The sequence below is a fragment of the Zootoca vivipara genome, chromosome 14 (assembly GCF_963506605.1).
Source record: "Zootoca vivipara chromosome 14, rZooViv1.1, whole genome shotgun sequence".
Taxonomy (NCBI): Eukaryota; Metazoa; Chordata; class Lepidosauria; order Squamata; family Lacertidae; genus Zootoca; species Zootoca vivipara.
The window spans coordinates 13,088,888-13,377,245 of NC_083289.1; the positions used below are offsets into that span (position 1 = coordinate 13,088,888).

The following is a 288,358-nucleotide window of genomic DNA, read 5'->3' on the forward strand; positions in this document are numbered from 1 at the left end:
AAGGCGAAAAATATGATGGCACGATTTCTCTCTTTCACCTTGCAGGACTTAACTTTCCAAGCTGATTATTCTTCAGAGTTAAATAGAGAGAGAGAGAGAGAAGGAAGAAAAAGTTATGTTGATTAGTTAACTCATTGCCATCCTCCAGCAGAGAATGTATAATGCCTGCCCAGTCCAAGTTGCTAAGATGAGCTCTGCTTTAATCAACCTTTGTAGGACCAGCTCTAGATTTGAATGGACTCTTCCTGCATTGGTGAGCTTGCCTGGCAGTGGGAGGAAATGAGAGCCATTTATGTTTCCCACAATGCCCTGGGAGAGAACAATGTTAGGCAAGGAATTCACATGGTGGCTTAGAGCTTGAGAAGCCAGGGAAGGTGCAAGTGCTGGGAATCAGCCTTGGCATTAGTCCAAGGTTGCCAAACCTGATTTCAGTAGTCTATGTGCTGTAGTGTGATGTAAAGGATAGAGTGTTGACTTGGGTCACATGAACAGCATGCATTTCAAGCACTCTTGTGCCAATTGAACACACATGGCTTCACCCAGAGAATCCTGGGAACTGTAGTTTATTAAGGATGCTGGGGATCATAACTCCTAACAACTCTCAGCATCCATAACAAACTACAGTTCCCAAGATTCTTTGGAGGAAGCCATGACTGATAGAGTGGCTCAAGAGCTCTTTAGATGTATGGTATGGATGTAGTAGCCTGGGATAGATCAGTTGGTAGAGCATGAGACTCTTAATCTCAGGACCGTGGGTTCAAGCCCCACGTTGGGCAAAAGATTCCTGCTTTGCCAGGGGTTGGACTAGATGACCCTCGTGGTCCCTTCCACCTCTACAATTCTGTGATTCTATGATTCCATGACCCTTGTCCTGAAAGGCTTCCGATCTCATAAATCAGAAAGAAGAGGCAACAGAGAAATAAGGAAAGGAAATAGAAGGAAGGAGTAAACGGGGAAAGAACATGTGATTATTTCAGTTACACGTACGGAGGCTGAGCTATGGTAGGTCACATGGATCAGCAGGGCAGGGGTGGGCAAGAGGCTGCATGGTTCAGTAGTAATATACATGTTTTGTAGTGTATTGAATAACAACACACACACACACACACACACACACACACACACACACACACGACTGGTTCACCTGGAGCCTTCTTTGCTATCATTGTGGCAACAAAGACATTTTTTTCCGGAGCAGGCCCCCCCCACGCCTTTTAAACGCCTGTAGGTAGCCTTTTCACGTGGCCTATTCAGTGATGGCCCCTGTTTTAATTACATATATTATTTATATGCTGCTTACTGACCACTTCAAACTTTCTAAGTTGTTTACAAAACATAAAACCCCAATTGCGTTTGTGAAACACTCTTCCAAAAGAGTCTGTCCTGGGGCTTATCTTAATGGGCAGTATCCAACTAACCTGTTATGTCAGCTCGTGGGTTTCCACTTGCACAATGGAACTTGCCCCACTTCCTCACCCCTCACCATCCCCACATCGGCTCTGAAGGCTTGGGAAAAACCCTAGAATGGATTTAGGTGGCCCAAGAGGGGGAAGAGAGGGGGAAAGGTCCACTGCACAAAGAGAAATGGCTGGACTGACAGAACGAGTTAGTTGGACACCACCCAATGTCTTTTCCCCTCCTTTGGTACCAGGCAAAACTTTTTATTTCCCCTGCCCTATTAATTTTTTTAAAAAATCAATGTGTTCTTATCTCAGCTGTTAAATTTTAAACCCTTTCTGGACATTCTGCTTGGATGTGAAATCCACACTTGAACAGAGAATGGGAGGAAAAAATGCTGAATTCCTTCCAATCCATGGTGGCTGAAGGTTTTGAAATGTGAAATCGTGCTTACCTGTAGGGACACCCAGTGTGGTTTAGAACCAAAATCATGTAGGGTTCTAAATGATGCAGGAACCCCCATAGTCCTACTCTAGAGACGCTCCTAACTCAATGGGTTCCAGGGCTGCTACCCCTGGGGGTACTCAGAGGTAAGCCAGTGGGGGCACTGGAGGTATAAATGACCATCAGACTTTGAAAAGTTGGCCTCACTGGATTAAGTTCATTGATTTTGTTGAATTAATTAAACTAAATAGTTTTAATTGGGTTTTTAATACATGTGCAATTGATTGTTACTGTGTTGAATTTTATAGTGGGTCATGCAAACAGGTATTCTGAATGATTTTTGTAGGGTAGGGTAGGGAACTCTGGAGTTAAATTTGTGGAACCAGGGGAACATAGCCCCAAAAGGTTTGGGAACTACTGCTCCTACCGGCTAAGTCCACCAACCTTCTATTTACAGTGGCATTTTGATGTTCAGGGAGGCAAAACTGTTGTTCAATCATTGATGTTGTTTTTAGCAGGAGCAATAGATCCTCAAATCTCCCTACAGTTTACATATTGTGTGTGTTGGCAATAGACCAGTGATATATATAGTATTTATAATTTAACATCTTAATTGCCCTTTAAAATAAGAAAAATAAAAAATGAGCAATTGCATTTGACATCCGTATATCTGGCAAAGATGCACAAGAGTCGGCAAAGGAGGTGCTAAAAATGTAATATAGCATATTGCTTCCCTTGGCTGCACCACGAGAATAGTCCTCTGAAAGAATATGTTTGCTTATTTTGTTTACGTCCTATGGGGATCTCAAGCGCAGTAAGGGTTTCCTAGAAAAATTAGATTATTTTAAATCCAGGAACACAGACAAATTGTAGGCTGTAATATGTACACACGCACACACACACACACACACACACACAATATAACCCGTACGTGTATGCATGCACACACACAAATGCTATTTCAAAATATATGTAATATGCATGACTATATGTAATTCAATAGATATAGATACATAATACATAAATTCATTTTGCTTAGCAAAATTCCAGTGAGCAAAGGAGATACATTCAGTAAGAGTATGAGCTGCAGAAATCAATTTCTTTTAATATGATTTTGTCAAACGAGTGAGAGGCAGGGGGGAGGCTGGTTCAATAACAAATGAGCAGTTTTTTTCAGGAGGGAGAGGTTTAAAGGATTAGGATCAATTTATGGAACTTGATTCAGCAAGAAAAACGCTTCAGTTCTGCAACTTAATTGTAGTGGCTGGGTATAGCTGAGCTGGTGCCTATATAGAACCTGAAGACTGCAATTTATGTTTAAGAAACTGTGTTGTTGGTTTTCAGACCTGCAAGGAATGTTACACTTAAAAATACCATGGGTGAGTTTGCCCTCTTGTGCCTGTGTGTCTATTACTACAGTACTTTGTTTTGTAAAACAATGACTTGGACTATGGTCAGGGGAATCTGGCTGAGTAATGGAACTATTCACCAACAAGAATTGGCTCAAATCCCACTTCAGCACTCTGAAAAAGAGCAAGATTCAGTCTGAAGCACTTGGGAGGTTGCAGTTTGTCTAATTGTCTGTATCACAATTCAGGGGGAATACAAACGAAAGCTTTGTGTCTCCTCCATATGCTATTGGAGGTAAACTGCTATATCTTCTTTCCTTTTGACATGAAATTTTCAGGCATAGCTATCCTGTCTGAAGTGAATAAAGTGTACCCAATTTCAGACATAAGGGAGTTTACTGGTCACCTTCAAAGTTTACCGCCCCCCAAAAAAGAAGTATCTGCAACTCTAATTTTTTTAGCACCAAAAGATGAAATTTATAAGCATAATAGCTGCTTTTGAGGAGATGAATCCTGCCAAATTTCAGAGGGATAACTGCAGCAATTTTTCCGCAGGGGCAGCCTTTATAATTCTGGGGTGCTTAAAACGGAATTGTTCAGTTAATTTCCCCTATTGTTTTGGGAGCAATTTATATGAAAATAGAAATCATGAGAGAGGCATCCCTCCTTCGCAATTTGCACACAGGCAGCACACCTAGAACACACCATGTAAATGTGTTGAATGACAGCCACCATAAAGCATGAGCCAAAGACTAATATCTCAGCGATCATCTGCAGTGATCAAGGAGCCCAAGAAAGGGGTTGGATTAAGGTTGAAAAAGAGACTGAAAATGGCTGGATTTGTCTCTTCCTAGGATAGGCTGTCATAAACCTTGGTTTGCAAACATGCATCAGATGAAGATTTTTGATTCCGATTTGCGGGCTGCTCACCAACCATGGCTTGCCTGTGTGGACAGCCATAGTTAAGTCTCCTTTTAACCATTGCTCAGGCATAATGCATAACAAATCAGTTTGGCAGAAAAAAGGTTAAATTTGAGTAAAACATGGAAGACTATGTGTATTGTGTATTGTCTTCTACTTCACAATTGTAATAATCACATTTCAATTGTTGGTTTGCCTCTCCTGCAGTAGCCTTGCCACAGTCATTCCTTTGCAGGTCAAATTGTGGCCTTTCAGAACAACTAAACAAAAGCAAATGTTTTGACGTTGATTATAACTTTTCTTAGGAACTTGTTACGTAAACTTCTTTGAGAAAAAGGGTTTTGTTAGTGTGTTAATTTTATCTCCATTCAAAACACAGGGGAGAAAACAATCAATGTTTGCCTAATGGAAAAAGACAATATCAGGGGGAAGAAAATTATATTTCCAAGTTTCTAAGACTGCATTACAAACATTGGGAGGGGAAAGGGGCACAAAGCAGAATGGGGGAAACAATAAGATCTATAAAAATTAATTCAGTTTCTGCTTCTAGAAATGTATGACATTCTTCCAACAGCACACTAATAGAATTTTAAATGTAACTCAGAAGGATGGAAGGCATGATGAGTGTGTGTGTGTGTGCGCGCGCGTGTATACACATTTTATTTTTCCCCAGTAGCTAAGAGCATTGGTAAAGGACAAGATCGATTTGCTTTCTTTAATTCTTATATTTGAAGCTTTACAGCTTAAAGCAATAATGACTTTTTCTTTAATGAGTAAAATGTTAGAACACCACACTTATTTGCATTGCAAAAGAAACTGTTGTCCTGATTGTGACTTGTCTGTTACAGGCTTTTAGAGAGAGTAGTAATTAGGAATGATTTCTCATAGAAATAGCATTAAGCTGTTGAAATACATTCAAAGAATTTGACACATTTTCTTTATTTTTATTTTTGTTTCTCTTTTGTTTCTTTTTTCCTCTTTTTTTGAGTAGGAAGGCAAAGTCCTCTTCAAGAAGAAATTGAATCTAACAGAACTTTGTTTAAAAAGAGATGTATAGCAAGCAGGCCTTTTTAAAAAAAAAAAAAAAGCCTTTAAACCTCCCCCCCGCCAAATAAATTCAGGCAAGACTCAAATTTTGGTTTGGTTTTTGGCAGAATTTAGGCCACAACTTTATTGATTACATCAGGTGAGTGATTGCATAGGCTCTGGTTTGACTAGCTCCCTGCACCGTTGCAGGTAGCGTCGACCCAGGGCTCTACCATAGGTCAGCCTAGGGTGAACACCTGGAATGGCGGAAAGCAGGGGACATGCTATGTCCACCACCCAGATGTCCCCCTATGGGCACAACCCCCTCACAGGGTTGACCAAACCATTGAGTCCCTGGAATCCTTTAACGGAATAACCTTCGCATAGGGATGGCGAGAGGGTTCCCCATCCCTATCACCTGAACCAGAGCCTATCCGCAACCTTACAAGTTGTGACGATTTGCTACGCGGCCGGCAGGTGAAACCCAAGTGGGACCAGTCAATCAGCCAAGTGGGGAAAATTCCTGCCGTGCCCCTGTCCCACTGACAGACGACACACGACAACATAGCAAGGTCAAGCGTGCAAGCCCTAAAAGTAGGGAGAGGTGGGCGGGTGTTCCAATGCACTGACCAATAGAGGAAGCTCTGAGCCACATGCATGCGCATATATAGGTCCCTTGTTCGGTTTGGCTAACATCCCATTGGCCTGATTCAACCCAGCATCAAGGGACCTACCAATAGGGTGTTGTGGCTATCCGATCGTACCCACCCCCAACACAAGGTTCGGTTGCCAGGTCGCACCACAACACGTGCCCTCTTTGAGGGAGGGCACGATCTGTAAAATATCACAGAAAAAAAGAAGTACATAGAGGTGTTGCCAACTCAGTTTTGCTCAGAGTAGCCCCATTGTAATTAATGGACACAGCTAACGTAGATCCATTCATTACAATAGATCTATTGTAAGTAGGTCTAATATTGTATAAAACCCATAAGAAGGGTTTTGTCCCCAAAGGGAATTACATCTAAATTAGGCCAAAGAGCATATATTTAAACTATGGAACTTTTACAGGAGTTCCTCAGACTCCATTCCTGAGAAAGTTTTACGTCTGGTGCCATCTACCTTTGGCATGTGGCCCTTAGTAGGTTCTCCAGACAGGAAAGCGGCCCTCAGCCTGAGAAAGGATTCCTAGCCATGCTATAAACCCTCCCCCTCTTCAAATGTAACATACATTGACTTCTTCTAAACAAAATGACTGTTTACCCCAACCCATTGGAAGACTGCAACTCCCATAATCCCTAATCATTGTGCATAGTCAGTGAGGGCAATAAGAGTTGTAGTCCAAAATATCCAGAGTTGGGGAAAAATTACATTTACACTTTGCTACGCATCCCCATTTCCATGACTGGTGAGGAGTTCCACTGGGAATGCCACCAAGTTCAATTTCGTTTAGATTAGGGTTACCAGACATCCCTGTTTCCCAGGGACAGTCTCCAGATTTGCGAATAAGTTCCCGGACAAATTCCATCCCCGGAATGTCCCCGGATTTCATCTAATGTCCCCGGGAAACGGAGCATTCACAGTCTCAGCAGCCCGGAGCAGTTGGCTCTGGTTGGCTTCAGGAGCTGCTTGGAAGTCCCCATATGATGGTGGTGCAGGGGCTCTAAGATGCAGCTTCCGGACTGCCTCCACCTTCCCTGACCCCAGCAACTAAGCTGTGAAGGGAGCCTTCATGCTGCCTATCGGAGCAGCTCCCAATTCCTACTTGTGTGCAAGCAGGAGCGGGGCAGGCATCTCTCAGCTGTGAAGGGAGGCTTCACAGTTAGGCAATGGGAAGCCTCCCTTCCCAGCTGAGGGATCCCCGCCCCCTCCTGCTTGCACACAAGTAGGAGTTCGGATGGGGCTGCTCCAATGGGAAGCCTGAGAGATCCCTGCCCCCTCCTGCTTGCACGCAAGTAGGTGTTGGGATGGGGTTGCTCCGAAAGGCAGTGTGAAGCCTCCCTTCCCAGCTGAGGGATCCCCACCCCCTCCTGCTTGCACACAAGTAGGAATGGGATTGGGGCTGCTCCGATGGGAAGGGAGGCACCGCACTGCCCGAGCCTCACCGCCACCGCTGCTCTCAGCCCTCCTTCTCAGCCTTCCATGCCTGACCCACCACGCACCGCTTCCCCACTACCACCACCAATGAAGAACCAACAATCAGGGGCTGCCCAGGAGAAAGGAGATAGAAGCCTCTGAGGAAGGGAAAACATGGCGGTTGAGGTCAAGGTGGCGACCGGTCCTCTGCCATTGCTGCAGCATCAACGTCCCGAAAGTGTAGTAATTAATTAATGAAAGTGTCCCCGGATTCATTGAAAAAAATCTGGTAACCTTAGTTTAGATAAGAGGCTTTTGCTTTTCTTTGTAGTATTTGCTTTTATTTGCAAATATGTAACCAGGGCATGAATGAAGATAAATAGGCACTGTTATAAGGCCGAATAAACATCATTTAGAGAACAATTTGTGCAGCCACCAGGCTTCACACTGAGTTTCAGCTCAATCCGGCTAGAAGCTTGGGCTGGCCCAAACTTTTGAACTAAGGCAAACTTTGTGAAAAATATAGAGTGAAGACACAAATGCACTCACTCGTTTTATTTTACACACCTTCATTTTGTTTTCTTAACATGTATGCTCCATGATATTCTCAGCCCCAAAGGATGCAAGTTGGTATTTTACGTGCCAGAGATGATTGGCACAATCCAGCCCAGAGTGATTTCAGAGAGTTCAAGTGTGCCCATCGCTCTGGTGGATGGCGGCCAAAGTATTTACTTCCCATCATTAGAATATTAGCAAAGAGAAAGATCATGTTTTTTTTAAGTAGGGCTACAGTGTTTAGTCAATTCTTTTTATTAAGCCAGTCCTCTGCCCTCACAGGTGATGGAGGACCACTGTTATTGTCCTGTCATTAATGTCTGAAGTAAGATTCAATGTGGAATGTGAAGGCAAATTGTCATTGACCCCAGCCAGCCAAATATCTTGAATCAGAAATGGTGGCAGTGGTTTGAGATGAATGAAAATTCTGGCCGCAGTATTTGATCTGTGATGGACTATTTTGACTTCATCAAGTGAAGAGCGTGTATTTTTTTTATATTTTATTTTATTTATATGTCCCTTAACTACAAAGTGATGTGAAACAGTTTAGAGCAACTTTTGCCAGGCTGATCCCCTCCAGGTGTTTTTTATTATTATTATAACTCCCATCAGACTCAGACTGCACAACTAGTGGTCAGGAATAGTAATAACCCAAAGTTTCTGGAAGACACCAAAGACTAGAAAGCTGGTTTGTGGGAACCAAAGTTCAGGCCACTTCAGGTCTTGTGTAGAGGAGGTGCCAGCTTGCCATCCCTCACTTGGTTCTCAAAATGTTGGCATCCGTCTGTCTCGGGAGACAATGGAGGGGTAGGCCTTTGGTGATGAAGTCAAACTGTTGGAGGGTTATAGCACCTGCTTGTGGCTGCAAAGACCGATATGGGCGAGGCATGTTTTGTTACAGCTGGGGCAGATGAAGGCGTCTGGCTGTGCTACTGCAGACGCACCATGGTGTTTCTTCTCTCTGTGCTCTTCCCAGCAGTCACTCCTCCTCTAGTCATTGCTGTGGATACATGACCCGACACTCTGTCAGACAGTCTCAAAATGACCCTCCAGGAAAGCAAGTAGTTGCCATCCTCTGCTTGTTGCTATTTTTTGCTTTCCGCAAGTTCCCCCTTGGCCCTCTTCAGCTGATGAAAGTTTCTAAGCATCACCGCTAATCCGATTACAGATCTCAAGCCAGGACTGTGGGTCTTATTTCATTTGCTTTTCTTAAAAAAAAATAAAAAAGCTACCTGATTTCTGAACTTGCTGGTTCTGATCTATTCAAACAAAAGTGCATTAAATAAGTGAACTTGGCTTTTTTTTAAAAAAACAAAAAACGCTCATATAATCTTAAAATAGCAAAACCAATTTATGTGGAAGGTTTTTGTGTGGTTGGTTGTTTTGTTCTTTCCTGGAAAGCCAAAAGGGGGTGAGGGGAGAGGAAAAACCAGTCTGAGACTTTCTGTGGAGCCCCTTTCATCTCAGAGTGTGCTTTTATAGCTCGCATTATAAACCTCTCATAAATGGGTTTTATAGTAAAAGTGCTGACACAACCTTTAACTGTAGCATCTTGAGCAGCCTGCATGCCAATAAAAGATCAGAGTTTGAAGGTTGAAGTATTAGAGAAGCAAGATATGAGGGAAGGTTTAAGGGGGAGGTAAAACATGCCCAACCCTGAATGCTTGATCCCATAGGCAGTTTTAATAGTGGGCTGCTTGGTCATCCACAATATGTCCTCCTTGGGACCAGTTTACCTACCTATGAGGATCACCTTATCCCATATATGCCCAAGGTTCCAAGTTGTTAAAAATGGGTCACCTGACGTCAGGTGGTCGACAAGTAGGCAGTCCTACCCTTGAGACATCAGGATCCATACTGCCAGCCCAGCCAGATCCAGTCCCCGTCCCTCCTTTGGAATAGTTGAAGCCTGTCATATTGAAGCAAGTCAGTGGATGATACTCAGATATTTGAGAACTGGGTGGCACTTAGGAGTTTGATTCTAACAACCTGCAGGCCCCATGCACTTTTGGCTATTAGGTTGGCTTGGCGACGACCGCAGCAGCCTCTTCATTCCAGTAAGAAATGGCTGCAAAAAGGGGAATGGAGTACCATGAAGAGCGATGAGTCTGCTTCAGCAGCTTCAGTAGTCTAGTAATGTAACTTTGGCCTTTCCACTCAAGTTGGATGGAGTGTATGAAACTCAGCAGTAGCCAAATGCTTAATAAAAATATATTTTTTTAAAAAAAAAGGAAGTGAAAATGTCTGCAGCAGAGTGTCTTTGCTGACTGGGAAACAACTGGACGAGAGGTTGCAAAAGGAGTTTGCAAATGTCCTGGAAGAAATCCCGAGCAACATTAAATTTGCAGACAGCAAACCTGACAGGCGCTCAGAGCGTTCCTTTTGAAGTTTGTTTGTTTTGTTTTGTTTAATATTAGCTGTGTGGATAATTTCTGTAATTTAGTAATAGACCATTTGGCTGCAGAGCAGTCAATGCAACTTCTTTTCACAACAAACAGCTGCTGTTGTCTTTCACCAACAATGGTTGCCTTCCGTATCATTCAACATACTTCTATTGCCACTGTATTTCTTCTTCTTTTCCCCTTGTCCTGAAATACCTAAGATGCTGTACTTACGAGTTACTCGGTGACCTTTTCTCAGCTGAAATGGTGTTTTGATGACCAATGTCCGTATTTGTGTCTTCAGTGATGCAGACCACAGGGCCACATGGAGAGGATTTTAACACTTTGGCAGTATTCTGCACCTCCTAGAGCTTTCAAACTGCCCTCAGGAGGCTAAGTGCTTTGATGCAGGGGTGCAGAACCTTTTACAGCCCAGGGGCCACATCCCCTTCTGCGTGGCCTTCCAGGAGTCATGTGCCAGTGGAGGGCAGGTCTGGAGGCAAAAGTGGGCAGAGCAATAAATGAAAATATTAGTTTTGTGCAGGTGTTGTCTGACCAAAGTAGACTGGAGCAGTACTATAACTTCCCTTGATCTTGACACTATACTTCAATTGATGCAGCTTAGAATAGCATTAGCTTTTTTTTTGCTGCTGCGTCACAGTGTTGACTCATGTTAAGCTTGGGATCTACTAAGAACCCTAGACCCTTTCCAAAAGTTCTGCCAGTAAGCCAAGTGTTTTCCATCTTATATTTGTGCAGTTTTGTGTTATCTGCAAATTTGATGAGCATCCCCTTAATTCAGGCATATCTTGGGGGCCTAATCTGGCCCGCTGGTCGGTTTAATCCAGCCCCCACAGGCAGTTCCTTCTCATGGTTCTAAAAAAGGCCAACAACTTTGGTCGGGCCTCATGCATGTTCACTTCATCAAATCTGGCCCTCTTTGAAAAAAGTTTGGACACCCCTGCCCTTAATTCCTTCCTCCAAGTCGTTTATAAAAACTGTTGAACAACAACAGGCCCAGGATAGAACCCTGCAGCATCCCACTTGTCAGTTTTTTCCAGTGTGACGAGGAAACAAAGAGCGCTGTGTGAGTTTGGTCCAGCCCACATTTATCAGCTTCGCTGCAAGGATATAATGGGAGACTTTGTCAAAAGCCTTACTTAAATAACTACAGTGGTACCTCGGTTTTTGAAGGTAATCCGTTCTGGAAGACTTTCCGAGTTCCGAAACGTTCGAAAACCAAAACTCAATAGCCGACCGCTAGGCTCCAGGGTCTTGCACTCAGCGAAAGCTGCATTTCCCGTTCGACTTCTGAGGCATGTTCAAAAACCGAAGCATTTCCTTCTGGGTTTACGGTGTTCGAGTTCTGAAACGTTCGTCAATGGAGATGTTCGAAAACCAAGGTACCACTGTATCTCTAACCTGGCTGCCATGGTGCAGAAAGGTCACACAAATGGATAATGGATGGATAAAGGACATTGGTAGGCTTCATGTTCTAGGCCAGGGATGATCTATATCAGATGTTGAATGCAGCTGTCTTTATCTTGAGCATTGGCAATGATGGCCAGGCCTGATGCCAAGTGAAATCCCAGCAACTTGTGGGATTTTGGATCAGGGATGGTCCCCCATCCCTGATCCAAGCAGTAAAGAATCTCCATCTTGTGTTTTCGGCAATTTTGCTTGCAAACCATTGACCACCATCCCTGGTAAAATGTGGACATTTTCATCTTTCCCAACTGCTGGGCTTGTAGTGGTTGGCAGTGCAAATCCATTACTGACTTCTAGAGGCATTAAGCCCTCTCTGTGTTTCACATCTGAATTTCTTTATGAGCAGTAAAACAAGTTTATAGCTGTGTAAGAAAGTGTCAGGCTGTGTATACGCCTCCCCGCAGCGGGAACACAAAAAGAGGCTTGTAGCTAGTGGCTGTGTTTTGAATTCTGAAACCCCAAACCCACGTTCCATCATACATTTACACAATGAAACTGAGAGGTGGTTGCAAGGTGCCTTTCGTTTAGCATAAAAGGTGTCTTTCAGTTCCAGTGGGTGGTGAGAGAGAACCAGCAAATGGTCTTAACGGAGGACAATCAAATTTAATGAGCTTGTTAAAGTAATCAATATATATTTTATAGACACACTTTGTATTTGGCCTGAAACAAACTGAGTCTCTGAGGACCACCAATGTAAGGATCAAGTGTGAAGGAAAAATAATAATCAAACGGCCAGGGAGCAACCAGCAATTTTCCATTATATGCCCCTGCTGGCTTTCCAACTTACATACTAATATTTCATGTCCGCACACAATTGAGTCAACACAAATCTCACACTGACGCCAACTGAAGTCAGCAGCAAAACTTCCTTTCTTGGCTACATTTACTCTGCTCTGTAATTAACATCTGTGTGGAGCACAATGCAACATTTGAGTTTTGGCAATCAGGTTGGCTGTTGGGATGCCAGGCACAAACTGGAATTGGATGAAACACCATCCCGCTAGCTGTGGCAAGCATTTCTGACCCCTACATAGTGCTTTGGGAATCCAGCAGGCCGGGTACCAGGATTGAATGGTGCCAGGGCAAATGCCCACTAGTGCCTCACCACTAAGGGTGGGGAAAGATAATAAATTCAGTTTGCATATAAGGGCGAACTTACCTAATTCAAACTCTCTGAAACAACATACTAACAACATAGCCACCCTTTGAAATTCATGTCTCTGGATTTTGCTAAGCAGTTATCAAGCCAAGTAATGTGTGAAGAGATGCATATACCAGGGTGAAAACAGCATACAAGAATGCATTCTATCAGGGAAAGTTGTTTTGCAAAAATGTGTATATTAGGGGAAATTGCAGTGTATTTTATGAGATATTAGCACTAACATTCTGATGAATCTTCATAAGGATGTGTTTTACGAAATGGCAAATTGATGTGGAAATGTGGCAGGGAGAGAGGCGCCATTTTGTGGTTTGCCTCAGGTTCCAAAATGCATTGGGCTGGTCCTGACAGCTAGTATATAGAGGCCTCTGACAGTGGAGACTGAGCATAGACATCATGGAGAGTAGCCATTGACAGCTGAATCCTTCATGGAATTTGTGTAATCTTCCTTTAAAGTCATCCAAGATGGTGGACGTCCCTGCCTCCTGTGGGAGTGATTTCCACAGTCCTGAGTGAAGAAGTACTTCATCCCTCCGGAATTTTCCAATGTTCAGCTTCATAATACTAGTATTATGAGAGGGGGGGGAAGCATTTCTCTATCCACTTTTTGCATGTCATGCATCATTTTATTCAGCTCTCTCATTTGCCTTCAGCCTCAGGGCTTTCTTAAGTGCCCCTGGCGCCGTGGTGTGCCGGATCCGTCCGGCGCACTCCCGCCCCGTTTCCCAGCACGGTGGGCAGGTAGGTGCAGCGCGGCTGCCACGGGCGCTGCTGCGCATCGGGCGGGCGGGCACAGCGCGGTTGCTGTGGGTGCAGCTGCGCAGCGGACTGGCCAGCGGGCAGGCGCAGCTTGCGGCGCCCCCCTGGCGGGCCGGCGCCGTGGTGCCCTGCGCCACCCAGCTTGCACGTAGGGCCGGCCCCTGTTCAGCCTCTGCCTTAAGCACCAGCTATGACCTCTGAGGTAAAGGAGTTGAGGCTGACTAGCTGAAACTAACTCAGCTCGTGAAGGAAAAGCATCGGATCTATCCATCTGTTTGTGCTCATGTAGAACATGAAGTTCTACATCAGGAACAAGGAAGGAATAAAGATCTACCTCAGGATCTGCTGCCCCTGTGGATCCTGCCACCCGAGGCAGTTGCCTCAGCTTGTCTCATGGGTAGCCCAGCCCTGATGGCTGCTAAGAATCACAAGTGCAGGGAGAGCTTCTGCACTCATATTCTGTTTATGGGCTTCCTGGTGGGAACTGGTAGGCCACTGTGAGAACAGAAAGCTGTGTTAGATCTAGTAGGGGGTCTTCTGACGTTAACACAATGATAAGGGCAAGAAATGCCACCTGTATAATTCTGGCACCATAGGGAAACCATGTTATTTCTCTTGCTGGCTAAAGACTTGCGTGTGAGAATCTTCTGTAAGCTGCTTTGCGAAGCTTCAAAGGCTCTAAAGTGGATTATAGTATTCTTAACAAATAAACAAATAATATCTTGTGCATGTAAAACAAGTACATCACATTCAGCAGTACCAGAAATTCAAAACAAAATGTCAGTCAACAAGAGAAAATGGGTGGAACAGTCAACCCTAGGAAAGCCTCCATAGCAAATGTGAAATTATAGTTGTGCATTTTAACTTTCCAGATGTTCTTAATGGTGCTTAGTGTTTAGCAACAGAGTTCCTCACCCCTCCCATATTTCCAGCACATGTAACTCCAGCTTATAGAACAGGAAGTGTTCCTCACTTTGATAGCACTCCAATTCCTCTGTATTTCCTTTCTTGGAAATAGAAACCCCCTCATTTGACTATCCTACATTGCCCAAAGCACCATCCTGTCCTCACACGGCGAACGTTATTGGTTTACTTTGAAATTTGATCAGAAAGGAGCCAGGTAAGTTCAAGAGGGCTGGTTTATCAGCAACTCATACTATCTTCTGTAAAGGAAATTCCCAAGCTATTAAAAAGCTCCCTGTCTTCCATCATCGCTATAAATGTCTGCAACAGTTGCACTTTGATGCCCCATGACACACACCCCCCCTGTAAATAACTTCACACGGACACATATTTTAGTTTAAGTTATTGGGCAAATTTTAGGCCACAACTTTGATTACAGGAAAAAGTGAGCGGTATTGGCTTAGGCATTGGGAACAGACTATAACTGACTCCCTGCCTCTCTGGTTGGTAGTCTGAAAGGGTAAACACCAAACGAGGGAGCAACATCGATGAAGACCAATCGAAGCTCACCCCGGGGTTCCTGTGGTCCTGGCCAGGGCTGTCTTAAGCATATCTGGCACCCTGGTGGGAAGATCCCTCCGGCGGCGCCCACGCCCCGTTTCCCAGCGCAGCTGTCTGGCGCCCTGCACCACCCAGCCTTGGCGTAGGGCCGGCCCTGGTCCTTGCATTTGCTGTAACCTGCGGAGCCAGTTTGTTTACCTTTGGTTTCAAATTGGAAATGGCATTGAGGTGCAGGGGGGAAAGCCATCGAATTGATCAGTTGTCTAGAGCAACTTCCCAACGAGGAAAGCCTAAGATCACATACTTATCTACATTTGAGAGCATCACCCAAATAGGGTGCTTGTGGACCAATCTGCACTATACATTTAAAACAGTATCGTGTCACTTTAGATAGCTGTGCCTTCCCCCTAAGAATCCTGGGATTGATTGCTAAACCACTCTGAAAATTGTAGCTCTGTGTGGGAAATGGGAGTCTCCTAACAACTCTCAGCGCCCTTAACAATTGCCAGGATTATAAGGGGCAAGCCCTAACTGTTTAAAATTATATGATATTGCCTTATATGTATAGTGCAGATAGGCCCTGAATCTTCCCAGATAACATCGACAGCAGTTAGCCAAATTCCCTCCCTCCCTCTCTCTTTGACAACTGTTTGACAGCTTCCGTCAGCTTCTCTTCCAAGATTGTTATTATTGTTATTTGCGGCCTGCTTGCTAAGATTTTCTCTGATAATTTTAGTTGTGTGTTTACACACACACACACACACACATTATATAAATGGCATGTAAATTCTTAAAACAAATAAATAATGTGTAACTGGCAACCTCAGCTGTGGGTATGGATTCCAAGAAATAACTTCAAATGAATACAGGTGTAAAGTAACAGTAACAACAACAACAACAACAACAACAACAACAACAACAACAACAACTTTATTATTTATACTCCACCCACCTGGCTGGGTTTCCCCAGCCACTCTGGGCTGCTTCCAGCCCATATAAAAACATAATAAGACGTCAAACATTAAAAACTTCTCGATACAGGACGGCCTTCAGATGTCTTCTAAAAGCTGTGTAGTTCTTTATATCCTTGATATCTGATGGGAGGGCGTTCCAGAACTCTTTGTGAGTCCACCAGCCATAGTGTGTCCAAAGTGTGTGTCATTGTCACCAAATCAGACATCTCCAAGAAACAGTGTAGCCGGCACAAAAGCTTTAACCTTGCAAATGCACTCCTGGCCACCACAAAGACCTGAACATCCAGGAGCATGCCCAGACTGCAAACCTGCGTTTTTAGTTTGCATTTCTCTTAATATGCACGTCTCTTTAATATGCACATTCTACCTAGTACATTAATTTTTGTACACATTACTTGATTGAAGTGTACTGCAGAGTTTAGAGTTCTGCGAATTTTGAAGCATTTGAATACATTGTATTTGTTTTGGTCATCACAAATTAGGTATGTTCACATTACAATACAACCCAAACTAGACTTCTCCCCCATCCCTACCTACTTCTGAGAGAGAGAGAGAGAGAGAGAGAGAGAGAGAGAGAGAGAGAGAGAGAGAGAGAGAGGCTCATAAGTTTATACAATTATGTAGAGTTTCTTCACCTTAAAAAAGTGCATGCCTGCTCTTTCTCGGTGACATCATGGAACAAGCCAACCAATGTCAGGCTGCTTCTGTCATATGAGCACTAGCCAATCATCAGGTTACTTCTAACACATGAACACTGGTCAGTCAGCCTCAACAAAGTTACCTGTAAGGCAACATGGTGCTGGCCTGCAGCTCAGGGAACTATTAAAACTCACTGCATGGGCCTAAGTGTGATCTAGTAGGCAGTGCACACATTTGGGAAGAACCCAGTAATATTGGGTCTGTCAACAAAACCATTGCCCTCTTCTCTCTGTATGCATATAGGACTTAGCACAAAGTTGGGCAATAGGCAAAGAACCCCCAGAACTCTCTCCAGCTGTCCTCAATCCTCACTGAAGTCATATCACATATTACCGTGTTTCCCACATTTTAAGACACCGTCTTATAATGATTTTACTCAAGAAAATAAGCCTATGGCTTATTTTCGGGGGGTGTCTTAGTGGTTCCTGCCTCCTCCTGCCGCGGCCGGCGTTGCTGCTGCTGGGCTGGCAGCACCCTGCGAAGTCAGGAGAAGCCAGCCAGACCGCTGGGGGGTTTAGAAAAAACGTCCGGAGCGCGTCCCAATGGCAGTGCTCCTCCTCACCTAATGGCAGTGCTCCTCATGTGCCGCAAAAGCCACTAAACAACTGGGGGGGGGTAGAAAGGCAGCCGGAGCGCAGCCCGATAGCAGCGCTCCTCACGCACCACAAAAAGGACACAGAAAGCTGCCGGACAGGGGGCTAAAAAGCAGTGAAGCAACGGCCACAGCTTTAAATGGCTCGCAACGCCCCCCTCGCCGTCGCTAGGGCTGCCGAGGCTGGATCGTGCCTTTCATCCCGCGCCTGCGCTGCGCGCCGGATTTTGCCCAATCCATCGGGGAGCAGGGAGCGCTCAGAATCTGGCAAGGGGGGGTCTCTCTTCCCATTCGGGCGCCTGAGCATTGCCGCTTGAAAGGCTGGAGGCTCTCGGCAAGGTGGTCTAGAGGAGCGATCGCGGAGCGCTCCTCTCTGCAGCTGCCGGTTGCGGTGGCGGGCGGCAGACAAAAAAAAAAAAGAGGCCAGGCTGCTGCGCTCCGCCCAGCGCTGCAGGGCGCTCCGAGCGCTTGGCGCTGCGGAGCGCTCCTCTTTGCAGCTGCCGGTTGCGGTGGCGGGCGGCAGACAAAAAAAAAAAAAGAGGCCAGGCTGCTGCGCTCCGCCCAGCGCTGCAGGGCGCTCCGAGCGCTTGGCGCTGCGGAGCGCTCCTCTTTGCAGCTGCCGGTTCCGGTGGCGGGGCGGCAGGCAAAAAAGAAAAAAAAGAGGCCAGGCCGCTGCGCTCCGCCTGGCGCTGCGGAGCGCTCCGCTCTGCAGCCGCCAGTTCCGGTAGCGGGGCGGCAGGCTGCCTCGGGCAGGGAAAAAAAGAGAAGCTAGGCTGCTGGCTCGGGCGCGCGGAGCACCCCGAGCCTCTGAGAGCCAGCAGGACGAGGAGGAGGCTTGCCGGGTCGTCGCCCAGCAGCGCGCGCGGAGCGCCCCGAGCCTCCGGCAGCCAGCAGCAGCAACAACAATCCCAGAGGCTCGGGGCGCTCCGCGCGCGCTGCTGGGCGACGACCCGGCAAGCCTCCTCCTCGTTCTGCTGGCTCTCAGAGGCTCGGGGTGCTCCGCGCACACTGCTGGATGCCGACCTGGCAAGCCGCCTCCTGCTCTTGCCGGCTCCCAGAGGCTCGGGGCACTGCACCATGCCTCAGCCCCCACAGCACTGAGCGCGCCTCCTTCGCCTCCTCTTCCCTCAGCGGTCTCGCTCCTCGGAGGTATGGCTTATTTTCGGGGTATGGCTTGTATTTCCTGAACGCTTAAAATCCTGCTATGGCTTATATAATGACTACGTCTTAAAATAGGGGAAACACGGTATTTCCAGTTGTTTCACAGGCCTGTTGTAGTTCAGGTCCAAATATGTGTAGCATATGTGAGCCTATTTATAGGGCTGCAATTACCTCAACAGGCTGAGTCAGGCAGATGGTAAACATTACTATAGGCATAAGTACACTCAGAATTAGACATTTAAATGACTTCAGGTCTGTCTCGAGCTTACTTAAGGGAATTTATTTCTTAAGCCATTTTAGGTGTCTGGTGAAAATAGGTTATTTATTTAACAGAAGTTGTATGCTGTTTAGTTGGTAAATAAAACCCAAGTACTTTACAAAAGAGCATAAAGTATGCATTAAACTTGTCAATAGGAGTAAAAGTTAAAAACAAGTTTATATAGGAGGGGACGATGGGAGTTGTAGTCCGACAACTTCTGAGGGGCACCATATTGGTTCCTCCTGTTTTAGGACTGTAGATAGTTTGATGCAGATGAAGTTGCATTTGGTTCTGGGGTTTGGTTCGTTTTGAGTTTAAACTTTGCACATAAACACATGATAGATGAGAGCCAATCATCTTTATTAACTGGAAAATGAGGCTTTAAGTGGTGTTCCTTGGCTGCTTTGATTGCTCTGAAAGGCGGTGCACATTCTAGAGAGGACTACCAATAATTAGTCTTCTTCCATTGAGGATTCAGGAATACTGGTAAGAGATTGGAAAGTGTCATATTCCCCTCCTCAGCAGCCCATATTATCTTCACTTGAAAACTTTGGTCTAAGGGGCTGGGGGTGAGATTTCTAACACAAATCCCCCATGAGCAGCACACACACAAAGGTCAAATCAGAAATAGGAATAAAGGTTAGAAGCAAATATGAGAATTGGGTGCATCTTTGTTGAGCAGACTCGGAGATTTCCAGAGTAGCATTTAAAGAAACAAAACATTATTAGCTTCTGTGTAGCCTTATTAGTCTGAGACATTTCCAGGATGGATGGAGAGTAAAACTGCTTTGCAGAGCGCAACAAAAACAAGGTCATAAAAGCAGGCTTTGGCATTTGAATTAACTTAGTCCATGATTTGGTTTTAACTGCCAGGATGCATTTGTGGTGGGCTTTCAGACTTCCTTAGCTGCTGTACTGTGAGGCAAACCCGAACATCTCTCTCTCTCTCTCTCTCTCTCTCTCTCTCTCTCTCTCTCTCTCTCTCTCTCTCTCTCTCTCTCTCTCTCTCTGCTCATTTACAGAACAAGGGACAAGCTGGCCCTAATTTGGCTTTTATATTATACTTTGCCAGTAAATTCTGCCATTATAGAAAGAATTGCTTCCTACGCAGTTGTGGCAGGAGACAGAAGGGATGGTTTTGTTCTTCCCCAATGCTGCCTAATCTGGTCTCGCTGAAGACGAGGTGTATGATAAATGTGAAGTCAGAGGGTGTAGCTCAATTCACATCTCCTTGCTTTCCCTATAGATTAACATTACACACAAGCACATCCAGGCATTGATTGAATGATTGATTGATTGATTGATTGATTGATGCCCAGAGCCAAATGTGATTCACACAGGGGAACATTTGAAACAAGACCCCCCCCCATTTACCTCAGTATTGTCAGCACTGATGGGCAGCAGCTTTCCAGGGAAAAGATTTGGGAAGGGATTTTTCCCAGCCATACCTGGAGATGCTGGGAAATGAACCTGAGTATTATGAGGAAAAAACTGCTCCTTTTCCCTTATGGCGTATCCAAGAGCCTATATAGAGTCCTTAAGTGGGTTCCCTGTCGGTAGGAGAAAATAGCAGGCCAACCAGAGTATATTGAGAAGCAAAGCGGCGCGTAAGCCTGAACTTTATCAAACTGTATTAAATGTAGTATAAACACCAACAATTGGGAAACACTTGCCTGTACACGCTCCAATTGGAGAACAGCCTTTACCAAAGGTGTCATGGGCTTTGAAGACACTCAAACTCAGGACGCAATCAGGACGCAAAGGAGAAACATGCTAAGAGGAAGCCACACTTGGCAAACCCACACCATGATCAACCCCTACCCAGAAACCTATGTCCCCACTGTAGAAGGACGTGTGGATCCAGAATTGGCCTCCACAGTCACTTACGGACTCATTGTTAAAACCATGGTTATGGAAGACAATCTTACTCAGCTACGAGTGATTGCCAAAGAAGATAGAGTCCTTAACTGGGTTCCCTGTTGGTAGGAGAAAATAACAGAGACCAATCTGAGTATATTGAGAAGCAAAGCAGTGAGTAAGCCTGATCTTTATTAAACTGTTGCAACAGGGACCCCACTCACCACACGCAGGAGGGAGGAGAACCCTGAACAATGGTATGCAAGCCCTTATGTAGACTTTTGAAACTGCCCACCCTGTAGCCCAAGACCACCCCCCTAAAGCATCATACATACAGCAGAAATCCTGTTTGCCAGGATACCTGACAATGGTCACTGGTTGCATTACCTGGGCAGCCTGGCCATTCTTTTGTGATGGTTAATACTTTAGTTCCTGAATCCAGGTCACAGGCTTACCCTATTCATACACAAATACGCCCTTAAGGCAGGTAAGCAAAAGACAATGGGGAGGCTTTCCCATTTCCTTCCTCCTTGCAGAGAAAAATGTGAGGTCAATTTGGGAGTCAAAATGGCTTTAGGATTGATCTCCTGTACTATTTCAGACATGTGGTTTATATACTTACCATGTATGTGTTTGCCTTGTGCATTTATAAACATTTAATTTATAATTGATAAAATGAATAAACATTATATTAAAAAAAGAATTATTATAACAATCTGAGGATCTGCTACTGAGCTACAGTCCTTGCAGAACTTCTGCAGGCAACTTAATTTTGTATGCATCCCCACTTGCTGCAGACTTTTGGGCTGTTGTGTTTTGCTCCAATACGACTGCTATATTTCTAGGTGAATAATATCTCTCCGAGCAGCTTTGCAAGATTATAGCTGGGTTAATCTTAAATCCACTTATGCACGATTAGGTCAGTATGTCTTCCTTATGAGTAAGCATGTTTATAAGCCTAGGCTTTGTCTGCAACTTTTAATTTATTTATTTACATTCCTAAATTGCACACACTCTCGGGACAGACGGGAGGTAGCAGCCATTTCAAAACAGGCTCAGTGCTGCAAGTGCATGTATTTATGGAGTTGTACCCAACTGAGCCTCTCCACTAATGGGAGGCTGTTTGATCCAGCACAGGCTTCCATGAGTTTCCATGGAAGGCTATTCTCATTGATTCCCCTTTTTCTCTCTGCTGTCTTCTTGCCCTGTCATATGCTCCAGGGTGTTGGAGTGCCCTTTGAAACAGTGTAGGAAGTATTTTGGGGAGCTGCAGAGGGTGAGATGGAAGGGCTGTGGCCTTGCATGCAGAAGGTCCCAAATTCAATCCCTAGCACCTCCAGGCTTTAACCATAGTTAAAGCTATGGTTTTCCCAGTAGTGATGTATGGAAGTGAGAGCTGGACCATAAAGAAGGCTGGTCGCCAAAGAATTGATGCTTTTGAATTATGATGATAGAGGAGACTCTTGAGAGTCCCACGGACTGCAAGAAGATCAAACCTATCCATTCTTAAGGAAATCAGCCCTGAGTGCTCACTGGAAGGACAGATCATGAAGCTGAGGCTCCAATACTTTGGCCACCTCATGAGAAGAGAAGACTCCCTGGAAAATACCCTGATGTTGGGAAAGACTGAGGGCACAAGGAGAAGGGGACGGCAGAGGACGAGATGGTTGGACAATGTTCTCAAAGCTACCAACATGAGTCTGACCAAACTGCGGGAGGCAGTGGAAGACAGGAGTGCCTGGTGTGCTCTGGTCCATGGGGTCACGAAGAGTCGGACACGACTAAATGACTAAACAACAACAAAGGTATCTCCAGGTAAGGCCAGGAGAAAACCATGTCTGAAACACTGGAGAGCTGCTACCAGTCAGTGTAGACTGGGAAGAAGGGAAGAAGCCTTGAGCATGGGTAGGCAAACTAAGGCCTGGGGGTGGTATAGTGGTTAAGAGCGGTGGACTCGTAATCCGGTGAACTGGGTTTGCTTCCCTGCTCCTCCGCTCTTCTTCTCCTCCTCCTTCTCCTTCTCCTTCTCCTCCTCCTCCTCCTCCTCCTCCTCCTCCTCCTCCATCTGGGCTGTGGACGGTCCAGGAATCAGCATGTTTTTACATGAATAGAATGTGTGCTTTTATTTAAAATGCATCTCTGGGTTATTTGTGGGGCATAGGAATTCGTTCTTTTTTTTTCCTCTTCAAAATATAGTCCAGCCCCCCACAAGGTTTGAGAGACAGTGGCCTCTGCTGAAAAAGTTTGCTGACCCATGCACTTGAGGGCGAAAAATGGTTCTACATTAGATGCTAGGCACCATGGGGGAAAGGATAGAACCCTGTTGGACCCCAAGGCATGGCTGCCAAGCAGCTATCTCCCAGGACCAGCTTCTGGGATGCCCTCCACTAAGTAGGAGCAGAACCATACTCCTCTCAGAGAGCCCATCCAGAAGGCTACCACAATTGATGATATCAAAAGCCACTGAGAGGTCCAAAAGAATCAGCAGAATCGCATTCTCCCTGTCTGTCTCTCAGCAAAGGTCATCCAAGGTTGTTTTTGCCATAAATCCATGTCTGAGGCCCAACAGAAATGGATCTAGAAAAAACAGTTTCATTCAAGAGTGGCTGGAGTTGATTGGCCACCACCTCTCTGGACTATGTTACTCAGGAAGGAAATGTCAACCATCAGCCTATAGAGAGATACAAGGGGGCCAATCTCCCCCTCAATTAACTATAATTAAGTCCGCTTCCTGCATTTATAGAAGGTGTTATATACTGTTCTGATCAGTCTGATTTTCTCCCTGGACTCCATCTGCTTCTACTCAAGTTATATACTAGTTTGTCCAGTTTGCTCATTAAAGCGTTGCCATAATTTTCACTTTGGACTCCATCTGCTCTGTTTAAATGACTGCTAAAGGATATCTTGAAAATGGTTCCCCCTTCCCTATAATCCAGGCATCCCCAAACTCGGCCCTCCAGATGTTTTGGGACTACAACTCCCATGATCCCTAGCTAAAAGGACCAGTGGTTAGGGATGATGGGAATTGTAGTCCCAAAACATCTGGAGGACCGAGTTTGGGGATGCCTTCTATAATCCTTGTGTGTTACCAGTGCTATTTTTTCTAGAAAAAGAGATGCTGAAACTCACCATGAACACCTCCCTTGTTCTCTTATAATGGCAATGGTGCCCACCTGAGAGGTGCCAGAACTGAGCCCCAGCAAGTTTTGGCTGTCAAAAAGCCCTGTGTGTTACGATTGGCAAAAGAGGTTCCTTGGTAGTTCTGTCACCTTTGGAAGTTCAAGAGGTGATAGCTCAGAAGAGGGCCTTCTCTGTGGCAACCCCTAAGTTGTGGATTTCCTTTCCTGAACCTGATACCTTCATTGTATAGCTGCCATATGCTGAAGACACATCTCTTTAGATACTTATTTCTAAGACCCAGTGTATTATTTGGATTGTAAATTGTTTTAACTGGTTTTAATATTGTGTTACTTTGTTGTTGTTGATGATGTTGTTGATGATGATGATGATACTCTCTTGTGGTCTTAGACAGAGGGAGTTCTTCCCCACTCCCACCCTGTGCTTCCTGATCCTTTTTGGGAGATGCCAGGGATTTAATGTGGGCCCTTCTGAACACAAAGCATGTGATCTGACAATGAGCTGCAGCCGCATCACAACTGCAAACCTGTGACTCTGCATTTTGGACTGTTGCAACAGGACTGACATGCAGTTGTTAGCTTCATTCAAAGTACAGGAGCCCTCTAACTTGTTCCTGTATGTACATTTTTAAATTAAAAAACAACAACCCATGACCAAAAAAAAGCAGGACATGCAGAATGAAATTAGATGATTTGTTCACAAATTACCTAGGCAGAGATTTAGAAAGGGTACAAAGAGGCATTTGTGCATAATTTCATGGGATGGCCATCCAAATCTGGTTTGACATATAACTGAATGTATTTGCCTTGTAATTAATCTCTAATAGGCTACTTTGAATCACGCCTTCCATCTGTAACCCCCATAAGCCTACATAGGAAACACCAATGGTTCATTACCACACACATTGCTGCAAGATGGAAATGCATGCCTCTTAATCTCTCTTTTGTCCATCAGTCTGTTGTTAAATCTTAGGCAGTCTGAATGCAAATACGGTTTCAGTTGGATTTATCAGGAAGAGAGCAATGAATGCAAAGAAATAGTTCACCCACCATCGTTGCAAAGGGGGAAGCAATTGGGGTCGCTGTGTAATTTCAATATTAGGTTGTTGGTTTTTTTGCTACCTCTTGCAAATGACAAGAATTCTCACAAGAATATGCAGCCAGTCTTAGAAAGGGGTATGGAATTACTTTCAGGGCTTGCAGTCGATCCATTCCACACTGAATTAAAATATTAAACTTAATGCCTTATTCCTCGGGAGATGGAAAATGAACACAATTCTGTTATTGCAAGTGGCTCATTTGGTTTTTCATTGCCTGAATTTTATATATAGAGAAATGTCCCCTTCTTGACTAGTATTGGTGTTGTAATAACTGAAGCCATGTCATCAAATATCCAAATTAATAAGGTTTCTGTAGGTTAAAAAAGAAAAGAAAAAGAAACTTACCCAACACCAAGGAGAAATTGAGGTGAAACAGCAAAGGTGTGGTTAGTTACTATTCCAAACTCATGATGCCTACCATATTGAGTTGGATGTAGAATACACTTGTTCAAATTTCCAAGTAGTTATGCTTCTCACTGGGCCTAAGCATGTCATTCTCTTTGCAGTGTAGTTCACATTCTAGGGTTGTTGGTAGGCTAAAATACTGTCTTTCTGAGCTCCTTGAAGTTAGGGCTCATCCATACTTCCATTTGTCCCATGCCAAGAAAGCATGGGTCCAAGAAGTTCGGTCATTTGCTCTGACTGAGCACCAAATAGCAATTTTCCCCGAGGGAAAGCAGTGGGACAAGAAGAAGTGTAGACAATCCCTTGGGTGTCCAACTCCCAATAGACTGCGATCTACTCACAGTATAAAAAAAACTGGCAGTGATCTACTCATTGTCGTAAAAATACTGGCAGTGATCTACCCAAAGTTGTGGAGCTTTTTTTAGTAAGCCAAAGTTGGAGTTTTTCCCCTGCTTTTTTGTAAGGAGATCGCTGAGGGGCTAGAGATCAACAAGGATCTACCAGGAACACCCTGCAATCTACCCGTAGATCATGATCTACCTGTTGGACATGCCTAGTAGAACATAGATCATGATTAGTTTTAACAGTATGCATAGTGGATCAACAGAAATTGCCTTGTGCTGGGTCAGACCGTTTGTCTGTTTAGTCCAGGGGTAGCCAATGAAGTGCCTTCCAGATTTTTTTTTCATCCCTGTATCCCTGAAGGAGTGTCTCCACCCCCATCGTTCAGCCTGGACACTGAGGTCCAGCTCCGAGGGTCTTCTGGCAGTTCCCTTACTGCAAGAAGTGAAGCTACAGGGAACCAAGCAGAGGGCCTTCTCGGTAGTGGTGTCTGCCCTGTGGAATGCCCTCCTGTCAGATGTCAAGGAAATAAACAACTATTTGACTTTTAGAAGACATCTGAAGGCAGCCCTGTTTAGATAAGTTTTAAATGTTTGATGTTTTAAAGTGGTTTCATGAATTGTTGGAAGGCACCCAAAGTGACTAGGCAACCCAGTCAGATGGGCGGCATCAGGGCCGTCTTAAGCGGTTCAGGCGCCCGGGCGCCGTGGTGTGCGGATCGCTCTGGCGCCCCCGCCCCGCCCCGTTTCTTCCCGCGGCTGGTGGGTGGGTGCAGCGCGCAGCGTGGTTTCCTCGCGGCTTCGCTGTGCAGCGCCCCCCTGCCGACCCGGCGCCCTGGCACCCCGCGCCACCCAGCCTACCCCTAAAGCCGGCCCTGGGCGGCATATAAATAATAAATAATTACAGAACCTTCAAGCGTCCCTGTTTTCCAGGGACAGTTCTGGATTTACAGAAGCTGTCCAAGTTTCTGATTTGATCCTGGAATGTTACACTTTTCCTTCGGACGTCCCTTAGGGCAACCCCTGAGCCAAGGAGATAAGTAGTTATACAACCTTTACAAGACATTTGAAGGCAGCCCTGTAGAGGGAAGTTGTTTAATTTTTAATGTTTTATTATGTTTTTATATATGTTGGAAGCTGCCCAGAGTGGCCTGGGCAACACAGATGGGTGGGGTATAGGTAATAATAACACCATCACCACCACCACCACCGCCAGCAGCAATTTTACTACTACTACTACTACTGAGGGCACTAGGAGAAGGGGATGTCAGAGGACAAGATGGTTGGACAGTGTTCTCGAAGCTACGAACATGAGTTTGACCAAACTGCAGGAGGCAGGGCAAGACAGGAGTGCCTGGCGTGCTATGGTCCATGGGGTCACGAAGAGCCGGACACGACTAAACGACTAAACAACACTACTACTACTACTACTATTAAGGATGTCCCTATTTTCATCATAGAAATGTTGGAGAGAATGTTGTTGTTGTTGTTTTGGACTACAACCCCCAACAGCCCCAGACACCGTGATCAATGGCAAGAGATGATGAGAGCTGTAGTCCAACATACGCCTGCAGGGCACTTCCTTGGGTTTCTGTGGTCTAGCTCAATAAAATCTATTCTTCAGGGTCTAAGCAGAAGTTCTTTCTTTCCCACCACCTGCTACCTGAGCCATATGAACTAGAGATTGAACCTGGGACCTTCTGAATGCAAAAATATAGGCTCCATGGTGAAATTATGGTCAGTCCCTACCTATTGCTTTCATATTTCGTGGACTGCAAACCAGCTCACAACAACAGATAAGCCAATAAAAAGTACATTGAAACATTTAAGCCACAGAATGATCCTGAATGCATAATGACAGAACAATAAACAGAATAAAAAGCAAAGCAAAGAGAGCAATAAGAAGGAAATATTTTTAATGAAGCAGTGATCCGTACCATAAGAGCGACATAGCAAGGATGAATCATCCAGGAAGCATTAAGATGGCAGAGCCGTAGAACAGGAAATCACAGTTTAACTGTGAAAGATTTTGATAAATAAATTAGTCTTGACCTGGTGCCAAAATGAGGCTTATGTTGGTGCTTCCCAAATTTGTCTAGGGAGGCATTTTACAGTTATAACGTATACCTTGTATTCTCTTATGGGCTGGAGAACCGCATTGCTGGTAAGAAGAGTTTGCTCTCTGTGTTCTGGAACGAGCTGTCAAAAGAGATGCTAAAAGAGCCCAACATTTCAACCTACATCCAGCTTCTATCAGAGGAAAAAGTGCTATATGGCTGTGTTCCACCTCCACTGTCGGAGGAGGTGTGCCTCTGAAGACTAGTTGCTGGGAGAGTGCTCTTGCACTCAAACCCAGCTCTCAGGTTTCCCAGGGGACCATTCTGAGAACAGGATGCTGAGTTAGACGGGCCATTGGCCTGATCCAGCAGGCTTGTCTTACATTCTTATGTTCCTAATCGGGCGGAAAAAAACAACAACAAGCAGATCCGAATTGTTTTTCTTCCTGCACCAACGAAGAGTTGGTGATTATATGATTGAAGCATTGTTACACGTAGAGATGATCTAAGGAGTTTTGGTGCCTGAGGCCAAAAACCTGAATACCATCCCCAGGTGCTAAAAATATGAAGATGATTGGGGCTTTTTTGTGACATTACTGACCAGTACTGGCACTTTTTAATTTATTTGACTGCCCATGGTAGCCATTTTGTGCTGGCGCCCACAGCACTTTTATCAATATATGAGTACTGGCACCTCATTTTTTTATACCCCCTCCAAATACACTAATGATGACGGTGATAAATGATAAAAATATTCCTTCAGTAGCACCTTAAAGACCAACTAAGTTTTTATTTTGGTATGAGCTTTTGTGTGCATGCACACTTCTTCAGATACACTAGAAACAGAAGTGTCAGACCCTATATATATACAGAGGGTGGTGGGGGTGGGTGGGAATGGGAGATGGGCTGATGGGAGTGGTAAACCTGTAGATGGGTGTTAATGTTTGCTCTCTATATTGGACAAACAGGCCAAACCCTACGCCAAAGGATAAATGGACATAAATCTGACATCAGGAACCATAAGACTGAAAAACCAGTAGGAGAACACTTCAATCTCCCAGGACATTCTATACAAGATCTCAAAGCAGCTGTTTTATTACAGAGAAATTTCAGGAACAGACTGGAAAGGGAAGTTGCTGAATTGGAAATCATTACCAAGCTTAAAACCATGGAAGCACCTGGGATGAATAGAGATATCGGATTCTTATCTCATTATGCATGATCAAGCTTTCTTTAGCACCTCAGCCCAGGACTAATTGCAGCCATCAGCAGCCATTAACACCCATCTACAGGTTTACCACTCCCATCAGCCCATCTCCCATTCCCACCCACCCCCCCACCCTCTGTATATATATAGGGTCTGACACTTCTGTTTCTAGTGTATCTGAAGAAGTGTGCATGCACACGAAAGCTCATACCAAAATATAAACTTAGTTGGTCTTTAAGGTGCTACTGAAGGAATTTTTTTATTTTGTCCTACCAGTATTACACGGGTGATGTAAGACTGTCTTAAGCAACGTACTTTTGAGCACTCAGGAAAAGCACTGCATGAATAAGTATATTATTATTATTATTTTACCATTTTTATGACTACCACATGGCTTCCATTGCAAAATCTGCCTATTTTTAAATTTAGCACCGTGAAAACCCATGTGTTCAGTGTGCTAATATTGAGAAACGTCTTGCCAAGTTTAGAAACCCAAGTTATTTATGAACGGAAGGCTTTTTGTTCATCCCTTCTTGCCTGCAAATAGGGTGCAGCTGTTTTCAGCAAATCAGTTTAATTCCTTTTTCTAAATGATCTCTTGGCCTTTAGAAAAAGGCCTTTCAAGACTGAGCATTGTTGCTGGGGAAATGTGATTGTTCATAAACTTTGCCTACGCCACTTATAGTGGTCGCCGACATTATGCCCCAGCTTTGCTTATTTGAACTGTTTTATTATTTCTTCAGTTGTTAGTTCTTTTTATCTTAGATCTCTGCTTCTCTTCAGTGTCTTTAGATTCGTAGAGGAGTATAAAACCTTTTGATGCTAAGAACAACAGCAAAACCAAGAGCTTGTACCAGAACCTTCAGGAGTCAGGGAACAAAACGGGCCTGAAGGCAGCTAATTTGGGGGTTTTCTAATAGCAGGTTTATTTGCATGGGGGAAGTTTGAGGCTACTCTAGAGTAGAAACCCTGAAAAAAAGGAGATGAAAAATCTTGCATTTGGAAGGTTTATGGGTAGGAATGCCAACTTCAAAACTAGCAAAGCAGGCTTGGATGCTTGTTTGTTTTGATTTTTTGGCCACTTATCACAAAGATAAGGAAATCCATTGCTTTAAAAATAGGAAGGAAGTTAACTTACACCAATTCAGGCCATTGGTCCATCTAGCTTGGTACTGTATTTTCAACCCAAGCAGGCATTTCAGACAGTGGACATTCCCAGCCTTACTTGAAGATGCCAGAGATTGAACATGGGATCATCTCCATGCAAAACAGATGCTCTACCGCTGAGCTATGTCCCTTCCGCTGCTAGTGCATGATTGGTTCACATATTCTTTTGTGCATGCATGTGCTATGCACATAAGTGTACTGGGCATGAAGGAACCAGGCTTGGATGGGTCCAGAAGAAGTGCTCCATTGCATCCAGTAGGCATATCTCACAAATGATATTGTTAAGCTGGAAAAGGTGCAGAATAGGGCAACTCAAAGAGCACAGAGCAGGTACATCTTTCCCAAGAGGAAAGGGTACAATGTTTGGGGCTTTTGTATAAATGGGGGGGGGAGCCAACTAAGGAGGGGACATGGTCAGGCTTTACAAAATGATGTACAGTGTAGAGAAAGTACATAGAAGATGTTCAACCTTTCTGATAATAGCTTGAAGTGGGGGTTAGTGGTGGGATTCAAGTCAGTTCTCATCTGAAGGTGAATCGGCTTGATTTGCACTTTCCAAAGCTGAAACATAGCCATCATTTGAAATTTGAGTTGCGCAGTGCAGTTCTTCCAACCACGTAATGTGAGCGAAAATGAATATACTGGGGTAAAGTGTGCTTTAAAATGTAACAAGTGAAATCTGTGATGATTGATTGGGCGAAAGATGTGGGGCACAATATTATGATAGAGGATTGGGAAAGGTTGTGGGAAAAGAATATAAAGTTTACAGCATGTAACGTTTTGAAAGAAAATGTGATGAAAATGATGTATAGGTGGTATTTAACACCAGTTAAATTAGCAAAAAATTATCATCTACAATTCTACATGATATCAAATGCTGGAAATGCAAAGCTGTGGAAGGAACCTTTTACCATATGTGGTGGACTTGCCCAGTAGTAAAGGACTTCTGGGAAAAGATTTATAATGAATTAAAGAAAGTGTTGAAAAATGCCTTTATTAAGAAACCAGAGGCCTTTCTATTGGGTATAGTTGGAAAAGAAATCCCCAAGAAAGATGTTACTTTTTTCTGTATGCCACAACAGTAGCAAGAATGTTGACAGCTAAGAATTGGAAAACACAAGTGGTACCAACTGTGGAAGAATGGCAAATGAAAATGATGGACTATATGGAACTGGCTGAACTGACCGGGACACTACGTGACCAGGGAGAAGAGTCGGTGGAAGAAGATTGGAAGAAATTTAAAGTATATTTAAAGAAATATTGCAAAATTGATTAGTATGAAGTTATTTGGAAGTTTATAGAAACTGCAGGTTTAGAATTTTTAGGTTAATTTTTGAGGAAAGGTTAATATAATCTCTGTATGAGTTAAAGTTAGGATATAGAAATTGCTAAAGATGCTTGTTAATGAAGCACAGATAGGGGGTTTACTAGGAAGTCACCCCAAAATGTGAAGAAAAGATTAAGAATTGAGAAAGATATATCATTGTGGTTTTTGTGTTTATTGTTATGTATATGTTTTATTGTGGTTGTTGTTTTATTGTGTTTTAAGCATAAAAAGAATAAAAATTATTTGGGGGAAAATGTATATATTTGTGAAAATGACATACAATTTTTTTTGCAAAAAATAAAATGCCATAGCTGAAATTTGCACTAAAATGCTGATTTTTTAAAAAAAATGCTGATTTTTTAAATTTAAAAATCACTTTAAAAGAAAAGCAAACTGTTGTGGAAATGTAGAGAGCTGAGTTTAGGGTAGATAAAATATGAGAAACCAAGAGAGATTGAAATAAGCAGATTTGCCCATCCCAAGGCAGAACTCTTGGTCATCCAATGACAATTGGCAGAAGATTATTATATTTTATTGTTATTTGTACCCTGCCCATCTGACCAGGTTGCCCCAACCACCCTGGGTTTAAATGGAGCTGCTCAGTGTTCCACCTGAACTGTGAGTGCAACCTAGAAGGTGTTGCAGAAGCTTCTTAAGCACATAGAGGTTACTTTGCAGAAAAGTCTGTTGCATGTAGGAAGAGTTCCATGAAAATAAAGGGAGGGGCGCCACCATTCCTGTCCCCTCCAGATTTCATGGAAATGAACAGAGCATTCTTCTAAATCTTCCATTCTTCTCAATGGGCTTTGAGCAGAAGTCCACAGTGGATTGTATTTTTCTGGTTTTCCCCCCTTGTGGCATCCCATCATGTTGCAATCGAGTCGTTTTAAATTACGATGTGACCATTTTTTGAACTTTACAAAGCTGCCTATACTTTCTGCCACTGTGCCAAAGTCCTAAAGGGAATAGAAATAAAGCAGCTGAAGACATTTCAGCTCTCTCGCTGCATGTGGAAAATCAATCTGAAGAAATCCCAGCTCAGAGCCTGGGAAGACGTTGTCCTTCCAACAAAACATGCCCAACATTTGATGAGGATTGGTGCAGAGACACAAGTTTTTTGTTTGGCACTACATCAATCTCAGCAGGTAAGAGAACTCCCTCCAGATCTTAGAAAGATATTGCATGTCGGAGCACTAATGCAATGTTTTTTCTTGTTGCCTTTGATAGCTAGACTTCCTCCTTTTTTCTTTCTTTTTTTGCACCAAAAAGAAAAGAGAGAGAAGAAGGGAGGGTGGAAGAATTATTCCCCCATCGAAATGAGGAACTGCTCCTGCACCTCCCCAAAGGAAATATAGTTTCAGACTGGAAAGAAGATGTTGGTTTTCTGCCATGGAGATGCCTTGTGGTATTTGTGTGCTTGGGACTCATTCTATAGATCAAACTTATTGAAGTGACATAATCCTGGCACCCAGTTCAGGACTGTGAGGGGTGAGTGGTACGATGGAATGCGCATCCGCTTTTGGCAAAGGCTGCCGGATGTCATGTCTTCCTTGGCTGCAGTAACTCATTGTCCAGGTGCAGGCCAACATTTTGTAGTGATAAGAAAGCTACACCTAGTTTTGTTGCTGGAACTGAAACCTAAGAGCAGCAGACTGGCCTTCTTCTGAAGCATGTTTATGCTTATCTTGGTGTTTGGGCTCCATATGCCTATGGATAGCTCAGTTGGTAGAGAGCCAGACGCTTCATCTCGGGGCCGTGGGTTCGAGCCCCATGTGGGGCAAAAGACTCCTGCATTGCAAGGGGTTGGACCTCCCAGCTCTACAGTTCTATGATTCTCTGAAGCATTGAACTAAGGAAAACAGACACCCTACCTTAAGGCAGAAATGAAAAGAGTAAGCGTGACAACTAAGGGGAAGTTTGTGCAACTGATGCTGGCTTTGTGCTTTAGGTTTTATGTTTCATTATGGCTTTTGTGCATTTGGCTACCTCTAACAATTGATATGCATGGGTAATCAACAAGCAGCACTTGAGAAAAAGGAAAAGCAATGAGGCACCAGTCAGAACAGCGGCAATTGCGTGTTTAGACCTTTAAACCTCCCCCTTAAATAAATTCACACAAGACTCACATTTTTGGTTTGGTTTTTGGCATAATTTAGGCCACAACCTTATTGGTTACAGCAAGTGAGTGGTTGCATAGGCTCAGGTTCGACTAGCTCCCTACACCGTTGCAGGTAGCCCTGACCCAAATGGCACCAACCAATCAGCCAAGTGGGGAAAATTCCTGCCGTGCCCCTGTCCCAACAACACACGACACACGACGGCATAGCAAGGTCAAGCGCGCAAGCCCTAAATATAGGGAGAGGTGGGTGAGCGTTCTGATGCACTGACCAAGAGAGAAAGCTCAGGGTCACGTGCATGGGCATATACAGGTCCCCTGATCCATTTGGCTAGCGTCCCATTGGTCAGATTAAACCCAGCATCAAGGGACCTACCAATCAGGTGTTGTGGCTATCCAATTGTACCCACCCACAACACAAGGGTTTGGTTGCCAGGTCTCACCGCAACACATGTCCTTTTTGAGGGAGGACACAATTTACACATCAATGAATATGCAAGTAATGTATATTGCAAAACAATTTGTGTTACTATTCATGTAGTGTGTGTTTAAAAAAAAATTCATTGTGGAGAATGAAGGCAAAGCCATTCATAGCAAGAATCTTTGCCATGATGGGGGGCTTTGAATTGACTGGAGGGGAATCTGCTTTTTCAATGGATTCCTTGCCTACTTTGAAGTATTTTGTAGGAAGCGATTTTAAAAAGCTGGAAATAAATAAGCAGAACAACTAAACTGGATCCCATCAGAAGAAACGGTTGGAGAGGGCTCAGAAACGGGACCAGTAATGGTCCTTTAAGTGACTGAGGAATGGCTCCTGATCTGCACAGGCGACTTGTCAGCTTTTATGAGCAATTCAATAAGAGACCATAAGAAGATGACTTAGTCTTATACAAAGCCAGACCATTGGTCCATCCAGAGGCATAGTGTGCGGGGGGGGGGCTGGGGGACATCATCCTGGCCACAGTTTTTTGTGGGGGGAGTATTCCTCACAGCTGGCAGGAAATGGTGAGCTGTTGAGTCCTTCTCATGAGAAGGACGCAACAGGCATGCGCCCTGCCAGCCTCTCGCGCGCCACTTTTGTGAGTCTCGCAAAGCAGCACCGGGCTCATAGGGTGCCGTGAGTGCAACCTTCAAATGGCCAGCCTCCCCACTGTGCAGCCGGGCAGGCAGTGTAGCATGGTCCTGCTTGGCTCCAGTGGCAGTGGGTTCCTCTGGCACATGCCCTGGGCGCCAGCAGGAAACGCTCCACTGCTGGGTCCATCTAATATTGTCTACACTTACTGGCACTGGCTCTCTGGGGATTCAGATGGGGGGTCCAGCCCCAGCCCTACCTGGAGATGCCAGGGATTGAACCTGGAACTTTCCGCAGGCAGATGCTCTACCACTAAGCTATGGCCCCTTCTTTGTTGCAAGGCAGCTTTCTCCAACCTGGCGCCCTCCAGATGCTGCTGATCGGCAGCTCCCTCCACCCCTGACTATTGGACATGCTACTTGAGGCTGGTAGGAGTTGTAGTCCAAAACATCTGAAGGGCACCAGGTGGGGGGAAGGCTGCTTTGAGGCATCATCTTTCTTCTCATTTCCGCCATCTATAAACATTCCTTTCTCTTCTTTATAATTTCATTTTTTTAATGAACCAGCTGCTTCAATAGAAGTATTGTATGAGAGATCAGCTAGGCAATCCCCAAAGAATGTGAAGACAAGTTGTTTACCTTTCTCTCTCAATCTCTCTCTCTCTTTCTCCACCTTTCACTGAACTTCATATTGTTTCTGGGTTCCCCCCCCCCATTGCTGTTCAGTTCTCCTCTCACGCTTTCTAATTTTGCATCTTTTCTCCAAATAACTCTCCCCTTCCCACTTGACCTTTGCCATGTCTTCCTTTTCATTTTTCCTTTTATATGCACTCTTCTTATACCCAAACTGGCACAACATATTCAGCAGATAAACTGCTTCTTCAATAATTGATACAGGGATAATTTAACAGGAAGGCACGGAAAGCACCACACGAGCAGATCATGATGTTGTATAACCTGTCCACATTGTCGTATAAACTCCCCACAAACAGATCAGAACAAATGTTCAATAAAGGCTTGATATAGTCTAATCTCCAAGTAAACAATGTGTAAGCAAATCAGGATAAATGTTCAACAACCTGGCTGTCTGGAGGAGCCCTTAAGAACACTTTTAATCATTGATACTGGTAGGGTGCTATGTCCCATGTTCATATTCAAACCAAGTTTGCTGACTCCTTGACTAAAGAATAATTACTTTAACTTTATTTATTTATTAAATATGTCCCTGCTGGAATAACCTCTTGAAGGCATTACTGTTTCAGTTTTTAAGGAGGTCCAAAGGGACACGAGCAAATGTATTCATATGTTTCCATCCTGAATGCTAAATCAGCTAATTAAGGGATCAAAATTAGTCTCTTTTATGATCAAATAGTTAAGGCTCCTTAAAATAATTACCTTAATACAGCTAGCTGTTATTATGTGATATGTATCTACAACCACTTCACAAAAAAAGGTTTAACATAACAGCATGCCATAATTAATTTTGATATTGATAGTTGATTAGCTGCCCCAGTGAAAAAGTCAGACAAACATTGCTGTTTCAGCATAATGTAGATCAGAGAGTAATGTATAAGAAAAGGGCACACAGAGCTGGGGAAATGTTCTGCACATACCTTCACATGTGGTGTAGGTCAGGAGTGAGGAACCTCAGGTCTGGGGCTCAAGTGTCGCCCTCCTGACCTTGGGACAAACCCCCAGCAGTGGCGTAGCATGGGGGACCACAGGGGCAGATGCCCTGGGCGCAAAATTGTTAGGGAGTGCAAAATTTCAACACCCACTTCCATCACTGGGCTCCATTGAAATGGCCTCTCCATGCAAATTAGGAACTGAACTTTCCAGACAACAGAATGACTCTTCTTTTCTTACCTCTTCAGCTGTGATTTCCTGGGTGACGCAGACGCCATTAGACAGTTGAATGTGCATGCATACTCTGTCCATTTCCCTCCCTACCACGTGGCTCTAGCAAACCACACTACGCCACTGACCCTCACAATTCGCCTGTCCTGACTGCCATTCATGGAAGCGATACAGAGATTCTTGGCGCAATTGTTTCCAAATGCTTTATTCTAGGATTCACTACAATGCCCAAACATCACATTGTGAGGTGGTGTGGATCAGTGGTTAAAACACAGCTCTAGAGTTCATGGCTAGGTGTAAGCTAAGATGTCATCCCAACACTTGGCACACCTGCTTAGCTCGCCTTCGGAAGCGGAGGGTGGGCACTGTCATTTGTGCAGTGCGGAGCCCCAGGCCTGGCCAAGCAAGCAATTCTACACGTAGGCTGGGTCTGCTCAAGCTGGCGCAACCAGCACAGCATCCTTTGCGGTGGAGGCGGGGTCAGTTTTGAAACTGATCCTCACCAGTATCAGATAAACAGCAATGAATTAAACAACACAATACCATTGACTTTAGAGGTACATCTGGGGGTCATGTAGGCTGGAGAAGGATGTGTGGGATATGTCAGTCAAATCCAACATTATAAGAGAGAGGACTAACTTTCTTTATGTGACAGTCAGTTTTGTCAGTTGGTTGGTTGGTCTGCTGCTGATAGGAGTGTTAAGTAGTAAATGCTCTGATTGAGTCTTTTTAGGACTCACTAATGTCTAGTATATAGTTTATATTAGGCATCCCCAAACTTCGGCCCTCCAGATGTTTTGGACTACAATTCCCATCTTCCCCAACCACTGGTCCTGTTAGCTAGGGATCGTGGGAGTTGTAGGCCAAAACATCTGGAGGGCCGCAGTTTGGGGATGCCTGGTTTATATGTTATGTAACCTAAGTATGTACTCAGTGAATCTGACAGTAAAGTAGTTTATGTTATTATCATTCAGATTCATGTGTATTTTACTGTAAGAGGGACAAAAGGGATTATCAACCAAGAAGGCAGGAAGGTAGAAGACATAATTATTAAAAGGACTCAAACGAGTTAGCAATCTGCTTGCTGCTGTGTAAACTTAAACAAGGAATCATTTAACTCTGCTATATTATATAAATGTTCCTACAGGATGTACACAGTCACTTCCTTTTAAAAAAAAAGTTTCAAGTCATGATTGCTTGGGCAGTGCTAAATGAAAGCATTAGAAGAAAAAATCCAGATTCTCGGTGACTAAACTCACCATTATAAACTTTCTTTGCCTGGTTTCCTTTCACTGGCTTCGCATTGGTATCTTGGATCAATCTTTTTTTTAAAAAAAAAAAAAGCAAAAACAAAACCAAGATAATGACCCAAACGTTATCATTGCCATGAGACCAGGCAAGTGTTGTGCTGTAAAGACATCTGAAGCTTGGGAAGGGGACCAGTCAGATGACCTTGAATCATCTGCACCGTCCATCACCTATTCTGTTGCCTCTGCTGGCGAGACTTCAGGAGACTTCAGGAACGGTGCAGTCTAGCAACAGATGCTACTATAGACACCGGTAGCTGGGAGCCAAGCATCAGGTAGAGAAAAGGCAGGGAGAACAAAAGGAGATATAATGCTTAGCTAAAACAAAAGGCATAACTGCAGTGGATGCAGTGGGAGTCAGGCAATTCTAGTCGCTGGTTATTGGCAGAAGAAGCACTGCTTGTCATCGCAATAGTGGTGGTGGGGTGAGCCTTCTCCTGTCTTAAAATTGGTAAATCTTGCATCTGTGATCCTATAATTCAATGGTATTATTATTCAAGCCAGAACTGTTCTTTCCCTTTACATCTGTGCACTGTTATTAACCCTCTGAGAGGTGAGGATAAAATGAAAAAGAATTACCGGTATCTTCTAAGGGAGTCTAGTCAACAGCCAGGATGCACGCAATATAGACGTATTTCTGAAGTTTTATCAGGATGCGAGCAGAGCGAGGCTGGTGCCTATTGGGACTGAAAGGACAGACAGCAAGGAGCCAGTGTGGCATAGTGGTGAGTGCGTTGGACTAGGATCTGGGAAACCAGAGTTCAAATCCCCACTCTGCCATGAAGCTCACTGGGTGATATTGGCCAGCCACTACCTCATATTGTTCTAGTGAAGATAACATGGGGAGGGGAACCTTGGGCTCCTTGTAGGAAAGGTAATAGCCCGAGCCAAAGTTTGGTTGGAGTCAACTAATTATGGTTTTGACCTCTTCCCTGCTGAATTCTACAAAGACAACACTGAGACATAGGAGGTGGAGAAAGCTGGACTGGTTGTAAGTAAGGAAGCTGGCAGGTGGGGCTGGCCGAGGGCAGACTGAGGTTGGCAGGGCAGAGCCCCATTTGCCTGCCACCACCTGCATGGGAGATGGCCAGAAGAACCTTAAAACTCAAGCTGGGGATACAAAGGAAGAGACCAAGATAAAAAAGGAAGAATCTTCTTTTGCAGCAACGCCTTGAGCTGTCAATCATTTGGTATGCCACCAACAGCCCCACCAACCAACTGAAACAGCCCGCAGAGGGTGGACTCGTTCTGGATATGGCCTTTGGCTGCCAAATGCAGCCAGCACCCCACCCCTGAAACCCAGGTTGGATGGCCACCAATCAGGAATGCTGTAGCAGCCTACTGTCCACATCAGCAGGAGGTTGGACATGAAGACTTTTGAGGATCCTTCCAATTGTGCTATTCTACTTCTCGGAGGGGGGAAAGAGAAAATACCCGAATATTAGCCCCTCCATTCCTCGCTGCTCCTGGCTGCGTACCTGGGGGGGCATGCTGCATTGCCAGTGGCCTTTCCCCTTCCTCGCTCTCTCCTTTCCCAGCCTTGGGGGAGAGGACAGGGGACTTTTCCGTCTCCTGGCGCTGCTTGCCCTGCGCTCCAGGCTGCATACCGTAAGGTTGAGAATATAAGCCACACTTTAACTTTTCATGGTCGGAATTTGGGAAAAAGTGAGGCTTATATTCAGGCCAATATGGTATAAGATTCTCTGTATAGTGTGGTATAAATGCTAAAGGATGCTGCTGCAGCTACTATTACTCATACAAGCTTCTACCACATGCTAGTTTTTAATACTCTAGACTCTTCTAAAAACAGCAGATAACTAGGAGGCACTGGTTGATTGTGGTATAACTGTCATGGGTCACCTAATGTGCACATTTATCCACTGGAGGGTTTTTTTTGTTTGTTTTTTTGGTCAGGTTCCCCCAGGATTGACACCTGGAGTCACACTCAGTTTTTGCTTTATAAGGCTAGACCACAAGGTAGCTTAAGACACATACACAGGTACACAGAACAACGGGCAAACACTTTCTCCTTCAAATACTGCTTAATAGGTCCTGACCACAAACAGCTTCCGAAGAGAAAAGAAAAAGAAATAACTCACCCATGTTGTCCGGGTTATGAAAGATCATGTTGACTATGCTTGTTGCTCTCGCTGTGTTTCAATTAATTTTGATCTAAAATTGATTAGCAGTTTTTCATAAGTGTGAAGCCAATTGATTTGCAAATTAAGGTAAATCAAGTCAGACTTGCTACGTTATCCATCACACTGTGAATAATGTGGATAGATATTGATTTGCCTTTTTCACATATTCACAGCTAGGTAGTCCATAGGTAACTTAATATTGGCCTTCCCTCCCTCGAGGGGATGTATGGCCTCTTGTAAGGCTTTTGGATCTAGTTATTTCAGGAGTGGGGAACCTTTTTCAGCCTGAGGGTTGCATGCATTTCTGGGCAAAATTCTGGAGTCACATGCTGGTGATGGGTGGGGCCAGAAGGGTGGGGCCAGACAAATGTAAATATTCCTCTCGTACTGTAGCTAATGTCTATTTACATGCATTATCAGAGTTATTTATTCCATTCAGATAAAATTGCTCAAGGAGGGTGTGAAGCAGCACCATGGAGGGTGGGAAGGGGTACTTAACTATTTACTTAGCCATTGCCCTGTTTCTCCTATGCAGTTTCAAAGGTGTGTTCCCCTAGAAAATACAGCTTACCATCAGGTTTCCACCTCCTTTCTGGAGCACTGTATTAATGCACAGATTGTTCTGAAAAAGATTTGCTAACTGTAAATAAATTTTCTCTCCGCATATATTCACAGCAACTTCTAATGTGCATGTAATATCCAAATTTGAGTGCAGCCAGAGATTTGGACTGTAGAAATCTAGTGGGATCGGAATTGTTGATGTTGGAAGCTCTTTGGCATAACTGTATTACGTACACACACACAAACACACACATATACTTTCGTACACACACACAAACACACACATATACTCAAAAGTCTTTGTTAGCACTTTGACAAGTCAGGACCTGGGATCTTCCTTAATAATAGGAGTTCAAAATCCAGTTTTGCAACACCTCAAGAATAGGGCAGGGGCAGGGAGGGAGGTGAGAAGGTGCAGTTTTGCAAGCCATACACACTCCAATGGAAGTCAGTAGTATTTGGGCATAGTGAATTAACCATGCACTGATACCCTCCTATTTCGAGAACATAGAGGTTTCCAGAGGTGTCTGCATAAATTAGGCATGCTCACCTGATGCACACAAGCCAAAGCGGTAGAGTAGGGTCAATTCCAAAAGCTGTCCAAAAAGAAGCAGCAAGGTGGTTGTGGATGACATAGGTACCAGCAATTGTATCATCAGAGAATTCTAGTGGGAATGGGAATGGGAATTGCTGGTGTTTGCTTATATTCTGCAAATGGGATCATTATTTGCTGTTGTGGTTGTCAGCAGTCTGGAAACAGTCTGAGTTGGGGTTTTTCCTTACCATTGAAATGATTGATGTGGAATAACATAATAAATTACACAACGTTTTGTCGTAGCGGGCAGGAAGACAAATAGTTATTAGCCCAGACTACTAGACTATTGATTGGTTAAATAGTCACAGGCCCAGAATGAGAGAGCAGGGACTGGCCAAGTCAGGATGATGCAAAGAGGTGGGGTGGGTTTCTAGCAGGCTTGGGAGGTGACTGCCTAATTCAGGGGAGCCCAATGCTGTGGATCCTGGGGAGGACCCAAGTGTGTGCATGTGTGATTTCCTTCAACCTGCTCTCACACCCCTCCAGTTGCCGTGGCAAGAGCCACAATTCCTGTTGCCCTCTCTGCGGCTGTCAGAGGCCATCTCTGATGCTTCCGCTGTGCCTGTTATGCCACCCACTCTACCTATGGAGTTGTCTAGCCCTGCTACTGTGGCATGGGGTGCCCTATCCACCTCAGAAAGCAGGGGCATCTCCTCCATCACCTAGGTCCCAGAGACGCTAATGGAGACACATCACCTGATGTTCCTTTGTGTATCTGTGCCTTGTGAGTGCTGTGCATAGTCTTGCACTGACTTGAGCAGTAAAGCTTTTGGGGCGAAACCATCCTCTTGAACTTGTAGGAACCAGGACAACAATGCAGTTTTCTCAGAAACTGAAATGCAGTGGAACAAAAACAGTGCTGCATGCAATTTCTATAATTCTGAAACGAAATTGGTGCCTTCTTAACACCTGTAATCATCCCACACTTTTTGATATATTTTCAGTTGAGGGGCTCAGACAACCACTCCTCTTGCACTGAAAGAGCATGTGAGGTGGAGAGTCATCAATGCACTTTCCCAAGCCTTATCAAAAGTTGTTAAGGGGTGGGGAGGAAGGTCAGGCAATATTTGAAGGTGGAAAATACCTCAGATTCAGATGTAGTAAGTAAGACTATTTATTCAGTTTCCATCACAGCTGTGATAGTACTTTCTGGCTTTCATTTATGCTTCTGAGATTGCAAATATTTGCTTTAATGTATCATCTCTCTGCTGCTGACTGCCAATTAATTTGTTTAACCAGCCGCTTGTTAAAAGCTGTTTCAGAAGTAACAGTGATATGATTTTTTGGGGGGGGGAGGGGACCACACACACATCTACCTGGGTATATTGTAGGATTCATTGTAGTTTCTTGGTGTGCTATGACTTTGTTTGTACTCCTTTGATAATTGCTAAGTAGACAACCTGCTTATTGAACTTCTAGAACGTTAAATTGTATTGAATTTCAAATACCAAACCATCACAGCAAAAGGGAAAACCAAGACAATGCATATAATTTGCGAGATAATTGTTGGTTATACAAGGTTTTGCTCCAATCAGTATCTGTATCCGTCTATTTCTGTAACCATAATCCACATAAAACACCCGTAGTATCCATATAATACACTAATAATAATAATAATAAGGAGCAGGTTTCCAGTGTACAAAGTGAAACATGCTCCTACTTCCCCCACCATCTCTCTTACCACAACCTGCCTCAAACTGTCATCTAAGTTTGTAGGGAATGATTGAATCATTTTTGAAATTAATAGAAAGGTGCAAACTAAACATAAAACGCAAATTGGGGCAGTAGGGAAACCTTTTCAGTCTGAGGTCATTTTGCCTTATGGGTCGCCTTCCAGGAGGTAAAGTGGATAGAGTAACAGGTGTGACTTTTACCTTCATGCAATAGGATACATCCCAAAAGTCTGCAGTTTCTGTACATGCCTTTCCTACTATAGTTCAAGACTACGTCCCAGGCAGGCAGAACCACTCAAGGAGGGATGAACCTGGAGAAGGGATGTTGTCTAAAGAAAATCTCAAAGCCCAATTAGAGGGGCCTGAGGCTCAACCCCCCCAGGCCTGAGGGTTTTGTATGTTTATTTGTTTTATTTATCAAATTTCTTGTGTGTGTGTGTGTGTGTGTGTGTGTGTGTGTGTGTATACATACATTTAAATATTAAGTCATTTCAGTGATTTTACAATCATTTTGACACTTCAAAAACTTGACTTCCTTCCCTCACTTTCTGCTGTTCCTTAAATTTATTTTTAATAGCTTCTGCATATCCAAATAAACTTGATTTGTTCATTTATTCATCTTCTTTAAATATATGCTATTATGAAACTGCAGGTTATTACAGTAATCCTGCCAATGTTTTTATCTGTTTACAATTTATCTGTAAATATTCAACAACCCGTTTCCGTACTTTTATAAAAGGTTTGCTATCTTGATTTCTTATTCTTCCGGTAAGTTTCTCCATTCCTGCATATTCCGTAAGTTTTTGTATCCATTCTCCCTTTTCTGGGACTTCTTCTTCTTTCCATTTTGAGCAAGTAATATTATTGCTGCTGTAGTCGCATACATGAATAAGTTTGTATACATTTTAGGTAGTATAGAACAGAACTATTTATCAAATTTCTATATCACTTTTCATCTGAGGATCACGGGGCAGTTTACAATATAGAAACACCCCCTGGTATACATTCTTATCCCTTCAACATCTGACACAGAAATGCACGGCAGAATACTGCCCTGTAGCCATTTAGGCTGCGGTCGAGGGCATATTTCTGAATGTTCTCCCTGCATTTATACATAGAAACCTTTTTGCATTTAGAAAAGTGGCACAATCAGGGTGGATTAGTGTGGCCCAGTCTCCGAACATGTCAGTGTTTACTACATGCCGAGGGGTTTCTGTGTGGGGAAGGGTTCGGAAATGGGAGGGGAGGGGAGTCTGAAGTGGCTCAGCCCAAAATGTCACTACTTTGTTCTGCCTAGCATGTAGAATGATTTCACAGGGGTCTCAGGAGGTCACCGTGGGGTGCCGTGTTTGGTTCTGAGAAGGAAATCCAAGGTGGTCTGAACTTGCCCTCACAAGCTCTGCACACTATTATCCTGCGGTTATGGAGGCAGAGCAGCGGAAGGGCTGCTCCACCCTCCAACCGTTCTATTTAGGGGCACAGCTCAGGTTGGCATTGCACTTGAACCAAGACCACAGGTTTATTTTTAAGGGCAACAAATGGAAAAGGAAATGAATATGTATGGGGTTATACTAAGGCCAGATCCGAAATCTGACACCAGTCCGATATTTTTATTTTTGCAGTGGTGTTACGTTACCGCACAGCTAGATTTGTCATCTTAAAGCCTTGATGGATATCTTTTTGCATGGCACATTATGTTTGCATTAGCCTGGGCTGTTCGCCTGGCTGTGTGCTTTATGGCTCTCCTGAGCATGTTGCTCAGCTCTGTCTTTGCAGAGGGCTGTACGCAAGCCCCTCCTAGCTTGGCTTTTACCTTCCACTTGAAAAGGTCAGGAGTTTGCTTCCCAGGGCAGCTGACTTGCTAACCTCGTTTTCTGGAATACAATACTGCCATTTTCAGTTGCTCCTCCTCCATGGATGAGCAAAAGAAAGGAAGTAACACTTTGAGAACCCAAAGAACGGATCTTTCCTAAGGTCAAGTTGCATGAGATATATAAAACCACTCTTCTTCCCCCTGCCCTCCTGACAGATATGCAGAATACATGTCACTGGCAGCTTCCCAAACACTGATCACATGCTTTGCTCCTAATCTTCCTTTAGATTAGCGACAGGACAAGACAAAGGAAATGTACTCAAGGACTTGCAACAGACCTCATAGCTAAGTAGAATTTGAGTCTGGTTGTCCAACATGCTTTTTCTCTATTTGCATGCTTGAATGTAAGAAAACCTGTAAGAGAGGGTGCTATTGCTTTGTTATTTGCAGGAATCCCAGACCTGTGTCAAGAGGATCCTAGTGCATTGTTAGTTGCAGGAATCCCATTAATTTAATTGTTTTATGCACCTAAAAGTATTTCCTTACCATTTGTCATATGAAACATATCCAGGCAGTCTAAAAAGACCAAAAGCAGATTGTACACAGCCACTAGTTAAAACGCTTAAAATCACAATGGCTGGCACCATGGCTGATGGGATATCTGTGGGGTGACCAATGGTGAAGTATCACATGCAGCCCTGCAAATAAATATGCACATTAAAAGCCCTAAAGTGACCCATTTGTCCACAGGTGGATGCTAGTACTTTAAACACTGCCCCACCAAGCTCAATCTGGCCTTGGCCAGCTCTTACCTGCTTATCTCCTCACCTACAACGAGTCTAGGGGCTGGCATGACCTCTCATCTTCCTCTTCCTCCTCCTCAGGCTCAGTGTTGTCCTTGTAGAACTCAGCAGGGGAAAGGAGGAGGAGGAGGAGGAGGAGGAGGAGGAGGAGGAGGAGGAGGAGGAGGAGGAGGAGGAGGAGGAGGAGGACAAAGCCAAATTTAGTTAGCTCTGTCTGTCCTTGGAGTGTGCTACACTTGCTGTTGGTTTCCCCATCTTCTGCCCAGTGGGCACAAACCTCCACTGACTATATCAGGCACTTAAGGTTTGTGAGAAAAAGAGCAGATTTTATTCCTGTTTCCTCCTGCTTTGCATGATGGAGCACAATGTTCAGTCCTTTGCACCTCAAATTTAATGACTAATAATAAAAAAGTATTTGGGTCTTAGGAAGACTTGAGGCCTAGCCTTCCACTCAGAATAGACCGTGCTAAGCAGTGCTAGACAGACCAGTGGCCCATAGCTGCCAAGTTTTCCCTTTTCTCACGAGGAAGCCTATTCAGCATAAGGGAATTTCCCTTAAAAAAAGGGATAAATTGGCAGCTATGCAGTGGCCTGTTCAATTCCAATTCAAGGCAGCTCCATTTTTCATGTGCCTGCATCACATTCTGCTGGTGTTTGCACTGCCTCTGTCTCCAGGGATAGAAATCACAAAGCCTAGAGAAAGCGTCCTGAGCCCATGTTGTGCTCCCACATGCTGTGAGAGACCTGGAACGCTCCCAGGAGTAACAATAGACTGGCTGCCAAACAGTCCGAAAGTTTGTGTCTTCGGTCAGCCATAATCTATGCCCAGTTCTCCCCACCCCACCCGGCACTGTCTGCCCCTCTTGTGGGAAGGAACTGCAAATTAAGCAGAAACACAACAAGCCAAAGTTACTGAATTAAAATATCCATTTTCTTCAGAAACCATACCTTTGGGGGATTTGGTGTTTATCTGTTGCTGTAGTTTTACTTCCCTTCAATGTCTGAAGTTAATGTTTTATGCCACAGGGGCAGCGGATGGGGGTGGGAGGCAAAAGACCTTGGGATGAGCATGAGAGAGGCTGAATAAATATCCAGTGTGGGGTTTCATCAGCACAAATTGGTTGATGAGGGATCATTTAAAAATTCCATTATGAGGCTGGCAATTATAGCCACACTGTCACACTTTGAAATTACCGTACTTTTCCATGTATAAGACTAGGTTGTTGGTTTTTTTACTAAAAATAATGTTAAAAGGGGGCTAGTCTCATACACGGGGGCAATCCCCCCATTTTCTTAATTTTGAGGCCCCCAAAATAGGGGTTGTCTTATACACAGTGTGTGTGTGTGTGTGTGTGTGTGTGTGTGTGTTATACACAGAAAAATACGGTAATTGTTTGGGTTTATTTTACTTTTTAAAGCTGTCCTATTGCCCCATAAGATGTACCGGTATGTGTATTTTGCTAAAGCCATCATCTCCATTGTGTCCAAAATTCACCATTAAGCTACAAGTGATATTCCAATCCATTAAAAGTGTCATTTCAGTTATTCCGTTCTTTTGTCCTTCAGCTGAAACAGTCTTTTCCAGCTTCAGATGTTGTTGATCTATCCCCGACTATTGTCTATGCTGGCTGGGACTGTTGAGAGTTGGGTGTCCAACAACCTCTGGAGGTCAGCAGGTCAGAGATGGCTGTGCTAAATATGTGTGCACATTTAGCACATCTGATTTGCTTTCTAATCTAAGAAGTGGTCATGGGAGGGAGAATCAGGGTTGGGACTGTCAGTAGCTGTCAGCAAGAAAGGGCACCACTGAAGACCTGGCTTCCTGGCCCTGACAGCGCTGGCACATACCAAGATTGTTCAGCAATGGGACAGCAGGTCAGACAGCATAGGAGTACCTGTAGGAGCACTGGATTGACTCCGTCATGCACTGGCAGCACCCTGAGCATGTTAGTGTACATTCCTCTCCCCAGCTCTCTGGTGTCCCTGCTCCTAATCTTCCATAGCCTGAAGCAAGACTAGGAGAAATAGTTCCCCATAAGGAAGGGTTGCTGACAAGCTGCAGCAGCATCAGATTTGGGTAACTCTAGGGGGTTGGGTGTTATCTTTGTCCAGGCCAGATGGACCACCCAAGTGATGATATTCTGGGACTAGAACTGGGTGCTCATGGCTCTGTGTAAATCAGTTTTCCCCAAACTTAGGTCTCCCATCTTCCCTAGCTAGCAGGACCAGTGGTCAGGGATGATGGGAACTGCAGTCCAAAAACAGGTGGAGACCCAAGTTTGGGAAACCCTGGTGTAGACAGTCCCACCTGCATTCCATGTACAGAACCACAGGTTGAATCTAGTGGTGTGAGTTATCCAGAAATTGACAGAATTGCCCTTCCATCCACTCAGCTCAGCTCTCAGTAAGAGCAGCCCACAACATAATTCAGAAATGCTTCCTCCAATGAATGAAGGGAAGGAGGACAGAATCCACAGTAAAGCAAGATCAAAGCCCTGCAATTTGGTGCCATGAGCTTTATGTCTGTGTCTGGTGTGATCCTCTGAGTGCATTTTCTGGTCTAAATAAAAGTTGGAGTTGTCACCTTCCAACGCCGCCTTGAAAGGGACCCTGCTGGACTTGCGTGTGTTATGATGGGAGGTTATTGATTGCACTTCTAAGCCATTGTTTTGCTGCAGTTCACAGCTGTGGGGAACAATTTTTCCCCCTTGCTGGCATATTTCCCCTTGAAGATTTATGCTTTTGATAAAAGCTCACAATGTTGTCATGTTTGTTCCATAAATCAGGTTTCTTCAACCTGGTTCACTTTGATGAAGAAAGCTCGCGTGCCCAACAGAATTCCAGAAACCGTCAGATTCAGGGGAATGAATGTTGGCATTTATGAAAATCTTAGCTCCCATTGAATGGCCATAGACCAAAAATTCTGCAGACAAGTCTGAGGAGAGGCTGCTGCTTCCCATTAATAAAAAGTTTAGCCTCAAGCACCAAAACAGAGTTTTGGCTTTCCTTCCTTATTCCCTGAGCAATGGGCAGTTTAATAACAGAAGGCTACTGAAACAGAAATGAAGAGCATCTTCAAACTCTGTACTACCATTATGAAGCACTGAGGTTGCTTTCAAAGAGTGCTCTGAGGGGGCAGGAGAGCTGGTGTGGTCTAGTGGTTAAGAGCGGTAGGCTCGTAATCTGGTGAACCGGGTTTGCGTCTCTGCTCCTCCACATGCAGCTGTTGGGTGACCTTCAGCTAGTCACACTTCTTTGAAGTCTCTCAGCCCCACTCACCTCACAGAGTGTTTGCTGTGGGGGAGGAAGGGAAAGGAGAATGTTAGCCATTTTGAGACTCCTTCGGGTACTCCTTCGGATATCAAATCCAAACTCTTCTTCTTCTTCTTCTTCTTCTTCTTCTTCTTCTTCTTCTTCTTCTTCTTCTTCTTCTTCTTCTTCTTCTTTTCATCAGGGGTTCCTCAGTGAACAAATCACTGATAGTGAACTAACCTCCTCAAAAGAAAGCTTGTCCTCTAATATTAAATCACGTCATCGACAACCCTCTCCCAAGCTGTTACTGGTCCTACAAAGAAAAATATGTCGATGTGCTTAATCCACAAGACTAGTTACAACTTCTGGAGAATGATATTGAGAAAATGGCAAGATATGGCTCTTGCTCTGGCTCCATAGTTCTGATCTAGGTTGTGCACATACCAGTGGCGACTGGTGCACATTAGGACTGATAGGGCAGAAGGCAGAGATGTCAACAGTAGATGGAAGTATTGTACATGTTCATTCAGTACAACAGAAAGGACGATCTTGTCTCCTTACCATCAGATGCCCATGGCTTCATCTGGGACTTCATCTCTTGAAATGGAGAGCTGGGCAGTTCTCAAACACAACAAAAATGTGCTAATGTTTCTCCTCATAAAGTCATATGAATATGCCTCATTTTGGCAAGCAAATTTTCTGTAATACGTGTTTTGAGCGTTACCTCCACTGTTTGCATTTTTATGCACACTTTCCCCCAAATGGATGCATTCATGGTATCATAGAATTGTAGAGTTGGAAGGGACCCGAGCATCATCCAGGCCAACCCCCTGCAATGCAGGCATCTCAACTAGATCGTACATGACAAGTGGCCATCCAACCTCTGCTTCAAAACCCTCTCATGGGAGCCTGTTCCACTGTCAAACAGTTCTTACTGTCAGAAAGTTCTTCCCGATGTTTAGTCAGAATCTCCTTTCAGGTTAAAGAAGGCATTTTAATGAGGCCTATTAATATGAATATATTAGGAGAACCATTCACTAAAATGCTGGTGAATTTTTGTGAAAACTTAAAAAAAAACATAAATGAGTGCAGAAATGTAACATACCAGACTTAAGCTTGGAAAAACAAGAAACACAGAATTTAATCACAGAACTTAAAATAGGGGAGGAAATATGATTGACATATTCATGCATCCCTTACACAGAGTGTCACCAAAGAGAAGATTCTGTTGTGTATATTAATAGCTGAAATTATCCAATCACTAAGGGGGGGGGAGTTTTCAAAAAGATATTAATACTCTTCCCAGATACAAATTGGTGTCCAAGTCTAGTTCATTGCCAATAACAAAACTTTGGCCCACATAAAACATAGGAATTTGGGGTCGGGTCAGGCCTTGCTGCAAAGTGCGATGGAGATTAGAAATTTGCGGAGTCCAACTTTGGAGGACCAGAGGGAGAGATAGAATTAATCTGTATCACAGAACTAAGGATTTTTCCAGAGTAGCAGTTGTTATGAAACTTGGAAGTCACCATAGTAAATAAAATGCTTTGTATATAGCATCGGATTTTCTTGAGAGACATTCTTTTTTTCCATTGAGGAAGGTGCAGAAGTTTCCAACTAGACGTCAATCTTCTTTATCAGGTTAACCTTAAAATCGAAACTGCACATGGCCGCAGCGGTTTCTTTAAAAACGCTTAGTAATAAATGTGGAAGCTATAAATCAGGTCATGTCCTCCCCATGCACTCTGCTACTGGATGCCTGAGGATTCCATGCTCTGTTCTTCCAAGGCCTGCCAACATTTCTTCAGTAGCGCTGAGTCGAAGTTTTCATCCAAGTTCTTTGCTTTACATTTTGGGTTGAGGAGTGAAATGCCCCTCAAAATGTGGAAAGGCTGCATATGTAAATATTCAAGGGGTGCTGGCTTACCTTATGGGATGGGGGACAAGCTCATTTCAGTGTGTATTTAAAGGTGAACCTATAGGGTTCAGGCTTTCCGGAACAATAAGTGAACAGAAACACAGCCGTCATTTGAAATTTTCACTTATCTGAATTCAGTTCTCCAGTCTGGTAACGGGGACAAAGCTGCATATACTGGGGTAAAGTGTTGAACATATATCAATGGAAATAATATACAAAATTGTTTTGGGGATAATGTGTAGATTCGGCAAAGCTGCATAGAACAATTTGCATATCAGGAGAAATTCATACTAATTTGTTGGTGGGCTTTCATCCAGACTTTTTTAAAGGCCCAAACAGATGTGGAAATATGGCACGCTGGACATAAGACTGAGAAACTGAGGGCAACCAAAATGGACAGATTCATCCATCCCTAGTGTCAGGGGTTTCTTGTGACTACTCTAGAGTAACGACGCTCCTCAGGTTACTTTTCCATAACGTGTTTATTGGTGCTGATATGTACAGTGAAGCAGGTGCAGAAACATGTCTGCTCACTCCGATGAAGAATCCGGAAGTGCCCCTCGGCGCGAACGCTCCCAACATAAAAGGCGCGGGACACTGAATCTCCTCCCCTTTCGTCTTCTTCGTAATTCCGGAACCGGAGGAAAGGGTCTGCGTTCCATGTTTTCCCTCTCCCCCTAGTCCCCTTCTCTCTCCTCCCGTCTGTGGAGTCTGGGCTCTTTCATCCTGCCTGAGCCCAGGCACTCTCTCCCCGTGTCCTGACTTCCCTCCCCGGAGTCTGTGTTTCCTTCGCTACTCTGTGAGGAGCTACTCTTGATGATGGGGGGGGGTACTCTGTACTCCCTCCCCCTTACACCTAGGTAGCAGTGTTGAGGTGTCTCTCTGGAAAGCTTTCAGGCACGTTTCTCCCATGAGAAGACCTATGGGAATGACGCAGCGTAGCTTCATTCTCATGGGCATTCTTACTTAAGAAATGTGCCTTGAGAATCAATCTGCAACAAGGATTTTTTACATTGGGAGATCCCCCAGCATCCTTGTAAAAATAAGATCACCCAACCGCCACCCCACATTTGCCCCCACAGAATTCTCCTCTATTGCAAGTGCTGACCTCACCCAAGCTCAAGCCAAATGCTATAGGAGAGCAGAGCTCAGCAACAATCAACCTTCGGCTGTACTTTATAGAGATAGAAGTAGCCGCTACATGTCTATTATAAGTCCCATCTTTACTGAAAAGTGCTTATTCGGTTATAGGTGCCCAACCTGCTCCAGCAGTCTGCTAACCAGATGGAGTGAGGGAGACACTGATTGTTCAGGGACTTCTGAGACAGAGGATGGAAATGTGCTATCCTTTGCCCAGAGGGGTACTGGGCTATGGGCTCATCATGTGCATTTTCTTCTGGGTTACAGCTGCCCTTCTGATGCCAATAAATCATCCAATTTCCCCACCGAAGAATGGGGATTAGGGATTTTGGCCCAGCTTCTTGGTTCACTCTCCTTTTGATGTTGTATTTGGAATCCCGCAAAGAGGTTGCAACAGCACAGGGGAAGGGGCTTTGCACAGAATATAAGAAGATGCCCCATCTAACCCAGCATCCTATTCTCACAGTGGCCAACCAGATGGGAAACTCACAAGCAAGACCAAAGCACAAAGAGCTCTCTCCCCTCCTACGATATGCAGCAACTGGTGTTCCAAAGCATACTGCCTCCAACCATGTAGGTCAGGCATAGGCAAACTCGGCCCTCCAGATGTTTTGGGACTACAATTCTCATCATCCCTGACCACTGGTCCTGTTAGCTAGGGACCATGGGAGTTGTAGTCCCAAAACATCTGGAGGGCCGAGTTTGCCTATGCCTGATATAGGCAAAGCACAGCCATCACATTGAGTCCCTAGTGTTTCCAGCTAGGGAACCATGAGGTTGCAAAATAGCTCTTTTTTATGTCCTGGGTGCAAAACATTTCTCCAGTTCTGGATAAGAAAGGCCAATGCTCTAATTGGACAGAAAATTGCTCTTTGAAAAGGGGAAGCCAGGAAGCCTGCTGTATTTGGAGGCTGCATTGCCTTGCTGATCTTATTTATGTGTTTATTTAGAGCATTTGTAGCCCAATCTTCAGCCAGAAAGGCTCCCATAGCAGCTTACATACAAGCAGAACAGGACAGTCCCTACCTGCAGGCTTACAATATTTTTTAAAAAGGCACACAAGGGCAAAGAGGCAGGGCAGGGAGCCTGATTAATATGAGAAGTGCAACTCAGTGACTTCTTCATCCTGATGATGCTCTAAATCCCTAAATCACGGTGGGAGACCTCAAGCCCAGGTGCCAGGTGCATCCCTCCAAATCTCTCTACCTGGCCTTTAGAACTTTCCCCAGGCCAGAACTCCTCACCCATGCCCCTAACCAGCCTTTCTTCAGGACTTTTGCCCAACTGGAAGGAGTCCTTGAACTTTAACAATGTCTCTTGCTTCCCTATATCACAGAGGGATGTGTGACTGTCTAAAACACAGCCTACTGTATAAATGTAACATTTTACATTCATTGTTCCACCCACTTTTGTCTGTTAATTAAAAAGAAGTTTTATTCCATGTTTTAAAGGGCTATGTTGTCCAAACCTCTACCCTCATCCCCACCCAAGAGCAAAGCAAATCCTGTTTCTATTTTTTTTTCCCATGAATAAAAAAGCAAACAAACAGATGATGGCAAAACTGTTGCCTGAATAATCTTGACAAACTATGGCACCAAATGATTTATCTTCCTTGTGCTAGATTTGGACAGGGCAGCTGTTGCTATTCTTGATATTAATTTTTTTGTATCTTTGTTTGAAATCTTATTATGATTTACTGTATGTGGAAATGGTTTCCATTTGGTTGTGTGCTTTCTGATGTCTTATTTATTGTCTATGACTACTTTTGTTATGTTTGCAAGTACGTACGGTAGTTTTTTTTCCATGTTGTACGCCGCCTTGAGCATGGGCTTAACTATAGAACGGTAGCTTACAAACAAAAGGATGTGCTTATCTGTATGTATTTTGATCAGTGCTCTTTGTAAGCAGCACTGATAACATATTGAGCTGCGTTCTCCAACTGGGTCAACCCTTGAGATGTTTAGGACTTCAGTTTCCATGACCCATGACCATTGTCAACGTCAGCTGGGTTGACGGGGATTAGATTCCAAAAAGTCTGGGCGGCACCAGGTTAGAGAAATTAGCTCTTGGTTCTACAAACCAGGAAATAAATATCCTAAATAATGTGAGCACAAGGTCTTCTACTGCTGTCAATGAATAGTGCAAGGATAGCGCTAAGTATCTGGAAAGACTCTTAATTTACTCTTGATAACTTCCCTTCTCTTAGGTCTTTTGGTAGTTTCAGCTATTAATTTTAATGTTTAATAACTGTGTGTTTCCCTCTCTCTGTTAATGGAAGACATCTGTGCCCTTAGATTTAATTGGGTGGTAATTATCTAAATAACATCTCTGGCTTCCTGAAAATGAACCTGTTACCGCATTAATTCTTCTAAACATGCCCTTTTTTGAAGGCACAAGTGCAGATTTGCTGTAGGGGGGGAGTAGGGTGCCTGGGCTTTGTGCCACCAAATATTCTAGCTAAGCACATTGTTGTAGATAGCCTTTATTCTCGTATCCTTAATGTATAAGGAGATGGGGTTTAAAACAAACAAACAAACAAAAAACCTGCACACAACTTATTCCAAGCTCATTATTGTCTACAATGACTGACTCCAGGATTTCTGACAACTTTTTTGGGGGGGGGACTCTTGAGATTTGAATCAGATTGTGGTCTTTGGGTTGTACACTCAGGTGTCAGAACTCTGTCCAGACACACACACACAAAAAAAGAATGGAGCATTGACATACCATATAGAATCACAGAGTTGGAAGTGACTCAAGTCATCTACTCCTGCCTATGCCAATACAGGAAAGTCTCTGCTTGCAAAAAATACCAGGCGTGTAGACTTCCTCAGACAAGTTTGACTGCAGCATTTCAGTTCCTCCTCCACCACAGCCACTGGGCCCTAGTTTAAGAATATGGGGCAATAAAAAGTTAGGGTAGTACAGTAACTCTTAGCTGTGCCATGTAACTTTCCTTCTCACCCCTCCTCAATTCTGCTGTGGGGTTTCTTCCCAACTCCCTCAGATTTAGAGGGGACATGTAGAGAGAGAAAAGGTTTGGGTCATTGTGATAGCACAACTGTGTAGCTGGATACCGCCCATGGCCTCCAGGTCTCCATTCAAGGATGGCTACTCACAGCCTTGGTCTGGCCTTAACCATTTTACACGGTTTTTGGTGATGTTGGCGGGCCTTGTGTGAGTCCTTACGTTTCCCTTCCTTGTGATGAATTGAATTAGCCTTAGCCTACCGCTATATGGGAGTGCCCCACTGTGTATTCCATTCATTATACAGTGCCTAGATTTTTCACATATACATTTTTATTGACTGCCTCCCTATGATGTGTCATTTGCCATGTTTGTTTTTGTGATTGAATGGAACAGCAGCAAGGTAGCATAAATTTTGTCTAGACAATTTAGTGACAAGTTGGTGTGATGAGCATTAATCTCCCCAAACTCATCCATGCAATGAATAAAATATGGATTACAAACCTTCCAGAACACACGAAGGTTGCCGTGTCCTTCTAACTAACCTACCCAAGAGCTAAACTAAGCAGTCTGGATAGCCTCATTGCTGTTCAGGCTTGTTTCCAATTACATCAAATCTTTTGTTCCACACAGGCCAAAAAGAGAGGAAGGAAGAAATGCAATCTAGTAATTCTGTAAACCAAAGATTTGGGATTTCTTTTGTTTTGATTGTTTCTAAAGTAACTTTTGAAATGTTCTGACTAAAAGTATCAAAGGAATTGGCTAGCACATTCCTTCTCCGGTGCATAAAAAGCAAAACTTTAAAGATATTTCAGTCTCATTGTATATCATGCCAGAGGGAATGTTCCTCATTCATAGTGTGAAGGGAAGGTTAATTTCAAAATCCCGTCCCTGAAAATTTGAGAGAAGATACATTTTAAAGCTTAGTTTTAAATAAAAAGGAAAATATATTTCTTTTTCCAGATTTCAACAATCGCTGGAGCATTATCAAAGGGCATCCCTAGTTACTCATCATGCCTTGAGATTCCTGTATTCAAAAAGGGTTCAATCCAATGGGAAGTTCCATTAAAATCTGTGGGAGATGCTCTGAGCTGCGCAGGAACATAGAAAGCAGTATTGTCTGAACTGACTGGCAGCAGCTTTCCAGGATATCAAACAGGGTTATCTTCCATGGAACATTAGCTATGTATTATATTGCCACAGATGGACTCTGTTTTTAGTCCTACTTTTACAGAAAACAATTACCAAAGTTTCAGATAAATTCTTGAGGCTGCAAAACTGTCTTGTTACTCGCATCTTTTAAAGCACAATAAAAAGAAAGCATTTAGACCACCTCTGGCATACTTCTTAATAATTTTTGCAGGGAAGATCAATCCAGTTAACAAAGAAATGTTTTAATTTTAACTAGATCTAAATAGGATTATATAAAACACAAAATATTATGCAAAGAAGCTTACGAATGTTACATTTGCCACTATGGAATGCCCATGCTACAATGGATTGATGGTATTAAAATTCATTCTGTAAATGAGCAGGGGTGGGGGGCGGTACTTATTTATTCTGTCTAGCAAATACTGTATACTGTTTCCCTGTAAAAGAACCCTCTAAAGTGTTTAATTCAATCATTACTGCTAAATGAATGGATCTAGGAGCAAGTCCAAGAGTCTAGATCAGAAATGGTGAACTCTTGAACCACCAGATCTTGTTGGACTACAGCTCCCGTTATCACTGGCCAAACTGGCTGGGTCTTATGGGACCTGCCATCCAACCACATCTGGAGGGCCCCAGGTTTGCCATCCCTGGTCTAGAACATGATCAATCAGAGATGCAATAAATAAAATTTAGAACAAACTCAGGGGGAAATTGGTTCTAGAAATATCTCATAGAATGTCATTACTTGCAACTAATATATTTTGACAAGCAAGGGTTTATCATAAGAGAAAGAATGGAAAATTAGGAAGAATTGAAGATTAATTTACAGACAATACTTTTGCTTTGTTTGATGAGTTGATTCAACAGGGGTTATGCATTTCTTTTCCTTTTCTTTCTACAACTTCAGGGCTGTCTGGTAGCTATTTAGGCTAATCGGAATCTGCTCAGACCACTTACTGAATTTGAAACACTACATCTTAAAAGGGGGTTACTGTCCAAAATATGTGACATCTTATCAGAAATTCAAGATATATAAGCACAGGAGTTAAAAATAGGTGGGGAAATGTTTCGAACAACTATCACAGATAGGGGCTTGTTTGCTATATGTAATGATGATTTCAACATTTGGAGAAAGGTGAATTTTGAAGGGTGGGCATGTTCTGGTTCGCAGCTTCTCATTCAAATCTCTTCCCCATCCCTATGAAGATTTTAAGTGCATTCAGATGAATTGTCTTAGGACCACTGGGATGGACATTTAATCCCATTCCTGAGGTCACATGAATTATCTGAACCACTCACACAAACAAACTTCTGTATCTCAGGGAGCTTTTGTATCCATGATGACTCTGCATGCGACTGAGAACCCTGATCTTCCAGGATTCTCAGTCAAGTGAAGAGCTTCTGTGGATACACAAATCTCCCTGCTGCAGAAGTTTTGTTTCATCACACAGTTGCAATGCCTAGGCATGTCTCCACAGTGCCACTCTACGTGTCTTCCATCTTAAGGTGAGAATGTCCGAAGAGGACTACAACCTCTTCGTATTCATTCATTAATTTGTTGTTGTTGTTTAGTCGTTTAGTCGTGTCCGACTCTTCGTGACCCCATGGACCATAGCACGCCAGGCACTCCTGTCTTGCACCGCCTCCCGCAGTTTGGTCAAACTCATGTTGGTAGCTTCGAGAACACTGTCCAACCATCTCGTCCTCTGTCGTCCCCTTCTCCTAGTGCCCTCAATCTTTCCCAACATCAGGGTCTTTTCCAGGGAGTCTTCTCTTCTCATGAGGTGGCCAAAGTATTGGAGCCTCAGCTTCATGATCTGTCCTTCCAGGGAGCACTCAGGGCTGATTTCCTTAAGAATGGATAGGTTTGATCTTCTTGCAGTCCATGGGACTCTCAAGAGTCTCCTCCAGCACCATAATTCAAAAGCATCAATTCTTCGGCGATCAGCCTTCTTGATGGTCCAGCTCTCACTTCCATACATCACTACTGGGAAAACCATAGCTTTAACTATACGGACCTTTGTAGGCAAGGTGATGTCTCTGCTTTTTAAGATGCTGTCTAGGTTTGTCATTGCTTTTCTCCCAAGAAGCAGGCGTCTTTTTAATTTCGTGGCTGCTGTCACCATCTGCAGTGATCATTAATTTACACACAATCAAAACCTATAGCACCAACTTTGGGGGGGTGGGATATCATAGCAGTGCACAGCATAAAATCAACAATAAAGTTTCTTTCATAAAACAAGTATAAAACACAACAAAAAGAATCAGTGAATCAGTTTAATACATCTCTGGAGCTCTCCCTTGGGAAAGTATGAGTGAGCAGGCACCTAAAACTTGTTCTGTGCAAGATGTTAATCTTCGTGGATTATTCATGTACTTGGATACATTATGCTCTAAACAAAAGTGTGCTAATTGATATCATCACATTTAGTCAGCATTGTTACATGTTGAAATATTATTTGTTTCTTTTAAGGGTTTGGAGAGGGAAACTAAATCTAAAGAGAACCCTGGGCTTTAAACTAAACTTAACAGCTTGTATATTTTTGCAGCAGTTTTTTTTTTAAAGGTTGAAATACTTCATTATCCCTGAACTATTTAAAATGAAAGGATTCTATATCTAGTCACAAAGTATAAAAAGGATATGTATTTCTATATCTGGGTCTTGATTGCGCCAAAGGAGTTGATACATCTGCAGGCTTTGTTGCAAAATGCGTTGAAATTCAGGGATGAATAAGATCTGCAAGGGAAGGGCTTTCCCAACAGCTGGTCTTGGAGATTTGTCTTTGCATAAAAGTTACGGAGCAAAACTTACCCAAAGCACAAGTTACTTCATCCGAGATTGGCTCCAGCAAGAAGTGCTGCTGTTTTCACGGTGACCGTCATTACCTCTGAAGCTGATGTGACTTGTCAGCCTTGATAGCTCAGTTGGTTAGAGCATGGTGCTTAAAAAGCCAAGGTTGCAGGTTCGATTCCCATATGGGACAGCTGCATATTCCTGCATCGCAGGGAGCTGGACTTAATGATTCTCAGGGTCCCTTCCAACTCTATGATTCTGTGACCACTTTTGAGAGAGAGATGTCAACAGTTGAAATGCCATTGCATTTCACCTGTGGATTCTTGAGAGCAGTCCTCAAATGTTTTGGGGACTCTGTCCTTGAGGCTCTTAAATTAATGTCAGAAGCATGTGCACACCAACATGCTGGACCCTTCTCACTGGTGGCTGGTGCACATGAAGATATGGGGGTACAGAAGGCATGGGAGGCCAACAGTAGGTGGAGCTAGAACAAATGACAGGCAGAATCAACTAATTCTAATTTCATCCCCATCCTCCTCCCACCTGAGTGCTACAAGTACTGATACTAAGGAGGGTGAAGCTGGCAGCCAGGGGTACCCCCCTGGAACTGTAATAAGTAAGAATGCAGGCAGGTGAGGGCTGGTTGAGATCAGTACCCCCATCAGCCCAAATGGACCATCCTTTGCTGAACTCGCTTGCATCAGTCAAGACTTAAGACATTGATGTGAACCAATATATTGGAGCATCTCCCCCAGACAAACCACAAACCACAATCCAAGAACAAATCTGGGCTAGGGCATATGGTTTGTCTGCAAAACAAGCCATGAGGCAGGGTTCAACATACTGCATGGCAGCCAGAAGAACAGGGGAGAGGCAGAGCAGATGAATTTTTTCGCTGTGGGTATCTGCACACTCGTGCATCCATGCTCATCTTAGCATTGCATCCCTAACCACCCTTTCTGCGTTTTAATTAACATTCCAGTTGCATTTAAATGGGGAAGTTATCCCAACAAAAACTGAAATCCCATTGATTTGTATAAAGCAAACTGTATAAACCAGATTATGTTTATATCAGTTCAGTTCTAGTTGTAGGTGCAACTGCAACTGTGTAGAACAAATCATAGCTGCACATGAATGAGATTGTATAAATTGCTTCATCTCTCTCCCCCCCTCTTTTTCCACTCTAGTTTCAACATTTAACATCTGAAGAAGGTAAGTACTGTCCACCTTTAATGATGGATGAGCCACTGTTTCCAGCATTTTAAGCATGCATGTATGTGTGTTTCTCAAAGTCAGCCTAATGAAAAGGTTTCCACTGTGGCGATGTGCTAATGCTCTGCGATCAGTATGGCATACAAGTGGCACTTCTTCTTCTACATTGGCCAGAGATGTTAAATGAAGAGAAACTCCGTCTGACAAGGTGCATACAAAGCTGCCTGGTCTGAGTGCCTGTACAAAGTCAGGCATCCTTTTGCAGCCCAGTATCATCTATTCTGACTAGCAGCAGCTTTTTCAGGCACTGCTGCTGGCATTCCCCATCCATACTGAATGGCACCCAGCAACATCTGGCGGGCCACAGGTCCCCCACCTCTGAGGGAGTGTGTGCGCTATATAGTAATAGAGGACACACCTGTAGAATGTCCAGTAATACAGTTCCCCACCCCCAATCTGTCTGAATGCAGCCTTCTTGGTGACTGCTCTTGGACTCTGAAACTCCTTGCCCAGGGAGGCCCAGCTAACCCCATCTCTAATGACCTTCCATTGTAGGTGACATCCTTATTTAGAAGGGCAAAATAAAGATCAATAAACTGACTTGTAAATATATTGGCAGTGGTTTTTTTAATCAAAAATCAAATGCAAAAGACCACGAGTTGCTTTTATTAACGTTTTACGAGACTCATTTTTGTGTTATTTATTTAATATTATATTGCTGTCTTACTGCATTTTCTTATACTTTATTGTACTCACGTTATTGACAACAGCTGCCTTGCTCGCCATTGGTAGAAAGGCAGGGTGCAAATTTTAACAGAGGAAGAGTTGCAAGTCTACCTCCGTGTGAACCAATGGTGGCCTCCGCTTTCCCCTGGTGTGCAAAGAACTCCCACGAATGATCTCTGTAGTGCTTGGTTATGTGAACACTCCCAGGAAGTGTCAATGTTAGCAATGCACCATTAATGCTGCCTGGTGGTGACGCCCATTCCATCGGAATCAAGAAAGACTGTTAAGGTGTTGGACAGGTGTGGAAGCAGTGATGGATCGGATAGGGGCTATGGAACCCAGTCTGAATGCTGATAAGATAGAAGTACTGTGGATTGTGTACAATCTTTTCCGGGAAGGGTTGCATTCCCTCTGATAGAACTGGTTCATAGGCTGGGAGTGATGATGATGATGATTCCTTCTTCAGATAAGTGTGTGCATGCACACGAAAGCTCATACCAAAATAAAAACTTAGTTGGTCTTTAAGGTGCTACTGAAGGAATTTTTTTATTTTACTTCGACCCAGACCAACACGGCTACCTACCTGTAACCAGATGATGATGATGATGATGATGATGATGATGATTTATACCCGCCCATCTGGCTGGGTTTCCCCAGTACTGTGCTCTGTGACTAGGAGAGCTTATGCCCAACTTAGCCTGATTCGTCAGCTACAGCCTTTCGTAGACCAGCTTTTAAAAATGTTTTCGGTAGTGATTATTGCCTCCTTTGGGAGGAAGGGCAGGAAACAAATTAAAACCACATAGAGATTTTATTACAATAAAGAGATACCGGTATCTATTTAAAAAATATTATAATTATCACTGGTGCTCTGTTATCAGAAAAGAAACATATATACACAGTGGAAAAGGTCAAAATGTAGTCAGTCATGGATTGTTCTTGTTGATCCATCCCCCCCCCAAAAAAAATATCTAAGTGCCCTTAAGTTAAATATATTTTGTCGATGGCATCAGTTCTTTAAACTGGAACAGTCACAAGTCCTTGGTTGTGCTCGGGATTTAAAAGATCCAGAGATCAAGCAGGAAGTGACCGGCTGGAGCTTAGATCCTTAACAAGAGAGGTGTTTTATCTTTCTTTCTTTTTTATAACAAAAGGACGAGCGCCTAACCTCTGAAGCTAGATCACATGGATGGAGCCTTTGCAGAGGTCTATGAGAATAGCAGAGCACCTTTGGGAAAGAACGTTTTTTAGGCTTAGAATTTTTTTAAAGAAGAAGAAGAAGAAGAGAGAGAAAGAGAAGAAAAAGAGAAAAGTAGATTGCCTTCTCATACTGCTGTAATGTAATATTTTAATTATAGTTTTCAGTGCACTTCAGAGAGTGCCCCTACAGGACTGCTAATTAACCAAGTTGTTCAGCTTTCAAATAGTATCAATCAAAGGATTGCTGGAAATGTCTGGATCTCATTTTCGGAGATTAGAGCATAAAAGAAGGAACACTTTGCTCCATTGTTACTCAACTTAAGAGGTCATATATAATGGGCACCACTTGTGTTATTAAAATCTCAGGTGACGTCAGGGTGATGTGCCTGCTCTGGAAAGAGTTTAGGCATAGTGCTTTAAAAAAAAAAGCATGAAAAATATCCTATTCCTTTTTAAGACTCTTTCAAAATTTGTGCTGAAGGCTGAAGTGAATTGTTCAGCCGTGGGCCTCCAATACATTTCAAAACTAATTTTGCATGCCCAATACCAGGTAGTGGTCATCACTCAAATATGAGTTGGGCATATATCTTTCATGTGATGAAATGAAGGGGATAATTTATATTGTGAATATTAAATAAATTGTAATATATTTAAATATACCACTCTTAGTATTTTTTAAAAATATATATATGCTGGAAATAAAATCACAAGCCTATTCATATTTGTGTACCAACTACTAGTATATCAGCAGTTATAATTAACATATCCCATAAAATACTACTTGCAGCTAGGTATGAATGAATCTTTCAATTTTGCTTCCTCTCAACTTATTGTTTTCTCAGTCTTGTCATTTCCACATCAGTTGGCAATTTATTTATTTATCAGAGCATGTGAAGCAGGTGACCAGGGTAGGCCTGGGTGATATATCAACATATCACCCAGGATCGGTATGAGGAGCAGACCGAGATGTCGAATTCACTCAACGACAGGGTGGATAAAAATCCATGATTTTTAATCGGATTTCTTTGATTTAAATTCATTTTTTTAAAAAATCAGATTTTTAAAATAAATTGGATTTTTAAAATAAAATGTTTTTGAGGAAAAAATATTCTAAGGATAGTTTAAGTTACATTATAGTCCAAAAGCTATTTATTAGGAAATAAGGATTTGTTTTAAGTTTTTCATGTGTGCTAAAACTCAGTCTAAGTTTTCAGAGGGGGGGGGAGAAAAGCTGTCCAAATATTAACATTTAACTTATTAAACCTCACAATAATTTCATAATCATCTGTCTATGTATTTCTAATAATATAACCAAATCAGTAATTTTCAATATAACTGTAAAAACTACTCTGGAAATGTATTGTTCCAAAAATGAAACCTTCATCTGGTTGTAAATATTAAGATTATACCAGCAAGAATGAGTCTTTCTGTAAAAAAAAGATTTAAATTAAGTCTTACCGACTAGTGATTTAAATCAAGTCTTACTGTCTAGTGATTTGAATCGTGATTTAAATCAATTTAAATCACATCCACCCTACTCAGCGATATATCGCTGGTGAAACTGCCCCCGCTCCTGAGTCCCTCTGCTAGTGAAATTCTTCCAGCGAGCATTGCTAGCAGAGGGACTCAGGAGTGGTGGCAGTTTCACTAGTGATATGTCGCTGAGTAAAACTGCTATCCCACTCTGCCCTCATGCTGTGCAGAGGGAGAAAAAGGCTGCATTGGTGAGGCACTAGTACCGCTTTTCCTCCCTCTGCTTCTTTAAACTGCTCGGCTGAGGAGTGTGTGGTGGCCGCTCCCATCAGCCGAGCGGTTAAAGCAGGGGTCGGCAAGGTTTACCTCACCTGGGCCGGTTCACTCCAGCGGAGATCCCTCTGTGGGCCTGATACTGCATTTCCGGCACCTGCGTCTGTGGCAGACACGATTGCCGGTGCTGCGGAAGCATGTCCCTGCACTGCGCCGGTTTAGCGCAGCACGCGGGGACTCGCCGAGCAGGCGGCTCGGTTTGGGGCAGGCTCGTTAAACGACCCCCGTGGGCCGCTTGTGGCCCATGAGCCTTAGGTTGCCGACCCCTGGGTTAAAGGATTCCCCAGCCCAGCGTTGGCTCCCACGCAAGCACGGGGAGCACCAGGGATCTCAGCTGGGGATCAGGAGCCCTCCCGCCCCACAGCTGAGCCGCACAAACAAGCTGCCTTGTCCCAGCCCGCTAGGTGCTGGGGTGAAATTGCCACAGGTCCCGTGTTGAGAGCTGCAGCAATTTCACCCGCCGCCTCGCAGGCTGAGGCCAACGCAGCTTGTTTTTTTCAACATTGTGGTATATCGCCAGACCGTGATGTTTGGCTGGTGATATACTGCAATGTTGAAAAGCTTCTATCGCCCAGCCCTAGACCAGGGTTATAATGTTGATGGCGCTGATTTATCCCTCACACCTGTGGATTTGGACCACAGTCTGTAAAGGTTGAAGCAATTCTGGTATAAACACATTCCAGGTACAGATGAGCATAATCCGAGTTCCCTTATTGCCCTCCTGTGTCCCTTCAGTTAAAATAACAAGTGACTTGTGAGCATTAAGCAAATTCTGAATCCCAGTTATTTGTAAGGCCGTCTTAAGCCTATCTGGCCGTCTTAAGCCTATCTGGCGCCGTGGTGCAGGGATCCCTCAGGCGCCCCCCCACCCTTCCCTCCCGTCCGCCGCCTCAATGGAGCGCAACAGGAGGTCCCCGCTGTGCTATTGACAGAGCTCCGTCGGCGGAGCATGAGGCTCTTAATCTCGGGGTCGTGGGTTCGAGCCCCATGCAGAGCAAAAGATTCCTGCATTGCAGGGGGTTGGACTAGATGACCCGCTGCCTGAGGAGAAGTCAACTCACTCAACCTTCGATACTGCGGGGAGCTGCTGGAGCCTCTTCGTCAGGGTCATCTCCTCTTCTTGCAGAATCAGCGAGACTCCTGCCTAGAGTGGCAGCAGTCTCGCTGGTTCTGCAACTCACTGCTACTGCCGTCGCTTTAGGCGCCTCGCATGGAGCTCCTGGCTGCCGCGCTCAGCCGGAACCAGCCGTTCGGCGCCCCTTTGGCGCCTTGGTGGCTGAGCGCCTGGGCGCCTCACGCCACCCAGCCCTGGCCTAGAGACGGCCCTGAGAGGTTTTGTATTAGTAGCAAATATTTAAATGTTGGGACCTATGCCTACACCTAAAAGCTCATTACAGTATTTCAAACTATTCCCACCTTTAATGTGTATTTTGGAAATTTCTTCATTTCTTCTTTAAACAATGTAATAACAAAAAATGTGACTGCTGGCATTGCAATGCTCTTGAGTAATTTGTGATTCTTTAGGTTAAAAAGAAATCCTTTCAATTCTTCAGTAGTGTGTTTATCTTGCTAAGCCACGTAGCGGTAAAGCTTTGTGGATTAATGCCTTTGAATCTGGAAAGTTGCTTCTGATTAGACATTCTCTTGGCTGCCGCCGCCATTTCTTTACTTCTTCTACACAATAACAAACATGATTAGTTCCAATATATCATGCTCTCCTTAACCTGCTTGTAATTGGGAGAATCTACTGTACATATCCTTAAAGTCAAACTCACTCCGAAGATTGACAAGTAATTACAAGAGAAGCGGTCTCATCTCTGGTAATTACAGTTGTCGCCATCAATCCAATTAACCAGGATAACTAACTCAATGGACTGTAGTCATCAAAGCTTTGTTGCTAAATCCAGATTGCTTTGTAAGGGGTTTTGTTGTAGAGGGAGGGTATTCTTTGAGATTTTTCAGTTTCCCAAAATAGTTTAAAGTGAGAGGATAATGGAAGTTTTGAAGAGAAATCACATTCCCCCCGCCTCCACAATGATGTGCTCTTTTTTTTTTGTCTTCTCATTCTGTCTCTCTGACTAGCCCTCCTCTCTAGTTGCCATTGGTTGATCTTCTCTGACAACACAGAGAGTCTAGGCAGTCTTGGGTCAGGGAAGTGAGATCTCAGAATTCAAATTACACAGTCCACGGGGAGTTATAAATTAAGTCACAGAAGCATTGTCCCTACTCTGTGGGTTGTATCCAGTGTTACTCCTGCTCAGAGGAGATCTGTTCCAATTAATGGACACAACTAACTCAGGTCTTTTAATTTCTATGGGTCTACTCTGAGTACACGGTTGTTGGGAACCAGGTCCTGAGAGCAGACATGTAAAGAATTAATTCACCTGTCGGCCACACAACTTGTCAAACGCAATCCATGGCCATATCCCACGGATGATGGATCTGTCTTGCCAGAAATCTTTCATTTCTTTGCATCCTTCAGAAAACATTCCAAAAGCTAGCTCATTTCATTTGAAGGAGAAGCCTTCCTCTTGCTTTCAGTCCGGTCTAATCTGCTGTCCTGCAATCTTCCATGTTTACCCAAGGCAATGACAAAGCTGGCCCAGTTGACAGGCATTCCCATCCCCCTCTTTCCCCCAACCCGTCTCTATCTGCTACTCATCGATTTCCTGTTATATTTTTAGCTACGTTCATTGTAAATAGAGTGTGCCATAATGGCATTGGGGGGGAGGGGGCTGTCTAGGCCTACTGTGTACATCATAGCACACTTCATACAAGCACTATTGTATATATACCAAGCTGGAAAGGAGTGCAACTCCTTTTGCATCAACTCACTAGCCCTGTTTGGGAATTCAAAGAAGGCAGCATTAATCGTTCTATGAAGGAGAGTGGAACCCCAGACACTAATTCTGCTAATGCTGCCCTATCCCCCAGGTTGCCCCCTCCAAATGCTGCCCACAGGTCAGTGGAGGCTGGTCTGTTATAGCAAATGTGACAGTACCCTACCAACCTCAGCCAATCCCTACCTGCCGTGCCAATCTTCTAACTTACAACCAGTCCAGGGAGTTAAAAAGCATTGCCTGTCAACTTCCTTCATTGTTAGTGCTTATACTTATCAAACCTTTATTAGGCATTTTGCAAATAAAAGCATAAAAGAGAAAATAGCATATAAAAGCCTTGAAATATATATAAAAAGGCAGCAGTTGGCTACATATATAGAATCAGTGGTTTTCCTTGTTAACCTGCTCCTTGGAGGACTGCTACCAAAAACTCAGCTACCGCCGCCGTTACCCTTTGGTCAACATCAGATAGGCAGAATCCCACACTTTAACCTTGCTGGGGTTCCAGACCACCCAAAAGAGGGGACAGCATGCATTGTTAGTGTTAGTGTTAGTGTTATTTATATACTGCCCCGTGCCCACAGGTCTCAGGGCGGTTCACAAAATAAAATCAGACTATAAAACCACAAAATACATAATCAAAATAAAAATAACAACCCAATAACGCACCCACACACCCACACTTTAAAAGGGCGTAGGGGTCAGTCAAATCAACCAAAGGCCTGGTTTAAAAGGAACGTTTTTGCCTGGTGCCTAAAGGTGTATAATGAAGCCAGCAGGTGAAATTCCCTGGGGATAGCATTCCACAGCCAGGGAGTCGCTGCAGAGAAGGTCCGTTCTCGTGTTGCCACCCTCTGGACCTCTCAATGAGGAGGCACACGAAGGAAGGCCTCAGAAGATGATCTCAGGGTCCAGGGTAGGTTCATACGGAAAGAGGCGGTCCTTGAGGTTTGGCGGTCCTGCGCCATTTAAGTCAAAACCAGCACTTTGAATTGGGCCCGGAAACTAATTGGTAGCCAATGCAGTTTGACCAGGATTGTTGTGCTCAAACCGCTTTGCTCGCGCGAGCAACCTGGCCGCTGAATTCTGCACTAGCTGATGTTTCCAAACCGTTTTCTGAGGCAACCCTACATATAATGCATTGCAGTAAACTAACCTTGAGGTTACCAGAGCATAGACAACAGTAGTTATGCTATCCTGTCCAGATAGGGGTGTAGCTGGGCCACCAGCTGAAGCTGGTGCAAGGCACTCTGGGGCACTGAGGCCACCTGGGTCTCGAGCAACAGCGAAGGATCCAGGAGTACCCCTCCAAGCTACGAACCTGCTCCTTCAGAGGAAGCATAACCCCATCAAGAGCAAGAGACCTCGCACCCAATCTGCTTTTTGAAACTAGAAGGGACTTTAAAAGCTATAGCGGGGCACGTGATGGGTGCCATTTGTGTCGACGTGCGTGTTCTTTGTGGGACAAGGAATGAAAAGAAGACCTGTTGAGGGTACACGAGCGTCCACACAGGTAGACTGCTTTGTCTGTTAATGTCGAATTTGAAAGCTCACAATGCATGCTGTAAGATACTGTCAATGCACAAGTTTCACAAAGGCCTCACTTTGGGGGAGCAACCAATAGGGGGCACCCTCGGAACCCTTGTCATCATGAAGACATGACATTGCAGCATACGTCTTTGTGCACCGGTGTGCGTTTTGCAACAAGTATCCTCCAGCTCAGGGCCCCGAACCCAAAGGAAACATTACCCTTTCTGGGAGTCCAAGAAAAAAATGCTCTATTAAAGAATGGGTGTTCTGCCATGAAAGCTATGACACTTCCTCAAATAATTGGGGGAAGCTGTCCTTTCATCTTTTGTTACTTTGCTATGCCTTTATGAAGTGCAACACCATAGGTATCTTTCGGCATTCCCTCCTCTGTGTTGATATAGCTATAAATAAGGAATACTACAGCAGCGGAGGCTTGAAAATGCAAGGCCTCGTTCCAGCTCTCTCTCTCTCTACTTTTTTTGAGTTCCTTCGGCAATATAACCCGTGCACAGTAGATAAAAGCCCTGGAGTCACTCTGCTCTCTTATTGACCTCATTGGTAGCGAAATTTATTGCAGCAAATCCCCTATAAAAATGGCTCCAATCATTTCGAGACTTTACAGGGGGGAAATATTGCTACTAAATTGTTTTTTGTTTTTGTTTGTTTCTTTCCTTCAGCCTCAGCATCACTCTACTCTAGCTCCCCCGGCTGAGTCTAATCCATGCCTGTCTCAGCTGTTAAGGCAGGATTATGGTGCCACCTTGTCAGGTTTCTGCCTCTACTTCTGTTTGCATGGCTGCCACGGAAAATATAGCAGAGCTGGTCAGTACGGTGATACTGTGCTACATGTAATGGCAGACCAAGTGTGTAGTGCCCTAGAATCATAAGAAGCCGACTTACACTATGTAGGACCCTTGGTCCACCTAGTTCAGTACTGTCTACATGAACTGGCAGCAGCTTTCCAGGATTGCAGATGGGGGTCTGTCCCAGTCCTGCCTGGAGGTGATGTTGGTTGAAACTGGGAAGCTCTGCATACAAAGCAAATGCTTTGTGAGTCTTCAGGGAAGCCTATCCCTCTCATGGTGGCAGCCAAGAAGCTGGTAAATGAGAAGAGTTCTTGCCAAATGCTTTATTCAATATTCACAGTGAGAGATGTAGGAATGCAGTCTGTCTTCGATAATGGCATCGCTCTGAGTAAAGTGCCCCCCCCCGCTATTCTACACCATCCCTGCGCTGGCTGATCTGAGCTTTCTGCCTCTGAGCTTTCTGTTCTCCTACTCTCAATGCACGCCGGGTCCTGAGGGGGTCGGGTCAGGAATGCTTTCCAAAGACACTGAGTCTGCCAGCTGTCTCTCCCCTGGTGCTTCTTCTTCCTGCTGCTCCTCTCCCAATATTTCCCAGCTTCTCCCCTTTGCAGCCTCTGAACTACTGTTGCAAATCACTGTTGCAAATCTATACTGTCCTCCTCTTCTCGGGAAGATTCAGGACAGGGGGGGGGTCCCAAATATTCCTCCTCAGTCCAGCCCCTGACGTGCTTTAACATTGAGCTACACCCCCTTCCCAAACAGGAAGCTTCCTTATACGGAGTCAGAGCCATTGCTTCATCTAGTTTGATATTGTCTACACTGGTTGGTAGCACTTCTCAAGCTTTTGAGACAGGGTCTCTCCAAGTCCTACCTGGAGATGCTCAACATTCTGTAAGCACTGAGTATTTTCAGTCATCACTGGATGGTTTTAGAGCCCCCCCCCCATCTTCAAAGAGAAGAGACTGGCAGGCTCAGAGTTTTCTCCCCAACCTGCTGGTACCACCTTCTTGTGTGTGGTGGTGGGAACCATGCATATATATATATATATATATATATATATATATATATATATATATATCCCTGTGTGTGTGTGTGTGTGTGTGTGTGTGTACAGTCACACCTCATTTTGCAGCCAGGATCCATTATGGAGCCCGGCCACTAGCCGAAAAGGACACAGGGCAAAGTGCCACATCTGCACACGCATGCAGAGCAGTTTGCGCTTCTGCGCATGCGTGAGCGGCAAACCTAGAAGTAACCCGTTCTGGTACTTCCGGGTTTGCCGCAGACGTTTGCCGGAATGGACACTAGACAAGGTGGACATTCACGGAGGTATCTCTCTCTCTCTCTCTCTCTCTCTCTCTCTCTCTCTCTCTCTCTCTCTCTCTCTCCTCTCTCTCTCCTCTCTCTCTCTCTCTCTCTCTCTCTCTCTCTCTCTCTCTCTGTTCATCACTTTTTACAATATGTCTTAAAGTCATTTGCACAAAATTAAAATGCTGAACAATTGAAGCATTTCAAATCCCAAACACAGCATAAAATAAATGTTGCTGTTGATGGTCATAGAATCATAGAGTTGGAAAGGAGCCTGAGGATCATTCATTCCAACTCCTTGCGATGCAGGAATATGCAGCTGTCCCAAATGGGGATCGGACCTGCAACCTTGGCGTTATCAGCACCATGCTCTAACCAACAGCACCACAGGATATATCCTGCCCCCACTCCCAAGGATTTCAGAAGGTCTCAGGTTCAATCCTCAGCACCTCCATCACTGCCAGTCAGTGTAGATAAGACTGAGCTAGATGGACCAATTCTCTGATTTGACAGCTTCCTATATTCCTATGCTCCTAAAGTTATAGCAGCTGCCCTGTAGGAAGGAAATATGGCTCCAGCTCCTGACCTTATGGGGCTGGTTGTTCTGTTTCTTTGAGCAGGTGCTTCTTGGTGTATCTTTCAGTTCATAGGTGCTGTTAGCCACTTTGTTGTTGCTTCTAGTCTAAAAGCAGGATGTAAATCTTCTACAGTAAATCAAATAAGCAAAACATAATGAACTCTATAGCAATGTAATCTCTGCAGATGCCGAAATGACCTTTGCTTACTTATTTATTTTAAAACAAAATGGGAAATATTCTTCCCAGGAGCACCTTAGAGACCAACTAAGTTTGTCATTGGTATGAGCTTTCGTGTGCATGCACACTTTTTCAGATACACACATGCACACGAAAGCTCATACCAATGACAAACTTAGTTGGTCTCTAAGGTGCTACTGGAAGGAATTTTTCCATTTTATTTCAATGACAGCAGACCAACATGGCTACCTACCTGTAACTAAGCTTATTCATTTTATTCATTTGTTGCATTTATATCCCACTTTTTTGCTAAATTATTATTAGTAGTAGTAGTAGTAGCAGCAGTAGCAGTATACCGTCCTATACCCACAAGTCTCAGGGAGGTTACAACATAAAATCACAAAATACATAATAAAAAGTAAAAAGGGGCTCACGGTGATGTACATGGGTCTCCCACTCCTCAGTTAGTCCACACAACAACCCTGTGAGGTGGCTTGAACTAACTGAGAGGCAGGTCCAAGGTCACCCAGTAAGCAGAGGTGCTAGCTTCTCCAAAGGATCGGGTGGGCTGAACATTGGTGGGGCCTGGCCCCCTCATAAAAAAATATATGGGGGACTGAAACTGTCTCAGCCCCCCCAGGAGTAGGCACCTCTGCCACTGAGCTTCCTAGCTGAGTGGGGATTTGAACGCTGGTGTTCCATGTCCTAGTCTCATGCTCTTAACCAGAATATCATATTGGCTCTCTTATACAAAGGTACAGGGGCCCAGGTGGCGCTGTGGTTAAACCACTGAGCCTAGGGCTTGCTGATCAGAAGGTCGGCGGTTCGAATCCCTGTGACGGGGTGAGCTCCCGTTGCTTGGTCCCAGCTCCTGCCAACCTAGCAGTTCGAAAGCACGTCAAAGTGCAAGTAGATAAATAGGAACCGCTACAGCGGGAAGGTAAACAGCGTTTCCATGTGCTGCTCTGGTTTGCAAGAAGCGGCTTTGTCATGCTGGCCACATGACCTGGAAGCTATACGCCGGCTCCCTCGGCCAATAATGCGAGATGAGCGCGCAACCCCAGAGTCGGTCACGACTGGACCTAATGGTCAGGGGTCCCTTTACCTTTACCTTTATACAAAGGTACAGGTTCACTTACACGCACCCCTGAATGTTGATGGTTCAGGATCAATCACTGCGTGACCACCTGTCCACCTTGTTTTTATATTTTTAAATATGTTCCAAGTTGGTAATAGTCAGATAAATTTGCCACCCTTCCCCCCCCCCCTTTGTACATGGAAGGCCTTGCAAAATGACCTGTTTTTTTACACCTGCCGAATGGCTGGGGAGTGATTTTGTTCACATAAAGAATGAAGGAGCTCGGGGAAGCGTGTTTTGGTGCAGGTGGGGGGGTGGGGAGGATGTCCAGAAAGGATGCAGCTGTCCTTGTTGAAATCCCGCCTGTTAGCAGCCCCAACCATCATTGCCGCAAAGTGGCAAAGATTCCCTACCTCCTCCCCTTCCCCCTCCAGACAGCAGATGGCCCACAAAGGAACCATATGGGAAGCTTTGATAGTGGATAAATTTACCTATCCGAAGACAGACAAACACATGGCCCATTTTGGAATATGAGCTCCTTTATTCACAAGACTGTAAATTGAATGAGTCCAAACAACCAATATCCTTGGCATCCTTCACGCCTTACCAGAGGGATTGAGTTACTTTATGTACTATATTTCCTCACAGTTGTGTTTATAGTGCCAATGAAGGGGGAAGACCCTTGGACGTCATCACTATGGAACCATATGTACTATCATGCCTGATACAAAAATATTCCCATCTGTAGCATGATGGTACTCTAGGCTCACCGTAAAATCGAGGGGAGTGGGGTGTATAAGAAGAAAATGCAGACCATTGACTGATCGGCAATGCACAATGCATCTAGGTTTTTCTTTTCCTCAATTTGGACTGATGCTGGTTTGGGGAAAAAACTTATCAACGCACAGTCTTTCCTGAGAAATGACAGAACAGATATGGCTTACATTGTGTCTACACTGCTTCCCAAAACCAGTGGGAGTGAAGAAACATGTCCACACCATGGGTAGGCAAGCTAAGGCCTGGGGGCAGGATCCGGCCCAATTGCCTTCTCAATCCAGCCCGCAGACAGTCCGGGAATCAGCGTGTTTTTACATGAGTAGAATGTGTGATTTTTTTAATTAAAAAAATGCATCTCTGGGTTATTTGTGGGGCATAGGAATTCTTTTTTCTTTTCTTTTCAAAATATAGTCCGGCCCCCCACAAGGTCTGAGGGACAGTGGACTGGCCCCCTGCTGAAAAAGTTTGCTGACCCCTGGTCTACGCAGCCTTATATAGGTGGGGCAAGCAGAAATATTCGGATTTCCCCCTCCAAAATATGAGACTTAGTACGCAAGTAGCTCAAGGGAGGCTGGAATAATTTTGCATTTTATTTACCCCAAAAAAGCACCCCTTTTAACTCCCTTGCAACAAATTGCAGTATTAAAATTTCGAGATCCATGGTTCTTTAGGTGTGAAACAGGATGCCCAAAGAGAGTCAAGGACAGATATAATAGAGACACAAGCTTCTCCCTCCCCTAATTCTCACAACTAGTTAACCCATTCCCATGGCATCAATCTGATGGCATGTAAACTTTCCTCCTATTGATAGGTACAGCTTGATGGGGGAAAACATAGTTAGAGAATGACTGTGAAGCAAAAGCTCCAAGCAGTGTTATGTGGTGACTGTGATCACATTTTGAATAACTGCAGCTTGGACGATTGTACAAGTCAAGTACCACTCTGTGATTTCTTTCTCTCTTTATTAATGAAGATAAAAAATATTTGGTTGCTTTTTCTACTTTAACAGCACAGAAAGCCACTTGCAGGCAAAGAGGCAGGTTAAAAAAAAGAAGAAGAATGGGAGTATTCAACTCTAATATTAAAAGCAGGGGTCAGCAAACTTTTTCAGCAGGGGGCCAGTCCACTGTCCCTCAGACCTTGCGGGGGCGGACTATAAGCCATTCCCTTGACTCTCCCCTCCCTTTTCCACAGCACCGGACAAGCCCCGGTGGCTGCTTACCTGTGTCTTGCGAGTGGCAGGGGCTGGCAGGGGCGGAGGGACGGTGAGCGGCGCACAAAAGGGCTCCGGAGAGGGGCTGCTTAAAATGGTGGCCACTTGAGCGCTGCTGCTGCTGGTACCAACAAAGCCCAGCCCCCTTCCTCCTCTAGGCAGGGCGGGGAGAGGCCAGGAGGAGGGAGGGAGGGAGGAGGCGCCACCTCCGCCATGTGAAGGAGAGGGAGGGAGAGAGAAAGAGCACACATGCTGGCGATCCACACGGTGATTCCCAGACTGTCTGCTGGCCGGATCCAGAAGGCAATTGGGCCTGATCCAGCCCACGGGCCTTAGTTTGCCAACCCATTATTAAAAGCATATGCAAAACTGTTTAATTAAAACATCATATCTGCATAAGGCAGAAGCCACATGGCATTAGTATATTGGAAAAGGCAAAATGCCACCAGTATCTCAGAGGATGGGGAGGTTGATGATGATGATGATGATGATGATGATGATGATAATAATAATAATAATAATACATTTGTATAGTCCTTAGCAGATCACATGTATTATCTCCCTCAGCATTTCGAAAAGGGAGCCATGTAATAAAAACAGGGGGGGGGCTAATTTGAATAGTAGAGTGCTTGGTATCTGGTGGGTGGGGCTTGTATGTTTTGCTGTGGAATCAGCCCCAGCTAAGAGGGACCAACTGCCTCTTCTTGTTTCTTGCCTCAGAGTTGCCTCATGTTGTTGTCTTTAGTTTCTCTCATTATGTCATTTTGCTACAGTATTAGGAAAGCTTGGTCTACATTCACACAAGCCACGTTTTTTTTTCTCAGAGAAAAAGAAACTGATGAAGAATGGTGGAATATCCTAAACTTGGATATTCCCAATTTGCCAGGAGGATTGATTGTGTTAATCATCATCCCCAACTCCGTAACAGGCCATTAGCATGTCCCCAGTACTAAGATAGTCTTGGGGCCCTATATACCTGAAGGAGCATTTCCACCCCAATCGTTCAGTCCAGACACTGAGGTCCAGCTCCGAGGACCTTCTGGCAATTTCCTCACGGAGAGAAGCCAAGTTACAGGGAACCAGGCAGAGGGCCTTCTTGGTAGTGGCGCCTTCCCTGTGGAATGCCCTCCCATCAAATGTCAAGGAGATAAAGAACTGTACAACTTTTAGAAGACATCTGAAGGCAGCCCTGTTCAGGGAAGTTTTTAATGTTTGATGTTTTATCATGTTTTTAATATTCTGTTGGGAGCTGCCCAGAGTGGCTGGGGCAACCCAGTCAGATGGATGGCATATAAATAATAGAATTATCATTATCATCGCCACCGCCACCCACAGTGATTCTGTGGAGCAGTCTGTCCCTTTTGAGATTTCTAACTTGCTGGGCTCAGGGCTGTCTTTGCTGTACAGATCAATGCCACCTCTGGTAAATCCTTACACAGAGATAACTATATCTCCCTGGTTCTCTCCATTCTGCCAGGTTTCTGTTATGCCCACTATATCGATGCCGTCCTACGAAACCAAACACTCCATTTCACCCATCTTTGCTTGGAACCTTTTAGCCTTGGCGTATAAACACTTGTGTGCTCTCTCTGTTTCCATGTGCCTTTGGCACTTGCATTTTGATAGCACGGTCTATTAGCTAGCACACTTCACCAGTTCTCCAGGAAAAGCCCTTCTCTATCTCTAAAGAAGGTAGGGCATCTATCTGATAGTGAGGCTGGCAAGCAGGCCCCAAACTAAGTGACTATTAGCCTCTCCACCCTGCAATTTCCCCCTATCTGCCCCCCTCATTCCCATGACAGGCACAAAGTGGAAAGTGGTGTCCTTATCAAAAAGTGGAGAATCGGATCTGGTGAAAATTCTATTATTTTTGTTCCTCCACCCCCTTAATTTTAGGCATAGGACTGGATGGGAAAATAATATAACACTGGTGTGTTCCTTTGCTGTTCTGATATTCTTTTGATAGTCTTGCATAATGTGAATAAAGACCCTTCCTCTAGATTTTTCCCCCCTCTCATTTCTTCGGTTCTGTAAAATGCAGTCCATAAGCACTCCTTCTGGAGATCTGGAGGCAGAGAGAGGCGATGAAGAAAATTCACCACATGTGCTAATCTTGAAAAGGTCACAGACTAATTTGGCTGAACTTCATAAAACTAAACCGTGTTCACCCTAAGTAGTCTAGGAGGACTATGGTGTGACTGGAGGTGAAAACCCTTGCAAGGCTAATGGCTGGTTTATAGCTAGACAAGCTCACTCGAAATCTGGGGTTGATTCAGTAATCCTCCCCACAGCTGCTTCGTTAATTGGGATGGTCTTTTAATAAGACTTGGTCTGGGGAAGCTTCTTGAGTTACAAAACTCACCAGCTGAAGCTCTGCCTTGGAGGTGGATCAACCCTAAACACAAGCCCTCTAAACATTTGGCAAAGGAAAATAAGACACACTAAGGCTGCAGTTCTGTGCACACTGACTGGTAATCTGAAAATCCCCCTGAGATCAGCAGCGCATAGCCCCAAATGCGCCTGCATAACATCAGACTGGGACAAAGAGCTCATCCGCAAACAAGGAGAGTGAAGCATTGCTCACATGCTGCACCAAACAAAGGTGCAAGCTGTCTCTACATATGTGTTTGTGCGAAAGAATGCACACTTGGTGATATGTGTAGCTCTGCAATTGTGTACACAGATACCCAGACTGTATGTTCATTGAATGCTGTGCATGAATAACAGCATGAATGTGTACACAGATTGCACACTTGTTGAATGTAATGTGTGGACCATGGAGATCTGCATTAATTATTCAGGGGGAGCAAGTTTCTATTATTATTATTATTATTATTATTATTATTATTATTATTATTATTTACTTATACCATGCTCATCTGACTGGGTCTCCCTAACCACTCTGGGCAGTTCCCAACCGAATATTAAAAACAATAAAAACTTCCCTAAACAGGGCTGCCTTCAGATGTCTTCTAAAAGTCAGATAGTTGTTTATTTCCTTGACATCTGATGGAAGGGCATTCCACAGGGTGGGCACCACCACCGAGAAGGCCCCCTGCCTGTAACTTGGCTTCTCGCAGTGAGGGAACCGCCAGAAGGCCCTCGGAGCTGGACCTCAGTGTCTGGGCTGAACGATGGGGGTGGAGATGCTCCTTCAGGTATACTGAAGGAGGGGGAAGCAGGCTAATTTTTCACACACAAAATTTGAGGGAAAATAGTGCTTGTACCTGTGAAGAACATAAGAATAGGCTGCAGGATCAGGCCAATAGAATAATAGAGTTGGAAGGATCATCTAGTCCAGGCATAGGCAACCTCAGCTCTCCAGATGTTTTGGAACTACAACTCCCATGATCCATGACCACTGGTCCTGTTAGCTAGGGATCATGGGAGTTGTAGTTCCAAAACATCTGGAGAGCCAAGGTTGCCTATGCCTGATCTAGTCCAATATCCTGCAATGCATGAACATGCAGCTGTCCCATGTGGGGATCAAATCTGCAACCTTGATGTTATCAGCAGCATGCTCTAACCAACAGAGCTATCCAGACTTCAGCAATAGCCCATCTTGTCCTCACAGTGGCCAACCAGATGCCTCTGGGAAATACACAAGCAAGGACCTGAGCATAAAAGCACTCTTCCTGCAGTTTCTAGCAACGGGCATTCAGAAGCACGGCTGCCTCTGGCCGTGGAGGCAGAGTAGAGCCTCAGAGCTAGCAGCCATGAATTTGTCTAGTTCCTCTTTACATCCACGCAATATGGTGGCCTTCACTGCCTCCTCTGCAAGCAAGTTCCATAGACTATGAGTGCCTTTGTAGAACTCAGCAGGGAGCAGGATGGGGACAAAACTGGAATTAATTGGTTCCGCCTGTGGTTGGCTCTATCCAGTCCCAGTGGATACTAGCCACAACATGAGCAACGGCGTTCACAGCCTGAACCTTGGAAATAAAAGGAAAGATGGAATTTCGAGCAGCTTTGCAGAGAAGTGCCACAGGCTGTATTTCTTAACAGTTCATTCATCTGATGAAGTGAGGTCTAGGCCACGAAAGCTTCTTCCACAATAAATCTGTTAGTCTTTAAGGTGCCACAAGGCTCTCTGTGATGTTTTATTGCTGTGCATACTCTCACTAACCGCTGAAAGACAAATCTTCCAAGGATTCCAAAACCTGATACATAACATTAGATTCTTGGGGGAGCCCATTTCCCTAAAGTGGCCTACTTTACAGGGGGAAGTCCTCTGTTTTAATGAATCCTCTATATCAGGGATGGGGAACCTGCAACCTTCTGAATGCTTTTGGACTCCAACTCCCATCAACCATAGCCAGCAAAGTCATAGAATCATAGAATTGCAGAGCTGGAAGGGACCCCAGGGGTCATTTAGTCCAACCCCCTGCAATGCAGGAATCTCAACTAAAGCATCCAAAGAAGGAGAGACCACCACCTCTTGTGGGAGTCCGTTCCACTGTCAAACAGCTCTTACTGTCAGAAAGTTCTTCCTAATGTTTAGTCTGAATCTCCTTTCTTGTAACTTGAAGCCATTGGTTTGAATCCTACCCTCCAGAGCAGGAGAAAACAAGCTTGTTCCCTTTTTCATGTGACAGCCCTTGTGGTATTTGAAGATGGTCGTCCTATTTTATCCTATCACTCTTCTCTTTTCCAGACTAAACATACCCATCTCCTTCAACCTTGCTTCATAAGGCTTGGTTTCCTGACCCTTGATGATCTTGGTTGCCCTCCTCTGCACATGTTGCAGCTTGTCAATATCCTTCTTAAATTGTGGTGCCCAGGATTGGACATGGTATTCCAGGTGTGGTCGGACCATGTCAGTTGTCAGGGATGGTGCAACATCTGGAGGGACGTGTGCTCCCTGTTAGAAGGACTGCCTGGTCCAAGTCCGGCTTAATGATAAAAGCACTGTAAGACAGAAGACACAAGAAGAACTCTGCTGGATCAGGTCAAAGGCTCTTCTAGTCCAGCATTCTGTTCAAACATTAGCCAACCAGATACCTATTGGAAGCCTGCAAGCAGATTCCAGAAAAGCTTCTGCATGCACAGCTACAGGCAACTCCCCATTCATGTACAATTGGCATGCGTGTGACTGCTGGTGTACGTGCCATTTTGGGCACCCCAAGGGTGCAGGGTGGAGTGGAACGAGGTGGGCTTACATGCATCCCGCTGATGCACACAGTGCCTTGGAACTCAACCCCCACATAAATGGGGAATTGCCTGTATAGGCAACAAAGACCCCTTCATTACAGACATTCACACCATATGCACAAACTTGAGCGGAGATGTACACAGTGTCATTGTGCTCACTGTGGCCCTGATCCTTACTCCCTTGTTTTTCAACACAGGCATGAGGGGCAGCCAATAGGCTCCACAGCACTGTTTGTATTTTTTAGCACCTGAATATCTGAGGCACCCCAAAATCCTCCAGAGTTCCCGACTTTAGAGAGATTCTGCTTCAAGTTTGCAAGGTTCCATATCTGTCCAAAGCAGCCCCGCTTCGGTTCCTGATTTGTGATTAATCTGCATCTTTTGCATACCCCTAACAAATGCAATTGGTAAGTAATCTGCTGAATGGAGCACATCACTATGGGGGGGGGGGAATAGGCACAGGTGGAGGAGGTATGGAAAACCCACCTTCTTCAAGAAGGAGCCTGTCCCAGTGCATGTTACAGTAATGCTCATATCAAAGGGAACATCAGGACCTTTTGCATTCTTAAATGATGTCTTCAGCGGCTTGTGCTAAAGGGAAGCATTGCAGGAACTCCCAGGTGAGGATTCTTGAAGGCAGAAGCCCTGGGTCATGCTCAGGTCACAGCAGCTTTCTTTCACCCTTTATGTGTGATATATAAACTTCAATTATGCTCTTTCCCAACTCAACCATTTGTTCATGTCTATATGCCCTGGTCAAGAGATGTGACTCCGAAAATTCCCAATATGTGGGAAATACCTGTGGCCCTCCAAATGTTGTTGGACTTCCAAGTGCCATCAACCCCAGCCAGCATGGCCAATGGTCAGGAGTGATGGGATGTGGAGTCCAACAGCTGCTGCAGGGCCACAGCTCAGGAGCATTGAAAGCCGGTGGGCAGGAAACCTGAGTTGCCCACTGCGACGAACCCAAGGACTTTGCCACCAATTAATATGCGACAAACCCAGTCCCGGCGTTGTCACTAAACTTTCGGGGATCCGCTGCCACCAATTATGTGACGAATTGTCCACCCTCTCTATTACTAAAAATGCGCCACAGGAATCCAGGGGTGAAACCACCACCCCCCACTTCTCCTGCCGCCTTAAAATAAACCCCTGTTACTTGGGTTCCTTAGTAAAGAGAGTCTTCCAGCTTACGTGGCCTGGTATCTTGATAAACTCTAGGCTGTTTGAGGGACTAACCTCTTGCCTACAGAAAAGGGTCTCAGCCAGATTGATTCCCCACTGCAAAAGTTTGCCCTTTCCACTCTGGCAACTTTGTAGCACCCCAGGTTATCCTCCTAAGCCTCCTCCGTGTAACTCCAGGACACAAACCGTTGCCTCTATTCCCGAGGTAAGTTTTGTCCTCTATTGAGCCACCACTTCTGTGAGTTTAGATACCCAGCTGGAATAACTAAGCACATCCACTAACATTTAAGAAAGCTTTATTTAGACTAGATGACTTTTAAATGCGTAATGGTTTCATGTGTACAGGCTCTTAGATCATATTCTTAGTTTCAATTAACAATGGCTAGATAATATAATTCAATTAAACTCCTCAGAACACTTTAAGATCTCCTACGCCTACCCACACTCTCCCTCGCTCCCACAACCCTCTCCCCAGAATTAACTGCCTCCCATTCCTTTTAAACTCCTGGCAGTCCCGCCCCTCAGGAATGGAATGCGTCATTTATCCAGGAGGTTGGGGTTTAACTCTCTGCACCCTGGAGTTCTTTTGCCCACCAGGCCAATCCGTCACACCCACCCATCTTTAGATCCCAAAATGGCTGCAATCTGGATTATTTGATGAAACACTTCTGTCATCTCCTCTTGGAGTATCCTTCGGTCAAGATCTTTAAGAGAACCTCCACTCCAGAAATTTTATTTAGAGTAGGGAAAGGCTTTGTTGGGGGGCGGGCAGGTTATTGCACTCATATCCTGCAAATGGACTTCCCACATGCACCTGGTTGGCTACAAGGAACGGAATGCCTATATGGGGCCTTTGCTCCATTCCAGCAGGACCCTTCTTATGATCTTATGGTTGCTGCTTCTGTTTTGTGAAGTTCCTCCTCCCTCAGAACCATGGCCCCAGTCCAACTTCCTCTTCTCTGCAGGTATTTTTTAAAACAACTTTATTTCATTTTTGAGACACAATCGCTGATCTCCCAGTGTATCAACTCACTACACCTTATTTTTCCTTTCAAGTAGGATACAGAATACGGCATGGTCAGGAGACGTTAAGCCTGGGGCCCATAATACATCTCTGCAAGTGTCCCAGAAAAACAGGGACACCCTGTGTTTCCTGTGAGAGTATGGTGGCCTTTTTATGATCTCACGGAATTGAAACTGAGATCTCTCCCCCAAAAAGCGCTTTTTCAGGGCTGCAATCGTGCATGGTGCTCCAAAACACCTTGTTGTTGGTGCCGTGAGAGCACGGCCCCGAAAAATGCACATCCATTGGGAGCACAGACAAGAAGACACATCCTTCCAAGCCGCTCTGCCTGTCCCTCAGGACTCTCCCCAGGCCACCCTCTCCTTCACCTCACTCAGCTTTCCCAGACCACAACCCTCACTGTGGACCTGCTTTGCCCCCTCCAGCATTTTGACTTGACTTCAAGGTTGTCTGTTACTCAGATCCCTGGGATTTTGGAGTTTTAGAGTCCCCGAGGGAAGGAGTAAATTCTCAGTTTCAGGAGCCAGAAGCCAAAGAGCAAGCATTTTTACCCGAAACCCTCACACATTCAATTGACATTTTAACCAAGTCCAAAAAGTGCCATACTTTTCCGTCTATAAGACGTCCCCTATTTTGGCAGACTCAAATTTCAGAAAATGGGAGGATTCCCCAGAGTTGTTGAGCTTTTCTTGGGGGAGGGGGATTACCCAGGGTTGTTGAGCTTTTTTAAGGAGTGATTGCCGAAAATCACTCAACCGCATGTGTTGCTAAATCCGCCTCTGTCCCCGAGCTGGCAGAAGCTGCCGATCGCCCACCAAATTGCTGCAGCGTCAGCCAGTCAACAATACCCATTGACATAGCAAACAATAGCATGAACAATAGCTGCTAGCAGCCGCAGCAGCAACCAAACAAATGTCCAACCTATCCACTACCCATGTATAAGACAACCCCCATTTTGGGGAATGATTTTCTCAAGGAAAAAACCATAGTCTTATACATTGAAAAGTACAGTAACTATTCCCATTTGCTATGGCCCTGAGATACAACTGCCATGTTTTTGGCATATATGATATGTATGAATTAACACATGACATCACCTTACACTGAGTAAGTCTGCTGATCCACCTCTACTAGTATTGTTTACTCTGATTGGCAGCAGTACTGTAGGGTCTAGGACAGGGATGGAGAACCTCAAGGCCAGAGGTCAAATTCTACCCTCCAGGCGTCTTTGGAAATCTCTCCTCGCCAAAACCCTCACCAGCCCTGCTCTGCACCCTCCTTGAGAGTTTGGCCGGAATATGTGCTTGAACCCTGACTATGTAAAAAGTAACCCATTGTAAGAAGGTGAAATTCTTATTTGTTGTTCTCCCAACATTTGCCTCAGGCTTTGCCTGCCACTAGCATAGATTCGAGTGATTTGCCATTTTGACCTAAATTGCTTACATGCAGTATTTGAACTGCTGGCAGATAAGGCACGGCCCTCTTTCCTTCCAGGTGAATTTCCATCATGAACTCGGAGAAACACCTGAGATAACAGATCTTGGATGACTAGACTCCGTCCACCAAATCTTGGCCTTCATCCAATTCTCTTGTGTAATACAACATCAGGCACCAGACAAACTATCAGCAAAACTTATTGACTCTACTAATGTGGTTTCCTTTCCTCTCCATTTATTCGCGAGGAGTTTATTACTTGTTTTGATTCATTCATTATTCACAATTAGTGGAGGCATAGTTTCGGCAAATAAACCTTGGATTTTACAGGGATGTCCCAGTTTTTCCCTCTTTTTTCACCTCTCAAAATATTGGTGGTTTGGACTGAACCTAAGAGGAGTCCTACTGGGCTAGACCAAAGGCCCATCTGGAAAGCCAGTGTGGTGTAGTGGTTAGAGTGTCAATCTAGGAGTTGGGAGACCAGGGTTCAAACCCCACTCAGCCATGAAGCTCAGTGGCTGACCTTGTGCCAGTCACTGCCTCTCAGCCTAACATACCTCACAGGGTTGTTATGGGGATTAAAGGAGGGGGGCGGAGACATGTACACCACCTCGAGCTCCTTGGAGAAAAAGGTGGGATAGAAATTCAACAAATAAATACAATAATAATCCAACATCCTACCCCATCTCCCACAACCACATAGGTGGCATGAGCCCCTTGTTTTTCCTTAACAAATGGTACTGTGAAGCATTCTCCCTCTGAGACAAGCCATTATGATCTGCAGCTAGGGATGTTGGAGATTTCCGACAGAAACAGAAGTGGGAGTTGCCGGCTTTCACCTATTTGTTCCATGTTCAGAACGGAAATCAGTTCAGCAAGCACCAATCACTATTTGCTGGTTGGGGGAGGGTCCCCGATTGATGTGTAATTGATGGTGTTTCGTTTTTCACTTAAATTCCCTTGCCCTGAAAAGAATGCCGTTGAAATAGTTACAAAAGTGATTATGTTGAATTCATAACTCACATAAATAATTAGCATAAATGACACTAGCAAGGTGAATAGGATTTGGCAGAAACCGAACTGCAGCAGAATGGAAACAGCGCTGGTTGAGACAAAGACAAATAGGAACAGAAATTGCTCCCTTCTTCTGTCACTGTTTGTAGCCATTGATGGAGCTTCCTACTTGAATTTGTCTAATCCTGTAATATAGTGGTGGCCAATGTGGTGACCTCCCTGTGTCATTGGACTACAATTCCCATCACCCCTGACCACTGTTCATGCTGCCACCACAATGTCTTCTGACACCCAATTCCATAAATGCATTGCATACTGTGTGATGTCCTTCCTGTTGTCTGCACTAAACTTCCTGTCGGTTTGGAGCGTTGGAGATTATTTAAAGCAACTGGCTCACAAAGAACTAAAATAAATGAATCTTTAGTGTTCAGCAATAGGACTACAGTAGCATGGGAGCACCCAGCAAAACTCTATTCATCTTAATTTTACTATCCTTATGGAAAACTGATATTTGGATAATCTGTGTTTCTCCCGTGTTGAGTGTTTTTTTTAAAAAAATGTTCTTGTCTAAAAACCCTGCATCGTTTCTTCAACCCCCCCCTTTTTTTTTGAACTATACAATTTTCTGTGAGTCAGCCAAGAGTAATCTGCTGTTACAATCACAGCTCTTGGGTAATGGATATTTTCCAGTCATAGATTATAAGCACTTTAAAGAACATAAGCCCAGGAAAAAAAATGGCATTAAAATGGCTTTCTCGTGAGCGATGGCTGCAGAGAAACAGTAACGGTTGGGTGCCGGCAGTGAATATGAAGCAAGGGCCTCATTGGGGAAAGGGCTTGATCCTGAGATGGTGGGTGCATGTGAGGAACAGGAAGACGGCATTGTTATTACTATTCACGCCCTTGAGTTCTTTCCTGCCCTGCAGAAGCGAAAAAGTATGTCAGTCATGCATTGCGGGGTGATGGAGTTTGACAAGGGTGGTTATGACTTGTTTTAGCAAATACTCTTTAACCCTCACTTGCAATCCATTCTTTTTTATTTTTTAAAAAAGTTCACAATAAATTCACTTTGGGCTTGTGCCACTTGACTATTTTTAAATGAGAAGATGTTCGGAGCTAACTTGTTTTGTGGCATTTTACCATTTATTGAATGATGGTGATTTTTGCTGGCCTTGCAAACACGAAGCAAACTTGCACACCGGCCCAGTCTCAGATATTAGGTCACTCTACTGATCAGGAGAGCCCTAATCTACTCAATATGGCACACCGGGTAAATTGAGTCCTGCCTCCAAAGTGTTCTTTTGGAGATACTTATTCTATTTACAGTAGTATTTGCTGATGCTGCAGTTATAAGGCTACATGTAATGTGATTCGAAGACACTTTCAGAGACTCAACGCTTCACTTGGAAAAGGATGGTTCTTTAAATGGACGTAAGGCAGAGGGAGAGGCAAACATATATGGAATTTAGTCACTCTCTAGATATATTTCACAACATTGTACCCTTGAATGTTATTTTTGATGCAGTGGTAGCATCAAATGCCTGTTCACCTGTCTTATTACCATTTGGATTATGATGTTTCTTTTGAAATATATATACTGTATTGGTATTTAGCCTTCTGCCCAAGTGTGCAAATCTGGCAACGCTTCCATTCTCCAAATTTCTCCAAAATATCACCACCAAAACTCATCTGTATTTTAGTATACATGTATCCTAATAGCATACAATTTTGCCTGATATAATGCATTTTTTTGCATTTATGTACATTTTTATGCACACCCTCTGCTAATATAGAACACGTTGGAGGACAAGGCTACCAATGGCTGCCAGCAATGATGGCTGTTTTCTTGCTCCACTGTCGGAGGCAATATGCCTCAGTACTAGTTGCAGGAACTGCAGGAGAAGGTCCTTCTTGCAGGCTTCCCATGGGCCACTGTGAGGGCAGGAGGCTGGACCAGATGGACCACTGGTCTGATCATGGAATCATAGAATTGAGGGTAATCTACTACAACCCCCTGCCGGCTCTTCTTGGTGTTCATTTGCGTACACGTTTTTGGTTGGAGAACTGCACAGCAAAATTGGGAGAAGTGCATATTTTCAAGGATACTAGGTTGGTCCGTTGTTCTGCCTAGCCTTCATGATTTGCACTGACTTGCAGGGTTCCTTCCAAGCCCTTCTGTTTGAGGTCCTTTAACTGGAAATGCTGGTAATTGAGCCCGAGACTGTTGGCAAAGCGCAAACTCTGCCACTGAGCAATGGGTCTTCCCTTTGAAAGGGTCAACCACTGGTGGAGGGGAGGGGGCAGCAGAATAACAAAAGTCCTTATTTATTTAGATGGCGTGCTCTCACGTTATGCAGTCATTTGAATATGCTTGATTGGAGGCTGTCAATACCTTCTTTTCTTTTCTTTCTTTTTTAACCACACTGCATTAATTTCTTAAAGTCAGCGCATTAAAAATGCAGGCACGGGCACCGGCTTTGATAGCAAATGCTGTGATTCATGGATGCGGCTTTTGCTATCAAACAGTGTTTGACAATAATCACATGATAATGAAATGTATAATTAATAATAAAAGTGCCAACATCTGTTAGTCTGTTATTACAGACTCATTCTGAGTGCGCTATTTTAAAGATGTCACCATTGACTTAATTTATATTAAAATGCCTTAAATACAGCCTGCTTTCTTTAGCTTCTAATTTAGGGTGGAACATGTCAGGCTGTGGAAGTTGTTTTGCACATCTCTCCTCCCCCCCCTCTCTCCCCCCCCCTCCTTTGGTGCTGCTTCCTTTGTCTCTTTTGAAATTTCACAAATGAATGCAATCCTGCCAGAGCAACTCAAAAGTCACATTGGCAGATGGGTCCAACATTTGACTGGACTCCAAGTCAGCGGACTGGACACCCGATTCTCTGCTAGTGACCGTCTTCTCTGTCGACGGCCGTCTGTCTCTGCATACCCACCTGTCCTCTAGCAGGTCTATTGATTGGACATGCTTTCTTCCTTGCCAAAAGAAGACTCCTCTTAGAGTCCAGAACTGCTCCCAGTGGAACCATGAATTTCTTTGAATGTAAACACTAGTTTATGCAGCCCTACAATACACATCCAGAAGCCGATGTCTCAATAAAACCGGCTTTACAGCTTGGAAGTTGGATTTCCTGAAAGCCTTTGGCTGGCGAACCAGATGTCTTTGCTACATTTAAGACATTCGGTGACACTTAACAAGAGAATTATAGGACACCAGGGATAATCTGTTGTGCACTGAACAAACGAAAGGGGCTGCGGCTTTTTGGAGACATTCCCATACATGCTCTGTCATGCCATCTGTGGGGGAAATTCTACATATGGGGCTCTGTTTGGAGAAGGCAGCAGAGCAACCAACAAAGCCAGGCCGCCTCTTTTTAGATGCAAATAGAAGCCATTTTCTGGCCCTCTGGAAAACCATCCTGAGGCTCATGGTGACCAACTGAGGGCTACTCAGCCCCACAATGGCACAGTGACCCTTTGGAACATTTGACTTTTGAGGAAGATCTCCATTTGACAATGAACAGCAACGAATCATTTTGACAGCTTTGCTCTGGGAAGGAAATGTTTTGTCTCTCAAGGCTAACAGCCACAGGAAGAGGTTTTGTTTAAAAAGGCAGTGCAAGACTGAGCCGGCTTTGGGGAGGACCCAGGTGTGCCCCCTGCTCTATTGATAGGTCCTTCTGCAGTGGCAGGCAATGTCAGTGCTCTAAATAACACCCCATAACTGCATCTTGCTGTCATTTTCATTTCCTGTAATGCTGCAAGGCAATGTTATCTGAGGGCATTGTGGAAAATCAAAATGGCGGTCAAACCCATTGCCAGGTGCTGGTTGTGGCTCTGGTCCAGGAAGGAAATGGTTAAGCAGGGCATAGTGCAGTTGTTGACAGAAGGTCCCATCAAGTTGTTGGGGCTCTAGCAATGGCCCAAGGATGCCCAATGTTGAACCAGCCCTTGTAATGGCTGAGCTAGTCCTGTTCTCAGATGCATCCCCATGAGATGAAGACCTACGTGTCATGAATTTATGGGACCTCCTGCCTCCAGCTCTGTCCCAGACACTTCCAGCACCTCAGAAGAAGCAATGCCAAGTCCATCTGCAGCAAAGGACCCAGAAGGACCTGTGGACAATGCTCTTGCCTTACTTGCAGAAACAGAGGGGGGGAGGTTGAAGTTATGTTGGCATCATAAAGTGTAGGTGCAGGCAGTAACCTATTGATGAAGCATGCATATCAAGGTCTGCCATGGGCCAGGAATCAGCTTTGCCTGATGAACAGCAGCCTGAAGGGGGAGAAGTGATTCCACCTGCAGCTGATCAGCCTTCAAGGGCACAGAGGAGAAGGTGGTGATGAGAACCAGCTGGCTTCAGCCTTCTGAAGCAGAGCTTCCAGCAGGAGTCAGATGCTGGTAACAACACTTCTAGTTCCTACTCTTACCTTGCTGCTTTCTACTTGTCTTGACCCTTGACCCCATGATCATTGGATTCCCTGACCCCTGGACTGTCTGACCACATAGATTGTTGTCCGCCTGACCCTAGGACTGGACCTGACTTTGGATGCTGACTCTACCCCCAGGCAAGTACACCTCAGAAACTCTTCTGGTTGGCTGGTCTCCCACTCCACTGAGCTCTGCATGTTGTTGCTCGGTAATGAGACTATGCCAAGGTCCAGAAGAACCAGGCTCCTAGGGAGTAAGGACCCTCTCAGAAACAGGGGACCTCAAAGGTTGGGGTTACCAGTCTGGGCAGGGTCTGGGTGACCAGGCTACCTAAGGTCCCAATTGAAACTGCTTAGATCCTTAGCTCTGTAATGAGCCCTCCAAGCTACCTTCCATGTAGCTTGGGGCCTTTGGGGGCTGATACAAGTAGGAACATTTTCTTTGGGAGGATGGAATGCTCAGCTAAGGCAGCACCCAGTCTTAGCACTGTGAGATTAGCATCTCTAAAAGCAGGTAGATGCTTATCTCTAGTCTTAGTGCTGTGGGACTAAAGACTAAGATCACAGGTAAGCCTGCACTGACTTGACAGGTGGTTGGCTCTGCCCAAATATCAAAGAGTGGGCCAGTTCTGGATTCAGCCCCCAAGCTGGATCAAGTTCTCCACCCCGATTCTGGGTTCATGTTTGCCATGTGGCCTATTTTAAACAGACAAGTCCCCAATTTTTACAAGAATGCTCTCTTCACATTTCAACAAAAGGACCAGGTATTTTGTCCTTGAGTTCAAATGTAAAATGGCCTTCAGCTATAAGGAGCAAGCCAGCTTGTTATAATGGTGTAATTGGACCAGGGTAACCCCCATTCCAGTCACACAGAGAATAAAAATTGAAACAACTTTTATGTATACTACCTTGAGCTCATTTGGGGGGGGGGGAGAGCAGAATTAGGGATGGGGAATAAATGTAATTCAGGTTGCAATTAAAGGTAAACCGACCTAATTTGTATTTTCCAAGATGCCAGATGAACCAAAACACAAGCATCCTTGGAAATTTGCACTTAGCCAAATTTTGCAGTTCTCCAACCAAGTAACATGTGGACGGGGTGTAAGTTTGCATAAAAATGCATGCATTAGTGAAAATATCATTCGAATGCATTATATTAGGGAAGGTGCCCTTTGAAAATTGTGTACAATAGGCAAACTTGCATACAAAAATGTGTATATTGAGTGAAACTTGCATTTAAATGCTGATGGATTTTCATAAGGACTTTCTTTAAAAATCACAAACTGATGTGGAACTGTGGAGAACTGAACAAAATTGGGGCAGAGGGGTGGGGAGAGAGAATGAGAAAAACTGAAATTGACAGATATGCCTCTCCCTAGGCAATGATGCAAACAGTGACACAGAAATGTGTACTGAAATGATGGTTGTGAATGCAATTTTTTTAATCAGTGGATTTGTACAGCTAATGAACTAAAATTAGATCCCTGTAGTGCTTCAAGCACCTCTTATGCAAGTACCAGACAGCGGTTAGGGGGCGCTATCATTATCTATAACCTCCACTGGGCGACATTCATTCATGCTGGCAAAAGAGATCTGTGGAGCACTTTCTACCTGACATGCCATTTATTCTTCTTATATTAGTACACAGCTAAACTCTGTGATTATAGCTCTCCTAATATTTTGTGTATAGAGGGCACTTTACAAGGTATTGGATTTTAACTACAAAGATATATGCTTCCATAAGTGCAGGCTATTAAAACAATTTAATAGCATGTCAACAAGCACTGATTTGTACATAAAAAAGCAGGATTGTTTTGTTTTTAATTCATCGAGCCAATTCTGCTACGCACCATCGAGAGCTATTGAGAATCGCTTTGTGCTAACAGGATTACATGACTAGGGCTGTGAGTTGCTTCCATCTTAATTCTCCCAAAGGCCGCCCGCAGGTTAAAGAGAGACTGACTGAGTGACATTCGCTGAATGGAAGGAATGAGGCGGCTCTGTGGCCGGTTTGGCACTGGCAATATTTGACGTCCCCTCCATGTAGTGCGGAGGCTGAGCTAATGGGTGTGTTCCCATTCATGGAGGTGGGCAAGGCTAGTGGGGGGGCCAAATGAATAATACACAATAAATAATTCATCCAACCCAGTTGGACATGCTTTCCGTCTTTCCCTGAAGATCTGGGAGTCCGTCGCAGTTTTCCAAATGAATTTATTACTTGCCATTAATTAAAAGCAATCGTTTTCAGCCCTTTCAGACTCGGGGACTGCTTCTCAATACAATCAGCAGCACTGGACTCCCCCTCCCCCCTTTTTTTCTTATTCTGAATATTCCCAGAATAATTTCTGCTTTTCTCTACCTTCCTCTAAGTGTGACCAGACAAAATGGAGAGCATCAGCTCCTGTACTTTTTGTTGTTGCACAGGAGACAACATGTTGGTATGTAGAGCTTTTCAGCGTAGCGTGAAAGCACTGTAATTGCAGAAAGTTCCCTTTCTACACAACCAGGGGCATCATCTAGGGCTGAGCCCCTCCCCCCAAAAAAATCTCGGGGTGGGGGTGGGACAGGACCCCTCAATATTCAGTGGCAACCAGTTGCACATGCTGATGTCACACGCCCAACCCATGCAGCATGCATGCGACACACCAGCATGTTGCGCAGCATGCATGAGTGACATCAGAACATAAGGCAGCACTGGCCCCCTCAATTGCAGTGGCAAGTTAGCGTGCTTGTACACAGCTAAAAGTGCAATCCTATAAAGGTATACTTTAAAGAAAGCCCCATTTACTACTTATTTATTTATTTATTGTTGCTTCATTTATGCTTATGCACCAACAAAATGCAAAAAAAAAAAGTATTTACGTCATTTGTTACAAATTACACCATTAACCAAAAAGGATAAATTTATATAATTGACAATAAATCTTCTTGTAATTCATTGGCTTCCCGTCTTCTCCATACTTCATTTCTAATTTACTAACTTTTTTGCATAAACCTATCTATTCATTTTACAGTAAAATATTATTTCTCCTGTATCCTTATTTCTTACTTGGTACAACTACAGAGGCTATTCAAAAGCAGCCACCGAGTTCAGACTTCCACAGTTGTTTTTAAGATATGTTTTAAGAGGTTCCCATTTTGTAATAAATACTTGTTTGGATTTATCTTTCATTCTTTCAGTTAATTTGGCTATTTCTGCATATTTGACTAATTTCTGTAGTCATTCTGACCTCGAAGGGGTTTTATCACTTTTCTAATTACTCACTATTAAAATTCTCGTGGCAACGGTACCATATAGAAAGATATCTTTCACCTTCAGAGGAATATCCGATCCTGTGATTCCCAGTAAGAAGGCCCCTGGGTTTTTTTTTTTGTTAAAGAGGCCCCTAACAATAGGGGTGGTTCTAAATAGACATCATCCCACAATAGGGGGTTCTAAATAGACACCATCCCATAATGGTTAAAAAATTTTTTTGCATAACTGCAATTACTTCAGTGACTTTACTCCCAGGCAAATGGGTGTGTATGTTTGCTGCTCCTGTTGGTTAATTGTATATGTACAGTGGTGCCTCTAGTTACAAATTTAATTCATTCCGGAAGTCCATTCTGTTCTTAACCTGCTCCCCAATTAAGGTTCCTCCCACTTCCCTCTAGTCACTTCCATCTTCTCATCTGCTAGCCACCTGATCTCTCAACCATTGAGCCTTTTGTGCAGCCACCTTATCTGATCTCCTAGCCTTGGAACTGAGAGACTGCACATCTTCCAGTGAGAGAGAGTCGGCTAGCTCACACACTTCCCATTATTATTATTCTTGCTGTTCACCTCCCAGTTCTGCCCAACTATTGTCTTCTGAGCTGTGCCCCTCAGCAAACCATTGTTCCAAATCAACACTACTCCACTGATCCTGTGGAGTTTCAGGATCGTGGCCATGAGCAAGGGGGGAGGGGGGCTCCCACCATTCCTCATCAGAGTTATACTCCTCAAACTGGTCTCTGACATCACCCTACTCTGGTTACGTCTCTCATTTGTCAACACCCTGCTTAAGTTGCGGTGCCCAGAGCTAGGAGTGGGAGGGGAAATTCTATTTTGTTTGCATTTTAATAAGAAACTACCTATTTTGCACTTTCCAAAACAGTATATAATAGACATAATAAATTAATATGTGAACCAAAGCACAGCTATCCTTTGAAATTTGAATTTCTCCAAATTTTATGATTCTGTTCTCGACTCAAAATGTGTATATTAGTGAAACAGGCATGGAAAAGAGCAAAATATTGGGGGGGGTGTTAATTGAAAAATCTGTTTATTAGTAATTTGTTATTTAGTCATTTAGTTGTGTCCAACTCTTCATGACCCCATGGACCAGAGCACGCCAGGCACTCCTGTCTTCCACTGCTTCCCTCAGTTTGGTCAAACTCATGTTGGTAGCTTTGAGAACACTGTCCAACCATCTCGTCCTCTGTCATCCCCTTCCCCTAGTGCCCTCCATCTTTCCCAACATCAGGGTCTTTTCCAGGGAGTCTTCTCTTCTCATGAGGCGGCCAAACTATTGGAGCCTCAGCTTCAGGATCTGTCCTTCCAGTGAGCACTCAGGGCTGATTTCCTTCAGAATGGATAGCTTTGATCTTCTTGCAGTCCATGGGACTCTCAAGAGTCTCCTCCAGCACCATAATTCAAAATTATTAGTCATAACTGCATACAAAGCTGTTTATTGAGAAAATTCCATACAAAAATGCTGAGAGGTTTTCATGAGGTTTTTTCACGGGGGAATTGGAAACTGCTGCAAAAATCTTAGCTTTAAGATTTAAAAAAATGAGAAACATAGAAAACTGAAATTGACAAATTTGCCCATCCCTTCTCTGAACTGAATACTAATATGCAGACTGATCACCACAAGACAGAGTGGAATGATGACTGTTTGAGGGTACTGGCAGGCCCTTCCTTAGTGTTCACAGGAAGAAGTGGTAAATTTATGATCAGAGTCATCTCAGCTCTTCAAAATGAGGTTACTTTCTAACCTCGGCCGTAGGTTCCCAAGAAAGGACTCAGAAAGTTTTCTTCTGGGACAGCATTCACATGTGTCCCTTAGTAGAGGTGATCCATTGTCTTCCAGGGTACCGAGAAGACAGCCAGCATAGTTTAATGCCATCCCAGACAATGCAAAGTGATTTTCAGTGCTCTCCTGTGCAGGATCAAAGTGTGTAATCTTACCATCTTGAAAATGCAAGAAATAATCTGTGTAAATTGCTTTGCCTCATTGAAGAGCTACATTAATAATTATGATATCCTTGCTGAAACTTACACCCGTCCACCAGGTTAGAGCTAATATAATTAAATTTAGGGGAGTGCTGAAGCAATATTCCAGGCACTCTGGACCCCAGCAGCCACACAGCAAGCACCTGGTGTTTAGAAGCATAATAAAACTTCTTCAGGTCTCTCATCGTTTGCCAGCAGTTATGTCTGTACATTCTGATGCAATAAAACATGCCTGTGCACCCAGCAAAACAAGCAAGGTGTATTTCTTGTGTGTTAGAAGTTGGTCTAATTGCAGGAGATAGAGGGAGGGAGGACACTGGTTGGGGAAATCCTCATGCAGCATGACTGGGTCATTTTTAAAGAGCAAGGGAAACTTCAGTTGCCACCTGATAATTTCTGGAATGTGCACGAGTGCTTTGCAAGAGTGGAGTATTGCTTGGGTATTCTCTCTCTCTCTCTCTCTCTCTCTCTCTCTCCCCATCAGGAGAACTTTTAAATCCTTGGTCAACAACTCATTTGCTTTGAGTGCTTTGTCGATTAATAGAATAGGGTCAGAACGCAGAGCAAAATAATCGTATCCACATCATTTGAGAATGTGCTCAACAGATATTGTAGAAGTTCACAGGCATATTTTTTTAAACACACACACACACACACAGGGCCGGCTCTAGGTAGACCCCCGGTGGCGCGGCGCGGCAACCATGCTGCGCCCTGCGAGGGCGGAGGCGCCAGAGCGATCTCCGCCCGACAGCACCAGGGCGTGCGACCTGCTCGAGACTGCCCTGCACACACACACACACACACACACACACACACACACACACACACACACATTACACCTGTGAAATTATATGTAATTCATTGAGCACATAAAGGAATCATCCCAAAATAATGTGAGTGCCTTATACTCAGCGCCGTCTTAAGCGCCCCTGTCGCCATGGTGTGCCGGATCTCTCCGGCGCCCTTCCGCCCCGTTTCCCGGCGCGGTGGGCAGGTGGGTGCCGCGCACAGCTGCGCAGCTCGCAGTGCCCTCCTGGCGGGCCGGCGCCATGGTGCCCTGCGCCACCAGGGGTCTACGACGAGCCGGCCCTGCTTATACTCTGTGTTGTGACGTGGGGTTTGTGATTTCAGCTCTCTTGACATAATATGCTGGAGACAGTTCTCTAGTAACAGCTCTTTATTAAAGTGAACAAGACTGACTCTGAGGGCAGGAAGGCTACATTTATACGGACAGGGAACTAGCTACATTTTGGAGGGAACAATATCAAGCAATCACAGTGCTGCCTTTTGGAGGAAACCAATAAGACAGAGGATCCAAATAAAGCAGCTTAAATGAACCAATAGTAGCTGTACCCTCTGGAACCAAAAGGCAGTTACTTTATCCTAATGCAAATACAGACAATAATAATACAGAGATAAAATCCTTTGACTCAATACACAACACTCTGTATGTCTTAAGAAGCTAAATTATTATTATTATTATTATTATTATTATTATTATTATTATTATTTGATTTGTACCCCGCCCATCCGGTTGGGTTTCCCCAGCCATTCTGGGTGGCTTCCAACAAAGATTAAAATGTCACACATTAAAAACTTCCCTGAGCAGGGCTGCCTTCAGATGTCTTCTAAATGTCAGGTAGTTATTCATCTCTTTGACATCTGATGGGAGGGCATTCCACAGGGTGGGCGCCACTACCGAGAAGGCCCTCTGCCTGGTTCCCTGTAGCTTTGCTTCTCGCAGTGAGGGTACCACCAGAAGGCCCTCGATGCTGGACCTCAGTGTCTGGGCAGAACGATGGGGGTGGAGACGCTCCTTCAGGTATAATGGACCGAGGCCATTAAGGGCTTTAAAGGTCAGCACCAACACTTTGAATTGTGCTTGGAAACGTACTGGGAGCCAATAAAGGTCTTTATGGTTATATGGTCTCAGCGGCCACTCCTCGTCACCAGTCTAGCTGCCACATTCTGGATTAGTTATAGTTTCTGGGTCACCTTCAAAGGTAGCCCCACGTAGAGCGCATTGCAGTAGTCTAAGCGGGAGATAACTAGAGCATGCACCACTCTGGCGAGACAGTCCACACAACTTGTTTGATGCACTCAAGAAGACATTGTAGCTTGATAATCAGCATAATGGGGGTGGCTATTGGGTTGTTGTTGTTTTTATTTTGTGGTTTTATATCTTGATTTTATTCTGTGAACCGCCCTGAGACCCCCGGGTATAGGGCAGTATATAAATTCAATAAGTCGTCGTCATCTCAGGCCACATGGCTCAACTCTTTTAGCCCCTGGCAAGTCTTTCAATAGTGGTTTCTATCAACAAGCTTAACTCTGTCCAAGCCATTGGTTGCACCTGCAACACATGAAGTCCATGGATAATCAAACTGTAGAGAAGGGAACGGGATTACATCTAGTGAGCTGGTTTTCTGTGCATTGATCAGGTTCTCCACAAGGAACCTGCTGCCTTCTCCAATTTAAATTATCTCCAGGTTTCATATCATCTGCAAAGGTGTGAAGGTACTCAATGGCAGAGTTTTGGATTTAATGGTTTTATAGCCCCCCCCCTTAATGAGAGTGCCAGAGCAGTGAGGGGGTGGCCCAAGATCCCTCAGCCCACCCTTCATTGCTCTTATACACCCCATGAGACCCTGAAGATGGGGCCCGATATGCTGAGATCACTGCCACTCTTGCCCTGGGGGCAGAATGTTTTCAAAATTGAAATAGTTGGTAGCTGCCTCAGCTGCCATAGCATCTATTTGCTTCCTCTCATATCGCTGCCTGCTGCTGTGTGTTATTTTGAGGGTCATTTGACACAGCAAGGTACTAAGGAGCATGGTAAATGACGATCATTTTGAAAAAGTGTGGCTCCCATGTCTTTCATGAACAGGAATTTGCAGGCCATTACCCTTCCAGCATCTTATGCGCCGTAGGTCATATCCATGCCATACATTTAAAGCACACAACTTCCTCAAAAGATAGTGGGAACTGTAGTTTACACACACACACACACACACACACACACACACACACACACACAGCTGCAGTTCCCAGCACCCTTAAAAAACAACTGTTCCCATGATTCTTTGGGGGGGGGAACCATATGCTTTAAATGTATAAAGGTAAAAGGTAAATAACTCCTGGACAGTTAAATCCAGTCAAAGGCGACTATGGGGTTGTGGCTCTCATCTCACTTTCAGGCCAAGGGAGCCAGTGTTTTTCCACAGACGGCTTTCCAGGTCATGTGGCCAGCAGGACTAAACTGCTTCTGGCGCAACAGAACACCATGACAAATGCCAGAGCATACAGAAATGCAGTTTACCTTCCTGCCGGAGTGGTACCTATTTATTTATTTACTTGCACTGGCATGCTTTTGAACTGCTAGGTTGGCAGAAGCTGGGGCAGAGCAACGGGATTCGCGGGGATTCGAACTGCCAACCTTCCGATCGGCAAACCCAAGAGGCTCAGTGGTTTAGACCACAGCGGCACCCACGTCCCCTTTTAAGTGTATGGTGTGGATGTGACCTCACTGGTGGGAGCTGGTACATGGTGTCAAAGTTACAGGGTTGCAAAGTTTCTCTGTTAAGGAAGTCAAGAGTATTAGTAGTAATTTGAGGCACAAATATATTTCTGTGTATTTGTGAAAATTGTGGCTTTCTATGATTTGCTTTCATTGGACCGTTGAGTATTTCCTGTTTGAAATAATGGAATACATTTACAAAGAAGAATAGATGTGGCTGTTTTAAACATGGTGGGGTGGGGTGGGGTGTGGGGAGGTTTCAGCTGGAACTCAGTTCCGGGACCTCTCAGGTGGGCGCCATTCCCATTCTAAGAGAACAAGAGAGATGTTCATGGTGAATTCCAGTACCCCTTTTTCTAGAAAAATAGCACTGGTGGGGCATATAGTTGTTGTTGTTGTTGTTGTTGTTGTTGTTGTTGTTTATGATTTATATCCCAGCCACCTGGCTGGGTTTTCCCAGCCACTCTGGGCGGCTTCCAAAAAATATTAAAATACAGTAGTCCGTCAAACATTAAAAGCTTCCCTAAACAGGGCTGCCTTCAGATGTCTTCTAAGAGTCTGGTAGTTGTTTTGAGCAAGCTCAAATAGCTCTGAGTTCATATTAAAAAAAATGAAAATATGGCTGTGGTGACTTAAAAATTAAAAACCAGAGAGCAAATTATTATTCTTGTTTGTGAAAGAAAGGGGGGGGGAAGGTTCACGTGTTAGGAGTGGGAAAGTTTTTAGAAGTCTGAGTTTTAATTGCAAACTTATATGATTTAGAGAAAGCCTTTTCCACAAGATGATAGATAGATAGATAGATAGATAGATAGATAGATAGATTTATAGATTTATGGTGGCCAGTTATGTACAGCTGGCGGATTCTGCTTGGTTTCTTCATAGGAAGTTTAAAAAACAAGGTGTGCAAACAGGAAGAACTGTGGGGGTGGTTACCTGCTGAACGCTGTGAATTGGTGAGCTCAGTGGGGCTGCCATTTCATGTGGTCTCCCTATTTGTTGGCCCGAAAGGTAATGAGGGCAAATGGCGAGGAGGTCTCCACAGAGCGCCAGAGCTGTTGCTAAATTAATCATGTATTACTCAGAGCTAATTTAGAAGAAATAAAAGTGTGACAAAAGGGCATGCTCAATTCTGCCTCAATATGCCCTGTGGTAAAATAATAATAATAGTAATAACAGTCAGGTGATGGAATGGCTTTCTCAACAACTCACTGCTATTCAGACTCTGGAAAGCAAAGCTGGTTGCCAGACAAGACGAATTACTTACCGGTATAATGAACCAGAATAGAGGCCAGATACGTTTCCATCTAGAGCAAGGATGGGGAACATGGGAAGCTGCCTTATATTCAGTCAGACTGTTGCCCCATCTAGCTCTGTATTGTGTACACCGACTGGCATCAGCTCTCCAGAGACGGGGGGGGGGGACATTCCCCGCCTTACCAGAAGATGATGGGGAACCTCTGGTCCTTCAAATACTGTGGAATTTTGGTTCCCATCAGCTCCAGAGAGCATAGCCAATGACCAAAGACTATGACAGTTGTAGGCCAGGAATATCTGGAGAGATAAAGGATCCCACCCCTGTTCTAGAAAATAGAATGGGTGCAGTTATTTGGCGCTGGCATTCTAAATATCCACTGTAAGTAAAAGACGCACAAAGTTTTGCTCACAGAGCTTTAAGGAATGAAATATAAGAACTCAGCCTTACATAAATGGGGTGGAGAACTGAATTGAGCTGGTGGACAAATTCATGAATAATAATAATAATAATAATAATAATAATAATAATAATAATAATAATTTATTTATGCCCCACCCATCTGGCTGGGTTTCCCCAGCCATTCTGGGTGGCTTCCAACAGAAAAATGAAATAAAATAATCTATTAAACATTAAAAGCCTCCCTAAACAGGGCTGAAGGATAAGGCTATCAATAGCTACTAGCTGAGATGTTTATATCCTACCGCACCTCCACTGCCAGAGGCAATCTACCTCTGAATACCATTTGCCGAAGATCTCAAGTGGAGAGAGTCCTCCTGAATTCAGGTCTTCAGCGTGGTTTTCCCTGCCGTGAGAACAGATTGCTGGACTAGATGAGCCTTTTGCCTAATCTAGCCGGGCTGTTCTTAGGCTCTTATATTCTGTCTCCAGATACTGAACTCTGCATAGCTCTAGCCGACCCACTTTCCCAATGTGCTAATTTGGTTCACTTGAACTTGGTTCCACTTGGCTGGATTTGGCATCTGAAAGAAAGCTACCTAGAGCCCAGGGTCTCTCTTTTTTTCCTTGTGATGAGTCTTTATTTCCCCCTCCCCCCTTTTAAATCATTTTTTATTTGGTTTTACAAAAACAAAGTTATAAAAATCCAAATATACAGTGGTGCCTCGCTAGACGAATTTAATTCGTTCCACGGGTCTTTTCTTATAACGAAAAAATTCGTCTAGCGAATCCCATAGGAATGCATTGAATTTTTTTAATTTTTTTTTTTGCCCATAGGAACGCATTAATTGAATTTCAATGCATTCCTATGGGAAACCACAATTCGCTAGACGAATTTTTCATAAAACGCATTCGTCTAGCGAGGCAACCTCCGCTCGAAAAATCCTTTCGTTAAGCGGAAATTTCGTTATGCAGGGCATTCGTTAAGCGAGGCAACACTGTATAGAGAGATTCCTCCCAGTCTCGGGACTTCCCCCCACGGCTTCCATGGGGGTCCTATTTTGAACATTAAAACTGCATATTCTTCCATACTCTAACTTTTATATCAATCCATTTTATCCATGGCAATTGTTACACTACAAGTGTGATCAAAATCCTGCCCATGTTTCCATCTGCTTACAGTGGTCTCCTAAACAACTCCCCCCCCCCATTCTTTATAAAGATTTTATCCTCTTGGTTTCTGAGTTTTCCAGTCAGTTTTGCCATTTCGGCATAATCCATCAGCTTGGATTGCCATTCCTCTCTGGTAAGGACCTTGTCTTCTTTCCATCTCTGGGCTAGTAACATTCGGGCGGCTGTTGTTCCATACATGAAAAGTCTTTTCTGCTCCTTTGGAATGTCAGTACCTGTAATTCCTAATAAAAAGGCTCCTGGCTTCTTAACAAAGTTTATTTTAAACATTTTTTTTCATTTCATTATATATCATCTCCCAGAAAGCTTGCTCATGCGCCTGTCTGCATTGGAGATCTAATGGGCCTGGAGTTTTATGTTAGCTTTGCCACTGATACAGAAATGTATTTTTTTTTGCATCTTCTAATGCGGGTGGCCTCCTGCCAACCTAGCAGTTCGAAAGCATGTCAAAGTGCAAGTAGATAAATAGGTACCGCTCCGGCGGGAAGGTAAACGGCGTTTCCGTGTGCTGCTCTGGTTTTGCCAGAAGCGGCTTAGTCATGCTGGCCACATGGCCCAGAAAAACTGTCTGTGGGCAAACGTCGGCTCCCTCGGCCAGTAAAGCAAGATGAGCATCGCAACCCCAGAGTTATCCGTGACTGGACTTAATTGTCAGGGGTCCTTTACCTTTACCTTTAAATAGGGCATGTGCTGAACAGGATTGTGCTCTGGCCACACCGACTGAGTCTTGTTCATCCACCAGCCTGGCACAAGATGTGAGTGGCCCCATTGTGCACATACAACATTTGCTTGAAGTCTAGCTCAGTATTTTCTATACTGATTGGCAGCAAGTCTCTGGGATTTCAGACAGGAGTCCCTCCCTGGAGATGCAGGGGATTGAGCTATGGCCATTCCCAGTGTTCTTTATCCTGCGTTGGGAAGTGACCCTGCCGAATCTCACAAAAAAGCGGAAAATGTAGAAGGACTGCATCTGGCTAAGTCTCACTCAGAGTGGGCCCACTGAAATTAATGGGCCTAAATTGTGCTCATTAGATTCAATGAGTCTACTCTGAGTAGGCCAAGAAAATTACATGGTTGCAAGCCCCTTTCAGACTCCCCAACATTTCTTCAATGAACATAGGGATGTCCTATTCCATAACAATAATTATTTTATTATTTATACCCCGCCCATCTGACTGGGCTGCCCCAGCTACTCTGGGCAGCTTCCAACATATATAAAAACATAATAAAACATTAAATATTTAAAAAAACGTCCCTATACAGGGCTACCTTCAGATGTCTTCCAAAGATTGTATAGTTAACTTATCCCCTTGACTCAGGAGCCACATAACTCCTTACCCTCCAATGAAAATAGGGGCATCCTACCATACCCTCCAACATTTATAACATTTCTCTGATGAAAATAAGGTACATCCAAAGAAAAAGCTGGACACTCTGGTATCAACTCAGAAACTGGGATGGCTTCTGTAAATCTGAGACTGTCCCTGGAAAATAGGGATACTTGGAGGGTCTGGGTTTCATTGTAGACCTTGGCCCATGTCATGACTCTTGCTGGATGAAGAATTCAATCTTGGGTTTTGGTTTTTGCCAAAGCTTCGGTGCTCAAATCAGTGCAATAGATCGGCAAGGGATAAAAGTTATAGCAGGTGGAATGTGTATGGCTAGGAATGCCCTTTTTGAGCATAGAGAAGGAGAAGGAGAAGGAGAAGAGGAGGAGGAGGAAGAGGAGGAGGAGGAGGAGGAGGAGGAGGAGTCTGGATTTGATATCCCGCTTTATCACTACCCGAAGGAGTCTCAAAGCGGCTAATATTCTCCTTTCCCCTCCCCCCCCCGACAACAGACACCCTGTGAGGTGGGTGGGGCTGAGAGACTTCAAAGAAGTGTGACTAGCCCAAGGTCACCGAGCAGCTGCATGTGGAGGAGCGGAGACACGAACCCAGTTCCCCAGATGACGAGTCTACCGCTCTTAACCACTACTACACCACACTGGCTCTCTTGAGAGTTGCTTGTTTCAATTACATTCTCTTTCCCCAATAACTTCCTTTGCTCCACAACACAACAAAGGCATTGTTGCAGCAAGTTAGCCAAACTTTGATAGCAGAAGTGTACATCTGGAGCTGAGAAATGACTGCAGAGCCAAAGCTGCAATCCAAGGAGGTGTTTGCTCAGGGTTGCAACCCCAGAAACAGGAGTTGGTGAGAACTCAGCCAGATGTGCATTTTCTCCTGGAGAATCTTCTTTCAAGCTGTCTCCGGTGGAGCTATCTCACAGCAGAGGATCTCTATATACAAATACAAGAGAGGGACAGGAAAAACACTTTGGTGGGAAAATGTATTAAAATATTACAACTGCTCATCTGAAACAAATAATCCATAAATCATTATTTCAGCAAGTCACCAGCTTCCAACCGTGTGCTCTCATTCCAGCAACTTTGTTACAGCAATGTCTCTTTTGTTTCCTTACACTCGAAAAATGACCTTCATCTTGCAATAACAAAATGTGCTTTTCCTTCCACAGTAGCTGATAACATTGCCGATAACGCTTTTTTTAAAAAAAAAACCCCGAAAAACATACTTGCAATTTAACAAGGTCAAATGATTTCCTGGAAGTAAGCAAAAGAATAACGGAGATGGTCCCACACTTGCTGAGAAGTTTTCATTGGCATTAAAGGGAGGTGGTGGCAGACTCAAGATAAGTTGTCCTGCTTTAATTAAGGGGCACACAAACTCTGCCTCAGCCTGCAGTTCAACTCCTAACAGCTACTTAAAGATTTCATGACTCCCATGTCCTTGTGCCATGGCAAGGATATTAACTGATAGCTTTCTTACAAATGTTTCAAATGCATGGATTGATGCCATTGGGTTCAAGAGCGAGTGTTTGCTGATATGGTCCAAATGTGTCTGATTAGCATTAGGAACATAGGAAACTTCCTTGTCCTGACGCACACCCACCTTGCTTAATACAGTTTGCACTGGCTGAAAGAAGCTCCCCAGAACTGCAGACAGTGGTCACTCCTAGCCCCACCTGGGGATTGAACCTGGGACCTTCTGCATGCAAAGCAGGTGCTCTGCTGCTGAACCACAACCTTTTCCCCATTCTTTGCACTGGGCTAGGGGATGACCCTGCTGAATACCACAAAGCAAAGGTTGTTTTATGCCAGGTCAGAGCAAATATCTCCCTCCCTTCTGATGCTATGACTACCTGTACAGCAAGAAAGTCTGCCGTATAATTATGTGGGGTTACATAGCATGATTCTCCCTCATCATCCTCTGGTCCTTAAGGTGGAAGATGGCAACAGGAAGCCCAGAGTCACTCACACTAGGGGTCTACTCTGGTTGGAAGGAGGGATCTACTTGGAAGGAAGAAGATCCAACTGCAAGCAGTATTTCAGCAAATGACCAAGTAGAGGAGGATCTGACTCTAGAAGGCTGTGTTCACACTCCTGTTTACTACAGTGTTTCCAGTGATCGGTTTTCAGTCTGTGTTGATATGACATTTTCCAAAATGCACATGTATCCTCTAATTTGCCGCCACTGTCTGATGCATTGCTTCTCAAATCAGCATCGCACCAACTGGAATCGCTAAGCCATTCCTTCTCTCTAACTGTGGTGCGAACATTGTTGCATAGGGTAAAGACATTCCTACACATCCAACCTGATGTGAAACACACCAGAAAAATACAAAAGCTTCACTGCACTCTAAGGTGATAATGTGAAGACACCATAAGTCTCTCCAACTGCTCTTCGATGGGTTCACAGTTCCTTGTTTTGTTCATTAGTCTCCAGCTTTGGAAATCTTCCTGACTCTGACCTCCACAACAAGTTCTGGCCATGGACCTGTTTGATAGCATTGGCCAACCTGGTGTCCTTCAGATGTCCCATCATCCAGCACATCATCTCTTTCCCTGTCTTTTTCTTTTTACATTGATTGGAGCCATTGGGCATAGACCACTGGCGGCGGGGGGTGTGGGGGGGAGAGAGATCACCGCATGTTTTTGCGATGAGTAAAAGCAGGGGTGTTTGTTGCTGGGGTTAAAGCTGCAGTAGCAGGTTATAAACTCTCAGCAAGACAATGGACTGTCATGCGATATTAAATCCATCAAATCTTTTCTTAGGCGCTCTATAAAAAGTAATGCATCCTTCGGTGTAGTAAACATTACAGCTAATGATGGAGTACGGTGCAGAGCATTCCGGCCTTGAGAGCCTGAAGCTGCCATATCTATTGGGGCCTTGTTGTGTGTCAAACAAGTTTTTTGTAGATTTTTGAAGCACTGCAGAACCCCTGGAAAAGCTCTGCACCAGAGATGACAAAGGGATGTGTGTGTTCCACGATAGGAACATAGGGAACCTGAAGCAGAAAATTGCACCACCTCTTCTTCCCCCTCCCTGGCAGTAAAACTTCAATAATAATAAATTAAATATCTAGTAATTTGTTGCCCTTTCGTGATATGCAATGGCAGATGTCTCACCCTGAAGGGGAGACATGCTCTGCTCCCAAGTAAAACAAAGAGAGAGAGAGAGAGAGAGGGAGGGAGGGAGGGAGGGGGAGAGGGAGAGACATAGACATAGAGATGTGTAAATCTATGTAGAGTTGGCAGGTAGGTAGAAGTCTTACCATTGTGCAGTAGCCAACCTGATCAACAGGTTTTCCTGCCATTATGTCTGGCTGATTCTCTGTTACTAACAGTACATCAAGAGGGTAGTTAAGATGCCCTTTTTAAAAGTCTGTGCTCATGTGTAATTATTTTCCTGCCTAATGTATGATCATAAGTGCAGTTTTCATCATTAATGGTTTTCAGGTCTGGTGGACACGTCATCTAGCAGCCATTTATTGCTTCACATGCTACTGGTGACCTTACATTATCATTTAATGATGCTGAAATAAAGTAGAGTTCTCTGAAAGAGTGCTGGGATGTGACAAGAGTTTCAGAATTCAGAATGTGGTGTGCTGGATTTCAGTAGCTATTCGGCAGAAGTTGTCCTACATAAAGTCACAGGCTGGTGGTTTTGTCCAGACTACCAGATGAGGTTGTGGCATCTCCCAAAGATGTGCTTGCTTAGATTCTTTCAATTTATTTGCATGAGGAGAAATGCTCAACAGGGTTCAAAGATCTTGGGTAGCCATGCTAGGCTATCCGGTGCAAAGAAGAGAAGGAGAAAGTCACAGAACTGCAGTGCCTTTAGTGGGATGAATTAAAACAGGCATCCCCAAACTTCAGCCCTCCAGATGTTTTGGACTACAATTCCCATCTTCCCCAACAACTGGTCCTGCTAGCTAGGGATCATGGGAGTTGTAGGCCAAAACATCTGGAGGGCCGCAGTTTGGGGATGCCTGAATTAAAATATCTCAAAGTAATGGGCAAGCTGTCAGGTTTTCCATGGACTTTTTCTTCCCAATAATTGCACTAGGGAGCCTGCCAGGTAAAGAAGGAGAGTTTTTCTTTTATGGTGGTGAAACCCAAAAGTCTGCAGATTCCTATATTTATTTGAATCAGGGTTGGGGTATCTTTTTCAGTCCAGGGGTCACATTCCATCCTAGGGAATCTTTCAATGACCACATACCGGTCGTGAGCAAGGCCAGAAGCAAGACTGGGCACAGCCATAGGTGAAACAGTGGGTGGAACAATTGCCACAACTTTTACCTTTGCACAACAGGTCATTTTTCCAACTACCGAAAAAAAAAAAACCAGCCAGGATTTTCTACACCCACAGTTATACATGCTTCTCTCTCCATCCTCCATCCAGGCAAGTAAAGGGCCTTATCAATCTTCAAGAAAACATTCTAGCTGGGCAAAAGAACTTGAAGAGGTCTTGGGGTAGTAGTACTTGTGGGAGAGATATGGCCTGAGGAGCTGGAGCTGGCCTGAGGACAGCCCTGAGGGTTGATCAGAGAAGACCACAGGGTTATATTTACCTCCCAGGGTTCCCCACCCTAATTTAAATGTTTTATATACCACCCTTTGCACAAGCCGTGGTTTGAGTGTGGATGGAGGAGGAAGAGTCTTTGCATTTTTTTGGCTCAGGAGGAAAGCTGCTGCTGGAGGTGACAAGGACAAATCAAGGCTGCAATGGGTTCAAAGGTTAAATCCCCTGTTTGGTAAGCTTGCCAGAGAAATCCAACAAAAAGGGGAATGGAAATTGATAGTGTTCATCCCAATTCCAGAACAGAAATCCATTCTCGAAAACATAAGAAGAACCTGCAGGATCAGGCCAGCAGCCAATCTAGTCTAGCATCCTGTTTTCACTGTGGCCAACCAGATACCTGTGGGGAGCCCACAAACAGAATCTGAGTGCAAGAGCACTCTCTGCTCCCGTGCTTTCCAGCAACAGATATTCAAAAACATTACTGCCTCCAGCTACGGAGGCAGAGCACAACCACCACGGCTAGTAGCCATTGATAGCCTTCTCCTACAGTGAATGGAATTGGTATTCACTGTTGCTGCTGCTGCTGCTGTCTGTCTACAAATGATATACACTGTTATACAGGGACACAGGAAGCTGCCTTAGAGTGAGCCAGATCGCTGGTCCATCTAGCTCATCATTATCCTCATTGACTGGCAGCTGCTCTTCAGAATTCCACACTGGCTTTTCTAACAGCCCTGCCTTGAGATACTCAGGGTTGGACGTTCTATCTACACGCAAAGCAGATGCTCTCCTACTGATCAACATCCCTTCCCTGATGCAATTGATTACTTCCCTCCCCCATTTCTTTTGCACCGAAATGAATGGGTTGGAATAATGCAATGACAGCACAACTTAATTAATTACACTTACGTGATATTGCCATTGCATGCAGTGAGACAAATAACGTAATTTTGGGGGAGAGATGACTTGCCCTGGAATGGAGTCCCAGGCATGTCCAAAGACCATTTCGGGGGCCTAATCCGGCCTGCTGGTCAGTTTAATCCAGCCCCTGTGACAGTTTATTTCCTGGGGTAAAATCCTTAAAAACAAAAACAAAAAAACAACCTCTGAAACTTCAATCCTAAAAAAAAGCTCAGTTGGGGTAAAATCATAAAAAAGCTCAACAACTTCAATCCTAATTTTTAAAAAGGTCAACAACTTTGGTTTGGCCCTTTGGTTGGCCCTCATGGCCCTTCACTTCATCAAATCTGGGCCCCTTTGAAAAAAGTTTGGACACCACTGCTAGACAGAGGGAGGGGTCTGACACAGAGGGATAGGGAGGGGAGGGGAGAGTTACAAGCCAGCCTGGGCAACTGCTTCATCTAGACAGGAGCAGCCTTCTGAAGCCTCTGTGTGTTCTCTGTCAGGGCCGGCTCTAAGGCAAGGCTGGGTGGCGCAATGCGCCAGGCCGCCAGGGGGCACCGCGCTGCTGCGCCCGCCCGCCAGCCCCGCCGGGAAATGGGGCGGGGGGGGCGCCGGAGTGATCTTTGCACCATGGCGCCAGTCGCGCCACGGCGCCAGATACGCTTAAGACGGCCCTGTTCTCTGTTCTGCTTCCCTAATAAAGAAACTAACTGCAAGTTAGTCGGTGTTCCACTGTCTTTCTCTAATCTGTGAATGACCTGTTCTCCTTGCCGACTCCCTGACATGGGCTGAGGAATCTGAGCTCTCCCCCCCCTCCCTGCTCTGGCACCCTCATTAAAGAGTGGGGGCCCTATAAGAGCAGAGTTTACAATTAATTGCTTCCACAACGGTCTAGCTGCAGATGATATGAAATGCAGAAATAAACAAAAACCAGCTGCACAGGGGCAAATCATGTCCTTAAGATCTCTTCTATTTTGGCTCTCTTGCTCCCGCTCCATAGATCAGCCTTCCCCAATTTTGTGACCTCCAGCTGTTTTGGACCACAGCTCCCATCAGCCGCTGCTGGCACGCTGCTAGCTGTGGTCAGAAACATCCAGCGGGCAGCAGGTTGAGAAAGGCTCACGTAGGAACAAAAAATGTTCTCCCTCCCTCACCCCAACTCTCTTGTGCTGCGCATCAGGCCCAGCCAATGTGGTTTTATCTCTGTGGATGCTGTAGCATTACAGTAAGGCATTTAATGTTTAGTTTGGGAAATGAAAGGGGTTGTATAAATGTGGGATGATACCATTATAAGAGCAGTGCATCTCTCTGTAAATAATCTCTGTGGGGAAGCCAAACAATATAAGTAGCAGTTAAAACAGTTGTGTGTGTGTGCTTTCTTCAGAGAAGGGCAGTAGACAGCCGCATTTGAGGATCTGGATGGGCCACAGTGCGATACATGGAATTATTCGGGGTATGAACCGCGGCAACAAAATTAAACCTCAGAGGCTGTTGCAGATTATTTTTCACTAAGACTGGTGGGGCGAGGAGGAGGTTGTGTTTGAAGATAATTGCCATTTTATTGCACAGATGACTTTTCCCCTTGCATCTGTTTCACAGATATCAACCTTTAAATTTTATTTAATTTGTATTGATTTATTTTATTTTTATTGCTGCACTTTTATAAGCCAGCATCACACATCTCAGCATAGGCAGAAAATGATTACTTAAGTGATGATTTTTTTTAAAAAAAAATAGAAATAAATGGATGTACATTAGCACATGAATGATTAATTCTTGTTGGTGACTGTAAGCTTCCCAGCTATGGTTGAGTAAAATATTGATGGCACAAAGGAAATGAGCTGCTGCTTAATTTAGTTTTTGTTCTGGTAATGTGTAACTAATGTTGTTTCCTCCTAGCAATATGCATTTAGGGGCCCTTTTTAAATGTTAATTCCTGGCGGTGGCGGAACCAGGTGCTATGGAAGGATATGCAGAAGGTGACAGGCCTGTGTGTGTGTGTGTGTGTGTGTGTGGGCATTACTCTGAGAACCAGTTAGCCAATTTATTAAAACCAATGGGACTTCCACAACATCAACAAAATGCAGTGAGTGGCATGGAGTGCCCCAGTTCACTCTGCCGGCTAGCCAGCCATGCCGCTTTCCATGGCACTCTCTTCCATTTCCCCAGTGGTGGCTAGTGTCCAATGGGGCTGGTGGGGCGGAAGACGGGGAGGCCCTCAGTAGGTGGCGCCAGAGGCAACAACAGGCAGAGTCTACTCACTCTACTTTTGTCCCCTTGCTCTTGCTCCCCCTGAGTTCTACAAGAGCAACACTGAGACTAAGGAGGAGGAAGCAGACAGCCGGGGCCGCCCTCTGGATTGGTTATAAGTCAGAAAGCAGGCAGGTGCAGACTGGCTGAGATTGGTGCCCCATTTGCCCACATGGACCACCCTCTGTTACATTTCCCCTTGCCACTCATTTTCCTTTCCCTTCCAGCAGCCAGCCAGCATTCTGTGGCTGCTGAAGATGCTCAGTTCTTGTTTTATGGTTCATTGGGTTCTTGGGGGTTCTGTACACCTTGGGGTTCCCACAGACCTGCTGATGCCTCCTTCCCGTGCAATGGGTGGTTTCTTTTGGGGTACGTAAGCAGCAGCACACACGCCCTGAACATCAGAAATAGAGGGGATGATAGATTGCTGAGATGTTAACCGAACCATATGCTACATAATGCAATTCTCCTTCCAAATTGTGGTCACATCCACACCGTACATTTGACATATGTTTGAAGAATATGGCTTTCCCCAAAAGAATCATGGGAACTGTAATAAAAAAATTCCTTCAGTAGCACCTTAAAGACCAACTAAGTTTTTATTTTGGTATGAGCTTTCGTGTGCATGCACACTTCAGCGTATCTGACGAAGTGTGCATGCACACAAAAGCTCATACCAAAATAAAAACTTAGTTGGTCTTTAAGGTGCTACTGAAGGAATTTTTTAATTTTGTTTCGACTCAGACCAACACGGCTACCTACCTGTAATGGGAACTGTAGTTTGTTAAGGGTGCTCAGTGCTGTGACTCCATGAGAGGTAAACTACAGCTCCCAGTGTTCATTGGCTCCCAGTACGTTTCCGAGCACAATTCAAAGTGTTGGTGCTGACCTTTAAAGCCCAATACGGCCTCAGTCCAGTATAACTGAAGGAGCGTCTCCGCCTCCATCGTTCCGCCCGGACACTGAGGTCCACCGCTGAGGGCCTTCTGGCGGTTCCCTCGCTACGAGAAGCCAAGTTACAGGGAACCAGGCAGAGGGCCTTCTCGGTAGTGTCACCCACCCTGTGGATGCCCTCCCACCAGAGGTCAAAGAGAATAACAATTACCAGACCTTTAGAAGGCATCTTAAGGCAGCCCTGTTTAGGGAAGCTTTTAATGTTTGATGGATTTCTGTATTTTAATATTTTGTTGGAAGCCGCCCAGAGTGGCTGGGGGAACCCAGCCAGATGGGCAGGGTATAAATAATAAATTATTATTATAATATTATTATTATTGGAGGAAGCTATGTGGGTTAAATGCACTTTAGATGTATCTTGTAGGTGTGACCTATGATTGCATATTGAGGGAGGTTGTTTGTTGAATTTATAATTTATAAAGTGGCCCTGGATAGCAAACCGATCTACAATTTACAAAGGAAAACAAAGCAAAGGCAATCTAAAAGAGATTAAAACATTCTAGCAACAAACACAATGAAAAACATCTAAAAGTTGTTACAGTTCAGAATAGTCGAAAAGCAATTGCAGTTACAAACATGCTTCTATCCAGTGATCTCAAGGTTGCCAGGAACAGTATTCTCCAGCCACCAAAGGCCTGGGTAAACAGGAATGTTTTCAGATTCCTCCCGAAGGTTAGTAATGATGGAGACAGGTACACTTCACTAAGGACGACATTCCACATATTAGTGAAAATAAAATACAATAGTGCAAGGGGAAATTGCATGGAGAAATGTGTGCATTAGTCAAAACTGCATATAAAAGTGTATGCTTATTAGGAGAGATTCACAGTAAAATGCTGACAAATTTTCCTACGGGTTTTGAAAAATAACAATGAATGCAAACTGTTGTGGAAATGTGGAGAACCATGCTTAAGAATTGGAGAAACAGAAAACGGAGAGAAAGCAAAACCGGCCTATATTGCCTTGCCTTCCAAAGGCAGCCTTTTATCAAATGATCTGGGGTCATTCCTGCTAGATGTGGAGAAGCCTGCCAATAGGACGGTAGAGGGGCCTGCATGATATTCTGCCCCTCCTCTCGCAGAGCAGGGATCAGAGGCTTCACTTCCCTCAGCTCCGAGAGATGCTTGGAGCGGCAACAGCAGTGCCTCGCCTGCTAAGCCGTTGGCCATGGCAGCAATTTTGCCACCAGACATTTTGACATTCTTGGCCCGAGCTCCAGCTCCCTATTACTCAGGGTTGATGTACCGACTGGGTCTTTGGCATGGCTCTCTCTGCCTGTCCATCTGTCAGAGTGGCGTTTTGCCCACTGTGGTGACATGCCTGTTTTGATTTGGAAGGGGATGCTCCTTAGCAATGAATTCAGGAAGCTCGTCTCGTCTTCCTTTAGTAGGTTGCCTTTTGGACAGCGGCCGTCACGCTTGCCAGTGCACAACGCCAGTAGAACAGTGAGAAAGTTCACTGCGAAAGTCCCAGGACAGGGGGAACTCTGTTCTGATGGGGGAGAATTATTGGCCGACTCTGCCTGTATTTGGATATATCAGCCATACTTGTCGGACAGGGGGCATTTTCTTAGGCAAGCTGGGTGACTTTAAGGTTGGCACCTAATAGCTGGAAACCTGATAGTCCTTGGCAAGGAGAACGGTACCCAAATAAGCCCCACAATTAGTATCATTCATCCCTTTGTTTGTAAGGTTGCTGCATGAGCCATTCTCAACCAGCCCATCTGTTGGGATATCTAGACATGGGGACATTTTCAATGTGCATGTATTTAAATGAAGTAACAAATGCAAATGAGCACAAATCAGCATCTGCACTTTTCTCCCTTTTTTTGCACACTCTGGCTGGATTGTCAGCGTTGTTTTGATTTCCTCTTTCTTTTGCTGCTTGTTCATTGAGCTTCTTAGGGGCAGTGCAACCTTTTTACATATATACTGAGGGCCACATGTCCATAGTGGGCAGAGCCAGAGGCAAATTGGGCAGACCAACAGCGGAGGCTGCCCTATCAGGGGGAATTGGGCACTGCCCTACCAGTCACCAGTCCGCCCTCAGCAAAACCCCACCTGCTTGCCTTCTGACTTACAACCAGCCCAAGAGTAGCATTGCCTGTGACAGTTTCCTCTTCCTGAATCTTAGTGCTGTCTTTGTAGAACACAGCAGGGACGAGGAGAGTGAGAAAAGCACCAGAATTAGTTGGTTCTGCCTGTCAATGGGCACTAGCCACCACTGCAGAGCAATGAATGCGAATTTCACCTTTGTGCAGTACAATATAGTGCATCCGAGGGACACCTATCTTATTTATTTTATATATTGCATTTATACAGATGTGGAGCCATTTAGTGTGTTCCGTATGTCTTTACAGTGGTACCTCCTTATGAATTTAATGCGTTCCAAATGCACATTTGTAAGTAAAAAAAAAAATGTAAGTAGAACCCCATAGGAATGCATTGGGGGGGAAATTCGTCAGTCAAAGCAACCCTATCTAAAAATTCGTAAGTAGAAAAAAATCCTATCTAAACTGCATCCAAGATGGCGGACGGAGCTCCATTCGTAAGTAGAAACATCCGTAAGTAGAGTTATTCATAAGTAGATATTAGGTCTATTACCTTGACCTCCCCCCTCCCCCAACTAAACACTGTTCGGCAGACTTTGTAATAACTTCAGCATGGTTCAGTTGCTTATTGTACAATTTGCTATGCTAATAATCCCAGCGCATTCTGAGAATGTGAGCAGATTTTCTAAGTTAAGGCTGGATGCCCTTGGCGATGTGCTACCAACATGAACTGCCAACCTCTTGATTTCCTTTGGCTATTCCCAAAACCAGATCACACCCAGCAGCATGTGTGCATTCCCACTTTCTTGAAGTGCTGTCATGTTCTTCTCATAGCACACCCTGACATCCCTAGAGGCTTTGCTTTTTAAAAAGAAAAAAGAAAAGAAATGATCAGTAGGCAAATATGAGCAACAGAACCACAAAACTGTTTGGAGTGCCCTGATGCTAGTACTTTTGTAAGGAATGGGGATGATGATGATGATGATGATGATGATGATGATAATAATAATAATTTGTTATTTATACCCCAGCCACTCTGGGCTGAGTTTCCCCAGCCACTCTGGGCAACTTCCAACAGAATATTAAAATACAATAATCTATTAAACATTAAAAAACTTCCCTAAACAGGGCTGCCTTCAGGTGTATTCTAAAAGTCTGGTAGTAGTTTTTCTCTTTGACATCTGGTGAGAGGGCATTCCACAGGGCGGGTGCCACTACCGAGAAGGCCCTCTGCCTGGTTCCCTGTAACTTGGCTTCTCGCAGCAAGGGAACCGCCAGAAGGCCCTCGGCACTGGACCTCAGTGTCCGGGCAGAACGATGGCGGTGGATATGCTCCTTCAGTTATAGTTATTCCGTTTTAGTTTCTCCCTGTTTCTCATTTTCCAAGTCTTATGTTCAGTTCTCTGCATTTCTGCATGAGTTGGGCAATATTTCTGAAGAAGTCCACATGAAAATTGCTTATGTGCAGATTTCTCTTAATATTCATATTCATATTCATATTTTTAATGCAGTTTTGCCTGATGCACACATTGTTTTGCAAGCAAGTTCTCCTAATACTATAATGGATTCCATGTTTCTATGCTTCATACAATCGACAGCCTGAGAACTTAAGCAGCGTCTGTTCTGATAAGGCATACCAGTCGGTCTGCTGTTTAGAACTTCAGATGGAAATACATTTAATCTGGCTTTGGTAAACAGTAGATGATAATTGGGCACTGACAAATTTGTAAGATACAAGGGTAATTGAAAATCATGCCCAAACTGAATTCCGGACACACAATCCTCAGGTTACATATGCTCGAGAGTGAAGATCACTGTATGGCATACCCCATAACCTCTGTTTCAAGGGTTTAAAATCTGACTCAGTAGAAGGAAGCTTCCTATATTCCATTTTGTTAAAGGTTTTCAGAGTTGGAGCTCTGTGAGGGGTAGGCTACAACATGCTTTTGGAAGTGTTCCAAATGTGCTTCAAATGTATGTGGTGGGTGCAGCCTAATTGCCCCACTGGTTGCTGTAAGGGCAAAGTGGCATAACCTGGAAGATAATATGCACTTGCGATTATCTCCGCCTCTATGCAATAAGTTAAGTAGTGCCTATACTCTTGCAAATTGTACATTGGAAGAGGTATTATCATGCTCACAAGGAGATGCTGTGTCTGCCTTTCGACTTCCCCTGCCCCCAACCTGGATCCCACTTATATTGACATTCCTAAGGCAGGTTGAGTGATGGCTGGCTGAATCTCAATTTTTCATGGTGACAGCGCTACAAGCCTATCCTTTCATTAGGATGGAATGAAGGTTGAATGCATGTTTGCTCATAGTATGGCTCTGCATATTAGCTCTTGGCAAATGGAAAATAATCATGCTACCTATAGTTTTTTTATATATATGACTATGCTGTGGAATTGTTTCTTCAGGGCAGTGGTAAAAAATAGAACGGGAAGAAAAAATACTATTTCCCTACCAAAAAAAAACCCCCAAAACCCAAAACAACCAGGAATAATTTTCCAAACAAACTGTCATTTCTGATAAGGTCAACACTGTTGACAGCTAATTAGAGGGACCTACCAGTGTCCCGCAGAATCAGACTCTGGAGGGTAAAACTTTCCTATTGACACCAAAGTAGGCATTGTTCTATGTGGACAACCCACTGCGTATCGCCAAGGGCGAAAACCTATATGTCATCACAGATTACGCACGTACTGTGGGCCGCGTTATGCATTGCAGGAGTTTAAGGAATTCCATTTCATCTCATTTATCTGCATCTGACGAAGGAGTTTAGACAAATGTTCGCATTTGCTTGGTTAAGTCTGCCACGAGAAAGCCCAGGCAAAATTCTCTTTCTTAATATGGAAGCCACCAGGTGTTTTATTTTTCTCTTGTCCTTGATCTTAAGCATCCATTTATTTTCCCCAAAACATAACACGTACGTTGACTTCCACATGGGATGTGTTTCATTATGACCTTAACACGTTTTATCTTTGAAATCCTCTGCAGCTCAAAAACATTAAAGTTGAAATTAAAACCCCACCTTCCTATTCATCCACATCATACTTTGCTGTAACTGAGGTCAGGAGCAGTTAAAAAACGACAACTTCTTGTCTCTGAAATATGTTTTTGTAACTTAAACAAAAAGCCCAAACAGCTTGCCTTGTCTTTGCTTATGAAAATCAAATTGCAATAAATGAGGCTCGGGAGGATGCAGGCGGCTCTGAATCTCAGCCACACTGAGATTCTCTCTGCAGCCGAAGTCTGCTTAATAGGGATTTAGGGTACTTTTGCACACAGTCTCTGTGGCCTTGGCAAATAAATCCTGGGGAGCCATCCTTCCAAGGCAGGCGCCAGGAGTCAGCAATGTTGGTCATGTGCCAGTGCTCATGCTAAAGCAGAGGCATCACTGCTGACCCTGTATTTGCTCTTGCAGCTTGTTCAGCCACCCTCTCCAACCATGCAGTCATTGGCCTCCTTCACACGTCATGGTAGAAATTGACATGAGTCAGCAGTGTGATGCAGCAGCTAAAAAAGCCAATGCAATTCTGGGCTGCATCAATAGGAGTATAGCATCTAGATCAAGGGAAGTAATAGTACCACTCTATTCCGCTCTGGTCAGACCTCAACTGGAATACTGTGTCCAGTTCTGGGCACCACAGTTCAAGAAGGATACTGACAAGCTGGAACATGTCCAGAGGAGGGCAAACAAAATGGTCAAAGGCCTGGAAACGATGCCTTATGAGGAACGGCTTAGGGAGCTGAGTATGTTTAGCCTGGAGAAGAGAAGGTTAAGGGGTGATATGATAGCCATGTTCAAATATATCAAAGGATGTCATATAGAGGAGGGAGAAAGGTTGTTTTCTGCTGCTCCAGAGAAGCGGACACGGAGCAATGGATTCAAACTACAAGAAAGAAGATTCCACCTAAACATTAGGAAGAACTTCCTGACAGTAAGAGCTGTTCGACAGTGGAATTTGCTACCAAGGAGTGTGGTGGAGTCTCCTTCTTTGGAGGTCTTTAAGCAGAGGCTTGACAGGCATATGTCAAGAATGCTTTGATGGTGTTTCCTGCTCGGCAGGGGGTTGGACTGGATGGCCCTTGTGGTCTCTTCCAACTCTATGATTCTATGATTGGGAGTGAAGTTGGATTGAATTCCTATTTAGAGTCTAACTTACCTTATGGGCACTTTCTGAAACAACACAGAGACTGAAGCCCAGCAGTCCTTTGATATTTGCACTTTTTCAAATTTTGCAACGCAATTCTCCAGCCAAGTAACGTGTACAATAATGCACATCCTTGGGTAAAATCTGCATGCTGATGCATGTATCAGGGAAAATAACATTTCAAAATGCATCATGTTGGGGAAATTGCTTTGCAAAAAATTGTACATTGGGCAAAATGGCATACCACATTGTAATTTTTTATTTTTTTAAATTTCATTTTATAATGTTTTATAAAACAGAAAACAATTATAACAACAGACAAAATAAAATATAAAAACAAAACTATAGAATTGACACACACAGAGTGAGAGATGCACATGAGTAAAAATAGCAAAGTCCAAGTAAAATTAAAGGACTCCTGGATGGTTGAGTCCAGTCAAAGGCGACTATGGGGTTGTGGCGCTCATCTTGCTTTCAAGCCAAGGGAGCCGGTGTTTGTCCACAGACAGCTTTCCGGGTCGTGACCAGCATGACTAAACCGTTTCTGGCACACGGAGGACCGTGACGAGTGCCAGAGCGCATGGAAACGCCATTTACCTTCTTGCCACAGTGGTACCTATTTATCTACTTGTGCTGGTGTGCTTTCAAACTGCTAGGTTGGCAGGAGCTAGGTCAGAGCAACGGGAGCTCACCCCACCACAGGGATTCAAACTGCCAACCTTCTGATCGACAAGCCAAGAGGCTCCGTGGTTTAGACCACAGCGCCACCCGCTCCCCTGAACAAAGTCCAAGTAAAAACTATCAGCTTTATTGGTTCATCAAGCATAGTTTCAGATTTGCCAGGCTTGTGACAAGGATTGTCTTGAAATTGATGGTTCCGCTGTATATGTTATAAAGGAATGCCAAATCATGTAAAAAGTGTCAGAGGTTGAAGTCCTTGTCAAAATCCCAATTTATGCATGATATTCTCCATTATAGCGATATTCCAGAGTGAGCAGTACCAAGTGGCAAGGGTAAAATTTTGGGCTGTTTTCCATTGAGTTGAAATTACTATTCATGCTTCCAAGATCATATAGTGTACCAATTCTTTTGGGCAATATATTTACATTTGTATCATCAAAACTATTCATTAGCATTATTCAGTGTCATAACAGTGACACATGTCCAAAGGTGTAGGCAGTCAGCTGCAAATTCACTCTTAAAAATGCCTTATAAGAAAAATCCAGTGTGCCAAATCTAAATGGTAAGTGCAGACAGGCTCTCAGTCAGCATTCTGCATCTGCTAAAGGTAAAGGTAAAGGGACCCCTGACCATTAGGTCCAGTCGTGACCGACTCTGGGGTTGCACGCTCATCTCGCATTATTGGCCGAGGGAGCCGGCGTATAGCTTCCAGGTCATGTGGCCAGCATGACAAAGCCGCTTCTGGCAAACCAGAGCAGCACATGGAAACGCCGTTTACCTTCCCGCCGGAGCGGTCCCTATTTATCTACTTGCATTTTGATGTGCTTTCGAACTGCTAGGTTGGCAGGAGCTGGGACCAAGCAACGGGAGCTCACCCCGTCACAGGGATTCGAACCGCCGACCTTCTGATCAGCAAGCCCTAGGCTCAGTGGTTTAACCACAGCGCCACCTGGGTCCCTGGGTCTGCATCTGCTAAGCATGCTCAATTGTCATTGGGCCATTTTGAAGGGATTTTTTTTTCTCCCTGAATTTATTATTATTATTATTTTATTTTTATTATTTTTATTTTATTTTTATAATCATCATTATCATTTTGTTCTTTTGCAAATAGGGGCTTTTCTTGTGGCTGCAGATCCCTTTGTGCATGGATCATGCCTTTTGCTGTTTAAGGGCCCACACTTGGAGAAGGAGTTTGGTATTAGAATAGAGGATCCTCCACATAGCATAGAGATAAGTTCATTACGAAACCTGGACACCATTTATTGGCAAGTCAATAATGCATTTAACTGTAAAGCAAATGCAAAATAATTAAATTAGTGCATATATGCTGGAGGCAATCATCATCTCCTTTATAGTCCAGTCTTGCTCTCAGCTTCATTCTATAATAAATTCTTTCAGTATGAGAAGAAGGGTCCTTTCATCGATGTGAAGAAATCCAGTCGGGGGCTGGGGGGGGAGAGTTAGTAACAGAAAGAACTGAAACCCAATCACAAAATCATGAAAAATGTGACAGACAGAACACAGAACATGCTATATCTCCCAAATAGAAACCTTCAAAGCCCTTCTTTCAGTTAAGCTGTGGAATGATTTCCCAAAAACGCTGTCCCAGAACATTCAGGGTCTATCCAAATGCCTCACCCGTCTCATCTGCCTGCCAACCATTTGCCTCAGGAAAACTCCTTCAATGGTTTCCTTCAAAATACCAAACTTTCTAGGCATGTGAAACTCAAATGCACACTTCTCTTCTTGAACTCTGAAAGGGGAAGGGCCGTAGCTCAGTAATGGAGTGTCTGCTTTGTATGCAAAAGGTCCTGGGTTCGATCTCTACCATCTCCAAATATGACTTGGTATAAGTCAGCTTTCTGTGTTCCCAGGGTTCTGTGTTTATTTGCCACAGAGGTTGCAGTAGACACTGTATCTTAGCATATCTTTGTATGTCATGCATACCAAGAGTGGGGAAGCCAGGGCTTTCTAAACGTTGTTGGACTCCAGCTCCCATTAACCACATCTGGCACGGCCATCAGTGATGATAGGAGTTGCAGCCCGACAACATCCAGGTGGCCAGTTCTCCATCTCTCCTACATACCAGTAGTGAACTAATTCTTGGATCCTTATAGTAGCCAAAACAACACCATTCACACACAAGAGAGAGGGACGAATGGACTCATTAAGGTTCAATCCTCCCCAATCCGCCTCACCATACTTTTCAAGCAATCTTATACCACTTTCACAATCATAGCAACCCCTGGAAGAATCATGGGGATTGTAGTTTATTAAGGGTGCTGAGAGCTGTTGGGAGGCCACTTGGAAGCTACAGTTCTCAGAATTCTTGGGATTTCATGACTGATTTATGTGGTATAAAGGTGCTTTGCAGATATGGCATGGATTTGGACACATGACACATGTCACACAAACTCACAGTTTGTCCATCTTCTTTGAGATACCTCCTTACTCCCCCTCCAATTTCAATGATACTCAACCCATTATGAAGAAGCTGGGGTCTGGACAAAGCTCAGTTCAGTCAAATATGTTTGGGAGAGCTACCACTCTCCCACAGGTGCTACCCCTGAAAAAGCTCATCTCTATGTTACTACAAGCTGATCACCATCAGCCCATGCCAAAATAAGCCGGATTCCATCTGTTGATCTTAATGCCCTTACCAGGCAAAGGTTACTCTTTTAGGTAACCTTGTCCAGAGGTTTATGAAGACCTCCCTTGGTTCCCATGATGTTCTTTGTGGGACTCTTTATATGGAAGCTACTTACTTCAGAATGTGGTAACCCCCTCCCTCATCTCTGCATTTGGTGGGCCTGCCTGCTCGTTCTGCACTTCCTTCCAATTGCCTGCCAGCATTTGGCACCACCAGGTGACACCATCCTTTGTGCTAGGTGTTAACTGGGCTTGATGTGACAGAATTACTCTTTCATAACTTCTTTGTTTATCCCACTGGGTAATTCCAAGTTCTCATCATACAGCTCAGGACCAGGGTTTTTTTAGAGACCATTTTATCCCTTATATAACTGGTAGGTTCCTGCATTCATGTTTCTCCTTGAAGTTCCTAAAATACCAGAAACCAGAATCCCACCCCACAGTAACAGTCGGAACAGGAATTTCAGTGTAGCTGTTCCTGTCTTTTGAGAAATGGCAGGTGTTCACTGTGTGTATCTTCTGGAAACAATCGAAGACATTTTCATTATGGCAAACATTTCCAGATGATTGAAAAGGTCTTTCTGCCTTAGGTGTTCATTTTGAATTGTTTTTAAAAGCTATCTTCAGTTGTTGTTTCTACTGTTTTGAAAACTGTCTTTGGCTGTCTTTGGCTGTTTCTATTGTATGTTTATAAGTCACTTTGAGACAGCTAAAAGGCTAATAATAATAATAATAGAGAAGGCTGAGAGAAACCCTCTATCTTCACTTTTCCTAACATCTACATTTCCCCCTCCCTCACAAACACACACACAATACTTGGGCCCCTCCAGACTGGTGTTTTATTGTGGGTGTGTTCTCCAGTATGCTATTGACACAAAGTGAATTAGTGGTAGATATATTTTGCTTTATGTATTGGGCCCAGGCTACCTGAAACATTATATCTCCCTATATGTACATGCCCAGGTGCTAAGATCCTCAGGTGAGCACCTCCTCATGGTCCCATCAATATCAGAAGCGCAGTTAGTAGAGACACAAGACAGAATCCTTTCTGTGACTGCTGCCATATTAATGGAATTTCCTCCCCAAAGAGGTTAGATTGGTTCCATCTTTGTTGTCTTTCTGCTGGCAGGATAAGACCTTCCTGTTGAGACAGGCTTTTGGAAACCAAGGTGCAGATGACGCTGTTGGTTCTAGATACGTTGTGATGTCTTTTCATTCTTTTTAAACTAGTTTTTAATACCCTGACTCCGTATTACCTTTCCCTGGCTGGGGCAGCCAAAATGGTGCTCCTCCCTATTGTAAATGTTTTAGACCTTGGTTCAGTTTGAAAAATGAAACTGCAGCCTAAGTGCCTAATCTGTTGGGTGGGGGGGGGGGGAGTGGAGCGTATTCTTTTTAAAAGTTTGCTGAAAGATAGAAAAGAGTGGAGGGAGACCTGAGACATTGCTTGTTATCCCTTTTGTGGCTTTTGTGCAACGCTTGAAATCCGAGCTTTCCAACCAAGATTATTCATGTTGAATTGTGTAATGTAACCAGAGTAATGTGATGCTAATCTACAGATAAATGTATCTTGTGGTATTTATATGCAGTGAGTAATCGCCTGTCCTACTAACCACAGGTTTGAGTGTGAGATGGTTGCAGAAAAATGCTGGGTTTCCTACTCATTGTTGGAGCTGTTTCCTGCTGTTTCTGACAGCTGTGCCACTGACTTCTTCAAGGGGAAAACCCTATTGTTTCCTAACATTTCCTGTGTGTCTACAATTCAAAATGCATAGGTGATTTGCTTGCACATAACCATTCCTACATGTACAGGCAAGGTTGTAGTTTCAAACCCTGAGTTCCTTCTGGAGGACGTGGATAAGTCAGATGGTTAGAGCATGGTGCTGATAATTGGATCCCTGTATGCGACAGCTGAGGGATGCTGGTGGCACTGTGGTCTAAACCACAGAGCCTAGGGCTCGCTGATCGGAAGGTCAGCAGTTCGAATCCCGCGACGGGGTGAGCTCCCATTGCTCGGTCCCAGCTCCTGCCAACCTAGCAGTTTGAAAGCACATCAAAGTGCAAGTAGATAAATAGGTACCGCTCTGGCGGGAAGGTAAATGGCGTTTCCATGCACTGCTCTGGTTCGCCAGACGCGGCTTAGTCATGCTGGCCACATGACCCGGAATCTGTCTGTGGACAAACGCTAGCTCCCTAACAGTCAGGGGTACCTTTACCTTTACAGTCATACCTCGGTTTAAGTACACTTCAGTTTGAGTACTTTCAGTTTAAATACTCCGCAGACCCATCTGGAACGGATTAATCCACTTTCCATTACTTTCAATGGGAAAGTTCGCTTCAGGTTAAGTACGCTTCAGGTTAAGTATGGACTTCCAGAACCAATTACACTCATACTTCGGGTTAAGTATGCTTCAGGTTGAGTACTCTGCGGACCCGTCTGGAACGGATTAATCCACTTTCCATTACTTTCAATGGGAAAATTCGCTTCAGGTTAAGTACGCTTCAGGTTAAGTACAGACTTCCGGAACCAATTGTGCACTTAAACTGAGTACCTTTACCTCTGGGACAGCTGCATATTTCCTGCATTGCAGGGGTTTGGATCAGATGATCCTCACGATCCATTCCAACTCTACAATCTATGGAGAGCACAGTATAAATTTTAATTAATAAATAATGTTGGGACACAACAACAACATAATAAACAATATTAGAATGTGACAACAACATAACAGCCACCCAGAGTGGCTGGGGAAACCCACCCAGATGAGCGGAGTATAAAAAATAAAATTATTATTATTATTACATAAGAAGAACCTTCTGGATGGCCCATCTATTCCAGCATTGTGTTCCCACCGTGGCCAACCAGAAACCCATGGGAACACCCCAAGCAATACCTGAGCCCAACAGCAACCCTCTCCCCTCTTGCAGCTTTCAGCTACTGGTATTCAGAAGCATATTGCCTCCCACAGTGGGAGGACAACATAGCCATCAGTTTCTACTCACTTTGTCACGAACTCCTCCAAATCCTCCATCCAGGCAAGCGAGAAACGTTATCCAATTTTAAGCTGATATTCTGAATGGAGGATATTTGTGTTTGCACGTGTGCTGTAGAATGAAAAGGGACCCTTCTGACCACCTCTGCTTCTTATAATGATGAACAGTTTGGACATTGCACCTGCTCATATAAATCATGTTCCATGAACTATATGAGAAGGGTAATTTCTGCCCTCTCTTTGTGTTGGAAAATTCCAATCTCGCAACAGGAAGCTGGGGCCGTGCTGCAAATTTTCAATAGGGTCAGCATCTTGTTGTTAGTTACATATCAGGGATGCGGAACTGCAGTCCCGAGGGCCAAATGCGGCCCTCCAGGCCTCTCTATCTGACCCTGGCCACAGCCTCTCCCAAGCCACATCCATCACCAGTGAAGGTAGAGAGGATTGTGCAAGTGTAAAGGAAATGGCCTACTGTGCAAAGGTAATCTGATCTGAGGACGTGCTCCTTGGTGCAGTCTTTCAAGGCCATAGCAGAACTTGGTGCCCACCAAATTCCAAGAGCAGGAAAGGGCTTATCTTGGTGAAGCTCCCACAAAGGTCTTGACAAAGCAGTGCCTGGGAATTGAATTCTGCCAGTCAGATTTGGGGATTCGTTTGGCAAATTTCGTAAAGCAAGGGAATAAGAATCACCCGGGGTACAGTTTCCTCTTTATAAACTGTTGGTCTGAAAGTTTTGTGTATGTGTGGGGTTTATTTATGGCAGTGTGTAAAAATAATAATAATAATTTTAAAAAATTAACCAGGCACATCACCAGGAGCACTCAAGGAAGTACCTTTCTCCTTACTGTAAACCCTTTGTTCACTTATTATAATACAAGTGTGAGTTCTCTCTCTCTCTCTCTCTCTCTCTCTCTCTCTCTCTCTCTCTCTCTCTCTCTCTCTCTCTCTCTCTCATATCTTGATAGATTTAAGGATTCCTGTCTTGGCTGTAGAGGTTGGCCACCCTTGTTTATTGGATACAATGAGTTCTGAAATTAACGGAGGCTTTTCCTGCTGATTTAAACCATTTCAGGATTAAGTCCCGAGAGAATGAGTTAATTCACCACAGCTGGGCTGTGGCCTCTGTTTGTTCCAGTGTGTCATGGACAGTCCTCCTACTGAAACCATGCAGCTGGCGCCCTTCCCTCTCAGAACGAGGGAGCCCTTTCTCTGCCAGACACTATACATCCCCTCACACTCGTCCCTTTATACAGCAGCTCTGTTTACTGATGTTGGGGGTGGGTTACATAATGTTTATCGCCATCGCATTCTTCATGGCCCTGTGGCTGGAGTGTTCACACTGAGCCAAAAACGTTTGCGTTCTAAAACAGGGGAAACACACAAACGGGCACAGTGCTCCAAAGGGCGATAAGATGCATAAGATGCATTCCCCCACAGTCTTTGTTTTGTGTGTGTCTCTTTATAAATACCTGGAAAAAACTTGTCTAAAGCATTATTTCCACTGCTCGGAGAACCACAAAAATAGAGGAAGGGTCATTGCTCAGTGTTAGAGCTGCTGGAGGCTGGTCCATTAGAGCAGCCCCACCAACTTCGGTTGTGATTCCTCCGGGCCCACCTTGCTTCTTACTCCTAACCCAGGCATCCCCAAACTTCCGGCCCTCCAGATGTTTTGGACTACAATTCCCATCATCCCTGACCACTGGTCCTGTTAGCTAGGGATCATGGGAGTTGTAGGCCAAAACATCTGGAGGGCCGCAGTTTGGGGGATGCCTGTTCTAACCAGTCCAGAGGGTGGCCTGGCTATCTACTTCCTCCTCCTCCATCTCAACATGACCCTTTAGAAGTCATCAGGGAGGACAAGAAAGACAAAACTACAGTGGTGCCTCGCTTAACAAATGCCCTGCTTAACGAAATTTTTGCTTAACGAAAGGTTTTTTCTAGCGGAGGTTGCCTCGCTAGACGAATTCGTTTTCGTCTAGCGAATCACAGTTTCCCATAGGAATGCATTGAAATTCAATTAATGTGTTGCTATGGGCAAAAAAAAATTCAAAAAAAATTCAATGCATTCATTCCTATGGGATTTGCTAGATGAATTTTTTCATTATAAGAAAAGACCCGTGGAACGAATTAAATTCGTCTAGCGAGGCACCACTGTAGATGGTTCTGCCTGTCATTAGCTCTGCCTCTATATAGTGTTTGGCTCCCTGCCTTCTGCTCTATCAGTCTCCAACCATCACTAGGAAGTTCCATTCTTTGTGTGCAGGAAGTCCCACATCTCCAAATAAGGGCTAGGATCGTCTCTGGTGTGGAACTCTGGAGTGCCATTGCTGGCCAATGTGGATCAAGGATGGGGAAACTTTGATGGCTTTTCAGTTGCTGCTAAATGGCAACTCCCATAATGCCTGATCCTTGGCCAAGCTGATGGGAGCTGTCGTTCAGCAACTTTAAGGGGGGCACAGGTTCCCTACCTGATAAGGACAATTCTGAGCTAGATCAATCAACAGTCTGACTCAGTATGAGACAGCTTCCTCTGATGGGTAGCCCTGCAACATTGTTAAAAAATTTCTTCATCGTTTTCTTCTGCTGCGTTGTCAATTCTTAGGTGTTGTTGTGTTGTTGTGTTTTTTAGTGCTTCAAACTGTCAGGCTATCATTTGGAAAAACAACACCTCTCCCCGTTTCTTGTTTTCCCAGCCATTCTCCCATCTTTAGATTTGCAGAAAGTGCAAGTGACGCATCTGCCATCTCAGTGATACGGCAGTAGGTTTCTGCCGACACCTGTGGCACTTGTGCTGTCACTCTGCTTTGGCAGCAGTAAACTGGCATCGAGTGTACTCTGGAAAATCTCTGCTGTTGATATGTGTGTTTTGATAGCATGGCATCCAGTCCATTGCTGTACTTAGCCAAGGAACAGAAAATCAAATTCAAATGCTGACGAACGCCCAATGTGTATAGTTATAGGATTGCGGCCTGATTGCTGTGAAGGAGTCTGGGTACAGATAAGAGATGGCTGGCAGTGGATAGAATGAGCTCCAGGCCTCAGGCACACAGAGGCAGGGTGTGAATGAGTGGGGTAGTCACCACCACATCCACAAACCCATTGCTCAGGCCAGTTAGGGCAGAAAGCAGGGTCAAGTAATCACCCTTCCATCCACCTCGAAGCTGTTGATTATGTCCAGACCAAGCCTGGTGTAATGAGGAATGGGAGAGCCATTCAATTCAGTTCACATTTAAAGGCAAACCTACCAGCTTTGCACATTTCACAACAGTATGCGAAGTGAAACACAGCCATCCTTTGAAAATTCACAGTTCTCTGAATTCTGCAATTAAGTTCTCTAGCCAAGTAAGGTGTACAAAATTCATTTATTGGGGGTGGGGTGTGCATCAAAATGCATACGGTATGTCAGTGACAATATTGAGCAACAATGCATTATAGTAGAAAAAAATATTTGGCAAAGATGTGCACCATAGACAATCCAAAAAATATGTTTACAATGGTACCTCTACTTACAAATAACTCTACTTACGAATTTTTCTACTTACAAATGCTCCGTCCGCCATCTTGGATGTGGTTTAGATAGGATTTTTTCTACTTACGAATTTTTAGATAGGGTTGCTTCGACTTACGAATTTTTTCTCCCAATGCATTCCTATGGGATTCGACTTAAAAAAAATTCGACTTACAAATGTGTGTTCGGAACGCATTAAATTCGTAAGTAGAGGTACCACTGTAGTAGAAGGTTGCACTAAAATGCTGATGAATTTTCATGAGGACTTTATATATATATAAAAAAGCACAGCTTCTTGCAGAAATGGGGAGAACTGAATCTGTGATTGGAAGAACGAAAAACCTGGAGAATTGAAGCTGACAGATCTGTCCATCCCTATAAGTGAGAGTTCTGCCGGCAGTGGGGTCAATGGATTCCAGGCTGCTTCAGCCCCTTCCCATTCCTGCAATGCCCAGCTTTGAAGCTTTTGGTGGGTTGCCAGCAGCAGGGATCCTGGCACTCGTATTCCACCTCCTCGCACATTCAGTGGGTGGAACAGGGAGTTGTCCGCTGGTAGAGTGATGCTTGCCTCGCTCTGTGGGCTGAGGCTGGGTGGAGATACACCTCTGCTCAATCCAAACCCAACTGCACCAAAGCAGGAAGGTTGTTTCGATTTCAGCCTTACCTCTGAGCACACCTGTACAGGATTGCGCTAGAAAGCTCCTTGGTAGTCAATGACCAGGCATGCCTACCTCTTCTGTTGTCAGAGAAATTGCAAGTAAATGCCCCAGAAATTGAAATAGCTGGAGACACCTCCCCACCCGCTCCCTGCTCAGCTAAGGATGATGCAATGTGTGAAATCATTTTGAAACTGAGACAGAGATAAGGGAGGGAGCATTGAGCTCTGGCAGGTAGCTGCCGGGCTGCTTGGGCTGCATCTCTGGCAATCTGGCGATGTGAGCCCGTGGATTTCCTGCTGGCAGGAACATCTAGCTTGCTCCCCTCCACCTATGCATGCCATATGCCTTGGTAAATAAACCCAGATAATACCAAAAGTGTTTAATCAGTAGAATCTTTTATATGTCTACTTTGAAGTGAGCCCTCTTGCATTCACTGGGGCATATTCTGAGTAGGATTCATCTTGGCTACCTCTAATGGTTGAAATACCTGTCCCTGATTTTATTAGCTGTGAGAGTAGATGTTTTAATTGTTTTCAAATACGGCATTAATGCTCTTCTTTCAGATTAGACTACCCATTTTTACCGGTAATACTGTAAATAAATACATTTTAAAATAGACGTTTTTCTCTTTTTCCAAAATACAGGTCAAGCTACAGAACACAATGCACACACAAATTATAACAATACAAGGACCACTACACAGTAAAAGAGAGAGGAGGGTATTCAGCAGTTTGGGGAGCTGTTGTGGGCAGATACCACAGGCCACTTTGACCACAACAGCTTTAGCAGAAGAGGATACCAGGATGCTTTTAGAGCACCCATAGGCTTCATTGCCCCATTCTGAGTCATTGCATGCATGCTAAGCGGGTACCAAGTGCTAACAAATGTGCCCTTTACATTCCTTCCTCTGCTAATCCTACTTACATCAGTCTAGCAGAAGTTCTAGCCCCAGGAGTTGAATTTCATATATTTTATACCAGTTAATAGTCAGAATTTCTACTGGATTCAGTTTTCCACTCTCCCTAAGTTTGGACCTCCACCTTGCAGCAAACCATTCAGATTGATCCCTGTAGAGCTCGCTTGAGTAGCTGTTTGACCCTCGGGAAAGATGGAGTAGAGAAGCCTTCTTCAACCTGGTACACTCCAGATGTTTTGGACCACCCTTTCCATAAAGCGTGACCATTGGCTATGCTAGCTAGGGCTGGTAGGAGTTGGGAGTCCAACTAGCAACATCTGGAGCTTACCAGGTCGGGGGAGGCTGGAGTAGCATAAAGTCTGAATGTAGATGGGCCAATATGGAGAGAAACAAAAGAGGTCATGAATGAGATGCACAGCCAGATGCCAGAAAGGGCCCATGAGCTTCCCTCCCCATAGCATTCTTTCAAGTATTATTCTCCACTGACAAAAACAACAACACTAAAGAGATTGTATTACTGGATTTAGCAGAGTGTTTACATGAGATACCGGCTATTTACTCTGATGATCCTTAGTCCTGTGCCTACTTTCAGGGATGTCTTCAAGTACGAAGTGGGGTGTCTGGTGTGGGGATTACATGCTTTTGTGAATACGGGACTCGGATGGCTACCTTGGTTGTAATGGCCTGCCCACAATTCAGCAACAGATACAGCCCCCTGCCTCACTTTCCCATTCTCCCAGGTGGCAGGGATTAGGAACAATGAACAGGAAGCTTGGATCAAGTCCCTTATGGCAGATTAAAGATCAGGCTTATTGCTTCCATGGGGAATTTGACATAATTGGCAATAAACAGGATAATGGCTGTGACGTTAGTAGAGAAGGTGGGCAGCTGCGCCATTGGGACATGGTTTCAACTCCTGCATTTGATCTTACCGTATTGGCCCGAATATAAGCTGCACCCAAATATAAGCCACACCTTTAAAATTGAAGGGGGGAGGGGGAAAGAATATTCGAATATATGCCACTCCATTCCTCACTTCTCCTGGCTGCATACTGGGCCGAGGGGAGGCTGCACTGCGTTGTCGGCAGCCTTTCCCCTTCCTCACTCTCTCCCTTCCCAGCATGGGCGTACCCAGCAAGGGGCAGGGGGGCAGCTGCCCCCCGAAGCAAAAATAATTTACCGGCCTTGGAGGAGAGGGCAGGGGACTACGCTCGGGGCAGGCGCCGCTTTCCCATGCTCCTGGCGCTGTTTGCCCTGCGCTCCTGGCTGCATACCGTAAGGTTGCAAATATAAGCCGCACTTTAACTTTTCCCGGTCAGAATCTGGGGAAAAGGTGAGGGAAAAGGTGAGGCTTATATTCAGGCCAATATGGTATTTTAGTCTGCATATACACCATTCAGTGGTGTCCAAACTTTTTTCAAAGAGGGCCAGATTTGATGAAGCGAAGGGCCGACCAAAGTTGTTAACCTTTTTTTAGGATTGAAGTTGTTGAGGATTTTCAGTATTTTACCCCAGGAAATAAACTGCCACAGGGGCTGGATTACATCAACCGGCAGGCCGGATTAGGCCCCCAAAACGGACTTTGGTCTTGCCATCTAAAACTCATAATTTTCCCCCAAGGTATATATTACCGGTAGCTCTTGTACCTTTTTAAGGGTGCTGGGAATTACAGGGTCAACTGCAGTTCCCAGAATGCATTGGGGGAACCCATGTCCACAGCCCGAGAGTCCCTCCCACCATGACATCCCACCACACCCAAAGTCCTCTTGCATAGGAATATCAAAGCTCCTGCTTCCCTGAAGAGAAAGCCAAACAAATAATTGCATGGGTCTGACGGTTGGTTGGTTTGTTACAGTGTCATATCCCGTCCCCATCAGTTCAATTACGATGCCAGGGTGGCTCACAATTATAAGTGAGACAATCAGAAGATGACAAATTACAATGCAGTAACTTAAAATTTAAAAAAAGAAAACAGGACACCCCACCCTCCACATCTCACAGTGGCAGTCAGCAGCATTAACCAATCTTAACAGCAGATTAAAAGATTTTTTAAAAAACAAGCTTTTCAGATAAGTGTTGTCGCACAAAACAGCTCACATCAGTTAATGAGCCCGTGAAGCCCTGGTCTCAGGATTGCAAGCTCGAAAAGCAAAATGGGCAAAGGAAGGGCGGCGAAAAGCAGAGGGGAAAGGTTTTCAAAGCAAAGAATGACAACTAGGTCACATCCATGCCATAGCACCAAAACACTGTTATGCCACCTCAACTCATGGAGAATCCTGGGAACTGTAGTCTGTTATGGGTGCTGCTAATTGCAGCTCTATGAGGTCAGCACCTTCAACAAACTACATTTCCCAGAATCCTCCATGACTTGTTAAGGTGGTACAACAGTGCCGAAAATGTAAGGTGTGGATGTGATCCTGGAGAAAACAAGTTCCACAGTATAGGTTTCTTATTATTATGTTCTTACACCTCTATCCCATCTTTCTTCTATCATGGAGTCCAAGGCAGCATGCATGTATTTCCCAGGTAGCCCCCCATCTAGGCATTGACCAAACTTAGACCTGCTCAGCTTCAGCCACCAGCCTCATGTGCCATCAGATCATACTCCAGGACCCATCCCATGCTCTCCAACATTCCACTGGCAAAAATTAGGATGCAGGTATTTCGGTGTCGTGCGCCTGTGAGCCAGCTGACTCGTGTGAGAGTGTGGCACCAAAAGGGACACATCTTCTGGTGCCAGAGAGTGCGGCACCACTGCAAGTGCCAGTGCCAGCTGCAAGCGCCGGCTCATCCTCCTTTCCGAGCTCAGTGGCAGCAGTGCTGGAACGGGGAAGTGGGACATTCCAGGATCCAATCAGAAGCTTCTGTAAATCTGGCACGTCCTGGGAAAATTGGGACAGTTGACAATGTGTTGTGTTTTTCACACAATAGTGCAGATCAGAGTTTCCCAAACTTGGGTCTCCAGCTGGTTTTAGACTACAACTCCCATCATCCCTAGCTAGCAGGACCAGTGGTCAGGGATGATGGGAACTGTAGTCCAAAAACAGCTGGAGACCCAAGTTTGGGAAACCCTGGTCTAGATTACCTGTTTAACACAAGATCCCTTGGTGGGGTCTTGTCCATGGGTTGGCAAACTAAGGCCTGCGGGCTGGATCAGGCCCAATTGCCTTCTAAATTCAGCCCGTGGGTGGTCCGGGAATCACCGTGTGGATCGCCAGCATGTGAATCACCAGCAAGCACGTTCTTCCTCTCTCCCTCCCTCTCCCCACACAGCAGCAGCGGTGGCGCCTCCCTCCCTCCTCCTGGCTTCTCCCCGCCCTGCCTAGATGAGGAAGGGGGCTGGGCTTTGTTGGTGCCAGCCCCTCCGGAGCCCTTTCGTGCACCGCTTATTGTCCCTCCACCGCCACTGCCAGCCACTGCCCCTCGCAAGACACAGGAGCCGCGGTTGGCTGAGCCATTTAAAGCAGCCCCTCTCCGAAGACCTTTCACGCGCCGCTCATTGTCCACTCCCCCCTCCCCAATATAGTCTGGCCCCCCAGAAGGTCTGAGTGACAGTGGACCAGCCCCCTGCTGAAAAGGTTTGAGGACCCCTAGTCTTGTCTGAGCTTCTCTTTGTTAGGATTCCACTTTCTTAAGTAGAAGAGAGTAGAACCGGTTTATTTAATAAATCAACGAAGATAAAGGGACATTTCCCAATAACAATTCTCCTGCTCCATGCACACTAACTCTCCGTTCCACCTCTCAGCATTGCTTCACCACATCAGACCCACCAGGGGCCAAGGAAACCAAGCTCTCTATGATTATCCTGATTGAAGGTTAGCAGTCCACACTAAACTAATATTATCAGTTAAGGATTGATATTTACCAGTAACTCCGCTTGTGGATTGCAAATTAGTCTCTAAATACCAGTTTGAATGCTAATTTTTGGCCCTAATTATATGCAGCCTTAATAATTACATCCTATTTCATTGTTATAATTACCATAGTTCATGGCAAGACTCTTCGTGCGCCGTTTTGCAAGTGTGACTCTAAAGCCGTTACTGTGATAAACAAGTATTAAAGCTACACGGTAATTAGTTACATACCAATTTACATTTGAATTGTGTATACTTGGGGAGAAAACAGCGTGAAAAGATTTTCAACTGCACCAAAATGCACTGGAACAGAAGCAGTGCTTTGTGGGAGGAAAAATAAGGGAGAAACAGGGCCACTTTTCTTTCCATAAGGGCAACCAATTGGCAGCTATGTAAAAGGGCAGTTCCACGTGGCTGTTTATTCTGAACTCAGGGCTGCTCACGAATAGAAGTTTTGCAGCATCCACACTACAGCACAGTGGTTCCTCTGGTTATGAACTTAATTCGTTCCGGAGGTCCGTTCTTAACCTGAAACCATTCTTAACCTGAGGGACCACTTTAGCTAATGTGGCCTCCTGCTTCCGCCGCACCACCACCGTGCAATTTCTGTTCTCATCCTGAGGTAAAATTCTAAACCCGAGGTACTTCTTCCGGGTTAGCGGAGTCTGTAACCTGAAGTGTTTGTAACCCGAGGTATTTGTAACCCGAGGTACCACTGTATCCTCATCGAAATGCCAAAATGCCATTCCATCGTTTGCCTCCTGTTTAATCCGGGCTTACCATTTCTGAAGGGCTTTTATTTATTTGTTTATTGGATTTTCTGCAGAAACGGCAAGTCTGGATTAAATGGGAAAGCAATATGGCCTGGGTTTTATTTTATTTTTATGATCCTATGCCACGCAAACCTTGTACGTATGAACAGCGCTGAGCAGAATGATAGTGACATGTGAAAATGTTGAAAACCAGGAGTGATTTTGCAGAGTAACCAAGATGGGCAGTATTGCTCTTATACAAAATGGACATCAGGTATCAAATGGTATCAGTGGATCTATAAAACCTGCCCTGTTTCTTTGCAGTATGTAGATGCGGTTATTTTATCCTTGTGCTGAAGGATTACAAGTGTGCAGTGAAATACACGGCTCGGTGATGTTAAGGCTGCTCTCGTATCTTGGTGAATGATGATGAGCCAAGGGCTGCTATCACCTCAATTGCTCAGAAGATCCATACTGTGTGTGGTGCTTTGTATCCATCCTTGATTATATCCAGTTCAGGGTTGGGGAACCTGTGGCCATCTAGATATTGCTGAATTAAAATTCCTAATATCCCTGACCATTGACTGGGCTAGATGAAGTTGGTGGGAATTGGCCATAACTCGGTGAGTTCCAGGTCCACCCCCATCCACCCTGCATCTCCAGGAAGGGCTAGAGTAGAACCCGGTCCAAAAAAACTGTTGCCAATCATGTTGCCCATTCCTGATCTAAGGTTTGTATCCAATTAAGTCCTACTCATAGTATACCTGCTGAAATTAATGAAGCAAAACTAGCAATGCTCGTTGACTTCAGTGGGTCAAATCTGAGTAGGACTACCATTGAAGACCATTCTAAATGGGTCAATATAATTTTATCAGCACAGAATATTATACAAAGAACATTATTCCCAACTGCTCATTCTGATAATTTAGACCACTAAGACCTTAAAATGGGCGGAAGGGGGACTAGGGCTATCTATCAATGGGACCCCATTGCTGTTGACTGGTCACCACCTGGATGCCATCCGGCGTGGGGGCCGCCAATAAGAAGAGGGCCACCTAGAGAAACATGGAGGTAGAGCAGCTCTCCATTACAAAAGATAACTTTCAGTTGAGAAACATAAGTGCAAGGATGTGCGTACCTCGAAGACCTGAGCCAATGGATTCAAGTTACAAGAAAGGAGATTCTGACTAAACAAACAGGAAGAACTTTCTGACAGTGGGAGCTGTTTGACAGCGGAACAGAATCCCACAAGAGGTGGTGGACCCTCCTTCCTTGGAGGTTTTTAAGCAGAGGTTGGGTGGCCATCTGTCAGGGATGCTTCAGTTGAGATGCCTGCATTGTAAGGAGTCCTACTAGGTGACCCTTGGGGTCCCTTCCAACTCCACAAATCTGTGATTCTCTGATTCTACAGCTAGAGCCACCAGCAGCTGTTGAATGCTTGCACTAAGGACCCTTTCCAGCAGCTGCTGCTATCCTCAGCCTCAGCCTACTTTGTCTCACCAGTGATCAGGACATGACTCACAGCCGAGGCTTAGGAGATGTCTGTCAGCATTCTGAGATGCTGAGTCAGTGCTGACAGACAGGGACATGCTGCTGCTTAATGAATCAGCAGGCCCAGAATTTCTAACCACATCATCGTATTGTGGGGATTTTGTCACCATCTTGCCATACTCATAATGCTGGCGAGACACTGGGGGGGGGGAGAGACTTTGTTTATTTATTTATTTATTTATTTATTTATTTATTGAATTTATATACCACCCTACACCAGAGGTCTTAGGGCAGTTCACAGAACAAAATCAGAATACAAAACCACAGCATATACAATCAAAACAAAAACAACAACCCAATAACACCCCCCACCAAAAAAAGAACCACATTTTAAAAGGGCATAGGATGTCAGTCAAATCAACCAAAGACCTGGTTAGAAAGTAACTTTCCTGGGGAGGGCATTCCACAGATGGGGAGCCACTGCAGAGAAGGCCCCGTTCTCGTGTTGCTACCCTCTGGACCTCTCGAGGAGGAGACGCACGAATAAGGGCTTCTGAAGATGATCTCAGGGTCCAGGTAGGTTGATATGGAAAGAGGCAGTCCGTGAGATTTTGCGGTCCTGAGCCTTTGCTTGCAAACTCTGTACATGCACAAGGTTCAAGAGGAAAAGTAATATGCAGTGATCCCATAACCTGGAAGCGGTGGTGGCTGTTGCTCACCGGGAAGAGGATACTGTGAAGCCAAAGCCATTGATAGGCAGAGCCGCCTCCTGACTGTTTGTAGATAAGAAGGCAGTCAGGAAGGCTGAGGTTGGCAGACCCATTTACTCTTAATTGACCAGCCCTGTCCCCATTCCTAGAGGCATCATCCAGCTGCTCTCTCAAAGCCATACCCCCAGTAAACAACACATATCCATCTTCCCTCCCAAAAAAGGATACTGGGCACATGTGCAGTTCTGACGGTCCAATCCTATACATGTCTACGCAGAAGTTAGAATTCAGCAGGGGCTTTCTCCCAGGGAAGTGGGTGCCTGACAACAGCCTCAGTGGTTGGATTACAGCAGGGGTCAGCAACCTTTTTCAGCAGGGAGCCGGTCCACCATCCCTCAGACCATGTGGTGGGCTGGGCTATATTTTGAGGGGGAAAATGAATGAATTCCTATGCCCCACAAGTAACCCAGAGATGCATTTCAACTGGATTACAGCCATCACCATGTCAGTGATGCCACAGACTCCAAAGAATGGAGGCTCCTATCATATCAGTGGCACTTGTTACCTCCTAATAAGCTCATGGAAAAAACCCTGGCCAAAAGTCTCCACTGCATGCTCAGAACATTCTGGCATGAGAGGTCACAGGATAGGAATATTCCTGTGTGTGTTGAATGCAGTTCTATGTAAACAAATGTAATATAATGTGCAGTGGGCCAAATAAATCCACCCCTAATTTCAAATATACACTAATGGCATGTGAACTGGCCAGGAATGACCAGCAACAAGGCCTTAAGGTTGTAATGGTCAGCTTGGTGAAGATGTGCATCCAGTGTGTCGTGGATTTAAGAAAGGCACATTCTGTGTCAGGGATCAGTAGGGAGGGACCAAAAGTACAGATGTCAATCGCATAATGCCATTACAGTGGTACCTCGGTTTACAAACAGAATTGGTTCTGGAAGTCTGTACTTAACCTGAAGCGTACTTAACCTGAAGCGAATTTTCCCATTGAAAGTAATGGAAAGTGGATTAATCTGTTCCAGATGGGTCTGCGGAGTACTCAACCTGAAGCGTACTTAACCCGAGGTGTGAGTGTAATTGGTTCCGGAAGTCTGTACTTAACCTGAAGCGAACTTTCCCATTGAAAGTAATGGAAAGTGGATTAATCTATTCCAGACAGGTCCGCGGAGTACTTAAACTGAAAATACTCAAGCCGAGGCGTACTTAAACCAACTGTATGCAGATATAACGTGAGACTGCCCTTCCAATATTGTGTAGAGTTCTCACCACCTCACCTTGAAAGGAATATTGCAGAAGTGGAAAAGGTTCAGATAAGGGCAACCAAATGATCAAGGGACTATTACAACCACCCTATGATAAAAGGTTAAAGCAAGAAATTGCAGGGCATTGGACTAGATCAGGCATAGGCAAACTTCCCGTCCTCCAGATGTTTGGGGCTACAATTCCCATCATCCCTGACCACTGGTCCTGTTAGCTAGGGATGATGGGAGTTGTAGTCCCAAACATCTGGAGGGCCGGAGTTTGCCTATGCCTGGACTAGATGACCCTAGGGATGATGATGATGATGAAGTTGTAGTTGTTGTTTTCAACAACAACAATAACAACAATAAGAATATCTTTACAGTATTTATACCCCTACCCATCTGGCTGGGTTTCCCCAGCCGCTCCGGGTGGCTCCCAACAGAATATTAAAAACACGATAAAACATCAAACATTAAAAACTTCCCTAAACAGGGATTCCTTCTATCACCACAATTCTGTGATTTGGTACTTTTGAGTTGGGGGGAGGTGGGGGCATGACATAGGTACGGTATATTAAATTATCTAGAAGAAAGTGGATACAAATAGTTTTTTCACTTCCTTACATTTTAGAATTCAGGGCCATCCAATGAAAGTGAACCTGGGAATATTCAGGGCAGGCAAGAAAAGTTCTTTTTCACACTGCAGGTACTTAAAATGATGGGATTTGCTGCTATCAAAGGTAGTGTTGGCCCCCAACCTGGATGGCTGTAAAAGAGGTATAGACAAAGTCATGGAGGATGACACTATAAGCAGCTCCCAGGCACAATGGCTATGTTCTCCCTCCAATGTCAGAGGATGTGTGTCTCTGATGTGTGGCTGGGCAAGTTGGGAGAGCGCTCTTGTGCTCAGCTTCTAGGTCAGGCATCCCCAAACTTCGGCCCTCCAGGTGTTTTGGGCTACAATTCCCATCATCCCTGACCACTGGTCCTGTTAGCTAGGGATCATGGGAGTTGTAGGCCAAAACATCTGGAGGGCCGCTGTTTCGGGATGCCTGTTTTAGGTTGTAGTGGGTGCTGGACAGGATGAGCCTGCAGCTCAATCCAGCAGGGCTCTTCTCGTTATTTATTTAGCTAGCATCCAGTTCCCCTCTTACTCGGTCCAAGCTGTCAAATAATTAAAAGAGACAGGCCCACCCTTCCCCACCAAATGTGTTGAAGTGTGTGCCTATTTTTTAAAAGCTTTTCCAAGATAAACAAGCATTCAATAGCCCTCTGCTTCTAATTTTCTTAAAACATTCCTTCCTAAAAGTTGTCAGAGTGGGGGTCGGGTTAAGAGTTGCAATGAGGAACAACTTCCAGGATAATTCAAAGATAAGGCTAAATAGCTTCACAATGTGCTCTTTAATCTGCTTGCTATTGACACAATGCTGGCATATTATGTCTGCAGGATTTAAGGAGCTTTCCTCCCCATGTAGCTGATGGTTTATCATGTCAATAGACATGGATTTACAAGCAATTGTTGTGCAGAATTTGTGCGTTCACACACACACAGGAGAGAGAGAGAGAGAGAGAGAGAGAGAGAGAGAGAGAGAGAGAGAGAGAGAGAGAGAGAGAAGCCTTTTTCAATGTTTTCAAGTGGTAAATTATGAAGCTTCAAAAACCTTTAAGAATATAGGTTTACTACACTGTTGCTTGTTGCATATAAAATTATTGCTATTATTAATTGTATTTATTAGTCACTTCTTCATCAAAGCAACCCACTGTGTGTGTGTGTGTGTGTGTGTGTGTGTGTGTGTGTGTGTGTGTGTGGAAAGAGAGAGAGAGATAAGGCCTATCCCACTAAGAGAAGCCACAAATATCTACAACCCTCCAGGGCCGAAATCATCTTAAACTAGAAAGTGATGTGTCATGTGTGCCTCCCTAAGGATTGCCTCCCATATGCGCGGAGCCACCACAGAAAAGGTCTGCTCTCCTGCTCCTACCCTCTGCTCCACCCTCAAAGGGGGAACATAAAGAATATTGACGGCATCTCAACGCAAACAATACAACTTTTTGCTCAAGCCTTCAAATGCAAACTAGATTGTCTTCTTCTGGAGACACTTACCATTGCAGCCAAAATAGCAAAGAGTCTTTGCCGAGTCTTAAAGACTGCCATATCGATTATGGCATGAGCTTTAGTGGGCCAGAGTCGACTTCATCAGACACATGGCGTTGTTTGTTTATTTATCAAAAAAAAGAAAAAAGGCTTCTAAGTGGTTTACAAGTAGAAAAACCAATTACAGGAGCATTAAAGTATAAGCATCCATAATTAAAGTACACAGTTAAAATACACAGTGAAACAATCCCATTAAAACATTTAAATATAAACATTCATAATTAAAAGATCCAATAAAACAATCCCATTAGAATAACACAGTAATTAAAACAGGAGACTCGGGCTGAGAAGTCACAGGGGTGTCTGTATAAGCAGGTAGAGCTTCAGAAGTCAGGAGAATTCAATTCAGATGGGGCCCTCGCCTGTCTCACCAGGGAGCACATTCCATAACATTGGTGCCACCAGTGAAAAGGCCCACCTCCATGTGACCACGAGCCAATTATTACCAAATTGTGGTACGGCTAAATGGTATATATGCATATACAGTGGTACCTCGGTTTAAGAACAGTCCAGTTTAAGAACGATTTTGTTTACAGACTCTGCAAAACCGGAAATAGTGTCTTGGTTTGAGAACTTCATCTTGGTCTAAGAACGGAATCCAAACGGTGGAAGGGCACCGGCGGCGGGAGGCCTCATTAGGGAAAGCGCACCTTGGTTTAAGAACGGTTTTGGTTTAAGAACGGACTTTCGGAACGTATTAAGTGGGTAAACCAAGGTACCACTGTAAATGAAAACTAAACAATAAAATAAATAAAAATGTGTCAGGTGTGTGTAGAGAGAGGGGGGAAATGTTAGCAGTGAGATCAGAGGGAAATGAAATTGATAGCTCAGTTGCTTAGAGCATGGCGTTGATAATGCCAACATTGCAGGTTTGATCCCTGAATGGGATAGCTGCATATCCCTGCTCTGCAGAGGGCTGGACTATGTGAACTCCACAATTCTATGAAATACAACTGTGATAAGTGCTTTCAAACCTAAATGTAAAAATAATAATAGTGACCCCCGCACAAAGCTTTGTCCCCTACATTAAACAGTTGGCCTGCCATTCCTCATGATGTCTCTGGCAGCCATGCAAACTGCAGAGCGTGACAACATGTTACATTCTTATGTATATAGGAAGAAGTGGTGATGGCTAGTTATCGTTCAGTGGTCTAGCATCTGCTTTGCCTGCAGATGCAGAAGGTCCCAAGTTCAACACCCTGCTTTGTCAGTCCATTTGGACAATAAGGAGCAAGGGGAACGAATGGTCTGACTCAGTATAAGGCAGCTTCCTAGATTGAGATAGTTTTAAAAGAGGATTTGGTAGCTTCAGGGAAGGGGGGAGAAGTGATTGGGAGTCTCCACTGCCATCTTTAAGATTACAGCTAGATCAGGCTTAAAATAGTAGGGAAGAGACTTCTTCATACTTCCTTTCTAGTACTGAGTTTGGGCACATCCGAGAGTTAGCGTGCCTGATCACTCTTGTAAGCCCAGCACTGAGAAGGATCTCGCCCTCTGCCAATGGGGGAGAGCAATCCTGCTTAGTGCTGAGAGCTCTCTGCAAGGGCTGCTGTCCCCTTGCATCGGCTGCTTTGAAGCTTCAAAGCCACAATTCTCTGAGTGCTTTAACAATGAACCCATCTTCCCAGGAAACTCTGGGAAATGTAGCTCCACAAGGGATCAAGGGGTCTCCTAGCAACACTCAGCCCTCTTAATAAACTACACTTCCCAGGGTTCTTTGGGAGATTGTTTAAAGTGGCACGGTGCCAGTTTAAATGTAGAGCACACCACCTTCTGAGACGCTCTGTCACACTGTCAAACCATTTATACTGTCAGCTCTTCCAAATGTTTTGTCCAAATCCACTTTTCTTGTCATTTGAACGTATTGGTTTGGATCCTACCCTCTGGAGCAACAAGAAACAGATTTGTTCCATCATTTATGGGGCAGCACTTCCAATATTTCAAGGTGGCTATCCTATTGCCCCTAAATTATCTCTTCCTCATTGTTTTCTAGGCGACATTGCTTTAGGAAAAGCCAGTGGGGTGTATTTGTGGGCATGGCTTTCCGGCTGTCTCTGGTTTGCAGTTTGATTCTTAGATGACATATGCGGTTACCACCCTAGTTTCTACACTGAGCGTGCAGATTTTGACACCCACATCGTTTGGTTTGCTCCCTTGGAAGGAGAGACGTGAAGAATACCCTTATGCTTCTAAAGAGGCAAAAGCTTCTGGTGTCAGAAAATGGGTCTGTTGAATGTCAGCTGTACAGAAGGCCGCAGTGATGTAGTCTTCAGTCTGTCACCACCCGAAAACATCAGAGTGAAATATCCAAAGGTTTGCCTGCCAAAAATGGCCCATTCCCATGGCTGGGAAACTTTGTTGGCAGTCACTGAAGAGAATGTACTGTGGGCCAAACCTTTAAACCTCTCTCTCTTCCTCTACCCCACAATCACATCAGTTGTTAACTCTCTAAGCAAAACTCCCATCGAAATAAAAGGAGTTTTTGTCAGCTTCTGCTTTTTGCGCAGGGAGAATTGTGCCACAAATATTTCTTGCAAGTAAATATGAGATACTGACCAGGTCTGTGAAAGGAGAAACCAAGCGCTTTTTAAGGCAAAGTTGCAAGTGCGCTTTAACAACTTTGCAGAGTTAGTGAATAACCATGGGGAGTAATATATCGAAGCCTTGGGGTATATTGCTGCTCCTGTGGCCAAACTCCCGGTGATTTTACTTAGCAGGTTTTCAGCCTTGGACTTGATAGAGAAAATCAGCTTTTGCTGCAATATGTTTTTTGAAATGAAATTCTGCTTTCCCTCCAAGCTCAAATAATAAAGCTCAGAGACCCCCCCCCCATTTTCCAAGTGGTGCATTTTTTTCCCTACCGTTCTATGCCTTCAATGATTCATGTTTCAGCAGAAAAATTAATAAATCATCGCCAATTTTTGGCATTTATTTCCAAGATTAAACCCATGGTACTTAAAAAAAGCCAACCCTATATATTACTCCCCCATTTTATTGAAGACATTTCAGATCTCCCACGCCCCTCCTTTCCCTTACCTTTTTTTTTTACCTTGTCTGTGAAAATGGACTCTCATTATCCTGCCAAATTGCAGTGTACTGAAGGACTGTCATTTAAAGTAGGAATGAGAAATTTTGAGCAAGCAATCTTTGAGAAAAAGGAAACGTGTTCCTTGTGTGTGTGTGTGTGTGTGTGTGTGTGTGTGTGTGTGTGTGTGTGTGATTTGATGGGAGTTCTTTCCCCCACCTGTCTGACTTCTGATAACTTATACATGTTTATAAAGCTGTGTGATTGGAGAATAGTTGTGGGCTCGCTGGTGAAGGAAGAGAAAAAAAAGTGTTGAGGGGAGAAGCCTAGAGACAGAAAGAGAGGAAGGAAGGAAGGAAGGAAGGAAGGAAGGAAGGAAGGAAGGAAGGAAGGAAGGAAGGAAGTTAGTTTGTTTTCAGGGGCCACCTTGTTTCTTTGATTTCACATTGTGTTTTTAACATTGTGTTTAAATTGTTGCAACCTGTCCTGGAACCTCAGGAAGAGGGCAGGTAATCAACGTATTATTAGCAACAGCATTGTAGGTGCTATTGGAGAGTTGCTGCGTAGAGAAAAAGAGAAGGAAGGAACGGATTGCAGGGAAGATTGAGGACAAAGACAAAGCGAATGATTTGAGAAGGGGGAAAAGAATTGGGTCTTAACTTTCTTAACTTTCCTGAGGACTGTGTGCATTCAGAGCCTGTTGGCAGCTATTGTTTGTCCTCAGGATGTCTGAAATAAGGCTTGAATAATAAAAGAGGAAAGAAGAGGAGAGGGAGGGAGGGGGAAACGAGAGAAAGACGGCTCCTTCATGCGCGAGCTTTGCCAGTGTAACGGAGGTGTTTGGAGTTGTAGCAGCTCCTTGGAAGCGGGGGTGGTGGTGGTGGGGAGGCCACTGAAGGGTCAGAGGGAAAGAGACGGGGAAGGAGGGAGCGATCGAGGGGCGGAGGGAGAGATGGGGGCCTCGCTGCAGCCAGTGAGGGCGAGCTGCCCAAATCTGCTCGCCTTATCCGAGCCTGTTGGGGGTGGGACCCTGAGCTCTCCAGCCGCCTGATGGTTGGGAGGGAAGCGGCGGCGGTGGCGGCGGCAGCGGCAGCTGCCTCCCCCCTCTCGGCTCCTTTTGCCGGAGTGACTGGAGATGGATCGTATTACACCATTTGCCTCGCTCGGGTTTGTTTTGCTGCCGGCGCGTCCCGGCGCTGCTGCCGCCGCGAGTTTTTGCAGGAGGAGGTTTGCGAGGATGAGGACGGCCAGACGCGACTCTCGCGGGGAAGCGCCGAGATGGATCTCGACTCTTGACTTGATTCTGATATTTTGATCGCAGATATTATTATTATTATTTTACTACCATTATTTCTCCACCTTTCGCTCTTGGTATTCCCGCGGCGGCTTCCTTCTCCATCTCCCCTCCACCAACCCCGTGGATGAGGTAAGGAGAGCTACGTTTCCACAAACACACACAATCCGATTGCAATCCTCCTCCTCCCCCGGTTTGCTTGGCAGAAGCCGAGCTGCGACAGCGCGTCTCAGCATCTCACGGCTGGCTAGTTATTGTCTGAATGGCGTGCACACGCAGGACAGCTGATCAGCTTGCAACGCGCGTCGCGGCGGAGCTTCGCTGGGGGAGGAAAATGGTGTTGGGTGTTTATATATAGGTCTCTGCGTGAACGGGGAGACAGGACGGGAAGAGTCCTGAGACAAAACCGGGTGTTGGTTAAGGCGAAATCCTGCAACGATACTTTCCTTGGAGTCAGTCGCATTGAAGTAAATGGGGTTTCTGAGCAGAGACGTGTGGATATTCGTCCCCGTCTCTGGGTTATTTTCTTTTTGATTCGTTGCTTGCAGGCGCTGCAGCTTGGAGAGAGCGGGGTGGGGAGGTGAGGGCTGGAGAAAAGCGTCTTGGAGGCTACGACTTGCGTGTTAGATGGTCGTTTGAAAAGTTGCAAGGTCTGGCAGTGGCGGATGCGCTCTTGCGCTTCTATTTTTTTTTTGCCTTCCCCCTTTTTCTGCGCGTAGGTGGTTTTCTTTTCTTTCTTTCCGCTTATTTCGTTGTGAGTTATTCGGTTTGGAGGAATCGGACCGAGAAGATCGCGTTCTCGGCTGGAGGCGAGAAAGCAAATGTGCGGGTTTAGGGTTGGGAGAGCGAACCAGCCAAGTTTGGATTCGGAGCGGTTCTTTTCGCAAGGGGCTGGCTGCGCTTTGGGAAGAAAGCGGCGGCTGCGAAGGGAGGGGTGCTGAGCGACAAGGAGACGAAGAGAGATGCTGCTCTCTTGAAGGGCCAGCCGAGCAGGAGAGAAGGAACGGGGGCGATGAACGAGCCAAGAGCCCCGCGGACAGCTGGGGGGCTTTGGTCGCAAGACGGTTTTGCACCAGGGGTAGCGTTTGTTTTTTACTCCTCTGGCGGTACAGAGGATTAGAGGAGGAGGAGGAGGAGGGCTGGAAATCGGTCATGGACCGGCAACGAACGGATAGCAGCAACTGGCACCTGGTTTTGTGCTGGTGTGTCAGATCTGAGCAGCAGCAAGTAAAACCTCGGAGGTCCGCAGAGCATTGGCTGGCCAGGTTGGTTCGAGATTCCTGAAAACTCAGGCTTGCGATTGCCTGGAGAGCATAGGAGCACAGGAACTCAGATCTTTGGCCTGTCGCGCTCAGTACTGTCCGCACTGGCGGGCAGCAGCTCTCCAGAGTTTCAGGAAGGGGTCTCTCCAGCCCTACTTTGGGATTGAACCAGGGACCTTCTGCAGATATTTCACCACTAAGCTGCTGCAACCCTAGGTCTAGGAAGCAGGTCCTCTCTCCACCCCAGGATGGGTGAGTCACAAGGCTGTGATGCATCTGGCTGTTAGGGTTTTCTTAGGAGCACGGGAGCGCTGACGCTTTGCAAACGCTCAGAAGCTGCTTATAACTCCAAGGCTTTAGCGTTGGCATTGCAAATAGGTTCCGGTAGTGCCGACCTGGCAAACCTTGAGTGGGGTGATGGTGCCCATCTGTCGGTTTCTGCTCAGCCCAGGGGCATCTTATCCTCCTGGAGGGGCTGGCAATCTATGCAGAAAAAGGTGCTGACCCACCCTGCCGTGAGATGGTTGTGTGAGTGGGAGTGTTTGGGACATGGGGAAGAGGGGTTGGTTTGTAAAACTCCCATGTACGCACCGCTTGACAAATTGGTTGCAGGGATCCTGGAGGTCCCTGGATCACCGTCCCCCTCTGTAGATCTTTGTATCTGGGAACTTTGTAAACTGGAGAGGCAGGGACACACACACAAATAAATCAAATGAAAAGGTCTGGCCCCATGACACTAGCAACTACCTGGGTCACTTGGGAACAGCTGTATTTGTCGGAGAGCATCATCACATACACATACACTGCCTCCATGAGCATCATCGTAAATGACATTGCCAGGGGTGCTGGTGGTACACTTCTCCTCTCCTCAGTTTTGGAGCTGTGCATAAGTTGCTTGAATTAGTTTGCATGCAGGAAAGCACAGGCTTGGACCCCTGTTTCTCTCTCTGTGTGTATGTGTCTCCCCCCCCCCACTCTCTCCACCCCACCTGCTAAGTGCAAGCCAAACTCTGAATGATTTAGTGGCTAGCCTTGGTGGAAGCAGTCTGCTGCTTCCCGTGGTCCTTAGTAGCCCAGCTCTGGGAGATAGAGGGAGCTCTATTACAAGCTACCCATCAATTATGGATAGAAACAAATAAGGGAGTCAGTTCTGAATTAGCCCCGCGTAGTGGCAAGGACTGTCTTTCCTCCTCCCTTCCATCTCAGTCTCCTGTTGAAATGGAAATAAGTGAAACTTCTTCTTTCATCCCCCCCCAACCTTTTTGCTTTATATATTTCTAGAACAGTCACATCTGATCCAGCAGCCTTCACAGAGTTATTAGAAAAAGGGTTCAAGAAGCTTCCCCCTCCTTCACAGTCCACTCCCCCCCTTCAGTAATTTATAAATCTTGCATAGAAATTCTGACTCCACCAGCTGCTCTGAAGTGGAGAATGTTTCATCATGCTTAAAGGGAGCTCCTTTCTCGGTCTATTTGATTTGGGTGGTTGCAAGACGACTGCAAATAATTCAGAACAAAGATGCATATGTTCGGAACAAAGCACCTGAATGAGTTGCCCTCCTGGAGATGCTACCCTGAAACTGCAGGTACTTGATCGCAAGTGAACAGGCTTTGGTTGGGGGTAGCTTGCAGGCAGAGGATGCTACTGAGTCACAATGCTGCAGCTTGTAGCTGCTCTCCTGCTTAGTCCCATTAACAGTGCAGTTCCAGAATAGCACAAGTTTCCTGGTCTCCGAATTGCCTGGAACGGTTGATAAAGCTGCATTTGCTATACTATGATTTCTGTTGAACATATATTATAGTGTTCCTCTTCTTATGCACACACACCCATCTCTGTTAGGAGATATAGGGGTGAGAGATGTAGCAAGAATAAACTGGGGTAGGCATTTTTATTCATTTTTGCATACATCAGCAGTAATGTGACTGACTGGTCACTGGCTGAATGTGATATATAGATATAGATATAGTATGCAATTAAGACCGTAGTTTCTGTGTACTGTGCAATTAGAACTGCTGGTTTAAATAGATGCATCCTTTATACCAAGAGCAGCCATAGCAAATGCTCGCTTACCAAAATGACTCACACTGTGGACGGCTATAAACATTGTCTTTTAACAGATTTAGAGATGCTTTGCTTATTTGAGATCCACACTGAAAGTTCTTACCAAGCAATCTTATGCATGTTTACTCAGATGCAAGCCCATTTGTGCTTGCTCCCAGATAAATGTGCACAGGACTGCAGCTTTAGTGCTAGAATTAAGGTTGTTGTTGATGTTCATATTTTTTCTTTTAAAAATTACGTTGCTGTTGCGTGGGATTGCTCCCAAACGGATGGAATGATTTTTTAAAAAAATCTTCTAAAAACACTTTTCTTCTGCAAAGGTCTTTCAGAGAGCATTTGCTATATGGAAGAAAGGTCTATTCACCAAACTGCTGTAATATTACTTTTGTTGTGAAAGAGGGTTACGGTAGCTGTTTTTACGTTCTGCTAGGGGGAGTTTTGAAAACCTCAGCACCATGTAGCATTGCATACCTTACTCAGTAAATGAAGCTCTACATAATCATGTATAATGGGGTGAATGACAGGCATATTCTGTTCGGTTGGCAGATATCTCATAAACATTTACTCTGGCTCAAAAAAGCAGAAATTTCCAGATGAGTTCTGTAATTCTCTCCCCCCCCCCCCATTTTCTGTCGTAAACCTTAAATGCATTTTGTAGTATCTAATCGAAAACTCAGCTGCTTTAAAAAAAAAAGCTGTTCCATTTGAAATCCATTAACATGTAGAAAAATTAAATTTATGTTCAAAAGGAGAGCCAAAAGTATAAGCCAGAGGCTGTTTAAGCATCTGCTTGATTTCATTGGCATCCTTAGTTACACGAAACACTCCCCCAGCCTTCTCCTCTTAACTCTGCAGTCTGTCACTACCTGTGCTCTTCAGGCCAGGACAACATCATCTTCAAAACCTGCTTTGTGTGATGTAGGCATCTCTCTGCCAGGAATCCAGTGACAGCCTCAGCCTCTGTTGTGCTAGCCAGCTATCTGAATGCATCTTCCCCCCCAAAAAAACACCAGAGTGCTTTATAGTGGTCCATCTGAACATTTTTAGTTCAGTTTAGGCTGCACAAACACCAAATATCTAAAGTACATTCAACCTATGCCCAATCACAGGGCTGCAATTTTGGCACCCTTAACAAACTAAAGTTCCCAATATTCTTTTTGGGGGGGGGTCCTTAAAGGTACGGCATGTACACAGCCTTTGCTTGCTTGTTTGGCTGCTTGATTTCAGCTATTTGTTACAGCAGCGGGTCCCGAAACCACTCGGTGTTTGGTGTGCTGTTTTTCTTGCATTTCCCTGAAAACAGCTAGTCTGAACACGTCCCATACATTTGTGCAAAACTGAGTTACTGTATTTGGTTAAAAGGAATACAGTGCAGCAAAAGAGTGGGGGAGGGGGGACCTCTTCCAGTCTTTTTTTAAAAAATCGGTGTCGCCATACCTGTGTTGGTTACAGTCAACCCAACCCATGGCTTAGAACATCTGGATTTATTCTGTAATGTATCACAATTTAATACCTTTGGTTTCCAAGGTGGGATGCTTTTAAAAATTGCTTCCGTAAGCAGGCAGCCAACCAGATGCTTGCGGAAAGCTCACAGTCTGGATGGGAAGGCCGCTGCTCGCCTGCATTGATGATCTCCAACATCTGCTATTCCACAATTTAGCTGATGCTGTCAATGATAGCCATTGATTGACCTCTCCTGCATGAACCTGCCCAATCCTATCTTTTTTTTAAAGAGTCTGAATAGCTTCATTGATTAGAGCGTGGTGCTGATAATGTCAAGGTTGCAGGTTCGATCCCTGTATGGGACAGCTGCGTATTCTTGCAATTGCAGGGGGTTGGACTAGATGATACTCAGGGTCGCTTCCAACTCTACAATTCCATGACTCTAAGCCAGGGGTCAGCAAACTTTTTCAGCAGGGGGCCAGTCCACTGTCCCTCAGACCTTGTGGGGGGCCGGACTTTTTTTTTTTTTTAAATGAACCTATTCCTATGCCCCGCAAATAACCCAGAGAAGCATTTTAAATAAAAGCACACATTCTACTCATGTAAAAACACGTTGATTCCCAGACCGTCCACAGGCCAGATTTAGAAGGCGATTGGGCCGGATCTGGCCCCCGGGCCTTAGTTTGCCTACCCATGTTCTCAGCTATCTGTGGTACTGGCCATAACCACAACCTTGTGGCTGTGAGTTCCATAAGCTAGTTGTGACACATTGCTTCTTTTTGTTTGTACTCCTCTCTCTGTCACCAATAAACTTTGCTGGGTAAGCCCAAGTATTCTGGAAGGGAGAAAACAATGTTTCTGTTCTGTTGTAGATTTTACAGAAAAGCCAACATTAAAATATAAAAACACCCCAGTTCAATCACTTCCCTTCTCCCTTAGGATTCTTAGATTTAAGACAAGAGCTTTGGGAATTCCCATTCCATTCCTTCCCGTACTCGGCAAGAGAAGGCTTCCAGCCCAGCACTTGTCCATGCCATGTAAAATACGGGAAACATTTACATTGTAGTCTGCCTATTTTCTTGCATTCTTTCCTAACTGGCATTTTCAGCTTTGTTGGGTTGTAAAGTACGGCACTTTTCTTTTTGGCAAGGTAAAGAGAAAACGAGAAGGCGGCTGCATATTTACTTACTAAACATACCTATAATTCTAGTCTAGAAAGTCAACACACATCTCATGGCTGCAGAAATTAATAATTTACCCCAAGAGCAGCTAAGGAGAAAGAGGACAGGAGAATGTTTACCGTGGTGGAGTGCAGTGTTAATTTCAGTCTGAAAAATCCTGAATCTAATTAAAACAGCCCAAATGTTGCTTTCATCAAAACTACTGGGAGGACAGATGATCTCTCTTTATGCCTCCGATAAGCTGCAGCAGTTGCCATTAAAATCCATCTAAGCTGTTTTATTAAGTTGTTACTCTGCTCGGTGAATAGCTGCCAACTTCAGGCTGAAAAGAAAGTATGTTCAGATTTGTTCCCATGTCACATGGAAGAACAGTTCAGTGAAAAATCACATTGCTAGCTTTATCAAACTGTTTTTCAATAGAGGGGTGTGTCTGAGTGTGTGTGTGTGTGTGTGTGAGAGAGAGAGAGAGAGAGAGAGGGAGAGAGAGAGAGAGAGAGGGAGAGAGATATGTCTGTTTTCTTTTCCCGGTCATGCCTTAAAGCAGCTGTTGGCTCATTTATTGTGAAAAAAGTATTTAAAGAGAGGAGAAGATGCTTCCGTTCCAAATGTCAGTGTTTATATAACAACAAAGATTAAATCTGAGGGTTCAGTGTGGATTTGTTACAGTAAATTTTAGAACATTAATTAGGAAAGCCAGGGAACATGCACAGTATCTGGTAATTGTTGCACATTAACCAGGAGGATTTGGGAAATGTGCGTAAATTGATACACATAATTAATTGCAGTTAACTGCAGTTTAAGACAAAAAAATAAAATTACAACAAATTCTATCAGGCATACAATAGCAATATAGTTGTTGTATGGAGCTGTATGCATCAGCGAATGTGTGCATGATCCAAAAAATGTGTGTCATTTCTCCCACAATGGAGGAAATTGCTATTTGTGCTATTAACAGCACAATTCTATTCAATTCTATTCATGTCTACTTAGAAGTAAGTGCATGTAGCATTGCCACCCAGTGTAGGCATACTTTCTAGCATATCATGTTGATGTGCACATATATTGGTTATTCTGCACATTCTCCAGCTATTCACATTCACTGGGGCTAATATAAACTCCACTTAAACTTGCATATATAAATATTTGTGCGTGCATAATAAGATATTGAGGTGTGCTTCTTTCCTTAATTTTTTCTATGCCCGTCACGCTTTGGTTAACTAAACTAGATTTGCATTTTAACAACCCTGAAGTGAACTTCTGCCATTCTTTTGACTTGGACACTGTGTGTTGCTCATCCATCATCCTGTCTTTGGCCACACCAGGCTACTGGCTCTATAACCATTTGAAGAAACCATCCGACTGTGAACAACACAGCTGGCAACAGCAATTTTTTCTTCCACACCACTGGCAGCATTGTCTGGCTATGGTAACTAAAGTTAACATCCATAACGGGCAGTTTCTTTTGTGCCGGGTAGTTCTAGGCCTGCCTCAACACAGCTTAGCAGGCACACCTGCCGAGGGAAAGGGGGGGGGGAAGAGGAAGGCCACACCCACACCATCCATTTAAAGCACCCTTGTAACTACTTCAACAGTTGTGGCTTCCCCCAAAGAGTCTGGGGAACTGTAGTTGGTTAAGGGTGCTGGTTTCACAAAGCTACAGTTCTCAGCACCCTTTAAAAAAAACTACCATTCCCAGGATTATCCATGACTGTTGAAAGTGGCGTGAGAGCACTTTCAATGGATGGCGTAGATGTGACCACAGTTACAAAATGATTAGTAGAAAACATAAGGCGCAATGAAACGCTCAGGGAATAAGCATCAGTTCTGTAGCATTTGTTGGTGATGTGGTGTTTTCTTAATCAAACTATTTGAAGTCTGTTCCCCGTACCTATTCAGGATTGAAGTTGGAAGTCAAGGGCCTTATTTTGGAATGTATAAAAGAGGCACAACTTGATTTAAGCGGCTAACCCTAGCCCAAACTATGTCCTCTCAAAGGTAAATCCTGTTGGGTTGTAGTCAACATTAGTCTTACTCCAAGTAGACTCATTCTAATTAATGAACACAACTAGCTTAAGTTCATTCATTCCAATGGGTCTAGTCAGTTGGATAAATCCCATTGAATTTAATGGGACTTCCTCCCAGGTAACCCCTTTCTCCATAGACTGCAGTTGGGTGCATGCTTAATCTGGGAAGAAGTTCCATTAAATTCATTTGGGCTCACCTCTGAGTAGACATGTATAGGATTACATTGTTAGGTCCACCATTTTAGACCAGAGTAGAACACCCAACAAGATCCAACGTTTCTTTGTGTCTTGCTCCCAATTCTGGGAATATTGGATTCAGAATAATTTATGATGGAAGGGAACTTTATTACATGTTTTCATTTGATGTATTTGTATCCCTACTCTCTCAAATGAGCCTGGCGGTGATGGAGCCCTCATTTTCTCCTCAGGAGTGAGGTCACTAACTCGAATTCAGGTTTATGGCCAAGCAGGGATTTCTCAGGGCTAAGCCTTGGTGTAGGGAGCAACCTAAGGTGAGCAAGGAAGCAGAATTGTAGAACTGGAAGGGACCCCGAGGAACCTCTGGTCCAACATCCTGCAATGCAGGAATATGCAGCTGTCCCATACGGGGATTGAACCTGCAATCTTGGCATTATCAGCAACATGCTCTAACCAACTGAGCTACTGAAGTAGCAGGGCATGTTATTGGTTGGGACCAAAGAACAAGTTGAGGGCAAATCGGGGGCAGGCCTGAGGTGCAGCAGGAAGCAGAACTGAAGACTAATTGAGGAGCCAGGATCAGGCCCAACAGGAAGGCTTATTTACTTCTTTCTGCCCAGGAAAATCCAGTGGGTGGGTGCAGTCAGGAAAGTTCTTCACCGGGAAAGCTACAGCCTGCGGTTCAGTATTTCACCACACAGGGCAGCCGCACACAAATCTAGCAGTTCCTGATATCATTTCTCCCTGCTGAAAGTCAGATATTCTGTTCTGATTTGGATGTAACAGAGTCACTATGCTGAACTTCCAGCAGGAGTTCCAGCTTGGCCCTGCGACTGTGGGTGCCATGCAGCATGCATGGCCCTGGCACCTAAATTTGTGGGTGCCCAGCCCCTTCATGGGGAATTTTGTGGGTGCTCAGACACCCAGGGCCCCAAGGAGTTGGCACCTATGACTTCCAGTAGGCGGCTCGCTTTTGCTTACCAGTACAGTGTGGAGGTTGGTGCAGTGCAAACTCTCCAGCAAAGCCAGTCTGGTGCATTTGCACCACATCAACCTCCCTGCCACTTTATCCCTAACCCTTCCAGTAACCAGCAGTGATCCACCTGCTAGGAAGCTAGCATAGCATCTCTGCCCCATTCCATTGAGGCACTCTGGGGATGTATGTAGCACCAAGCCATAGTTTAGCAGTGCATGAGTCCAATCCCTGCTCCCCTCTCCTTTGGTAAGGCCATGAAGAGCTCATAAGCATCAGCATCCATTTTAAACTAACCACAGTTGGTTGTTTTGTCTAAACCCAGACCAATAGTTAATTTTAATTATGGTTTATCCAAACAAGCCAATATCATAACCAGCATTTTAAAGTTGGCCTGTTTGGATAAGCTGTTTCATTCTGGTTCAGACACAACAACAAACTGTGGTTAGTTGAAACCAGAAGCAGATGCTTCCAGTCTCCTTGAGGATGTTCCCAAAGGCTTCTTCCTGTATTACTGAACTTCAGTTTAGCTTTATGTCTGATTCAGTCCTTGGGAAGTTCATGTAAAAAAATAATTAGCTTCAGTTCCAGTTCATCCTCTCCAAAAAGATACAGGTGAAACTCAGAAAATTAGAATATCATCGAAAAGTGCATTTATTTCAGTAATGCAACTTATTACTGGTATTTCATTTTAATTTTTACAAATGCTTTCTTTTGGAAATTCCACAGTAATAAAACAAATAGTTACAATAATACAAAAATAAACATCACTATTACATTTCATCCCATTTATAATTGACCCGCCTAACGACAAATAATTACAATTACAACAAATAAAGGCTTGACGTATCTTGCTTTGCATGTCATGCATCTATTTCATATATTGGTTTCACCTTTTAAGTTATCTGAAGAAGTGTGTATGCACACGAAAGCTCATACCAAAATAAAAACTTAGTTGGTCTTTAAGGTGCTACTGAAGGAATTTTTTTTATTTTGCTTCGACTCAGACCAACACGGCTACCTCCCTGCAACTTTTAAGTTGTGTTGCTGAAATAAATGCACTTTTCGACGATATTCTAATTTTCCAAGTTTCACCTGTATTTGTTCCAGTTCAAGTCCCTGTCCTGCCCTCCAAAAGGGAACTAATTTTATTCCAGTTTGATTTGATTCCCAATTCATTCATGTGGTCCTTAGCAATTTTTTCAGCTCTTAGTATTTTTCAAGCTGCTCTGCTATACTTCAGAAGATTAAGGAGGCATCAAAGCACACCCATGGTGTAATGTGAGCAATTATTTTATTTATCCCCCCCATTACAATATTTAAGCTAAAACATCAGTGTTACTTGTCAGATTGGTAAAAACTGTAAATGCAATCACCATAATCGGACATAGAGTTAAGCATGATGAAGCTTCTCAATTTATAAAGAATTGAATTAGAAATCAGCCAAAGTTCCACTGAAAAGGAACTTAATTCAAGTTCAGTTCATTCAGAAATTATAGAAAATTATACTTTCAGGTGAAATCCAGAGATGTTTGAACCAGTGAATTAATTTCTCTGAGTTGGTTGACGTGAACTGATCTGAATGCTTCCACAGTCTGCTTTGGCTTCCCCTTTTAACAGCACAAGTTGTAAAGCACTTTAGGAAAATTACTACTTGGAATTAAGGTGTATGTTGGAAGAAACCAAATTAAACCTGAGAACATTGGTTTTACTGTTTCTGGATTTAGGACATTGAGTGTCCTATATGAAAAAAAGGAAAAAAGTTAATTACTGCATTTAGTTTTTCAATATACCATTCACTAGCCTGATCCATTGTAAAATTGGGTCTAAACTAGTTTAGGCCCATTGACTTAAACTATAAATTTAACCAAATAACTGGTATGCTGCAATGGATGTGGTGTTTGTGCTTAGACTGAGGTAGAAGCCCCAAATTCAAACAACCACTACTCAGCCATGAAGTGGCTCCTTCATGTCACCCAACATTTATTTTGCACCGACAGTATCCCAAGTGCTCTAACAAAATCTGGAAACTTCCCCTGTTCAGAGGGGCTCGAAACCTTCGTTAGACAAAGGGAAAGAGGTTGGCGAAAGGAAGAAGTTTGGGGAAATGAAAGTAAACAGGGCAGGAAATAAATCTTTAAAATGAATCGATCTGTTTACAACCAAGCCGTAAGGTCTTAACTGGTTTATTTAACTGAATCGGAAATGAACAGCTGCCACTGGATCACAATTCTAAGAGCTTCTTCGTGTGTTTCCACCGAATGGCCAGGTCAAGATTTAGATGTAGGTCCTACTGAACCTCAGATGATTGCATCTTGCTCACAACCACCACCTGTATAAGCTCTGAGAAGCTGTGATGTGTTGCAGTTCCTATGTAGCCAATTCACTGTATTGCATCTGCATTTATTTTGAGAAGTTAGCTGGGTTGCAGAGCAGATGCACTGCATGCTGAAAAGTCCCATTTCCAGTCTCTGGCCCTCCCAGTGTTGTTGTTTCACCCTCCAGATGTTGCTAGACTCCAACTCCCCTTGCCAACATGGCTATGGGTCAAGGATGCCGAGAGCTGAAATCCAGGAACGTCTAGAGGACCACAAGTGCCCCATCTCTGCTCTAAAGGGTCTTGTTGGCAGGTGAGGGGAAAGACCTCTGCCTGAGACCCTGCAGAGCTACTGCCAGTTGGAGCAGACAGTACTGAACTAGAGAGATTTACAGACCTTCTAAGAGGCACCTGCTTTGGCTCTAAGGCAGTTAGGGATGGGAAGACCTTTGATTCTCCAGATGATGTTAGACTACAACTTCCATCGCCCCTGACCACTGATCATGCTGGCTGGAAGTGGTGGGAGCTATATATCTGACAATATCTGAAATGCCAAAGGTTCCTTATCTCTGGTCTAGTTCCTTGAGTTAGGAACAAGGGAAGCTGCTAGGGCTGGGCAAAATATCAATATATTGTAAAGTCCATATTGTGATATCGGTTTCATCATTTTTGACCTGGTAAAATATTGTGAATCATGATGTGTGTGTGTGTGCGTGCACGCACATGTGTGCATTACACAAAAACCACAATGTGGGAAAAGTAACTAAGTAAGTAATTTTTTATTTATACCCCGCCCTCCCCGGCCAAGACCAGGCTCAGGGCAACTAACATCAAATATAAAATACATTAAAACACAATCAAACAATTGATTAAAATACAGCTTAAAAATTAGAATCAGGAAAAAATTAAATGACTGCCCACGAATTACAGCCATAGGGCTCGGGAACCTCAAGTATTCATCAGGGCCAGCTATCCATGTTGGTCTCACATGAGCCGATAAAAGGGCCAAAGAGGTAACTTACAGGGTCCCGTAGAGGGGGGGAAGGATGTCCCGCAGGGCCCTGGTCTCCTGTGATAGAGCGTTCCACCAGGCTGGGGCCAAAGCCGAAAAGGCCTTGGCCCCGGTTGAGGCCAGTTTAACCTCCTTGAGGCCCGGGACCTCCAGCCAGCCAATGCCTCTACATTGCTCCATCCTTATTTCAGACATTGTTATATATTGGCATATGGTGATGTTTAGCTGGTGATTTATCACAATGCTGAAAACCAGAGGTGGATTTGCAATTGTGGTTTTTAACCTTAAATAGGCGTTATAACATGAGGCACCAGAGGGCGCTGCAGAGCAGCTAGCCAACGTAAACAGGAAAATGCATTGAACGTTATATAATTGTATGTTTAATAACGTTTAACCAGTCAATGTAGATCCAGCCTAGATATCGCCCAGCCCTAGAAGCTGCCTTATATCAGGTCAGAACATTAGTCCATCTAGCTCAGTATTATGTATCCTTGACCAGCAGTGTCTTTCTAGGCAGAGGTCTTTTCCAGCTCTACCCAGAGGCACCCATAGCTTCCAAGTACCCTGTTTTCTCCGGGGAAAACCCCGATTTTACTTACCTTTTCCCGGTGGTCCCCCGTATCACTTCATCTCCCGTTTTTCTCTGTTATTTTCTCCTGCCGGCGGCCATTTTTTTTCTTTCCGATTTGCCCTTCTATGGGCACAAAAAATGGCCACCGCCGGCTTCAAAAGTCACATCTACGCATGTCCGGAAGTGCATAGACGCAACTTCCGGTGTCGGCGGCAGCCCTTTTTGGTGCCCATAGATGGGCGGAGCGACACCGGAAGTTGCGTTGACGCACTTCCTGACGTGTACAAGCGACTTTTGAAGCCGGCGGCGGCCATTTTTGGTGCCCATAGAAGGGCAAAGCGACACCGGAAGTTACGTCGACGCAACTTCCGGTGTCACATGGCTGCCGGTCCCGGATTCTGCAGTCTGGGACTTGGAAGGTATGGGCACCTGAGATTGAACCTGAGACCTTTTGCATGCAAAGCATGGACTCGGCCACTGAGTTATGGCTGTAGTGTGTGAAAAGTCCCCTCCATTCCTGCAGTCAACTTGTTGAGAGGCTGGGCAACTTAAAAATAAACAAAGCATAAATATGTGTTTCTTCTTTTGCTGGTCTTTGACCATATTAAAGTTTACTTACTTACCTATGTGTTTCTTTTTTTCTAAAAATATATATAAAAAATAAATCATTATTTTGTTCTTGTCATATTGCCATGGGAACGAAGGATTATTATCCATCAGAACAATGCAAAAATCCAAATTAATGACACTGGAAATGACCCAAACAAGCAGGTGACATTCGGATTGTGCCTAAATGTTTACAGATTAAATTGGCCCCTCGGAAGCTTTGATTAATACATTTAACACAGCACAATTACCCTCGGACTTTTTGACCTTGGTAATATTAATGCATCATATTTCCCTGCATCAAACCCCCCTCGGTCAATGGCTAGTTACTGAAGGATGAGCTTTTCCCTCTCTCCCGCTGTTTGCATTATTTTTGTTATTATCAATCAGATCCATAGTCCAGTTAAGCAGTAGGTACTTAGAATTAAGCCGGCTCAAAGGCCGTGGAACTAAATCAGCTTTAATGCAAATAACAGACCACACTGCAGTAGGCTGCCTTTTCTCTCCCCATTTATTTTTCTTTTTAAACAACTGTTGGAAGTCATGCCACTCATTTCTTTCCTTTGAAAGGAATAATTTTGTCAGCCAGTCCTGCTGCATTCCCCCAAGCAATAATGTCCTGGAACAGATTCCAGGTCCTCTGTCTGGTAAGCCTGACTTCAGAGCTGTGAAGCAAATGGTCCTTAACACACTTGCCAAAAGGACCTCTGCACATGGGCGATATCAGGCACTCCTTTCTGTCACCTTGGCACTTGAAAGATCCACGGCAGACCCTTTCCACCCTATCCCTGAGGGGAAACTAGCAAATCCAGCTCTCCTCTCTTCTCAGTAAGTGGAACCAATGAACAACATGAAGAATGCAGACTTAACAGTTGCAATACTGTATTGCTCACGCTATGTAGGCCAGTGTTTCCCAAAGTTGGGTCTCCAGCTGTTTCTTTGGACTACATCTCCTATCATCCCTGACCGCTGCTCCTGCTAGCTAGGGATGATGGGAGTTGTAGTCCAAAAACAGCTGGCAACCCAAGTTTGGGAAACACTGCTCTATTCCAACAACCCAATGTGGCCGTTAGGGCATGTCCACAAATTCCCAACTTTTAGGGAATGTCTCTAAGGTATAAGCTATTACCATAGGGCAGAGAACACATCAGCATCATTTCTGGCCTGGCCTGGATAAATAGTTGTGCTTGGGGATACAGAGGGAGCAGTCAGAGGCATTAAGGCAGGCATCCCCAAACTTCCAGCCCTCCAGATGTTTTGGACTACAATTCCCATCTTCCCCGACCACTGGTCCTGTTAGCTAGGGATCATGGGAGTTGTAGGCCAAAACATCTGGAGGACCGCAGTTTGGGGGTGCCTGCATTAAGGGTTCTGCATTCTAGCTGCTGAAAGTTGCAGGAGGGACAAGTGCTCTTGTGCTTAGGCCCTGCTTGTAAGTTTACTGCAAGCACCTGGCTGGCCACTGTGAGAACAGGATACTGGAATGGATGAGCCATCAACCTGATCCAGCAGACCCTTATGTGGCCAAGCAGCCTACTTCAGAGTCGCCTGCCCTCTCTTGGATGACTGTCTAGTTGAAAGATGCCCTAAGAAGGGAAGCAAAAGGTGCCTTGGAAGTTGCCCATCAACAGTTGAACTCCTGAACACAGGGCTAGGCAGGCACACCAGTCACCTGGCCATCTCACTATGGTGAGATGTCTTGCATTTCTATTTGAATTCTAGTAATTAATTCTTAAGTTAGCATTCATGTATATAAGTTGGCATGTGCAAATTTTATGTGTTCCTGCTTTGTTGTCTTCTTTTGTGATGCGTTTCCTCTTTGTGCAGTGGGGTCAAACTGTCTCATGTAGAGTGAGGTTCCCAAGAGTTTTAAACCTCAAGATTGTTCCCTGAATTCATTGGGAGCCAAGTTTTAGAACGGGTGGGTTCTGAATATTGTGAAGAGGCCTTCTGCCTTGAATGGGCTGTTGCAGTGCTTCTGAGTTCCTCCCTCGACAACTAACAGTTGTGAGCTTGTTGTACAATCACCTTCCCTTCTGCACCCGCCAAACTCTTAACGTTAAGGCTTGGAAGTCAATGTCTTCATGGTTCTCTAGCAAGAATAGCCATTTCTTATTTTATAAGCAGTTTTTCTGTTGCACAGTGTGGTTTCCAAAAGTTGAGTAAAATTATTAGAGCAACAACAAATGCTCATTACAAATGTGTATGTGTGTATATATATATATTAGCATTAGCATTAGTGCAATCATCTTAGTACAATTGTATTAGTGCAATCGTCTGCATTTTCACTCAGAAGTATACCCTACTGCATTCAGGGGGGCATATGATTGGTGCTGAAAGGGTTGTAAACCTGGTCCCTACTGCCCACTAGTGGGCATTTCAGGAGTCTAGGTGGGCAGTAGGGGGTTCTATGGCACAAGCTGAATCCTCCTTCCATCGAGCACTGGTGGGCGGTAAAGAAATTTTACCATTAAGAAAGATGCATTAGTGAGCGGTAGGTATAAAAAGGTTGACTACCCCTGGGTTAAATAGTCTCCATGTTTGAAGGAGGTGAAGTATGTTGGTCAGCCGTTCCCAACCTGGTGGCCTCCAGATGTTTCAGATTACTGCTTGCAACATCCCAGACCAGGCATCCCCAACCTTCAGCCCTCCAGATGTTTTGGACTACAATTCCCATCATCCCTGACCACTGGTCCTGTTAGCTAGAGATCATGGGAGTTGTAGGCCAAAACATCTGGAGGTCCACAGGTTGGGGGTGCCTGTCCCAGACCATTGCTTATACTGGCTGGGGACTGATGGGATTTGGAGTCCAACCTTTGCTTTATGACCTTAAGGCAAGGGAAGGGTTTAGAGCAGGCATCCCCAAACTCCGGCCCTCCAGATGTTTTGGACTACAATTCCCATCATCCCTGACCACTGGTCCTCTTAGCTAGGGATCATGGGAGTTGTAGGCCAAAACATCTGGAGGGGCGCAGTTTGGGGATGCCTGGTTTAGAGATTGCAGTGAAACCAGAGGTACAGTTGGGGAACAGAGGAGGTTTAAGAGCAGTGGATCATTAGGAGGGGTGGGGAAAATGCTAGACTCTGAAAAACTGCACATCTTAAAAGAGAATCCTATAATGAAGACAGTTAATAGTGTTAGGGACCCAATAAAATACCCTCCTTCCCCTCTGTTCGCTAAGAGTTAAAGCTGGGTTAAAAAATTTAGGCAAGAATATAATTTGCTGTACCTGCCTTCACATTCATAACAGCACTGAAATAATAACAGCTTGGACACACAGAGACCCAGGAGAGAACAGGCTTGGCATTGTTCTTAAGTGGCACATTCACTCCCTAGGACTGGATAATCAGCAAGCCAGCAGAGGCTCGCTTTCCACCTGAAGAAAGAGATCTGTGGGAGGAGGAGGTGGGGTGTGTGTGTGTGTGTAAGAACAGTGGAAAAATCTATCAAGGGGGGAAAAAGAGCCGGGTTTCAGGTGATCCATAAAAGGAACAATATAAAATCTTCTGCCTCTCAGACGCTAATGGTTTTCTTCAGGTTGCGGAGAGATCAGCTGCTGGGCCGTAATTTCTTGGCTCTGATATGTGTGCATATCAGAAATGAAAAACGAGACATTTCTTAATTCTTTGTTAATGGTGGGTTGGTGTACACATGCAGCAGAATGAGCTGTTCCCATTTCAAACTGCATGTTGGGGAAATCATAAGTTGTTTTAAATTGCTTTTGTGTTTGTTTGTTTTTTTAAAAAAAAATCAGCTACTTGCAAGTGGAAAATGAGCACGCAGGTCACAGACTAGGCAGACCTTTCTCCTTGTTGTACATACCAGATGTTTACACAGAGATTACACAGAATCATAGAACTGTAGCGTTGCAAGGGATCCTGAGGGTCATCTAGTCCAACCCCCCTGCAATGCAGAAATACGCAGCTGCTCCCGTACAGGGAGCCTGCAACCTTGGCAATTATCAGCACCACGCTCGAACCAACTGAGCTGCCCAGGCTCCGCATGTGTAGAACGTGGCTTAATAATAGGAGGCGGCTTGCAGATATTTTAGCCGCATGACTTTTGATAATCTTGGACAACGCTAATCAAATTACACATTTTGCAGCTTAATTATATTTCCAGCAGGGGTCAAGCTAAAAGGTTTTGACGCTTGCTTTAAAATAAATAAATGGAGATTTCAAAGATGGAGTGTTTCATTTTCCCCATCCAGAAGCACAAAATCTTGCAGCCGTGGCCATGAACAACCTGATTGCATCACCTCTTAGTTTATGGAATTTTTTTTGGGGGGGGGAGTAACAGATGAAGCAGAGATTGTTACTAATGTGTCTTTTATGAGTTGCTTTTACAGCGGTTGAGTAAACCATTCTAAGCCTGCCTCCTCTGCTTCCATTGTCAAGTCTAGACCTTTTAAAGCCTGTGCTGCCTTTTAAAAAGTTTTTTTTATTGCATTGCATTGCATCAGAGTGAATGAGAACTTACCCAGGATAAAGACCAGATCAGAGAATAAGAAGAAACCGTTCCTGGGCCATACCTATCTTATGCAAGGTTGCTACATATGCATTGCTGCTGTTCAGGTGCTAACTACGGATAGACACCTTGAAGCCTCTCAGCTCCCTTGTTACAATTATTCAGCTTTAAAGCAGATATGCACTGGATGCTCTGCAATACAGCAAGTGTAGGGCTGCATTCCCTTCTTTGCAAGCTGCTGGGGGCCACATGCCATTGAGGATGGGGCCACAGGCAAAAGTGGGTGAGGCAACAACTATGCATTTTAGTTGTTAGCATATGTAAGTAGGCTAGTATCTAAATACCTCCCTCCATCCTCCATCCAGGCAAGAAAAGCACTATCAGAGTTCAGTTCAGTTCACTTTTAATTTGTATACTGCCTTTCCATATTACACAAGGAAGTTTACAAGCTGAAGAAACAAAACAAACAAACAAAAAACTACAGCAGATATCAGAAACAAAAAATAATAAAAAAATTCCTTCCAGCAGCACCTTAGAGACCAACTCAGTTCGTCATAGGTATGAGCTTTCGTGTGCATGCACACTTCTTCAGATACACTGAAACAGAAGTCACCAGACCCTTATGTATAGTCAGAGGGTGGGGAGGGGTATTACTCAGAAGGGTGGTGGGAATGGGTGATTGGCTGATAGGAGTGGTAAAGCTGTTGACGACTGTTAACGACTGCAATTGGTCTTGCAGGAAAAAGCAAGAGGTGAGATGGCTAAAGAAAGCTTTATCATGTATAATGAGATAAGAATCCAATGTCCTTATTCAGACCAGGTCTCTCCATGGTTTTAAGCTTGGTAATGAGTTGCAATTCAGCAACTTCTCTTTCCAGTCTGTTTCTGAATTTTTTCTGTAATAAGACAGCTACTTTGAGATCTTCTTTAGAATGTCCTGGGAGATATCAGGCAATCCAAAACAATCTGATCCAATACAAAAAGTTGTAATAAAAACAAAACTTTAAAACAAACAACTTATATGAGATAAAGCAATATTCAATAAGCCATTAGAATATAATAGTATAATTAACAGTAAAATTAAATGCCATCAATTAATAATGAAGCAATTTACACTTAACAATTGCAATAAATAATAATATAATAATAACTAAACTATGAACAATAAAAACAACAGCAAGTCTCAATGTATAATTACATACAAGACCAGGCATCCCCAAACTGCGGCCCTCCAGATGTTTGGCCTCCCATGATCCCTAGTTAACAGGACCAGTGGTCGGGGAAGATGGGAATTGTAGTCCAAAACATCTGGAGGGCCGAAGTTTGGGGGTGCCTGTACAAGACCATGTAAAAGGACAATGTAAATTACTCAGTTACATACAAGACCATGTAAAAGGATCAAAATTGAGAAACAAAGACTCACAACTTATAAAATTGTTTTCTGAACTCCTCTCTTCCCAACTGCTTCTGGTATTCTTAAAGGCATGGTCAGGGAAAGGCTCCTGAGTCTTGAGGGTGGGGCAAAGCAGGTGGGAAAAGCCATTGCCTGGCAGCCAGCTCAAAGTCTCTCCCTCCACAGTTCTTCACACATTGCAGCCAAGCAAAAACTCTGAAGGGAGGGTGTTGTCTGCATGGAGTTTCCGGCTTGGAGGGCCACATTTGGTCCATGGGCTCAAGGCTCCCCACCTCTAAAATAGAGGACTATCCTCTGTAAAGTAGGGACCATTGCCATTACATAGAAAACTAGCATGTTAGTGAGTTGGTTTCAGCCTAATTAACACACCCTTTTCTACAACCAGCCAGAAGCAGTCCAGGAAAAAACCTTTACCATTTGATCTACTGGTGGTGCAAAATGACATTGAAGGTTGCAAACAAGGAGGAGGGGTTTATTCCTAGCATCCCCCCTCCCAAGGTTACCATTCCCCCTCATTAAAATAATAAGACTGTTGCATCATGGGACATGTTCCTATGATGCTGTAGTGCTTTTATGATGTAACTGGAGAGACAGAAACGGGGAACCAGAGACCAGGGGGAAATGACGTGTGGAGGGGAGGACCTTGGGATTAAATCCAAAGCAAAATAATGGAAAAGTTAATAGGATGCAGATATCATAATGACCTTATAAACTCAGACAACAGGGCTTGTGAATTCATCCGGGAGGGAAAGAAAGCAGGCCAGCAATGTTCTGTTTTGTCAGACCCATGAGGGGTTTAACAGTCAATCACTCTTTCCAGGGAACTCGGGGAATTGTAGCTCTCAGCTAACAAGTATCTGCACTCTTGAACTACGGTTCCCAGGATTCTTTCAGGAAAAGCCACGACTGGTTAAAATGGTATAATAATGCTTTAAATGTATGGTGTGGATGCATCGTAGCAGTCCCACCTTTGCAGGCTTTTTATTATTAAAAAAATAAATAATACTAATAACAGAGCGGAGGAAACATTTCCCGCTGTAGCAATTGTGTGGGCAAGGCGTTCACACCAGTACAAGTGCGTTTGCAAATGCACAGTCCCAAAGTTAAAGAAAAAACAAAAACCGCACAGTAGCAAATGTAATAATGTGATCCAAATGCCCGGCGCTAGGCTAGAAAGAAATGTTCTCCTGCCATTATGTGAAAATTTAGCGTGACTGGAACAGCGCCTGCATTTGATTAGGCAATTTTTATTTTTATTTTAAGAAAAAAGAAAATGTAAGAGTCTTTGCATTTGAGGGCAAGGCTGCAAAACAATTGCTCAGTCTGTGTTGTAAAATTGGTTTTGCCTTTCCCTGACTTCCATGTTTTTATTGCACTTTGTCTCAGATGAGAAATATGAGACGTCCACATGGCAGATTAATGCCTTTTGATGTAAAACAGTAAATAAGAGTGACGGTGCAAACAAATGCTTCTAAAGTTTTAATCTTCTCTGAGCAAGGAGAGACCGTGAAACGCTCGCAGCAGAAGCTGCTTTCCAGCACGAGAGAAGCATTTACAGATTCGTTATTGCAACACATTAGCTAATTGTTTCGCAATTAAAAGCAATACAGTGTGTTAAATTTGAATCTGGTACCCTGACCCCCCACGAGACCAGCTTATGCCACAATTCAGATATGATTCTGGTCACATCCATAGCATACACTTAAACCACTATTGAACCACTTTAAACAGACATGGCTTCCCCCAGAGAACCCTGGAAACTGAAGTTTGCTAAAGATGCTGAGAGGTTCTTAGGCGACCCCTGTTCTCCTCAGACAAATTCAGTTCCCAGAGTAGTTTTAACAACCAGTCTTTTCCCCCAGGAAAGTCTCTCCATTGGATTTCACGCTGATCTGAACGTTGTGATTCTGTTCTCAGTAGTTTAAACATATCAAAACACACATATCTACATATTGATAGAGAAAATGCAGATTAATATGGAAACTAGATGGAGTTGTTAGCAAAATCATGCAATAGAAGAATGGTCCTTGGCCAGGGTGGAAGTGCTTCCTCCTCCCTCCCAGAAGATTTCCCCACCACAACAACCCTGCGAGGTAGCTTCTCAATTCCTATCAGCTCCAGCCAGCATGACTAATGGTTAGGGTTGCCAGACTCAGTAGAGGACAGGGCTTCTGTGCCTTTAATTGCCCTGCTCTCTTTTGCGTCTGGAAACCTTAAAGAGAAACCAGCAGACCCTTTGTTTAATTTCCAAGCAAAGGGTCTGCTGGTTTCTCTTTAAGGTTTCCAGACTCAGAAGAGAGCAGGGCAATTAAAGGCACAGAAGTCCTGTCCTCTATTGAGTCTGGCAACCCTACTAATGGTCAGAGTCCGACAACATCCAGAGGGCCACAGGTTCTCCATTCCTGGGCTAAGAGATAAAGCAGACTTGCCCAGCATCACCCCATGAGATTTTTGGCTCAGTTTTGATTTGGACCCGAGTTTTTCCAGGTTTTTGTTTGACTCTACACCATACTGGCTCTCGGGATTAAATGGAGTTAATGTTATAGCGGCTGAGAGCAGGTGTATTCTACACAAATCAATATATTGTGGGAGAGGGTGCTTTCTCAACCAGAGAACCAAAATAACTTGTCACAGCTATTGTCAACTGAATTTGAGAAGGTGGCTGGTTCCCATTTAGCAACCAGCCAGATTTTACTGGAAGTCAGAGTACAATGGAGAAAATATTCCTCATCCCCATCATCTGATTTACAGAGGTATACTGGGCATTCCACTTTTTCATTGTCACATTGAATAGCTACTGATAGGGTGTATCCATAATCACTCTTAGCTGGGAGTAAGCTGCATTGAAAATAGTGGGATCCTAGAGCTGGAGAAAGCCCCAAAGTTCCAAGGGTGGAGAACCACAGGCCCCCAGGACCTCATCTGGTCCCCAGGACTCTCCTTCGACCACATCCCTCTCCCCAGGCCTCACTAGCGCTGCCTGGCTAGCATGTATTGTTGCAGCCTGATATTGCTGCTTCCTGGCCTGGATGGAGAGGGCTGTGTTTAAAAACTGGCATGCAGATCATTTTTGCATTTGTTGCTCCGCCCATTTATGTCACTCTCTCCCGACACGAACATGTGGCCCCCGGAAGATTGCCCCAAGAGGAATGTGGCCCTTAGACTGGAAATGGTTCCACACCCTGACGATGCAAGAAGCCCACTACAATTATTATTATTATTATTATTATTATTATTATTATTATTATTATTATTTTATTTATACCAGGCATCCCCAAACTTCGGCCCTCCAGATGTTTTGGACTACAATTCCCATCATCCCTGACTACTGGTCCTGTTAGCCAGGGATCATGGGAGTTGTAGGCCAAAACATCTGGAGGGCCACAGTTTGGGGGTGCCTGATTTATACCCCACCCATCTGGCTGGGTTTCCCCAGCCACTCTGGGCGGCTTCCAACCGAATATTAAAAACAATACAGCATCAAACATTAAAAACTTCCCCAAACAGGGCCGCCTTCAGTTGTCTTCTAAAAGTAAAATAGTTGCTTATTGCCTTGACATCTGCTGGGAGGGCGTTCCACGGGGCGGGTGCCACCACCGAGAAGGCCCTCTGTCTGGTTCCCTGTAACCTCACTTCTCGCAATGAGGGAGCCACCAGGAGGCCCTTGGTGCTGGATCTCAGTGTCCAGGCTGAATGATGGGGGTGGAGACGCTCCTTCAGGTATACAGGACCGAGGCGGTTTAGGGCTTTAAAGGTCTGTACCAGCACTTTGAATTGTGCTCGGAAACGTACTGGGAGCCAGTGTAGATCTCTCAGGACTGGTGTTATGTGGGCCCGGCGGTCACTCCCAGTCACTAGTCTAGCTGCCGAATTCTGGATTAATTGCAGTTTCCGGGTCACCTCCAAAGGTAGCCCCACCTAGAGCGCATAGCAGTAGTCTAAGCGGGTATCCTTGATAGTAGGGCTGGGTGGTATTACAATATATCACCTGAAACCAGTTTGAAGTTCAGAGCGTGATACCGGTAACAGTTTCAGAATTTTTGAGCAGGTAATAATATCATGTCTGAAACTCCCTCCAGGGCCAGGAGTGTTCCGCGAGCCAGTGTGGCAAGCGGGCTTGCTCAGGTGTGGGGTTGGGTAATATATCTCTGCTGCTTCTTCCTCCTCCCTAATAATAATAATAATTTTGTTATTTATGCCCCGCCCATCTGGCTGGGTTTCCCCAGCCACTCTGGGCAGCTTACAGCACATAAAAAAATTGTAAAACATTAGACATTAAAAGTTTCCCGATACAGATGGTTGTTTATTTCCTTGACATCTGATGGGAGGGCATTCCACGGGGCGGGCGCCACTACCGAGAAGACCCTCTGCCTGGTTCCCTACCTTATTTCATCCTTAAGGAGGGAGAAGGAAATAAGGTGGAGAGGCCAGCAGCCAAGATACATTTCAGACATTGTGATATATCAGTATATTTTGATATTCAGCTGGTGGTATATCACGATGTTGAAAACCAGATACCACCCAGCCCTACTTGATAGATGTGCACCCACCCTTTCCTTAATCACGAATACCTTCTGAGGCAGCCTATCAAACAACTTGTACCACCAGGAAGTTCTCTCTAACGTCGGCACATATGGGATTGCACTGTTATTCTCTGTACATTTGTCTGATCCATTTTATTGCCTCAAGAGATTCACAACCATTAAACAGAGAAGCCTGAAAACTACATTCATTGGCACCCCACCCCATGCCTTAGGTTCCCCACACCTGCATACATAAACACATCTCCTGGAAGAGTTTGGTTGAGGTCAAAGTTCCTTCTAATCTAGGCCTCGGAACAAGAGGCCCTTCAGATGCTTCCTAGACTGCTACTCCCATCGCCCCTTGACCGTTGGCCATACTGACTGGGGCTGGTGGCAGTTGGAGTCCAGCAGGATCTGGAGGGCTACAGGCTCCCCATTCCTGTTCTAATCCCTGGAAATAATGGGACAACTGGTACCGAGTTTCCTTCCCCTAGTTCAGGCACCCCCAAACTCGTCCCTCCAGATGTTCTGAGACTACAACTCCCATCATCCCTAGCTAACAGGACCAGTGGTCAGGGATGATGGGAATTGTAGTCCCAAAACATCTGGAGGGCCGAGTTTGGGGGTGCCTGCCCTAGTTGTTTACTGCTGCTAGGCACGGTCTTATTCCTGTTCCCAGCATTGTCTCCTGCCACTGGCAGAAGCTCTCCAGGGTCTTAGAAGTAGGTCCTTCTTACCGTCTGTTTCCTGAGCCTTCTAACAAGAGGAGCCAGGGATTGAACACGGGACCTTCTGCATGCAAACCCATGGGCGCGCTGCCCCTTGAGCCATGCTGCCTTCCATTGCTGCTCTGATCCAGTTCAGTTTCAGGGCTCATGTAGACATGTCACCCACTGTTATCTGGGCAGCACCCGTTGTGTGATTAAATGAAAGGCCCCCAGACCCCCCCCCCAGGAGTTGTCATAATGTCTTCTGGAGTGGAGCGAGGGGCGAGGCTTGTGAAAACACAGCATACATAGGCTTGAACTTCCATTGTGTTCATCTGGGGCTCACGGGGTGCCTCCGATGCAAAAGATAAATAAAAATGGCATAATGATCTGAGGGGCGCAGTGTGAGGCAGTCAGTTTAAATTAACAGTATATAGACCTGTCAGGATAGTTAATCAGAAGCCTGCATAAACAACGGTACCTTGCACTTTGTCCTAGAAACCCAGCGAGAGCGGAGACCCTGGCAAACTGTCAAGTGCAGCTTTGTCCCGCAGGAGTGATATAAAACAGAGAGGACTTTTGACAGTAGATTTATCCGTGGAAACAAAAGGCTGCTTTCGGCTGGAAGATTTTTCACTTCGCCCCGGCGAAAGGAGGAGGGGGTGCTTGGTGGTGGTAGGAATGGGATGGGAAAACGGAGCAAAATGGACCTGTCAAAAAATGAATTTTAAATCAATTTAATTGAAGCCATCACTTATGGTTTAGGATGGTGCCTTGGTTTCCTTCCCAGCTGGAGCGGAGTATTTTTATTTATTTATTTTGCCACAAGAGACTTCTTGTCCTCAAAGTGTGTCTAATCAAGCAGTGAGTATTTGCATCATTAAAAGTCGCCCTATCCGCTTCCAAGCGTTCTGTCAGTTTGTAAGGGGGGGGGGAGAGAGAGATGTGGTGCTTTCCCAGAAAAGTTAAAAGCTTGCAAATAACTGAAGCCAATTAAGATCAAAGCTGTGATATTCAGTAGTAGTTTCATTATAAACCCTTTTTTTAAAAAAATGAAACCACAACAACTTTGAAACAGATCAAGAGGTGTTAATACATAGCTCTTTTTTGTTATTCTTTAAAGCTTGTGCAGTATCTTAAAGCAACAGATTGCTTATTTGCTCTTTATCATGCACAGAGTTCCCCCCCCCTCCCCACGGAACTGTCGGTGTTAAAAAAAACAACACCAACCCACGTTCTGAGTAATTTAGGAGCTAAGGATTAAAAGCTTTCATTTATATGCAAAATGTACATTTGTTAGTAGGGAGGCCAACTTTAGGCGGTACAATAATTTATCGGACACTACCGAGTTGCCAACTGTGCCTTGGCAAAGAGAAAGAAAGATAGAAATCGGAAGATGTGGTTTTTTTGCCTGGTGAATTGCAAGCCTCCCCACCTCCAGGGGGGAATTCCCACTTCCACTTGCAGGAAAAGGAGCTCCCGAATATTTGTTGTGAAGCTTTTGACTGTGAGCCTTGGAAAGCACTCGGTGCTCAATTCCATTCTGCACATCGTTGGGAATTCTCGGTAGCAGTGGGCAAGTGATCTTTCACTTGAAGACGATCACAACATGATCACATGATCTCAGCATTCTCCAAAATGCTCTGTGGAAACCACTGCTTTCGATACAACCTTTTGCAACAGGAGAGGGAAGAAGACTGTGATTCCTAAGCAACAATACCCCCTCCCACCCACATCTGAGCCAGCTCCAAATAGAAAGGTGGTAGCCCTGCAAAGGACCCCTAACAAATTTTGGGGGAGGCAAATGCGGAGGGGGGGGGTTCTGGCCTTTTATATTGCTTTTTTTTTTGCACAAACCAGAACATACAGGATATTTCTGTTGTGCGTATAACTTCTTGCTACATATATAGGATCATTTCCCGTAGCTGTCTAGAAATTGAATTTATTCACTAAGCTTGTGAGTGTTGCTGCTGCTACTCCAACCACTACTCTGCTATTTCATACTTGATAACTAATTTGAAAGGCATGGCAGACTGCAAATTAAACAAAAGCCCATGTGCTTTATTTTCCTCCCTCTCTTTCCATTCACTCCCGAGTCCTCTTTTTGGGGAATGTCACTATTCCTGTTTCCCTCGGACCGTGCCAGGATCTATGAACAAAAAAAAAAAAACTTAAGAGCTAGGCGATATTTGTGGATCAGTTCCCTGCCTCTTGCTGACGGCCGTTGAGGATTTAGCATTTACCAGGTTAGGAATGAGGAATCTGTGGGTCTTTCAAATGTTCTTGGACTCCCAGCTCTAGTAGCAGGGAGCCAAGGGGAAGAAGAGACATCATCTCTAAGGGTCAATCTGAGAAGTCTGGCAGGTTGGATGTGGTCCGTAGGCTGCCTAATGAAGAATGAAGGATGGTATTCTGTAGCCTCTCCCCAACTAATGTTGTGCTGTAATCCAAGATTGATCGACGGTAATCGCAATAGCCCTGCAGCTAATGGTGTGAGTCATTGTCTTGTTTATAGATTTCCCCAACCAGTTGACCCAGGGGATCTGTACCCTGTTGTGAATAATAGCTAGTTTGAATGAAGAGACCACTTCGTTTCTGTATGACAAGTATGGACCTTCCTCACTGTTGTGCATTTTTGTTGATGTCCAGACCAATCACAGAGTGGTGTTGTGGTTAGAGTGGGAGACCAATGTTCGAATCCTCACTTGGCCCCAAAGCTGGGTGACATTTGGGGCAGTCACAGTCTCTCAGCCCAACCTGCTTTGTTGTGAGGATAAAATGGGGAAGGGGGGAGTTATGTTGCACCACCATGATCTTCTTGGAGGAAAGGTGGGATATAAATGGGATTTATTAATTTGGATGTAACAGACCTGTTATTGTTAAGTCGTTTAGTCATGTCTGACTCTTCATGACCCCATGGACCAGAGCACGCCAGGCACTCCTTTCTTGCACTGCCTTCCGCAGTTTGGTCAAACTCATGTTCGTAGCTCCGAGAACACTGTCCAACCATCTCGTCCTCTGTCGTCCCCTTCTCCTAGTGCCCTCAATCTTTCCCAACATCAGGGTCTTTTCCAGGGAGTCTTCTCTTCTCATGAGGTGGCCAACAGACCTAGTGACAGTGATTAAAAACATTTTCTTCAAAATAGTCCTACTAAAATTAATGGAAATGATCTGATATAAGTAGGTGTATGTCTTACAACCTACCATTAGTTTGGGTTTATTCAACTCCAGTAATATGCAGAGAGATTCGTGGAGCTCAGTATGTTTGAAACCCAGTTCCATTGCCCTAGCCCCAAACATCTGCTTGTTTTTGGCCAAAATTTCAAAATCACTAGTTGCTTGCTTCAGCTGAAAGTCCTGTTGTACATCTGTTTTACTCATAGTTGGATTGCATCGTTGGTGGTTTTGTAGTGTTAAATAGGAGTTATTGCAGTTCCTTCAATAATGAGAGTTGTTTGCTTCAGTGAAAGGTCCTGATCATATGTGTATTTTGTTCAGTGTTGCATTGCATCATTGGTTTTGCAGTATTAGGCAAAAGTTGTTGCCATTCCTTCAATAGCATGAGTTGCTTGCTTCCCTTGGCCTCATGGGTGTTTCACTCATAGATGAGAACAATCGTTGGTGTTACAGTACAATTTCTGTTTAAGACTATGATATAAGTTTCCATGTTGGTTGACCCAGTATTCTTCATAGCTTATTGTGTAAAGTACGGTAGCTGGTTTTCAATGTGACCAATATTCCACAAAAACGTTGGTGGTCTTGTGCAAAAGGAAGAAAAGAAAAGAAAAATACTTTTGCGGATATGCAAAAATTGTGAAATAGGAGAATGTAGAATTGTGGCAATATCTGATGTTGATTCATATAAGTGTTGCATAAACAAATTAATTGAAATATGATAATTTTGGAATGGCCACAAGTATATTGAAATAAGTCTTGAAAATGATGGCGCTGCAATTCATTATTAATACTACTACAGTGGTACCTTGGTTTATGAACAGCTTAGTTTATGAGCAACTTGGATTAAGAACGCTGCAAACCCGGAAGTAGGTGTTTTGGTTTGTGAACTTTGCCTTGGAAGTAGAACATGTTCTGCTTCCTGTTTAATGTGTTCCATTTGTAAATTGAGTTCGCCGCTGCTATGGGAAAGCACGCCTTGGTTTAAGAACGGACTTCCGGAATGGATTAAGTTCATAAACAAAGGTACCACTGTACTACTGTTTCACATAAATATTATTCGCACATAAATGTACAAGTCTCCAAGTGACTTGCGAAATAATTCGAAGCATTCCCTAAAATCAGAAAAAGAAAAATGTATTATGATAAAAGCCGTACAGTGACCAATGAAACAAGCAGCAGCTGAAACCTAAACAGCAAAACTAATCCTCAGTAGACAGCACAAATCATCATAATCCATCAGATGTCTGGGAGAAGAGATATGTTTTTAGCTAGAACTGAAAGGATATTAATGATGGCACCAGGCGGACCTCAGTGGAGAGAGCCTGCCACAAGCGAGGATTCACCACTGGAAAGCTCTCTCCATTTCCACCACCCTCTGAACCTCAGAGGGGGGCACCCTGGGAAGAGCCTCAGATGAAAATTGAAGGGTCCTTGTAGGTTCATATTGGTATAGGTGCTCTGAAGCTACACAGAACTACGCAGGAATACTACGTTACAGCCCAGACAACCTAATTCAGAGACAGACGGACAAAAATGATGGGCTTGATAAACGACTAGGTGGAACAAGATAGACACGGTCAACCTTGACATATGAGAAGGGAAGGAAGAGACTCCAATGCCTTGGTTGGTTTAGCAAGTTTTCCTAGTTCTTTGAAGCCATGACTTAGAGGAGAGCACAGAATGTAAATTTTACATTAGTACAGTACACCACTGTGCACATAAACACATCTCTATATCCTTTATCCAGGCAAACAAGAGGCATAATCGGAGCTCAAGGACTCATTCCCGGCAGGCAAAAACGCTCAGGGTAAGAAGCAGGTCCATTGAGGGGTGTGGCCTAGCAAAGGAGGTGTGGCCTCAGGAGAGCTTAAAGGGACAGGTAGCTGTTGCATTTGACCCCAACCCCAGGTCTGAAGTTCTTCACCCTTGTCTTAAGCATTACTTCTATGAAATGATTTAAACCGACTGCTCAACCATATTGCAAATAAGCTAAGGAAAGATACAGATGAGCAAGTTGGTGATCAATAGTCTGGTAATGCTTGCATAATTTTTTTTAAGTCTTTAATTGCCAGTGGAAACATACTAGCGAAGGTTTCCATCAGATTTCCAGGGCAGAAATATTGTATTAATCGTTGTTGTTACTATTATTAATCAGGCACCTTTGCCGTGCTGTTTTCAGTGCATGCTAAAACTTCTTTTGTTTAGGCAACCATACCCAGACAAATTTTATTATGTACATTTGTCCATTTTATTCTGTCTGTCTACATTCGATACATGTTTTAATGTCTACTTGATTTTAAAATTTTGTTTTATTGACAGTTTCTCATTGCTAAGCCACAACCTCCACCATCCCATTCCTGGGTAGTTTACTTCAAAAATTACGTAATTAACCCTTAAGTTACAAATGGAATGATCCGTGCGGTTGCATTTCCAAAAAATGTAACCTACACTCTCTAGTTCAGGGGTTGGCAGTGCCATGCCTTGAGGGCACAATTGTGCCTGCAGAGATGTTCCTTGGTGCCTGCAGGGCAGGGTGTCTGCCCCACTCCTCTTCCCCACTACTGAAATTAGGCTTGAAAGAAGAATTCTGCTGCAACCAATGTAGAGAGTGGGGTTCCTACAATAGTTTCAATTCAAGGGTGAACAAGCTTGTTACTTAACAGATCAAGTAGGCTAATCTGGATAGACTCTGAGCAGATTTATTCCTGTTCATTTTCACGCCTTATCCCCCCCCCCAAAAAAGCTAACATAAATTACAGGACAGGGTTTGCAGACTTAATCTGGCTCAGATCAGACTTTTTCATCTCCTGCACTGGGCAAGATCTTTCTTCTCTGCAGTTATAGGCACTTTCCTTGACAGAATGAGAGAGCAAAAGGTGAGAGTTATTTAAAAGGGATTACCAGGAATAAAAAGATCTCACCTTCATGTTCCCATGAAATTTTTTGCCTTTGTTGCAGGTTTTTCTTCCACTCAGGAGGCCTTTAATGAGAGTGTGCCAGGATGTGTTCTCTGAGGTCAGGTCCTTGCCACTAGTGAGCTCAGAGACAAACACGTTCTTCAAGTAATTCTCTTAGAGATTTAACAGGTTAAGGCTGCATCGCTTTTCAAAGAGGGCCACATGATTCTGGAAAATGGAAGGTATTCTTGCAATGAAAATAGTATCTAAAAGGGGTTCGAGGAGCTGCTGGGCCTCAAGAAGGGACTCTGGGCGACTCAACTGTTTGCTCAGTGGAATTGTGAAGTTTTCCATCTATTCACCAAGTCAGAATTGCAACAGCAGGGAGAGAGAGAGAGAGAGAGATTCTCAGTGACTGCATTCTTAGTTTTCTTTCCCAGAGACTTGCCGAAGTCTGAGCCTCTGCATCTCTTTTCATTCAAGACAGAATATAAGAAAAGCCCCACAGAATCTGGCCACAGTCCCATCCTGTTCCGCACCTTGTTCTTACAGTGGCTAACCAGATGCTTTTGGGAAGCCCACAAGCAGAGCCCAAGGGCAACAGTGCTCTTCCTACCTACAACTTGTTTGCAATCCTATACATGTCATAAGATTTCATTGGGATCAATGGTCAGTTCATGCAATGGCAGCTTGACTGCTCCTGGTATTGCTCATGGGACGCAGGTGGCGCTGTGGGTTAAACCACAGAGCCTAGGGCTTGCCGATCAGAAGGTCGGCGGTTCGAATCCCTGCGATGGGGTGAGCTCCCATTGCTCGGTCCCAGCTCCTGCCAACCTAGCAGTTCGAAAGCACGCCAAAGTGCAAGTAGATAAATAGGTACTGCTACAGTGGGAAGGTAAACGGCGTTTCCGTGTGCTGCTCTGGTTCGCCAGAAGTGGCTTTCTCATGCTGGCCACATGACCTGGAAGCTGTACGCCGGCTCCCTCGGCCAATAACGCGAGATGAGCGCTGCAACCCCAGAGTCGGTCACGACTGGACCTAATGGTCAGGGGTCCCTTTACCCTTTACCTTTACCACTGCTCATAGGAAAGGGAACATTCATGTAATGTACAGTACACCATATTTCCCCTCAAATCCCAGTTTTTATTTTCCTGTAAAACACCCCCCCCCGGGTTCAGTCGTTATGTCAAATGCTGTAATAAAATGGCATCGTTTGAACTTGTTTGGCTTCTGTCAAACCTGTTTTGCGGGGGTCTTTTTCTCTGACTTGATAAGTTAGCCATTGCAATCAGAACATGCGCGAAATGGTGACCAAATGTGTACGAAAAGCTTTCGTGAGAGTTTTGTCCCAGCCTTCATTGATGGCAGCAATGGTGGGCTGTCCAATTGCAGTGATAAGAACCTGGCATACACAGGCATGAAATCATTCTGTGCAACTTTACCATCTGACTCTCTGGTCGCAGTGTACGGTCCCACCAACTGTTCCAATGTCAGTCAACCAATTTACACAGCTCTCCAAGGGCAAGAAGAGCAACTCGCAATCCATAAGTGTGGTTAACTCAGAGAAGATCAATTGGTTCTTCTCTGATGTCTGCTGATTTTCTGTTTATTTGGAAGAAATGACTCCAGGACTTAACTTGAAAGGTTGCTCTTTTTGATGGCAGTTTGGAATTCTTATCCGAATTACCTTATTGGTAGGTTTGTCAGTGGTACAGCAGTTCGATCATAGCTATCTAATGACCTCCATGGTTGTTCAAGGATTTGAACCTCAAAAAGATCTTCCAGGAAGCATCAAATGAGAAGTCCATTTAGTCTAGTACACTGCTTATTACCCGGATATTCCTGGGAAAATCACAACCCATCAGTTGTTGTTGTAGTAGTTGTTGATATCCTGTCTTTCCCCCAAGAAGCCCCAAGGTGGAATACCTGGTTCTTCACATCTGCATTTTATCCACACAGCAGCGCTCTTCCCATCCTTAGGACCCCCTGATAAGCTCAACAAACTTGCTGTACCCTGAACTGAGTGTGGAGAGTGCAGTGGAATAGGAAACAGCATTGGGCAGCCAGAAGAAGTACCATCCATTTTGGGCCTGCCCATAAAAAGCAAGTCTAGCGTGAAAGACTAAGGCAATGCCCACTTTCCCCAGGAACTTTCTTATTGTTAGATGTTTTTGTGGGTGAGCTGAGGGTTTGTTTGGGTTTGAACCTGGAGGCTGAGAGGAAAGGTCTGTCAGTAGGAAAAAGAATTGATATTGATTTATATATACAGGCAACCCCCAATTTGCATGGGGGTTGTGTTCCAAGTCATCACACATGATGGTGGAGTGGCATAAGCCTGCCATGCCCCATTATGCCCCACCCCCTTTTCCAACCACTTCCGGGTCACCATGATGCACTTCCTGGTCACATGTCAGTTGGATGCACGTAAATCGGTCATTGGCTATAAATTAATCTTTGTATTAATTTGTATTAATGTAGCGTTTTAAAGTGTGTATTTTTGCAATATTTTGTTTAAGTTGTCTGTTGTTGCTTCAGTTTTCTATACACTGCTTAGAGATGTTTTTTTTAAAAAAAAATATTACCGGTAAGCTGTATAGAAATTAAATAATCAACAATCAATCATCCAGTGAGCTTCATGGCCAAGTGGGTATTTAAAACCAGGCCCTAGTCAAACTCTCTAACTCAGAGCTTTCCAAACTGTGCATTGCCTGCAATGTGTAGGTGTGTCACACAAACGCTCCCCGCTCTCCTCCTGGGGCTAGAAAAGGGATCGCGAAATGATGCAAAACTGAATTACTGTGTCGCGAAATGATGCATGTCTAACAAGTGTGTCACCAACCTGAATAGTTTGGAAAGCTCTGCTCTAACTACTACAGCACACTGGCTTTCCTAAGTGGCTAATTGGCTTCAGAGAAAGACAGTAGCAAGGACATGTTCAGTGGCGAAGCTGCATGCTCTGCTACCGGGGGCGGAGAGCAGGCAGGGACGTGGTGTGCCCCCAGGGTGTGGTACGCCGCCTGCGAGGGCATGGCGTGCCGCCTGTGGGGGTGTGGCTACCAGAGCGCAGGGGGTTCATGACGCGTGTCGGGGGCGCCACGATAGCACCCTACCAGAATAGTGGTGCCAGGGGCGGTCTGCTCCTTCTGCACCTCCGTTCCTCCGCCAGTGGACACATTGGGTTGAATCCAGGCTAGGCCAGTTGAACTTAGGATGCATTGAAATCAATGAGACAAGGTAGTTATGACTTAAGTTCTGTATCTAGCACAAAGAGCATTCTGAAGGCACATAATGTAGTGGAAACTATCCTGAACTCCTTGAAAGCATAAGTGTAAATAACTAGGCAGATGGTATGGAGAAAACTCTGAGTCAATAGGAATGGGGTTTCATGCATGTGTGGCTACTTCTTCTTTTTTCCTAAGTCAGTGCAAGCTGTCTTTTTGTACCCTCTTTTATTTTTAATTTATTATTTTTATTCTTATAGACCACATTCCATATCAATCCTGAGGCAATTTACAACTCTTAGAAGACAAGTCGACAAACCAAATTTAAATTGTCCTTGGGGTTGGTGGTGTTATTCATTTACATTCTGCCTTTCTCCCAGAACTGGGAGTCAAGCAATATTAATTAATTAATCAATTAATTAATTATTAAAGCAAATGTGAATGAAACACAGAATGATAAAAAATATATCAAAGATAATAGCTGTAAAGTAATTAAAGTAGAATTAAAAAAATATAAAAACAGATTTATTAAAACACACGTAGAGGAACAAAATTTAAAGCCAATAAGAGCGACGAATGCAAATTCAAACACGTCAATACATTTAATAAGCAGAACAGTGTCAAGACCTTAGCATGCCCTCCCCAATACTGGGAAGCCAAAATGAAAGGTTCAACAATGGTAATATAAAATTTCATGTAGGCGCTTTGTGCAAATTGTGCAAGTCACCTTTACAATAGCCTTGCCAGGTAGGGCAGTTCTATTATTACTCCCATCCATCAGGTGCGTGGGCTGTGTTGATTGAGGTGGGCTTGTGGATGTTGTCTTTTTTTATCTCCTATCCTAAGCGACCTCCTAGATTGGGTTGCAAATTCATGTCTAGACAGTCCATTCGTCATAGCTGGTGTTAGAGTACATAGTGTGCCTCGTGAATCAAGAGCAGTTTGGTGGGTGACAGCCCAGGCCTGCACAAATACCACTCCCTGATTCATTGCGCAGCCTACACCCTGCCTTCAGTATGGATTGCACTTCGGTTATCCCCTGAGTGCACTTGCAAAGAGAGACTGACCTGCAGGTTTTGTGCTGATGCAGGTAACTGCCTCGATGAGAATTTCACAAGGCCTTGTTGTTCTCTTCAGGCAACCAGGGTGATATTTATGCTGTCCTTCCAAGTGATACATTATTCGCAGTAAATCTCAGAACAACACTTTGAGGTCTATCAATATTACTATCCAGGGCTGCAGCTGTGAAATGGAGTGTGGAATATTTTGTCCGTTTCCCGCAAAATGGGGGAAGTGGTTTCCCCATTGGCACTAAACACACACAGACAGACACAATATTAGGACCGACTCTAGTTGAGATTGTGATTTGCTTTCAACTTTTTAATGCTGTATTCTATAATGCTGTAACCCATACTAGGACCTTCTGTTGAAGGACAGGTGGTTGTTGTTGTTATTTGAGGGGGTTTTTAACCACCGATGTTTGTTTTTGTTTTTTAAATCAAGTGGTATATAAATTTTATAATGGTGTTGTTGTTGTTGTTTTAGCCACAGAGCAAAGCTCTTCAAAGTTTCATCAGATAGGCAGTTGCCTTTTTAGATTTCCTGTACAGATTAGTCTCCATTTATTCCAGGGGTCATGTTCCAAACCCCTGTGCCCCATATGCAAAGTTGCATAAAATGGGGCGGACCCTAGAGAGCCCTCCTAGTTCCTGCGGAGACCCACCCTGGAGTCTCCAAAGAGGATCTCTTGGGGCTCTGGGGAGGGTCTCCTCATGAGCTGGTGGGCCAGTGGGGCTTTGCTGAGGGTCCTCAGCCTCCCTGCCTAACAGCTGACATGTGGGGTGGTGCAGCAGTAGCAACAGCCACTGCCCTGCACATCAGCTGAGGAAGTCCTGTTGCCCCTCCGGCTCATGCAGAGACCCTCCTCAGAGTCCAAAGAGGAGAGGACATCCTCTTCAGGCTCTGAGGAGGGTTTCCTTGCAAGCCAGAGGCTTGTTGAGGCTGCTCAGCTGACGCACAGGAAAGCTCTCCAGGCCTATCTGTCCGACCCCCCAGGACTCTTACTGGACCATTCTTTCTCCCCAGGCTAGCTACATCTCGCACTTGGTCCCCTCCACACCCTTCTTGAGTGTTTTGCTGGCATGTCTGACATGTATCTTTGAACTGTGATTATTCCTCATTCCTCATGGAGGATAGAAATGTGTGTGTGTGTGTGTGTGTGTGTGTGTGTGTGTGTGGTTTCTGCTCACACAAAGCGAAGACCACATCAGTTGCTCTGCTCACTTTTGACTCTGGCCGCATCCATCACTGGCTTGTGGCCCCTGGAAGGAAATGTGACCCTTGGACCAAAAATGTCTCCCTACCCCAGAGATAGACAGCAGAGTCCTCTTTACGTGCTTAACTGCCTCGCTCTTTGAAACGGTCGTGTTACAAAATACCTTGTGTTTGGTTGCTTTTTGGGTTATGCTGTTTCTTTCTCATTCCAGCTTAGTCCTTCTGGTTTGTTTACGTTTATTCATTAGCAATTTAATGTTAGATGCTTCATCATGGGAGGCTGTCGGGACGGGGAAGAGCAGAGGGAAAATGCCAGGAATCATTAGTGTCTGTTAGCCACTGCTGCTCATCAATCTTGGCAAAGAGGGCAGCCCATCAGTTCTGGACTGGTGGACCTGTGATGCAGAAACATCATTAACAGTTAGAAATGCATCTTTTTCGGGTCAGCTCTTAATGGCTAAGAACTCCCTCGCAATTTGCTTTGCCAAGTAGTACCCCCATCCGGGCTGATTCCAAAATGACCTCATTCAAGCAAGCCAGCCCAGAAATCAATTAAGGGCTGGGATGAGCTCAAACTTGCAATGGTAGCCAGGTCTAGAATCACATCCTGCATTCCCGTGAATAGTCTTGTAAACCAGTGCTCATCTGGGGCAAAAAAAAAAAAAAAAGGATTACAAAAGTTTTCCAACTGTAAGTTTTACAAATGTTGACCCTTTTCCCCCTCTGCATTTTTACACACTGCTCAAATCACAGACCATCTCTCCTTAGCTACCATTTTTTAGAAGACCATAAGAGTTGTGTGATTCAGCTAAAACAGAGCAGGGGATCTAGGAGTCGAGCTTATGAATTTCATTCAAGGCTGTGTACCTTGCCTATCCCCAGAGTTGCTTAGACACTGGGTTTGAAGGCATAAATGACCAACACCAGGAGTAGGGAACCAGTAGCTTTCCAGATGTTGCTGAACTACAATTGCATCATCTCTGATGACTGGCTGAATGAGGGCTAATAAACAGAGACAATTCTAAGAAGACAGAGACCCTGAGGGTGGGGGATCTCTGGGTGCAGGCATTGCCTGTTTTGGGTCAGGTTGCACACCCTGTGTTGGAGCAGGTACACAGTGTGACTGGCGTCAGCTCTGTCACTGGAGGCCCAAGTGACCTTGGTGGCATGGAGCACCCACTACCAGTTTTGGGTTTTGATGCCCATTCCTGGATAGGAATAATCAGGCTACTGCGGTTCACGCATTGGTAGACCCATGGTAACGCTTCTGTAATACACTGTGTATAGGGCTGCACTTGTTTAATAAGCTGTAGCCAGTGCTGAATGCAGCAGCTAGCATGCTCAAGGCTATAGACGTATTATACCCGTGGTGAAAGATCTGCACTTGCCTGCCTGTTAGGTACTGAGCTGCAATCAAGGTTTTATCAGATAAAAGCCCTAAGCAGCTCGAGACCAGGTTGCCTAGCAGAACATTTTCCCCACTATACCCTTGGTAAAATTCTCAGACTTTTCAAGTAGGCCTTGTGGATCATACCCTGGAAAGCCACTGCCAGTTAATACTTTACTAGCCCCATTTTGTGTGGGGCTACATTTGAAGGTGACCCAGAAACTACAACTAATCCAGAATGTGGCTGCAAGAATGGTGACTGGGAGCAGCTTCCGGGACCATGTAACATCGATCTGCATTGGTTCCCAGTACACTTCCGAGCACAATTCAAAATGTTGGGGCTGACCTTTAAAGCCCTAAACAGCTTTGGCCCTGTATACCTGGACCAAAGCCATTTCCTTCCCCATCGTTCAGCCCTGACACCAAGGGTGTCCAAGGGTTTTCTGAAGGTTTCCTCACTGCAAGAAGTGGAATATATAGGGAACCAGGCAGAGGGCCTTCTCGGTAGTGGCGCCCCTCCTGTGGAACGCCCTCCCATCAGATATCAAGGAAACAAAGAACTATTTTAGAAGACATCTGAAGGCCCCCTATAGGGAAGTTTTTAATCTTTTAATCTTTTAATCTTTTACTGGGTTTGATGCTTTAATTTGTTGGAAGCCACCCAGTGTGGCTGAAGCAGCCCAGTCAGTTGGACGGCATATAATAATGTATCATCATCACATCATTACATGGACCAATTGTCCAGCTCTGTATAGGGCAGCTTTCTGTGTTCCTAAAGTTCCAGGTTCAATCCATGCCCTTTCTAGTTATTTAGATGATTTATATGCTGCCCTGTGCACAGGCCAAAGTCACAACAGGTAGATAAGAATCCATAAAATCCATAAAAATGCAACCCATTAAAAATGCGCAATAGCATCAATTGCTGCCAGTTACTAATAGCAACACGCCTGTTCTCCTCCAAATGTCTTCTGAAAAAGGATCTGGTAGCAGATAATGGGAAAGATTTCAGCCTCAGAGCCTGTACAGCCTCTGCTGGTCAGAGCAAACAATATTGGTCTAGCCAGTTGCATAATCTGACCTGTTTTATGGCAGTTTCCTATATTCCTTATATTTTGTGGGGCAAAACAACGATTGTTGCAGCCTATGCATAAAATTGAAGTGGTTGATTTGTGAAATGCACAATTGTGTCGTTTCAGTTTGGTCATCTAGCTCAGCTTTGTTATCCGACCTAGGATATTAAGTATTCAAATGATAATTTGGAACAAAAAAAATACTCTTACAGAGAATCACACACACACACAGGTAAAAATAAAAGCTTGGCTTGGAGTTTACATGGATTGGATGTGCCTTGAATTTTGTAAAGGAGCTTTGGTTAGATTAGAGGCAAAGGCTTTATTGGGTACCATGTGGCAATTAGTTGGAGAAGGGAAAAGAGATTGCAGTTTAATTAATATTCTAATCCCAACGTTAACAATCTTCCTGCCAAGTCAGCAAGGCTGCATGTTCTGTTTGCAATCCTTGTGATTCAGCCGGGGTGACATTCGTCAGCTCCCTCCAGAAAAGGAACCCACTTGTAAATTTAGCTCAGAAATTAGCAAATGTCAATATGTCACAGAAAAGTTTTAATCAGGGCTGTCACATAGCAGTTTTTCTGTCGACAAACACAAAGAGACCTTTCATGCAACATAATTCACACAATCTTTACTAGCATAAAGTGTGAATTAAGGAGTCGCTCATTGGCTCGGGGCATTGAAGTAGAATCAACCTCCCTCTGTGTGTTTTATTGTTATTTTCAGTTGGTTTTTTTTTTAACCCTGCAGGTAAATAGTATTACCAAGTGGCTCATTCTACACCCTCCATACACACCAGTCATGAGGCTCTTTCTGCTTCCTGCTTGCGTGATGCTATTGACCGCCTCCCGAATTGCTGCCGTCAGCTTCCCAGAAGACGACGACCCTATTAATGTTGTCGACTACCACTGTGAGTAACCAGCGGAAACAAACTTGCCATTTATTTTTTGTTGTTGTTGAGGGAAAGCAGTTGTTCCTTCTGAGATTTACTTGGCTTTTCACTTATTAGGCAATTTCATCATTAATAATAATAATAATAATAATAATAACATTCAAAAGTGTGCAGCAAGTTCAAGTTTGTTTGTTTTAAAGTGTGTTTGCAGAGTTCCTGCCATGCATTCATTTATATTCAGCGCATTATGCAAGGAATTTAGTTTAAGCCTTCTGCTCCCAGTATATACAGCTAATCAATGTTGTCTATTGATTCTTTAGCTCTATAATCCTGAGTGATGGCGTAACCTGTTTTTACTTGCAGATTCAAGGCAATATCCAGTATTTAGAGGACGCCCTTCAGGCAATGAATCCCAGCATAGGCTGGACTTTCAACTGATGTTGAAAATTCGAGACACACTTTATATTGCTGGCAGGTAATTTTCCCGCAGTCAGTTGATTAAATTAAAATTCTCTCTCCCTCCCTCCTACCCACCCCTGCCCTGGTTGGTTTTGCATTTAATCTGTGCACCTTGTTTAAACGTAATCTGTAGAGAATGGGATCGGGAAATAGAATTGGAAGGGGAAAATGAATCCACAGAGGAGAGGGACACAATATATTACAGAAGAGAAGTCCTGTTAGATCAGACCATCTAATCCAGCCACCTCTTTTGAACAGGGCTCATACAGATACTCTCAAGAAGCCCACTAGGGTTAAATGGTAATGCATGTAGGAGACACACATTTCTAGGCTGGAAACCAGGTATGTGCGAGTGTATCAGTCCTTCGTTTCTGGCAGCACTGCCAACTGCCTCCCTTGAGTAGGTGTCCTTGGTAGTAGGGAAGGAGGAGAAATGCAATTAAGTTGGCAATTAAAGGAGAACTTGCCTAATTCTCACTTTCTGAAACAATAAACGAACCGGAATGCCTCCAAAATGTGCACTTTTTCAAATTTATAGGGATGCAAGTAAATGTGTCCCCAAATCCTTTAGATTATGGTAAATCAGGCATAAAAACATACCGTATGTATTGGTTGAAAATAACATGCTAAAATGCATTATTTAATGGCTTGAAAAAAATGTGATAAGTAGTCAAAAATTGTGTTTATTCAGGGAAATCAGCACTAAAATGCTGACAATTTTTCAAAAATGTCTTTTTTTTTTTAAGTGGCAGATCGCTGCATGAATCACTGCGCAAATGTGGAGAACTGTAATGAAATGAGAAACTGACAGAAGCCAAATTGACATATTCTTCCATCCCTAGTTGATACCCAAATGCTTCTCCTTCCAGTGTAGTATGACCCAGCTATATGGTGTGGAGGTTTTATGGATCTGTTCCAGAATTGTAGCTGCAGGGAGAGGGGGTTGTGGGGTCAAACTCCTTTGGGGTTATTCCTGGCCGCTATCTGAACTTTTTGTTTTCATTTTTTTCCATTTTTGTTCTCAGTCCCATTAACTTATGGAAAAGTAAGCAAGCTCCTACAGACAATATTTTACCCAGTTGACAGTACAATTGCTTCATCAATAGTAAATGCAGACTTGCCTTCTGCTATTCTGCCCAGTTGGTGCCCTGGGATAACTGGATTTTTAAAAATTTAACTAGTATTTAACTTGATTCTTTGTAACTTTAAGAAAACTAGTTGACTTTAAAATAAATGTGTGTCTGTTGTTCTGCACTTATTCTTCACTATGGGCCTTCTCTATAGCGTGTCAGCAGAGAGGGTCCTGCTGCAAGATAGTCACCCCAGTAAGTGAGCTTTGGTGCCAATAAAGGCAGCAGACTGGGACTGAGCCATCCTATGGGGGACTCTCCATTACGAAGTCCTCCTTCGTAATTCCGGTGCACAATATCCCCATTTAACAGAACTAGGAGGGACCCAGGTGGCGCTGTGGTTAAACCACTGAGCCTAGGGCTTGCTGATCAGAAGGTCGGCGGTTCGAATCCCTGTGACGGGGTGAGCTCCCGTTGCTTGGTCCCAGCTCCTGCCAACCTAGCAGTTCGAAAGCACGTCAAAATGCAAGTAGATAAATAGGAACCGCTACAGCGGGAAGGTAAACGGCGTTTCCATGTGCTGCTCTGGTTTTCCAGAAGCGGCTTTGTCATGCTGGCCACATGACCTGGAAGCTATACGCCGGCTCCCTCGGCCAATAATGCGAGATGAGCGCGCAACCCCAGAGTCGGTCACGACTGGACCAAATGGTCAGGGGTCCCTTTACCTTTACCTTTAGGAGGGTGCTATTTGGATATTTGTTCTCTTTTATATATATATTAGTAATTATTGGTTTTCCAAATTAATTCAAATCAGTCCAAATTATTTAAATTTAATACAATTTCTTTTTAAAAATTAGGTTTCCCGCTCCTGTTGCAAACATATGTTCATTACCGCCTGATGAAGAATTACTTCATTCTTCTTTAATCTCCTCTTCATCCTTCTCTTGATGTTAGTCCGTTCTCATAGCTGACCTTTGTAATTTCCTTCCAACAGCTCCTCTGTTGTTTTACATCAATATAAAGTTCATTTCATGTGTGTGGTCCTTCATAAACGTTCTCAGACCTGGTGTGTTGAGAGCTAATGTTCGTTTCCTATTTTCATGTTCATTCTCAGTGAGGTGAGGGGGTTTGATAGTGTCTTATTCCTATTTTTCCTCTGCTCTTATAGGGATCAAGTTTACACTGTGAACTTGAATGACATTCCAAAGGGAGAAGTTGCTCCAAGCAAGGTATTGGAAAAACAGCTTAATTTTGGGGTTATTTTTAAAAAAGAAAAGAAAAGAAAAGAAACAATAATAATAATTCTACATTAAGCATTAGAATGTTCTTATCTTCGTTTCTTCATTTTATTGGAACAGAAATTAACATGGCGGTCAAGGCAACAGGACAGAGAAAACTGCGCCATGAAGGGAAAACACAAAGTAGGTTTTCCCCTCCCCCATACACCTTTTTATTTTAAGCAGAAAAATATTTAAATCCTTGTTTATGTTTTTAAAAATTTGGGCTTGAAGCCAATGTACAACTGAGAATGAAGGAGGCCCCATCTGAACGGTATGTTTAAAGCAGTATCGTACCACTGTCATAGCTGCCCCCAAAGAATCCCGGGAACTGTAGTTTAATACTATAAGGGTGCTTATTCCCCTCACAGAACTACAATTCCCAGAGACCCCCAGAAAGAGGGATTGATTGTGTTAAACCACTCTGGGAACCGCAGCTCTGTGAGGAGAATAGAGGTTTCCTAACAACTCTTTGCTCCCAGAACAAACAACTGCATTGGGTTTTTTCCCCTTACAGTCAATTCGTATTAGTGAATAAAAAATACATACAGTTCCTAGGATTCTTTGACTGCTTCAAGTGATAGGATACTGCTTTAAATGTATAGTGGAGATGGGACTTGGATTCTACCCATTTTATGCAACTGGGGGCATCTTTTCCAGTTTTGGGGATTCTCCTGGATCCAGCTTTGCCCCCGAATGCTCAGGTGGCCTCAGTACAGTATATAGGAGCATCTATTGTCTGCTTCAACTGATAGGATAACTGTGTCTGCTCCTGGCCCATGGTAGCTTTTACCTCAGCACTCCAGGCATAGGTAACCGCCAAGACAGGATTACTGCAATACACACCATGTGCACCTTCTCTTACACACTTAGTACAGAAACTGCAGTTATTGCAGGAGTGAGATTTCGTCACCGCTGTGCTCAAAGATCTGCACACAGCCTGCTGATCTGTTAGAAGTCCAAGTTCTAACAGGTTACAGTTCAAGGTGTTACTGTCAGTATATGAACCCCTTAACAGTTTTGCCTCAGTTTTCTTGAAGGCCGTATCCCCTATGCGCTCACTCAACCCCTTCAATATATAGAACTGGCATTTTTACAAGTGCCAGCCAATTTTTATTCTGCACCTGCAAGAAATCAAATCTTTTAGTATGGCAGTTGTTTCACTTTGGAACTCCCTGCCGATGGATGTCAGGCAAGCTCCTTCACTGTACTGTTTATGACATCTCTTAAAATCTCTTTTGCTTGCGCAAACCTACCTAGACATGTAATTTTATTGTGTGTATTTGTTTTAAAACCGTTGACTTTATCAGTATTCACTCACTTTTATTATGTTGTTCGTTTTGCAAAGCAACGACTACTTTATATTTTTATGTAAACGGCTTAGAGGTTTTTCTGATTAAGTGGTGTATAAAACTTGTTAAATACAAAAAAAGGAAATTAAGAGAAAACTCCTGATTTTTCTATCTATATCTATCTATCTATCTATCATCTATCTATCATCTATCTATCAAATCACACTCAGAAACAGGGAGGTTGCAATATAAATGTCAGGACTCTGTTCATCGTTTTGTATTTTTATCTCTTTTAGTTTTGTTCTTGTGTTATTCAAAATTTGTCATCTCGACGTTCTACTTCTCTAAAAAAACAAACCGTATTTGTGAGTAAATGGTAACGTAAACCACTCTCTCTTCTTCTTTTCCAGGACGAATGCCATAATTTTATTAAAGTCTTTGTCCCCAGGAATGACGAGATGGTGTTTGTCTGTGGAACCAATGCTTTTAACCCCATGTGCCGCTACCTTAGGGTAAGGACCTCAGTGCAGTAAGACAGAAGCTTCTCTACATGTTGCTGATGTGGGTATCTTCCTCCTCATCGCCTCCAAGGAGACGAGGGTGGTGTTCATGACTCCCTTCCCTCTCGTGAGATATATGAGGCTGACTTGATAGTAACTGGCCCAGATTTAGCCAATGTACTTCATAGCTGAGTCTAGTCCTGAGATAGCCAATGTGATGTCCTCTAGCTGGTTTCGGACTACAACTCCCATCGTCCCTGGTTATGGACCATGCTAGCTGGGGCTGATGAGAGTTGGAGTCCATCAGTGTCTGTTAGGCTATCTCTGTTCACCCAGTGAGCTTCATAGCTAAATGAGGAATTGAACCTTGGTCTCCCTGTTAGGGTTAAAAGCAAAATCAGCAGAAACTGGTTGAGAAACTTACACATAGAGACCAAGACTTAAACAAATGCTTGGTTTAATGGAGAAAGTAAAAATAACAAAAATTAAATTAAGCTTGCACAAAATACCCGCACAACCAAACCACCCACCAAGAGCACACTGGGAAAACGCCCAGCACAGAGGCAACACACAACACCCCTGATATACCCTGCATCATCAGCTTCACAGCAACACCTGTAGAGCTGCTCCACAGCTGCAGAGCCCCAGTCATTAAATCTTTCCTGACTCTTAAAGGTACAGTGAAACAATAATGACACTTTTACACAATCATTCAACACTCCCAGGTCCTAATCAAGCATTCTAGCCACACTGGTTCACTTTTATGAGCAATCCTCAGCCAAAGCCCTGCTGATCTGGCTGGATGTGATGTGAACCAGGGAGCACATCAGCAAGCAGGGCTGGCAGTTGCTGTTTTTAGCCATGACCAGTGGCTCATCACTGCCACTTGCAGATCCAATGGCGAGAAAGCTGTTCTGACCTCTTGCACCGTGTCTCAGGACTGAAGGCTCCTGAGGTGAGGATTTTTGTGTGTGTGTGTTATTGCAGCCTGTTGTGATCCGCATTTGAGAATGTTTGCTTGAAAGGTGGGGTCTAACCCCCCTCCCCCCGTCTCTCCCGTTCTGCTCCTTATACTGTGGCTAGTGTAAAAATCTTTATCAAATTTTCCAGGCTGGTCTGATGCATTTTATGTCCTCCTTTCAAATCAACTTGCACCCCAGTTCGACCAAGGGCTGTGTTGCAGCAGACAGCCAGGAACTGATCCCAGACGCTTGGAGTTGATGAGAGAATTATGATGCCCATTTTATTTTACTCTGTGTTGTTGTTGTTTTTTGTCTGCCTTACCTAATTTTATTCTCTTTTACTTTATTATACACATTCAGTTAATGCGTGTTACGTGCTTCGTATTTTGTTTCCTTGGTGCCGCTCATTGACTGTAGCAATAAAGACGTGATCATCATTTGGGGAGGGGTGTTGAGCTGAGAAGAGGGGGTTGATCCAGTGCTAGTCCTCCTCAGAGTAGACCCATTGAAGTTAATGGACATACTCATTTAGGTTCATTAATGTCGATGGGTATGCTTTGAGTAGCATCGGATACAATCCTGTACCGCAAAATTTGGAGGGATGCAAAATCCCAAGGATTATTACATTCCAGTCCCAGATATTTGGAGTGGAAGATGTGAATTAGGTTAGTTTGCTTAAAAATGTGGACTGAATTAAATTTTCTCCCACTGTTGTTCCCCGGCACTGATAATTTAGTGGCATACTGCCTCTCTGAACCTGGAGGTCACATATAGACATCATGATACATAGCCTTGTGGATGTAAAAACTACCGTCCTTTGCACAGCTCCTTGAGGACCAGTTCTTAAGCATTATATGGAAGATTAGATCAAGTCTGACAGAGTGAATGATGGTGTATGCAAAGCAGCATTGCTCCCCCCCCAAAAAAAATCACACTTCCTGCAGAGCTTGATGTGACACCGCCAAACAATTTATTTTTCATCCACAGCTGAATACCTTGGAGTACGATGGAGAAGAATTCAGCGGCTTAGCCAGGTGCCCGTTCGACGCCAGGCAAACCAACGTCGCCCTCTTTGCTGGTAAGAACAATTTCTTTCATGAATCCTGGTGGAAAATGATACAGAGAGTGGTGCGGAGAGGATGGGAGATTTTCAAGAAAGCTTAAAGAAACTCTATCACATCAATGTGCCTCTGCAGAGGTTTTTTTCTTTTAAGTCTAATGCATATTTTGGGGGGAATTAGTAATCACATTGTCAACTGGTTTATGTTGAGATGACTAAATGACACACACCCCTGTCCTGGAACAGTTCTGGGCCCCAAATTAGTTTCTTTTTCTGGAGCCCTGGTGGTTCCATCAACTTTTAATGTAAGTTATGATGGGGGTGGAGGAGAGAATCCTGCTCGCACTTCCATTTGTAAGTAGGGCTTTCAACAGACTGAAGAAATCTTACATTGCAATCCTATCGCTGCTTACCTTGGGGTGAGCATCCTTAAATGGGGCATATGTCTGAGTAAACTGCACTGTTCATGAATCAATTGACTCTGCACAGATTTGCACACTTGCGGGGGGGGGGTATGGCATTTCTAATTAGAAAAGGAGTAGTAGTGGTATGATCCCTAGTGTGTGTCTTCAAGCAGAGACTGGGCAGTCATCTGTTGAGTATGTTCTAGCTCTGGAATTCCTAGGGGCTAGTGCACTGGGTGGCTCTAATTCCTTGGGTTGCATCCAACATTCTCCATCCACTAGCGCAAGGGATCTTGAGTGGGCAGACAGGTGAGTTTTCATTTTGGCAAATTGCACTAGCAAAAACTCATTGCCCGGTCTATTGTACAACAAAGTTGCCAGCAAACCTGCTTAGACATTTTCTTGCACAACAACAAAACATTTCACCAGCAGAAGTATGCCACTAAGTGACCTTGACTTGGTGCTAAATTGGCGAGAACCCTTTGTTGTTAGATGAGGCACATATACATTTATCTATCTATCTATCTATCTATCTATTTATCTATCTATCTATCATCTATCTATCTATATCTATCATTGTTATGTTGTGAGGATGCTACAGTTGTGCATGCTTAAAGGTAAAAGTAAAGGGACCCCTGACTGTTAGGTTCAGTTGCGGACAACTCTGGGGTTGTGGTGCTCATCTTGCTTACTGGCCGAGGGAGACGGCGTACAGCTTCTGGGTCATGTGGCCAGCATGACTAAGCCACTTCTGGCAAACCAGAGCAGCACATGGAAACACCATTTAGCTTCATGCTGGAGCGATACCTATTTATCTACTTGCACTTGGGTGTGCTTTCGAACTGCTAGGTTGGCAGGAGCAGGGACCGAGCAACGGGAGCTCACCCTGTCGTGGGGATTCAAACCGCCGACCTTCTGATCAGCAAGTCCTAGGCTCTGTGGTTTAACCCACAGTGCCACCTGCGTATCTAGGCTTGGCTAAATGATGTAGTATGCATTATCTTAAAAGATGCATACCTTTTTCGCACAGGAAAGAATGCTTCTTCTAAGATGGTGGTTGCCCTCTGTAGCTTTTTTCTATGTTGCTGCATTCTGTCTGTTGGTCTGTTGTTGCATTCTGTCTGTCCCTGTCTGTCCACGGAGAAAGAGAGAACTCTATTTTAATCAAAGGCACCTTTCTTAGTTGGTCATGAGATGTTGTTTATTATTTCACATACTGTATATATAATAGGCAATATTAATCCAAGAGAACAAAAGTGAAGTAATAAAAAGTATGCTAATGGAAGCTTATAATATATATTGCTTTCTTGATCTGCATAAAGTCTCTGTATAATTATACAAGAATCCATTATAACATACCTAATAAAATGTGTGGATTTAATACTTTAATACTCTGATTTTCCCAGAACGTGTAGGGGACGTTCCCCTAACCCAGTGATGGCAAACCTATGACACGCGTGTCAGACGTGACACGCAGAGCCCTCACTGCTGGCACGCACCCCATCGGCCCATTCGCGCTGTTGTTGTTTTCCTCCTCTCATTTGTTCTCCTGCTCCTCCTCACGCTACAGCTTGTCTCTGCTGTTAAAACCTGGATCCTTTTTGTTGTTGTTGTTGCTGGTAGCCAGAGATTGGATTTTTAACCCGTTCTGCAACTCCCCCCAAAAAGCTCAACAACTCTGGGCACTTTGTGATAAATAAGGGTTTTTTGGTTTGGTTTGGTTAAATAATTAGTTTTTGTTTTATTAAATACAGTTATATATTACAATTATACTTTTTTGTTATTTAAATTATAAATATCGCAAAATTATGCTTTTTTTTCTCGAAGGGACACACCACCCGAGTTATGCTCAGTTTTTTGGTCAATTTTGACACACCAAGCTCAAAAGGTTGCCCATCACTGCCCTAGCCTAATCCCCCTAGATCACTGACTGCACGGCACTGCTCTGGATGCCAGCTGCTTGGAATCACAAGTGGGGAGAGGGCTGTTGTCCTCACGTCCTGCTTGCAGGCTTCCTACAAGCACCTTGTTTGCCAGGATGCTGGACTCGTGAGCCATTGGCCTGATGCAGAAGGGCTCTTCTTCTGTAAACCAAGGATGAAGTTTAAACAATGAGGGAGCCTGTATGATAGAGGACCAAAACGCCATTTAATCCCGAGGGTACCGGATTAAATAGACAGGATGGAAAAGGACTAATTAGTTGAAATGGACTTTCAACCGGTGCTTTGTCTTCTAATATTTTTTTTGCAACCTCTGTTGTTTCAGTGTAGCATTTTTAAAAATACATACATTAGAGTTCAATACAGTGCCGTTTTCATATTCTGGGTCTCATTTGTGCACTCTTACATAAACCAAAACATATGGTGGGCACCACTTTGGGTGAGGCTGCATCATGCAGTCCAAACAGATGGGTTCAATATCTATGAAACCATTACAACAAAGTGATGCCAACTTTCAGAGCCGGACCACCCAAGAGGGAGCTGGATTGTTCCAGCCTCTGGTGTCTGCATAACCCCCATGGCCCAAAGAATACGAAAATGATAAGAGGTTACTCAGAATTAAAAGGGATACTAAATGCCTCATTTGTTCTATTGTTTCAGATGGCAAACTCTATTCTGCAACGGTTGCAGATTTTCTGGCAAGTGATGCGGTAATTTACCGAAGCATGGGGGACGGGTCGGCATTGAGAACAATAAAATACGACTCCAAGTGGATTAAAGGTACTTATAGTGAAATACTAATAATTGCAGCTTGTAATGTCTTTGTAGGCCCCTAGCTGGAGATTGTGTGCATTGTGGAGTGGTGATATTCTCCATTTTGTTTAACCCAATAATTACAAAGCAATCCCTCTTTTTGCTGGAGTAGACTTTCTCAGTGTTCATATCTTTAGCTCACCCTTTGAGGATTGAGGCACATTTAAAAATAAAAATGGGAAGTATACTCATAAGAGTATACTGGTTTGATTTTTTTCCACTGATTTGTTTGGTCCTAACCATTGTTTATGGTTAAATGCACAAGCCTTGGGACCATCCTCCTCATCCCCTCCCTCTTCTGACACAGCCATGCAGAGATCAGAAGCTTTCACTGCATATTTCAATCACCCACAGTTCCGCACTGCATCCGAACCACCTATACCATGGTTCATGATAACTTTAATGGGTTGAAGTGCAAACTATGCTTTGTAAACTATGGTTTGAAGTTGTCTTGCTTCAAACAAACCATAGCTAAAACTAAAGACAGTTTGTGCAGGTTCAAACATAGCATTTAACTGAAGTGAATCTAAAATAGGCAGAGTGGTAAATTCTCTAATCTGTGTCCCAGTACGCAGTCTGGGAATAACTTATTTAGCCCCTTAAGACTCCAATCCTATACATAATTTCCTAGGGGAAAGTACCATTTATTTCAGTGGGCCTTCCTTCTGAGTAGCCATGTATAAGATTGCTCTGCATTAGTTATATCAAAATTTGATATAATTCTATATACAGTTGTGCATAAAATTAATCTTGCATCTTTTTCTTCTGTAAGTTCTTTTAAATTAAAGACATCCCGATTCATGGCAGGGATCCAATATTGTATATAACCAGCTGCAGTTTGTAGGTGGGTGAAAAAGAATCGGGGCATATATTCACCTTTCAGTGGAGCACAACCCAAAGCCCACTTCTTCTTTTTGTCTTCATCCAGCAAAAGATCTGGCCCAGGAATGAAACCCTTTCCCTCCCACCCCCACCCCCCAATCCACAATAAGTTAATGAATGAAGCTGTACTGTAGTAACAAAAGGCCGGAGCTGCAAAACAATTCCTCGGAGGCCTTTTTACAGTCCATTAGCTGTACAGTCTGCACATCCATTGAAGCTCAACTCCATCTGTACTTGGATGTCCTAAAGTGCCTTGAATAGTGGATTTCACTTTGTAACCACAGGATACACTTTGGCATCCATACACACCAGATCTGCGTAGGAGCTGCCACAGCAGCCTGTTTGTAACACTAAGGAAGACTTTAATGCCTGTAACCTTAAGAGAGCTTACTAGTGAGCTGCTGCAAGAGAGCATCCCGTGAGAGGCACATGGAACAGGCTGGACCCATTGATTCCTCCCACGATATATCCTACCTTTTCTCCAAGGAACTCTAGTGTTCCCCAGTCAATTAAGCCAAAAGGTAGTGATTGGCCCAAGATCACAGGTTTTAACTGTTTTGAACATCTTTTAAATGTGTTTGATGTGTAAATCCCCTTGAGATGGTGGTTGAGAAGACAATTGATAAATTAACTGAAATCATACCATGTGTGCTTCATGGCTGAGCTGGGACTTGAATATGAGCTGCCCAATTCTTAGTCCAAGACTCTAACCACAGTATCATACACTGGATCTGATAGGTTTGTTCCTCCTTTGGGCATATGCAGACATTCTATACTCTGAAGAAAATGCACCGCCCTTCCCCTTCATTGCAAAAAAGAAGTAGTAGCTGATCTAGTATGTGCCAGGTGTATTTGAATGCAGTTTTCCTTCCTCTACAGGAAGGATGTTCCTGTAAATGTTAGCAGAGCCAATACTGCAGGGATGGGGGACATTGGTATTCCAGATGTTCCTGGACCACAGTTCCCATCATCCCTGACCATTGGGCCATGTTGGTTGGAGCTGATGGGAATTGGGTGATTGAAATCATATAGAGAAGCCATGGATTCCCCATCTCTGCAATACTGCCTTTCATTCTTAGGCACCTCCAATTAAAAAGGACTTTGGTTACCAAGCTCTGGGAGAAGTCCCTGCCTGGGAATTCTGGAGAGCTGGTGCCAGTTACAGCTGGCCATCAGTAGGCTAGATGAACCAATGGTCTAACTCCAACATAGAAAACTACTCCAGTTCAGACCATTGGTCCATCTAATTCAGAGTTGTCTACACCAGGCATGGCCAGTGTGGTGCCTTATAGATGTTTTTGGACTACAGCTAATATCTTCCCATGTTGGCTGGGGCGGATGGGATTTGGAGTCCAACAACATCTGGAAGGCACAACGTTTGCTACTCCTGGTCTGCACTGCCAGCAGCTTTCCTGGTGTACAGAGAAGGTTCATTTCCAGTCCTCTGTGGAGGTGCCTGGGATTGACCCTGTGACCTTTTACATGCAAAGGATGTGTTCCAGTACCACTGAGCTCCAGTCCTTCCCCTTAAACATGGTATGAGACAACTTTATGCATTCCTTTTCCATTGAGATCCTATGTTGGTGATTTGTTTCTCACAGAATGACTCTGAACTCCTGTGATGTGCCAGCAGCTCTTGGAAGCGCTTCCTTTTAAAAAAAAATGATAGTCTCTTATATTACATGGGATCTTCTAATGCTTTCCAGGTCCATACCTGTACAGTGTCAGTAATTCTTCATCGTTCACCCATAATTCACTGTTGTGATGTTGTGCAAGCATAATGGCCATTACAAAGTTTCCAACCAACTTTCACTCAGTGTAGACTCATTGAAATGAATGGGCCTAAGTTAGTCGTGCCATTGGGTTTACTCTGAGTAATACTTGGTTGGCTGCAACCCCACGCCTCTTTCTCACGCCATATTGGGCTGTTAACCCAGATGTAGCAAAGTGCCTCCTTTTTTTTACCAAGCAAAACCCTCCCAACGTAGATCTCCTCTTCCTTGATTCTTGCAGAGCCCCATTTCCTTCATGCCATTGAATACGGGAACTTTGTGTATTTCTTCTTTCGAGAGATTGCCGTGGAGCATAATAATCTAGGCAAGGTAAGAGTAAATACAGCTGTTTGTTATGATAAGCTACAAAGTCTCAGGGTGATTTGTAGTGGGCTGAAAATATGCTTGCTATGGAGTGGCTCATAGTCATTTCTGTTCAACGACTGGTTTTTGAAAATAATAACCTGGCACTTCTCATACTTCTAACTGCTGAAGGAGGTGGTGGAATTTGCATTCCCCACCCCTAACCCAACCCCAGTCTCACAGCTTTGTTCGCTAGATCTAGACTTAATCTGTAAAGAGGTTCAGCCGGTCACTGAAAATCCAAATGGGCCTCCCCCCCCTACCCAAACACATGGAACACAATCCCTTGGAAAATTCACCTGTGCATCAAATGAATCTCCTGCTCTTATTTTAGTGCTGCAACTTGAGGTACAAAGATGTAGACAAGACCGGGATTTATAATTGGTTGTCTCTATAAACTGGTCGGCAACTAGATTTGCTGGAGGACTAATTTGACGTGGCAGGGCAAGTCTCCCTACCATCAAAAAGACCTGGGGCTCATCTACACCCCGTTTTGCCTCTGAGCTGGGCAATTGGAGAGATAGGTAGTATGGGGCTAGGTTTGACCTAAAGGTTGCATAGTTGCTGAGCCCTAATCAAAACATGACTTCCTTTTTCTGTGGTGGGAATGAGAAATCATAGATCCGGTGGCCAACTGTCTCTGGCCCTCAAGACTCTGAAGCCCACTCCTCCCCACACGACACCCTTTAGCCGAGTCTGATTCACGCCTTCCATGAGTGTTTTCACCTCACTGGGATGCAGCCTTGAACTCTGATCATTCCTCTTGCTTGCCAGGATGGAGGATAGAAAATGTGTGTAGAAACTAGCCTGTTGTACGATGGTTAAGAAAAGCAGGGTGGGGAAGTCTGGAGAAGCTTGCATGACAAGTATTATATAAATATTGAAAGTAAACCTCCAGGTTGGACAACAGGCATGCATTATACATTGGGCTGCCTTTAGAGACCATTTGGAAGCCGCAGCTGGTGAAGAATTCAACGGCCAAATTGCCGTCCAGAGCAGGGCAGTCTCTGCCACAGCCGCCTATCAATTTTTTCCCAGGTTTTGACCAACAGAGCCTTGTGCAGCTCAAGACCCCAGTACCTCAAGGTCCGCCTCTCCCCACATGAACTGACCTGGGCTTTGCGATCATCATCTGAGGCCCTTCTTCATGTGTCCCTTTCACAGAGGTTGGGGGGGCAGCAACATGAGATCAAGCCTTTTCAGTGGTTGCCTCTTCCTCCCCCCCCACTTCTGAAATGAGGCACTTCTAGTGCCATCTTTATCCATTTTTAGATGCCAGGCAAATACTTTTCTCTTTAGCTTTTGGACCTTAATTTGATGGGTGGCATTTTAGTCCATTGCCTAAGTCCTGCCTTTTATTTGTTTAATTGTGTGTCCTTACATTTTTGTTGTATGTTCTTGATTCTCCCTCTCTCCCCCCCCCCAATTATTTTTATTTGCTTTTACAAATATGAATTTATAACCATACCAATTAGACATCCATGTAAAGAGATAACTCTGAATCTCGGGACTCCCCGCCCCCATCCCCTCTATGGGTCCTATTGTCAACATTTTCATCTTGATTCATTTTAATATAAGTTGCTTTGGGTCACTTGGTGAGAAAAGCGGCTAACAAAAATAATGGATAAATAATAAATACATTGAGAAAGGTTCCCCACCCCTGCCCAATGGAGTTGGCATAGGAAACCTACAAGCAGTTGCTTTCCTTTTACCAAAGTTGCTGTTATAACAGTGGTGGTTTTTCAGACGGATTAGTTCCCAGCCTGACTTTCCTCCCTTCCTATTGTCCCCCACGCAAGGCTGTCTACTCCCGTGTAGCCCGCATATGCAAAAACGACATGGGTGGCTCCCAGAGGGTGCTGGAGAAGCACTGGACGTCATTCCTGAAAGCGCGTCTCAACTGCTCCGTCCCCGGGGATTCGTTTTTCTACTTTGACGTGCTCCAGTCGATCACAGACATAATAGAAATCAACGGAGCCCCTACTGTTGTCGGCGTATTCACTACGCAGCTTAACAGGTGAGAGATGAGCGACCCAGCGTCAGAAAGAGAGAGGGGATTTCTCCGGTTCACTGCCAACGCTTAATCCGTCACCGCTTTGTTGCCTGGCTTCCCTGAAACTTCTCCTCCTGTGTGTCTTTTGCAGCATCCCCGGCTCAGCGGTGTGTGCCTTTAGCATGGAGGACATTGAGAAAGTCTTCAAAGGAAGATTTAAGGAACAAAAGACGCCAGATTCTGTTTGGACAGCTGTACCTGAAGACAAAGTACCAAGGCCAAGGTAAAGGAAATAAATGGATGATAATCTGTTATCACAATGTTTTTGTCATGGCCTCATGTGTACAGCTGCTTTGGAATCAGTGAAGAACACGTTGGCCATCCATGTGTCTCTGGCTGGGAATTGTCAGATGCTTTGAGCTCAAATTGGTTGATGGAAAAGCAGCATACAAAGAACAGATCAAATCAGTGTTTATGTTTAATTTCAAACTGCACCTTGCATATGGCAAGGGGGCAAGGCATCTGTCTTGCATGCAGAAGTACCTAGGTTCAATCACTGACATCTCCAGTTAGGACTGGAAGGGACCCTTGCCTGAAACCTTGGGAAACAGCAGCCAGTTAGGGTGGACAGTGCTGAGCCAGATGACCCAGTGGTCTGACTTGGGGTAAGACAGCTTCTTGTGTTCTTATGTTCCAATGACAAATGGATCAACTGAAGAATTTGTTTGCCCGCCATTTCCCCCCTGGAAAACCCGCAGATTAGTGCTGAAACAGAGCAAGCAGCAACCGGGTTTTCTGATAGCAGGTTCCCATTTACTCTGATTTAGTGCAAAAGAGCAGGTTTTCTGGGGGCAAAGGCAAAACAGCTCAGACCCATGCTTAGAAAGCAGGAAATGGCTCAATATATATATATATAAGAGGCAACCACCAATAAAGCAGATACATTTTGTGGAACAGAATGACAAACTTTCCCAGCTGCATGAATCAGCAGAGAACTTAGGTGTTCATTCTCTCTCTCTCCCTCTCTCTCTCTCTGTGTGTGTTTGTGTGTGTTTTAGGATGTATTTGTAAATTGCATTGAGACGCATGTGGAAAGTGATACATGCACTAATTAAAGTCCAAATACAGATACAGAGAGAGATTTTTGAAAGACTTGTTGGAGTAGAAAGTTCTTCAGTAGGCAATGAGAAGATAATAGAGATTGCACCTGTCTGATATTTAATGGAAGAACATTCCCCCCCACCTGTCCAGATGTTGAGAATAAGCCAGGGGTGGGGAATCAAAGGCTTGGAACCTCAGCATGCTACAAGTAAACTTTCCTATTGCCGATTCAGTAAAAATGTGCAAAACCCCAAAATTTAGACAGAAATTCAGATGACTCCCTCATTGTGAACAGGGAGCAACCCAGGTTAAAACAAAGCAATTGGCCAGCCTTGTGCTGAGCAATTGTCTCAAATGGTCCCAAAGTAGCAGTTTTTGTTTGGACTCCAAATACATTTTGCCTTGGCTGTTCGTGCTGCTCCTTCAGAATTCCGCCCCTTTCCTTCACTTAAAAAAAAAAGGGAAAAAAATGTTGCTTTCCTTTCAGACCTGGGTGCTGTGCAAAACACGGCCTAGCAGAGGCTTACAAAACCTCCATTGATTTCCCAGATGAAACCCTCTCTTTCATCAAATCCCACCCTTTGATGGATTCCGCCGTTCCCTCTGTCATTGAGGAGCCTTGGTTTACAAAGACAAGAGTCAGGTAAGGAAGGAGGCCTTGTTGCGACACGAGGCTCAGCTGCTGCACATCTGAAACATAATACTATTCCAGCCACACCGGGCAGGACTTTGGGGAGATCAGGTTTTCCTACATGGGACTGATTACGGCCACAGCTGCACTATACATTTAAAACAGTGCCATGCCACTTTAAGCAGTCATGCCTCCCACAAAGAATCTCGGGAACTGTAGTTTGTTAAGGCTGCTGAAAGTTGTCAGGACACCCCCTGTCCCCCTTACAGAGCTGCTGTTTTCACAGTGGTTAAACAGTCAGTCCCTCTTCCCAGTGAACTCTGTGATTTGTAGATCTGTTGTTGAGGATTGCCATATGTCTCCTTTTAACCCCAGGACACGTCCTCTTTTTTCACGGGTAGAATCTTCATAGCGATCCATAGTTAAAAGTAGAAGTCTTTAAATGTGTCCTCTTTTTAGCTCTTCAAAATATGGTAACCCTACATCATGTTCCTCCCATTTTTGCCTCTGTCCCCGCCACTGGTATGAGCCACCTGCAAAAGCTTGCCCCAGGCTGAAAAAAGCTCTTCACTCCTGATTTAAACAAGCCAATAACTACACACTTCTTTGGATCTAACCAGAGGATGTGCAGTATGGGAGAGCTGGTTCTCGCAGGTGTCACAAAGAGCAGGACTATGTGTGATAAGCAACCCATGGCTGGCCATGTGCAGGGCAGAGTGTACATGTCTGGCGTAATGTCGAGCTCTGCTTTCCTTCCCCTGCGGCCAATGATGTGACGCCCGGGGTGGGTGTGGGTGGGAGGGCAGGGAGATGCAAAATGTAATGTTGTCAGACGTGGGATCTTCATCTTATTTACCATTCATTCATTTAAGTAACTTCTATATGGCTTTGTATTTCCAAACAAATAAAAATCTCAATGTGTTTTGCAACCTAGCTCCAAGCATTGCAAAATACCAAAAAAAAAAAAACCTTACAAAAGAAGGTCAAATAGAGAATAGACATTTAAGATGGCATGATTAACAGGAAAACAAAATAAGCATTGGAAAAAAACATGTTACAGAATTTATTTTCTTAGATTTTCTATACAAAAATTCCATAAAATTCCATCAGAGAGCATCGTTAGCAACTGAACAAAATAAGAGGCTGCCCTGCCCCTCCATGCCAGTAACATCTCCCAAGTACATTCTTGAAAACGTTCCACATGCAAACCTCACTCTTAAGCATTCCCAGCAACCATGCAGATAACACAGCCAATCCCCAGCCAAATATTTGTTGCAAAGCAAACATCTGGTCTAGAAAAAATGCCTGGCAGCATTAAGAGTAATTTACACTCGGCCCTTCACCCACCTCCATCTAGGATGGTACAACATCGTATAAACAGCAACATAGCTTACCTTTCCTCCAAGGAGCTCGAGGTTCTCCCCCTCCTCATTTCATCCTTACAACCCTATGTTGGCTCAAATTGCACTGCAGAGTTTCTGAGTGAATCATTCCAGCCGCAACCCATTGGCTTTGGTGGAGAAAGGATCCACACCGCAATCCTAGATATCCTACTCAGAGGCAAGTTCCACTGAATTCAAGAACTGCCACATCAGCAGAGCACTTAGTCTAGTAGTCCCACTTGAAGGGGTATCAAGTTTCTTGTCATTGACATACTAGCAAATTGGCCACCAAGCTGTGGGGGATGTCTATGGAAGCATAAGCTAGCATGAGTGGGATTTGATTACAGTTGCCAAAACCATAAATGGTTCTCTAAAAACCACTTTGGAGAATGAGTCTGAGTCTTTGACTGTCACTCAGTTGTGTTTCCAGACAGTGACTATTCCGGTTGTTACTCAGCTGTTCACAACACTTTGCTTGTTAAACATAGCATTCCTTCCCTCTTATTCCTTAGTGCAAGGATGGGGAACCTTTGGCCCTCCAGATGTCCCAGGACTGCAACTCCCTACATTCCCAGCCATAGGGCTATTGGGAGCTAAAAGCATCTCCAATGTGTTGATTGAAAACAACATAAATAGATCAGAGATGAGCATATAATTTGGTGTTGTTAGCTGCTGCTACGAAGGGACTGATGCCTCCCCAGACCGGGCAAAAGCAGTGGTACTTCCGTATTCAGTACCTAGGAGGAACAAGTTTTGGGGGTCTCTAATGTGGAGGAATTATTATACAGGAAGTCTTGATCTTGACAGGTATCGGTTGACAGCGATCGCAGTGGACCACTCTGCCGGCCCGTATCAAAACTACACAGTCATCTTTGTTGGCTCTGAAGCTGGAATGGTACTTAAAATCTTGGCAAAGACCAAGCCTTCTTCTTTGAATGACAGCGTGTTACTGGAAGAGATTGATGCATACAATCATGCAAAGTAGGTATACTTTTACAAGAACTGCTCGGTGGCATTGTACAGCATCTGTCTCGTTTGAGTCACTTGCTTCTTTGCCACCTGATTTAAATGTGTTTCCCACCTCACCTCCTTGTCTGATGCTTTCCCAGCGCTTAGAGGAATGTTTATTTGAGCAACATCTGGAAATATTTGTGTGCTTGCCTTGCATTCTAATTCCGTGTGCATGCAGCTCTTAAGTCAGAACAAACTTAAGAGTTTGCCCTATTTCTGTTAGAAAACATTCCTCCGTGTAGGAGCAGTCCCTTGTTTGCTGACGAACACACCCAAAACACATTGGTTGATACGTACTAGAATGAAAGAAACAGTACGGTAGGTCGATCAGAAAACAATTGAGGGGCAGTTTCCCTGTGGAAATTGTAGCGTTTGTCCAAATTGCAGTTGGTATCATTCCAACAAGGAATATCAGAGCAAAGGTTTTTATACTGATCAAAGCCTTTTATACTGGGCTTCTTTTGGAGGAAACGTGGGACATAAACAAAGTAATGATAATAATGTAATACAAAAGAAGTGATCTATATAGTGGCAGAGGACCCACCAGGCACCACCTTGCCATGGGCTCCCTCCACCCTGTATTAATTTGGGAATCTGTTCTAGCTTCATAAATCAGCAGTTTGCCATATTTTCTCTCCCACCCTTAATTCTATTGAGATCAACACATTTGTCTTCCTAAAAGCTCCGAGGAAATTGGGCGTTTCTTATTCCTGGCATGCAACTTTTTCATAGATGGGTGTAACCCACCTCGTAGTAAAATCAGAAGTGATAAACTGGATTAAAGGGGGCGAAAAGAAATAACAGCATCCAAATTTCTTGTGTTGAACAGGTGTAATGGGGATGGTGAAGAGGACAAGAAGGTCATCTCCCTGCAACTGGACAAAGAGCACCATGCCTTATTTGTTGCATTCTCCAGCTGCGTCATTAGAATTCCACTCAGCCGTTGCGAGCGTCACGGGTCGTGCAAAAAGTAAGCCCTCTCTGTCCAAACATGCCTATACAATGGAGTGCACCAAGGTTGGGAGGTGGTAAAAAAGTTAATTTCCTCTCGCCGCAGGTCTTGCATTGCGTCTCGAGATCCTTACTGTGGCTGGCTGAACCATGGGACCTGTGGAAGAGTGAAATCAAGCATGCTGTAAGTAGCAGGATTTTTAATAAATAAATTACAATGCTGTAGTCAATGCCAGGACCTTTAAATAGGTTTTAATATGCAGCATGGGTCAGGTGTTCTTGAAACACAAAGTCATTGGTTGAGATGTGAATGGACCTCATAATCTTAACTACCAACTAGTTTCTGGGCTCAATTTATAGAGGGGTTAATAATCTTGTGAAACTAAACCATCTGGGACCAGGTTGTCCGAAGGGCCATTTTCACCCATATGAACCAGCTGGACAAATAAAATTTAACTTTGCTCTGTGGCCCATCATTAACTAATATCTGATGGGGTGGTACCAGGTACAGGACCATCTCAGTCATGGCAGCACAGTTGTGGAGATTTCTCCCGGGGAAGTCCCAACATGGGATCAGGGTTGTGTGAGTGTAGGAACATTAGGAGAGCCCTGCTAGATCAGACCAAAGGGTTACCAGTATCCCGTTTCACATAGAAGCCAACCTAATGTCTCTGGAAGCCTGTAAGCAGGCCATGAGTGGCAGGGTGGGGGCAATAGACCTCACATTGCAATAACCCAGCAACTGGGCATACTGCCTCTGAATCTGGATGGAATATTTGTCCAACATGGCCTACATTTTCCACTCCCCAATACTGTGATCAGGGGAGCTAGTAAAAGTATAAAAGGTTTTATGGTGCCTCATTGCCAGGGAAAGCAGGGCAGGGAACTGTGGGTAAGGTTGTGTTGGACATCTCTGTCGTTAGATAATTTGGGAGGCATAGTGGAAAGTTCTCCTGAGCAAGACCCTTTAGGATGAATAGAAGTCATGAGCCAGGCACAGGCAAACTCGGCCTTCCAGATGTTTTGGGACTACAACTCCCATCATCCCTAGCTAACTGAACCAGTGGTCAGGGATGATGGGAATTGTAGTCCCAAAACATCTGGAGGGCCAAGTTTGCCTATGCCTGTCGTAAGCAGATACAACACCACATGGTCGTATTCATCTCTGCTTCCCAGTCATTTCACTGGGGCCTTTGTAGGAAATCTTTGTGAGTTGGGTATTATTTGGCTGTGGCTATTTAACCCACTTGAATTTGCAAGGATTATTGTGAAGAAGGCACAGCCATTAAATGATTGAGATTCCAAGTAGAGGTTGCTGAGGACGAAGTCTCTTCCCTTCATTGTATATCCAGCACCCAGCTCCCCTTAGCAAATGCTGAATGAACATGTTTTGCGGCTTTTGTGTTTCTTTTGAGAATGACGGTGGCCATTGGTTTCTTCCCCAACTAATGCTATTAATTGCAGGTTATCTTTGTTTGTTTCATACAACCACAGCGTTGGAGGATATGAGCAAGATGTGGAATATGGCAACACCGCGCAACTCGGGGATTGCCACGGTAAGCACAAGTCCCAGGGGGCAACTTGAGAATGTGGCATGGTTTTGTTTGCAGGCCACACTCTTGTTGGTGTGGATGTCACAAAAAATGGCACTGAGCACCCCGCCCCCCTTGTAAACCATTTAGCACAAACCTAAGCCACTTGATCTTGGGTGGTGGAACCCCCCCCCCCTTGGCCATTTTTCTCCCAGCCTTCATGTATTGTTCATGAAGGTCTAGATGTCAACTTATTAAAACAGGTACTCCCCACCCCCTTTCCTTTTTTTCCCCTTTTGGGTGAACCTATTGTGTTTTGTTTTCTGGTTTTCAGCTTTGGAAATCTATTTTGCTTTTCCTTTCAGTTACTTTTCACTGATTACGTGTTCCTTTAATTCTTTTAGAAATTTTGCCTACTACAACTACACCAGATTACAAAATATTTGGCGATCCAACATCTGGTTAGTTTTTTTCAATCATTTTTTTCTCCTCCCCCAGTTAATGGAACTTTTCTTTCCTTCAGTTCAGCATTTTCAGACAGCCTCGTCCCCCTTTTCTTTTTTACTTTTCTTCTCCCCCCCCCCTTTCCCTTTTTCTTTCCTTTGGTGCAGTTGGCAAGACCTCCATATTTTTTGCTTTTCTGCTTTTACTCATCTCTCTTCTGATGGTCAAGGAACAACCAAGACTTTCTCTCACTCAGCCCTTTCCACCTTGTGTATCTGCATGCTTAAGAGCCCATTATTAATAGAGACACACCTTTTATTAAGTGAAAGAGCCTGATTAACATAGATGACATTCTCACTGCACGAAATGTCCACTAAGCTTCTACTCTTTCCACCTCCCCTCTCCACTCAACCATGCCTTCATGAATGCTACCCTAGCAGTTAGATGCCTGGCCCTCTTCATCTCCTCACTTTCCTCCTCCTCTGTTGTCCTGGCTATTTATAAAAAGCAAATGCACATTTTTTCTGAAATGTGTATTTCGGAAATGTTGGAAATGTGTTGATATCTTCAAAGGTTTTCAGAAATGCATTTGTACTAATAGCATCATATCCATTAATGGGCGGCATTTAGCATCAGATCACTTCAAATTTTACGTGCTTCTTCCAGAAAAATTACAGAGCAAATGAGGGGAAGGCTTTGCCTTTAATAAGCTGTTGGCAAGAGTGAGAAGGATGGGGTTTCCCCCCCCCTCCCACTCACTTACATCACAGGACTTGTCTTTCTGCTTCCTTTACAGAGGAAACCCAACCATTCTCCAAACAACAGGCAAACTTACAATAGGCTTTTCATGTCTGCAATACTATTTCAATTGCCTACATATGGATTTTCCCCCTCCTAAACTCTGATCCCTGGGCTCTCATGCAGCAAGAGAAATTATACAATAGCTTTCCAAGAGGTGTCTTGGTTTAGGTACTGAAACATGGAGTTCAATTCCCAAAATCGGTGGTCTGGGATTTTGTGTGTCGTTACTGAAATCTCAGCATCTTACCCGAATAACAACAGTGAGGAAAGTGGTTGTAATATAGTGCAACCACTACAGTTAGATATGTAAACTTAGAATTAAAAACTGAATTAAAAAGAATTTCCTTGCCTGGATCATTAGGAAAGGGATCAAAGATAAAACTGCTAATATTACAATGCCTTTTGCACATTGTAATTGACTATGGCATGGCCACAGTTCTGGTTGCCCACACCTCAGGGAAGGATATCGTAGAGCTGGGGAAGGTGCAGTCCAAATTAAAATGAAAGAAAGGTTGCAGCTTACACTGACTAAGAGGGGTAATATGACCAAACTATGGAGAAAATGTAGAAGGGGAAGTTTTTCTTCCTCTCTCAAAATACTATGGAATTATGTGTTATACATTAATAATAATAAAGTCAATATTTTAATGGAGACCTCTTTGAGGTATGCATAGAGTGATATACAGTGGTACCTCGGTTTATGAACACAATTGGTTCCGGAAGTCTGTTCATAATCTGAAGCGTTCATAAACTGAAGCAAACTTTCCCATTGAAAGTAATGGAAAGTGAATTAATCCGTTCCAGATAGGTCCGCGGCGTTCGTAAACCAAAAATCCGTAAACCGAGGTGTTCATAAACCAAGGGTCCACTGTATGTAAAACTATGACAAATAAATACTACAACTCAAGACCATCCAATGGTGTGGTAGAATATTCAGAGCATTTATTCACACTGCATAGTTGCCATCTTGGGCAGCTCTGAAAGCAAATTAGACAAATCCATGGAGGCTGAGCGTATTAATGGCTACTAATCATAAATGGCTATATCATATAGATTAGAGGCAATACATCTCTGAATAGAAGTTGTTAGAGGATACAAGTGGTAGAGGAACAGCACTTGTCCTACTTCGGCTTCTCCTAGGCATCTGGTTGGCAACTATGGGAACAGGATGCCGTTTGGTCTGATCCTGGAGGGATCTTGCTTTTTAGTCCAACATTCAGTTTCCCACCAAGGTTAGCTAGCTGCCCACTGTCTCTGTATGTGCAGGTATTATGTATGATCATCATTCGCTCTTATACCTGACATAGCTGAGTTGTGGTTTGTCTGTCCACCTGTCTATCTGTCCACTCACTATGCATTCAGACGCCACCTGAGATATCACTGCCAAATCTAACACAATGATTCCCAAGATAAAGGAGCTGGTTTCCCACCTATGTTTGGATACTGTTGTGACACCGCTTTAAAACTAGATGCTGGACTGAAACATTTCGGACAGCTCTTAAGATCAGGGATGTGGGTGGTGCTGTGGTCTAAACCACAGAGCCTATGGCTTGCCAATCAGAAGGTCGGCGGTTCGAATCCGCGCAACAGGGTGAGCTCCCGTTGCTTGGTCCCAGCTCCTGCCCACCTAGCAGTTTGAAAGCACGTCAAGTACAAGTAGATAAATAGGTACTGCTCCGGTGGGAAGGTAAATAGCGTTTCCGTGTGCTGCTCTGGTTTGCCAGAAGCGGCTTAGTTATGCTGGCCACATGACCCGGAAGCTGTCTGTGGACAAACTCCGGCTCCCTCGGCCTATAGAGCAAGATGAACACCGCAACCCCAGAGTCGTTCATGAGTGGACTTAACTGTCAGGGGTACCTTTACCTTTACCTTTAAGATAAGATCACCAGATTTTGCCTGATGGTGCCTGAGATGCAAAGAGCAGTTGCAGGGCTGTGTGTAAAAGAGCTTTCAAACAGCCCTGCACCATGCATTGGCTGTGTGTTCTTGTCCCCAGAAGGAGAAAAGACATAGCATTGCCTTGCTGCTCCCAACTATGTTGGACTTTAAAAGCCTTAATTAGCACAACTCCCAAGGCCAGATTCTGGTTTATCGTTGCCGGGGTTGGGGCAGGGGAGGGCACACACAGCCCTAGAAACTGACAGAGTGCATTGCCCATTTATAATCTCAGTATTATTATTGCTATTTGTTTGTTTCTGAGAATTCTCAAGCAAGCCCGTGTCCTTTCAGTTGGTGGGCTATATACAGTAGGTTTGAAGGGTTGTTGGCATGTCTGTTCATAATGCATTTGGACTTAAGACATTGTAACCAAATTATGCAACTTGCTTTTGATAATTTAAGGGTGGGGGCATAAGGCAGGCTATTTCAAGGGGTTGGTCTGCAGGGCAAGCCTTGCAGGGGGTTGGGACCTGGTGATCACCAGAGTCCCCTTCCAACTCTACAATTCTGTGATTTGAAAGGTTCCTGGGGGCAGGGTCTTGCCCATGTTTGGATACAATGGACACCATTTTGAATCAAGATGGCAGACTGAACCTTTCAAAGCTGCACCAGTGCTTTGGTTTCCCAGAATTCCTGAGCAGCACAGAAGGGGAAAGATCAAGAAGTCAGAATGTGAACTTAAGAAGTTCACATCCTGTTCTCACATTAGCCAGCCCAGGTGCTTGTGGGAAAACTGCAAGCAGAGCCCAAGGGCACTTTCCCCTCCCAGTTTCCAGCAACTGATAATCGGAAATATTACTGCATCCAGCTGTGATGTCAAGCATAGCTAGTAGCCATTGATAACCTAATCATGAACTCGTTTAATCCTCTTTTAAAGCCAATCTCTGCCTCCTGTGGGAGGGAGTCACATAGTTCAACTTTGTGCTGCGTGAAGTAGTATTTCTTTTATCTGTCCCGAATCTCCCAATAGAAGCTTTGACGCCCTGTTTGCATCAGTTCCCTTCTGGGTTTTTGTTTTTGTTTTATTTTAGAATTTCCATCCCAAATTCCTCTTAAATGGTTAGACTGCTGCTTTTTTCTTTAATTCAAAAGGCGAAATTCCACGTGGGACTTCAATGAGAGCACAATCCAGTACAGAATATGCTCCTCTGATGTTTCCTTAATTCTATCTGCCAATTACATTTTTTTTCGCATGCTTTTTAATGCTTCTGGAAGTTTGACAGCAGACTTATTCTTTGATGCTATTTGCACTTCTGTAATGAAACAAGGATGGTGTTTGGTGGATTTGTTCGTCCAAGAACTAATTCTGGTGGGGAGGAAGGAAAGTCTCAGTTCCTTTGCGTGAAAAAATCTGCCCTTTCTGCCTGTGCATGAATGGATGAAAAAAAATCAGGTTTACTTTTAAATGTTGACATGATGCACTTGATTCCACACTGTCGATTAATAGGGATTTGTAAGTCACATTCACCCCAAAGCTTTCCACTGCAGATATGCACGGGAGGTTTAGAAATTGACACCACCCCTGATGTCAACATGAATTGTGGCATATGAGCTGTACTATAGAATGCTATGAATTCCAAGTTTTGCTTTAGTCCAATTATATCAAGCTCCTGGGCCCTCGTGATTACAGACCGATAGCTTGAAAGCCTCCTTCCCGTTTCTGATAAAGGCTCACACCCAATCCTATGAATCCACCATAGCTATACTGTAGCTGGTATTGCTGTAGCTTGAGGCACAATCCTTTTTTCCCCTTTCCCTTTTACAAGTGAGATTGAGAAATCCAGAACTCCCGCACCTGCCACATTCTTCCCAAGGCCCATTAGAAGAGGCCCTGTTGGCCCTGCATGAGGCTGAACCTCATTGATGCCATAACAGTGCCAGCCGCTGCACTGAGCCATGTTGGAGGAAGAGGGGGGGGCAACATAAGCAAAACTGGCAGCTTGTTCAACAGCAAGCACTGCAGCTATGTCCTGGTTCTGATGCAAAGGCACTGGTTTTGCCTGCACTAAAAGCCTTATGTTGCATTTTTGGAACTCTGCCAAGTAGAACACTAAATGTTACACACACTACACCAGGCATCCCCAAACTTCGGCCCTCCAGATGTTTTGGCCTACAACTCCCATGATCCCTAGCTAACAGGACCAGTGGTCGGGGATGATGGGAATTGTAGTCCAAAACATCTGGAGGGCCAAAGGTTGGGGATGCCTGCTCTCGAAGGTCTGGGGGGAGATCTCAGTGAGACCTTTGCTCAGGTAGCATGACTCTTAAGTCTGTGAGCTCCTTACCTCTCCATACATATTGTTTCTAGTCAAAATGTCTTAAAACACACACAGAGAGAAAAGTATGGGAAATGAAGTCACAATAAAAGAATTACAAGCATTCCGTACAAACAAACAATACTGTCTTGTCTCAATTCTGCACCCAGAGAATTGTGTGCATAGTATATAAATCTATGCAGAGGTTTGTTTTGCGAAATTGATTCCAGTAACTGGATTCTAAGCAAGACACTCAGTTTAGAATGAATCCCCCCTCCCACCATAAATGTGTTAGGGAAAGGGGATTAGCTCTTCAAATGCCTTTTCTGTGGTGGCTCCCCAAATGTTGAATGCTCTCCCCAGGGAGGCTTGCCTGGCACCTTCGCTACATATCTTTAGGCGCCAGGCAAAAAATTCCTTTTTACCCAGGCATTTGGCTAATGAAACAATCGATGATGTTTTAAACTGGGGGGGGGGCAGGGGGAGCTTATGATTTTATTTTTTATTATGTTACGTGTTTTTATAATGTAACCTGCCCTGTGATCTTTGAATGAAAGGCAGTATATAAATGTAATAAATAATAATAAATTGTCAGAAACAAAAATCAGAAACCCAGCCTGACATAGAACAAGGCCACTTCCTCCATTCCTAAATTCTGCTCCCCCCCTCCATTTTCCTTACTGATTTTATTTAAGCACCACAGTCATTGAATAATGGCAATAATTCGCAATACATTTCCGGCCCCTGACTTTAAATCTGATTTTAAAGAGCAAGTCACAGTATAATGCTGTTGCTCCTCGTGCAACTCCTATTAAACCTGTTTTCCAAATACAATTTAGCAGTCCTCGTGCAAAGTCACTAACTGTTGAAGGTTTCATATAAAAAAATAAACATGCACACATACCAAAGGGGCGGGGCGGGAACCTGACTGCAATGCACATTAATAAAAGCAAAATCTGTTTGCCACCACAGACATGGCGTTACCCTCAACTTCTGTTACCACAGTGGAAAGTATCCCAGTTTTCTCACCCAAAGTGATTGGTTCCTGGAAACCTAAAGTGACTGGCTCCCGGAAATTTGTAGCCCAAGATGACCCAAACACCTCTGATTACTCTGATTCATTATCAGGGGTCCCGAAGGGTAAGGCCTAATCAGGGGATTTATTATGGCTGAAAGGAAACCTGATAGCTTCAGCAGTTTCAAATTCAAGCGCTTGTTGTTATCAAAAATGTGCATGCAATATCATCCTGTGTATGTAATAAAAAAGGTGCAATCGTGTTGCCTCTCTCTTTTTGGCCAACAGAGCAGGGAGGAGGGGGGATTTGGGAGACAAGATGAGCAGCAACACAAGAGTTTGCATCACTGCTCAAGAAACGCCTGCTCACCCTGTTATTCTCTACCACCACCCAGCCAATTTTTGTTGGCGGTTGTTTTGCATATGCATGCTCAACAGCGCACGTCAGCCCAGCATCAAATCCCATCGAGTTCAATGTGGCTTACTCCCGAAAAAGCGTCCTCCTGCACCACACTGCCTTTTGTGTGCTTGGTTATGGGTCTGCAATACAGTGGTACCTCTACTTACGAATTTAATGCGTTCCGAACGCACACTCGTAAGTCGAAAAAAATGGTACGCCGAATCCCGTAAGAATGCATTGGGAGAAAAAATTCGCAAGTCGAAGCAACCCTATCTAAAAATTCGTAAGTAGAAAAAATCCTATCTAAACTGCATCCAAGATGGCGGACGGAGCTCCGTTCGTAAGTAGAAACATTCGTAAGTAGAATTATTCGTAAGTAGATGTACCACTGTATTCCTGAAGTTTTACTCTCTCGCATAAGGCTCACCGCAACATAGCTTTGCAAAAAGCCGTTGCAAAGAGTAACCGCATTAATCCACCACAGCAGAAACGAGAGCATTCTGGCTTTTAACAAAAAGACCCTCAAAACTCTTGCAGCACAAGCTTCCTTCCAATTGCTACATCCTTTATCAGCGCTAAGGTGTCTTTCTGTAAGATACACCTCAAAACTGGGGGAGTTTGAGTTTCCTAACTCTCTCCCACTAAGACACAACTCCACATGTTAATATCATCACAGACAGTGGGTTAATAATCCATGTAAGAAGAATCACGTACTCCATAAAGGGCAGTGTGGTGCTGCATGGTTGACCATAGGTACATGGATCAGGCAGCTAGTGCATATACTGTGAGTGTTTGATCTGTGTGCCCATGAGAAAGTGGGGAGGGGGGAAATCCCTGCAAATAGCAGCTTCTGCACTATGAGGTGTCAGTTGGACACAGATTGGAGAGGCCTCCATTCAAAGCATGCTGGACTATTGAGTCCTTTGAGTGATGCTCTCTCTCTCTCTCTGCCTAATCCAGCACATAGGATTGTTGTGAACAACTGAAAAACAAATGAGAGAGAGTGGGGGGGGGCCCTGGGTCACCAGTGAACTTCACGTCCCCTTATCTTCTCATCCAAACTGGCTCATCCTCTGTTATCTAGATACCGAAACTGCACACCTCATAGTAAATGGCACATATCTGCATGATCCTGCCTTTTCTTTTCTCAAAAAAGAAAAAAAAAATAAGAGTCGTAAGTTCTCAAGCAAACCTTTCACATTCAAGTATTCAGCGAAACGTATCAGGTTTCCTTTTGGCCATTGTGACAGCGCATTCGTAATTTGCTTCAGGTGTTTTTTTTTATCGCTTAGTTGTCCTTTAAAACGGGTCTGCTTTTGCCAGGATTTGCTCACGCACTCTCTCAGTCACGCTCAGTAGCGTTTTCTGTAGTAAGCCTTTCTCAGCCTTCTTTCCCCTCTTCTGCACAATGCCATTAAAACCAATAACCCTGAACCTTTCAACTCTCTTCAAAGGCCTTGCCTCTTAACACGCACACCAGCCACACATAACGCTCTTCTTTGTTTCAACTTTCCCACTGTGCCGAATAACACAATTAGGTGCGTTCTGCCAAACTAACATTTTCTTAACGGTGCAATGTCTGTGGTTGCTTTAAATAAAAACAAAAACCTGCAAGCTCTGATATTAACGTGCGAATTTGATTTTTTTTCTTCCTTTTTAATACTATTGCTTGATCTTCTAGTACAAAATTTAATGTTATGAAAACTACTAATACCTCTCATTAGCTGGATGGTTTTTAAATGATGCTCCGTTCCAAAAGTTCATTCCTCACTGAAGTCTAGGCCTTAAAATGTGTGGGTAATCTTGACTTCTTCTTTTAAGCTGCAGAGAATACCACTTCCAAAATAGCAAAGTGAGAAAGCATTCCTTTGGAGGGGGGAGGGGTAAAAATATTAGCATAGTTCTAACAATGCAAATCTGCACATTATAGAGTTTTGCACAATATTTGCATAATCCTATCTCACTTTTGATTCTGATTCATGAGTCGGGCAGGAAATTGAAAGAGAAATCCTTCCACGAGTTATTAATTGCAGCTTGGCAGCGTAGCACCTTCTAACCTCAATTTTCCAGCAGAAATCGTTAATGTTCATACCACACCAGCTACTATTTGTGAGTCTTAAAAGGATATTTCAGGACAGAGTGTGCGCATTTGGATTGGCAGAGTAATAGTAATGCTACTCATATAGTCCAGTTCTCCAGATTAATAGACACAGAGGTGCAGGTCAGAGATTGCCAGCCTATCAAGGGACGTCTTCTTATGCTTGTGATGGCATCTAGAACTGACAGCCATTAGAGGCATCCACGGAAAGAGAGCCTTCCTGGCCTGCAGAGAGGTAGATCTGCCGTCTACTCACCCCTATAACTATGATTTGCTTCTATTTGCAAAAGAAAACAAGCTCTCCATACTGGTAGCATTCCTTTTTCTCTCTTGTGGTGGCTGTTCTTGCCTACAGTTGGGAGGCAGCGTAGCAGAGAGGTGAAGACTGGGCTATTTTCTCAGTCATTTAGGAATTGTTGTGTAACAATAAGCTGTGTAACAATAAGCCACTCTTTTGTTTTTTTTAAAAAAAGCTTATTGTTCATTGTTTTTCTTATTAACTGAACGGTGTTTTCAAATGTCTTCTTATACTCTGCCCTGAGATCAATTTGATAGAGGGCAGGTCGTGAATACTTTCATAAATAAAATAAAAACCAGCTGCCAGACAGAACAAGGAAGGCAAACAGCTGCTGATATTGTAGTTTCCTCGGTTTCTTGAGCAAGAAAAAGCATAGCACTGCTATAAGGATGAGCAGGCAACAACAGGGCGCTCTCTCCTATCAGAAGTATAGATAGACCTAAGTAAGAGCTTGACCAAGGCTCTCCAGCTGCAGGTGCCTGTAATAGTTGTAAGATCCAGTGTAGAGGTGGAGACCATGTGGCTGTCCAGATGTTGGACTACAACTCCCACCATTCCTGTTTGTTGGCCATGCTGGCTGGGGCTGATGATAGTTGGGAGCCCAACAACATCTGGAGGGCCCCTGATGCCAAGAGCCAAGCGGGCATTGGGGAGGGGTGCAACTGTAGAACAATACCCCTATTAAGAGGGAAACTTGAACTGGTCAGCAAGGTTCCTCCAACAGCCATGCCCTGGTTGATGCCTATGGTCAGCGTTGATAAGATAGCCAAGAGCAGGCATCCCCAAACTGCGGCCCTCCGGATGTTTTGGCCTACAACTCCCATGATCCTTAGCTAACAGGGCCAGTGGTCGGGGAAGATGGGAATTGTAGTCCAAAACATCTGGAGGGCCGAAGTTTGGGGATGCCTGGCCAAGAGCAAGGAGCCCAGAAAGGATGACTGGAAAGACCAAACTGCAGCACAGTACTGCAGGAAGCCCATGCCGTCATTCCACATCCTTCTGATCTGACAGCCCAGCATAATGGCAAGCGGCCTCCTGAGCCAGCAGAAATATCTATCTTGGCTCAGGGGGCAAGACCTGCCTTAAGAATGAAGGGCAAAATCTCCAAAATTGGGGAGGGGGGGGGCTGTTTCAGTGTTGTGGGGTTGCTCCAACAAATTGCAACTCCACCAGACTGGACGACTGGAGCGCTTTCATTGGATTGAAATGATGGACAAATGGATCGCACATCCATATTATCACAGAGACGTTGCATATTAATGTATATGCATGATGGTGGTGGTGTAAATTGGGGAACATATAACACATCAAATGTAGGATAAATTATGGTGGAGACCAACCCTAAACATGTTCAGATTTCAATGAGGACTGTTTCCTACATGGGGTGCAATATCATGCCAACTTCAAGCAATTTCAGGTTAGGATTAGGGATTAAGGTTAGGGTTAATGTGAGAGTTATGAACGTGCTTCAACTTTCTCCCATTAAAATAAATAGAAATTGAGCTGGATTGTGCCCGCTATGTTTTTAGTCTCCACCTGAATCAGATAAACCAGAAACCACTTAGCACTTTAAAAACATCTGTTGGTATATGAATATCTACACCACCAATGACTCCCCGAGGAGGATATCCATGTCAGAAGACTTGTGATTCCTACCCCTACTGTGCAAATCTCTCTCTCAAGTGCAGTGGTGCTAGGTTATGTCTGTTATGTCTGGTTAGTACTGCAGCTTAAGATAAGCAAGCTTTGTTTTACGGTCATGCAGAATCAAACACGCTCTAATCTCTCCATACCACATGTGTTTGTTGTAGGTGTCAGGTGGGAAGTCCAGTCAGGAGATTCTAACCAAATGGTGCACATGAATGTCCTGATTACATGCGTCTTCGCTGCCTTTCTGCTGGGAGCCTTTATTGCAGGCGTGGCTGTCTACTGTTACCGGGATATGTTTGTGAGAAAGTCCAGGAAGATACACAAAGACGCAGAGTCAGCTCAGTCCTGTACGGACTCGAGCGGGAGTTTCGCCAAGCTGAACGGCCTCTTTGACAGCCCAGTCAAGGAGTATCAACAGAATATCGATTCTCCCAAGCTGTATTCAAACTTGTTAACAAGCAGAAAGGAGATGCCGCCAACTGCCGACACCAAGTCCATGATGGTGGTGGACCATAGAGGCCAGCCGCCTGAACTGGCAGCTCTTCCGACACCAGAATCCACGCCGGTGATGCAACAAAAGACTTTGCAGTCTATGAAAAGTCAGATGGACAAAGCGCAGAACAACCTCAGTGCTTCTAGAAAAGAAACTCCTCTGAAGAGCCCTCAGTTTTTCCCGTCCAGTCCTCCGCCTCATTCTCCTCTAAGCCACGGCCACATCCCCAGCGCTATTGTTCTTCCAAACGCCACCCACGACTACAACATGTCCTTCTCAAATTCCAACGCGCACAAAGCAGACAAGAAGATGCAGAACATGGACCACCCGCATACAAAGTCATCGGGCAAGAGAGACCACAGGAGGTCTGTGGATTCCAGGAACACCTTGAACGATTTCCTGAAACATTTGAACGAAATGCCTAGCAACCCCAAAGCCATTATGGGAGACCTCCAGGTGGCTCACCAAACTCTAATGCTGGATCCCATGGGAAACATGACTGAGATCCCCCCTAAGGTTCCCAACAGGGAAGCCTCTTTGTATTCTCCTCCGTCCACCCTTCCGCGAAACAGTCCGACAAAACGGGTGGACGTCCCGACCACGCCGGCGGTACCCATGACCTCTTTAGAAAGGCAAAGGGGCTACCACAAAAATTCATCGCAGCGGCATTCTATATCAGCCCTCCCTAAAAACTTAAACTCGCCCAATGGCGTGCTGCTGTCGCGGCAGCCTAGTATTAACCGCGGGGGCTACATACCTCCCGGAGGAGGCTCAAAGATGGACTACATGCAAGGGGTACCGGTGAGTGTCCATCTACAGCCTTCCTTGTCTAGGCAAAGCAGTTACACGAGCAATGGAACGCTCCCTCGGACAGGGATAAAGAGGACGCCCTCCCTCAAACCAGACGTGCCGCCCAAACCCTCGTTCGCTCCCCAGACGCCTTCAGTCAGACCACTGAACAAATACAGCTACTGAGACTTGCGTATTCTGTCAAGAGGTGTGGGGTGATGTTGCAGGACAGACAATAAGACAGAGACTCGCTTGTCATGAGAAACACACAGAGGAGAGAAAGAGAGAGAGAGAATGAACAAGCCGCCAAAGAACCTGTTCTTACTCCAGCAACATCTGGGCTTTTGCCACACACCTGGCTTAAAGCAAGGCTCAGCTTGCTAAACAGATTATAACAAAGGAAGGTGCTGGCCCTTCACATTTCTTTCGTTTGGAGCAGAGGAGACATGTAGCACAATGGGAGGGGGAACTACCTGAGCGAAAGTACTCGGGGAGGAAAAGGGGAGGGGGAAAAGATCTGCGAGCAAAAATACTTGAAGATAATAATAATAACGATAACAATAAAATGGGGTTCATTTTTAGACTGCCATAATGTGTAGTCTTCCCATGAAATGTGAACATTTTAATATGTATGCATTTGCCTTGCCTCTTGCACAAATGTCAGCAAATGATAATGTCTCAACAAGTATGTTGGTTAATAAGCAACTTGCTGATCTTTGGTCTCTAGTCCAACTGTAGCATTTTTCTTTTCCTCCAAAGGATGACATTTTTGTTTATGATGAGAATAAAGGTGTTTGTGTGTGAGGGTGTGTGTGCGCGTGCACAAAGCTAGGAGGTATTCAATCTCATTGCATCTTTTAAGTTACAGAAACGTTTACATTTGAGTTTGACTAAACAAACAGATGGCTCTGGTTCAGATTATTTTGGATTGCATGAGGTGTACAGCAGATCTCATGTGGGAAGCTTTGTGCTGTCAGATTTCTGCCCCGGGCGGAACTAGTTACTATGTGAAATGGTGCAAATGTGCGCATTCTAAATTATGCTGCTATAGAGTCAGATGTCTAAATTCCAAATGTAGCATTACTAGAGGTCCATGGCAGTAGGGATGGTTAAACCAGTCCATTTTGGTTTCTCGTTTTTCTGATATTCAGTTCGCCCAATTTCTGCAGCAGTTTGGAAATTTTTTTACTTCAGAGAAATGCAAATTCCAAAGGGTTTGCATGGTGCTTTGGGAAGCACAAATTCAGGGAGGTTAACATGAAAATGCAAACCAAATTGATTTTCTTCCCCCATCTCCAGTGCTCAGCTGGTCTTTCAATCCACCTGACTTCCCAGCCTGAATGCAAACTTTAGAACTTCTAACTGTTCTTCAATCCAGAACAAAGTTTCCATTACGGTCAGACTCCCTAGTTCAAAAAGCAGTTCATTTGTTTGTTTTGTAAACACCGCCTTCCCCCAAACTGAGACAAAATAAAGGCAGGGGGATTGAGAAAGGCAACGAAAGGGGGAAATGCGGCATTCCCAAGTAGAAAAGACCCTAAGAGAAAAAAAGGAAATATTTTCCAGATGCAAAGAATTGCTTCATTGGCCCCCAACAAGCCATGTACCCACCTGTATTTAGCGAACAAGGAATTGAGGAGCAATCCTATGGCTTGTATATTTGCTTAGCCGAGTGTGGGGTAAGAGGAACTACTGCTCCCGGCATCCATGGCAAGTGCTTACACCAGCCTCTCCTAAGCTGGTGTCCTCTGGATGTTTTGGAGGACAACACAGCCGTGGCTGGCTGGGGCTGATGGGACTTGGAGACCAGAACATCTGGAGAGCACCAGGTGGAGGAAGGCTGGTTGACACCATCATAGGGTGGCCCTCCTCACTCTGGGACGTTTACGTGTGAGGCATATGTTACACAAGAAAAGACAGCAGAGATATGTGGAATAAGACGTTCACATTATTCACATCATTTTATAGCCCTTCCCAACCCGAAATGAAGATACATCAGTAAGGCTTGGCAGGATCCGCCCAAGAAAAAATTGACAGTAGTGCAATCAATTTGTTTAGCTTGTGGTTTCTCCATAGTCATGCCGGTAATGACAATATTCTGTAAATATTCTGTGTGTTTACCTGGATCTGTGCATTTTGTGCCTTATTCATGAAAATGATTTTCTTTTCTTTTTTTAAAAAAAGGGGGGAAACCCTACTAAACCCCTGTCAAGTGTTCTCGGTAACAGCACATCACAATTCCCCACATGCCAGCTGTAAGTTCTCTCAACAGTATCCGAAAAGATGAAAGAAAGGGGGGGAATATCCCCATAAGAACAATTAATTAACAGTGAAAAGGCAGCTTCTAAGCTGAGCAGACAGCAGCATTAAATCAACCTTTTTCGCGCTAAACATCCCACCCCTAACTAGCTTAAGGATCAAACAGTTATAATGTGAAATCATATGAGGTTTCTGGGGTAATGGAACACCTGCTAAAGCTGAGCATGCTTCTTACTGGGCTGCTATGGTATGTGCTTGCAGCTGATGTTCATCGCAGATGGTGATCTTAGCTTGCAAATGATGCCCTAGTACTTGTTTGCTGAACGTTGCCATCAGCATATAGCCCACACAGGGGAATAGTCGTGAGTTGATAGGACAAGTACCTTCCATCCAAAACACTGGATTCTATTTCATGTTAAAGGGGGGAAAGAAAAGATCTTAGTCTCTCTCAAATAAAAGGGATCCTTGTTCCTTAATATATAGATTTATTCCCCCTTTTCCATTTTGTATGTTGACCATTGAAGACCTTTACTTCCCCCTCCAAAAATATTTAGGATCGTTCCCCCCCACCACCCTAAAAATATTTTCACTCTTGCAACTAATAATTTTTAAATGAGAATCAAATGACAAAAAAAGAGAATTGACTTCACTTTACAGATAGTAATGAATAATACATACTTGTGTGAAACGGAAACATAAATGTTATGTGAACCCAAATAACTTTCTGTAACATTGTGCTGCCTTGTTAGATGGTAATGTGAGTTCGCTCAGTATTTATGTTGAAATCTTTTTAACATTCAACATAGTCTTTATTCTGTTAATTTATAATTTTTGTTGGGTTTTGGGTTGGGGTTTTGTTTTTTTTAATTAAAAAAACATGCTTTATCCATTTGTGCAAAGGTAAATGCAGATTGTATCTTTTTTAATGGTACAGCTTATAAAAGTAACCCTAAAAAAATGAAAGCTGCTCTATATGGTCTATAGAGTACTTTAACATGTATAGATATCTTGTAAACTTGTATTGTGGATGTGTAAATAATACGTCCTTTTGGGTTTTTAACACCGCATGTAAAGTCAAAATAAACTATTCAAAAGTAGCAAGCATCTCACTTGATTATACGTTTAAAAGCAGTGAGCATAACCCAGCCCCTACGCTAAGCTTTTGGGAATGAATGGGAAACTGCACATAGGTAGTTGCAGCCCATTGCCATTGCCCTCTGGTCACGGCCCATCTATTGAAGCAAGTAAAGCTATCCATGCTGGGAGGAGGAGTTCATTTCATACAACATAGCACCTGCCATCTCCAAGAACCCACTGAATTGGTGGCATTACGTCTCTTAATGCAGTTTGCTGTTATTTTCCTAGGACTTGCTCATACGACCTACACATGCTAGTCTTTTAACCCTGTTTCTGAAGTTTCAAGATGAGCAACTGCATTTACCTCTGTGTCTTTTCACTGTTCATACCTGATGCATAGAATAGGCAGGGATACCGGGCATATTATGACACCCCGACCCAATAGTCCTCCAGATTACAGGCCTTGATCCATATTTGGCCGGCGGCATCCTTGGGCAGCTGCTGGAGCCACATCACCCTGGCAATGTGCCTGCCAGCCCTCATGGTCACCACCAATATCGAGTCCCAGCTGCCATTCTGTTTTCCCCTCGATGCCCCAAAATAAACATGCTGTCTGGATCATCGTGGGAATGATGAATGACAGTTGGCATCTTCTTACAGTTAAAGAAAACAGCCTACCACTCTGCTGTGCTACAGGGAATCCATCCACACAGGAGAGCACCCATTGAAGTCTCTTTCCAACATGGAGCCAGTCCTGTCCATAGTACTGTAATCATTTGGAGATTAGCCAGCCCCTATCTGCATCATCCGATCCATTTGTCTGTGGTTCCATTCCCCACTCCAGACTATCTATCTATGGAAAATAATTTCTTTACACAAAAACTTTTATGAAAGTTTTTTAAAAATAGTAATAATGAAAGAATTAGCCCATTGGGGAACAAGGTTCTGCAGCCCAGTCTGTCCCCTACTGTGCTAACTTTCTGTCTGCATTGAGTTGCTCACATAAGGGAGCATTCATAAATGTGTTCCACCATCTGCATGTGGTGTGAAGTGGCACAGTCTGTTTTCCCACCTCTGAATTCTCCTGGCCTCATTCTGCTGCTTAAGGCTTAAAGGGGGTTTTGTAGCACCAGTTCCACAGTGTCCCCTGAAACTGAAATGCTAACAAATCCTGACTGTGTGGGGGAATGTCTATACTGAGCCTTAAATAAAATTCGTGGAGAGTTCTGATTTTATCAATGTATGCTGAACTGCCACAATCTCAATGACTTGTAGAACAAGCATGCATTTGATCCCACGGGCACCCACATTTGTTGTGGGAGGCACTTAATTTGGACTAGTAGTGAACACAAATTCCCACTACCACCCCCCAGGGCTCTTTTGACAACTGCTGTACCACCCATTTCGTCCAGTTTCATCAGTGGTGCTGAATTTTACTGGTATAATTCTTCTAGAGAAAGCAGCAAAGGTAAGGGATCAAATTTCCTGGCTCCTTTGACAACAAGCACTGCATACTTTCAGGGGGAGAACAAAGAAGAAGGGATGCTAACCTGAGGAGGCAGGCCGAGTATAAAATGTAAATGCATGGAAACTTAACCTACAACTTTTTACAGGCCAATAGATGTACACTTGTTTAAAATTAAGTTCACAATACTGTTCTGTTCATACATACTGTACATCATCTGAGCAGCAGGGTACTAAGAACTGCTGTTAAAACATTAGTTTCCTTTACAGAAGAGACAGCCAAGTATTTCCGGTGTCTTTGCACTGATCTATTTATTTCAGAAGTTGCCAATGTTGTACCCCCAAAAGCAAATACGCTTGCAAAAATCCACAAAGCCTGAAACCTTGTTTGCTCTTCTGCATTATGCATGGCTTATCAAACATCTCCATATTTCAGTAAATGTACAGATCGGGTTCCTGCCCACCCATCAAAGACAGAGTTGTACAAAGAGCTGCTTTTTGTGAGTATGGCGAACAATGTCTACACCATTTTGTAGTCCTGCCTTGTTTTGTTGTGGCAGCCATGTTGTGTTATGCCACACCCCCATTTTTTGTGCCCATGACACTTTCTCAAATATGTCCACTGACACATATGTCAGTGTATGTGTCCACTGACCCCCAAACGTTTGCAGCATATAGTGTATTTACAGATGGTAGATCTCAAAGAAGTAAAAAAAAAAAAAACCTGGACAGTTAAGTCCAGTCAAAGGCGACTACGGGGTTACGACGCTCATCTCGCTTTCAGGCCGAGGGAGCCGACGTTTGTCCACAGACAGCTTTCCGGGTCGTGGCCAGCAGGACTAAACTGCTTCTGGTACAACAGAACACCGTGACGGAAGCCAGAGCGCATGAAAATGCCGTTTACCTTCCCGCCGCAGTGGTACCTATTTATCTACTTGTACTGGCGTGCTTTCGAACTGCTAGGTTGGCAGGAGCTGGGACCGAGCAACAGGAGCTCACCCCGTTGCAGGGATTCGAACCACCGACCTTCCAATCAGCAAGCCAAAGAGACTCAGTGGTTTAGAACATAGTGCCACCCACGTCTCTATCAAAGATGCATGATACGGAGATGCAGAAGGGAGCACATAAGCATTGCCAGTTTCTCACCAACATCAGGGTCAAACTTAACTATTCCCCTCAAAACTCTAGTTGTAGTTCATCTATTGCAGGGGTTCCCAACAAATTTTTCTCGAGGACCCCTCATCGAGCCGCTATTGTGACAAGGACCCCCATTAATTCCTAATCCTAAAATTAAAAAGTGAGAGCCAAATTAAGAGTCTTTTTATATTTTATATTTATACGTTTTTTACAGTTCTTCCTCTTCATCTGTAGGCCTCTGTCGTTTTAACGAACCACTTTTTAACCAACGGTCCATTTTTAACTACGCGAACTGTAGCTTCCGCAAAAAACAACGCTTTGTTTACAAACACTACTGTTTTGCAAAAAGGCAGCGCGCGCCAGGGAGGAGGGAGGGGAATGGAGAAGACAGGGTACCTGCGCAGTAGCGCACAAATGAAGCCGGCGCGCGCAAAGCATCTTGGGGAGGTGAGCGTTAGTAGAATGCGCGCGCTGCCTCTTTGCAAAACAGGAGTGTTTGTAAAGCGCCACCTAACGGCATACAGCAAAACTACTGCCTCTATCTAATTCTAGTTTTGCGCTAGACTCTGCTCATGCAGGAAGCGGCCAAAACAAAAAATCTGTTATCATACGAAATATATTTAATATATTTTTTATTCTAATAGCATCTTGCGGACCCCTCTAGCATAGCTCGCGGACCCCTGGGGGTCCCCGGACCACCTGTTGGGAACCACTGATCTATTGCTTTTTTTAAAAAATGCAAAATAAGGAGGGCTATCCTTTTGGGGAAATAGCAGCTTCAATTGGGTACATTTTGTAAACACATTTTGTAAACACATCATCATGGTGAGAAACAGCATAGAGGTGAAACTCGAAAAATTAGAATATCGTCGAAAAGTGCATTTATTTCAGTAACGCAACTGAAAAGGTGAAACCAATATATGAGATACTGTAGATGCTTGACATGCAAAGCAAGGTATGTCAAGCCTTTATTTGTTGTAATTGTAATTATTTGTTGTTAGGCGGGTCAATTATAAATGGAATGTAATTAATGAAATGTAATAGCGATGTTTGTTTTTGTTTATTTTTGTATTAATTGTAATTATTTGTTTTATTACTGTGGAATTTCCAAAAGAAAGCATTTGTAAAAATTAGAAGAAAATTAAAAGATAGTAAGTTGCATTACTGAAATAAATGCACTTTTTGACGATATTCTAATTTTCCGAGTTTCACCTGTAGTTCCTATTCTGATTCTCCACTGCCACCAGCAAATTTAAACTCAAGCAGCAGCAACATGGGACTTCACTACATGCACCATCTGATTTGACCCTTAGTCCTGTCTTTGTTCCTTCTCCCCGTTCCATAAACCAAACTCTGCCACTCTTGCAAAATTATTTTCAGACCAGAGAAAATCTGCGCAGAAACACACTTTTTTAAAAAAAGGTAAGAGTTACTTGACCTTTAGGGTCTCAACCCAAAGACTAACAGAGCAGCAGACAGAGGGGGAAATTCCATGGCAGAGGAACCACCAGAACCAAAGCCCTGCCCACTTTTTTATGGTACTTTCTTCCACCACCAGCCCCATTTGGGTCAATGGTAAGGAATAAATTCCAGATTCAGTGTAGTTTAGAGCACAGTGTCTGGGTTCATTCATGTGTGGCGAGGGAGCCCTTATCATTTGGTCCTCCCTCAAAATAAGGGGGGGGGCATGGATTTATTCCACTTCTCTCACAACAAACCTGGGAGAGGAAATATCTGAAGGGGAGAAAGAGGCTCAAATTCCTTCTGGGATCTAACCAAGTGTGCAAAATGCATCCTGACTGGAAACGTTGGGTCACAGAATACCCCACTTAGCCCGATGCACGCAGTCTTTTTGCAGTCTTACTCTCCACTGAGATGATCACATAAAGATTCTGCAGCTTGAGGTCAGGGTGATAATAAGGCCCTAGCGATGCTTTTTGTCAGATTCCGACCTTGCCCAAAGTCAGAGACGGGAAACAGAGCCTTGAGATTTGCTTCTTTGCTTCAGCTTGTCTGACAATTTTGAGAGCCTCCCGTCCCTGATATGTGAAGGCCTTCATCATCTTGTCTGATGGAGGCATAACCTACTCCAAGCAAGACAAATACTTGAGGGGACATTACAGAATTTTTATTATTGATTGTATGCATACTCTGCTCTTTCCTCCTAGATAGAATTCCCCTCGCAGAGCTACGGTTCTCAGAGTAGCTTAACAGTCAATCCCTCTTCCCAGGGAACGGCGGGGGGGGGGGTCCTCTAACAACTCTCAGCACCCTTAACAAACTACAGATTCCAGGATTCTTTGAGGGAAGCCGTGGCAGTTCAAAGTGGTATGCCAGTACTTCAGATGTAAAGTGCACACAGGGCCTGAATTCAGTAACAGTTAGCAAGTAATTACATCTATAATTGGAGCCTGAAACGCCTATTGTCATGGTAATGGGTGCAGAGTAGAGTGTCCACAAGGACTATTCTAGACAGTTCTCTTTTTGAAGGGCGGACAGTCCTCCATTTGAAGGAGTCCTATGTTTGAAGGGCCGTCCAGTAAGAAGGGCAGGCACCAGCAGTTAGCAGGTGCACAGTGGACTGCGAAGGGACACACATTGGCTGGTCACCATCTCCTCCGCTAAATGAGTAATTATTTCTAAATCTGCATCTGGGGCAGGCCATGGGAACAGCTCAGCTGGTAGAGCACGAGACTCTTAATCTCAGGGCCATGGGTTCAAGCCCCACGTTGGGCAAAAGATGCCTGCATTGTGTAGGGGGTTGGATTGGATGATGCCAGTGGTTCCTTCCAACCAGGGCCGGCTCTAGGTAGACCCCTGGTGGCGCAGTGTGCCAGGGCGCCGGGTCGGTAGGCAGGGCGCCGTGCGGCTTTGCCACGCGGAAACCATGCTGCGCCCTGCGAGGGTGGGGGCGCCGGAGCGATCTCCGCCCCACAGCGCCAGGGCGGCCGGCCTGCTCGAGACTGCCCTGCTTCCAACTCTACAGTTCTATGATTCTATGATGCGAGTCTTAGCTGCAAGTATTTAAAAGCACGTGAAAACAACCCTTAAGAGATTCTGGCCGAGGACTTCCGGAATGGCGCTCTGGAGTTCGGGCGGAGATCTGCGCTTCGGCAACTTCTGAGGCAGATTGAACGCCGGCAAAGCAAAACGGGGACTAGGCGTAAGTTTCCCGACCTCAGGGGGGAATCCTGAGGGCACTAGCCCGAGGCCGCGTCAGAAGGGGAGCCCTGAAAACACCCCAGCTTTCAACCCCGAAAGGTTGAAAGTAAAGGGAAGCGGGGAACTCCGGCGCTAAAGGGCAACAACTCTTTGCCTGCGGAAACGCCCGAAAAGCCCGACAAAAGAACGCCAAGCTCTCCTAAGCTTTACAATTAATAACAGCAAATTTAAACCCCCCTCCCCGACAAAGGACTAAAATAAGGGGTGATAAAGACAAACTTGAACGCCAAGCCGCTAGAGAACTTGCGGGATACGAGAGGGGGAAGAGATACAAAAGCGTTTCAAACTAAATAAATTGCAACTGAGACGTGCGAAGGGGACCGTAGCTAAGCACAGCGTCTGAATGTCCAAATAATATACACAGACGTTTTTTTTATTGGAAAACAAGACTTGGAGGCTTGGAGGATTCGAGAAAGCAACCAAGAACGAGTGAAAGACAGGGGAAGCGAGAGTAAGTTCGTGAGACGGTACGGGAGGAGAGACGATACGAACTGAGAGATCTGTACAGTACTTTCTCTATTGAGCTCCAAAGACAGAAATTTGAAACCGTTGAAACAACAACCATTGAAATAATAACAACAACTGGGAAATTAAGAGATTGAGAATCAATTAAGAGTGCCTGGGGGAGGAGAAAAGAAAGAAAAGGAGGAGATACCTTTAAGAGCAGCAAACACTGCCAGCGACATCAGCATCAGCAGAACAATAGAACAACGAGGAAAGAGGAAAGAGAGAGAGGAGAGCAGTGAAAGAAGCGCGCAAAAAGAAACCTCCCACAACAGCGACACCAGTGGTGAGCTGAGAAACGACACCCAAGCCTAACTAAAATCTCAAAATAAATAACTAAAGACTGTCAACTCTTGCTGGAAGAACAATAAATAATTCAAAGGGAGAAACATTAACCTAGCTCAACACATTAACTTAGCTCAACACATTCAAAGCAGAATAACCATACCCTAAAGTTAGGACGGTTAAAAACTAGAATATGGATTGCTAGAGACCAACTCAAAGGGGGTTCCCAGGTGTAAAAATCGCCTAATTAACCCTTTGAAGTTAAAACCCTCTGAAATTAAATAAAAGGAAGATATAAAGAAAGAAACAAAGCTCAAGACCAGATGGGCTCAAAGAAACACCAAGCGACAAGTGGATTTGGCCCTACACAAAACCAACTGCGTAGAACCTCGATTGCGGAAGGAGAAACCAACACAGATATGAAAGAACTAATAGCATTGATGGAAAGAATGGAGAAAAATCTAGGCGATAAGATATCAAGCCTAGATGGAAATATAAAAACAATGGATGGGAAAATGGAAATTATGGGATCCAAAATTGAAAAGAACTCAAATTTAATTATAGATCTTGCGGAACAAGTTAGTCAACAAACCAAAAAATTCAAAGAGCTAGAAACATCATTTCAAGAAACTGAGATTAAATTACAGAAACAGGACGATACAGTGAAAAAAGTCCAACAGGAACAAAGAGAATTGAAAAGGCTTCAGGAAAAGCATAAAGAAGAAGTTGGCGAGTTAAAGAGAATCCAAGAAGAAATTCAAGACTCCATGGCAATGCTGGAAATGAGACAAAAAGAGATGACTCTACGCGTGAAAGGAGTGAAAGAAACACAGGGCGAGGAAATAGCAACTAAATTGATCAAAGAACTGGCAGCTTGGTTGGGGGTAGAAGAAGACGACCTGACCCTCGACATTGATAAAATATACAGAGTAAGACCAAATAAAAATAAGACAAGGAGGGGTCCGGGAGACTGCTTACTATTTCTGAACTCAAGACTGTTGAGGGACAAACTCTTACAAAAAAGCAGGACCGACCCACTAACTATAGAAGGAAGGGGGGTTGAGATAATGAAAGAGACTCCAGTTCGTATATTGAAAAAAAGGGACAATTATAAATTTTTAACGACGGCGCTGAGGAATAACAACATATTGTTTAAATGGGAACTCCCAGAGGGACTTTCGTTTACTTATAAGGAGAGGAGACGTTATTTTAAATCAGTAGAAGACACGAAGAGCTTTTGGAGGAAGTATTGTGACGAATTAGGTGGAGAAAAACTACTGGAATAAGAACTACAGTGGTTTTTGAATTAAAATAGATGATTTACACTGATAAATCCAGTCTCAGGGGGGACTAGATCACTCTGCCTTCTTCGACTTCCGTATCTTACTTTACAGTTGGTGTTTTCTTGTTTTTTGTTTTTCTTTTTGTTGTTGTTGTCTCTTGGTTAATGTTAATTTGTCTTGCATTCCTTCCCTTTTCGGCTGATGCAACTGGAGGGGGGGGCAACCAATTTTCTGTCCTTGATTTTCTGGACCTGCCTCTGAAATCCTAAGGTGAGGATTAAAGTCTGAAGAACATAAAAGTAGCCCATATTAGTATAATAATAAAGGTTCTGTAAAAGATGAAATGTTTATCGTGGAATGTGAACGGGATGAATGGGAAATTCAAAAGAAACAAAATAGAACATTTACTGAAGAAGAAAAAATGTGACATAGTGTGTTTGCAAGAAACACATATATGTAATAACCATGTGAGAGTACTAAAGAATAATAGGCTGGGCCTAGATTTTGTGACAGCAGGAAAGGAGAAAAAAAGGGGGGTGGTGTTATATATTAACCCATCACTGAAACCGCAGTTGCTATTTAGTGATGAAGAAGGGAGAATAATAGGAGTGGAGATATGCTCCAAGGCGGGGAAGGTGATTGTAATAGGGATTTATGCCCCAAATACTAGGAAAGACGAGTTTTTTCAAAATGTTGAGGAGAGGATATGGGACTACATGGGGGAAAGCATAATACTGATGGGGGATATGAACGGGGTCATTTCCATGGAAATGGATAGAACATCCAAAGATAGAACCAGTAACTCGGGTAAACTGCCTCTCTCTTTTTTTCGATTAATTGAGAACTTTGAGCTGTATGACGCCTGGAGAACTAAAAATCCCACGGTAAAAGATATCACACATTATTCCGAGGCCAATAGGTCAGGGGGAAGAATAGACTCAATTTGGTTAACGAAAAATCTAATGTTGAAGTTAGAAAAAGCAGAAATACAGAATAGATCGATATCAGATCACAACCCGGTACTGATCCAAATGAAGTTCGGGAATAACACGAGGGGAAGGTGGAGATTAAATGATGAGATCTGGAGGGATGAACAAAGAGCAAAAAAAGCAAAAGAGACTTTGAAAGAATACTTTGAAATAAATGAAAGACAGGATACAGATAGAAAAATAATTTGGGAGGCAAGTAAAGCCTACATGAGAGGGTTTAGTATTCAACAAATGACAAACATAAAAAAAGAAAAAGGAAAAAATATAATGGAAATGAATAAACAAATAAGAGATAAAGAAAAAGATTTAGTAAAAGATCCAAATAATGAGGAACTAAGACAACATGTGAAGAGATTACAAAACCACCTCTCAGAGATAGTAAACTGTGAAGTTAAAAATAAAATACTCTGGATGAAACAAAGATACTTTGAATCCGCTAACAAGCCCGGGAGAATGCTAGCTTGGTTAATAAAAGAAAAACAAAATGACAGAATAATAAACAAAATAATGGAGGAAGATCTAGAAATTACGGACTCACAACAAATTAAGGAAAGTTTCATAAACTATTATAAAAGACTCTACAAGGAGGAAGGGAAAGATGAGAAAGCAATTCGGAACTATTTGACCCAAAATAAATTACCAGAAATTAATGAGACAGAATATCAACTTCTAAATGCTGAAATTCAGGAGGAAGAAATAAAAAATATGATTAAGAAAATGAAAGAAGGGAAATCGCCAGGTCCCGACGGGATTTCCGTCAAATATTATAAGATATTAGAAGAAGTGGTGACACCGAGACTAAAAGAAATAATGAATGAAATCCTGGAAAAAGGCTCACTACCAAGGTCCTGGCAAGAAGCATTAATAACCTTGATACCTAAAGGAGACTCAAGTGTGAAATCAATTAAGAACTTCAGACCGATATCTTTATTAAATATTGATTATAAGATATTTTCCGGAATATTAGCAAATCGATTAAAGAGCGTACTAATTAGGATAATTGGTAAAGACCAAGCGGGCTTTCTCCCCGAGAGGCAAATAAAGGACAACATCAGGGTGATTATTGACTTAATGGAATACCTAGATTCTAAACCAAGCATGGAGACAGCAATGCTTTTAGTGGACGCTGAAAAAGCCTTCGATCGTGTGTCTTGGGACTTCATGATAAATACTTGTGAGAATTTAAAACTGGGACAAAGGTTTTTAAGGGGAATTAAAGCAATCTACAGAGAACAAAGAGCAAGGATAATTTTAAATAATGAAATTACCGAAGAATTTAGCATAGAGAGGGGCACAAGACAGGGCTGCCCCCTGTCCCCCCTGTTATTTATCACAACCCTGGAGACCCTACTGATAGCAATTAGGAAAAATAATGCAATCAAAGGAATAAAGTCGGGAGCTTACTGTTTTAAAACTAAAGCGTTCGCCGACGACTTAATTATCATGACTGAAAACCCGGAGGAAGGAATTGTAACAGGAATGTTTGAGATGGGGAAATTTGGAGAGGTATCAGGATTTAGGTTAAATAAAGACAAATCTAAAATGTTAACGAAAAATATGAGAGCCAAAGACCAAGAGAGATTGGAAAAAATAACAGGGATTAAAATTGAAAAAAAGTCAACTATTTAGGTATCCAGATAACGAATAAAAATACAAATTTATTGAAAGATAACTACATTGAGAAATGGAAAGAAGTAAAGAGAAAATTGGCAAAATGGAAATGTATGAATTTATCTATTTGGGGTAGGGTATCTATGATCAAGATGGTGATTCTTCCAAAAATTTTATTTCTGTTTCAAAACATCCCCATATTAATTGGAACGAAATATTTAAAAGAGTGGCAAAAAGATCTGACGGACTTCATATGGCAAGGGAGAAAGGCAAGGATGAAAGCAGAGATACTAACGAATCCTAGAGAGATCGGAGGATTTGCCCTTCCGGATTTGAAAAAATATTTTGAGGCAGCCTGCTGGACCTGGATAAAAGATTGGCTAATGTTAAAAAAATTGGATATTTTGGAACTAGAAGGTGTAAATAAGATCTTCGGATGGCATGGTTACTTGTTATATGAAAAAGGAAAGAAAAATAAAGAATTTCAAAACCATACTTTAAGGGAGGTTTGGGAGAGGACAAAAGATAAAATTATAGACAGAACTCCCTGGTGGGCATCACCTGTGGAAGCGAATGCCACATTAAGATGTTATAAAAAAGAGGTCTGGCCCACGTACAGAGAAATTACTGAAAAGGTCAATGGTAGTATAAAACTTAAAGAATACGAAGATCTCAAGACTAGAGGAATATCCTGGTTGGAATACTATCAATTAAAAGCCACATTTGATAAAGACATAAAGGAAAGAGGATTTGGAGAAATAAAAACGAGATTCGAGTCAGAAATTCTTAACAGCAAAGAAAAAACCCTCTCGAAAATGTATAGACTTCTAAATGAACAGGAATGGGAACAAGAAATAAAGAACAAATATATGGAAAAATGGGAGAAAGATCTAGGCCATCCGATTGAATATAAAAAATGGAAAGAATTCTGGAGCAAACAAATTAACTTTACAGCCTGCTATGCCTTAAAAGAGAACTTTATGAAAATACACTATAGGTGGTATTTAACGCCTGAAAGGATAGCCAAAATAAATAAAAATAGTAATAACAAATGTTGGAGGTGCCAGCAAGCTATCGGAACATTGTATCATATGTGGTGGTCATGCCCAGTAATTAAAACATTTTGGGAAATGATCCACCGGGAAATTCAAGAACTAATTAAAGTTCCGTTTAACAAAAAAGCAGAAGCCTATTTGTTAGGAATTCTTAATAATGAAATACCTCCAGATAAGACTAATGTATACCTTTATGCATCAACAGCAGCAAGGATGATTATTGCTAAAATTTGGAAGGAACCTAGGATACCAACGAGAGGAGAATGGGTTGATAAACTCTGCGAATATTTAGAGCTGGCAAAATTAACTGATCTGATTCGTAATAAATCTAGAGATAAAATTAAGGAACAGTGGGAGTGTCTAAATGACTATCTAAAGAACATAGGTATGGGCAATAGAACATGGTTGTGCTTAGAATAACTGTGTAGGAATGGGAAGACTTCTGTCGTGCTAACAGAAGTCAGTGCAACAAACATCAAGAGGACAAGATATAGAAATGTAGAAGAGTGAAATGCTGTGCAAAGCGTGGTGGAAGCGACAGAAGAAGAAAATGTAATTAAGTAAGGTATGACTGTTGAATCAGTCAATCAGGTTCTACCTCCCTCTTTCCTTTGTCTGCTCCTTTTTTTTCTTTTTTTTTCTTCTTCTTCCTTTTCTTTGTTGATTCCCTTTTTGTTTATGATAATTATCAACATTATTATTAATAATAGTATTATTACTATTACTATTATTGCTATTACTAGTCTTTTTCTTTCTTTCTCTCTTGCCCTTTTCTTCTTTCTTTCTTCTCTCTCTTCATCGCTTTTCTCCTTCTTGACACAATTGCCAAGTTTTAGTTTTTCTGGGATTTTAACCTTGGAAATTGTTATTAGGAATAATAATAATATAGATTTGTTTGTACGATGTAAATGATGGACATGTATGTATGTAAGTGTATTACTACCTTTTGACTATTTTTTGTTATTTTCTGTTATATAAATAAAATTTAAAAAAAAAAAAGTATTTAAAAGCACGCAAGACTAACGACTGAAGCACAGAGATGGGTGGAGGGGGAATAACAGTGTGAACAGTGTCAGAATCAATAAAACAATGTTTTGATGGCTCCAAACTCTCCTGTGGAGAAATATCATTAGCAGAGGCCCTTCTATATGTGTGCCAACTTTTGCAGTGAGGTGTATGGCAGCTGTCGAGAAGGTAGTCTCAGTTGTGGCACCCCATCCATGCACTTTTGTCCCCATGCATGCTTACCGGGCACCACCTTTCTTTCTTTTTTAAGCCAAGTGAAGACATTTTCTCATTTTTTCCAGCTGTGAATGGTTATTCTAGGTGGAATTTTCATTGCTTAGAACTTTTAGCCCTGTTTACTGCACTTCTATCGTTCTAATTGAAGATAATAACAAAACAATGTTTTTAGTTTATTAATTTATTTATTATTATAAAGGAAAAGGAGAGGGGAACCCACATGCAAATCAAGCAATTGTTGTCTAAAACCACGATGTGTCCTTGACCCTATGATTGTAATGGACTTAGTTTCATTTAGTTTTGCTTTATTTAGCTAAAAGGAGGACAGGTCTTGCTTACAGATTATATAGTCTTCTCGTCCCATGCTGGCATTGTTTCTGTAAGCAGCGTGAGAACTGACAGCCTGACCTCCGCCATTTCTCTTATTTGTAATGTTTCCGCTAGGCCATTAGTAGCAATTTCACACTGCTTCGGTTAAATTGTTCGCAGACATTTGTAAGAGGTGAAATATATTTTAATGCACAATTACTCACTCTGTTTCAGCCTGAGTATACATATGTATATTTGACCCTATAACTACTGCTGGCTGGCTGTGAAGGGGCCATTAAGGCCTTTCAACTCAATGAGTACTAAGGGACTCATTAATATACAGGCAAACGACATGATAGACGACAAAAGCTATTACTCTCTATCCTGTTATTGTGACACTAAATCCAGGTAACTGGAAAATTTAAGCAAAGGTTGCAGCCCACACAGTAACTCTTCCAATAGGAATAAAATGGGTGTTTGGCCCCAGATCAACTGCCTGTTTAATGCCAGTTTAAAAACAAACTGTTCCATGTATATCTCACAACCACCACTCCCTCCTTAGCCTCCTGAACCATTCCCTATATTTAGTTTGTATTTTGTACAAAAAAAGGTATCTGAGGGCTAATCCATGGGTAGGCAAACTAAGGTCCGGCAGCCGGATCCGGCCCAATCGCCTTCTAAATCTGGTCCGCTGACAGTCCAAGAATCAGTGTGTTTTTACATGAGTACAATGTGTGCTTTTATTTAAAATGCATCTCTGGGTTATTTGTGGGGCATAGGAATTTGTTCATTCCCCCCCCCTCAATATAGACCGGCCCCCCACAAGGTCTGCGGGACAGTGGCCTGGCACCCTGCTGAAAATGTTTGCTGACCCCTGGGCTAATCCAACGGATATGCATGTGCTTGGCAAATTAATATTTCAACCAACTGCCTGGTCCAAAAGCTACCGTTTGAGAAGCGACTCCCAGGTGACATTGCAATTTTGCACTGGTTCACCTGAGCTTCGTGAAGTCTTGATGCAGAACTGCGGCATCCGTTGCCAAATGCATTTAAATGTATTTAAAACTACCACCCACAGAATAAAGCAAATGCTGGAACTTAAAATAGACATCACACACAATGTCAGACATAATGCTGTCCAATGGCTTTGTGTCTGATAGTTTGAAATCCCCTTTTATACCAATGTATTCTTGCCATGTGAAAAAGAACAACAATGAATTAAGTGTTCCATCGGTTTTTAAAGTCACAGTACAAAGGGGATTAAGTGTGTATAGGCAGTCTCCAGCAAAAAAGAAAGGGGTGGGGAGACAAGTTAAATGGCATACTAAGTCAACAAAAAAGACGGGGAGAACAGAAGAAGACACATTCACCCCAGTATGGTTCCCCTTCATCACTTACACAGCCCAACAAGACAATGACAAAAACCTACCATCAGCATACAAATCAATATGGCTGACCTAATCAAAACACCCGCCCACCCCACTCACGCAAGAAACCAAAGATCACCACAGCCAACCACAAATGAACTATCACATCCTACGCCAACTCCCGACCTCTCTCACCAACAAAGGAACACAAGCAAACAACAGAAAACATGCACAAACAACGCTGACACTGAACCCCCACATGTATTAAGGAAAATAGAAACATCGGCACCCCACCCCACCCCACCCTCCTCCCCACCCACCTTCCCCCACCACCCTCTTCCCAATGTCTCAACAAGCAAGATCGATGTATAAAAATGTTACATGGAAAAAATATGAGATATTGTACTACCTTTGTAAACCACGAAAATCCTTAATAATAAAAAAAAAGACGGGGAGGAAAGCAATTTGGATTGGCCTGGAAGTGGGGCAAGACCACTAAAGATTTAGAGCAGGAGTGGGAAACCTTTAGCCCTCCGTATGTTGACTAGAATCAGGCAAGGCCCGTGGCCAGGAATGATGCAAGCTATAGTTCAGCAACATCTGGAGGGAAAAAAGTTCCCTACATCTGATTTAGGGAATGGATGCATAATTTTTTTAAAAGAGCAGTCAAATCCAGATGGTTCCCCCCCCCTTGATGAAGAAGGTTGAACTTTAACTGAGGAGGACAGATAAAGTCCATAGGAAACAAAGAGATAATTTCTCTCCATGTGAAAAAAACCAACAACACAAATTATGAATTTCAATGCCGAAAGATCTGTGTTGGGTGCTTATTAGCTATTAAGCCGAGTTCAAGGTTTTGTTGCTGAGATTTAAAGCCCTAAACTACTTACGGCCAACATACCTAGCAGGCCACCTCCTCGAGTACAAACCAAACTGAGCTTTAATATACTGTAAGGAAACCCTTATGGGTTCTCCAAAGCGGTGGATTATCATTAGTTGACAATTCAGAAGTGGGCCTTCTCAGTGACCACAGCTGCTTTTCAGAATACTCTCCTTCAGGTAATTTGGGAGACAACAACAATAACAATGGCCTCTAAACGCCTCTTAAAAACTTACATGATTACCCAAGCTTTCCTGAACTCTAACTTATTTTATTAGGCTTGCCATATTCCCAGAAGTGAAACTCCCCACCAAGTTGTTTAACAGTTTTGGGGAACTTCTCCCCCAAGAAAAATAGTTCTGGGGCTTTTTCTGCAATTTTTATGGATTTGATTATTATTATTTAATTACCCCCCTTGCCACATGTCTGGGTTTTCCTGGGCATTTTGCTGATTCGGCAAAAACCCACATGCATCCCGGTTGTGTCCAGGAAAGTCTGACTGTATGGCAGCCGTAGTTTTATTCTTTATACATGGCTCAAAGCTATGATAAATTGTTTTCTTCGGTTTTGAGGAAATTTTATTTAATGTTACTGTTTCTATTTTGTTGTTATTGTGCAAAGCACTTGGGGATTTTTATTGGTATATAAAGTGCTTGGCGAAGACCTTTTTAAAATTTCAGGGCGCATTTTAAGTAATTGTTTCTGGTTTTATGGCTAATTTTAACTGATTTTCATCCTGTTGCAACCCTGTTGCGTGCACTGCTTGGAAACAGCATGTGTATTGTTGAAGTAAGTAGGTAAATAGATCATGAATAAATAAATGAATAAGTTTATAGGTATCACAACCTAAGGCTGGCTTCAACGCTCCTTTTTCAGTTGGGGATAATTGGTGAGGGAATAGTGGTTGTGTGGCTCAGCCCTTATAGACAAGTTTGCAGGGAGGGAGGGAGATTAGCCTAGACTCGATTTAGGACATGTGGGGCCTATGGACATTAATTGTGCTGAAACACAACAACCTAATTTAAATGGTGATAGATCAAGCAGGAACCACCCAACTAACCATAGCTCTTACTAGGTTCTTGGTCAAGTAAACAGGAATAGTGTATCTGAAAAGCACGGAGGGGAGGGAGGTTTGTTTGTTTGTTTGTTTATTTATTTAGTAAGGTGCCTGACTCATATAAGCATTTCAATTAGGTTCATTAAGAAAGTTATTACTTGTTAATTGAATAGCAACAGACTGCTGAGGATCACTTATGGAGTGCTAATAAGTATGTAAGAGAGAAATCTTCTTGTGTAATTCCATCAGCAGTAAACTAGTGTAATTAGATTCTTACTAACAAACTCAAATTGCCAGAATGTTGAACCAGATAATTGGCATTTAGGAAGATACCTGGAGATATCCCTTGCAATATCAATTAACATACTTACTAAATGACATCTTAAACCCTTAACAAGTGATTTAGACCCATGGGCTTCTGGTAATCTGGATAGGTGATCATTAAGTGCTTAAACAGCACCAGGAGTGGGGGAATGCAAAAGGACAACTGCTCTGGTCACTCATATCAAGGGGGGGGGCAGCCAAACATGGAGCATTCCAGCTCTGAAGGGAAATGCAAGCCATGGCCTAGCCCAGTGATGGTCAAATTTGGCCCTCTAGCTGTTTTGGGACTACAATTCCCATCATCCCTAGGTTGGCCATCACTGGCCTAGCCAAACAGTCTTGCACTGGTGCTGCTATTCATTCATGCTCAAGTCCTCATTTGTAGAGTCGGAATGGTGCACTTTTACTAAGCAAATACCGGAACAATGCAGCTAAGAGAAGCAACAGCACTGTCAACGCTTCAAAAAGGGACAGTTAGAAGCATTCTCAGAAGTTATTCCAAAGCTGTGAGACCCCCTTTCTCCAGAGATTGATCTACACATGGAGCAATGAGGTGGCAGAATTTTGTGGTGTGGTAGAACGGACAGTATTGGCTGGGGAATGCTATTTTTGAGCGCTGCTCTGGGTAAATGCTTGCCTATAAGTAGAAAACTAGGGTGTCACTCTCTGATGTGATTCTGTTTTGTTTTTAAAGTTGAAATTGGGGGGGGGGGTGTTAAAGAAAAATAGGAGTGCGCTCAAAATGGCAGCCTCAGTGTCCATTCTACCACTTGTTCTATTGCATGTGTTCCTATGGCCTGGTAACCAATTGACTAGACTACTGAAATGCCTTATCATTAACCACTATATTCTCCTGGAGAGGCCCTGGGATGCTGTAGGCCATGCATAGGCAAACTCAGCCCTCCAGATGTTTTGGGACTACAATTCGCATCATCCCTGACCCACTGGTCCTGTTAGATAGGGATGATGCGAGTTGTAGTCCCAAAACATCTGGAGGGCCGAGTTTGCCGATGCCTGCTGTAGGCCTTAGACCACGTGGTTTACATACCCATCAGGCCACGGCTCCAATTATTGTGGTGGAAGTGGTATGCAAACCAGGGCAAATGCCTAACCCCCCCCCCTTTTTAAAAACTAGAGTCACGCAAACTAGGTCATCACAGACAGGGTTGTGTGATAAACACTCACTTCACATATAACCTAATGTGCACGGTGGAAAGAAGGGACTGGTGTCTCTCCTCTTCCATAAACATTTAAAGCATAAGAAGCGCCTGCTGGATCAGGCCTATGGGCCATCCAGTCTGGCATTCTCTTCCCACAGTGGCCAACCAGATGCTTATAGGAAGCCCACCAAGGCACAACACAGACTTGCTTGAAATGAGTTGCCTAACCAGCGGGCTTGGCCTTGCTTTTGTGTACCCTCCAAGCATTTAAAGCACACCTGATGTTGTAGTCCCACTGCCAAGCAACAACGTGCAGAGCTCCGTAAAGTGGGAGACCAGCCAACCAGAAGAGTTTCTGAGGTGTACTTGCCTGGGGGTAGAGTCAGCATCCAAAGTCAGGTCCGGTCCCAGGGTCAGGTGAACGGCAATCTACGTGGTCAGACAGTCCAGGGGTCAGGGAATCCGATGATCATGGGGTAAAGGGTCAAGACAAGCAGGAAGCAGGAAGGTAAGAGTAGGAACTAGAAGCATTGTTACCAGCATCTGACTCCTGCTGGAAGCTCTCCTTCAGAAGGCTGAAGCCAGCTGGTTCTCATCAGCACCTTCTCCTCTGTGCCCTTGAAGGCTGATCAGTTGCAGGTGGAATTATTTCTCCCCCTTCAGGCTGCTGTTCAGCAGGCAAAGCTGACTCCTGGCCCATGACTCTTGAGAACTTCATTCTTTTTTGGTTCTATTTTCCGTAAGAAAAGCCTAGCCAGTGGTGCATGAAGGAGCGTCTCCACCCCCACCATTCAGCCCGGACACTGAGATCCAGCACCGAGGGCCTTCTGGCGGTTCCCTCATTGCGAGAAGTGAGGTTACCGAGGGCCTTCTCGGTAGCGGCACCCGTCCTGTGGAACGCCCTCCCAGCAGATGTCAAGGCAATAAGTAACTATTTTACTTTTAGAAGACAACTGAAGTTTAGGGAAGTTTTTAATGTTTAATGCTGTACTGTTTTAATATTCGGTTGGAAGCCGCCCAGAGTGGCTGGGGAAACCCAGCCAGATGGGTGGGGTATAAATAATAAATTATATTATTATTATTATTATTGTTATTGTTATTGTTATTGTTATTGTTATTATAGTTGCTAGCCAGATGTCTATGGGAAGCCTACAAGCAGGAACCCACACCTGTAGTTTGCAGCAACTGGTATTCAGAAAAATAATGTCTCCAGCAATGGAAGCAGATCCACAGCAGCAGCAGCAGCCAGTCCGGAAAACCAACTGTACATTCACAACTGTTACGTGCTACCCATTCTCCACCTCCCCTGAATGCTTTTATGTTTCAGATTTTGTTAGCAGAAACTGACAGAAGTTCTCTTTGGAGAAAACAATGCCCCCCCCCCAAGAAATCAATCTACTTTTCAAAGAGACAAATTGTGGGCTATGCATTCCTAATATAGCAAGACATTACGATGCCTGTAAACTAGTTGCTATGGTGTCTCAGGTGAAAACAAGAGAGACTTTTTGCACGACAGGGAAAACAAATATGTGTTTGAAATATTCTCTCTCAAATATCTGGAGAGTGCTGCAAAGTTCTGCTGTATTCAGAAGTCACAGTTTCATCCAAATGAACCCATGAAGGTTTTTTCCAACCGAGTCAGACTTTCAGGCTGTCTATTCCAATGCAGTCTACTCTGACTGGCAGCAGCTCTGTAGTCCTAGCCCAGCTAGCTTACATACACACAACTGAACCTTTAGGTGCTTACCACAAAGCCACAGTATCTCCCCACAGGTACATCTCTCCCCAAAGGGCATAGCTGCCAAGTTATCCCTTTTTTAAAGGGATTTTCCCTTATGCTGAATAGGCTTCCTCGCGAGAAAAGGGAAAACTTGGCAGCTATGCCAAAGGGACCTCATGCACCCTGTGGAAATTAAACCCACATCTTTCTAATTCTTACCAGTTAGAAAAGGGAAACGAGGATCTGATATTCACTTGAAGTATCTCTTAATGGTTTCACGTATTATTAATGGGAGATGGGAAGGGCTCAAAAATGAGAGGAAGAGCTGGACATGTCGCCCTTGTTTCAGAAACAGATTGGATCCAATCCAGTCTCCACAGTTCCAGTGTTAGTCAAAGCAGACCCATTGATATTAATGGACACAACTAACTTATGCCCATTAATTTCAATAGGTCTACTGTGAGTAAAACCTAGGGAGTGGCATGGTACAGGAGGACCATCGATCTAACAGGCTCATCCTCTGATCCTGCCAAGCAGGACCTCCGTGGAAGATGCTCTAGGCTAGGCTTGCCAAACCTGGTGTCCTCCAGATGTTGCTGGACTGCGGATCCTTTCATTCCTAACCACTGGCTGTGCTGGCTGGGGCTGATGGGAGTTGGGAGTCAGGCAACACGTTCTTTGCATAAGGAATTACTCAGCCCTGGGCCTTTCCAGTTAAAGCTGATAGGTCTGAGAAAGGCATCTCTGTGGGATGTTGCAGAGAGGAGCTACCAATCAGGACTGAGTAATAAGTCCTGCACAGTGGGGTTATGGTGGAGCAGCAGCAGCACAGGGGAGCACAACAGGACCACTGATGTCATCTAGCTCAGTATTGCCCACACTGACTGGCAGCAACTGTTCAGGGTTTCAGACAGGAGCCTTGCATCGTCCTTACCTGGAGATGTGAAGGATTGAACCTGGCACCTTCTGCATGCAGAGCAGATGCTGTATCATGTTAGGGAACCATTCTGCAAAGAAACAAGTAGAAAGTTTCTAGAAGGTTCCAGAGTTTTTCCTTTAATTTTGGGAGGGGCACTCTGTGCTTAATTGGCATCAGCTGGAAGGGCCAATAAGAAGAAGAATCACTTGGCTTTGTTTTTTGCAGGTGCCTGGTAGCAAACGTCTGTCCGAAGAGTGTTGCTGCTGGAGATGAGACTTTTGTTTGATAGTGTACCGTTAATTGCTGTTTATGTTAACAGTTGAAAGGTTTCTTTTGCAACTGTAATGCTTGTACCCGGTCTGGGAATAAAATCTCTTGACCGAGACTTTACAGTTTGGTGAGTCATCTTTAAAACAACTTCATCATTGTTCACCACTTCCGCACACGAGAGAGAAAGAAGCTAAACTCTGGTAAAACAGTTTTAAAAAGGTTTTAGCAGTATCTGCACAGCGAAGGTGTGTGGATGGTAACCTCTAATATATCACTGAGCTAAATCTCTTCTCCTCTCCCTGTGTCCTGATTCTAATAATAATAATAAAAACCCAAGAAGCTACAGGACTCCTGTTTGTGTTTCTAAACAGTGAGAAATGCAGCATCAAATGACACATTTAACATGGCCTTAGTCCAGTCTCTAAATCCCTCCATTGGATATTGAAGGTTACATTTGCCATATGGAGAATTAACCTCGGGGCTCGCATTAAAGCCAAGGGGGCAGCGAATGGCTGCGCTTCTCTGGAAACACTTTGAAGATGTGCTTGCTCTTTATTCCGCTGGATCCATGAGGGAGGCTCATCAGAAAGGAGCCCAAGGCAGATAGTTATACACCAAGAAGAATCTGGATCATGCAGAGTTCAAAGGTGCTCAGTTTAAGCAAGTGACCTTCAGAAAGGAGTTAAAAATTCAGAAGTATCCTGGAGTTTGATTTCCTTTTTTAAAAAAAATTGCACCATGCTGATTAAAAACTTCTCTCTGCCTCTCTCAAGAGCTCCCATACCAAATACTCCATTCATTTCCCTGCACTGCTGTCCCCTGTGCTACTTAGGAGTTGAAGGACCCCAAATTTAAAAATACAGTCAGGATACTTCAAAGCTCATAATGACCAAACAGGATATATATATATACTCCTGAGTATACTCCTTACGTGTGGTTCCTGTTGCAAGAGCACCATGCAGGTAGTTAAATGGTCGATTAGCCTTTTATACTTGTGGATAAATTGGAAGCCTTTCTGAATAAGCCTTCAGCTCGAAAAAGGCTCCCAGTGCAATGAGTGGCAGCCCAAACAGCCACAATTGTGCAGAGAATGAGAGAATTGAAGTATGACAGGAATGGGCCTGAGGTGAGGAATTGCCTCTCCAAGGAAAAAATAATTGTTCAAGTAATAACAACAACACCGCCATTTTGTTTCTGTTGTTTTATTAATTGAAAATATGCATGCCTTCATCATAGACAGGCCTTTACCGTTGGGCATTTTGTTGTTTTAATGCCCCCAACACAGGGGTGGGGGAGAAATTTAGCTTGGTACGCATTTAAATATGAACCTGCCTAATTCTCACGTTCCAAAACAATACACAAACAGCAACACAGCTCTCCTTTGAAATTCACGCTTTTGTGGTGCAGCTTAAAGACAACAAGAAGTATATTGTTGCACACCACTCCAATCTCCAAGCGGTGCAAGGTTCCAGGGGTTCAAGAGTGCCAACCTGAATAAAATATTGGGGGGCCCCACATAATCGATCACAAGACACGGCGTGTGCACACCATTTGAATATCAATGCCCATCAACTTTGGGGGGCCGGGCCCCCACAAATATTTTACTTTACTCCCTCAGCTCCTAGAAGAGGGCTTCTGTATTTACTCAATTGCCAGCATGGCTTTGTCCTGTGGTTTCCCAAAGGTCTTAATTCTAGTACATCAACAGCTACTTCAGGGCTCAAGTGGCAGGTTCAGTCTTTGTGGGAGCCCCTGATTTCTCCTTGGCTTCTCCTCTGGTTGCAGATCAGAGGCTCCAAAGCCACACTCCAGTCCCAAAACAGTCTCTGCAGCTGCACACAGAGTCTCAAGACTAAGCTCCACTTCCCTTATTCCTTTAATGGAATAGACTAGACCAACTATTCCAGGAATTAGAAGGGGGCCCAGGCATGAGAAGGGTTTCAGCAGACAGCCTACCACCCCCCCCCAAAAAAACCTCATACAAGTATGCAAACTGGGGGGATGCACCCCGGTTTGCTCTGCTCACAACCCCCTGCAATTCCCCCTACATTAACCCCTAATGCCTCCCCTTCCTACCTCATGCAATTTCTAAGCTCCCTCTTCACCTTCCCAAAACTGTTTCTGGCCTCCTGTTTTCACTTTCACAGACACACACACACACACACACACACACACACACACACGGCTATGGCTCCTCCTTCCTCATTTTTTATAACCACCCTTTTACCTTCTGCATCCTCCCCCCTCCCACACATTGCAGCTGCTAAACACCCTTCTCACCCAATTCTGAAGCCACCATCCTTGCATGCCCTTACTTTGAGCTCTATTCCCATACCTCCTTAAAACAGCCCCTGTTTTCCTTTCCCTCCATTCTTGCTGTATTCATACACTGGCAGGCATTTGAGTACATTGTGGTGGAAGAAAACTGAGAAAGAAATTGCAGTTGTATACAATGGCAGAGGCTGAAGTAAAGAAGGGATGGAGGGACGTTGAGGGGTTGTCAGGTGGTTGTTTTTTGAACCAATTCTATCAAGGATAAATAACAGAGATGGGTACATCATAGAAGCTAAAACTAAGAAGCTAACCTGGGGCAGCGTGCCCAGGGGCGGGCCACTAAGCATACCTGCCAAGTTGCTGTCAGAGAAATAAGGGACCAGGCCGGAAATAGCAGACCGGAAGTAGTGCTGCCGCCATTTTGGAACTGGGCGGAGCATGCGCAGAAGTGACTTTTGATGCTACTTTGCCCAGTTCCAAAATGGCCACCGCGCCAGAAGTCGCACTGCAGCCATTTTGGAACTGGGCAGAGCAGCATCAAAAGTCGCTTCTGAGCATGCTCTGCCCAGTTCCAAAATGGCCGCCGCGCCAGAATAAACCGGGGGGGAAACAAAAAAAACTGTTTTTTCAGCTAGGAACAGCTGGAAAAACGGGGATTTCCCAGGGAAAACAGGAGACTTGGCAGCTATGCCACTGAGCTGTAGGGTGACTGAGGCATCGCTGCGGAGCACTCCATCCTATGGACGCCGCACACCCCTTGCCGTGCCGTCCATATGGGTGCCGCAGTGCATCCTGTCCCTATCGACACTGCGGCCCCATACAGGACGAGATGGGGGGCGGCGCCCATAGGGACGATGCGCACAGCGGGGCCTCAGCTGCCCTTCAACTGAGGGGGGGATGCAGCAGGCAGACAGCGCAGAGCCTGAGGGAGCCGAGATGCGTGGATCGTGTGCGCTGCAGGCCCCGCAGTGATGAGTGTCACCCGCCATTTTGTCACCCCCATCAGGGTGACATCCGGGTCAGACTGCCCCCCACACCCCCTTCATACGCCCCTGCATCCCTGCTTTACTCAGACCTCTGCTCTTTACTCTGAACGACTGAAACCTTTTGGAGCATAATGGGATGAAGACTTGAGAGAAAGTATTTCATGAGATCAACTAGTTAAAGGCTTACTGAATTCCCAGCCTAAAGATTAGCAGGCAGGAAGTTACACCTGCCAATCCAAGCAGGGACTCAAGGGACAGGCTTCTGTAGACTTAGGGGGGAAATTGAGAAACTTGAACATGGGATACAATATATAAGGTCCAGAATTGCTCAAATGGGAAATAAGTTCAGGTAAAAACATGAGTGAAATATTTAAAACTAGAATAGTGAAGTCTGAGCCTCACAAGGGAGTAAAGTAAAAAATTTTTAAAAAACCTGTACAAACTGCATTTATTCAAAACCGTTCATGAGCCAAATATCCAAGCCCCAAAAGGGCTGACTCAGCAAAAGTAGTCAAGAGCCGCTTCAAAAACTGAAGGAGTAGCAAGAAGGCATGAAGGCAAACTGGGTTCCAAGCACCTTTGAAGAAGCAACAATCTATTAGGAACACTTGGAGCTATGCAAAAATAAAGCCAAACGAGAAAGAATGCAGACTCTTTTTGATCCCAAATCTTCAGCATTCTGATTTGTCTCACCCCACTTTTTTGATCTGATCTACCTCACCCCACCACCCCGTTTCCCACCAAATTCAGTTCTGTATTGGTAAATGACAAAGCACAGGACAAAACACTTGCAAGAAATAGCTTTTCATTGTTTGGAGAGTTGGCATCATCTCAAGTCTTATCAGGGTACAGATGCATGAAGGTCTCCCAGCCCTACTGGCGACACAGAGTAACAGTTCTTATATCTTCTTCAGATTGGTTATTGTCTTAGCTCGACTAAGGCTTTGGCAGCATTTCTGCTTCTCACACTCCCGGGGGGGGGGGGATATTTCTGCTCTCAGGACAGACATTCAGGTCTACTTTAATCATGACCCAACTTTCCCTTCTCTTCCATGCCACAAGCATCTGCAGGGATCACCTTCGCCACGAATGCAAACCTGCAACCACAGTTCAGCTCAGTAACAGTTTGGTCCCAATTAGCAGCATCGTGCCCTTTCCTGGCACCCGGGCACCAAACAGGACCAGGGGCTGGGCACAGAGGGTGAACAAAACTCACAGTGCCAGCCTAACCCTCGCCACTGCCTGGCGGGCGCAGGGCATGGATAATTCATGCAGCCACATTGTGCTGCGACATGCCAGCTGCCCACCCACCCATGCAGGGGGTGGGGGCTGGGCAGCCGACACGGCCCTAGTTGGGCGCATGCTCCCCACCCTGGCTGTGCGGCCATATAGCAAGGGGACTGGGGGGCAAGGCCGTATTCTGGGCCCCAGAGGCCCCTGGCAGCAGGCAGGGTGGGGATCCCTGTGGGGGGGCCGAGCCAGGAGCCCCCTCAAAATCATGCGTCTGAGGCTATCACCCCCCTGGGCCCTCCCCACGCTACGCCCCTGGTCCCAATAGGAAGTATACCTGGCAGTCAACTAGGAACGCTCTATCTCTGGATTGGACTAGAGATGGCATGCAAGGAAGGATGAGGGAGAAGCTTAATTCAGTTTGCGCTTAAATGCAAATCTACGCAATTTGCACTTCCCAAAACAATATGAAAACCAGAAGACACCCATTCTTCAAAATCCATGCGTCCCTGAATTTTGCAATGCAGTTCTCCACCCAAGCAATGTTAACAAAAAATGCATATATTATGCAAAATAACATTAAAAATGCAATATATTGTGGGAAATTGCTTTGCAAAAAAAAAGGTATATTGGGCAAAATTGCATACAAACATGTGTATTTTAGGAGAGGTTCACACTCAGGTGGTGAATTTTCATGAGGACTTAAAAGAAATTGCCAGCTGATGTAGAAAGAGGTAGAGAAATGAAAACTGGAAAAATGAGAAACTGAAATGGACAGATTTGCCTGTCCTTGCATACCAGGCCCTCTACTACTATGCTTCTACTCAGAAGTAAGTCCTGCTGAGTTCAAGGAGGCTTATTCTTCAGCTTTGCAGCATCCGAGACTCAAGAGACAGGTTTAGCTTACATCTCCGATAGGAGAGCACATACTGGGAAGAAAGAAGCTATTTTCTAGGCCACATGAGCTAAACGTTCCAAAGAAAATAGCATGGTTATACAACATAAAGGAATTAGGATGTCTTTCTTGCCAGCCCACCTCAGCAGAAATATCTGCAGGAAATAGTGGGGGATCACTTTCTCACTGGGCAAAGGCAGTACGTTCTTATTTTCTGACATGGATTAAAAGAGCAAAGGGAGAACGCAGGGTGGCGGGTGGCGGGCAGCACAGTTCATGTTAAATTCAACCAGAGCTTATCTTTAGAACACGACAATGTCGTTAAACTACTGTGCGTGGGAACGTACCTTAAGACCTTTAGATTTCAGCAGGTATTTGAAGTTTTCTGATTTCGTGGTTAGTTTTATCTCGTTGTATTTTCTTTTAACCTTGCTGCACACAGTTTAGAGTCAAAGGCTGCATTCCTGACCACAGTTCCCTGGGAGCAAACCCCACGGAATTCCGTAGGATTGAAGACCGAGTGGACAGAATTAGGATTGCACAGTAAAGGCGTTGAGCGGGACAAACATATTCAGAGTGGTTGCAAATTAGTAATTATGAGTGCAATTAAATCTTCTCACATCAAGCTCTGCTTTGAGTCGAGAGAATTTTGTTTCCCCTCAGTTTGGTACATTTAAAATAGGTATTCCCCACCACCACCACCAAGGGGGTGCACATAGGAATCCCAAGTGGTCTGCTCTCCGGGCAGCGGCCAGATCCAAACCTACTGAGCTCCAGCAAGGCAAGTACATTACGTATATGATGACATGCATGCATAGTTCACTTGCACCTTAAGTGTGTATGATGCAATTGTAGCATAAGCAAATTGTAGCCCTGCCCCAAGGACATTACTTCTTTTTTTAAAAAAAACAATTGTGTGCTTTCAGAGGCAGGTAAATGAGTGACAGGTCCAAATGATAGAATATCTGCAGCTGGCTATAATGACAGAGAGAGTTAGAGGGTATCCAATACAGAAGATACAGAAAGAATGGAAATTTTCTAAAAAGCATTTGAAAAATTATTAGAACAACAAAAATCTCCTGGCAGAACATGAATGACTCTTGTAAAATATTACTGCTGAGCATATCAAAGTCTAAACAGTGACGCATTACTGCCCCCTTTCTCTCCCTCTCCTTCTATATGTAACTGTCTAAAAACACAGAGATACCCCCAGAATGACGAAAAAGCAGCCCAAGGTCAAATTTACTGGCAATCGGCTCTTCATATCAAGGAAAGTTTTAATGATACCAACTTATCGGGGATGCTCTATATATAAAATGTTAAGGTCAGGGCAATGCTGAGCTGCTACTCATAAGAAGGTTTCTGCTAAGTCTTCGTGCTTAGGCTAGCATTAAACACTATTTCCTAATGTTTTGACATTGATGCAATGAGTAACATATTAGATTATGATGATTCAGAGGGTTTTTTTCAGCCAGAACTCAATGGAACTCAGTTCTGGCACCTCTCAAGTGGGTGACATTGCCATGATAAAAGAACAAGGGAGGCATTCATGGTGGGTTCTAGAAAAACAGCACTAATGATGATGATATACAGTGGTACCTCGACTTACAAAGACTATCCGTTCTGCGGCCATCTTCGTAAGTCGAAGTCTTCGGTTCTCAAAGCTCCTGTTCTGCACATGCCGCGCCCGCGCGGCAAAAAGACTTCCGGGATTGTCGACTTCAGAAGTCGAAACCTTCGGAAGTTGAGTCGTTCGGTTGTCAAGGTACCCCTGTACAGCTACTTGCCGTACCAAACAACAGCTGTCGTTTAGTCGTTTAGTCGTTTAGTCGTGTCCGACTCTTCGTGACCCCATGGACCAGAGCACGCCAGGCACTCCTGTCTTCCACTGCCTCCCGCAGTTTGGTCAGACTCATGTTCGTAGCTTCGAGAACACTGTCCAACCATCTCGTCCTCTGTCGTCCCCTTCTCCTTGTGCCCTCCATCTTTCCCAACATCAGGGTCTTTTCCCTCATTCACCAACCTCACCAACGGCTACAAAACCTTAAAACTGGATGGCGAAATCCTGAGATACCATGCAGGCATATGAGCTCACAGGATCAGGTGGCACAGACGAAATGCAAAGCACGTCTCTCAGTAAGAGCCCCAATCCAGAAGCAGTTACCATCAGCCATCTGCCATGAGCAGATAAATCGTGAACATAAGCAGCTGGTTCATCTTGCCCAAGTGTTGTCTGCTGTGACAGACAGAAGCTTCTTTTGGCAGCAGGGCTGGAGGACACAGACAGCAGTTTCTCTCATCCTGCCACCTTTCCCTTTGGGGCTGGAGATGTCTGGGATGAATGCATGCAAAACATATGTCCTAGCAATAAGCAGTAGGATCTCATCTAATAAGTATGCGCATGAAAGCTTTGAACATAATGGAACTCCCTTATACTGGGTTCAGTACTGTCCACTCTTGACTAGACGTAGTTCTCCAGGTATGCAACCAGAGACCCTTTGAATTGGGCATATCAGGGATTGCACTATGCCTTCTGCATGCCAAGTTTCGTTTATATGGGGGACAGGGGGCAGGCAGATGTGGGGGACTCCCTGGTCCTGAATGGGGTAACTGTGCCCCTGAAGGACCAGGTGTGCAGCCTGGGAGTCATTCTGGACTCACAGCTGTCCATGGAGGCGCAGGTCAATTCTGTGTCCAGGGCAGCTGTCTACCAGCTCCATCTGGTACGCAGGCTGAGACCCTACCTGCCCGCAAACTGTATCGCCAGAGTAGTGCATGCTCTAGTTATCTCCTGCTTGGACCACTGCAATGCGCTCTATGTGGGGCTACCTTTGAAGGTGACTTGGAAACTGCAACTAATCCAGAATGCAGCAGCTAGACTGGTGACTGGGAGCGGCCGCTGAGACCATATTACACCGGTCCTGAAAGACCTACATTGGCTCCCATTACTTTTCTGAGCACAATTCAAAGTGTTGGTGCTGACCTTTAAAGCCCTCAACGGCCTCGGCCCAGTATACCTGAAGGAGCATCTCCACCCCCATCATTCAGCCTGGAGACTGAGATCCCTCTCTGAGGGCCTTCTGGTGTTTCCCTCATTGTGAGAAGTGAAGTTACAGGGAACCAGGCAGAGGGCTTTCCCAGGAATGGCGCCCGCCCTGTAGAACACCCTCCCATCAGATGTCAAGGAAATAAACAACTACAGTGGTGCCTCGCTAGACGGATTTAATTCGTTCCACGGGTCTTTTCTTATAATGAAAAATTCGTCTAGCGAATCCCATAGGAATGCATTGAATTTTTTTTCGATTCCCCCCCCCATAGGAACACATTAATTGAATTTCAATGCATTCCTATGGAAAACCGCGATTCGCTAGACGAATTTTTCGTAAAACGAATTCATCTAGCGAGGCAACCTCCGCTAGAAAAAACCCTTTCGTTAAGCCGAAATTTTGTTAAGCAGGGCATTTGTTAAGCAAGGCACCACTGTATATAACTTTTAAAAGACATCTGATGGCAGCCCTGTTTAGGGAAGTTTGATGTTTTATTGTATTTTAAATATTTTGTTGGAAGCCACCCAGAGTGGCTGGGGAAGGCCAGCCAGATGGGCGGGGCATAAATTTTATTATTATTATTATTATTATTATTATTATTATTATTATTATTATTCCAGATCCACTGAGAATTTCAGAGTATTCCTCACCTCCTGCACAGCCGCAAACCATGGGGGCTGCCACCCTCAGAGCACAGAGGCAAGAAATACTGGCCATTCTCCACACACACAACCACCAGGCTGGGCCACAAAGGTGATATGAGGAATGGGGATTATCAGAATTCAAGACCACATTCCACCCAGGCAAAAACACTCAAAGTAGAACTGGTGAGAGATTTGGTCTAGGGATGGGATGTGGCCTGTAGAGAGTTTTGAGGACCAAATAAAGAGGTTCCCCATTCCTTATGTCCTTGAGCGCATGGAAGGGCTACTTAAGGTTGGATCTGAACCACTCACATTTCCCAGCTCAATCCCTAGCTGCCACATGGCGCTAGCTCTCAAAATTAATGAACAAAAGTCCGTGTGCAGTTTGCAAACAAGTTATTCTTCTTTGAAATGGTAACATCATCTGAGATACAGAAATTCACTTAGAAATCCATATAAATGAAGAAAGACTCTTCGCCTACGTGAATGTAAGATTATATTTTTCTCTGTTCACTTAACCCTGTGTACCATTCACGAAGCTTTAATCCCCATGAACATTTTCCATTTTGGCAGTATCATTCTTTTTTGTCGTGAGTGCATTTGCTCTTAATAGAAATTTTCTTTTTGAGGCTCATTTATATTCAAGGAAATAGTTCTGGTCACCTCAAGAAATATTTTTGGTTCATTGGTGAAGCTATTGCCCAGAATCATGTTCACTCTCTTCTTCCCACTTCTAAAATGTCACACATGGGGTGACAGAAAAAAAAATCATCATCTGTTATTTCACTTCTAGGGAAATAAAAACACCAAGACTTGAAGTCTGATTTGCATGAAATTATGTTCATTCCTAACTACTAATGTGGGAACAGAAAGTCTTAGAGATCTCCAGGTTTTACACTCGAGGCTTTAATTCATTTTCATTTGGAAGATAGATGCACATTTTCATTTCTACACCATCGTAGGTTTGTCCATCAAAAATTATATAGCCTAGTAAGAAATGTTGATTGCCACACTTTATGGATACTGTGGCTTGCTTGTTAAGACCCATTTAAAATTAATAATAATAATAATATATTTAATTTAAAGGCTCTGAGTTAGTCATGTTCCTGAATTTCAATGGGTCTACTCTGAGTATGACTAATATTGGATACAACTCTGTGCATCCCCCCCCCCCCCACTAAGGATTATGGTGTTTCCCCAGTCTCCAGATCTGACCCTGAAACAAAGGGTTTGGGGTTTACTTTCAAGGCATCAGAATAGCAGATTTAAATCTCAGGGTCATCCGTTAGCCTCTGCTTTGAATCTTGGGGCTAGGAGTTTCACACTAATGTGATTCACAGCAACATACAGGCATGGCAAAATTGTAAAACTTTGACACTTTCTCCTGTACCACTAGAGGTTAAATATGAACCGACCCGGACCTTGCAATAGTCATCTGAGAGCCTCCCTCTCATCTGCTCAGAAGTAGTCTTAAGCCCTTCTTCCTGAGACTCCTCCACAAGAGGTCTGGAGGGTGGCAACACGAGAATGGGCCTTTTCTGTGGTGGCTCCCCATTTGTGAAATGCTCTCTTCAGGGAGGCTTGCCTGGTACCTTCCTTACATATATTTAGGCAGATTAACGTTCTATGGCTTTTAAAAGGTGTTTATGGGATGGGGGTGTTATTGTTTGGTTTGGTTTGGTTTTTGTTTTCTTGTGTATTTTGTATTCCCATTTTGTATTTTTCTGCTGTGAACTGGTCCAGGATCTTCAGATGAAGAGCAGTATACAAATTCAATAAATAAATAAATAAACAAATAAAATAAAATAAATATCAGAGGGACATGGGCGTACCAAGGATCAAAACTAGGGGGGGGATGCCAGCCACGCCCCCCACCCCAGCCATGACATAGCCTGGATCCCCCCAGGAGGCATGGTCAATGTCCACGCCCCCCAGAGGGGAGGGGACCGTTTCCAGCCATTGTTGAGGCGGCCGCTTGCACTTCTGCCTCACCCGCTCCTTTACCGGCAGCGGTGACTAAAATGAGGCAGCAGTAGCGAAGCTGCCTCCATAGAGGGAAACTTCAACCCACACTCCTTCAAGTCACAGCGAGCAAATGAAGTGCCGTGGAGCATTGTGGGGCAGCACTTTCTGTGCTGTGCTCGCTGTGACTTGAAGGAGTGTGGGCTGAAGTTAGCCCAGGTCCAGGTCCAGGTTTCCCTCGACGGGGGCAGCTTTGCTGCTGCTGCTTCAGCCAAGTAGGCCGAGGTGTAGCACAGCTGGTAGCGTCCCTGCCTGTCGTGCCGTGCTCTCCCTTTTTTGCTTCTAGGGGGGCAGCTGCCCCCCCGCCCCACGCTGGGTACGCCCATGCAGAGGGATGTGCATGTGCAACTGTCTCAAAGCACTGTGGCAGAGGAGCTGCTTTGTATTTTTCAGGTATGTAGAATTAGAAGCCATTGGTCCTTCATCCAAGCTCAATGTTGTCTATGCTGCTCTTATGTAAAAAAAACACATCTGCATATAATAAAAATATTGTCTGCATATAATGAAAATATTGAAATCCCCCCCCCCTGGATTTCAGACCGCAACCTCCCACAATCCAACATGAAGATGCTATGTATTAGGGATGGGGGACAAATTTGACTCAGTACACATTTAAATCCGACTCTATCAAATTCGCATTTTACAAAACGGAAACACAGCTGCCCTTTGAAATTCACTCTTATCTGAATTTCACAGTGCAGTTCTCCAACCCATGTTTACAGAAATGCACATATTACGGGAAATTATGTATTGAAAACTAAGATATCGGCAAAAATTACATACACAAATGCATTTAATTAGGGGGAAATGCAACTATTATGGAAAATACATTTTGAAAAAAAATGCACGTTAGTCAAAAACAGCATATTAAATGTGTTTATTGGGAGAAATTTTCACCAAAATGCTGATTGGTTTTTTAAAAACCAGAAATTGCTGCAAAATGTGGAAAACTGAATTTAAGATAAATGATAAACAGAGAGAACTGAACTTTGCAGGTCCATCTTTCCCAGAGACTGAACCTGGGACCTTCTGCTCTCCTACTGAGCTGTGGCCCTGGCAGGATAGCTGTCAGTCAGAGTAAGGCAACCCTAGCCCTGAAACAAATGTGCACTAGGTTGTTTTTAGGGGAAAAAAGAAGAATCCAATCCAATATTAAAATACAAGAGCAAAACAAATAAATAGCAACACAGAAAGATGTTTAACCCACAGAGAAAAGAAGAAAAACCATTACACGTCAAACATTAAGAGCCCTGATTTTTAAGATTATTTAAAAGCTCTGTATGAATAATAAACACCCCTTTCCCAAATACTGTTGTTCCAATAAAAAAGGGGGAACATTTCTTCTTTAAATGACTGCTTTACAGTTTAACCAAAAGGAAAAAGAAAGGTTAAGATATCCGATCACAGATCCCCTGTGTCAAGTCTGCTTAGGCCCTTGAGGTGGGAAGTTGGGTGTCTATAAATGTATATTTAAAAAGATGGTTATTTTGATATATGGAGCTGAGCAAAGCTGTGTTATTTCAGCCTTAACTATAGCATTGTTATAGTTAAGTCTGTGAGAAAAGCAGCTGTTAAGAGGGGGAGGAAACAGTCCTTTTAAGATCCTTTTTTCCTGGCCTCTTGTTCATCTTTAAAGAGCAGCTGCAGCAGGAACCGGGCCAATTTTTTAGGTCTCACTCATCAGGCTGCAGGGCTGAAACACCAATGGTTGGTTTTGAAAATACTAGAGGGGGTTTTCTTTTCAGGAGGGGAAGAGGGGAAGAGGCTGTCCCAAAGGGCAGTCAACTTTTCCTTATTTGTTCAAAGATAAATAACCCTTGCGATTCTGGAGAGTTATTTTCAGAGCCAAGTAGCCACAGACAATCATTAAAAAAAAAAGAATATCAGACACACACGAGCCTGCCAATAGTTGAAAACTATTGATGACCTCACAACACTGCCCTCAGCAGTTGTGGCAGGAGAAATAAATACTAGGGAAACGAGCATCAAACGGGAATAATGCAACAAAACACATCACAGGTGAAGCACAGGTGGGTAAGAGCAGCAAACTGTGCTGCCTTTAAACAATTCCTCCTTTAGGACTAGCACATCCCTGTCATCACTGAATAGGCACTGAGCATCCAAAAGGCACCCTCATGCCACAAATTCCATGATATTAATTTTTCAATGCAAATAGGGTTGCCAGACTCAATAGAGGACAGGACTTCTGTGCCTTTAATTGCCCTGCTCTCTTCTGAGTCTGGAAACCTTAAAGAGAAACCAGCAGACCCTTTGTTTAATTTCCAAGCAAAGGGTCTGCTGGTTTCTATTTAAGGTTTCCAGACTCAAAAGAGAGCAGGGCAATTAAAGGCACAGAAGTCCTGTCCTCTATTGAGTCTGGAAACCCTAAATGCAAACATTCCCGGCCTCATAGAATTCTTTTTATTTTTTTATTTGGTGTTATATTTCTCACCTACCCACCCTTTAACATGTTGTTTATAATAGCTTATTTATGTACTTTTGTAAACCACAGGGGAAGCTCTACATACAGTGGTACCTCGGTTTAAGTACACAATTGGTTCCGGAAGTCTGTACTTAACCTGAAGTGTACTTAACCTGAAGCGAACCTTCCCATTGAAAGTAATGGAAAGTGGATTAATCCGTTCCAGACAGGTCTGCAGTACTTAAACTGAGGTATGACTGTATAAGCATACATTTCTACTCCAATATTGAATGGTGACAGTACAGTGGTACCTCGGTTTATGAATACAATTGGTTCCGGAAGTCTGTTCATAAACTGAAGCGTTCATAAACTGAAGCAAACTTTCCCATTGAAAGTAATGGAAAATGAATTAATCCGTTCCAGATGGGTCCGTGGCGTTCGTAAACCGAAAATTCATAAACCGAGGTGTTCATAAACGGAGGTTCCACTGTAAAGGAAAGCACTCTTTGTGAAAATTGTATTTTCTTCAAACTACCACAAGGCTCCAGTTACTTATTGTGAGGGGGGAAGCCTTCCTTCTTCCCTATGACACACCTGAAAATAAGCTTCTAGCCATTCCTATAGGCACTATAGCAATGGGACGTGGGTGGCGCTGTGGTCTAAACCACTGAGCCTTTTGGGCTTGCCAATCAGAAGGTTGGCGATGAGCTCCCCTTGCTCTGTCCCAGCTCCTGGCAACCTAGCAGTTGGAAAACATACTAGTGCAAGTAGAGAAATAGGTACCACTGTGGCAGGAAGGTAAACAACATTTACATGCACTCTGGTTTCTGTCACGGTGTGCCAGAAGTGGTTTAGTCCTGCTGGCCACATGACCTGGAAAGCCTGAAAGCAAGATGAGCGCCGCAACCCCATAGTCACCTTTGACTGGACTTAAGAGTCCAGGGGTCCTTTAGCTTTGCCTTTTACCTATAGGCACTATTGTTCGGGATTGTCTGTGAGCCATGATGGGCAGGGAGTGGCACATGAAAAAGCACAGGATGTGGTATTCAGTCAGGGGTGCAGAAATATGACAATTTCAGCCCCTCCAAGTGCCCCTGTTTTCCAGGGGCAGTCCCGGATTTACAGAAGCCGTCCCGGTTTCTGATTAGATCCCACATTGTGCTGCTTTTCTTTAAAGGTAAAGGGACCCTTGACCGTTAGGTCCAGTCGCTTACGACTCTGGGGCTGCGGCGCTCATCTCACTTTATTGGCCAAGGGAGCCAGTGTACAGCTTCTGCGTCATGTGGCCAGCATGACTAAGCCACTTCTGGCGAACCAGAGCTGTGCACGGAAACGCCGTTTACCTTCCCGCCAGAGCGGTACCTATTTATCTACTTACACTGGTATCTTTTCCAACTGCTAAGTTGGCAGGAGCTGGGACAGAGCAACGGGAGCTCACCCCTTTGCGCAGATTTGAACCTCCAACCTTCTCATTGGCAAGCCCAAGAGGGGAGCACACTTTTCTTTAGGATGTCCCTATTTTCAACAGAGAAACGCCAGAGGGTAAAGAGTTATGCAACCCCTGAGCAAAGGAGATAAGTAACTATACCGGTACAACCTTTAGCAGACATCTGAAGACAGCCCTGTATAGGGAAGTCATTTTTAAAAATGTTTAATGTTTTACTATGTTTCTATATAAGTTGGAAGAAGCTCAGGGTGGCTGGGGCAACCCAGTCAAATGGGTGGGATATAAATAATAAAATTGTTATTACTATACAATACTATTTTATTACTATACAATAAGTCACTATACAACCTTTAGAAGACACCTGAAGACAGCCCTGTATAGGGAAGTTTTTTTTAAAAAAAGTTTAATGTTTTACTATGTTTTTATAGATGTTGGAAGCTTCCCAGAATGGCTGGGGCAACCCAGTCAGATGGGCTGGGTATAGATAAGAAAACTATGATGATTATTATTATAGAATAGCATGTCCCTAATTTCAGCAGATAAATGCTAGAGGGTAAGCAGTTTTGAGTTCTCACAGGTTCTCATTCTTCCAGCCTTAAGCTCTGTTCTCTATACTTCTACATCACTTTTTAAAATCCTCATGGAAATCAATGACAATTTCAGCGTGAATTCTTCGTAATACACAAACACATTTTCATACACCTAACACAAACACTCCTGCAAAGCTATTTTCCCTGATGTAATATAGTTTTGTATGTGGTACTTACTAACATATGCATCCCTACACCATAGCTGCCAAGTTATCCCTTTTTTTTAAGGGAAATTCCATTATGCTGAATAGGCTTCCTCGCGAGAAACGGGAAAACTTGGCAGCTATGCCCTACACACACTTTAGCCCAGTGTTTTGCATCTTTGCGTCAGTTGTTACATAGAGAACTGCATTACAAAATGCAGAAAAGTGAAAAAATTGAAGGGTGGCTAGATATTGGCTTGGGTGTTGCTTCAGAACATGGGAATCGGTCAAGATTGCCTTCAAATGCGAAGTGAGTCCCAATTTGTCTCCCACCTCTAGGCCCTGGGCTACCTTTTTCCTGTCAAGGGTCATCTTCCCTCGGAGGTAATATCTCAGGGACCGCCAGTAATTGGAGCAAAGCCACATGTGGGTGGGGACACCCCAATTTCTCTCTCTTTCTGCCCCTCCTTCCTCCCTCTCACCCTTTTTTCCATGCCACCCTTTCCCTACTTCATTCCCCCCCTTGCCACCCACATGAACATAGGGGCAAGGACATAAAATTACACTGAGGGCTAGGCGCACTAACTCTAGGGGGCCAGAGGTCCTTCAGTCCCCTCAACATTTGTTTTCAGGAGACCAGGGACCCTTAATCTTGAGGCAGTCCTGTGTGCAAAGTGTGCAAGTGACGTCACATGTGCACCGTGCGCTGTGCATCACAGGTCCAGTGGCTGGCTCCTCCAGAGTGCTTGGCCTCTTCTGTCAAGCATATATCGCAGGTGCAACACCACAAACACACTACACACTGGGACCCTGAATCTTGGGGACAAGATGGTGCCCATAGCTGCCAAGTCTCCCATTTTCCCCGGGAAATCTCCATTTTTCCAGCTGTTCCTAGCTGAAAAAAATGGATTTTTTTGTTTTTCCCCGGTTTATTCTGGCGCAGCGGCCATTTGGGAACTGGGCGGAGCATGCTCAGAAGCAACTTTTGATGCTACTCTGCCCAGTTCCAAAATGGCTGCAGTGTGACTTCTGGTGTGGTGGCCATTTTGGAACTGGGCAAAGCAGCATCAAAAGTCACTTCTGAGCATCCTCCGCCCAGTTCCAAAATGGCGGCAGCGCTACTTCCGGTCTGCTATTTCCGGCCCGGTCCCTTATTTCTCTGACAGCAACTTGGCAGGTATGATGGTGTCTCTGCTGAGGGATGTAGGTAGGGCTCTTGGTTGTCCATCCTTGTACTAGCTGAAAAATTCAGGGCTCAGCATTCTCCCACCCATCTGCATTTTCTTTTTTAAGGTTCGTTTCAGATCCAAAAAGGAAAATCCTTACACAAAACCTTTAAAACACTGTCCAAAATGTTTACAGCTTAAAATATAATTGTACCTTGAAGTGCTTTTTTAAAAAAAACCTTCCCAGAAACATGTTGAGCAATGGTTGTTTCCAGACTGTTGGCAATAGCTCTGGTTAGTTAGTTTAGCAAGAGGCATTTGAGGCGAGGCTTTGTATGTGCAAGAGCCTCTACAACCCACATAAACACTCTTGCAGTGTTTTCCCGGCATGCTTCCAATTTTAATTATCCCCTGCCTACAATAAACTCCCACTGCAAGCTCTGTCTACACTTGCCTGCCGATGACCGCCTGACCTTGCAATTTATGCCTTAAGTCAGTCCGTGTGGAATCTGGTCAAAGTCAACTTTTATCCCTACAGATTCGAAGGTCACTTAGACCTCGTTCCAGGGAAATACTTCCCATGATTCCCTTGAGTTGCTCCACGTCTCGTGGACCAACGTCAATCTCTTAATGAAGCTCTGTGGTTTAATCTTGGCAGAATATTTATTTATTCATTACAATTTTCATCTCACCCTTCTTCTTCTGGTGTGCTTGGTTCCCTGCTGCCTAATTCTTTTTGATCCTTACAACAACCCTGTGAGCTAGAGAACAATTGTGACAGAAGTTGAGAGTCTCCCAGGTAGGCAGCAAACAACACTGGCTTTTCTGTGTCCTGGATTTCATTTTTGAGACATTTGTACCGCACAGTCTACTCCTCTAAATCAATCTCCCCCAACCTCAAACCACCATAATTCTCAGTCATTGGCCATGCAGGGGCCAATGGGAGTTAGAATCCAACAGCATCTCGAAGGCACCAATTCAGGGAAGACTGCTCCAAATAATAAGATATGGTAGCATTTTCTGGATTCCCAGAAAATAGTAGTATGAGTAGTAGGTACCGATATCTCAAAGGAGCAGAAAAGACTTTTTATGTATGCGACAACAGCTGCACAGATGCTACTAGCCCAGAGATGAAAAGAAGACAACGACCCTACCAGAGAGGAATGGAAACCAAGCTGATGGGCTATGCCAAAATGGCAAAATTGACTGGAAAGCTCAGGAACCAAGTAGACAAAAACTTCAAGAAATAATGGGAAAAAATTATAATTTATTTCGGTGACCACTGTAAGCAGATGAAAACATTAGCAGGATTTTAATAACACTTGTAATGTAACAATAACTATGGACAAATATAAAATATGGATCATGAAATAATATGCAGTTGAATATAACTTTACGCTTGTAAAATCAAATAAAAATTATTTTCAAACAACTGAAGGGTTATCATCCCCATGGATGGGGCTGATTATAGGGTATTATTTCAACAACAAATAAGGGAAAGAGCCATAACAATATGGTGGAGCTTTGCATGCCAAACATCCTGGATTCAATCTCCAGGTAGGGCTGGAAGATATCCTTGTACTAAGCTTTGTGGACCAATGGTTTGACCTTGTATTAGTAGCTTCCTATGTTCCTAAGCAACAAGGGGAAAGGAAAATTGCCATTAATATAGATACTGTCCTACTGAAAACAGCCAGGGTTGGCAGATCTGGGTTAGGAAAGCATAAGCCGATTCAGTGTACCAATTTGTTTCAATCTGGCAACCAACCATCCACTGGAACAACTCATTGTTTGAAATAACCCTTGGCTGCACCAAGCCACATTCCATCTGTCTACCAGATCCCAATAAATTTTCATTTCTGACCACTGCAGACTTTTGTGGGTAAGCAGGTTGCACAAGCTGGCTTCAGTGGGAACATTCTGCATGTACATATCTTTCAGGAGAAAGCCGATTCCAGCAATTCCAGTTCCAATGCCACATGGCAATGGCAACGGATTGTAAAATCTGGCGGGTGAAAGTGGGTGTAAATTAGGCAGCCAGGAGTAACAAAGGAAGCTGCCTTCTACCAAGTCAAACCATCGGTCCATGGAGCTGAGTACTGCCTACATTGGTTGAAAGCAGCTCCCAGGTTTCAGATGGAGTTCCTTTGGTCCTACCTGCAGATCCAGGGATTCAACCTGCGACCTTTGGCATCCGAAGCAGATGCTCTACCACTGAGCTATGGCCTTCCCCCCAAAATTGAGAAGAAATCAAGGATTTGGAAAGATTTGTGGTCTGTTACAGAAAGGCTATGCAGAATGACATTCTTGATATCAGTTAGCAGGCATTGCTAAGGGGAAGTCAGCAATGAGGCCAACTCCTGGGACGGCCAGCTCTTAAGGGCAGGCTGAGGACAGATGGAAAGCAAACTCTGCTGCAGACCAGGCCTGTAGCTACATGACTTTGCTTCAAGCAAATTCCAGCTATATCCCCATCTAGTCACTCACACCAAAGTCTTTCGAGGTGTACAAGTTAGTTAAAACACATCTGAAATGTGTGTGTGCTTCAAATAATAAGAATAAAAAAATCATTGGTTTTCCAATAAACCAAAAGAGGAAGCAAACCATCCTAAATATATGATTGCTTCTTCTTTAAAAAGAAAAGAAAAAAGCAGTGCTGCTCCTTAGGCACATAATGAGCAAAAACAGTCAAGATCTACTTGATACTCCCAGCCTGTGCGAAAGACAGAGAAAATGAGAGAGGCAAAGGGAGGGTTGTTAATCTTTCTCTAGTGCTACATCCTGCTTCTAGTGGGTCACATTCAGCCTTTGAAAAAGTGCCGCATGTTCAGATTTCTCACATTTTCCCAGCTGGAGAGAGCACTGCTTGACTCAAGAAATCTTATATCTCTATCTTTCTGTTTAGTTTGGTATTGCTATGAAGGTGATTTCCAGCACAAGTACTGAAAGAGCCTCTCAGAAAACCTTCTCACTTTAGGGGTATAACAAAAGAACATGGCTCCTTCTCCCTACAAGCCAACACACATACACACCACGTGCATTTGAAATCAACCTCTAAAGAAAACACAGGAAACAGAAGGCTAGCCAAACCGTGAATGGGAACAGGTCTATCCCTATGTGGTCACACAGGCCAATGAAGCGCTGCATCCCTCAGCCTCTCTTGTTCAGATTGATTTACTAGCCGCGCTCGTAATCCAGCTCCGCCGCCAGAAGAGCAAAAGGGAGTCAAACATCTGGCAAATTTGCTCCAATCGTCTTGTGAAATATCTCTGGTTCTGGTTTCATTGAACAGTAAACAAGTCATTGTCTCTGAAAAGTGATTTGCTCGGCTGTCAGAAGGAAACCCTTACAATCAACAATAGGTGTCAAGCATTTGTTGTTGTTGTTGTTGCTGCTGCTGCTGCTGCTGCTGCTGCATTCTTCTCACTCTCCTGCCACCCACCCTCACCGCCGCCACCTCTCCTCCTTTGGGTTTGTTGGCATTTCAAGGCAGACAAATGAGTGCCGTTTCTGTGGCCGGTGATGGATGGGAGGCGGTCATGTGACTCTGCTGGGTCCGTGAAAAATGCACTGGGCTTGCATCAAATTTAGCCCAGTCTCCACAGCATTACACACATCCCTGCATACCCAGAGGAGACGTAGGAAACAGACTTGACAAAGTATGCGCCCTGAATGAAGCCCTTTTCATGCATTCCACACTGAGAGCCTCGCTCCTACTTCAACATGAGCTGTACATACATGTAACATGGTGGAGCTTTTGGCTTCCACCTCCCCATTGTTGGTGCATACAACATCATTTTCTTTGGCTATGCATGTGTGTGAGTTTGTGTGCATGAGTTCAGAATTTGGAGTGGAATAGGGGGGGCCCTGCAGTCCGCCAGCCAAGGCCCCATCATGGCCTTAATCAGACAATTCTAAGCAGGGCCGGCCCACTCATGAGGCAAAGTGAGGTGACTGCCTCAGGCGGCACAATCCACAAGGGTAGCAAATCTGGCCTCCAAAGAATCCATCTCCTCCTCCTACTGCTACTGCCACCGCCATTGCTACAGGATCAGCGACGGCTGTGGCACACTCCTTGGAGGCTGGATCTTCTGCCTCTTCTGGAGCTCCCCACTCCATGCCACCTCTACAACAGCCTCTTGCCTGCTGGTCTCCTCCCACCCTTGTTCTTTATGTAGATATTTTCTCCGTGTTCCAATTCACCCCTTTTTCTCTGGTGGGTGGTGCCAAAATGTCTTGGGCTACTTGTGCTGTAAGTGACAACAGGTCATGTCAGATGTGTATCCCTGAAGGAGTGTCTCCACCCCCATCGTCCAGCCCGGACACTGAGGTCCAGCTCCGAGGGCTTCTGGCAGTTCCCTCCCTATGAGGTTACAGGGAACCAGGCAGTGGCGCCCGCCCTGTGGAATGCCCTCCCATCAGATGTCAAGGAAATGAACAACTACTGTAACTGACTTTTAGAAGACATCTGATGGCAGCCCTGTTTAGAGAAGTTTTTAATGTTTGATCTTTTATCATATTTTTAATGTTTTAATGTTCTGTTGGGAGCCGCCCAGAGTGGCTGGGGAAGCCCAGCCAGATGGGCGGGGTATAAATTTGTTGTTGTTGTTGTTGTTGTTGTTGTTGTTGTTGTTGTGTTTTATCTAGCTATCTCTCATCAAGAATTATACACCACTTAGTCAGAAAAACCTCTAACAAGTTTATATAAAAATAATATAAAATATCAATTAAAATACTGATAAAGTACTTATAATTAAATGTATCAGATGCAGGTAGGATCAACTGCATTTATACATATTAAACGTGTCTGGGTAGGCTTTCCTAAACAAAAGGGTTTTTAGCAAGGTGTCAAAAAGCGTACAGTGGAGATGCCTGCCTAATATCAATTGTGGTAATTTCAAATCTAGATCAATAAGGAAGGTGCCAGAGGCTGTGGCTCTATTTGCAGATAAACTCCTGTTTTTGAGCTTTTCTTTTCTTTTCTCTTTTTTGCTAGATGCTGTTTTTACACTATTAGCAACTGCAGGTACATCTCAATCACTTATATAGAAAACAGTTTTAGGCGTCCCCACACAGGGTAGCAATAGAGGGCCTGGATGCTGAACCCAGGGACTCTCTGCTATCTTTGGCCCTTTGGCCATGCTTGTCAATTCTAGCAATGCAGGGGATTGGAATCACCTGTGCCTCCAGGTCCCTTTCAACTCTACGATTGCACAAATCTTTAGAGGCTCATAGCACGGCACATTGCGTCCTCTCTCCATTAAATTGATTCCACAGGCACCCAGCACAAGAGGGCAAGACCTTTATTGGAAGGGGTCTGGTTCCAGCCCCTGCTGGGACAAAACTAAATCTGTTTATGTACATGCATTCAATTCAAGACTTATGTACATGCATTCAGTTCAAGACATGCATTCAATTCAAGATGGGCTCGCCACCTTTATTTTTTAAAAGCACTAAAGTTATTCGCATGCAATCTGCTGTGTTTTAAAGAAAAATGCAGAAACGTTTTAAAAAGAGAGACGTTTCAATAAGGATCTGACATAGGATGCTGCCTTTGACCAACAGCCAAGGACACAGGAACGAGCCAGACCATGTTTCTCAAGCAATACCTTCGCTATACATGGCTGCCTTCAAATGGCTTGGGGGTCAGGTAACTCCATACCCTCTAATGTTTCTCCGATGAAAATAGGGATGTCCTACCAAACCCTCTCACATTTCTCCAATGAAAATAGGGGCATCCTAAGGAAAAGTGGGACATTCTGGGATCAAATCAGAACCTGGGTTGGCTTTTGTAAATGCATCATGTTAGGGGGAATTGCATACAAACATATTTATATCAGGGGGGAATTGCACAAAAAAGCTGGTGAATCTTCACAAGGATTTTTTTTTTAAGCAAACTGATGTGGAAATGTGCAGAACTGAATTTAAGATGGGACATATGAGAGGACCCAAAATTGGCTGGTCCCTACTTATGGGTGTACACATCACTAAGACCATCAAAGAACAATAGAAAGAAAGGGAAAGTGTCAGAGTTGAGCCAGATGGGGAAGAAAAGAATAAAAGCATAAAAGTGTCAAAATTGAAGGACGTGAAAATGGCACAAAGAATGAAGGGGAAATTGCGCAGAGAACAAAATCAAGATGAATCTTCATTCCACCACCACCACCCTAAGCATACAAGTATCAAAAGGTCAGCCAAGCTGCAGCTGGATTTCAAGGGTATTTTGTGACCAAAGGGAGGGAAAAAGGAGAGATTGCAGATAATTGAAACAAAATCTTTTCCCGAGTGTCTCTAAGAAAGAACGGTGCCTGGGTTGTGAGGGGCAGTGGAGGGAGAATTTTGGAGAAAGGATTACATTTTCCACCAGAGTGAATAATAAAATACTAAAGAGACCTAGGGAGTCACATGAGAGCAGGAAATAAAGAATTCCCCAGTGACTGCAGCTGTGCCAAGTAGAGATAAACCCCTTTCATAGAATTATAAAGCAGCCGAGAGGATCCTTGACTGCGATGCTGAAAAGGGTTAAAGAAAAACAGGGAAAGAGAAGAATCCATTCAGATCAAATCCTTCCATGGAGTCCTTGTTGATGGTCAAAAAGCCAAGGAAGCCATGTTGGCCAATTAAACGGGGTGTGAGGGATTGTGTTAAGGCAATACCTTTATCAAGTAAAATGTCACAAAATAGCAAGCCAGCTTTCAGATCCCCATAGCCCTTCATCCTACCGGAAATTTAAAAAAACTGGGGAAAGAGGGAGAAAGAGCTGGGGTCATGTAGTTGCTCCTCAAGTCTACAGTTTATTGCCACCTCTCACTGGAACGCAGGAGGAATTGTGCAGACATTATTGGGCTGGCTTCTCTAGGCGAGAGGGAGGATTGCAGAAAGCCTCCAGGGAGGAGGACTATTGAGGGAAAGCTACAAAAATGGGTGTGGAGGGTGTGGCCATTCTTGGTACTACTGACGTTCAAAGCTGATAGAAGATGAAGGGCTGAGACTTGGGAGATGAGAGGCCTGTGATACGGGGAAAGAGCAAACATCACTGGAAGAGCTTGTTCAGATCAATGGCGAAGTTTGGGCTTTCAAATTTCAATGGCACCCTGTGTGATGCTAAAATTTGGCATCCTCCTCCTCTGTTCTGCAGCATTAATTTGGCGCTCCCTGCAGTGTGGCGCCCAGTGCGACTGCACCAGTGGCAGCACCCTAAAATTGTGTCTGTTATTTGGTGCCTACCTAGGTCATTTGAATCTTTAAACATCAATGTAAATACCATGAATTGGGCCTGGAAACAACCTGACAACCAGAGCCATTTTTTTAAAGCCGCAGTTGCATGAGTTCTAAATGGAAACCCAAACAGGAATCCAGCTGTTGCATTTTGGACCAGTTGAATTTTTTGAATATGTTTCGGATGGAAATCTTAATGTACTATTATTTCTCTTTGGGGAATCTAACATGTGGGATGAAGCTTGTCCTCCTCATCAACAGAAGCATCCTGCAGCCAATCGGAGGACGTGCCGGACATTCGGCTTCTGAAAATCGTTCGAAAACTGGAACACTCACTTCCAGTTTTTGATCGTTCGAGAGCCGAAACATACAAGTACCAAGGTGTTCGGCAGCCAAGGTACGACTGTAACTCAATCGCTCAATTAACAAGGAATATGCTTAGTCTGTCTCTGCCCCGCATGTTGCAGATGATGAGCAGTGGTTATTGAATGACTGGACCGGCGCTATGCATTTCCCAGGCACTAAAATGCTCCAGGCAAAGAAGTAATTAGATCTCTGTTTTTGGAAACTGAACAGGGCAGTGCTTAAAACACACACACACACTTTGATTCCCACACAGCTCCCAATGGTGCTATTTGCTGTTCATTCAGAGCGAGTAAAACAAAATGCATGAGCATAATAAAAGAATCGATATATTTTAGCATCTTGGGGAAACAAGATGACAAGGAAGTCAAAATGGAGATGTTTGCCTCCCTGATTGCCTTTTTGTTTACCATGAAGCCCCTCTTAGCCAGCTTCCCACGTTTGCGACTAGTGTACAAGGTGACCTTTCTTGTGCATAATTACCCAGCCACAACTCCCAGAAAATTAATGCTAAAAATGGCCATTTTCTGTATGCCGGTTGTTGCCATTCAAAATACACTTTGGTGCTATTTGGGGCATTGCTGCTTAGAAATAAAAGTACAAACAAGCAAGAAGAAGAAGAAAATGTAGCAGAAGTGGGGCCACTGTTCAAAATATACACACCATTTGGCACTGATCAAGCACTAATTACTTGCATCTAGTCATGCATAATAACTAAAGGATTCTCACAGAGGTGCACATTCCACAACCATAACAAAGATGCACCCAGCCGGTTCAATGCAAAGTGGATGCCAGTGTGAATCTGCATCAGCCTCCTTGCTAAATCGAGGTGAACGCCTACAAGAATCTTGCCCACAACTCAACTGCTCACACCAGGAGTAGCCAGTGTGGTGCCCTCTGAATGTTGCTGGACTAAAACTCCCATCATTCCCTTCCATTGGCCATGTTGGTTGGGACTGATGGGAACTGGGGTCCATCAACATCTGGGAAGCACCACGTTGGCCACCCATGGGTTGAATGATGAAACCCCATCTTTTTTCAACAAGTAAACTCCATGCAGCTTAGAAAACATAACCTCCTAATAACATGGAAGCCATGAGCCATCTTAGCCCAGCGGTTCCATCGACTAAAGCATTGCTTAGATCCTCTAATGGTTTCCAGCGGTTTGACACCCGCGGGCGCTGCCTGGCTTTAAAACAACAACAACAACATGGAAGTCATCAAAATGCAAAAACAAAGAGAACAGCATTAAAATAATAGTTGGAGAAACTTTTGGACAAATGTCCTTTTTTGGCGGGGAAGCATGCCACAATCATAGCTGCAACTGCTGCCACTTGTGGGGTTGGGAAACAAAAAAGTTATGTTGCCCCAACCCCAAGCAACTGTTGGATAATTTATCCTCCCAACATTTAGTAAAATGGTCCCCTCTGCAATTTCTCTACCCACAAATAAAGCAGCCACTTGCTTACAGCTCCTCCCCATTCCATCACATTCCTGACAGCCTAGCCCTACAGCCCTCCAAAGAGCTCAGTGGTTCTACCTGCTTTTACCCTCTCAAGGGTCATCCAGCAAGCTGAGTGAGGATTTGAACGTGGGTCTCTCTACGCCTAGACCAACAGGCACAGGAATGTACAGTAGGACTTATATCAAATTGGACCATTGGTCTATCTAGCCCAGTATCATCTAAAGAGGCAGAGGCTCTCCGAGTTTTCTGACCAGAAGTCTTCCCCAGCCCTACTTGGGGAACCTGGGACCTTCTGCATGCAGAACAGATGTCCTGCCACAGAGCTATTGCTCATCCCCTTTGCTCAAATCAATGGCATTTTTAAAACCACAACTGTGCAGCCCGGTGGTGAACAATGGAAAAGAAGGCGGCATCTTTACAGCCACGATTTAGGCGAACTAAGTGGAGTTAAAAGGTTAAAAATCAGCCACCTCCATGTTGACGCACTTAAATAGTTCTGCCAATTAGACTGCTTGATTGGCTGACATTCCTAGAACCATCATTTTGAACACAAGGGTGCCTTTCGCATGAATGGGCACGGCTGTGGTTTGGAGGCTTCGCTCATCCACAGTCTTGTGAGCGTCGTCGCCCCCCCCCCCCCCCGGCTCTGAAATGAGCATGCAATATTCATTTCACTAACATTGTTCCATTTCTATCATAAGTGCTTGAGGCATCTAATAAATAAAATTAGGCTCCCTCCATTTAGTTACTCTTCAGTTACTTTAGTGCTTTGCAATAAACATACAAAGTGGACTGGATGAACTCCTTCCTTGAGTTATAAAGACTTCTCATTTGCAGTTTAGTTGGGATGGAACAGTTGGAGTTCCATTTCACATGGGCCAATCAACTTGGTTCAAATGGATATCCTTCCCAGGGGGCCCATCTGCACTTTGCAGGGCACAACTGAAAATGAGAGGGACGTTTAATAGAGTAATTCCTTTATATCAAGAATGTGCAAAGCATTTGGGATCTTCCCAATAAATCCAGCTTAGAATGTAAACATGTATGCTGTGTGCATCCCCAGATACCTTAACACATGACCCACTTTCCAGTCATTCTCACGCATGTAAATTCAGTAACTTGAATTCCAATGCACTTGTTTTGGCCGTCTTCTCTGTTGCATATCTGGACCCCTACAAATTCAGGCTGAGCCCATGCAGTGGGAAGTCTTGTTTAAGTTCCTTCCGCAGTTTAGAACCTGGCTACCTTTGAAGGTGACCTGGAAACTGCAACTAATCCAGAATGCAGCAGCTAGACTGGGGACTGGGAGTGGCCGCCAAGACCACATAACTCCGGTCCTGAAAGACCTACATTGGCTCCCAGTACGTTTCCCAGCACAATTCAATGTGCTGGTGCTGGTGCTGACCTTTAAAGCCCTAAATGGCCTTGGCCCAGAATACCTGAAGGAGCATCTCCACCCCCATCGTTAAGCCCAGACACTGAGGTCCAGCACTGAGGGCCTTCTGGCGGTTCCCTCCCTGCAAGAAGTGAGGTTACAGGGAACCAGGCAGAGGGCCTTCCACCTGCCTTGTGGAATGCCACCCATCAGATGTCAAGGAAATAAACAACTACCTGACTTTTAGAAGACATCTGAAGGCAGCCCTGTTTAGGGAAGTTTTCAATGTTTGATGTTTTATCATGTTTTTAATATTCTGTTGGGAGCTGCCCAGAGTGGCTGGGGAAACCCAGCCATCCCTGGTATCTCCAGGTAATGCTAGGATAGACCTAGATGTGCCCTTGTACCAGGAGCCTACTCAGGGACAGTAGATTCCCTGTTGCCAAAGTTCAGCTGAAACACACGAAGAGCAACAAGAATGGGCCGTATGGAATGCAACAGTGGGGTCAAGACCATGAGATGCATCTCCACACTCCTCACCTCAGCCCTGTCATGTAACTGGAATGTGTTGGAGGAAATGAGCGAATAGAGATTTTATGGATCCACTTCTTTTTTCCCCTGGGGAGGGAAATTTGAAGAAAAGACAATTTTGCCTTTTGCCTTAATGAGAGATATAATATGATGACAGGGAAATCTAATAAGCATGGGAAATTACTGAAAAGTCTAGATATTGGAATAAGTCATAAACACCTCTGCCAATTACAAAGCAATCACCTTCTGCACACCAGTCGGTTCAATCTAAAAAACACATTCTTCCTCAATTCCATCCTATCCCCAGAAAATTTCTTCCCTGAGAAAATGTCCCTTGGATAGTGACATTTTATAGTCAAATCAAATCGGGCACAACAAACTTCGTCTCATTAAGCTGTACTGTTCCCATGATGGGTGAATCTGTTCATTTTGGTTTCTCTCAATTTCTAGTTATTCCCATCTCTTGGGCCAGCTTCTGCACTGGTTGGCCCACATGGAAATTTGTACATGTTTCCATCCACATGCCTCCCATGTTATTTTCATGAATTTTACATTTTTATCTGAACTTTCCTTAACATGCACATTTTGTAGTCTTTTTCCTTTCAGGCTGTGCCTGTGCAGGCAAGGACTCTATTGCTTGTTGTTGTTTTTAATTGATCTAATATAATTCACCCTGGAAGTCTTATTGGTTGAAAACTGAGGTGAATTAATCAAATAAATAAAACATGCATAAAAGCATGTGAAGTTTGCTCCTTGGACCTAGATATCTGGTAGAGTCCTCCTTCCCCTTCCTCTTGATAATCAGAGACTGCAAGTCAGCCACCCATTTCAACGCAGTTATATCAGCATACATTAGGAATCATAGAATGAAATCCTCTCCCAATGGATGGCAATGGAAATAAATTTCTCTCATTAGGAGTAGGGTTCAGATTCCACCCAAAGAGGTTTGCACCAGTAGAAAACAGCAGCCATAGACTAGATCAAGGGTTTGTGTCCTTTGTTTTCGGTTGCTGTTGTTGTTTCCAACAAAGCCCTTGATTGAAGTCATATGCTTGCTAATATCTCACAGAATGGATTTCTCTTTGCAGACTGCAGAGGACTAATTACAAGAGCGCTTTCCAGCCACTCAGTGATTGTAGGCTAATTTTCTGTTGTGAATCAGAAGCCGGGGTTAATGAGGCTAATTGTGTTTACTAGTGCTTCGAACAAAAAGGAAGCCAACTCAATTTTGAAAAGACTTCTTTGTCAGCGACAAATTGGTAGATATTGTATCACCGTTTGCTGAAATGGCTGGAGTCCTCCAGCCTGGGAAGCCAGTGTGTGCAGAATACGAGAGCCTGCAATACGGAAAATAAAACCTATAAGACAGGAGTTTTATTCAGAACTGGATCATGTGCTGTTGGGAGCTGTGGCAAGAGCCAAGTTGGTCACAGAAGTGCAATGGCGAGCTGTTAATAAATACCAAAAACTGTACAGTATTAGATAGCTACTAAACCCCTGACTGTTTCAGAAGGTTTTTACATAGCTGTCCTCTTTTATGATTGTTGTATATTGAGCATTCATCATGATCTACTGGCAGAGAGCTTACACAGAGGTTAGACTACATCCTGTCTTTTTAAAGCATTCATTTTGGTTTGCTTGTGGGGTGTTGAGACCTCCTCCCGTTGATCATTCATTCATCCCACACTTTCCAGTGCAATTCACTGTCATTTTCCTAACTGCAAAAAACATCTTTTAAAAAAAGTGATTGGATCCACTTTGGTTGTGCAAAACAGCGAAAGTCTGGAAGGAGCCCATATGGGAAAAACATGGCTGCCTCCATGGGATTTTCAACCTGTGTAGCAGGAAGGAAGGAAGGAAGGAAGGAAATCACCCTTTAATTTAACATTTTTTAAAAGTACTAAATCCATGCAGAAACTCTCTCCCAGCATGGAAACAGGACAGAACTGACTTATCTTTGAATGAATGCAAAATAGGTGTGTGGGGGGGGGACCCCGATGTGCGTCTTTCCCGCCATCTCCTAGCAATGCACCCCCTTCCGTGAAAACTTCTTTCTGGATTTGCACATTTCCCCTGCTTCATCTCTTTGAAGGTTCATGGGAGTTGTAAATCTCAGGAGCTAGCAGCATGGCCATCGTTAATGATGAGCGCCGCAACCCCAGAGTCGGACACGACTGGACCTGATGGTCAGGGGCCCCTTTACCTTTACCTTTACTACACTGACTGGCAGCCATTCTCCAGGTTTCCAGACAGCTCCAGCCCTACCTGGAGATTGAAAACGGGACCTTTTGTGTGCAAAGCAGGGCTCTACAACTGAGCCACAGCTCTTGCCCAAGAGGACTGGAGGAAGCAGTGCAATATGTAGGAAAGAAAGAAGCGATGTCATGAATACAGTACGATTAAAAAATCTCAGAGGAAAGTGCAATAAATAAATAAAAAATGATGAAGTAGAGCAGAGCAGGATGAAGGATGCAACCCTTTTTAGAAGAGTAAAATGGGATGGAGATGGAAAGGAGGGGGGTGCCCAGATTTAATGCACATCGTTAAGGTCAGAACGGGTTGCATAACAGCATCATGTTTCCTTGAAGGGAAGTTGGTAGATAAATGATTTTTTGCAGGGAGAGGGGAGCAGCTTGAATTCCTGGAGCAAACCAACACCTGCAGATCTGACCCAGGCTCGGATCTGAACCCAGGTGGTAAAAGCTTATTTGATCTCTTGCTGTTTAAAGTGATAGCTGGCGGCTCTCCAAATCCATCAGCACTGCTGATCTGGGGCCTTTTTGCAAGCTCTGCTCTGTTCTCTTGAAACACAAAGCTTTTCCCTTCAGGGGGGAAAACATACACACACACACACCCTGAAATCCACAGGTCTTCTGGCTCTCTCTGACTCTGTCTCTATATACACAGTATGTAAATAACAGAGCACTGCCTTGGTTGAATCTACAGCCCCAAGGTATGAACATCACCTATTCATCTTAATGGGATGTTGAACCCAAAGACTCATTGTGATAGACTGAATGCTAATGCTATAATCAAACATGTTTTCTCACACAGATGCCCAGGCTCAGATCTCTACCTTTTTTTACTTCCTAAGGGAGGGTCAAAGATGGGTTGGGTTTTTTGCACCTGAAGATCCATTCAAAAACCCAATTGAAATGCAGAGAGAGAGAGAGAGAGAGAGAGGCCCCAAGTTGATCTTTGCCACCTTTAATTCCACTTAAAATGAAAAGCTATAACCAATGTTTATTATAACTGAACCACTACACCTAACTAGTTTGCATACAAAGCAGTGGGTTTCGGGTACAGGTGTCCAATGCTCACAAGATTCAGTTCAAAACCTGCTTTGGGACTTCAGATGTCCCAATTTTGCACTTCAGGAAACAGCCTGCCTTGGTCTGTGGAATATTGTAGACTATCTGATTCATCCAGGTTCACTTTGTCCCCCACCCATAATTCACCATAGTGATTATAACTCTCCCACCCACCCTGCAACACGTTTGTCTTTTTGTTTTAAATAAAAACAGTTGGGTAATCATCACATGTAGGAAACTAGAATTTAATGGTCTAGATTTCTTTCTAACATGCTAGTTTTCTATGTGATATTTAAAAAAATAGCAGAGCATTATGTCACATGCAGCCTGAAATGGTGGCAGCCCAGAGACAGGTTTCCCAATTCACATGACCCGGTTCTACTTATTTTAAGGAGACTTTGGTACAACTAGTTTTTCTGCACTGCAACTATCTCTGAAATCAAGCTTTTGGACAAGATCAGGCAAAGATGTTAATGGGTTCTTTAAAACTATATGAGTCAGGGACTCTTTCTAACAACAACAACAACAACAACAACAACAACAACAACAACAACAACAAAATGGTCTGTGCAAATTTACTGTTATTATGTTGTACTGGTTTTCAAATACTCAAGGTAGTTGGGGAGGACAACAATATGTACAGTGGTACCTCGCAAGACGAATGCCTTGCTCAACGAAAAATTTGCAAGACGAAAGCGTTTTGCGATCTTTTTGTTGACCCGCAAGACTAATTTTTCTATGGCTGTGCTTCGCAAGATGAATTTTTTTGCATTGTTGTTGCTATTATTATTATTATTATTATTATTATTATTATTATTATTATTTGTTTAAATTGGAAAACCGCAAGACGAAATTTTCGCAATACAAAACGACTCGCGGAACAAATTAATTTCGTCTTGCGAGGCATCACTGTATAATGAACAGTTATTTATCCCTCTCTAATATTCTTCACACGTTCTGGCCGTCACGATCAGTTTCTTGAAAACAACAGCTTTCTCCCTTAAGAGCAGAAATGGGGAACCTGTTTCAGCCTAAGGGATGCAGGCTCTTCTGAGCAACTTTCTGTGGGCCATTGGTGGGCAGGGCCAAAGACAAACAGCATATTGTTGGCATCCAAGTGTCTCAAAAGACGATGGAGCGCGCCTCCAGCGGTGAAGTCAAGCCACTGGAGAATCACAGCACCTGTGGCTGCAGAGGCCAGTAACATGTAATTGCTACCTCCCCACATTCTTTTTGCTGCAATAGCAGCACTGAAGTGACCTCCCTGGGGTGCAAGCCTGGGCAATGTGTATGAAGGTCCTGGGCTGCCCAGACAACAAGACCCCCCTCTCAGCCTCACTGATGTGGTCCAAAGGAAAGGAACACAAGACTTTTGGCACCAGCTTGGCTACAAGAACTGGAGGCAAAATTAGATGGACTTTCACATCCATCCCTGCGCTCCATCCAGACATGCAGAAGCATTCAGGGAAGATGTGGAGCAGCACCAGCGATTGTGGCCTGGGAAGAGTCTCCTCAGGACCACATAGAGATGTTGGGAGCAAGGGGACACTTTTGACCCCAGAGTCTGAGGTTCCCCACCTCTGGCATGGAATACTGTTATTGGCTTGCCAGCCTTTTGCTGCCGTTTTTTCTGACATACAAAATATTAAGCAGGTAAAACGTTTGCTGTTACGGTGGCAGTTTGCGGGGAAGTTTTGACTATTTCTGTGTGCTGGGGTGCCCAGACGCTTCATCTCAGGTTCATGGGTTTGAGCCCCACATTGGGCAAAAAGTTTCCTGCATTTAAACACCACCGTACGGTCTCTGGACTCTTCATTCAACTCTGCCTCAATACTTTTGCATGGGAACTTTTGCTGTAAACACATCCTCAGACTTTCAAAAGCTAGTGTGCAGAGAGAGAAGATCAAAAGGCGGGGGGGGGGGGAGAGAGAGAGAGAGCAATGAAATGGGACCATCACCCCAGATATCATACTTACACGGAAACATATGAGGGAGGTTGACAGAAAAGAGGGGGAAGATCTGAAGAAATACCTATAAGAAGATTAAATAAGCATGATACAGTGTAAGAAGAGAACACAATGAAAGGGAAAACCCATGCAGATGGATCAAGTGAAAGCAAGCCTCATTATTAATTACAGGATAGATCACTCGCTCTTGTGTATAATTAGAAGCTCACATGCACACAAAGAGATAAAAGTGACCAGGAAACCCAGCTGAATCCAGCAAGAAGATAGCATCGTCTGTTTTGTTTTATTTTTTAGAGAGCAAAAACATCCAACACACTCCAAAAAGAAAAAAGGGGGGGAAACACCAGGAATAAAAGGGTTCATTAATAGAGTCTTCATTTGAACTAGACAAGTTCCCTTTTATTAACATGTTCATTTTTCTTCCTTTGGCTGAGCCAAGAGAAAATCCTCCACAGACATCTCATCATAAGTTCTGGCTCCTTCCCACCCCCAATCATTGCCTATTAGGCAGAGTTAAGCTTGGGGCAGCAGCAACTGGGCTATCCTGAGAAGATAGCTCGGATTTCAAAGGCCTTTGTGCTTTGCCTTCTCTCCAGTGTAGGGCACTCAGGCTGCTGGTGGAAATACTGGGCAGGGAAGAATGGGGGTACTCATTTGCAGCATCTCTGATCTGTATTCAACACATTCCTTATCACAGATTTGGAAATACATATTACAGATGGAGTATGCCCAGAACAGAGGGACCATGCAGAGGAAAAGGACGAGGGAATAAAATAAAATTTCAAAACTGGACCAACTTCCTTCTAATTTATATTTTACTAAATGACATTTTAGTTGGTGATGTGTTCCTGCTTCCACTACATCACAACTCCTTTTCTCTGTCCTTTTCACCAATGGGTAGGGCTGCCATATATGTCTGGGATTTCCCAGACATATCCGGGATTCATCTGTCGGAAATAGCATCTGGGCAGAATTTTTGAAAATTGGTTAAAATGCCCGGGAAAACATGGAAATACGGCAACCCATGTTGGAAGTGCTGATTTTTTTTGGTGAATTTCCCTTTTTTTAAAAAAAAGCTCAAAAATGTCTTCTTCTTCTTTGGAGATTTTGCAAAAGAAGCTCAACAACTTTGCCCCTGGATTGTCACTTTTTGAAATATAGCAACCCTGCAACCCTACCAATGGGGGAAGTGGAAGGGCTGGTTCCTTGTCAACTGCATTTTCACCAATGGGGAGAGTCATTGGGCTGCTTCTCTTCCATACATAGGCAGTCCTCTTGACCAGTCCAAGTTATGCATACAGTCATACCTCGGTTTAAGTACGCCTCAGTTTGAGTATTTTCAGTTTAAGTACTCCGCGGACCTGTCTGGAACGGAATAATCCACTTTCCATTACTTTCAATGGGAAAGTTCGCTTCAGGTTAAGTACAGACTTCCGGAACCAATTGTGTTTGTAAACCGAGGTACCACTATAATGTAAAAGGTAAAGGATGCTCATCTCGCTTTCAGGCTGAGGGAGCCAGCATTTGTCCACAGACAGCTTTCCGGGTCATGTGACCAGCATGAGCATGACTAAACCGCTTCTGGCACAATGGAACACCGTGACGGAAACCAGAGCACACAGAAACGCCCTTTACCTTCCTGCCTCAGCAGTACCTGTTTATCTACTCACACTGGCATGCTTTCGAACTGCTAGGTTGGCAGGAGCTGGGACAGAGCAACGCGAGCTCACTCCGTTGTGGGGATTCGAACTGCTGACCTTCTGATCGACAAGCCCAAGAGGCTCAGTGGTTTAGACCACAGCGCCATCCGTGAGGATGATCCGTATCTTGTATATACACGCTTTGTACAACCAGTATTGCAGTATATCCCTACTAGTGGGATGCCTTCTGGGTAAGAAAGACTTGTGTGATCTACCTCATCCACAGTTGGGAGTATTTAATTTACCAAAGACGTAAGATGCTCCCATGTGGGTTGGCATGTGGGGCAGCTGAGAGAAAGAGCCACTTGACAGTGATGAGCAGGGAACAGCTAAGCTGGAAAACTTTACTAAACCTGTAGTCCTGCTTCAGGCTTCCGGGAAACTGTTTCAATTCATACCATGGTTTGTACGAACCACTGTTTAGAGCCCAAGCTGTGGTTTGAGCACCCAAATATTCTGCAAGCAAACCAGGGGTGAGGTAAGTAATTTTCATAGGCTTACGGGGATGGAAGCTCTTGTGTTAGGAATTTGTATCGCTTCAAAATGTGGCAAGCCAACCTTGTTGTGTTTGGGGACCCACCTGCTCATTCCACTGAGTGAAGCCGTGAACTTCTGCCCCAAGTCCTAGTCTGACAGTGCCAATGAGGTGAACTGCCATTTTAGATCTGCTGGCCTGCTTTTACACCCCCTCGCCTCTGCTATCAGCTTCCTACATTTCTAAGCAGTGGTGGCTATTAGGGCAGAAGAAGACAAGGGAGACCAACAGTAGGAAGAGTCAGAGAGCCAACGATGGGTCAAGTTTTGTCCCTATCCCCCACCATGCTGAGTCTTACAACCAGCAACACTGGTTGTACAAAGCTGACAAAGGCAATGTCAATGCCTGGGCTGGTTATAAGGAAGAGGATTAGCCTGTAGGGGCTGTCTGAAAGAAGAGGTCGATGGGGCAGTACCCCATTTGCCCTCATGAATCAGCCTCCAAGGCTCTGGAGGTAAAACAACAGTTGTAACTGGTCTCTCTTGAGAGGTTGTGAACCTTCCTTGGAGGCTTTTAATCAGAGGTTGGTTGGATGGCCATTGGGTTAGGATGCTTTATTTATTTTTTTAATATATTTTTATTAATTTTTCCAATTAAAACCAATTATATCACATTCATTATTTCAAATTATACACATATATATCAATCAAACCGAATGTTATGCCAAATCATCTAGAAAATTTTTTTTTTTGGTTCCCATGCTTCAAGAAATTGGGGATTCCTCGCAACCGTCCACTGCCGTCTTTTTTCTAAAGTTCAAATCGTCTCTCCGAGTTCATAATAATCCAGATCTTTCCCTTACAGTCACATAGATGTTTTCCTCTTTCAACCGATTATTTCCCAGCTGCTGAGATAAATGTCAAACAAAGTTTCACAAATGTTCTTTCTCCTGTGTGAATTAATCAGTCCAGCCTCCCCATAAATCTTCTTGGTCTGGAGCGTCCCTATTGCGTCGACTCTCAACACGAAGCAGCGCCATCTTAAAAAAACTCAAATCACTTTCGTTTTCTCTCATAGATTAACGATCTTTATAAAATTTACAGCTTTTCCAGGCAGAAGAACCAGACCTCACACCATGCATAGACTCTTGGTAAATTAATGGATCTCCTTGCCCTATAGCTGAACTTAGCTTCAGGTCGCTGCTCCAATTCAAAGTGCGTCACAACTCATAAATCCTCCGAACGCGTCCAGGCACTCCTCCCATCCAACTAGAGGGGGGCTTTTCTCGTCAGCAACTCCTCATCTTCAAAAAATATGCTCAATAACAACAGTTTATAAAGTTCAACTCACACAGTCTTTTGCTTCTCTTTCACTCCAAACAAGCCAGGACATCACGTCTGGGAAGGTGCGAAGTAACTCATATGAAAAAAAATAAAAAAGACTCGCTTCCCTTATCGCTCCGTCCCCATCAATTCTTCTTCCAGATGAAATACAGCCTTTAACTCCTCACCCTCAGCAGCATAGATTTCTCGGCAGTAAACAGCGCTTCTGCCCCTCCTTCTGAAGTATGTCCATAGATTTAAGCCTAATTATCTTCTTTAATCATGGAAATCCCCGCCATGCAGATTAGCGTCCGGGAGTCCTGGCCCTCGTAAGTGCTTCAGCCCAAGCTCCCCCCACTCCATAAACAGTCGGAGTGGGTCTGGGGGCATCGCGGGCCAGCGGCCCCTCTCCGTAACCCCCGGAGAGGGTAGGGGGTTGCCATTTACTCCCCTAGCAACCGCCAAATTCCTTACGAAGGTCAGAGGGATGGAAAACAGGTCCACCATTCCTGCAGGCGGAAACCGGAACTCCATTGGGTTAGGATGCTTTAGTTGAGATTCTTGCCTTGCAGGGGTTTGGACTAGATGAGCCTTGGGGTCCCTTGCAACTCTACAATTTTACGATTCAGGAATTGATCATGATTCCTGTTGATCCAGGAATTACAGCAAACTCCCTGTGCCATAGTCCTAATCTAGACCGCCCCCCCCCCCCCCGGCATCATTTCCTTTTCTAAAGACAGGATCCAGGTCTAAGCACACATTAAACAAACAAACAAAAATGTGCTCAGAGACAGTTTCCTCATCTCCCCCCCCCCACACACACACCTGTTAAAGAAAAGAAATGTTACTGCTTAGCTGAAGAGCACAATTCAGGCTGAGTACATATAGTAATGACCACTGATGGAAACAAAGCCCGCTTGAGTCAGATTTTTATATTTCATGCCGTATTCCCAAAGGAGACATTTTTTTTTAGATCTCTTTGTGTTCCACGGGAGAACAACTGGGAGCTAAGCATCAGGACTTAAATTATTGATGACTAATTTTCCGAGCGAGATTTGCTTTTTGAAAGTGAAAAATTCCTGCTGTCCGATGATTAATGGGGAGTTGGTTAACTGAGCTTTAGTTAGAAGAGAGAGAGAGTGGGGGTAGTGCATTCCAGAGTAGTGCATTCCAGGCAGGGAAAAGCACTTGGGATGCCAAGCGCACAGCCAGTGGGAAGTGCAGCCTCGAGAGCGAGGGTACAGCTGGGTGAGGAATATAGTGCAGGGAGAGTCCTGAGGGCCAAATAGGGGGGGGGGGTTCAGGGCCACATTTGGCCCCCTGGGCTGACATTTCCAACCCCTGTAGGAGGGAAGATTCAGTGCCTCTCTCCCTTCCATTCCTGTGCAGGAACAGAGGAAGCTGCCTTATCACAAGTTGAACTATTGGTCCATCTAGCTCAGTATTGTCTGCACTGACCTGCAGTGCAGCAGCCCTGTGGGGCTTCAGAGAGGGAGTCTCTCCCAGCCCTACCTGGAGATGCAAGGGATTGATCCAGGGACCCATTGCACGCAAAGCAGATTATCCACCCCAGTGGATAATCGCTCTCCAAGTGACTGAATTTTGCGTGACTCGGGTACAATTTTGCCATGCAGGGCTGCAGGAGTAGCTGCTCACTTCCTCAAAATCACATGTACCGTGAAGCCAAATAAAACATTTGCTGCGACAGGCAGAAGGCAATGAGCTGTTCATCTTGAAGGCTTACTCTAACTACACGCCTAGGATTGTAAACATTGCCGCATTGTCAGAACACGCAGAAAGCGGGCGTTCCTCATCCTCGAAAGGTGTTGCTCACAAGAGATCTGTTTGAGATCCTCCTCTTAACATTTTGCTTCCTCTTGCCATTTACACCATGAAAGCATCTCTTTGTGGGATCTGCGTGCGTCCGTGCAAAGATAAGTTCTAATTGGCATGTGATCAATTACCAAAGATGTCAAGTGCATCATCGAAATTAATCGAGTGTGAAATACTACGGAAGGAAGGAAACTGACCTACTTTCACAGCCTATTGTTCCAGATGATCAGGATTTCGCTAACGATTATATTTGTTTCATCTCGACAGGCCAACTTGCAGTTTATGAAATCCATTGATCTACAGGCAAGAATTAATTGTGGAACTCAGTGACTTCTGTCAAAGTAATATTCTTGGTGGAGCCAGTCTATCTGTGTGTGTGTGTGTGTGTTGATGTCTCCCAATTTAAAATTCTGAAACTCAGCAAAGCAGTGCAAACTCCCAGGGAATATTTCAAGTGTCAGCTTGAACTTTTTAATGCTTTTCTCTCTTATTTTGCATTCCACGCTGAGCCCAAGGTCAGCTCTCAAAAATATATTCTGCGAATAAAGGCATAATTACTGAAGTAATTTGCAGCATAAATGAAAGGAAATTACGACAGTATAATTAACACCACATATGTCAGGAATCCAGTATTGGGGAGAGGAAACAAAAATAAAATCAAAGGCGCGATAGCAGGGGAGATTTTCTTTTTTAAAAAAAAGCCCTTCTCCCCACTCCCGACAAACAAAAGCCAGAAACACTGACTGTTCCCCAAATTATTTATTAAAATGATCTATTCTAAATTTTGGGTGACTTCTTAAAAAGAAGAATCACAGGGAAGCCGATTGCGCCAAAGAAAAAAAAGGAATTTAATTAATCATTTTTTTCGTTTCATGTTCCTTGAAGCTACATTTACTTTTAAGAAGAAGAAGAAGGCAGAAGGAAAAGTAATTCCTGCTTCAATTCTTAGAACAGAACTTTTATTAATATGTTTCTTGTGGAGGGTCTGGAATCTTTTCCTCCCTTGCTATTGAGGACTAAGTGTGGCATGTAAGTCAATGCACTCAAAGAACCACTGAAGAGGTTTGTATGAGTCCAGAGGAACTTTGACTTCCTTCAAACAGCTTCACAACCACTTTGAGATGCCGCATTGCTGAGCAAAGGGGAGGAGGTTGCTGTTACAGAAAAGCTATTCTAAAGCGCTTTGCGACTTCTGGAATCAGTTTCATTGCAGGTGCTTTTTGTGGGCATAACGGCTCATTTGTGAGTTAACCAGTACTGCTTTACATGTGGGACTGCAAGGCTCTGTTTCGAAGTCAAAATCTTTTTTTCCTAATGCAAAGTCACTGTGGCACAGTGGCTTGAGCAGAGCCACCAGCCCTAACATTAGGCAGAAGAAAGTGGTTGCCTCAAGCGGCAGATGCTGGTGAACAGTTGGAAGGAAGAGCTTTGTGTGCCCTGGTAGGTTTTTGTTTACAGAATGGGGAGGGGATACCATCTTGTTTGTCACCTGAGGCAGCAAAATGTCTAAACCTAGTGCCCCTATGTTTCAGGGACAGTCCCGGATTTACAAAAACCTTCCTGGTTTCTGATTTGATCCTGAAATATCCCGCTTTTCGTTAAGACATTGGAGAAATATTGGAGGGCAGTGCTTTTTTCTATAAAAAAATGTTTAGGGGTACTCTCATTTTCCTACTCATATTGAAATACTGCCCCCCCCCAATGAGGCCAAACTTAGATTCATAAAATGTTGAGGGGTATGCGTCCCCCCAGAAAAAAGCACTGTTGGGGAGTATGGAGCTATGCAACCCCCGAGCCAAGGAGATAATTACACAACCCTTAGAAGACATCTGCAGGCAGCCCAAACTAGGGAAGTTTTTAATGTTTGATGTTTTAAAGTGGTTTCATGAATTGTTGGAAGCCAACAGATGGGCAGCATATGAATAACAAATAATTACAGACCCTCCAAGTGTCCCTATTTTCCAGGGACAATCCTGGATTGACAGAAGCTGTCCTGGTTTCTGATCTGATCCTGAAATGTCCTGCTTTTCCTTAAAGGTAAAGGTAAAGGGACCCCTAACCATTAGGTACCGTCATGACCGACTCTGGGGTTGCAGCGCTCATCTTGCATTATTGGCCGAGGAAGCCGGCGTACAGCTTCCTGGTTATGTGACCAGTATGACTAAGCCACTTCTGGTGAACCAGAGCAGCACACGGAAACGCTGTTTACCTTCCCACTGTAGCGGTACCTATTTATCTACTTGCACTTTGACATGCTTTCGAACTGCTAGGTTGGCAGGAGCTGGGACCGAGCAACAGGAGCTCACCCCGCCGTGGGGATTCGAACCACCGACCTTCTGATCGGCAAGCCCTAGGCTCTGTGGTTTAACCCACAGCGCCACCCGCATCCCCTGCTTTTCCTTAGGATGCCCCTATTTTCATCGGAGAAATATTGGAGGGTATGGATTTATGCAACCCCAAAGCCAAGGAAATAAGTAATGTTTAATGTTTTATTATGTTTTTATATATGTTGGAAGCCACCCAGAGTGAGATGAGCAGGGTATAAATAATACAATTATTATTAATATGGAATAGGATCTCCCTATTTTTATCGGAGAAATGTTGGAGGGTAGCTAGACTCAAATATTTGTTTTTTGAATTGGAAGGCCCAGTTTGGAATACGACAATACTATATATGTATATTGGTAAAGCCTTTCTGGGAAATGATACATAATGAATGAAAGAAAATGTTTTAAAATACATTTGTTTAAAAACCAGAAGCCTTCTTATTAGGTATGATAGGTGAAGAGTTACCAAGAGAAGATAAAATACTTTTTATGTATGTAACAACAGCAGCGAAAATGCTACTAGCCCAGAAATGGAAGGAAGGAGAAGTTCCAACAAAAGAAGAATGGGAGATGAAACTGATGGGAGTATGCAGAGATGGCAAAACTGATGGGGAAGATCTGAAACCAGGAAGATCAAGTATTCTCTAAAGACTGGAGTAAATTTGTAATTTATTTAAAAGACCACTGTAGACAGTTAAAAACTTTGGCAGGGATGTAATGACACTTGCCATGTGGAATTATATGATAGTTATGGATATTTAATACAGTGGAACCTCGGTTTATGAATTTTCGGTTTATGAACGCCGCGGACCCATCTGGAACGGATTAATTCACTTTCCATTACTTTCAATGGGAAAGTTCGCTTCAGTTTATGAACGCTTCAGTTTATGAACAGACTTCCAGAACCAATTACACCCATGCTTCAGGTTAAGTACGCTTCAGGATGAGTACTCTGCGGACCTGTCTGGAATGGATTAATCCACTTTCCATTACTTTCAATGGGAAAGTTCGCTTCAGTTTATGAACGCTTCAGTTATGAACAGACTTCCGGAACCAATTGTGTTCATAAACCGAGGTACCACTGTAGTTGGATAATGGTAAAAGATGCAGCAAATTTAATCTTAAACATGGAAGCCACGGAGGGAGGGAAGGAGGTCCAAAGGTTCAAAAGAACCTTGTACTTTAGTGTTTGAAATGGTTATGTTAAAATGTATACATTCATGAAAAAAACCAATTTAATTTTTTCTTTTAAAAAGGAATATGACCAAACTCAGTGGATTGCCTTGAGATAGCTGTGTGCCTCAATCCAGAGGTATTCTTCTTTCCAATATACCCCACAATAATAGCCAAATTATAACAATAACAATTGATTCCCAAATTATACAATTATCAAAATGCCAATCAACTTCCAATAAATACATTTTTGTTAAAGTAGCTCCCCGCATGGTTTGGGTGCATTTCCAATCTTTTATCACTGTGTTCCATGACCTTAATTAATGCCAGTTACATTTCAGTTATTATAATAATCCCCTAGTCAACAGCTACATAATTAATGATTTCCATTCATGATGTTTTAATATATAAATTTATAAAGCTTCAAGTGAGGAACTCAAACTATTATCTTGATTCTGTCCTGTGTGTGAAAACTGTTATGTCCATGGAGATTCCTTCTGCCCATATACGATGTTGTCTCTTTTACTTCTCAGCTGTTGTTTTCTCCCGTTGTGAATTGGGGAGGAACTGAATCTCGAAGTTTCTCAGAGATCTTATCTCTCCGTCCCTTGCTTCGATGTCTCAGAACAGGCAACAGTCTGCTAGAAACCATTCTGTCTCACTAATAAAAATATGTTGCAGATCTTCGCCATTTTCCCCTCAGCCTAGGAAAAGGTGGGCAATTTTCGAATGTGCTGAAGATTTAATATTCCTTTCCAACTCCCAGAATCTCTGCAGTGTTCTTATGACAGCCCCCCAATTCTTTTCCTTCCAACTAGAGATTTATGGCCCAATTAAACTTTCTCTTAGATTACATTCGGTCAGTAGCACACACAAATCTCAACCTCTTTTTCCTTGTCTGTTGTTTTTAAATGGAGGTGAGGGGAATTACTCTTTCTAACATAGTCATACTTGAGCTTCTCCTCCCCCTTCTTTCTTCATTTCAGATCACACACAGTTTCCATTTTTGCTTGTTAATATCAATATTACTTCATCGTCCCTTCCTCCCTTGTAAATATCTTTTTATATTATATTTCAGAGAGGGTTGCCGAATCACACACACACACACACACACACATTATATATATATATATATATATATATATATATATATATATATATATATATATATATTAGAATAAACATTCCATGCCGGAGCGAGAGCAAGATACAGGGACGAACTGAGAGTGCAGTCCCTGGGGGGAATTTGCAAGGATGGTTTACCCTCTGTCATCCTTGTTTTTCATTCACCAATGATCCTCCGCTGTTGTGGGGGCTGCCTCCAATAAGGCAGAGGGGACCGGAAGCCAGTTATCTAACTCACTTATTACCTTGATGCTTTAGCACTGCCATGGTGATAATATGTTAGCTGGGTTCCTCTCTGGCTCATGCTAGAAAACCATCAATGCAGGACTCCTAATGCACTGCACCCCCTTCCTCCGCCAGTGGCTCCAGGGGCAGGGAACCTGTGGCCCTGCAGAAATCACTAGGCTACAACTACCATTATCCTTAACCACTGGCCAGGCTGGGTGGGACTCATGGGAGTTAAGAACCTAATAATGACTTCTGCATGGCCAGAGGTTGCATCTACCTGCTCCTCTACATTGTTACGGAGTGAGGGAGGGGCACTTAGATCAAAGAATCATACAGCTGGAAGGGACCCTAAGGGCCATTTAATCCAACCCCCTGCAAGGCAGGAATATGCAGCTGTCTCATATGGGGATTGAACCTGCAACCTTAGTATTATCAGCACCACGCTCTAACCAAATGAGCTATCCAGGCCGATATGATGTGGGATTGCTCTTTCAGCGGCAGCCTTGTGTTTCTTACATGTCGTTCCAGATTCTACATCAGTCTTTGCCTTCTTATAGTGGGATAAACTGACGGCATTATCGTTCACTACAGTACTGGGCATTGTTCCCCCCAGAGTGAAGCAAGTTGAGTGGAGGGTTTTGTGTTGTTGTTTTTTTGCCCAGATTAGCTGCCACAATTAAGAAAGAAACAGGGCTTCATACTGAAAGCAAGGGACAGTGTTCCATAGCTAGGGAGGGACAGGGTGCTATTTTATTCTTTTGCACAATCCCTGTATTATCTTGCACTAGCATGTTTTTATTAAGAAAGAAAAAAAGAAAGAAATGCAAGTGGGAGGCATACTCTATGTGACAGTTTAAATTTGAGCCTTAGGGCATCTTGGAATACCAAAACCAAGTGATACTAAAATCCACTGACCAGATGACCTCAGCTGTAGTCCTGAAAAAAAAAAGCTTACTTCGTTGAGCAAGTGCTTCAACAGAGAGAGAAAATCTCCCCTTTAAAAACCCATCAAGTGCCTTATTAACATATTTTAGTAATAGTCTCTTAGAAGCTTAGAATCCTTTCCTTTTTTAACTTTTCCCTGCAGCATTTTTGAAATAATATCATTTGATTTGAATTTTTTTGGTTTTTTTTTAAAGGATGTATGAGATGCACCAAAAGAATAACATGATTATATGCAGCTGTATTAATGGGTGGGGTGAACAGAAGTTAAGTGGATTTTGAGCAAAAAGGATGTCATTGTGTGCTCTGCCAGCCAAGAGCATTAGGAGAAAGGGATAAAAAAGGGCTGATAGAAAGATCCGAGCATGACTACATGGTAAAGATAAAAGAGCTGGTAATCAGAAAGTTTTAACTAGGGCTGTTGAGCTGCAATCACTTGGGAGTATTTTGTGCACATATTAAGCTGTGTTACAAAAAAATATATCATCTTAAATGGTTATGGCATGGCTTGTCAAAATAGTCACCCATTTTCTGACAATATAGTGCCCTGATCAAGGGAAGTAATAGTACTCTATCCTGCCTTGGTCAGACCACACCTGGAGCACTGTGTCCAGTTCTGGATACCACAGTTTAAGGAGGATATCGACAAGCTGGAATGTGTCAAGAGGAGGGTAACCAAGATGACCAAGGGTCTGGAAACCAAACCTTGGGAAGAATGGTTAAAGAAGCTGGGTCTGTTTAGCCTGGAAAAGAGGAGACTGAGAGGAGATGTGATGGTCATCTTCAAATGTCTAAAGGGCTGTTACATAGAGGATGGAGCAAATATGTTTTCTCCTGCTGGAAGATAGGACTTGAACCAATGGCTTCAAGTTACAAGAAAGGAGATTCCGACTAAACATCGGAAATAACCTTCTGGCAGCAAGAGCTGTTTCACAGTGGAATGGTCTTTCTTGGGAGGTTGTGGACTCGCCTTCCTTGGAGGTTTTTAAGGAGGGGTTCAATGCCCATCTGTCATGGACGCTTTAGTTGAGATTCCTGCATTGCAGGGGGTTGGACTAAATAACCCTCATAGAATCATAGCATTAAAGAGTACCACTGTACAATGAGTGTAATCGGAAGTCAATTTTATTTCTCTCTCAATTTTTTCTTCTCTTTTTTGTTTCTTTTCATTTTCATTTTCTTTCCCTTTTTTCTTTTCTTTTCTTTCTCTTCCTTTTCTTTTTTTGTGTGGTGTAAAGCAGATACAGATAAAGGACTGGAATACTGATTTAGTTATTGCAACGTTTTGTAATGTTATGTATCGCTAAGGACGGTTGACTGTAGTGAATGGTTGTGTTAGTTATTGTTGATTGTTATTGGAATCATAGAGTTGGAAGAGACCACAAGGGCCATCCAGTCCAACCCCCTACCAAGCAGGAAACACCATTAAAGCATTCTTGACATATGCATGTCAAGCCTCTGCTTAAAGACCTCCAAAGAAGGAGACTCCACCACACTCCTTGGCAGCAAATTCCGCTGTCGAACAGCTCTTACTGTCAGGAAGTTCTTCCTAATGTTTAGGTGGGATCTTCTTTCTTGTAGTTTGAATCCATTGCTCCGTGTCCGCTTCTCTGGAGCAGCAGAAAACAACCTTTCTCCCTCCTCTATATGACATCCTTTAATATATTTGAACATGGCTATCATATCACCCTTTAACCTTCTCTTCTCCGGGCTAAACATACCCAGCTCCCTAAGCCGTTCCTCATAAGGCATCGTTTCCAGGCCTTTGACCATTTTGGCTGCCCTCTTCTAACACTACAGTTCTATGATTCTATTATTCCTAAACTGATCAGGCTGACCAGCAAGGCCTTAGACCTGAAAATGTACAATAAGCCTTTCCACATTGCGCCCCCCCCCCCCACACTTTTTTTGTTTTGCAAGCTCTCGCTTTCTCGTGTGGAATTCTAATCCATTTTTGAGCAAGTCGCAGATTTGGAAAATGTCAGCTTAAATTCTACCTGGAAAAGACGCTCGGACGACTCTTTGGAATCGCAGCGATTGTTATTACAAGCACACGCAGCCCACATTGTGTATTGCCTTTCTCACTAGAAGGTTTTCTGATAGCTGACAAGCTGCAGCTGTTGCAAAGCTTTAAATAACGCTTCCAAGTGCTATTCTGAATTCTAGTGTGAATCCGTCCAGGCAGCTGGATTTTCTGTGCAGTCACCATGATTTATGACAAGCAATCCAGCTATTACAGCTTGCAAGGGGAAGCTGGGCTTTAGGAGGAATTGGGATTTCCACCTTACTCTAAGAACTGTCCTACTAAGGTAGACATGTGCTATCACTGGATAGGCTCCCTTTATTATACAAAACTCAAGAGATTTATGGCTGGCCTTCACTGGGCTTCTCTGGAGCAAATCTGAGAGAAATGAAAGAGCTTAGTGCCGGATCATAAGCTGCAAAAAGATTGCCGGTGACTTAAAACAGCACTTCACCAATGGAAGACGTATTTCCCCCACTATATGTTTTGGGAAATGGTTTTTCTGCCTGTCCACCCATCTGTCTGGATGCCTCTTGAGATATCATCACCCAATTTGACACAACTGCTCTTGAGGTGGAGGAGCCAGTTTTATTTATATGCATTTGGAAGCTACCGGGTGGCATTTTGGACCAACGTTGGTAACGTGTCATTAACTGCACTGATTTGGACACCTTTGAATATGCTGGATCGTCACCCAGTTTGCCATGGCGGATCCTGAGATGCAGCAGCAGATATTGGCCTATGTTTAGAAACAGGTGGGCATTATTTTGAATCACAGTGGTGGACTGCATTCCAAACGGCATTCCTTTTTTATAAAAAAATTATTTGGATTTTTATAATACACAAAGAAAAAAGGAAACACCCATTACACCTTACAAAAACAAATAGACTTAATACATAATACAAACTGACTCAAAGACACAAATGACTTCCCATCTACTCCTTAATTCAATAAAATAAAAAAAATTCCTTCAGTAGCACCTTAAAGACCAACTAAGTTTTTATTTTGGTATGAGCTTTCGTGTGCATGCACACTTCTTCAGATACAGTGAAATGGAAGTTTCCAGGCACTTATGTAGAGAAGGGGTGGGGAGGGGTGGGGATGGGGAGGGGGGATCACTCAGAAGGGTGGTGGAAATGGGTGATTGACTGACTGATAGCTGTTGATGACCGCAAACGACTGCAAATGGTTTTGCATGAAAAAGCAAGGGTTGAGATGGCTGAAGATCGCTTATCATGTATAATGAGATAAGAATCCGATATCGCTGTTCAAACCAGGTCCCTCCATGGTTTTGAGCTTGGTGATAAGTTGCAATTCAGCAACTTCTCTTTCCAGTCTATTTCTGAAATTCTTTTGTAGTAAGACAGCTACTTTGAGATCTTGTATAGAATGTCCTGGGAGATTGAAGTGTTCTCCTACTGGTTTTTCTGTCTTCTGGTTCCTGATGTCAGATTTATGTCCATTTATCCTTTGGCGTAGGGTTTGGCCTGTTTGTCCAATATAGAGAGCTGAAGGGCACTGTTGGCATTTGATGGCATACACAATGTTAGAGGATGAGCAATTAAATAGTCCTGAGATGGTATGTTGGATGTTGTTGGGGCCAGTAATGGTGTTGTCTGGGTGTATGTGGCAGCAAAGTTGGCATCTGGGTTTATTGCAGGCTCTGGTACCAGTGTCCATGTTAAGTCTGGTGGTTGTATTATTGTGGGTGAGGAGTTGTTTAAGATTGGGTGGCTGTCTGTAGGCAATGAAAGGTCTTCCTCCCAGAGCTTGAGAAAGGGAGCGGTCATTGTCCAGGAGAGGCTGTAGATCTCTGATGATGCGCTGTACTGTTTTAGCTTGGGAGCTGTATGTGATGACTAGTGGTGTTCTGTTATTTTCTTTTTTGGGTCTGTCTTGCAGCAGGTTCTCTCTAGGTATCTGTCTGGCTCTGTTGATCTGTTGTTTAACTTCATCAGGTGGATATTTTAGTTCTAAAAAGGTTTGCTGTAGATCTCTTAGGTGAGATTCTCTGTCTGTAGAGTTGGAACAGATGCGGTTGTAACGTAAGGCCTGGCTGTATACGATGGATTGTTTGGTATGTTTGGGATGGTAGCTAGAAGCATGTAGATATGTTTGTCGGTCAGTTGGTTTTCTGTATAAGGTGGTGTCTATATGTCCATCCTGTATTTTTATAGTAGTGTCCAAAAAATGTATTTCTTGCATAGATTGGTTCATTGTTAGGTTGATGGTGGGGTGAAAGTCATTGAATGTCTGGTGGAAGGTTTCCAGGGTCTGTTGTCCATGTGTCCAGATAATAAAAATATCGTCAATGTATCGCAGGTACAGGAGAGGTTTGAGTGGGTAGGAGTTAAGGAAACGTTGTTCTAAATCTGCCATGAAGATGTTGGCATACTGTGGGGCCATGCGGGTGCCCATGGCTGTGCCGCTGATCTGGAGGAACAGGTCATCACCAAATTTGAAGTGGTTGTGGGTAAGGACAAAGTGGCAGAGTTTGGTAGCAAAGTCCGCTGTGGTTTTATCTGAAATGGTGTTCCTTATGGCTTGTAAACCATCATTGTGTGGGATGTTGGTATATAGAGATTCCACATCCATAGTGGCTAGTATAGTATTGTTAGGAAGATTGTTCAAATATTGTATTGTATCCTTAATTGTTCAAATATTGTATTGTATCCTTAATTCAAGTACACAAACTTATTGCCGATACAAACTATTATCATAATTGAGATATTTTACTTTCTTGAGTTCCATGATCACTGCAGATGGTGACAGCAGTCACGAAATTAAAAGACGCCTGCTTTTTGGGAGAAAAACAAATACAAACCTAGACAGCATCTTATAAAGCAGAGACATCACCTTGCCGACAAAGGTCCGTATAGTTAAAGCTATGGTTTTCCCAGTAGTGATGTATGGAAGTGAGAGCTGGACCATAAAGAAGGCTGATCGCCGAAGAATTGATGCTTTTGAATTATGGTGCTGGAGGAGACTCTTGAGAGTCCCATGGACTGCAAGAAGATC

The 288,358-nt window shown here is 44.0% G+C and overlaps 1 protein-coding gene across 16 annotated transcripts; it reads left to right on the forward strand.

The window, feature by feature from the left end:
* The first annotated feature begins 59,650 nt into the window (after nucleotides 1–59,650).
* On the forward strand, nucleotides 59,651–217,132 carry SEMA6D (semaphorin 6D). Of its 16 annotated transcripts, none has more exons than XM_035130615.2 (20): nucleotides 141,475–141,839; nucleotides 171,392–171,451; nucleotides 181,244–181,403; nucleotides 181,749–181,860; nucleotides 184,083–184,143; nucleotides 184,273–184,335; nucleotides 185,894–185,995; nucleotides 187,933–188,023; nucleotides 191,010–191,129; nucleotides 194,058–194,146; nucleotides 195,979–196,196; nucleotides 196,324–196,455; nucleotides 197,761–197,916; nucleotides 200,094–200,267; nucleotides 201,127–201,267; nucleotides 201,355–201,432; nucleotides 202,713–202,804; nucleotides 203,185–203,241; nucleotides 209,191–209,358; nucleotides 213,841–217,132. In XM_035130615.2, the coding sequence occupies exons 3-20, from the start codon at nucleotides 181,295–181,297 to the stop codon at nucleotides 215,145–215,147; spliced, it is 3,270 nt and encodes a 1,089-aa protein (XP_034986506.2). In that variant the 5' UTR covers nucleotides 141,475–141,839; nucleotides 171,392–171,451; nucleotides 181,244–181,294; the 3' UTR covers nucleotides 215,148–217,132. The 16 variants fall into 16 exon arrangements, with proteins under 16 accessions (XP_060138510.1, XP_034986506.2, XP_034986511.2 ...); XM_035130614.2 differs by lacking the exon at nucleotides 141,475–141,839 and adding an exon at nucleotides 166,331–167,331; XM_060282527.1 differs by lacking the exons at nucleotides 141,475–141,839; nucleotides 171,392–171,451 and adding an exon at nucleotides 59,651–59,672.
* The last annotated feature ends 71,226 nt before the right edge of the window (nucleotides 217,133–288,358 follow it).

Coding starts and splice junctions, on each gene's coding strand:
- SEMA6D (XM_060282522.1), top strand. CDS start 144,516: ATGAGTTGCCCTCCTGGAGATGCTACCCTGAAACTGCAG. Junction 185,996..187,932: donor CCATGTGCCGCTACCTTAGG/GTAAGGACCTCA, acceptor TTTCATCCACAG/CTGAATACCTTGGAGTACGA. Junction 197,917..200,093: donor TTTACAAAGACAAGAGTCAG/GTAAGGAAGGAG, acceptor TGATCTTGACAG/GTATCGGTTGACAGCGATCG.